Below are 252532 nucleotides of genomic sequence, written 5' to 3'. Positions count from 1 at the left end.
AGTAAATGAGTGATTGACTGTGCTTAATTGGGTGACTGTCGAGAGCGCCTTCCTGAAGCCATTTGGAAAAAAGAGATAAATGTTATGCTCGTTTAAGAAATCATTATGTAGTCGGCAACAATGTGCTCAATTAATTTACAAGAAGAGGACAACATGGAAATCGGATGGTAATTGAAGACTGAAACTTGGGTCAACTTTTTTAATATAGGGACAACACGTGCTACTTTCAATCGAATGGAAGTACCGCGGAATGTAGAGAGGCCTGAAAGATTACTACAAGAATTTAATTAAAATAAAGGTTCCACATAACGCTGAAGGAAGGTGTTGGGAATGCAATTGGACCAACAGATGATTCACTTTTAATCGGAGTAGCATATTAAGTACACTTGATGAGAATATTTAACGTCAGAAGAGCAGGACAGTGAAGTTTGGAAAGAGGGTTCAGTGGGCGGGAAGAAGACACTGTGGAAGTGGTCATTTAAAAGGTTAGCAACAGCATTTGTTATAGATTGATTTCTGTTCCTTCATAAGTTCCAAACTACTGGGGACTTCCGTTAATAAAAATTTTGGTAAAAGTTGCTACTGAAATAAAAATTTTTCGCTTCTGCAATGGCTACAGAAAGGGCGACACGAACATTGGTTAAATTATCGGTAGCTGGGCCTTTCTTTCTAGGCATTTGCTTTACGTTTTAATTGAATAGTGCACCTATTCATCCGTAGTTATGTTAACTGGCTTTTTACGTTTGTTAGGTATAAATTGATCAATGCACTAAACACATGACTTTAAATTTTCCCAAGCTGCAGAACATCATTGGCAAAATTCAGAAAGACAAGAATCAAGATGATCTGTTATCACACATTAGCAGCCTGCGCAAATTTTTCACAATCGTAGGCGGATGCGTGTCACTACAGGTGCCCACAAAATAACTCGGAACGCCGGACCGGTGGCCGCTCGTCGGCGAGCGCGCCGGTGAAAAGTAGTGCCAGGCTCTGCGCATGCGCGGTCTCCCTAGCAACTCGCCTCGCTCCCTAGTGCATCTAAATATGTTGCCTTGCTCCAAAAGAATAAGCGTTGGTGCCTTTTAGCGTTATCAGAGGTGTGGATGCGCTCTCTAAAACGCTGCGTGCGCGCGTGTGCACGCGATGGAGAAAGCGCTCGTGCGTGCACGTCAATGGGCACTGGCGCCTTTTAAAGCGAAAGGCTTAACGGCTCATTAGTCACGGAATGTGTCCATCGTCGACAACAATGCGGTAGCAAAAATCAGTAGGCGGCGTTCTACACCTCTACCGTTCATAAAGCATGTAAAATTTTAGCTAAAGCTTAAGAGCAATTTAAGTGTCCCACGACCAAGAAAAGTAATTAGGGTAATTAACAAGACCAATACACGGAGATCGTACGACACCTGTATTAAAGCGTGATAAAGTGAATTACTAAGTAACTAAGAATAATGACGAATCATTATATGTCATCATCATACCTTATTATTGTGCCGCATGCATAAAAGTAATTCTGTGCATGAATTGGCGTGTTGGAATACGCCGTCTGATGTCATTTTAGAAACTTTTATTACTGCTCACAGTCATCCTTGTTAAAGGAGCCGTTTCAGTCAAAGTTCTGATCTTATTCCCTAGTAGTCAATGCGTCTCGGAATAATTGAACAAAGACTAAATACATCGCGCTACACGATAATCAGTTGATAAGTGCGCCACAGTGCTACTACAGTCGAGCCGTGGCGCTCGCCCACATCAAAGAAGCTATGATTCAAAGTTTCTTTAGGCGAAATAATTAACTCAGATACGCAAGACATTAGGTATAATTAAAAGTAGAGCATGGCGAACTCACTGGTCACCACTCAGTTATAAACGCTCATGAATTCCATCCACCCAAGCTATCCAGAAAGCATGATTATCTTTTAGAATGAATGCAATTCCGACGAGAATACGCCACAAGGATTACGCGTGCGTTAAGAGATTACGCTGCATAGTGCGCCAGCACGCTGTAGCCTACAGGTCTCGATCGCACCCACCCCCCCTTCCCCTCCTCCCAGATATGTTGTCGCAGCGCTAAGAGGGACAACCGCAAGTTTTCGACGCAAGGCAACGCTTATCTAGATGCACTAGGGAGCGAGGCTGCTGGCTAGGGATGCCGCGCACGCGCAGACCGTGGCTGTATTTTTCCGCGGGTACTTCGCCGACGAGCGGCCGCCGATCCGGCGTTCCGATTTTTGTGGGCACCTGTACGTGAGTACGAGTACCATTCAGCGAGAACGATGCAACAATAAGTTCATGTTCAGACAACCCAGGTCCCATAGATACAGAATAATCGGAAAAGGAACGTTCAAGAAAGACAAGGTCAAGAGCGAAACAAGACCGTTTCCAAGTCTGGTAGGTTCACGAACTACTTGTACAAGTTTGTGGTCGAGCATCATATCAAAAAGCACATTTGCGTCGAGACAGAAGCGGCACCTGACATAACACGATCCCAGTCAATGCCTGGCAAGTTAAAATCGCCAACTACTAATAGCTTATTTCTATTGAACTGGGCAGTCTGGTCACTTATCCCTACTAAATAATCGGCGACCTGTACATCGCACATAAAACAAAAACATGACCATAAATATTCAGTTTTACGAACAGACTTTCAGTGTCGCTTGACGCTTGATCTGATAACAGAATGGCCTCCACGAACGACTTTACAATAACAGCAACCCCACCGCCCCTAGAAGTGCTATCTCTACGAATTATTTTGTGGGCAGGCGGGATTTCGCTATGAAGCCGCCAGGTTTCCGTTATAACTGCAACATGTGGTGAGTGCGACAATACAGCTTCTCTTCCACATTAAAGTTAGGAGTCCGGTACATATTCTAAATGTCTTGAAACGGCAGCTTTCTTTTCTCCTGAGACTGACATTTCAAGCCCTTTTAGTTTAGAACAATAATCTGGATATGTTTCTTTTTTTACACTTGCCTTGATATGCAATGAATGCACATTTGTTTTGAGCATTACCGTGTTCACAGCAAATGTGGCAGTGAGACTATTATTTGGGTAGCACTAGAAAAAAGATGATGAGCAACTAGGTATTCAAAATGTTTATTTTAGTACAATGGCTTGATGGTAATATCAAAAGCCTATGTGCATGCACCAGCAGGGATGGATCATCATAAGAACACTAAATCGAAAAAAAAAAATATTCTGTTTTGGATTACTGCAGTTATACAAAGAGCCATGGAGCTCAACACAGTGATACCTCGAAGCCCTGTTAACAATGTGTCAGCTAGTACCTTGCATCTCTCTGCTGAAATATGTTTCGAAGGTCAGTGCCAGCTTTCTGAAACTGTGTAGCGATTGATCTTATAAGAGGTGAATATCCGCAAATATTTTTTTCAGTCCGAGAGATGACTTTTTCTTGACTGCAACAGGCAGCCAACCGCATGACTGGGACGTATAATAGCTGGACAGATTGCAGCGCGCAGCAACCAAGCCCACAATATCTTGCGAGTAGCTGCAGAATGCAAGACCAGTAGGAACTGCACGAACGTTACCAAGTCCCCGCACACGTGCACTAAACTTACAACATCGCCATTGCCCGTAACCCGGCACCTGTTCTATTTTACGCGTACCGCCCTTCTGTTTTAGTAAAATTTCCCAGCGAGATGGCACTTCTCTGCTCCGCGTTATTCAATAAAACAATTTGCGCTGTTATCTGCGACGTTCCTCCGAAACATGTGTTGCTAACGGACAGCGAAAACCAGTGCACGCCAACGCGGGCTTCTCCAATGGGCGTAGTAATTTTTTCTTAGCGAACCAGGCAAATGCAATATGCCAAGTGTTGTGTTATTTAACAATGCGGAGCAACAAATGCGACATGTTCCGACATCGTCAAAAACTGCAGCAAATAACGAAGCAGGCCGTGGTTGCGATACCTAAGAGCGGTGTCAATTTCACTTTTCATCAAGCCCAAGAAAATCAAGAAAAACGGTGGCTGTATACAGCTCTATACCAATAAAGCATGTAAAGGAAAAAGAAATACATATTCACCTCGATAGGCAGGCCACAAGTTCGTGCAGGACGCAGTGGCTATTTGCTTGCCTTCAGGTATGACGGGTACACAAAGCGCCGAAAATTAAATATCGATGCTTGATTTTCTAGATGGTACTAAGTATACTTGTAACGAAGACGTACATTTAAGAACACAATATCATTCAAAATAGCGCAAGAAAGCTTGGTACTTGAGCTGTTTCAACTTCAAAAAGCCAAACAGGAAGCCGCCATGACACTTGTTTCAGGAAGTAGATAGCACCACCTAGTGGCGCTTCACGCTTTAGAAAACCGAAACCGAAACTGCCTTACTTTTTTTGTTTCAGGAAGTAGTTGGCACCATCGTGTAGCGCTTCACGCAGTAAAAAACCGAAACTGCCTAACTTTTTTTTTTTTTAAAGCGCGTGAGAATATTTAGTTGGTTGTCGAAAATCCACCCAATATTTTCTCCACGACGACAATAATCTGTCAGATAATCTGCCCATAGCTGACGAAACAGTCACAAGGACTTAAGTATTCATGTTATATTAGATCACTTAATTCTAACTTATAGGCGCGCCCAATGGAAGTAATCTCGATCACAAGGAGCACTGACGACCGCGATCGAGAGCTAAATCTAAAGTGTGTGAACGCGGTATTACGGCATCGGTTGGCTCAGTGAAGGTGAACGTTCTAGGAGCGGAAATGCAAGAACAGTGAAGAATTCTGCCTCCACGTGAAATGCCGGGAGGGACGGGGATGGTTTAAAGTAAAAAGTAAAGACATGTACATGTCACTGTCGAGCCTTTGTACGAAGCGAAACCGCCCTCGGCCGCAGACAATACAACTAGCGCACGCTGCTGTAGCGACTCAACACAACCCTACATGGAGAGGACGACAGACGCTCACTCAATAGCTCGCGCGCTCTCTGCGCTAAAGGCGGGAAGGCAGGGGAGAAGCAGCAGCCATCAGCTGGCAGTGGACGTGGGAGTCTCGGAGCACATCCGGCTTTTATGATCAAAGTCCTCTTTGATTAGCAGTGCAGCTAGCAAACACTAGACGGCAAAAGGCAGCAATACAGGCGTGAAGCAGCAGCAGCAGCAGCAGCAGCAGCAGCAGCAGCAGCAGCAGCAGCAGCAGCAGCAGCAATAAATGTTTACAGTCAAAATTGCGATGACAAACTCTACAGAAATTGCAGGGCAGCACAACACTTTCAAAAGTCCACTTCATAGTCCTGAAGATGGGTGGGCAGTCTGCGCTGTCTGAGCGCTGATCGTTCAGCAGCAGCAGCATGCAGTTTCTGATCTACAGCCAGGCAGCAGCAGCAGCAGCAGCAGCAGCTGCAGCACAGCAAGCAGCAGCAGCAGCAGCAGCAGTAGGCAGCAGCAGCAGCAGCAGCAGCAGCAGCAGCAGCAGCAGCAGCAGCAGCAGCAGCAGCAGCAGCAGCAGCAGCAGCAACAGCAGCAGCAGCAGCAGCAGCAGCAGCAGCAGCAGCAGCCAGCGCAGCAGCAGCAGCAGCAGCAGCAGCAGCAGCAGCAGCAGCAAGCAGCACAGCAGCAGCAGCAGCAGCAGCAGCAGCAGCAGCAGCAGCAGCAGCAGGCAGCAGCAGCAGCAGCAGCAGCAGCAGCAGCAGCAGCAGCAGCAGCAGCAGCAAACAGCAGCGCGCAGCAGACAGCAGCGAGCAGCAGGCAGCAGATCTGCTATGCGCAGCAGCAGCAGCACAGCAGACAGCAGCACGACACAGTCAGCAGCAGCAGCAGTCTGCAGGACGCAGCAAGCATATGCTGCATAGCCCTGTCAGCAGCAGCACTGACAGCAGCTAGCAGCAGCAGCTGAGTCAGCTGGACAGCGAAGCTTTGCAGGCAGTCGCGAAGGGACTGAGCAGACAGACAGCTGCTGCCACTGCAGTAGGGTCAGCTCGTCGGAGAAGCAGCACGCCACGCAGCAGTCAGCCAAGAGTCAGCAGCAGTGCAAGCAGCAACCACAGCAGCAGCACAAAGCAGCAGCAGAACAATGGCAGTAGACAGCAGTCACAGCAGCAGACAGCATGGCAAAGCAGCAAAGCACAGCGCAGCAGCAGCAGCGGCAGCAGGCAGCAGCAGCAGCATAGCAGCAGCATCATCGCTTGCAGCAGCAGCAGCAGCAGCAGCAGCAGCAGCAGCAGCAGCAGCAGCAGCAGCAGCAGCAGCAGCAGCAGCAGCAGCAGCAGCAGCGCAGCAGCAGCAGCAGCAGCAGCAGCAGCAGCAGCAGCAGCAGCAGCAGCAGCAGCAGCAGCAGCAGCAGCAGCAGCAGCAGCAGCAGCAGCAGCAGCAGCAGCAGCAGCAGCAGCAGCAGCAGCAGCAGCAGCAGCAGCAGCAGCAGCAGCAGCAGCAGCAGCAGCAGCAGCAGCAGCAGCAGCAGCAGCAGCAGCAGCAGCAGCAGCAGCAGCAGCAGCAGCAGCAGCAGCAGCAGCAGCAGCAGCAGCAGCAGCAGCAGCAGCAGCAGCAGCAGCAGCAGCAGCAGCAGCAGCAGCAGCAGCAGCAGCAGCAGCAGCAGCAGCAGCAGCAGCAGCAGCAGCAGCAGCAGCAGCAGCAGCAGCAGCAGCAGCAGCAGCAGCAGCAGCAGCAGCAGCAGCAGCAGCAGCAGCAGCAGCAGCAGCAGCAGCAGCAGCACGCAGCAGCAGCAGCAGCAGCAGCAGCAGCAGCAGCAGCAGCAGCAGCAGCTCGCAGCAGCAGCAGCAGCAGCAGCAGCAGCAGCAGCAGCAGCAGCAGCAGCAGCAGCAGCAGCAGCAGCAGCAGTCAGCAGCACAGCAGCAGCGCAGCAGCAGATAGCAGCAGCAGCAGCAGCAGCAGCAGCAGCAGCAGCAGCAGCACAGCAGCAGCAGCAGCAGCAGCAGCAGCAGCAGCAGCAGTAGTAGCAGTAGCAGTAGTAGTAGTAAACATTATTTAGAAAAAAAAATTGTGCGATGAACTGGACCCCTCAGTCCAGGCGCCCGCTGGTCGCCTGCACCAATGCAAAGTCAATGTATCAGTCAGCCAAGATCGCTTGGTCATCTTGTTGGTGACTGTAGGGGGTAGTGTGAGAATGGAGCCAATGGGAAGAGTTGGGAATGGAGGCCTGCAGTGCCATAGTATGGTGGAGTGTTTGGGTGACCGCCACAGACCCCGCACTGTGGCAGAGGCTCTTTTGCTTATCCCCATATAAGGTGTTGTCTAGTTTGCGTATGTAGGATATGTTTCTGCTTGGCGAATTAGTGTCCCTGCAGTCTGGCGAGATGTGTGCTGAGCGTTGGAAATTGTCTTCTGTCTTCTCTGTTTGGTGCTAATGTGAGAATTCCGGGAGCCTTTTGAGAGGATTGACCTGAGCAGGGGCCTGACGGAAGAGGCCCAGCACAGTGCTTCTCGGGCGAGCAGGTTAGCCCCTTCACTGCCCTCCATTCCCACGAGCCCCGGTATCCAGATCACTCCAGTGGGCAGGTGCAGGTGTTTGTGGATTGCCTCACAGTAATCTTTGGGAAGTTGTCCGCTCTGAAGTATCTGGCAGGCTTTCGTCGAATCTGTAAATATGATACATTTCCTTGCGGTGATTGGTGGGACTTCAATCGCCTTAATGATGGCGGCAAGCTCAGTTCACTGTGGCTCCGTCTTGATGGTTTGCATGCGAGTGATCATAAGGCAGTGATCGGTAGCGGCTATGGCTGCTGCGCTGCTTTTGATGGCAACATCGGTGTACAGGCATGTGTCGGTGTTGGCTCGTTGAATGTACTCGCTGTAGTATGTGATGCGCTGTTCTCTGCATTCTTTGTTTCATTGGCGGGTCCACGTGCATTTGTATGGGGGCTATTCTGAGCAGTGCTGGGGAATTTTTGCCGAGCATGCTTGTAGCGGGCAGTGGGGTGTCATTGGGTTCGAAACCCAGCATCTGCATGATTCTTCTGGCCGATGTGGTACTACTGAGTCTAATTTCCTGCCTGCATTTAACTGATAAGCTCTTCTAGGATGTTATGGTTACCTGCCTTCTCTATGATCTACGTACTTATGTTTGTCAGCACCCCTATTGCAAGTTTTGTGGCTTTGCTAATGAGAGTGTCAAGCTTGCTGTGCTGTGCCTTTATGAGATTAATGTATGGTGCGTGATAGCAGAGGCGAGACATGAGTAAGGCGTCACGCAGCCACAGCATGTCTGTCTCATGAAGCCCTCGATGGCGACTGCAAATGCTGTTCAAGACCTGCTCAATCTGCTTTAGCAAGTGCTGCAGTCACCGCACCCCCTCCACCTCGCCGCATGTACAGGCCTAATAGTAGTTGTATGTCTTTGTGGAATGTATTGTGCTTTGTTGTATAGGGTGATGGGTGGGGGTCCCCATTGTGTGGTGTGCACAAGCAGCAGCTCCGACTTCTCCAGGACGCACTCCAAGCCAATGCTCGCAGCTGCCGCTTGAGCTGCACCAAGTGCATGTGGCAAGGTGTCCTGTATTTGCACTGGAGAGCCTTTGTTGATCATATGGTTATGTTGTCAGCGTAGTGTGTAATATATGAGTAGTAGAGCTCTGTGTATGCGAAACGTTGCTAAGTTGAACAGTGTTGAGGAGAGCACTGCTCTTTGCAGGATGCCCCTTTGCAAATGTGCGTAGGGGTTAGATGTCATATTGTCAATCTTGAGGGTGTATGTATGATGCCTCAAATAGTTCCGCAGGTAGTTGTACATCTTGGCACCATGATTCACAATGTGTACTAAACACCCCCAATTCACCAACCATACACAGCAACTCGGTTGAGAGGGACACCACAACCGACCTCACCCTGAGCAAAGGGCCATTGTCAGCTTCATGGTACAATGCGCATGACATGCTTATTAGCGACCATACTCTCTTGTGCATCACGGTCGACACGATCTTGTTTGCCAAGATGGTTAGAAAGCAGCGGGTCGTGGAATGGGATAAGGTGAGGCGCGAGAGGTTGGCGGTCGGGGAGCACAGTTCTCTACAGGAGTGGACCAAGCTTCGAAGAACGATTTTACAATTACTTCAATTTCTGCTTGCCTTTTCATTTCGCACTTCCACTTCTGATCTGCTTTGAGCTCTTTGCAAAGATCTTGCATTGATTTTGCAAACAAGGTGGTGGGCTCATTATATGGAGCATCCCACTTGAGCTTTTTCAGAAGGGCCTGCGTCGATACCGATGGCATGTGGTCGGGAGGGAACGTGTCAATTTGTTTACTCTGTGTCGTTAGTCGGAGGGGTGTCACGCGTGCGTGGACGATGTCCTCTTCTGTCAGTGTTGAGTGCGGTTGATTTTGACAAGCTTAAGAAATCCCACGCATGGATTTCATTAATGTGGCCCTTAACATTTTAGCTATCTGTAGTTGACTCACCTTCTGTTGATTCTCTTTAGATTGAGAGCGTGATCTGCGGTTAGCTGACGTGCTGTATTTTCATTCGGGGCTCAATTTGGGACTTGCTCCGCCTCTTGCTTCTGCTCTGGCTGGTGGAAGGGTTCTCGATGGTGACCTTCTTGGGTTTATCCTGGGCAGCGCTCCGCTCCTCCTCCCCGAGCTGCAGTTCCTTCAGGTACACGGCCTGCCACACTGCCTTGTCCGTGGTACGACGAACTTTGCAATCCGGGTCATCAGCTGGATGGTCCCTATTGCAATTAGGACAGCATGACATGTACTCATGTTCTTGCGCCAGATGGGTGATCTGTGCGCAGTTTCTGCAGTGGGGCCTGTTGGAGTCTGGGCAGACATTGGCGTAATGGCCTGTGCCGAAGCATGTAGTGCAGAACTGCTCGCGAGGGTGGTGCGCGTAGCAGCGGTATATTCCACTGCCAAAGATGATCCTCCGAAGGTGAGGATTGCGACTGCTGTTCGGCCCATTATACGGGCAATGAGGATTTTGAACTTAGGCACCTCGAGCTTTCGCATGAGTTCTTCTGTCTTGGTGTCAGGTGCTATGTTATGAACAACCCCGTAACATGCATTGTGCGTCGAGGCTTCATAAATTTGCACGGTACTGTGGTTGTCGTTAAGGTGAGTACTTGCTGTGGGGCTAAATTTTTGGGATACTTTGAACGTTATGCAAGTTAGGAATGCCAGGTTCTTCAGGTTGTCAATCTCCCCGGGAAGTGCCTTTGCTTCAGTAATGGTGAGTCAGGCCACATTGCTTAGCGCTCAATGAAGTGTGTGCAGGGTGATATTGAATAGAATCAGGCCAATAAGGTCGGAGGATTAATTGTACTGCTTGGGGCAGACTCACAGACTTTCAAGGCACCCGGGAGGTCCATCCATCAATGTAAGTTTGGTATCGGGGTGCCATCTCGGTGGTGACAAAGGTGTCGATCGGCCGTGCTAGAACTACACCTTGCGCCAGCGTAAGCCCTATTTGAGCTTTTTATTGTCCGTTCTTCAAGCTGTTGTGCCGACCCAGTGACCACTGTCAACCCCAATCACAGCACAGGTAGCCAATGCATGCACCTGCACAATTGAAGATGACTGGTTGGGTTTGTGGGAGTCTGTACATTTCACAGCGATGAGGCGTGGCAGTTCAGAGGTGCCGCGAGTTGCTCTCAAAAGTTGAATCGTGGCTGCTGGTCTTCCAAGCGCGCTGCAATTTGGGAGGGTTGGGCAGAGGGTGATGGGTGCACTTTACTGTGTCAATTTGGTATGTGCTTCAGAGCATGCCGACGGCACATCTGTTCACTTCGGGTGGCTGTGGTGTCAGCACTCATTTTTTTATCGGTGAGGATTGACTGCATTGTAATAAAAGAGAGCCCAAGGATGAACTTAGCAAGTTTTAAAATATTTCCCTGAGCCAGAAAGGCTCAAATACGACAAGGTACGTTTAAACCCGTGATGTAGTGGCGGTGAAGTTCAGGCGCGAAATTCGAAAATTCGAACTCTGACCTGTATTTTCTCTTCTGAAAATAGAAGCTTTGATAGACTACTTTTATCAGTATAAACTGACCAAGTTGCGAATGTGATTCTATGGCTAACCCACTGGCATTGCACCCCCCATTAGCTTGCTGTGATCAGGCTATGGATATCAGCTCCTACCAGAAGCTGCACAAATGGAAATTGATAGTGCAGATTTAGATCACAACTACAGCTCGAAATTCCACAGCATTGACTTCAGTAGGTAGATTTTTTTTCCACCATAGGAAGCGAGCGCTGAAGCCTTAGAATATGCTATGAATAGTGGAGAGCTTCACTTCGCTTCATCATTTGAGAGACTGCATTATGCCACGATGGAGAGTGCCGAAGACCCTGCTCCACGAGCATGCTTTTCATCAACCGACATAGCTACCATTCCTGCTCACTACGAATGCATGGAAGACGTTGGATTGTCAACATCTGCAGTCAAGGTACTCCTCTGCAACATATGCGACACTACAGCAGCAGAGCAGCGGATGCAAAAATATAGTGCCCAGACCAACACGTCTTCGATAGTGAAAAATGCAAGCAAAAAAATGCACAACGTAAACATTATTTCAGTGCTCTGGCGAATGCAGATGCCTGTTGTCACCTAATATCAATGTATTTGCCACATCTGCTCTCCTTGCCCTAGCAACAATAAAGCGCTAAGCTTAATAGAAGGCAATACCTGAGTATTCTATATTCAATTCGACATTCAAAGCTAGTTTTTTTTTTTTCAGAATATTCGTATTCAATTTGAAAATTTCATTATTCGCACAATTCCAAATGAAAAGTCTTTGATGTGCTGCCAAAAAGTGCAGTGAGAATCACCCCCCCCCATCTTTTGTAACTCAAATGCACAAAAGAGGATTAAGTGTGGCTTTCCTGCAATAGAGGTTGCACTGCCATGAAGCCACACCCGAAAGGAAGAGTCGCATTCCAGATGAAGCCGCACTGCAACAGAAAGCATAAAAAGTGTAGGCAATACGACATGCAAACCAATATTTCTTCACGAGATTTGAATTGCATGAAAATTTTTCTTGGGCTGCTTTCATAAACACATGAAAGCTGCTCAAGGTGATTACGATCATTTTATGTAGAAATAAACTGTTCAAGACATTCAGGAATGGTTTTGGCATACATATATAACAAAACTTTCACCCAGAGCAAAGTAATTGACAGTTACAGTTAATTTTGTTATGCTCTGTATGACGGCAAACCAATGTTATACAGTAAGTTTAACTTATTTCACTCACTAAAAGAAAGCAGAGAGTTATGAATCTGTTCTCTTTAGCAATCAAATAGTACATAGCGACTTTTGCACTGGAAATAAGGTATTTTTGTTTGAATATATAATGTATACTGGCATCTTGTCACACAATGTGCAAGAAGTTTGTAAATACACAGGTTATTTGCACGATCTGTACACTTGAAATCGACACACAAAATATATAAACATATTTAGTAACTCTTTATTAGCCTACTGTGATGTTTCAATCGAGAAATACATTTGGCTGGTTCTTTCAGGCAAGCATTAATTGCTGTATCATATATGATACAGCATGCAGTTACGGAAAATTGGGCGAATTGGTGTTGATTCATGGCAGTGGGCAGCACGAACACATGGAAAAGTGCCCTTTGTACTAGAAATGAATTCGAAAGAATGGAAAACTGGGAGAGTTGTGTTGATTCATGGTAACGGGCAGCGGCAATGAGTAACATCGATTGGAGAATGTTTCCAGCAATTATAACATGGAAGCAGTGTTTTTGTCAATCTGCAAACTTGGAACAACTTGCTCAGCAGTAAGAGCACGTGCCCGCACCAGTGCTACCGAACAAGGCACTTGCAAAGTCAAGCACCACATGCATATTGTGCCTTGTAAAAGTGGGGTGGTATACTGTCTACCAATTTCCCGCGGTCCAATATACATAGGCCGAACTGGGAGATGTACAGATGTAGTGCATTCCCATTTGGCCTTGCACTGCAAAAGTTGAGATTGTGCACCGACACTTAGTGAGGCTGAAGTGCTTCTCCAACACAAAAATCGGAGGGCGCGTCAGCTGCTTGAAGCATACCACACAAAGAAAAGAAGTGCGTGCATCACCCAGGCGTCGGTATCACTTTTACAAAGTGAAGTAGCCGTGTTAGAAAAGAGCTAGGCACATGTGCAAGATTTTACAAGTGATTCCGAACTAGTGTGTCACGATTCCTACCTGGTATCAACATATGCTTTTAAGTCTTTGATATCTTTGCCGTTTGTATTGTTTTTCCTTTTTCTGTTGTCATGTCGTATGATAACTTGGCTTACACAATATTGTTTGTATTTAAAAAAAGTTTTCTGTGAACAAAATTTAGTTGAACTTCAGCACTCGTCCTGTGTGGTTCTTTTTAGTACTCGTTGTTTGTGCTGCTCATTACCATGCAGTTACAGGTTGTTTTGTGGAGGACAAAAAAATGTTTTCTCATGAAAGAACAAGCTTCGTGGCAAAATTTATTTGTTTGCATCAACTATACTTTTTATTGAAACCATTATTGGTGCAGCATAGGTAAGAAAATGAAAATGCCAGCAGTGTTAAGAATGAAAATAGCTTGGGGCCTGCTATGTTCGAGAAGCTAATAACAGAAGCAACAAATAAAAAACGTGTTTTTTGGGCGTGCACCAAACTTAGACTGCAAAGCAAAAGTAAACATAAAACCCAGGTCTATAAATTGTCTGTAAAAAACAATAATTGAATAAAAGACATTGAAGACATGAATCAGCCACTCAAGGATGACATAAAATTTTAGTGAAACTTGCATACTGACTGGAGCTGTGAGAAATGCACTCAATTGCTTAAAGCAATGTCGAGTCATTTCAATGGTTCTGATATTTTTTTTTTTTCAATTTTTCAGCAATTTTCTACTAAGCGTGCTGCTCGGCTATCAATGATTAACGTGGTCTAAAAAAGAAACTTCTTTTTCTTGGAGGGCTACTGAAGGCTGACTAACTTATTGTGTTAGCAAGATTGTGCAGCACCAGAACACCGATCGTTGATAGCCGAGGTGGGCGCTGCTTTAGATTGTTGTTAATTTATAATTCTTTAGTATCACTTGATCTAACCACGAATACTTGTCATAATTGTTCACTGTCTTGCAGGCGCATGAGCAGTTTAAGTCTATATTACCTCGTTCATTCAATAAATTTTCCAGTTGAAACTCAGCACTTGTGTTGTGTCCACATCTTCCTTCAGCTTCGCTTTCAGTGCGCAGTTGCTTATTTGCCATGAATCAAATGTATTTTTGTATGGTCAGAAATATACCCGTAACTGCATGGTGTATATCATATGTCATAAATTTGTAACTAGTCATTTCTTTAGAAAAGCGAGGTTGCTTTAGGCATATCTAGCCTAAACAAAGGTGCGTAATCAAATGCGACAGCTTATTATGTACAAGCGCTTCGTCACTTCGACAGCTCAGTTGCTTCACTGAGCGTGTGTTTATCCAGCTGCGTGTCACGCAGAAATGCTATAGCTACTGCCAGGTTACTTCGTAAACGCAAAATCTCGAAATGCATTTATACGCGAAATTCCCAGTGGTAGATTCACAATATACTTTCACAGCGTGCAAATTTCCCGCGAGACAAGCGATGCTTCGGCACCATAGTGAACCAGAAATACTGATACCGCGTCGTTAATTTGAAACGTTTTACTCACCACTTTGCGATTATAGAGTTTTCATATGCCCCCATCGCGACAGAGAAAACACGTTTCACGACTGTAGAACACGGCAGCGCAATAAATGCAGCAGGCGCGTCTACATCGCGGCTGTGTTTCAAGTTGTGCAGCCGTGCAGCCAGCGTAGCTAGGGGCGAATGGACCTAGTGGCGTATCCGGCGTGGTACCTAGGCAAAGGCGATCCTTAGGGAGCAAAAGTGCCCAGATCCGAGGCGTCGCCGTGTTTCAAGTTCTCCCGAGCGGCGGCGCCACAGTCGAGGGCCCAGCTGCCCTGGAAAATGAATTACGCCCGCGCTACGCGGAGCGCCTGCCAGCCATCCACCCAGGGGAGGGGGGAGGAGGATGAAAACACTGTGGAGGATGGTAGACAAAAGGCAAATGATTGACCAGCTAATTCAGGATCTAGGCCCGGTCACGGAGGCTTCTTGCCACTGTTCTGCACAGCTCCCTAGATGACGCACGGTCCGAAGGGAGGGGTGTTCGCACATGTCGTGGGGCAAAAAAAGAAAGTCCCGCACTGCAGCCGGAATGAGTGAATTCTGGTGGCGGACTGTTCTCGCATACATTGGTTCGGGCTGACCCGTTCGCTTGCTGTAGCGGACGACTGAGCTGATGTAGGAGTCGTCAAGGGATCCATCGAGGCAGCGGCAGAGAAAGCCTATCCGGGCGACAGTGCGCCGCTGCTGGAGCGTCTGCCATCCAAGGCGTTGCAGTCGTGCCTCATACCGTGGAAGTGCTTCGCGGCTGCAGCCGAGGCGGGTGAACAATGTCCGGGTGGCACGGTGCTGGACGCTCTCCAGCATATTGGTTAGGTGAACCTGAAAGGGGTTCCACACAGAAGAGCAGTACTCCAATCGTGGCAGCACAAGGGCAGTATAAAGTGCACGGAAAGCATCCGGGCCGCACGGTTTCGACGTGCGTACCACGAAACCGAGTGTGCGACGCGCTTTGGCCACTGCGTTGAAGACGTGCAGTGAGAAATCAAGAGTTGGGGTGAACGTGACTCCTAGAATTGCTGCTGAGGAAACATTACGCAGGACATAGCCCTCAAGCGTGTAAACAGGCGAGGTAGCTCCTTCTCCTTTTGCCTCCTCCTGTACGAAATTCTGCAAAGCTGCTACTCCGTGAAGATTTCTTATGTGCTTTTTGAAATTACTACGATTAGAAAAAGTCTTGTCGCAAAATTTGCAAGAATGCATCACGACGCGCGAAGTAGACAAAGCGGTCCCAGGCGTAGCGTTTCCACAGCTGTTCATCTCAGTGCGCAAGGCAAGAGTGATGATAAGTGGTTCTTGAGGAAAGGGAAAGGTTGACGCTATCTTCTGCAGCCCTTGAGGGAGCACGGCTCAGCGCCAACGGGGAGGGGTAAGTGGGAGCGAAAGAAGGGATAGAGTGGAGTCACCATGGCCACGCGTAGCAAACCGGCAGGCATTGGCGGCACGTATCGGCCGAGGTGGTGGGCCGTAAAGTGCTGCGGAGTCTGCGGGGGTGTGGTTCCGGACCGGTCAGGCCCGGGGTGGGATGGGAGGCCGTGAGGCCTTCCCGCTTGTAGAAATGACCTTAGAGGCGTGCGGAGAGCCCTGACGAGTCAAGGAACTCCACGACGCCTCTAAGTGCAGAAAGGTGGTGTCGGCCGGGGAAGAGGAGATCTTCCTCCTTGCCAGAGGGGAGGCCCAGGCGGCGGAACTCCTGCAGGAGTAGGCCCCGCTGCTGGAGGTACGCCGGGCAGGCCAGCAGGAGGTGTTCCATGGTCTCCGGCTCCCCGCAGGAACTGCAGGCCGGGGACGACGCTCGTCCCAGTCGGTAGCTGCGTGCTGCCGTCCAGCTGCAGCCGATGCGGAGCCGGAGCAGGAGCGAGGTCTCCCTGCGAGCCAGGCCTCGCTGTGGGAGTGGTCGTGGAGGGCGTCCCAGTGCCACCCGTTTGTCTGGGTGGTGGGTCGCCAAGTGTCGCCGCAGCCGCAGCCCTGTGAAGTCGCCCTCCGTCACGGCCCGGCTGAGGGGCACAGTGGTGTGGTGGGCGTCCTTCGCCAGGGTGTCGGCGGCCTCGTTGCCCGGGATCCCTACGTGGGCAGGGATCCAGTGCAGGGACACCGGGTGGCCTGCGTCCTGCAGCGCTGTCAGCCGGGTAGACAGCAGTGCGACTCCAAGGCTGGCGCTTTCTGGCCTCTGCAGGCCGAGGAGGGCTGCCTTGGAGTCGCAGAGGATGGCCGCCGGTACCCCAGGGAGCTCCTCGGCGAGTAGGTCGACGGCCAGGTGGAGGCCTGCCACCTCCGCTGCAGTTGAGCTGGCGTGTCTTGGCAGTCGACACTGCCTGCTCTTCTGCAGGGCTGGTGCCGTGCAGGCCGCCGTGGCAGAGCTGGTGTCCGGTACCACCGAGCCGTCGACGTACACCAGGAGGTGGTCTCCGAGGGTCTCGTCCAGGAGGCAGGCGGCCGTCTGCTGCAGGGCGCAGGCGGGCGAGCGCCTCTTCGAAGTCCCGGGCAGCTCCGTGGCGATGGGAACAGGAGGCAAGAGTGACAGCGGCGCACATGGGTACGGTGGCTAGATGGGTAGGTGTGCCGACCGAGCGTAGTTCACCACTTCTCCGCATCATGACGCAAAATTGGCGCTGCGGACAGTAGAACGGTTCAGCGGCGCGCAACGGCGGCTGCGCTGTGTAGACGAGCTGCGTGTCTGATAGTATCGCTTGCCTCTGATTGTATCTTTGAAGTGCGCGTTATAATACCGTTCTGAGCAGTGTAGGCCAAGCCAGAATGAGGAACTTGTTGTCGTCTAGTCAGAAAAAAACGAAATGCTGAAGTAAATTTTCTAGCTTGGCAATCGGTCACATTTATTGATATAAACGCGGCGCTCCAGCCCATTGTATTAAAGACGTAAATGCATTTTTTTTCCATGCATAAAACAATACTGCAATGGTTTTATACGGTATGTGGAACCATGTTTACATGATATTTAGCGAGTTCTAATGTTTCAATTTCGAGAAATCCAGCTATTGGTTTTATTGCTGCGTCAGTACGTTACGGTATCTAAATTGGTGCGAGAAGAATTGTGTTGGTAAGTGCATATGGTTCACTGTTTCATTGTAATAAAATAGAGTAATACGTCTTGGGCTAAATTCGTGAATATATTTAAAATACAAGAAACGCTCTCGTAACTTGAGTCAGCAAACGCACCAACATAAATAGCCTAGCGCCAGCAAGGCCGCAACGTTGGTCCACCACATCATAACATTATTCACAGCACACGCCTCCACTTCAGGTGATTCTTCTTCTCCCTGTTGCTTTCGCGCGCCATGTTATTGCCCTTGACAAGAAAGTAAAGCTAGGCGTATAATTGAATATATATAGAACTTCACAACATCGTTTGTGAGCTCTTTCTTGAGCCGCTTACAGCCGATCAAATTCGGGGGATTCAGCTGCAGAAAGGATGCAAAGTCGGCGATACACTGTTCCTTCGTAACTCATTTAAACTGAAGCACAGCTTGAAGGCGTCTTCGAGTGATGCTACCAGTTTTTTTAGTGCTTCAGAAGGGAGCAACAGCCCTGACCTACTCATTCTGTTGAATTTAGTAATGTCCCTGAGCAATCGGAGCACTTGGTTCTTTGCAGGAACTTCCTTGCTACATAGCCTGCTATATAGAATATCAGCCTAGAATCACTTTTCTTTTCCCTGTAGCAGCGCAGCGGTGCTCGATGTCGCAGGCGCTGAGCACCTCATGTGCGGCTTGAAAATGTCCAACGTCGAGGAGCTCATGGACGTACGCTTTTCGGTGTACCGCTTGCTCATTAACGTCGCCGATACAATCTACCCAGTGAACCAAAAATATCCATTGGATGTACCACAAAAGACCAAATATCCAAGACATCCAGTTTACATCTATAGTATGTTCGACTAGTACCTGGCAGTCAAGGGTCATCCAGAGGACGTCGAATGTCCTTATGATTTGGACATCTCTTGCACATTCAAAGCTCTCGTGCATTGATCGTACATTGTGCGTTATGAGTCGATGCATGCACTATGCCGCAGAAATACAAGCAAATTGTCTCTAATGCCTAACAATGGGAAGCTAGGAGAGCCAAAGCATTAAATTATTTATTTTGCAATTTAGCACGACCTTTGCACGCACTGCTGGAGGTCTAGTAACGTTGCTGCCGGACACCGCGCGCGAAAGCCCAATACTTTCGTCATTTTTTTTTTTTTTTGCTATGCTTTCGGTCTCGGTTACGTCATTTTCTTTCTCCATACAAAGATACTTTATTTTTCAGTTATATCTATTAGTACATTGTTGAAAATACGTAACCTTTAACTTGCTGATGTATTACGACAGTTTATAAAGAAAAAAAGAAGCTTGAACTCGCAATAGCTTTTACTTCGCATCGCCACTGATATCAATTCAGCAACACGCGCCTCGATGCAAGTGCGCAGCAATGTTCGGGCGCGTATTTCTATTTGCGCCCCCGTACAGCACTCGACCGCTGGCGCCGCGCTGCGCCGCTCGCGCGTACCACGTTGACGGAGAACACGCTGGGTTGGGGGTGACTAGCCTGCTGTTAGGGGGATCGGTGGTATTCCTAAATAAACGCATCACTGTTTTGATGATCCAAATATAATCTCACTATCAGGGATCACTATAGCAGTCTACCTGACTGGAGCAGTATTTTTTTATTTGGGGTGTTGCTACGTCGCCACGTTGGCAAACAGAGAGGAAAACAAAAGGAAAAGCGTGATATTAAGATTTAAAGAAAAAAGAAAAAAAAAAACAAGCCAACGCCTCCTAGGATTCGAACACGCGCAACACCCCAACGACCGCCGCTTCGCGTCGGCGCCCGGCACCACGGCTTCCGCCGTGGCGCCGGGGTTCAAACGACCGCGTTGGCAAACAGAGAGGAAAACAAATAGAAAAGCGTGATATTAAGATTTAAAAAAAGAAAAGCCAACGCCTCCCAGGATTCGAACCCGCGTACACATAATCCGGAAGCGAGCGCCGTAACCACTCGACCATACAGCCACACTTGTGAAGTCGGCAAGCATGCGAACCATATGATTGCATTCGAGCGCTCTCGGCTTAAGCAACCACCTAAAAACGCGGTACGCGCGAGCGGCGCAGCGTGGCGCCAGCGGTCGAGCGCTGTACGGGGGCGCAAATAGTAATACGCGGCCGGGCGCGCGCCGCCGCAGCCGCCGGCGACTGCGCAGAGGACTTTCAACATGGCTCTGAGGCGGAAAAAAAGAAAATATAAAGAAGTGAGAAGCGCGCGCTGTCATCGTCCAATAAGAGATACAGGATAACACAGGAGAGAGCGAAGCGGCATTTGTCAAAGGATGGCGGTACTTTTCTTATATGGGGACTTTAGACTAAACTAAAGCGACTAAACTTAAAGCCCCTATATTTATAAAAGTAGCGCCATCCACTTCCCTCCTCCTCCGTTCCACTATCGCGCTCGGCGCGACCAGCGCGATCGAGGCGCGATATCGACAGTGGCGCCGCCTGCGTCGGGCCTGCCGTGGCAGACGACAGCTAACGCGCTACCAGAGGAAATCCGAGGAAAACTTCGATCGCGCCCTGCGGAGACGTTTTTGAGGCGCAATTTCGCTTCGTTAGTCAGTAACTGGTCTTAATAATGCCGTTTTGGAAGTAGCAACGCGACGATGCGAGACGGCGCAAATATCAAGTGTGCAACAAGCGTTTGCGCACGCCGGATGGTAGAGAGAGAGAGAGAGAGAAATAACATTTATTAGCCCCGAAGGAACTAAAGCCCAAGTCCGGGCCTCCTGGTAGGCTCATGCCTCCTGGCCCAGAACGTTCTTGACGTGCTGCACCAGAAGCGGCCACCATAGTTTTTCAAACCTTCGTGGGGGAGTGGTCCACTCCTCCCAGCTGCCAGGACGCTGGTTGTGTGGTAATTTGGAAAGTATTGTCTTTTTCAAGATGGCGTTTTCAGGGCACTCCCACAAGATGTGTTTATTTGATGGATAGGCCCCGCACTGTTTACAAGTGGGGGAGTCTGGGTCCCTGTTATGGTAAACAAAAAAAGCTTTTGCCCTCGCCTTGTCGGTTGCGGCAACTTAAGGCGCAGCAGCATGCCATCACAACGAAGTTCTTGTCCCTAACACGTTTGATCCGTTTGTGCGTACAGCACTTTCGTCGCACAGGCCCGAGAATGGCAGTCGGAGCGCGCTGGAAAGAAAAAAATATAGACGATTTGCAGCAGCCGGTTTGTGCAACTGAAATCAGATGGCGCCACCGGAGCGCCACGCGGATTGGACATCTCTGGCCTTGGGCGCGCAAACGAAACTACCATTGCTCAGTCGCGAAAGCGTAGCCAGCGGCGTTTAACAAGCGCGGTTAGTAAAACGTCAAACAATATTCTGCTCCATGTGGAGATTAAGAGGGACAACGTGTGCTGTGGTCGGATGCAAAAACTGTGATGGCGACATTAAGCTGTGGAACACGTCGGTGTGTGAAATACACGCGCCACAGCTGCATCAAGACTGCCCGTGCCCGAGGCCGTTTTCCATGCGCGGATTTCCTCAAGGAGAGAAAAACAAGCTCACCCGACAATGCTGGATAGCGAACCTACAGAGAAAGAACTTCAATCCAGGCACATCGGCAAGAGTTAGTGGCAGATCATAGTCTCGAATAAGCGAACGCGCTCGGCTTGCGGAATATTTTTATTTATATTTATTTATACAAAATACCCCTAAAGGCCCTCGCAACCGAGGGTATTACATAGGGGGGGGGGGGGGGGGGGGGGGCACAAGTACAACAACAAAGAGAACACATGTGAAACTATACTAACAAGTTAGAATTTCGTTATACAGTCATAACACTATGCAACACTATACAGATTGATAACAGCTATACAACCTGCAAACAAATTTATTTAAAAAACAAAAACAAAACGAGAATCATCATAGAAGTAAAAAAAAAAAAAAAAAAAAAAAACCGATGCACGTCCAGATAACAACATACACAATGATTACGCTGTAGCACTGGCAGACAGTAGCTTTAAAAATTTATCGTGATCTGTGGTGGTAGCAACACGTGGAGGCAAAGCGTTCCAGTCAGTTATAGTGCGTGGAATGAATGAATGTGCATAGTTAAATGAACGACATGACACGCGCTTGACTTTGAAAGGATGGTCGCGTCTATCAAAAATAGCAGATGGCAAACAAAAAAAGTCGTTATGAAGAGTTGAGTGATGATACAATTTATGAAAAAGTGATAAACGTGCAATTTTACGGCGGAGGGATAGTTCTTGAATAGTGGAAAAACTTTTCCCATCATGCGCTTGCTGTACATTATGGTCACCGTGCGTTGTTTCCGTGGCAGAACACAAGCATTAGCGATGTCGTATTGGAACAGTCACCTGCTATCAGTGATGTTTATCGTTAAGCGAAATTACACGCCACGTGCGTGATATATATGCGCCGGGATCGGTGCCAATTAAGGCGTACTAGTTGTCGCGATGAGAACTCCTGCAGATAAGATTGGAAAAGTGCTATCTGAATCGCATTTTTAAATCGTTTAGCTTTACGAATTCCTGCCTGCGCGTCTGATTTTACATATGTTGGTTTCGCTGCTGTATCGGAGGCACGGTGTGATCAGAACGTAGACCTGGCGTTGTTTGTGGCCAGCAACAGGTGCGCGAAAGCTCGCTGTGTTGACGCTGTAGGACAAAATTATTGTTTCAAACAAGGCTAGAAGCGTTGGTTGCGTGTTTATCGTTAAGTGATATACAATAATGTCACAATTTCGTGATGTCAAGAGAAAGCATGAAAATAAAAGTAAATAATTTCAAACTCACCAGTTTGACATTATTTGATTAGCGGCGTTTTAAAGTAGTGGTAACTACAAATCAGCTGTTTCCTTCTGCCTTGTGTCTTTTTTTATTTATTTATTTATATACAATACCTACAGCGCCCTCTAGGGCATTATTGTAGGGGGGAACATCAGAAATAAATCACAAGACATATACTATAAGTTAGGCAAATGATGCAGCATATAAAGCATCTAAATACCTATGCACTATTTCAATAAAAAGCAAAAACAAAAACTAATATACAGTAAATATTACTATAGGCTCCCTTCAATGGTCAGGCGGCGCAGCGATCGACTCAACCGTCAGCGCCGCCGTGTCAGTTCCGCGAAACACCGAGGCGGCCACTTCTACGAAGGCATGCTTCTGCGGCGCTCATTTGAAACAAGTCGGACGTTCTAAACTGTGGTTTTTAAGGCAATTGAAAACATTGAGGCCCATTTTCGACCACCGACACTCGAGAAAGGACGTGAACTTTACGAGAGCAACCATGTATTTCGTGTCAAAAGAGTAAACAGGACGGACATCGCAGCAAAGTTCTGGTCACGACAAATAAAGCACGTTTACGATGTCGAACTCAAAGTAAGTGAACAAATAAATAATTTATTCCGCTTAAGAGGGCAAATACGGCCGTAGACGTTTTTCAACTTTCATTTGTATCTTCAGTATACTTCGAGCGTGCCTTGCTTATCACATTTGTCGAGGTTTTGGTGAGTTGGAAGGTAACTTGAATGATTCTTTATGGCGCTTTTTGCTCCATTGACAAAGTGCCTCGAGCATATTCTGGTGTTGTCATTCGGGCTCCAGTGTGAGAGGTCATCATCGCCGAAACATAACAGAGAGCAATCAGCTGACACTAAGCAACATCTGAACAAATGTGTGCTAGCGTTTGCGAGAGAAGTGCTATTTTGCGAATACTCGATGTGTGCTGCGGTGCACTCCAGCCTTAGTTCTATTGTTCTAAACGCAAGAAAACATCGACATGAATGAGCCCGGTTTCAGCAGTCGCGTCTTGATCCAGGCGCAGAAAGGAGCTGCACGTTGGCTTATTAATGCACAACAAGAACTACAGTGCGTACAAAGGTCCAACGCGGAGCGCTTACGAAGCTAGCTTTGACACATAACAACCACTGCGCATTTGTTTTGGAGCGAGAATAGCTCAACAATTATCCAAACCAATTTACAACAGCGGGAATCAGATCACGCGTGTTTATGCAGTTGTCGCTTTATTGTGCGTTTTCATGGATGCTGCCTTGTGTTTTTTTTTTTATTTTTTTTTTTATTTTGCGTTTGCGTCATAGTTCAACAGAAATTCGCAAGAGCGACTCTTACTTGACGGCCCGAACCACGACGATCCACCTTCAGCCACCGGGTTTCTCCCCACAGCCTTGAAGGGAAGCGGCACAATTTGATGCCGACATCCCCTTCGCGGTTGTGAAAATACCCAAAGCAGCAGCATATGCGCATGTTATTTTTGTTCACACTTCTCACGGAGGAGCTGCCGAGTGGTCGCGGTGAATTCATTGAAAAATCTGAAAAGGAAGCTTTCAGGCGTGCCTGAGCGCAGTACGGCCAAAGGTGAAACGGCGGTGAGGGCCTACTCGCGGGTGCTCACCGCCGCTGCTAGGTGGCGCGACATGTACAGCCAAACTGCATTGAAGGGTGCCTATACATGCAGTACTAATACTCAGTAAAAAGCAAGAACAAAACTAATATACAAAGATGAACAAGCATGTCACGCACAGACAAAAGAAGCACATCTAAATATAGCGATCTCGGCTAACATCGTTGGGAATAATCAACAAAAGGGATAAAACATGCAAGAACAAGCAATATTGCACTCATATTAACACGTGGTTCTGTAAAGCCGTTAGAAAGTATGTGGGAGGGGCAGTAGCAATTTGCGCAGGTAGACCGTTCCAGTCGTGCACGGTTCGTGGAAAAAAGCTGTATTTGAATGCGTTTATTCGGCAACTGTATTCGCGTGCCTTTAGTGGGTGGTCAGTGCGGGCGGAAATGTAGCTGGGCTCCTTTATGTATTTCTCTTTTTGGATGCCAGTGTTATTGTTTAGAACATTATAAAAGAAAGAGAGTCTGAGGTATTTTCGCCGGTTTTCAAGTAACGGCCATCCCAACTTGTCGCGCAAACCAGAAGACCTCTTTTGAAAATTATAGTCGCCAGATACGAATCTGGCAGCCCGTTTTTGGACGCGCTCAAGTTCTTCAACGTTGAGCTTTGTATGCGGGTCCCAGGCGGCGCAAGCGTACTCGAGTATAGGACGAACACTTGAAATATATAAAGTTTCCTTTAGCTTAACGGGAGCATCCTTAAAGTTACGTCGGAGGAAGTTTAATGTGCGGCTGGCTTTCGCGGTGATATAGTTGACATGTGTATTCCAAGATAAATCAGTGGAAAAAATGACTCCAAGATAAATCAGTGGAAAAAATGACTCCTAAGTTGAGACAGCAGATATTTCTGTGCTACCAAGGAAGTAGTCTGCTTGAAGGAAATGTTTCTTTTTCGTAAACCAGACCAGATTACATTTCGAGAGATTCAGCGCCATATTCCATTTTTGGCACCAAGAGTACACGGAGTTGAGGTCATGCTGTAGTGTAACTGCGTCTGCTTCAGAGGATATGGTGCGGTAGACACAGCAGTCGTCAGCGTAAAGTCGAACGGTACTTGAAATGTAGTCACTAAGATCGTTTATAAATATCAAAAAAAAAGAAGAGGGCCTAGAACCGACCCTTGCGGAACACCAGAGGTCACACCCACACTTACTGAACTAATACCGTCACAAACTACGCACTGTTTTCTTTCCATGAGGTACGCTTCAATCCAGGTTAGGAGTATAGTAGGAATATTCAAAAGTGAAAGCTTCTGCAGTAATAGGTCGTGAGCAACTAAATCGAAGGCTTTCCGAAAATCTAGAAAAATACAATCAACCTGACCGGCAGAGTTTAAGGAAGCGGAAATATCATGGGTAAATTCTACAAGCTGTGTTTCACATGAGAAACCTGACCTAAATCCATGTTGTGTTGGACAGAAAAAATTATTTTGTAGATGGCTGATTAACTGAGTATAAATGACATGTTCTAGTATTTTGCACGACACGCTCGTCAAAGATATATGTTTTACTTCTATCACCACTCTTATGTATGGGAACAACATTGGCACTTTTCCAGTCATGAGGAAGTTCACCACTCTCTAAAGATTTTTGAAACAACACAACTAGATACGGGGCAACAGAAGCAGCACAATTTTTCAGAATGTAATTTGAGATGTTGTCGGGCCCCGGAGCAGATGTAAGTTTAACTTTCTGTAATAATTCCCCGTTGAGAAATTTCTATATCATCCATTCTTGTCAGGTTGCTTGAAGTTTGGAAGGGAGCGTGTCTTGTTTTTTGACTGGAAAACACCGATTGGAAATAGAGATTGAAACAGTTCGCTTTTCCGCTTGAATTCTTGCCATAATCAACTCCATCTAGTATCTCAGGTAAAGTGACACCGGTGTTTTTGTTGCTTTTAACATATTTCCAGACTTCCTTCGGGTTTGTCTTTAATCTCTGCCCTAGTGTGCTTAAGTATATGCCATTTTTGCTTTCCGTATTTCCTTGGATAGGTTTTTGGTTTGTTTTTTCATCTCCGAGTACAGATTTAGTGCCGGCGAATCACAGTATCTACGAAAGAGGCTTTTCCGTCGGCTGACCATCACTCGCAGCTGCCTATTCATCCAACGCTTATCATCACGACGCTTAGCTGAAATGAAGCGGGACGGGATGAACGTGTGTGTCAGAGATAAGATTTTAGTTTTAAACAAGTTCCAGAAGGAATCAACATTCACAGACGGTCCGTGTGAAAGAAACTCGGGAAAAAACGCATCAAGTTCCGATGATAACGACGCATAATCCCCTTTTTCGTAAAAATAGACTTTGCGGGGTTGCGTGTGCTGCCGCTTCATAACTTTATACGATAATTGTGCTAGAACCACATCATGGTCGCTTATGCCTGGCAGTGTTATTACAGAGGACACTAAGTCAGGGTTCCCCTAAAGCGCATGCTGAATATATGTATTATTTACTTGAATTTTCATAGCCTCTTTTGACATCGCGAAATTGTGACATTATTTAATTGACACTATGAAATTATGTCATTATTTGTGATTATGGAAAAGACATTGGCAGCACATTGCTATTGGCTTTTTTTGTCACATTTGTGGCAGTTTGCAATAAGAACTGCATGCGTTACCCATGTGCGTGCTTTTTATTTATGTGGACTCCTTTATTCCTATGTTCAAATAAAAGCAAACCATTGTAAATATTACATGAATCACCCTTTTCTTTCAGGTATATTCTATTCACTTTGTTGATGGGCGTCCAACCAAGGACTATCCCTACCCAACACTGCAGCTTGGAACACAGCTTTATGCTGCAGATGCCATCCTTGGATTGACACAAAGCTTTCTCAACATTGCCACTGTCAAAAAAGGTTGATTCCCTCTGCAAACCCCTTGTAGTTCTGTGCAGGTCTCCCATCTTGGTCGATTGCCTTGACCATGTAGTCGTGGACAACTGAAATAGGGGAGAAACATTTGTATGTACTGCGGTAATAAAAAAAATGGCAATGAAAGAAAGCTGATTTTTTTATTTACTCAAGACATCTGCAGATGTTTAAAAGAACTAAAATAACACGATAGATAAAGTCTTATATTAAACTGATTGTTTGGATTTATAAATTATAGTTCTGGCGTTTCAATAATTATTACATATTTGATTACTAAGCTGGTGCTGCTCTCCTATGAAGAGTTTGAAAAGTTGAAACACGAGCTCTCATTTATAAAACGCTTGATCGAGTTACAGCCAAAGTTGTGCCCCTGTCACATGGCCACTTTCGAGCGCGATCGAGCCTCGATCCGGCTCGGACTTTCGATCGCGATCGAAAATGATCGCTGCTACACAGTCCAAGGTTTAGGATCGTGTTGTTTGGGCTCGAACGCTTTAAGTGTAACTAAGTCCGAAGCAATTAATAAACGTGCCTAATAGGTAGTAAAGGTACAAATCAATTTACAGAAAAATTAATTTTTCATTCGGTATATTAGGTAAACGACGTGCCACGTCCGCCGATTCTGATCGTCTGCAAATCTCAGAACAACGTGCATGGCGTCGACGCAGCACAAATTAATTTTCAAAATTATACGTGCATAAAAGTCTTTCTTTTTTTGCACTGTCGTTAAAAACGGCCTTTTTAGAGGGTTATTTCTTCGGATCTCTTTCTTTCTCGTTGTACCTCGTTTTCTGTCACACTGAGCTAGAAGCTGCTTACGTCGGCCTCCGATCGAAATCGGACACTTCGATTACGATTTGCGGATCACGACCGACTGGATTCGGATCGAGGCTCAATTGCGATCGAACGTGCCCGTGTGACAGGGGTTTTACTATGAAACAACACCCGTTCGGGGGCATTCAGTTAGTACATCCAACAAACACAATCTGCCGCTCTGAAGTCAACTACGCAAAACTATTGCGTGCCCGCCGTACTGGTGAATTCTGCAGAGGTCAGTGCACCAGTATCGAGGCAAACGCTTACCTCAACTATGTCGGAAGCTAAAATACCAGCGAGCGAGATGTCAACACACAAGCGCGGACACGGATTTTTCACTCGGCGCTCAAGCATACACATTCGAGGCCGTCAAGCAAAGCGCGAGAGGCTGGGCAACCACTTCAAACAGCTCAGATCGTAGCTTAAGTACACCGCACTAGGCACAAAAAGAAAAAGAACTAGCGAACTGACGTGAACGCCGCACAAGAGGCCTACATGAGCTTGAATCGCTCGGCGCGAACGAGCGACGCGCATGCACGATGATCGAGCGCCAGAGCGCTCCGGCGCGAGCACATACAACGTTAAAATGACAAACAACGGTTCACTTACATGATCATTGTGTCGTCGAACCAGCCGCTGTCCATCTGTGGACCCGAAACAACGCCGCTTACCCCACCGTCGCCCATGAATACAGCAGTACGGCCACAGAACACCCATGGTACGGCTGGCCTTCAACCCAAGGCCAGTCATGCCGGCGCAATCACGTGATCAAACATGGCCGCGCCCGTGCGCCGCTGCTGTATTGATCCTTTTCGCGGCGATCCCGTGGGCGCTGCCATGTTTGGTCCCGTGGTGACGCGTCCATTGCTTGCCTCAACTGCCTCCGTTGCCTCCTTGTTTACAATGGAAGTGTATGACGCCGGCGCGGCTTAGAAAACCTCTGTTTTCGGAGATATCATAGACGGTGACTAGGTGGACGACACGAAGCTTTGATCACAGCTTCAGAGAACATGCAAAAGCGCTTTGGGAGCTGATTAACCTATCTCCAAACGGCGCAAGCAGCGTATCTTGTGCTTATTCTAAAAGCGGGGCTAAATATGTATTCCAAGCTATCCAAAAATTCCGCTTATGAATTGAATCAGGATTAGTGTGCTTGTATTTTGCTCTTTGTACTTTATTTGGCAAATATTTTGAAGCAGCGGCTTGTCAGTTTCTGACTCAGTGAAGTACCTCGGTGCGGCCACTATCTGATTATTTTCTGCCTAATCGATCGCGGGTATGCTCAGTTCTGACACATTTTTTCTTGCTGCGCACAAGGCTTGAAATGTAGCTGTTTTGTACATTGTAGTACCTTGTAGTAAATGCGTATTATCGCGAGTAACTCGCTTACTCTTGTGGACCGTCACGAAACATTCAGCTTCGACCATTCGTGCGCTATCGATGTAGTACCAGGCGCGGATCCAGGGGGGATGTCCGGATGTCCTGACCCCCCCCCCCCCCTCCCCCCTCAGATTTCTGCATCGCCCCCTCGCTGACAGGGGGATGGCCCTGTCGCAAAAAAAATATGGCCACCAGCATTCTTCAAAAGTATTTTTCGCGAGTACCAGTGGTATCAGCCATGTAGAAGTAAAGCTAGCTCGCTCACAAACTCAGTTGTATTCCGTAGGAGTGTGGTGTCGCGAGGTTGCCGTAGTTATTTTTTCTCATGAACACCTTGGACCTCCTGGCGCCTGCCATGCCTTACTCGTCCCGTCGGTGGCGTCGAATGAACGAGGGGACGCCCCTTTTGCCAAACACGCCGAGGTCCGCTCGAGCGCCTTCGCGCCTGATTAACTTAGTTTCCCCTTGGGGTGTCAACGGTTGCCTCATTGGCTGTCATCGGTTCTGCGACCAACCTGCTTAATGAAAGAGATCTCTTGCTGAAGTGTTCATATATAAATAATAACAACTAACAGCTAAACTAAGAACTACGCATAGGCAACATTTTTTTAACTGTAGCACTCATTGTGATCACAGTTACACGTTGACAATATCCAGTACGAGCACAGTACCGTTCGTACGCTACAAGTTTTTCATTGTAACTTCGCAGTTTTATTGTCGTACATTAAGCATAGCAGGCTCAAGCCTACCGGATCCGTTTATCTGAGTGGGCGTTCTCGCGGAGCGGGGCGAAGCCTCGAGCCGCGGCTGCGAAATGGGGGAGCGTGACGTCAGCGGCCAACGCCAGCGCGCGGGCCTAGGATGGCGTCGCGTGGGAAACAAAACATAAAGACGCTGGCTCGCGCTCTCGCCTACTACGCCACATCGTTATTCTTGTAGGTGACGTCGTGAGACTCCATACGCGGTGATTCGCATATCGTAAACAACCAGCGTAGTGGTTGCTGCGTTGGAGCGGACCGTTACGCCCGTTTTCAAGAACGTTCCTCTAGCCAACACACCACCACGACTCAAGAGAGAAGATGGCACCGCCATCCCTCCACAGAAGTGGTCACAGAGCTTCATGATCATTCACGGGAATTCATGAGAACTGTCGCGTCTTTATTCTCGATTATTCTGCGCAGTACGACAATTGAAATTTGGAGTCTGATATCTCGGAGCACGGACACGCTAGAATAATTCTTCCGACTGATACTGTGTAGAAATTCGACTGTCTCTAAGTTTTCAATACAAACATACCCACTTACTGTAGTCAACAAAAAATAATTGTTCAATTTTAGTTAATTGGGCTACTCACAGCGATAATTATCATCTCACTTTGTGCCCCCTTAGCCACATAACTTATTTTCACAGGTGGTCTTCGCATGCCTCCCAGTGCCTAGCTTTAAGAAAACCATAAAGCTTAGTTTTTAACACCCTGTATTATCAGGCGCAGCCGCCAAGCACATGGCTGTATTGGGTAACGTCCTTTTCCTATAAGCTCGAAGAAACCGATACCTGACTTCGCTACAGGTCTTCTTCCTCTTTCTGGGGTTTTACGTGCAAAATCAGTTCTGATTATGAGGCACGCCGTAGTGGAAGGCTCCGGATTAATTTTGACCACCTGGGGTTCTTTAACCTGCACTACAACGCAAAAACACGGGCATTTTTGCATTTCGCCTCCATCGAAATGCGGCCGCCGCGGCCGGTATTTGATCAAGCGATCTCGTGCTCAACGTCTGAGTTGACTGAGCCACCACGGAGGGCTACAGGTGTTGCTTTAGCCGTATAAAACGCGGGTTTATCGTGAGGAAAAACAGTAAATTTCGGCAAACAAGAAAGGCTACCATCATCATCATTGACAGAAGCTGACCCCCCCCCCCCCCCCCCCCCCCCCTCAGAAAAAACCTGGATCCGCCCCTGTGTAGCACCGTCACTTATTGTGCGTATATAGTGCGCATATATTCAACTGTGCGCCCATTCACTTATTATTGATACGTCAGCGATAGAGTGGGCTTAAGTTTTCCTGCCATTTGGGATAGATAACGTGCGCGAAACTTACTATGACAGAAAGCGGCGCGACTCCTTTTTGTCATTGTTTAACGAGTGGTACTCACTCTTGCCGACGTTCTGGGGCTGAAGCCCTTCCTTTGAAGGTTAGCGATACAATGCTGGCGGATGAGTAAATTTCTGTATCCTCGAGGAAAGCCGTACATCACGAAGTGCCGGTAATACGTTCGGACAGTTGCAGCAGCGGTCCGCGAACTTGGCCACACAGATTCATTCCATTCCTTAACATGCCAGTTACTAGTTTTGCAGCCAACTACTGCACACGTATTCAATCCACATGATTCAATCTAGCATGATTGGAGAACAGTGCGATAGCGAAAAGTCAGTTGCATTTCCGACAGCTGATCGCACAGAAGCAAGGTAGAAGTGGTAGCGGTTTCGTATTCGTGCGCGGTCGCTGAGGAGAGGTATGGCGCGCCGCCGTACCTTAGGTGGGTGGCGACTCCGCGTGTCGTCTGCTTCGCACAGCAGTTTCGCAGCGGTTGCGTCGATTTCTATGTTTGCGTTTTCAGTGTTATTACAGTATTGCGTGTTTCTTCTTGGGGTTCTCAAAGAGTGAGTGCGTGGTTGTTGTGTTTCTGTGCCTGTCATTACGAGAACTATGTGGCGGCGGTGAAAAAATGGCGAAACCAAAGCGACAGTGCAAGGAGAGGACCTGCTTTGTGCCGTTGTGTAGAAGTGGTTACCGCTCGAACAAAGATCGTGTATCCTTGTTCACTGCACCATCTGATGCAACGCGGCTAGCAGAATGGGCAAGAATGATCAGGACAACGGACAGAAAGCTGACGCCAACAGCTGTTGTTTGTGAAAAACATTTCGAAAAGCAGTTTAATCGAGCGCGCGTTCTCAATCACCGTGAACGGCGTTGTCCACGAGATTCCCCGCGATAAACCGCGCCTGAAACCCGACGCCATACCCACGATATTTCCCGAGTATCCTAAGCACCTTGTGCCTAAAGTGCCAGCAAAAAGAAAAACAAGAAATCTGTGCGAACAGGATCTAGAGCTTCCAGCAAAGCGGCACAGGCGTGCCCAGTCAGATGCCTCTGAGCTGTGCTCAGCCGTTGAGAGTGACGAATCAGAGAGCCTCGAAGGATGTGGTGACCACCTGAATACTGCTGCACCTGAAGAGTGCACCCCGCGCTGTAGCTCTGAAACAGCAAGCGCCCAAAATGACGAAGCTCAGCGCCTGCAAACCACTTGTGAAATTCGCCACCCGTTCTGTGACCTCTCTATTCCAGTCTCTTGGATGAAAGTACCATCTCCGCCAGTAGAATCAGTAGCTTACGCTTATTGTGAAGCCGAAGTGAATAACTTCGCCACACTTTTCATTGAGAAAATGGTACTGTTCGAAAAGCCTTTGCCTGAACGACAATCAGTGACAGCCACGGTGTACCTGAGAGGAAGGGAGAAGTCGAAACAAGTCCTCAGAACTCGCGATGAGGCGGAATCCCTGATCAAGGACGTTTCCTTAACAGATCTTTGTGGTGGATGCGGCCTAAAGCCTGCTTCAAAGAAGCACACTTCCTACAGAGGCATGTTTTTTGCGGAAAAATGCTCGTTATCTACGCAGTCTGATGGTACCGAGTCTTGTGTTTTCTGCAAGTACCAAAGAATTCTGGCTCAAAACCAAGCCTACAGGAAAAAGAAAAGGGAAAAGGCAAGCGCAAGAAAGCATGGTGAAAAGAAACACTGTAAGAACATTTCTCGCAATTTGTCGAGAACCAAGAAACGACTCGCAACTGCAAAAGAACAGGTGGCACACATGAAAGAGCAAAATGAGGCTGTTAGCGAAGAAGCATTTGAGAGTAAAATTAAATCTCTTCCCCCAAAACAGCAACTCGCTGTCAAGAGTTGTTTCCTTGCTGCAAGACGGAAGTCACATAAAGGCATGCGATACAATGATGAGTGGATCGTAGAATGCATGATGATGAAGATGCGCAGCCCGAAGTTATACGAACATCTCCGCAGAGAAACCATTATGGTACTGCCCGGTAGAACATGCCTGCAAAGCTACCTGCAGCGCTTCAAGGGTGGCTTTGGCCTCAGTGCCAATATTTTCAATGCATTAACTGAAAAGTCGAAGACCATGGATGTTTACAGACGACATGGTGGCCTCGTCATCGATGAGATCAAGCTTTCCGAGCACCTAAATGTAAAATCAGCCGGTGAGTAAAGCTTAAGTACAAATTCTTGCAAAGTCCTGCGTACATGACGAAAAATGTGATGTTCTGCTAATCGCTACGATTTTCCTCAAATGAAATGTACGATCGAAAGCCAATATGCCTAAGGTGTTGCTTTTTATTGCGATATCAATTATATGACCACGTACTCCAGGTAAACTTTCGCCACCGCTGTAATGTTCTGGATAAAGTTCAAGTGCGATAAGATCTATCACACCCTGAGTGCCGTATGCTGTGCGTGCGAGGGTGAGCCGAAAATGATAATGGTTTAATGCACACCATCTTCCCGTGCGCTCAATGTTGGAGCTCACGTACGTTATTAAACGCGAGCTTGGGGCAGGGGCGGCAGGCGAGGGAGCGTCTACTCTTCTAGCCCGGCCGTGGCTGCGCATGGATGTGCGCGCGCCGTATCTTGGAGGCTATATGCGGCGGGTGCATAGCCTAAGGGCGAGCCGAGATGGCTTGTGGCTACGTAAACGCTCTCTGTTCCCGCGCGGCTAGAGTTGGAGGTCAAGTAATCTCAATTTCCAGAAAGGTGGTGAAGCGAGAGGCCGCACGAAGCGTTCCCTCCTCGCTGCTTGTGACAGTGAATGTGACAGTGAATGTTCGTGGTCATCGAGTGATATCCGTCCAAGAAGTGCCTGTGCATACGCGACACCGCTCTTGCAAATTTAATTATAGTTTACTGCAACCTACACGACCGATAAAACTACGAACCTTCATACTTCATGTAGTTGTTTAACGCTTTGCCGTCACTATAAAATTCCTTGCCTTTCATGTAAACTGTCATTTAACATTGTTTTACAGCGATTGATTATATTCTAACCTTTTTTGAGAGATGTGAAAGTAAAACTGGATGTTCCTCTTGCGCTTCTCTTTTACTATTAAGGCCACATTGAAGGCTTTGTCGACCTCGGGGATCATACACCTGCTGACCAGAAGAATGTGCTGGCAGACCATGGCATGGTTGTGCTGTTTCAGCCATTTACTGGTAAGCTGATTTATCTTTCTTTTTTGCTTCTCAACCATATAATACGCAAAGCGTGTGCTCTTAGAAAATGCTTATACCTTTATGCAGGAAACTGGACGCAAATTCTTGGCAATTCCAAGGGCAAAGTAAAATCCGCGACACTGGCGAAAATCGTTGTGGAAACGACTGTCCTTGCTGAAAAAGCTGGCCTCTTTGTAGACTGCATAACATGCGACGGCGCCAGCTGGAATAGGAGCATGTGGCGGCTGTTTGGAATACAGGGTGAGATTTTATTTGAGTGTAATATATGCTAAGTTGTTCTTACAACGTGGTGCTACTGCAGCACACGGTTTACGATTTTTACAAGTTGTGATAACGTAATGCCCAGCGTGGGCGCAGTGGTTTTTGTGTTGCGCTACTAAGCCCGAGAGCGCGGGATCAAATCCCTGCCGCGGCCACTGCATTTCGATGGGGGCGAATTCGAATACAAAAACGCCAGTGTACCGAGCATTGGGTGCCCGTTAAAACACCCCAGGTGGTCAAAATAATCCGTAGTCCGGTCCCCCACTACCGCGTGCTTCATAATCAGATTGTGGTTACGGTACGTAAAACCCCACAATTTCATTTTTAAAATGAAGTAATGATTTTTCCTTCTCGGCATGTGTTTTTCTTTTTTTTACAAGGTTCTGCAAGCCACGTCCGGAACAGCACCAATCACCCAGTCGATCCGAAGAGGCAGCTGTTCTTTGTGTCGGATTTTCCACACTTAATGAAAAACGTGAGAATATGGATTTGTTGCAAAAGGGTACCTGACACCAGCTAGACATGTCCACAGTGGTATTGTTCAAGTAGCTTTCGAAGCAGATCGCGAAAGTGTTACACTAAAGGTGATGCCGAGCATTACAAATTCCGACATTAACCGAACTGTTTCGAAAAAATGAAGGTGGATCTCGCATTTCAGCTCTTCAGCGATCAGGTCATCAAAGGGCTTTTTGTGTACAGGGAGCGCATTGAATCTTCGTATAGGACTGTGCAACCGACTGTAGATTTTGTGAAAGAAATGAATCGCCTGATTCGTGTCATGACATCACGGACAAGCGAAAAGGCGCTCAAGCCTTGCAGTCCAAACATGCACTTTTTGAAAGGGCTTCTTGAGTATTTGCAAGAGTGGGAGCAGCATGCAAAACCAGCTGGTGATGGTTTTCTTACACAAAGCACAGCTTCTGGACTAAGGGTTACCATCAAGAGTACCCTTGATCTGTTGTCCTACCTGACATCTACTCTAGGCTTCAAATATCTTTTAACGTCCCGTTTAAGCCAGGATAAGCTAGAAAACCTTTTCGGAATAATTAGGCAATCATCAGGGTGCAACGATCACCCAACAGTTTCGCAGTTTCTCGTGACTGTCAATTTACTGGCATTTTATAATCTGGCCAAACCACCCAGAGGAGGGAACTGCCCACCAGACATAGTCAAGGCACTGCTGAATCCAACTGAGTTGTGTGCAACAACGGGCAGGAGACTTCTGGACAGGATAGATGGCCTTCTTGACCGCGGAAGTATCAATGAAGCTGAGGATGCCATTCAATCTCTCGTGGGCAGTGGTGAGCATGAAGCGTACATAGAAAAAAAGAGCAATAGTGCTTTGATCTACTATACTGCAGGTTATGTTGCACGAAAGATCATTGCCAAAAATGCTTGTCCCCAGTGTGCAGGCTGCCTTTGCGTAAGTAAAGCTGAAGCTAGTGCCGACGCTGCTTCATACTTCACTACTCACTTTGATAATGGAGGCCTCGTCTATCCTAGTCAGAACTTGTCAAGTGCTATAAAGGCCATGGAAGATGCTTTTACTGTGTTTTTTCAGTAAAAAGAAGTTACACGAAGCGAGTCTAGCTGAATTTTCAAGTCAGCTGCAGACACTGGCCTTTCCTCAACTAGGGTGCCCAGAGCATGAAAAAGCAGCTTTGACGGCAGTTGTAAAGTTCTATGTTCTCTTGAGGTTTCGTTTTTTTGTAAAAGGCATCAACAAAGAGAGGGAAGCGCGAAGGGAACGGCAAAAGCTCCATAAATTGCGCCACTGCCACTAGATCTATCTTCTTTATGGATGTTTGCATTATTTCTTCTAGTGATGTATTGTGCCTATGTTTGAGTGTTGTTACGTTTCAATAAACTATTTGTTACTTTAAATAAAAGCTCTGGTTCCTACTTTTGTTTACGTATATTAGACATAAAAAAGAACGAGTTTACCAGGTATAAACAATGTATAGTACACGGAACACCAGCAGTCAGCTCTACAGGTCAATATAACCTTAGTACTGCTTTACTTTATTAGAATAAAGTAGCCTAAAAATTACCTTTAAAAATTTGCGCTATCACGAGAATACAAATTCCGTTTACCCTTCGCAGCATAGAAGCACTGGAGGTCCGACGCTCGAAGCCCAGCTGAGCTAGTATAAGCTTTTCACGCAAGCAGCAAGTAGTAAATAGGCCTTCTTATAGTCAAAAGAAACCCTAAATTAGAAATCACCTTCCCACATGAGAACTTTACTGCTCCTACGGCTTTATAAATACAAAAAGCGCAGCAGCCCCCTTGTGAAAACACGGTGGTCTATGAAGAGCGGGCGGCACCGCGGCACACACCCGCATGGCAGCGCTCCTAGCGGCAGCCGCCGACATTCATTGCAAATGGTGCCACCCGGAAGGCCGCGGTCGGCACATAGCCAGTATATTCTAGGCACTATAGCTGCTGAAAACCGTCTATACAAAAGCGCGACGCGAACTTCCACGTGACACGGATTGGCCAATGGGGGAGCGGAGGAGGCTGGGGCGACAGGAGGCGGCTAAGAGAGGGCGAGGAGGAAGCGCCGGGGTGAGCGCGGTGGCGGCAAGATCTAAGAATGGCGCTACTTTTATAAATATAGGGGCTTTAGACTAAACTGCATTGCTGCGCCTTCTAACGGCTGCGCGCCTAAGTTCGAAAGCGCGAAGTGCGCACGCGCGTCCTTTTTTATCTGCCAGCCTGCTCGTTCGGGCGCTTCAACCGCGCGCGCACCAGAACGCGGGGGAGAACTCAAGGTGCCACTTCCGCAGTCGCCGTGGCATCATAAAGCGCAAAAACATCGCTGCTTCCGGACCTTATCACATAATTCGATTTCAGAAAAGTGACTCAAAGCATGTGTACCGCGCCGCGGAACGTCTTGAAGCAAAGCGCAGAGGGTGGCGCGCTCCCAGTAGAAATGAAGTATTTTCGTCATGATTTTATTCTTTATTCAGACATATCCCCGCTTAGCCCGAAAGCGTTACAGCAGGGGGGTTACAAACATGAAAAAAATACATCTTGATTAACACTGCACACCGCACACCGTGATAAGACGATATCATCACTCGGGCGATTGCACGGCGACTGCAGAAGTCGACATCGACGACACAGACGCTCTTTTTGCGGCCAGTTTCGGTTTCAATTAAGGAGCCTGCCAAGGGGAACTAATTGTTCGCGTAGCTCCCACATGAACTCCGCTATTCAAAATTTGATCGTTGGGATAGGTAGTACAAAATAGGTAGTAGGATAGGTAGTACGGGCCCCAAAGTACTCTTCTGAAGCGTATGACTTCAAGAAACACTGTAAATACTTCTTCGGCTTCGACGATGCCAAGATAGCTGTGAACAGCAAAATTTTATCATGTGCACTCCTCAACGCATTGTTCCCATCAGAGGCGAACTGACTTCAGCACTCAAAGGGCTTGGATTCCAATCTGACTTCGCCTACCTCCTGATGGCAATCATGATGCGGCTGTACTGCACGACACGGCTTTTGTTTCTTTTTTGAGATGGGGGTTGGGGCTGTTTATTGGGAGATTTATGGCCGTGCCCATAGTCTCGGGAGGATAGTTCTGAAGTCAGGAGTCTCCCTGGCAAATCGGGAGAGTTGGCAGGTATGCAATGGGGAGTTTGCAATTCAAAGCTGCACTCTTAATTGTATTTCATGTCACACAAGGAGAAGAGCTCCTTTTGACACCCAATGCTCAAGTGGTTTTGCCCCCCCTTCTGCCCAAAACAATCGTCTAACATCGCCCAAACCCACGGTAACATAGAATATGAACAAAACAAATCTGCTTTACCCAAGCTTGACAAAGTCTAGACTTTCACAATTCATCTTTATTGATGTTCTTCATTCATACACAACACTGCAGGCATGACAGAATTACAGGGCTCGTGAGGTCTGTCACTGCTCATCGCGAGTGCGACAGTGACTGCACATAATGCTCCCGTGTCTAGTTGCAAATATTTTTGAGAAAGCAGCTCATGGTTGACACCGTGCTTTCCCTCAAAGTAACATCACAGGGCCAAAGGAGTGCATTTGGGACAATGTAATGGCATCATTCAATGTGGCAGCAAAATTGCAAGATATGCTCACCCAGAGAAACTGCACACTGCCCATGTTTGAGTTGCATTTAGCTGCTTGCATGGAGTGCGCTACAGTGGTGCAGAAACGTCTTGAAAGGCGTTCTGCACATCTGTGGCATCTCAAGGTTGTGGCTATACATTTATGATGCCGATAAACTGTTAGCTGGTACTGCTCAGATTTTTTAATGCAATTTCACCACTGCACTGAGGTGGTCTCGTAAATCTGAGGTCAGTTCAAAAGCTGATGTTGGAAACAAGCTCACAATGCACATTTTGTGTTGAAATAACTAGGTTGAGGAACTAAAAAGTGTAAACCACTTGGATTCGAGCAACAAAAACAGCAAAAGGAATATCCTTCAGAGAAATGTTGGTCTACCTGCCATGACAATAAGCAGCCCTACCAAAACTAATGACAACTCGAAATGACTTAGGAAAGGGTACAACGAAGTGTACAAGGAGACACGCACATGCAGTTGCGAAAATGTCAAGCTAGTTAATAATGTTCTTAACACTTTTCTCCATAAGCAACCCTTCACTTTGAATCTGCAAGTTGTTTGCAGCAGCACAAAGTTTGCTCACAGCGACGTTACAAGGAACAGATCGTCAATCATTAACTGCACTGAGGTGGTCTTATAAATCTGAGGTCAGTTCAAAAGCTGATGTTGGAACCACTACCTACCCTTGATGCGTCTGGCAGTCTAAGGGTTTCGTCTTTGCTCAACTCTATGCCGCTCGCGCTTTTGTGTTTTAGTAGTTGATCGCGTAGTGCTGTGCTGGTTTTGTTGGCTCGCAAAACTCACACAAACTGCATGTAGCAGAGAATGCCACGTCCACGTGACGTCGCGTGATGCCTGAACAGTCCACGTCACTTGACCAAGAGCTGCTGCAGCAGCGAATCCAACGCTCTGCCTTGGCTTGGTTTCTCTATCGCTGCGCATTTGCATTTTGTGCAAGAAACCGTAGTGCGGTCTGTTGAGCACCGTTTTATTCACCGACGGCAGTAAAGGGCAGTAATAGCGTATGCAACGTCACCACTCCCCCACTCGGGGGTAGGCGATTTGAATTGTGCTAAAGGTATGTGGACCCTTCAGACGCAATTTGTCTTAAACCAAGTCCTTGCTTGGCACAAAACAAGCACTGCAAGGTTTCAGGAATGATATTTTAACAATCCATGTTAGCTTAATATTTGCCTTTAGTGTTACTTTAAGGCCCAAGCAAAATGTTCCAACCAGATTCTATTGACAATGTAACTGCATTGTGAAATTTTTATTGCACTTTATTCTTCTACGATAGTGTAAAGAACGTTGGGCCTCTAAATCCAATGCAGCTCTTGAACTTAACAAAATGTACATTTTGTTTGGGAGAAGTTTTTACTTTGTATGACAAATATTTAAACTGATATGCATGATAAGGAATGCAGGTGTACAAGACCTAAAACATTTTGTTTAGCCGAGGAATCTTTGTTCCCTCCTACTTTGCAAGAAGATGATGCAGAAATGATTTCAACCAGAACGTCAAGTTTGAACTGCAATGCCTCTTTACAGCCAGCAAGTGCTGCAATAGAAGTAAGCATGTTCTCAGAGAACAAGCGAGCCCTTCTAGCACCCAGCATCAAGTACAGCTGCATTCATTTGATTACAACACCATAGTTGTTACACATGCAATGTCACGCCTGCATCATTCATGATAATCAGCAAGCACGATAAAAAAATAATTAGGCTGCGCCCACAGCAGTAGTTGCATCATACAGCCGACAAAAAATTCCAATGTGGTCATCTTGTAGTGGTGTTTTGGTGCAAAAGGAAATGGTGCTGCAATCTCAAAATACACTGGGCATGAAAAAGAAGGTTGCCTTTGGATGCAATTGAATATTGAAACCGAATCATGAAACCAGAAAGATTTTGATCCCCAAATTGCGCTAAAAAGTGCATGAGCATTACAATTAATGTCAACTGCAACAAAGTTTCATTTTGGCAAAATTGGCTACAACAATATCCAAGCAATTATGGTAAAGCTGCAGGGCTGGAAATTAACAGCCTTGAAATATCGCTTTATTAGATGACATTAGCAGCCTGCTCGTTAGCAGATAACACCTAGAAAACAGCTTTCAGTGTGTCAGGGGTACTGGTTCCCAACATTCATGCAGAAGCACTGGTATTTTTTAAGAATACTGGCATCAAAAACAACTTTTTTGCTATCTTTTCACATTCACGTTTCAAAAGTAAAATTTCGCAATGATGCTGCTGTCTCATTGCAGTTGGTTAGGCTAGACAGAAACACAATGTAGCAAATTTTAAAGACATTTTGTGCCAGTCTTGGGATTTTTGCTAAGCAGACATCACTACTTTGCAACATGTCTAGAGATAATTAGAATTTACTCAAGTTTCTCTTGCAGTTACAGGTAATCCACCTGCTGAACAGGCCAAATTGCACTCCATGAGAGAAGAAAGGCTTATATGAAGCTTTCCCTAATGTCTTCCAGAAGTGTTGATCCTGCAATGAAACAGGCTTCATCTGAGGTGTTGACATTGATGGGTTTCAACAATTTGAAATATCTTGTTTTTGACAGAGGAGCCAGAAGATATTATTGACACTGCAGATGAACCCTCAGCACCTTTCGCCTAGGAGGGAACTGTTCTGTCATGCGTTGCACAATACTGAGAGACCATGGACAGGTCCCGCTGCAACCATAATTCCCTCTTGTTAACCTACCCAACACACACAGGGTTTCTCTCGAGCTACCCAAGAAGCAAACACAGCTCATAACCTTTATTTCACGCAAGAAAGTGGGTACAAGTGCCAGTGATGTTCACCAATGCTAAGAACTTGCTCAAGGGCACGTGAATGGAATGCAACTAGTGAAATCCCTCAAAGCAGGGCTTGCCGAGACACTTGTTCCAGCTTTATCTGCAAACACCACAAAGCACGCAACAACTGTTTCGAGATATTGTTTAATGGCATTTCATTCAATCTATATTTCAAAGCATACCAGTTCGTTTTATTTTCATCTCAATTCGTTACTCAATTAATCTGTCGCAACCCGTACAATAATAACAATGCGCCCGCGACCCTACAAATCACCAGTGCAGAAGCACAAAATAAATATATGCCGCACAGTTTGTGTAGGTGGGCCAGTGGCTCTACCAGTGCTTCTTGTGCTCATCGAGGGACACACCACCGGGCCCCAGAGAGACAACCATGAGCAGCCCACCAATGACCGACATGGTCTGGAAGAAGTCATACTTGAGGAAGTCACGCATGGGCCGGTACGAAGGGACCGACCACCATGCATTGACCCACACGTTCACTGCCGTCAGCCACAGCACCAACACCAGGGCGCACAGCTTGGTCTTGTAGCCCACGGTGACAAGGACCATCAGAGCAGTGGCCACCAGGTTCTGCAGCATCTGAAAGATTTCCAGCACTGGTCAGTCCAAGCATCACTATAGTAGGAATATATAAACCACAAATGTTCCAGGGGCCTAAAATAAGTTCACAGCAGTTGCACGAAGTGATGGCATGAGAAATGATGGAGGCACATTACACGAAAAAGGATCTCTGCATTAGCAGTGGTGTTGCATGGCGCCGAGTTTGAATTTTTTAGATGCTTAGACTCATCTAGGGTGGTATGATGCGTGGAACCTTGCCGTGCATGTGTGGCTTGGCTATATACTACTGGGTATTCAAAATTAACCTTCACGAATTTAAAAAAATCACCTGTCGCAGGTGGCATAATTCTTATCGTTGAGCTGGGTTATTCGAAGAGGCAGACATTAGTAGCATGAGAAATCAAAACACATATTCAAATAATTTTTAAAAAATTGACCACTGAACTTAGTTAATTAAATAATTAAGTGCAATATAAAGAAATATTTTGAGGAGCGCCACATGACTGCCAATCACATATTGCTGGTTTCACCCAGCTGCGGTTAACCACTTTTTTAAAATCCTTGGTTCAAGTTACGTGAAACACCCTTTACAGTACAGACCACTTATAACGTAATCGCTTATAGTGCAGGACCGGATTTTATACGGTCTTTCCAGACTCCCGTTAATTTTCCCATAGCACTCTATGTATACGCGTATTGCTTATAGTGCAGTTGCGGGACATGAAATACCGGTTACAGTGCAGCTGCCTGGAAGTTCGGCAGTCAACCTAGACGGCAAACGCTCCCCTCAAGCCACAAATAACGTATTTACTCGAATCTAACACACACTTTTTCCACCGATAAAACAGGTCCAAAAATTGTGTGCGCATTAGAATTGAGTACGACTCTAAATCTGCGTTACCATATAGCCGCTCGGCATTTCAAAATGGCCACCTCGCACGCGCGTCAAGCCCAGCTACCGTAGCTTCCTCCATGTGCTGCAGTACATAGGCAATAGTCTACCGTCTGTCTTCACGTTCTCTGTGTCTGCTCTATCAGCATGAAGTACCAAGTTCACCACGATGCCGCATTTAAAAGGAAAGTGATCATGTGTGCGAAGACGGACGGAAATCGGGCCACATCGCGTTCGGAGAATGCAAAACTTGCGTTTGGGACTGGTGTAAACAGAAGGAGAGGATTTTTGCCAGCAAAGCAATGCGGAACGGTTTCAGTGGACCGAAGCAGGACGTAATCTGCGACGATCCACTTCGGTGATACGATCGCCTTGGACCTATCTTGAAAGCAATTCGCGACGAGAAAGTCCGCTGCACGCCGTGTTTTCACCGCTTGTCGCGTTGAAGCGAGAGGCATGACAGCACGAAGGTCAATTCGCTCGCCGCGCTTCGTGACTCGAGCGTTTTGACAGTTCGTTTCCGCGGTCAACGAGCGAGATGTGTTCATGTTTGCTTGTGCGCGCGTGACACCGTGCTTGTTAATTTATTTAGTAAGTTTTTATTTATTTATTTTTATTATTTAGTAATTATTTAGTTGCACGGTAAATGCAACATCAACATAAAAGAAAACAGTTCACGAACACACTTTCAAATGCTTTCACGTCACCAGTCATCTGCACACATTAAGGCAAGGTGTTGCATTGTGGGATAGTTAAGGGAAAGAAAACAAATGCTCAAAAAGCACACTGTGAGCAAAATATATTTTTCGTAGGTAAACCTGCATTGTTTATTCATGAATACAGATGAGCTTGCATAAATACTTATAATAAGAATAAAAAAGTGGATACACTGGAATAGGCATATTCTGATTCGGCACTTGGGCAGTAGTCCGCATCGAAGGAATCGCCGCTCGACTCACTTGCAGAAGAGAAACCGGTGTGCACGTGTATAGCGTAACTGAACTGTGTAGTGAGTGCACATGGGAGAAAACTTGATGGTTGTGCGCAACTCAGAAAAAAAAAAAACAAGTCGGAAACTTTCAGTAATCCTTTGTTCCGCCGCCAACGAGGGGCAATCAGTTTTCGCGAGCCAAGTCTTGAGAAAAGAAACGCAGGCATGGCAGCATCGTTTGTATACAGCGGCATTGTTTGTATATACTACCAGCGCCCGCCTGTGAACAGATGTAATAGCACCCCTGTGAGCAACAGACGAGTGAGCATCTAGCAGTGACCCTTTGAGCGATTAGAAACCAGATAGACATCAGTTTTATTGAGATAGCAAATATATGGACACTTGAAGCGCATTTCTGCCATGGTCGTGGATGTTGCTGTGAGGCTCGGTATAAAGTCCAAACATTGGTGCTGTGCACCGTATGCTGTATGTGCGAGTGAAATTTTGCAAGGGTCAGCCGACAATCGTGGCTCAATCTTGCGTGCACGAGGGAGGAAGGCAGGGTGTTCTGTGGCGCACGAGGCGAGGGGGGTTCTACTCCGGCAGTGGCTGCTTACGTCGTATCTTGAACGGGATCTATGATGTGGAAGAAGTGTGTGCCCGCGCGGGCCTTCAAAGCAATCTGCGATGTGCACAAAGTGCAACTAGCTTTGTATGCGCCGTGCTTTTGACGTTTAATTCGAGATGAACCCAGAGATGGCACGAAGGTCAATTCGCATGCGGCTGGTGCCGCGTCTCCTCACTCCAGCATTTTGACAGCGAGTTTCCGTGATCATCGAGTGAGATGTGCTCATATTTACCTGTGCACGCGTGACACCATGCTTGTTAATTTAGTTAGTAAGCAAATGTTTACAAGTATATATGGCTGATAAAACTACTATCCTTAGTTCATATACTTGTCTACTCATTTGCTATCGCAATCGATTTTTTGCCTTTTGGGCGAAACTGCGACATTTTTTTTACAAGTGCAATGAACGGAAATGGCCAGCAAGACGAAACCAAAACTAACCGCCATTCGCTGGCATAAACAAGGCATGGGATTAAGGCCAAGAGACTACAAAGCGGAAAAATAATAAAAAGATTTATTGAATCCACGTAGGGTGGCAGCACTTACTCGGTACCAGAGAGTTGAAAAATTGGTGCACTTATCAAACATACAGATGTCGTCGTAAATATACATGAAGCCTTTTCTCTTATCTAAAGACAAAATGTTGTTGCAAGTCATGAGCCGAGTCAGTGAATCAAACTGCCTCGCTTTGAATCATTTCAAGTTTGGAAATAGCTTTTTTTTTTTTTTTAAGTACAGATCCCAAGTTTTGCTTGTGTATTCTAGTTGGATCCGCACAAGTGTATTACACGGGAGCATTTTTATGTACAACGTTAGGCAGCTTTTAGTTTATGTTTAAGTTTAGTTTAAGGGGGGGCAGCGTATTGATATGTGCACACGAAAGTCTTCAGTGTACTGAAATAACACTAACTAACGCCCTTAGAAATTGTCTTTGTGATAAGCAACGCTTCCCGCCCAGCCGTTGTTATGGGTACATGCTATCACCAACCCGATGCAAACAGCTCGTTCGTAGCTGACTTCCATGAGGTGCTTCACTCGGTAACAGTGCTTGATCCCTAATCACCTGTCATACTGTTTGGCGATTTCAACTTCCCTGCCTTCAATTGGTCCAATATAGCTGAAACAACGTCAAAAAACACTTTTGAAAGTGATTTCCTTAATACATGTCTTACGTATAGCTTAACACAAATAGTCAGTAACCCTACGCGGCACAATGATAAGTCTTCTAACATATTAGACCTTATCCTCACTTCTCACTCTGATAATGTTTCGCCACTGATGCATTTACCTGGCCTTACCAATCATTCAGTGCTACATGCCTCATTCCAATGTGGCATCCCTGCCTTCACTAAAACTAGAAAAACTATTACGCTTTACGACAAAAGCAACTATACTGATATGAGTATTAAACTAGTGGAATTTGCCAGCTCGTTCTTTACAGGGTGCTTAGAACGTTCTGTTGAAACTAACTGGCTTCTAACTCTGAGTGCGCATGGCAGAAATACTACACCGCTGAAAAAACGTACCTATCCCTTGCTAGTCAATCAAAGCGTTCCTTTTTTTCGACTACCCTACCAAACATTCTGCGAAATAACTCTAAGCAATTCTGGAATATTATAAATCCAAAGCGTTCGCAACCTCTTGCACTGTGCGACGAGAAAAATAAGCCTATTCCAGATCACGAAATCGCCGAAGCGCTAAATCATGCATTCTCTTCCGTGTTTACGAATGAACACAAAAGCGAACTTCCCGAATTTCCATATTTCAGTCACCATACCATGCCTGCAATCACCTTCAGTTCTGATGGCATCAGGAAATGTATTGATTCCTTGAAGCTGTCATCTTCACCTGGCATCGATGGTATTAATTCCAGCCTTAAAAAATACTAAATATGTTAGAAGCGAATTGTCATATTTTTCAGCAATCTTTATCATCAGGAGTGGTGCTGGATGACTGGAAAGTGGGTAAGGTTATACCAGTCCCAAAAGAAAGGTCCTTCATCATCATGTAGTAGTTACCGCCCAATTTCTCTCACCAGCATCTGTTCAAAATTATTGGAACATGTACTTTACTCCCACATTGCTACATTCCTAACGTCTGTCAATTTCTTCCACCCTAACCACCATGGCTTCCGTAAAGGTTTATCTTGTGATAGCCAGTTAGCTCTCTTTATAAATGACACAACCCTTGATCAAAGCATCCCAGTTGATGACCTGTTTTTAGATTTCGAAAAGGCATTTGACAAAGTTCCGCATCAACGGCTTCTCCTAAAGCTTTCTTGCTTGCACCTTAATCCTCTTGTTTTAGACTGGATACGAAATTTCTTGACTAACAGACAACTGTTTGTGTATGCTAACAAGCACTCCTCTTCTAAAAGCCCTGTTCTCTCCGGAGTGCCCCAAGGCACAGTTCTTGAGCACCTCCTCTTCCTTATATACATTAATTAATTACCATGATTTACCGGCCAATCTTTCTTCTAACATTCGCCTTTTTGCTGACGATTGTGTCATTTATCGCCCAATCCTCACTGGTACCGACAACCACGCATTGCAAGATGATCGTGACAAAGTTACCACTTGGTGAAATATGTGGCTAATGTCGCTGAACACTACAAAGACTTTGCTAGTACCTTTTCATCTATGGAAGCTTCACCATACTCCAAAGTACGTTCTCTGCAACTCGGAAATATCATCTGTGGAGTCATGCAAGTACCTTGGCCTTACACTTTCAAATAATCTTTCTTGGTCCTCTCATATTACGAACATCACTAATGAAGCCAATCGCACGCTTGGTTACTTCCGCTGCAACTTGTGCCTTCGTACCCCCATCCTTAAAAATAATACTAACTTTTGTCAGACCTAAGCTAGAATACGCATCTCTGTTTGGGACCCACACCAAACCGCCCGTTCTAGCACTCTAGAAGCAGTTCAAAATCGTGCAGCTCGTTTTATTTATTCTGATTATTCATACCACACTAGCGTCCCTCAGCTAAAATTAAAAGCAGGAATTTCCAATCTAGATATAAGGCATCATGTTTTTAGACTGTGTCTTTATCAAAAATTTTATCATTCTGCTCCTAGTACTTCAGGTTTCATTCCAGCGCACCTTTAATCTTGACGATTACGTCACGAAAAATCTGTGTACCCTCCGCCTACCCGGACCCCTGCATAGCTATATTCTTTTTTTGAGAAGACAGCCCGAGACCGGAATGACCTTTCTGCCGACGCTGTCCACCACTCCAATCAACATCATTTCAAGGCTGCCATTGACTCCACATTTCACTGAAGTGATCACCCATCCCTCATGTAATACCCCACACCGGGGCCTTTGAGGTAACAATAAATAAATAAATGTCGAAGAAACCCAAGTTTTCTCGAAGCAGATGCACAAATCTTATTACTGTAACTGGACCTTTGTGATATTTTTACACTCGTGAACTTGGGTTAGCAACCGCTCGTTAAGTTTACAATCAAATCACACAAGATTTTTCAGATTAGAGACCTGAAGCAAAACAGATTTTGCATCATTTAATTCCATGGACCACTCTAGAACAGCGTCTCTAAGCATTCTTGGTCTCATGGGAAAGTGACTGTTTTAAAGAGAACTTGGTGCCTACTGATGATGTGCCGATTGCTGTGACAATACCATCTGTATAAAACAGTACAAGGACACTCCCCTGGGGAAAACTCCAGATTGTCAGCCCTGCACTTGAACAAACTGAAATCGGCCGTAGAAGTAAGGGCACATCCATTTGACGAGAGAGGAAAACCAATATTCTGCAGTTTTCGTACAACGGTACACAATCAAATGCCTTCCAGAAATACGGCATCAATTTGTTCACCTTTATCATGTGCTACTGCCAATTTTTATTAATGTTTGTGACTAGTTGGGTGGTGGTAGACAAACACTTCCTAAAGCCGTGTTGGAAGTGAGGAAGAATTTTGTTTTTATCCAGAAATGATACAATGGAATTGTAAACCAAATGTTCCATATGCTTGGACACAGAGGATGTTAATGAAATCGGTCAGTAGTTAGACGCATTTAGCCGATTGCCTTTCTTAAACATGGTAACTACATGAGATAGCAGCCAATCATTTGGAACGAAGCCTTCAGTAAAAGATAATCTGAACAGATGGGCTATTTGTTCAGCATAGCTGCGCACAAACGCATTCGAAATTTAACGTGGACCAATGGAACTTTTAATTTTCAGGTTAAGTATTATATTAAGTATGTCTTCGTAGCTTATAAAGTCTGCAGAAAGAGTTGGAAGACAAGCGTTCAATGTGACAGTATGCTGACCTGGTGAAAAGATGGAGTAAAAGTAGAGATTACACAGGTTTGCCATCGCGGTTATTACGTGGCCCCATTAACCGAAATCTGGTCAGCTTTCTAGGCAGGATAATTTATGTAGCTGCAAGAATTTCTCAAGGTTATTCTAAAGTTTGAGAGAGAATGTGTAAAATAGGTGGCCTTAGTGTCGGACAATGCTGATGCCAGTTCAGTCTTTAAAGCCGTGACTACCAGTTACGAACAAGGAGAAGGGAAACAGAGGAGCTCGATTTTTGTTAATCACGACCATATGAAGCCAACAGGCCTTGAAGTCAAGGAAAGCATAGGGGTAATCAGCTGCGGCTGAAACTGAAATGTAGAAAATACTGAACGGGGAAATAAAGTGGACAAAAAGATAACTTGTCACTGTTGGGGATCGAACCCATAACCTTTGCATTACGTGTGTGTTGCATTACCAATTGTGCTACGGCAATCCGTCCACTAACTTGGGTATTTATGTGTACTAGATGTAGCCCTGGGAGTGTTAACCAGCGTCACTCAGAGCCATGGCGGGCGGATGCGGAACATTCCCCCCCTTTTTTTTTTTTGACTGATGGCGTCACATAACACTGAACTTGGGAAAGCAGGCACGTGGCTAATAAACCCTCGTATGCTACCTAATGGCATCAAGAATGCCAGATTCGAGACCCTTGATATTGTTACGCGTGAGGAAAACGAGGACCGGTGAACGTGCTTGCGGTCCCGGGTTGGAAAAGAGAGAGAGGACGACGCTGAGTGCATCAACCAGCCAGCCGCTCTTGCACTCACCTTCGCGACCTAAAATAAACGGTCCCCTTCATCTGTAAGGTTTACAAACGGTCTCCTTTGCGCGTAACAAAGTGGTGGAGGTGCTGGGTAAGCGCTCACAACAACGGAACCGTCACTGCTGCAGCTTCGTCGAAGCCGTCGACTTGCCGGCCTCCCGCCATCTTCCGTGACCATCTTTGCCATGCCTGAAGAGGGCCTGAAGAGTGCCTGAAGAGTGCTGCCCTCGGGCTCCCGCTCCGAGGGCACCGCCGAGCAGTCCGGTGCCGTACTACCGAGTTCCACCCACCTTCGGAGGAAAAGCGGGAGAAGATGCCGACGAGTGGCTCGTCCACTATAAACGAGTGAGCAAGTCCAACGGGTGGGATTCAACCGCTCAGCTCACCAATGTGGTGTTCTCCCTGACCGACACCGCACTCGTGTGGTACGAGAATCACGAGGAGGCGCTTACGACGTGGGAACTTTTTGTTGAAGAGCTCAAGGCCTGTTTTGGGGACTCAGTCGCCAAAAAGAAGCGTGCTGAGCAGACATTGTCGCAACAGGCGCAGCTACCAGGTGAGACATGCACCACGTATATAGAAGAAGTTTTAAAGCTGTGCAAGGTGGTCAGTGCTCGCATGTCAGAAGAAGATAAAGTCGGACATTTGCTGAAAGGAGTGGCTGAGGACGTATACAATTTTCTAATCGGTAAAGAAAGCCTAGGTTCTGTGTCCGACGTCATTCGGCATTGCAGAACTTTTGAAACGCTCAAGATGCGTCGGATTACGCCAAAGTTTGGTCGGTTGGCAAACGTTACGACGGTTGCCAGTGTGGATACGAGCCCTTGCCTCGACCTTCCTTCGACCATCCGACAGATTGTCCGCGAGGAGCTTTCCCGCCGCGATGAGATGTCGCGTTCAACAGCTGACCACCATGTCATGTACACGTCGCGTGAGGGTATGACTGCACCACGTTCGGCCCCTTGGCAACCGATGGTTAGCACAGCGGCCGTAGAGTACAGCGCAGCCCCACAGTCTCGGATGACAACACGCTCTCCGACTCCACGCTATGACCGACGCGCACAGCGCACGCCTTCTCGACCCCCGATGTATCGTCATGACAGCTGCCATGAACCAACTGAATACACAAGAGAAAATGACAGTATTCGCTTCATCGACGAACAACCAAGGTTTCGACCTCCCCCGGTGTGTTAGTCTTGCGGTGTCCCGGGTCATATATCGCGGTTTTGTAACCAGCGTATGAACACGTGGTATGGCCAGCCTTCAGAGTTTTCACGGCCCTCCGAACGGCCCCATGGTGTCCCGTGGCCAGCCCACGCATCGTCTGGCTACGAGTATTGGCCGCGCAGCTCCCGGAATCGCTCCCCAGCGTCTGACAGGAGTTTGACGCCCCCACCGCGTCCTCGTGCTTCCCGTTCTCCCTCACCGCTACGTCGCAACGCATCTCCTTCGTCACCGGAAAACTAGCTAGCGCGGCCGATGGAGGTGAGGTCGCTGGAGATGTGCTACTGACAGAAATACCTCCTGTGTTGATGCTTAAAAACAAAGTGCGCGTTTTTGTAGATAATGTGCCTGTGATGGCTCTGGTGGACACAGGCGCAACAATTTCGGTCATGAGTGTCTCTTTTAAAAGACGTGTTAGGGCGAAAGGTGTTGTTTAAATGGGACGAATACTTAAAGTTCTGTGGAGTGAGTGGCGAGCCTTTGCGACCTATTGGTGTGTGTAGTGCTGACGTGTCTTTGGGAGGCCATGTTATTCTCACAGAGTTTGTAATTATTCCTCGGTCGACTCATGATGTGATCCTCGGCATGGATTTCTTGCGGGAGTGTGGTGCCACTGTCGACTGCCGCACAGGGAAGGTATTCGTAAGTGGTCAGATTCCGTCAGGACTCCTTGAGAACCCTGTAGATCGCGAAACTACGAAACTACATTGTGTGTTTGTGGTGATACGGTCGTACCTGCATCATCTACCGTTTGTGTTCCCGTTGCCTGTTGCGGCGCCAATTCCGACAGCTTCGATGCTACCGTAGAACCGCAAGCACGTTCACCGGTCCTCGTTTTCCTCACGCGTAACATTCACTTTGTTACGTGCAAAGGAGACCGTTTGTAAACCTTACAGATGAAGGGGACCGTTTATTTTAGGTCGCGAAGGTGAGCGCAAGAGCGGCTGGCTGGTTGATGCACTCAGCGTCGTCCTCTCTCTCTTTTCCAACCCGGGACCGCAAGCACGTTCACCGGTCCTCGTTTTCCTCGCGCGTAACATTCCTCCCGTCGCAGACGAAGCCCGGCGGGCGAGTCAATCCATTTGTCTTGAAGTGAAGAGTTTCAAGCGGGCCACATGGACCACTTGGGTCTTGGCAGCTCTTCTACCACTCGCCATGAGGCGAGCTATGTTATAGGTGACTTCCGTCAGTCTGTTAATAATCACAAATGGGTCATCGTAGGTGGCCAAAAGCTTTTGGCATAACCCGCGTTTCCGTACTGGAGTCCACAGCCAGACTAAATCACCCGGGCGATAGATTACCGGACGGTGGCGAATTTCGTAGCGTGCTTTTGATCTGTCCTGCGATGCCAAAGTGCGCAAACGAGCAATACGACGAGCTTCTTTGGCAAGGCAGAGAGTCTCGGCGACAGTGAGATTTTCGTGACTGTGGAAAGGGAAAACAGTGTCGATTGTGTACCGGGGTGGCTGTGCGTACAGCAGGAAGAAAGGGCTATACCCGGTAGTCTCATGTTTGGCGGTGTTGAACGCGTACGTGATAAAAGGCAGTACGTCATCCCAGTTCTTCTGGTCGGATGAAACATACATAGATATCATGTTTACAATTGTTCGGTTGGTGCGCTCCGTAAGCCCATTCGTTTGTGGATGGTACGGTGTCGAGTGACGCAAGTGGGATTCACACATACGAAGCAGCTCCTCCACGACATCCGCTGTGAATTGTCGTCCACGGTCGCTGATGATCACGCGAGGCGGACCATGTCGCAGGATGACATATTTCAGCAGGAATATTGAAACGTCATTGGCAGTTGCGGAGGGCACGGCCACCATCTCGCAGTAGCGTGTGAGGTAGTCGACGCAAACAACTATCCAACGATTTCCTTTGGCTGATTTCGGAAAAGGGCCCACGAAGTCAATGCCCACTTGTTGGAAAGGCGTGCTTGGAGGCGGGATCGGCTGCAGGAGACCGGCTGGACCTGTAGATGGACGTTTGTGGCGCTGACACTGCATGCAGCTGGCCACATACGTTTCAACAGAGTGTCGCATTCCAGGCCTTTGCGCGTAACAATATGAATGAACTAGGAGAAGTAAAATAGAGGGGCTCGATTTTTGTTAACCACAACCATATAAACCCAGCAGGCAATGAAGCCAAGGAAAGCATAGGGCTAATTAGCTATGGTTGAAACTAAAATGTAGAAAATAATGAAGAGGAAATGAAAGTGGTCGAAAAGGATAACCTGTCGCATTACGAGTGCATCGACCTGCCTCGACTAAACCAACCTCTGCATGGCCAGCAGCTTGCTAACCTGGGCAGGATCAACGAGTTACTGTACATCCTAGCCAAGGCTCAAAGTATCCCTGATGTGAGAAATGCGCTGACCTGGAGGACAGAGAGCTCGAGGCGCAGCATGGTGATGAACATGAAGACAAGCAAGATGCGGCCCGTCAGCTGCATGTACGATTTGGGCTTGTTCTCGCCCAGGGAAGGCACGCCTGCAAACAAGCTCTTGGCCTCCACCCGGCTCTCGGCAACCAGCAGGAGCAACGCCCCAATCAGCGACATGCTCCTGCAAGTGTAACCACGTTATTAAGCACCTGCACATGACTAAACTGCCCAACCACAGTGGCTGTACACCAGAAAAGCACTATTTGAAGCAGAAAAAAAAAAAAAGCTCAAAATAATTACCCAGGCCACGTCATTCCTAGGCAATGCTTGCATTTGCTTTCTCCATCACATGGTTGTACATTTCAGCACTTAAAGTGCATGAGCAGCAAAGTTAAATGCGGGTAAAGCCTGCCATGTCAAACATTTGTCAAGCACGACAAGTGTGAAACAGCATAGACTTGGCAGATATGGAACACCAGGAAATCATGCGAATGCAAACACTCTTGAAAAATGTCACTGCAACAAGGACACACAAAAAACATGCACCATGTGTCCTTGCTTCAGTCCTGCTGAAGACATGAGAACTACACGGCATGGGTTGCATCATGACCTTTTGTTTGTATTGAAGGCATGCTAAGGCTCCCGTTCTCTTTAATGCTTCAATGACAAGCCATGCATTACTGATATATAGTTTTTCCAGACAGACAACCTTGGAGCAGAAAAACAAACTATAGTAATACCCAAACTACAGTGACAAAGCAAATGTTGAGAAGCAACATCGCCAGTGATCACACAAGGAATGTCATTGGAGCCAACGCTTTGGTGTTATTCACTTCAAGCCTCCATCTTCCAGAGAACCTTGTCTGAATATGAACAGAGTTGCTATTATGTTCACAAGAATATCGTCGATCCCACTTGTCCTGCTATCCATGTATTGTCTGTCACCTGACCTGCATCCGCACAACGCATCGTGTGCGGCTTGCGGGCGCACAGTAGCCAGCCCTTTCAGTTGATGCTCCCGCTCCTGCAATTGGTAACATGCGAGCAGGAATCAACTAGGAAGTTCCACAAGCTGAGAATCATTTGTCTGCCTGGTCTATTCTTGTTGCAGATGGAGACCGTTTAAGTGGCATACTGTATGTTCACACATTGTTTGTGGCTCAGGTGAGTCAGCACGGTGCAGTTTCAGAACAGACTACAGTATAGACCACTTATAACGTAACCACTTATAGTGCAGGACCGGATATAGTGCAGTCTTTTCAGATTCCCGTTAATTTTCCCATAGCACTCCATGTATACACGTATCGCTTATAGTGCAGCTGCGGGAAACGAAATACCGGTTACAGTGCGGCTGCCTGGGAGTACAGAAGTCAGCGGAGACGGTGAACGCTCCCCTCAAACGGGCGCCCCAAGGAGTGCTCGAGGAAGAAAGAGACAGGAAGTGGAGGAGAAGGGCATGTGGTGCGAACGAACAGCCAGTGAGGCTGAAACCAGAATCTTGAGTGCGAGTCGTGAAATATCACGGCGCACATAGCGAACGAGCGCCACGAAACTGCCAACGCCGGACAACGCTCGCTTCACGATAACGGCAGTAAACGAAACTTCAGGGAGCGGGCGGTGCCGGCACGGCACGGCGAAGGGCGCACGCGGAGACCGTGGAATGTGAGGGAGGAGGGCGGCAGGGAAGCGGATTTCGCCTCGGCAACTCCGCCGCTTCGGTGGCTCCCCTCGCCCTCCCTCGTAGCTCCCTCACTTTCGACTGTCACAGTGCATGCCCGCCGCCATGCAGGCGCCGCCGCTCCAGCCGGCCCGGCGCCAGCTCCCCGAAGTTTTGTTTTCTGCCGTTATCGGGAAGCAGGCATTTGCCGGCGGGGGCAGTTTCGTTGGCCGGCCTGGGACAGCGCCGCTGCTTCCCTCTGCGCCGTAGCCACGCTGTGTGCAAGGTCAACACGTGACTAGAAAGTAGAGGAAGCATAAAGGAGAAAGAAGGGTTCACTGCCACTCACTGCTTGTCGGCATGTACACGCATGTTCCGGCGCAACGCAGAATCGGCGACCTTGCCATTTGAGAGAGGGTGAAATTTTCGCCGCATTTTTTTTTCTTTCTTTTTTGTTTTGTTCGCGCGCGACATTGAGGGGTCTCTCCTAAGTTTTTACTCTATGGCGGTGCCCTAGCAATGCCGGCCGGAGGCGCCGCCACGTGAATTATTTCGAATTAACGAGATTCGACTAAATTGAATGCAAACGTTCTAGCTGCATTCCTCAACTGTCGCATATGGGCGCACGACGGCTCGGTGCACATGTTTTGCATATGTGCGGGCCTTGAAAATTGTTGCTTTGGTTATAGTGCGGTACCGCTTATAGTGCGGATGTTCGCGACTCCGGTGACTTACGTTATAAGTGGTCTACACTGTAGTTTGCTACATTGGTTCCGTAATAAAAATGCACGATAAGAGTTTTCATGCATGCGAGAGGCACCAGTCATGCCGCAGGTGCTTCGCATTAATTGCAATTTGTATATCGAATTTGTCTGCAGCGCCAAAATTACAAATTTCATATGGTATCCAAATTCTTACTAAAGGGCCCCTCACCAGGCCCTATTGCAAATTTTATATACACTGGAAGTTCTAAAACAGCGTATAGGGATAATTTTACAAAAATTGATTGATTGATTTGTAGGGTTTATTGGCGCAAGGGCCAGATGTGGCCAAAGAGCGCCAAGTCGATGATCTGTGCTTCTCAATGATAAACGTGTTAAATGCGAGGAGTATATAAAACACGGCTGTATAGAGGCCTAAAAACATTCGCTGAAAAGTTTAAAATATAGATGTGGTGCAATGTGGCTGTAAAAGGGCCTCAAACTTACTCGCTCTAAAGTGCATAAAATACAAGTTTGTACATATTAAAATGACACCGATTGATTGTGTCTGCGATGACAATAGATGTTTCACGAGATAGGGATGATCAGTAAAATATGTAGTGACTAGCACTAGTGCCTCAGCAAAGGCCTTGAATGCAAGGGCTGGGAGGCACGTGCTCTAGAAAATGGTTTCATTGCAGCTACGACCTCCAGGTGGACAAGTAGCCTGGCCAAATTACAGTTAAGGTGTCAGTTAAAAAGTCTAGTACGGTTCGAAAAGTAAAAAGGGGTTCGTTGCTCAGAAAGAATGCTGGGTGTAACGGTATGTGTTGGAGATAAGCGGAGGGGAAGTACTTTTTCCTTTCTGTCTCTATTCAGCGCATTGAATAAAAACATGAATAACTGTAAGCCTGTTCCCACATTTGGTACATGTCGGAGGTTCGCTTCCTGTCAAGAGGTAGGAGTGAGTGGCATAAGTGTGTCCTATTCTTAATCTACAAAGAAGAACTTCCTTATGTCTTGCTGTTCTTTCAGATATCCAGTTATCTAATTTTAGTTTGATAACGTGTAGCTTATTCACTACTGCATTATCCCATTGGTCCTGCCAGTACTTCCTCAGTTTATGGCGTAAGAAGGGCTTAAGTTATGTTGCTGGTATGGGTTTATTCATATCCGTTTCATTAAAAGCGACTGATGTTGCATTTTCGTCAGCAGCTACATTACCTTTTATGCCCCTATGACCAGGTACCCAACATAGGACGATATTTTAGTTGTACATTAAGGCTAAGCATAGTTCTGTGTATAGTTCATTAAAAACGGGGTTCTTATGTTTTCGAGAACTCATTAGGGCCCTTACTACGCTTAATGAATCTGTGAAGACGATGGCTTTATTTAGCTATTTAGAATTTATTTGGCTTTGTCTGATGTGGTTTACAGCTGAGAATATCGCGTACGCTTCAGCCATGAAAATACTTGTGTAGGGATTCAGAGCACCGGAGGTGGAAAAAAATGGCCCAAGAGCTGCATACGCGACACCAGCAGATGATTTGGAAGCATCTGTATGAAACTCGGCACAGCAATACTTCGCTTGGAGTTCGAGGAAATGTGATCGTATGTGTGCCTCAGGTGCATGTTTCGTTATTTTGACAAAAGAGATATTGCACTCCATGGTCTGCCATTCCCAAGGCGGTGGTAGGCGAGTGGGAGGCATTAGAATATTTTCTGGGAGGTGAATATCTGTTTCTTCTGCCATTGCTTCCAAGCGCAGGCTCAAAGGAGTTCTAATAAGTGAGCGGTTATGATAAAGTCTGGCAGCGGACAGGTCGCTAACGATGGAATGACATGGATGCTCGGTGTCTGATTTTACCTTAGTGTAGTATGAAAAACTTAAGAATGTTCTGCGTAGATGTAAGGACCATTCGTTGGACTCGACGTACAGACTTTCAACAGGGCTCGTTCTAAAGGCACCTGTTGCGAGTCTTATACCGAGGTTGTGGACTGGGTCGAGCATCTTTAGCGCACTCCGAGTTGCGGAATGGTACACCACGGCTCCGTAGTCGAGGCGTGATTGTACAAGACTCTTGTACAGGCTAAGCAAACACTTCCTGTCACTGCCCCAGGTTGTTCGAGAGAGCAGCTTGAGGAGGTTCATGGTCTTCAGGCACTTTTCTTTAAGATATTTTAAGTGGGGAACAAAGTTAAGTTTTTGTGTCCAGGATAACACCTCAAAATTTGTGTTCAAGGCTGACAGTAAGTCTTTCTCCATTAAGGTTAATATGTCGTTCTGGTACTACACCTCTCTTGTTTGATGAGAACAGGACACATGTGCTTTTTTGAGGGTTCAGTCTAACACCGTTCTCGTCCGCCCACTTTGAGAATCTATTCAAGCCAAGCTGTAGCTGCTTCTCGCAAATACTAAGATTACACGACCTGAACCCTATCTGTACATCGTCCACATAGACGGAGTAAAAGAGTGTGCGAGGTAATATGGTGTGTAGGGAGTTCATTTTAACAATAAATAGCGTACAGCTCAGTACTCCACCCTGCGGTACACCGGTCTCCTGTATGAATGGTCGAGAGTGCACGTTGCCAACTCTAACACGAAATGTCCAGTCAGAGAGATAACTTTCAATTATTCTCAGCAAGTTGCCGCGAATTGTAGAAAGATCCCGAAGCGCCACGTAGTATCATACGCCTTCACCATGTCAAGAAAGACTGATAATACAAGCTGTTTGTGGACATAGGCATCCCTGATGTACATTTCCATGTGCAGAAGCTAATCTGTCGTTGATCTACCCTCTCTGAAACCATATTGATATGGGTCTAATTTCTTGTTTATTTCTAGATAGTGGACCAGGCGCCTGTTTACCATCTTCTCAAAAAGTTTGCATAAGCAGCTCGTCAATGCTATAGGCCTATAACTATTAGCCAAAGAAGAGTCCTTACCCTGTTTCAAAATGGGAATTACGATGGCCTCTTTCCAAGCAGAGGGAATGTGGCCGGAAGACCAGATAGAATTGTAGAGACAAAGAAGGGTTTTTTGTGTTTCATACGGCAAGTGTTTCAGCATTTCATATAGGATGCGGTCAGAACCTGGGGCAGATCTGTTACAGCTGTTTAGTGCTGCCTGAAGCTCTGCCATGCAAAAAGGTCTATTGTATGCCTCACATCTTGTGCCTTTCCGTTCTATGGTTGTCCTTCTATTTGCCTTTTGTACCTCTGGAATGTTTCAGAGTAGTGCGACGAGCTGGACATCTGTTCGAAATGTGCGCCGAGAAAGTTCGCCTGATCTTCCATGCTGTCGCCCTGAGTATTCACCAAAGGCAGCGAGTAAGGCTGTCGACCCTTTATTCTCTTCACTCTATTCCAGACCTTTGTTTCATCAGTGTAAGAGTTAATGTCCGATGCATACTTTCTCCAACTCTCTCTTCTAGCTTGTCGCCGCGTTCTCCGAGCCTGGGATTTGACCTGCTTGAAATTAACTAGATTTTCTGCCGTCGGAGAATCCCGAAGTAAACCCCATGCCTTGTTCTGCTTCTTACGCGCTATTCGACACTCATTGTTCCACCATGGAACATGGCGTTTTGTGGACAATCCACTTGTTACAGGGATACATTTGGAGGAGGTGTCAAGGAGAAAAACCGTAAAATATTTAACTGCAACGTCTATGATTAAAGCACACATGTCGTCCCAGGATAAACAAGCAAGATTTTAGAACTTTTCCCAGTCGGCTGAGTCAGTTTTCCAGCGAGGGAATTCTGGAGGACATTCATTAGACTTTGGTATGCATACAACTACCGGGAAATGGTCACTCCCGTAAGGGTTTTTAATAACTTTCCATTTAAAGTAAGGTAGAAGAGTAGGAGATGCAATACTACGGTCTATTGAGGAGTATGTTTTGTTTGCCAGATTATAATATGTGGGCTCTTTCCCATTCAAAAGACATGCATCTGAAGAAAAAAGGAACTGTTCAATCAAGCGACCTCTCGCATTGCAGCATGAGTCGCCCCATAGGTTGCTGTGTGCATTTAAATCTCCAAGCACAAGATACGGTTCAGGTAGCTGATCTATTAATGTTTGGAATTCTTGTTTATGGAGCTGATAGTGCGGGGGTATGTACAAAGAGCAGATGGTAATAAGCTTGTTTAGAAGCACAACTCGAACGGCCACTGCCTCTAGGGGCGCTTGAAGTTGTAGATGTTGACACACTATACCTTTGTGGAGTATAATGGCTACACCACCAGATGATGCGATGGCATCATCACGGTCTTTAGGGAAAATAACATAATGACGAAGAAAGTTAGGGTGTTTGGATTTAAGATGGGTTTCCTGTACACACAACACTTTTGGATTGTGCTGGTAAAGAAGTTCTTGGATATTGTCGAGGTTCCTAAGAAGGCCTCTGACGTTCCATTGCATAATTTGTGTGTCCATAACGAAGTTAAATTGGTGCTGTGTGTATGAAAAAGAATGTGTTTTAGCCTACAGAGCCGTTTGCGGCTCTGTAATTTTGGTTTTGTCTTTTCTAGAGTGGTCCAAAGAATTTGGCCGCTCTTTAGGTGCTGGTTGCACAACCTTGCTTGGGGTAGTGTCCATAGCCTCTTGTGAAGTGCTGGACACTCGCTCTAACGAGCGATGTGTACGTCGTGTAGCCTTCGCCTCGAGGGACGAAGGCTGTGGTCTCACCAGCCCGGAGGCCGATGGATCCTCCTTAGCCTCTGAGCTGCGATGGCTGCTGCCAGCGCTAGTAGAGGCCTCTGGTGTGGCCCATTTCGAGGGAGGCAGGGCAGCCTCCGCTGCTCCCACCATGGGGGCGGGTGGCAGTCGCCTCAATACGCTGCGCGTGCCTTGGGCGACCGCCGGGGTCCGTCGAGGTGCTGCCCCCTGTTGCACCACTTTGGCAAAAGAAGTTTTCGTCGAAAATGCAGGTGAAAGACGCTGTCGTGCTTCCCGGAAACTGATATTCTCTTTGACTTTGATAGTAATGATCTCCTTTTCTTTCTTCCAGGCTGCACAAGATCTGGAATATTCAGGGTGGCTACCATCGCAGTTCGCGCAATGGGCCTCAGCAGTACAGTCATCAGCAGAGTGATCTTTTGTAGCGCATTTCGCACAAGTTAAACGTCCTCGGCAGCTTTGAGAGGCACGGCCAAACCTCTGACACTTGTAGCAGCGTCGTGGATTTGGAATGCAAGGTCTTACACGCAGTTTGAAGTAGCCTGTTTCTATTGCATCCGGGAGTGTACTAGAGCCAAAAGTAAGTACTATGTGTTTGGTTGGTAGTTCTTTGTTATCGCGCCTAATTTTTATGCGTTGTAAATTTATAACATTTTCTTCTTTCCATCCATTTAGGAATTCTTCATCAGTCAAATCCATGAGGTCGTCGTCTGAAACCACACCCTTGATGGTGTTCATTGTTCGGTGTGCACTAACAGATATGGTTTTATCGCCAAGTGCCACCAGGTTTGTTAGCTTTTCGCACTGCATCTTGTCGTTTACTTCAATCAGAAGGTCCCCACTTGCCATCTTGGTGGCTTTGTAGCCACTTCCAATTACCTCCGCAAGACATTTTGACACCAAGAAGGGTGAAATGTTTGTTGCTTTTTTATCAGTGTTTTCACAGTGAATCACATGATACTTAGGGAATGTGTCTCGTTTCTTCAGAAGGAATTCAAAGGTTGCATCGGTGCGCCCCCTTTTCGGGGGACGATCAGGTGAGAAGGGTTTCGAGGGTCCCATGGAATGAGTTGTTTGTTCGGTATCAATGCCAGTCACCCACCACCGAGCCCAACGAGGGGACACGGCAGAGATTGTTGTGAAGCAAGCCCTGCCATGCCAACTGTACATTGTTACTATAACAACATATGTCATAATCAAGGTAGATCATAGCACACAAGGTTAACCCTTGCTGCCAGGAATGTTGGAAGTAAATGGAAGAGAGAAGAAGACAGGAAAGATTGAAAGTGATAGGGAAAGGCGAAGATTGGAGAGAGAGAGACAGGAAAAGGCAACTACCGATTTCTCCCGGGTGGGTCAGTCCGGGGGTGCCGTCTACGTGAAGCGGAGGCCAAAGAGGTGTGTTGCCTCCGCCGAGGGGCCATGAAGGTCCAAACACCCGGCTTCGGCTCAACCCCCAGGATCCCCTTTTCCCCGGACACGGCTAAGCCACGTACGGTTAAACGCGGGAGGGGCCCTCATGTGCTCGGGTCTGTGGTGTCGCCACACACCAAACGCCTGCTTACGCAGAATTTTACAAAAATAAATTTTCAAATGAGTTCATTATTTTGAATGCCCTGTTACCATACTGCCAGTGCGACTACAACAGAGACAATCTTTGCCTTGAGTGGCGAGCGACGTTCCTTCCCTAGTCTTCCCATACCGGAGCCGCTTCCTTTCTTGCTGCACGGCACATTTTTGGCTGCGGCATAGCGCGTTCCACGGACGATTTACCGAAGCAATGGTCGGCGACGTTACTAGGACTGCGTCGTACGTCGCATGTGTGTGTTACCTAGACTCTCTGGCTGGGAGTGACGGTTCCTCGAGGGGGAGGACGTGCGGTGTTTGCCTTGAAATGTCAGCCGTGTTCGTGGCACGCAGCGCTTTAATGCTTCACAGACACGATCGTCAGTGCATCAAGTATGCGCTGCCCTTGTTTATTCAAAATGGCCATACCTAGTGAGGGGCCCTTTAAAAAGCATGTCACTATTTTATTACAGCAACATTACTTATGCTTTACATTGCTTTTATACACTCACGTCAATTACTGCAACGGAACATATTCACACTTAGCGTCATTGCAACTCATCCATTGTCAGGCTGTTTGAATCATCACTCACAGTGCATACTGTGCATCTGCCTCCCCTATTTCAGAGAGTTTTTTGTACAGACCAGCCTCATTTCATTTAACCTGGGCACTATGGCTTACCACTTAAATCACCACCCTAACATTGTGGTCATTATAGACACCGTACAGATAATTAATTTTAACACATCTAGACTTGCCAGTCAAAATAATATTCTTCCAAAGGCTTGTACTAATTATCGCAAGCAAACAATCTGATTCTCAGCCATGAACTTTTGGAATCACTTACCAGTTCACATTCAAACTGCCAGATGCCAAACAAGTTTCAAACAACTGCTAAAAACACATAATTCGTATTATTCATTGTTGCATTCTGGTCCTTTTTCCACGTATCGATTTTGGAGATACTTCTTCAATTAGCTTTTATGCACTCGTAATAATTATTTACGTTAACTACTTCGTTTATCTCCTATTCTAATTACGTTTTAAGAGTCATTAAAACAAAAGGTCCCATTACAGTACTTTGTTCCGCGACCTCTTTCTGTATATTTCAATTAAGTCTTTACTTGAACATCACATCTGGTACATAATGCTGGGGACACAACCAAAAAGCCATTATTTGGCTTGACAGAGAGTGTGCCATCCTCTGTACTATATTTGACATCAATAAACCGAAGCTGAACAAACATGTGACATTTGTTTGCAAAAAATAAACTTTTGTGTGTCCGACACTTCATTTGCGTGAAGACGGTACGGTGTTTTACGGCATGCGGGGCCTAGGGTGGTAGCCGTATTTAGTTATTTATTCATATTGCCTCTACAGGACCCAAAGGAGCATTGTGTAGGGGAGGGAGTTGCAAAAAATACCGACAATGAAGGCATAAAAAGGAATGCAATACAGAAAAATACATGAAATGCAAAAATTGTTCACACAAGCAAGGAATCAAAGTATATATTGGAAGAAAAACAAACAGTATGCAAGTGCAGAACAAATAAAACTGAAATAAGCATCGTTATACAAAATCAAAATGACATATGAAGTTGCAATGGTTGATGAAATTTAACAGATCGCTCATCGACACAATATTGCTAGAAAGATTATTCCATAGTGCTATGATGCGTGGCAATGCTAAATCATTGAAAGTCTGTGTGTGGCCAAAAATGTGCTTGAAACTGAGATGATCATGAAGTCGACCGAATGTGCGCAAAGGAATTTCAGGCGAGAGGCAACTAGACCATGAACTGCCCGCTCATAATCAGCAGTCTCCGTCCGCCGCCGCGCCCAATCCCTTTTCTGTTCACGCTGTCGTTCTTGGTAGACACGCTGTTCTTCTTCAGACTGTGCAACACGCGGCCTACCCATTTAGCAGTCCGAGCAGAACTGAGGAAAGAAGCCTACGCAGAGCATGACGTCAGGAGACAGAAGACACTCGAGATTGGTAGGCACTAGTTTGAATACACGGGATGGCATACACGTGTATGGTGCGAACATAGACATGGCCGACGCGGGTCAAAGTGTAGTATCTGTTCTTATCAGCTTAATATCTGATATGGGTTGTATTTGCACCCAAGATATTAAACTTATTTTTGCAAGTTAGCGGAGTGCTTGAAGCCTGCTTCACCTCCGCCGCGGATCGGCCTGGTATTGCAATATCTTCGAGATCGACCCAACACCAGCAGCCCAACACCATAGCCACCGAGTTCCATTCAGTTTATTTTCCTTAAAGTATTACATTGCAAAATCAAGGACTAACTTCCCTCGCAACAAAAAGGAACAATGAAGTTTATGTGACAGACACGAATTCGTGAATACTTTCTTTCATAGGCTGTCACCGATTACTATAGGCTCGGAAACAGCACCCAATCTGCCTAGTGTCCTACATGTAGGACGCTGCTGTTTCAAATGTGACAAAGTTTTGAATACAGAGCATAGATATTCTGTTGTATGTGCATTTTGCCCCTCATGAAAAGGTAATGACATTCTCGGCAGCAATCAACTATATTTGAATCAATTTTGGTAACTACCTGCCTCGAGATGGCGTCCTTCTTGAAGTGCAATTGAAATGCAAATGATAGGGCACTGCTTGCAGTAAACAGGGAAATTTGGATGCCACAAGGCAATGAATTTTGCGGTCACAACCGAGAAGTGCACCAAGCAGGCCGCTAAGGCATTTTTATGCGTGAAGGGATACATTTTAGCGCCCAAAAAAGATTCCGGATCCATATAAGAGCACTTGCAGCTCCACCTAAAAATTTGCAAACGGCTATAAGGGATGAAGACGGTAACATCTACGAAGGAGACATGCTGTGGTAGATCAGAGATGTTATTAGGGATAACTTCAGCACAAAAAAAAAAGAAAAAAAAACATAGTTCAGACTCAAACAGATCCAGCAGCCAGAGAAAGAGAAGCCCGAGAGATCAAAATTAGCACACTGAGAAGTGTACTTGTTTATCTTTCTCGGATGACTGCATTTCACCACATAACAAAAAACAAAAACAAAAATAAAAATTAAATTATGGGGTTTTACGTGCCAAAACGACCATCTGATTATGAGGCACGCCATAGTGGGGGGCTCCGGATTAATTTGGACCACCTGGGGTTCTTTAACGTGCACCTAAATCTAAGCACACGGGTGTTTCCTGCATTTTGCCCCCATCGAAATGCGGCCGCCGTGGTCGGGATTCGATCCCGCGACCTTGTGCTCAGCAGCCCAACACCATAACCACTTCACCGCCTAACAAATGTTATCGCTCAGCGCAGGATGCGTCTGCATGTATCGGAAGTTTCTCGAATGTTATCGATGGTTCTATCCGCTGTCTGTTGTCACCGAGTCCTGTGTAATCTGATTGCATGATTGCGCGACATGAATTGTGTAGTACTTTCTGGAAGACACGTGGGCACCAGCAATTACTCTGGAAACTTCGATGACTCATGTATAAAAGCCGATGCGCTTGACCCGCAGACCAGATTTTCGCCGACTGCCGACTGTGTTCGCCGCTACTGTTGTTCTTTGAGTGTAGCCTAGTCTTGTGGGCACAAGTTTGTCCAATAAAAAGCTAATTTCGTCATCCACAGTATTTCTGCTGTTCTTCATCATCAATAGAAAACTTTTGCTCGAAAAAAGCAGAAGAAAATGGCCCTAAAAACACGGCAGCAGGACCCGATGAAATCCCAATACAGCTAATCAAAAAGCCTGGTCTAAAGAGCAAGGCACTACTGACTAATGCCACAGAGCAAGTAATTAGAACGAGGAAAATTCTGGTTGGATGGCTTGAAAGCAAGATGAACCTCATCTACAAAGGCAAAGGAGATAAGACAGGCCAGTTACCGAAACATCGGCGATATTGGTAGCGAGAACTTATGGAGTCATCTACCAGAAGCTCCTCGCTTGCGTATTGAGAGAGATAACGTGATGCGCTCCTCACAGGTTTTGCTGTCGGCGCTCAATAAGAACACCATGCGGGAGCCCTCCTGGACATTTCTGTATGTACTCTCGAAACGAGGGAAGCTTTTTACTGTCGAAACAATAATCCTGGGCAAACAGGAAGCACAGAATGGTTTACTCTTTACCGAACACGTACAGTGAGCACTCGCTGTGCGTGATGCGGTCACCCTAACCGTTTTCTTGCGTTTGTTATAGTGAGCTGCCTGTATCACCAAATGAACAGAATAAGGCTTGACTGCAGCGATCGCATGGGTTAGCAGCGACTGACTGCGCACAATGTTTCGCTTTCACTGCGAGCACGTTTTCGCACCGTGCTGTGAGCTGTAGGCCGCAGCAAGTGATCATTTCACAGTACACATACCATCAGAGCTGTTGAAAATTAATTTCGTTATAACTGGGTCTTCGACGCCTACAGCGACTTGTGATGTGCCGTCGCAACGATTAAAAAAAAAAAAAATTCCTAAATCATTGGATGTTTCAATATCTTTCTTTCTCAAGTTGCGTCACACTATATGCTTATCGGCCTTCTCGATGAGCAATTTCCCGCTGCTTCCTTTTCCTAAGCCAGTGCATTCATTATTTGGTGCTAACACAAAAATGAGCATACGGCATGCCTTTTTTTTAATAGGCTTCTTACCTTTCTAGCTAACTTCCCAGTCAACAAGTTGATAGACTTGGTGACATTAGCTGGGCAGCGCGTGCAGGCAAGCTTCTCAGTGCGCGCTTTCTGCTACTCACCGTGAACATGCCAGCTCCGTAGCAGAAATCTTCCTCGGGGAAGTGCTTGGCCTTCTTGCGCTGCGGGTATGTGTGAAGGCTGACACCGACCACCATGAAGGCAGCCCTATTATAGTGCTTTCAAGTGAAGCAGACACCTGAAGCAGGAAAACCGCTTGAGTGGAACCAAAGCGCAGGTGGAACTTTCAGCTCGGTGCTTCCGACGCAGCTGCTGTGTACATGTGATCCCTCACACTACGCCAGCTTTTCCAGTGGTGGAGCTCGCCCCCAATAAAGAGAAGTGGGTGCAGAAAAATCATGTAATGGGGGAATTACAGAATGGGTTCCGGCGGATGCTTCGAGGATAATATGTTTGTACGAGGGCGATTCATAAAGTAATGCCTCCAAGCCCACTAAATTGCCAATAATACTGCAAACATTTTCAACTCTTTATCATTAATGCAATGATGTTTAAGCTTGCCTCCCCACCTTCCTATCTCTTCTCCTTCCAGAGTAATTGAGCAATCTATGGCATCCAGTGGTGATGTCCGGTTGGAACAGTGGGCTGTAATTGAATTTCCGACTGCGGAAGACTGTAGCTTTTGTGAAGATTTGATGCGGCTCGATTTTGGTCTTTCAGAATCCTTGCCCACCTCCGCAGTGCTGATGTCAACACAGGCATCGCCATAAACTGCAGTCAGACGACGATGAATGTTGATGGGCGCACAACCTTCTGCAATGAGAAATTCAATTACAGCCCACTGTTCCAACCGGACGTCCCCATTGGATGCCATGGATTGCTCGATTACTCTGGAACGAAAAGAGATAGGAAGGTGAGGCAAGTGACATTCTATAGCTTAAACATCAGTGCATAAAGAGTTCAAAATGTTTGCAGTACTATTGGCAAAGTAGTGGGCTTGGAGGCATTACTTTCTGAATCACCCTCGAACTAACTCGGTGCATAGAGATTTCAGTAGCTCAGAATAGACCTTTATGGACAGCATTTCTAGATATTAAGGGAGCCTACAACATAGATAGGGAATTCTTATGGGATATTCTCAAGCACGAAGACATAGATGACAATTTCGTGGAGCTGCTGAGGAATATATATAGAGACAACCGAGTAAAATTGTAAAGGAAGGCCGGAAACGCAATGAAGTGGCTGAAATTCACCAACATACCTGCCAACCTCAAGACTTTCAAATTCGTAAACTCGCGACCGGGGGGGGGGGGGGGGGGGGCACGGGAATTCTGCCGAGGAGTACGACTTCAAACACACTTGGAAGTACTGATAGTATCTAGTACTGACGAGGCTTCGAGCACGCCATCACACTTCGCAGCCTCTACGGCTACAAAACACCGGAGTGCCGGAGTCGCACTGCGCCCGATGCAGTAGCACGTCGCACAAAAAAAAAGCGAGGCCCACAAAACAGGTCATACAGTAAAAGTTCGTTAATTCGGATTTCACGGGACCGAAACAAATGTCCGAATTAACCGAATGTCGAATTATCGAGGGTATCAAGAAAACAATAAACAAATGCTTACTACGTCAACACGCTCTTATTTGCAGTATGAATCAGCAAATTCTGTTTCTATTTTGCATAAACGCAATGCGGAAGCTGCAATTCTCGTCATCTCGCGACTGATTAGAGCTCGCAGCGGCGAAGGTTTCGCGACTTCCTTCACATTGCGGCCGCGGCGCGCGTCTTCATCTGAGACGGGCTTTTCACTAGCGCGCGCACATCCCGTTTATTTTTTCGCCAATGTCGCCGGGTCGCCGCCCATCGCGATGTAGACGGTGCGCCTCTTCCTCTTCACAACCGCAATCTCTCTCTCTTCATCCTCGACAGCTTTACACTGAGTAAAAACGAAACTATTGCTTACTGCAACCGCTGTCAACGTGATCATGCACGACGACCTTGCGGTTCTGAAGGCGCGCGGCCGACGCACGCATAGTCAAACCGAAACTACCGTTTGCTGCAACTGCGGACGAAACCGCTGTCGATATCGACGCGATCATGCATGGCGACTACCGAGTTATGAAGGCACGCGGCCGACGTGCGTACCGAGTCAAAACGAAACTACTGGGGCCGTATTCTGAAACGTTCGCCTAGGCGACATCGGCGTGCGCGCTAATTGGCTGGTTGAAGAAAATTGAATGACGTCCGCCTCAACCACCCAATCAGCTCATCCAATTTCGCTAAAACAGCCAATCAGCGCACGCCTGAAAGCGAAAAAAGAAATTTCGCCTAGGCGAACGTTTCAGAATACGGCCCCTGTTTGCCACAACCGCAGCGGACGGAATCGCGGCAGCTATCAAGACGATCATGGTTGGTAACTACGCAGTCATGAAGGCACGCAGCCAACGCGGTGCTATGTGCGGCGGTAAACGCAAGCTAGGCACGAATAGGAACAAATAGGCACGAAGCCTTCCGGCGTTGTTGTCATTCCAGTACTCCGTCGCTTCGTTTCGGTGGACGCTAACGTTGTTTTGGCGCGGTCCATTCATGTTTCGGAGGGTGGCGTGGCTTAGAGCTATGGGCGCGGGCCATTCGTGTTCGGAGGGGCGGAAGGGCAACGGGACAGAGGCGCGCGAGGCTGGCGATGCGGAGAAGGATGGAAAACAACGCGCGGCGGCGTGGAATGGCTCAAATTTCTTTTCTTTCTTTTTTTTTTCTCTTTTTTTTTGTCTTTTCAAGGAGTTCGTATTCCATTCCCTGACGGCACGGACACTGAGTGAAAACTAGAGTGTACTAGTGAAAACGAAACTACTTTTTACCGCAACCGCTGCGGATGAAACCGCGGCCGCTATCAACGCGATCACGGATGGCGACTACGCAGTTTTGAAGGCACGCGGCCAATGCGGTGCTATGCGCGCCGGCAAACGCAAGAATGAAAGCTTTAAAGGCTCAAATAGGCACGAAGCGTCCTGGCGTTGCTGTCATTCCCGTACGATTTGAACTCCGTCGCTTCGTTTCGGTGGACGCTAATGCCGTTATGGTAGAGTACACTCTAGTTATAGCTCGTTTGCGTCGCACATTTGCGGCGCTCCGCGCTCGCCGAGCACCAAGAATTGTCCGAATTAACCGATGTGCGGCCAAATACGTCCGAATTAACGAGAGTTTCATTGCATTAAATAATGCAAACGCCTGCCGGGACCAAAGGACGTGTCCGAATTAACGAGCTTTTACTGTACTCGCGAAAAAAGCCTAGCGTCGCGAAAAAAGCCTAGCGGAGGTGACAGGCAAGACGACTAGCCACAGCCTCCCATACCGAAACTGTGCCTGCCGCATCGACCCGAAATCGCCGTCGTCTCTGGGGGCGCCACTTACGTACAGGCGGACCTCTATGTTGAGAGTAACGACAACCAGTGACTTCCAGCCGTCGTCAGGTACTCCAACAATCCGATGACGAAGGCAACGTCACAGATTGAAAAATCTCCTTACTCTGCAGACAATAAAGATTACGGCGCATACCTCCATCTCTGCACCCCTACGTAAGTGGCGCCCCTACCCACCAGCAACGGTGTGAATTTATTAAAAATTTTAAAAACTATTTCGCGAATATAACCACTTTTCCGTAAAAATTGAGCCGACATTCGTAAAATCGTAAGACGTGTCCAAATTCGTACATTTTACGGAAAATTCGGAAGAGTTGGCAGGTATGCACCAAGGACAGAAGCAAGGATGTCCTCCGTCTCCATTGTTGTTCACGCTTTATGTTAAGGGCATAGAAAATGGCTGGAAAACAGTCAATTATGGTTTCATTTATCACACATGCGCAATGGCCAAATGTGGTGCAACAGAAGGTCCCTGGAGAAGGTCCATGAAGGTATGCGGACGACATAGTGCTACTAGCGGACAATGCAAGAGACTTACAGAGACTTGCGAATATCTGTGGCAACGCAGTAACAAATCCAGGCCCCAAGTTCAGCACAGAGAAATCAGGAATTATGATCTTTAATGAAGAGACGAGTAATTACGTGGTGTCAATTCAATAGCAAGTCATACCCATAGTCAAGCGATATAAGTAACTCGGCAAATACATAAACGAAGGAAAGGCTTACTCAAGCACCCATCAAGCTAATCTGAAAATAAAGGGGAAGCAGAATGCACCAATAATGAAACAGAGCACCTTGGGGCCACAATAAATATGAGGTGGTGCGTGGAATCTGGAAAGGAGTAATGGTACAAGCTCTAACATTCGTAAATGCCATTCTGTGCTTAAGATAAGATAGCTTGTCGAAGTTGGAAGTTAACCAAAGATCGGTAGGCCAGTTGGCTTTGGGAGCCCACGCTAAAACAGCAAATGAGGCAGTGGAGGGTGACATGGGTAGGGCCTCTTTTGATGTCAGAGAAGTGCAGAGCAAAACTAATTTTGAAGAAAGCCTCGGACAATGGATCAAAATCAATGGGTGGCTAGTGCACAAGTATCTGTACCTGAAAAGCACAGACACAGAATGGAGGCAGTAGTTAAGAAATTTGGCAACCAAGTACGGGGTAATAGAAAGTGTAAATAGACAACCAGAAGTCATCAGAAAGAAAGTTGGAGAAACAGAGACTGCGAATAGGATGCAAGGAATGGAAACAAAAAAAGACCATGGAGAAGCACAAGAAAGAGAAGAAAGAAATTAGAATGGAAAATCTGTACGATAACACAAAGGGCAGTGCCTTGCTATGCGAGGCTCAAGCTGGTTAAGCACAAAAACATAGCGGTGCAAATTCTCGCAACAAGATGAGGCATGTGTATGCTGCAGCAAAGACACTCAGCACATCCTAATGGAATGTGAAGAGATTTACCCGGTCAGACCCATATGTAATGTACACCTTCCAGAAGCGCTTGGGTTTAAAGTGGACAGAAGCATGAACTGGTGAGCAGTCGAGATAAGCAAGAGATGTTTAGAGTATTGGTGGAGATAAAAAGCAAGGAAGAGATTGATACGACTGGATCTGTTACAGGCATAGGTAGACAGAGAAGATTTGAGGAGAAAAGGTTAAAGAGGTGTATTCAAAAATGCTAGAATGAAAAGCATGTATAGCATACCTATTAACTCAAGCAGGCTATGGGTTACCACCCAGTTTCAAAGGAAATGCCAATAAATCATCAGGATGCGGTAAAGCATATATAGGCCAACTGGCAGGTGCCTAAATGAAAGAATGAAAGAGCACTATCATATTGTGAACTCAGCCATTTCTGGGCATTTGGAAACACTGCCAAGATTATGGATGCATACCACATTTTGACAGTGCTTAGCCGCTCCTGTGACAAGATGACTAGATTAAAAGTTGAAGCAGCAGATACAGATAAACTGGACGGTGCGTAAGCATGGCATCCCTAACGCTGACTGAAAAAGAGAAAATGCTTCTTGGTTGTGTGTGTTTAGATGACTAAGCAGTTATGATTAAGTGGCCAACATGGGCTCGTGATTGTTGTATGTTTATTTTCGTGTGTGGTGTGTATGCCACATATTTCGTACACTCCCAAAAATAAAAGCAGGTGCAAGTCAGTGCATGTGTGTCGCCTTCTCGTCTTGTCTTCGTGCTGTTATTCGTTCACCATAGAACCAACTCAAACTCAAACTATCCTCATTCTATATATATATCCTAACGTTCTGCTCATCAGGTAACCACGAATCACCTTTGAACTATTGTCCGATTTCCATAACCTTGCAAAATCATGGAACACGTCATATACTCGCACGTAATAGATTTTCTAGATAGCAATAACTTTTTCCATTAATTACAGTATGGTTTCCGCAATGGCCTGTCATGTGGCAATCAATTAGCTACCTTTCATGATCACCTACATTCAAACCTAGATAGATATCCACACTCAAACGGATATCATTTTTCTTGATTTTGCAAGGGTGTTTGATAAGGTAGCCCATCAATGCTTAATATGAAAACTTTCTTAGTTGAACTTGCACCCAGACGTCTTAATATGGATAAAGGAATTTCTTAGTGAAACTGCTCACAGACCATCAGTATCAGGAGCTCATCATTATTTCACAAGTTCCACAACAGTTCACTATGCCATGCACCTGAAATTCTACTACCATCTTCACACATACACAGGCCATCTAGTAAATGTCGCTCGCCTATGTGCTGTTGCCTTCTTTTCCGCGCACAGCAGCAGAATGGAACGGCCTTCACCTAACACATCGCTGCCATGACCACTTCATCAGCCTTCATGGACAAAATAACATTTTGGACAACCTTCAATTCAATTTCTTGCATTCCCTCCCGTTATGCAATACCCTGCAAGGGTTTTTGAAGGAAGTAAAATGACAATGAAACTTTACTGAGTGCCCTCCGATATTAAAGGGCCCCTCACCAGGCCACATAGCACATTTTTGTTATTTCATTTATTTCTCCTTAAGGGCCCAAAGGCATTACATAAGGGGGGAATAAAGAGATGTAAACTTGAATTATTTGAGAAAAAAATACACAAGAAATACAGTCAGTGAAGTAAGAAATACAAGTTAGAATACATTGAAGATATACAAAGTAAACAGTAGAAAAAATCGGAGCAGGCAGATATTAAGATGAGTTAAGTCAGTGTAGGGAACAGCGGTTGTCTGAGGCTGTGTAGTGGATTCTTAGTTTTCCGCTGAATTCTTTGCGTTCGGTGTATGCCACTATATGTTCTGGGAGGGAATTCCACAGCATTCCACAGGGAAATTACTTGTACTTAGCAATAAGTAAGTACAAGTAATTTCCACTATGTTGTCCTTGTTTGTTGGCTTCTTATGATTAATAAAAATCGGGCCCCTCGGTTCCCTTTCTTCTCGTTCATGATGCAAGACTTGAGGTGATGAAGTGAGCAGGTCGGTTCTGGATTGATTCCACATGCGCAGTGCTTGTGAGGGATGCATATTCTAGTTTTGGACGAATGAACATTAGGTATGCCAGTTTTTTAACCTCTGGTGATGCATTACGGCATAAATAGTCCAGCATTCGTGAAGCATTGGAACAAATGTTCCAATGCTTCACGAACTTCTATGTGGCTTTTCCATGATAGCGATGATGTCATATGTATTCCAAGGTATTTGTATGCTTATGTGGTTTCAATAGAGACATTATTCATTGTGTAGCTGTTAGTAATGAGGGTGCACTTGTGAGTAAATGTAATTGACTTGCACTTTTTGAGATTTAGTGGCATATGCCATATGCTGGACCAGTCATCAATGATATGTAGGTCAAGTTATAAATGCAAGGAGTCTTCATAGGATTGTAAATGACACAGTCATCAGAAAATAGCCGTAGTTTTGTAGTAATGTTAGCCGGTAGGTTGTTAATATACCGGGTGTTTCACGTAACTTGAACCAAAGATTTAAAAAAACTGCAACTGAATGAAACCAACGGCATATGGTTTGACGTCATGTGGCGCTCCTTAGGGTATTTTTTATAGTGTGCTTAATTAGCTAATTAACAAAGATCAATTATGCAAAATTTATGACGTTCACTTTAGAGCCAAGTGCGCTTCGTTACGTTGTAGGCATTCCAAAACATCCAATCCAATTTTTGTGGCAATGCACTACATGCTGCGTGGCGATTTTTTCCAGCAACCAAGAAAGCCCGCGAAATATGAAATAAAACCACGTGACTGCGCTCATGCGCTACCGTATTGCAGCGCTCTCAACCACGCTGAGCACGCAGCTCCATGCGCCGCGCACTTGAGCCAGAGCTCAAACGAGGAAGGAGCGGGCCAGCAGCGTTCGGTGATTTGTCGGCATTCGACCGATGAGTAATAAAGGATGTGGGAGATGATAAACCACACGTCTTCTCAGAACTGAATGCAAGTGTTGTCCCAATTGGCTTCCAGTGGTTTCTTGCCGTGTGCCACTGTCAAAAATGCTGACGCACTGTGATGCGCATAGCAGTGGCCGCTCACTTCGCCACGGTCCGCACGCACGGTTCTTTCGCTTGAAGCACAGTTGAGAGGGCTGCAATACAGTAGAGCATGAGCGCAGTCACGTGGTTTTATTTCATATTTCGCGGGCTTTCTCTAAACGGCGGAAAAAATCACCGCGCAGCATGTACGTTGCTCCAAAAAATTGGATCGGTCGTTTTGGAATGCCCTCTACAACGTAACGAAACGCACTTGGCCCTAAAGCGAACATTAAAAATGTTGCTTAATTGACCTTACTTCATTAACTAATTAAGCGCAATATCAAAAATACCCTAAGGAGTGCCACATGACGGCAAACCGTATGCCGTTGGTTTCATTCAGTTGCGGTTAACCACTTTTTTCATATCCTTGGTTCAAGTTACGTGAAACACATGAAAAACAACAGCGGTGATAACCAAGCGCCCTGGTAGAAGCGATGTCGGTTAGCGGCGAGCGATGGCTCAAGTTATTGCTATTAGCTTGCACCCATAGAGAAAGTGCTCAATCCATGAGATTCGAGAATTTACTAAGCAATAGAGAATTAATTACACGATCTAATGTGTCCGAAAAGTCTAAAAATATGGCGTCTACTTGTATGTCAAGGTCCATCTAATGTAAAAAGTCATGACTGAACTGGGCGACCTGACTTTCGAATGACAAAATTTTTCGAAAGCCGTGCTTTTTGGGGTAAAAGAAATTAATTGATTCTAGGTGAGTCGGTAAACTGGACGCTATTATGTGCTCCAGTAATTTAGACGAAACGCATGTCGGGGAAATCGGGCGGTAATTACCAACGTTAGTGCGGTCACTTGTTTTGAAACGGGATTATTTCCACTTTTCTCCAGTCGTTGGGGACATCACCCGAGTTTAATGATTGCGTAGATATTAAGTTCAAAATTTTTGGTTGATGGTGAAATAGTATTTTTGAAGAAGCTTGATGTTAATTTGGTCACAGCCAGCAGACGAAGATAGTTTGAGTCCATTAATTAAGTTATGTATACCCTGAATGGTAATGGTTATTGCAGGCATTTAGTTTAAAAGGAAGTTTGGGGCGCTTTCAACGGAAGGGCTTCTCAAGCTACAAAACATTGATGAAAAATAATTATTGAGGGCAGTAGCACACTGTTCACTTTTAATTGGCTCACCGTCGGCATTAACAAGATCTATGGTGTTGGTGTGTGATTTAGTGAACAGTAGACACCAGAATTTTTTAGGGTTTGATTGAAGTATTGAAAGTAGTTCGGATGAGTAAAATGTCTTTTGCGTCCTTTAATTCATTAAGATAGGTGGTAACATTCAGCTGGTACTTTTCCCATGTTTGTAGATTGTTATTGTATGATGCTGTTCTATATAGACGTTTTATCCTGTCCAAGAGAGATTTGAAACGTTCGGAAAACCGGGGGTTGTTGGAATCAGATTTAACAATTACTGTTGGAATGTATTTATTTTTTAAGTTGAGAAGCACGTTCTTGAATAACTCCCAGTTAGTATTTATGGTTCGAGTCAGATACAAGTGTTGAAAACAGTCGAAAAAAATTGCAAGTTGATGGTTAATAGGGTGAAAATTTCCTCTCTCGTAGTCTAACAATTAGTTTATTCATAGGCGATCGCTTTTTGATTGGGAGTGAAATACAGATGTGCAGGAGAATATGGTCACTAATACCTGGTAATGTGTTGATTTCGGTATGCGCTGGAAGTTGTTACGTACTCTCTAAGAAGTTTTCTACCACAATAATTTTTCAAATTAGTTGATTAATAGCAGTGATAGAAACATTTGAAGTATATCACAGTCAATGTTATCAAAAGCCTTGGTAAAATTGACGTAAATACTGAGCACAATCTCTGCCAAGCTAGAGAGAATATTTAGTGTACAGCGGTTTAGGGGGACCCTGCCTAAATGGTGGCCAGTAGCCCTGGTGGTGTCTTCGGCCAGCTGGATGACCCACAGTTGGTCTTTCGGGGCCGAGCATCACAGTCACCCGCTACTCATCGTTATTATGCGGCCCTGTCGGGTTGCCCGAGGGCAAACAGAATGTGCGGCAGGTCCGCCCGTTCCTTAGATAATTCACGTCCGAATACTGGCCTGGGGGGGCCAGGCTACCGCTTGTTGCTTAATTAATAAGTGTTGGGTGTGCGGGGAAATACCGGGCCTTTCTTCATTTGTAATGACTCGTGATCTCCCGGTAGCTAACCATGCGGCGGCCCCCTCTTGACCCTAGTGGAGGCGGCTTGGTGTTATTGCAAACAGCGTGCCCAGGACTGGGGAGGTAGCGTGGGCCTAGCGGTCTGGAGGTTGACCAGCAGGAAGGGGCACAGGGCAGAGACGATCGACGTAACGAGTAACAAATGTTTAATTACATCACTACGGAGCGGTCAGCTCTACAAGCTTCCTGACGGAGAGTGACACTCACTCTTGCTTGTGCCGAAGGCTCAAGTCAGTTGGCGGGGGTGTCTGTTATAGTCTTTGAAATGCTCTCACTCAAGAGGAGAGAGCGAACGCTCTCTACACCTGCGGCCGCTGCTCGGTACATGGAAGCCAGTTCAACGGATTTTCTAACGGCCTCTGGCCCAGCAGAGGAAAAGGCACCGACATGCACACACAGAGACTGCCGGCATCTTCTTGCCGAGGAGGAAAAGGAGCGAATGTAGACATGAAGCTTAACTGCCCCGCTCGCTAAAGGGAGACAGCACTGGCGAGCCTACGCAGACAATCCCCCGCGTCACGGGCGCCGTGGAGGAGGCGAGAATGCGCGCACACTGTTGCGGTCTCCTAGGTGCTTTTTGACCGTGGCTTTGGCGGTGCAACACAAATTGCTCATGACACAGGCCACTCTCGTAACAGCGTGTAAGTCATCGAGCCGTGGCGTGAGCTGCCTTGTTGCCTGGGAGGAAGGAGTGCGCAGGCACCCAGATGATTTGGACTGCCTGCTGGTCGCGAAAGTTAACGAGGATCCGTTGTGCTTCTGGCGAGATGTGCCCCCTCGTGAATTTGTGCACTGCGGCTTTGAAGTCGCTGATTACGTATTTGGCTAGTGTGGAAGCTATTGCTAATGCAATGACCGATTCCTTGGCTACTTTGGCGTTGTCTGTTTGAATCGGGCCGCTTACTTTGGAGTCACCAACCACGTCTACTGCCACGATGGACATGTTGCAACATGTGAATTTTTATTAGTGATTTCTCCAATATTTCAAAATGTTTCAGTGTCCTAAAACGCTATATCACAGCTTTTGTGCACTCTCTGACTCTCTAGCATTCAGGAAAAAAAGAAATCAAGAGGATTGAATGAGTAACAGTGACAAAGTGCTGCTCCCAAAATTTTACACTTGGAAAAACCATTTTTTGAGAAAAATGCTAAAAGTTACAGAGTGTCCAAAAATGGCATTTTATGCTACAAAGCCAGGTAGTTTTCTTCTGAAGCAGCATTGAAGGCTCGTTTTGGAAGGAAAGCGAGCGGCAAACATACTCTTTCAAACAAGACCGAGATGGCCTGGTTGTAAAAGACTGTTTTGGAATAGCGAATGACACAAAATGGGTCATGTCAGCACTTTGATGGGCAAAACTGAACATTTGATTGGACAAATACAGTGCTTTCTTCCTCAATGCGTGTCATTTAAGGGATAAGAAAAATAATAAAAATGAAAACTAAAGTTTTGGTGAATTTTTTGTCTCCAGGACCCATGTGCCCTCTTGAAGGCACAATTTGCAGATAACTCCTCGTGGTGAAGCTCCCTTCCCCCTATTATGGTCACCATTTTGTGTTCTGGCTGTGTTCGTAATTCAGGCAATTCCTGCCGAGTCTGAATAATTCTTCGGCTACCCGGTCACTTTATATGCACCCTTGCCTTGTAATCGAATAAATACGTTATGTGTCTGCCTGTAGGGCTCTGTGTGTCTTTCAAATTGTGCTATCTTTTGGGCTTCTACGAGTTCTTTGAGTGTGTTGTGAATACCTAGGGCTGGGAGTTTCTCTTGCGCCCTGCGTATGGGAAGTCCTATTTGTATTCCCATCTAATGATGTCTTCGATTTTGATCTTCTCCGAGACCTCCGAGCTTCAGGTAGGGGGTTACGTACATCATGCAGCTAATAACGAAGGCCTGTAATAGGCGTACCAAGTTGGCCGCCTTCATGCCAGAGTGACGATTGGCTATCTTCGAGATGAGCCTCATTGTTTGTCAGGCACTGTTTTCTAGCATTTTAATTGCTTCCCCATTACACCCGCTTGCCGGTACGTCAAGTACTAGAACTCTGATGCTATCAACCATGGGTGCACTGCGTTAACCATGGGTGCACATCATGAGTTGCCATCTGCATTAAGTATAACATTTGGTTTGTCAGTAGACCTTTTGCAGCCCCTACATGTCGGGCGGTAGAGCAGCAACTCTGATTTCTGTAGGGTGTAAGATTGGGCTTGTTGGTAAAACATGCTTCAAGGTAGGTTGACAGCGCAAGGCCAGAGGGGACAGAAGAGAGAACAGAGCGCTGAACTTCCAACAGTTAATTTTTTTCCCCAGAAAGCATTGCTATTTATACTGTCATACAATGGCACACCAACCATGCGCAGACGCCACGACAAAAACCAGACAAAATTCAACGTGCCCCCATTGAACTTGCCTTGTCAAAGGTAAATCCAGATGGACCAACTCGTGATAGGCGAAAAATTGGAGTAATCCGTACTTGCATAGAATCGCGCATAATCTGAAAAAGGTCGCTGAGCGTGTAAATGTCAAAGTTGTGTTCTCTGCCCCGGAAAAACTAGGTAACCTATGCAAAATGACCGTCCCAGCATCGAGGCCCAAACGAGAGTGCTGTATCGATAACCAAAAGAAACCTATAGATTGTGCAAAGTCGTTTACCGGATTCTCCTGTCGTGTGGGAAATATTATATCGGACAGACGGACCGCTGCATAAATGAAAGGCTGAAGGAACGCAAGTACAATGTAGACCGCGCAAAACAGGGATGGCTTTCTGCGCATGTGGATGCAGGCCAAGATGAGAAAAATGGAGCATCGTCGCGAAACACGGAGACCGTGTTATACGGGTGATAATCGACGCGGAAGAAATTCTTCGTTTGAGGGATGGTTGCGTCAGTACCCCCTCTGTCGCTCTCACTGACAAGGAGATCAGATACCTCGGGCTATCACCACGCTGAATTTTGTGTGGTTTTTGTCGTGGCGTTTTGCGCATGGTTGGTGTGCCATTGTATGACGGTATAAATAGCGATGCTTTCTGGAAACAAAAACTGTTGGAAGTTCAGCGCTCTGTTCTCTCTTCTGTCCCCTCTGCTGGCCTTGCGCTGTCAACCTACCTAGATATTCTGATTTCTGTGGTGAACATTGCAGCGCTCTGTCCATCACATACTTTTCAACCTTAAGTATGGCTGCTTGTAAAATTTCTTCTATTTGACCATTGCTGCCACCTGTTACCCACAGCGTGATGTCATCAGCGTACAGGCTATACTGTAACCCTTCAATGGTATTTAGTTTTGCCAGCAGGCCTAACATAGCTACATTGAACAGAGAGACAGGATTGATCCCTGTGGCATGTCCCTGCTTTCAAGTTCCATGTCTTCCGATCTGCTCTCGCCTATTGTGATTTGTGCGATGCGGTCTGAGAGGAAGTCCTTAACGTACGCGTAGGCTGGTTTACCTGCTCCTAACCTTTGCAGGTTCTTTAACATAGCCTTGTGTGTGATGTTGTCAAAGGCCTTTGTGAGATCCAGTCCTAGGATAGCTTTAGTATCCGCTGTCCGAGATCCCACACCTATTATTTTTGTTTGAGGAGTGTGAAGTTCCATAGAGCTAAACTTTTTAAAGCCATATTGCGCACATGAAATCATATGTTTTTCGAGAAAGGCATTTATTTGACAATGCATAGGTTTTTCAAGTCCTTTGGAAAATATAGGCAAGATCCAAAATCGGCCTACAGTTCCTGATATTGTTCTTATTCTCTTTTTTTGAAGATGATCACTTCAGAAATTTGCTTTCTTTGCGGAAAAACGCCAGCCGATACGCCAAGATTAAAAATGTTGGTAAGGTACAGAGACAAAATATCTAGTACATATTTAATTACTCGTATTTGTATTCCATCAACATTGCAAGAACAGCTATTCTTAATTATTTTGTTACCGCTAGAAATGTGCTCATTTGCGGTGCTTTGTTTTAACAGGAATTGGGCTCCCTGGTGCAGTATTCGGCCACTCCCTCCCTCAAGGCTCCTACCAAATCCTGACTGGGAAATTACCACTGATGTTGAAAAGAAAAGTGTACAATCATTGCATTCTACCGGTGCTAACATATGGGGCAGAAACCTGGAGGTTAACAAAGAAGCTCGACAACAAGTTAAGGACCGCACAAAGAGCGATGGAACGAAAAATCTTAGGACTAACATTAAGAGACGGGAAGAGAGTGGTGTGGATCAGAGAGCAAACGGGTATGACCGATATTCTAGGTGACATTAAGAGAACAAAATGGAGCTGGGCACACCATGTAATGCGTAAGATGGATAACCGGTGGACTATTAGAGTTACAGAATGGATACCAAGAGAAGGGAAGCAGAGTTGAGGATGGCAGAAAACTAGGTGGGGTGATGAAGTTAGAAAATTTGCAGGCACAAGACGGGGGCAATTGGAGAACACAGGGAGAGGCCTTCGTCGTGCAGTGGACATAAATATAGGCTGATGATGATGTTTTAACGTTTTATCTCATGCCGTAGTAGTTACAACGTATACCACGATACACAAAATTTTAGCCTGATTACTGGTGTTATGAATGGATGTAAAGCTGTAATAATTGCTTGGACAGTTTTTGAGAATTCTGATGTGAAAATTAAAACAAGAACCTGAAGGAACACATATGTAAGTAAATTTGCTATTTTTGTAGAAGCACTGAGAGAGAAAAAAAAAAAAAAAACCTGAAATATACATGCACCTGGCTCTTAGTTCCCAGATTTTGTAACTCAGATCACCCTAAAAAATGATTATGAAGATTTGTTGCCTCCAATACTAGCCACAGTGATGCCCATGAAATGTGGTAAAGCAGTACCTCTGCAAATGTGAAATTGGGTGAAATGTGAAATTATTGTACAGGGGGCATTTGTTTTTACTCACTGCAGGAGGCACCTGGTTCATTTTTTCCTGCATTCTTTAGGCTCATGAAGCAATGGTTGTCAGGTCAGGGAGCATGCAGAAGCCTCCTAATACTTGATTACTTAGTTCGATCAGCTTTTCAAGGCAAGCAAGATGGTCTAGTTCAACTGGCGCCTCCACATGCTTTGTTCTGTTTCTGTACAGTAATCTGCAGTGTTGCACAATATTGTACAGTAATGAATAAGGGCCCTTGCACAGGTATTGCACAAGAGCTTAGCTAGTCAAGCTTCGGTCGACGGTCAGTCTTATCGACTGCATGCTCTTGTGCAAGTAAAAACCACACACGACGAGAAGGATTGCTCGTAATAACTTGTACATACGATGGCGAAACGCCGATGGATAAAAGAAACCCACGAGGAGTAAAGAAAGTTGCACTTGATATTAGTCCAACACAATTAACAAAATAACACGCACTTACGAGTGCGTAGTGCTGCGCGTAGCCGAGCGTCACGGAGCCGAGCGTCATGGAGATTTTTCAAATCTAAGCACCCCCCCTCACTTTGGGCATCGCGATCATGAAAAAAAGGGGGTGCTTAGAATCGAGTAAATAAGGTAGTAGTAAGTAAAGTAGGTCAAGTAAAGTCTCATTGTTCTGTGATTCTAATTGGCAAAGCAATGATGCTTTCATGCCTACTTGAAGCAATTAATGTTGTAAAGGCTTTTTGTAACTTAGAATTTGCTAACAAGTCTATATTGAAGTCTCCTGCACATATGAGGTAGTATTGATTATCAGAAAACAAGCTGCAAGAACTGTTCATAGAAAAAAAAAGTAAAGAAAGAAAGAGAAAACTGGCAATGTTCCCACTCAGTGGCCTGTAGCACACAGAAAATAAAAATTTTCCAGAGGGTATCGTCAACATTTCGATATTGTCACAGGTTACACATAATTAAGAAAGTTCTTTAGAGGGTATTATTTCTTTTAACAGTAGCATGACAACTCCCCTGCAACGATTTATGCAGTTGAAACAGTGACATTGATAAGAGGCCAGTTTGAGGTCAGTGCTAGCATCTTTACACCAAGTTTCTGTCATCCCGATAGCACCGAAAAGACATGAAAAACTAGATATAAAATGACACACTATCAAAGCGTTGACATGGGAGGCACCCCAAAGTGTCCCTGAAAAATTTTTTTGTTGTATGCACAGACAAAGGGGACATCTCACGGGGCCCACAAGAGCTCTTAATAAGACAAGTGCAAGGGGTTAAACAATACCCTCCTTCTCAAGTCGAGGCGTTCCCCCCCCTTTTTTTTACACCATTGCTATGTCTTGCCTCCTTCATGTGATGACGCAAGTTAAAAGGAAATTAAATTATGGGGTTTTCATGTGCCAAAACCACCGTCTGATCATGAGGCACGCCGTGGTGGGGGACTTCGGATTAAATGTGACCACCTGGGGTTCTTTAACGTGCACCTAAATCTAAGTACACAGGTTTTTTCTGCATTTCGTCTTCATCGAAATACGTGTCATAGTGAAATAAAATGAACACTCGCCAATGGAAATACATGTATTGGAAAAATAACCTACGGAAAACCTATACATGTATTGGAAAAATAACGCAACCTATGTCAGCGAGACCGATAACTTCAAAAAACGCATAAAACAGCATCAGTACGATGTCGCCAAGGGCAACTCATCTTCAAACGCTTTATCAGAACACCACGAAAACACAGGTCACTGCGACTGGGCATCGGCATCCAGAATCGCCACAGAGAAGAAAGTGCCTGCAAGACTAATGCTGGAATCGCTGCACATTCAGACGACACAGCATGCAATAAACAGGACACATTGGAATCTGCCAGAAATCTACACACATGCACTACGCCATCTATCCCATATTTTAGCAAGAGCCACCGCGTTTGCCTTCATTGTGATCCGTACGGGACTCGAAAAGTCAAGTTTTTTTTTTTTTACAATACATGTATTTCCATTGGCGAGTGTTCGTTTTATTTCACTATGCTCATTCCTCGCCAGACGGGTTTCCGTCGAACTCTGGATTACGTAAGTGTCGTCTACATTCGGTTGATTCGAACGGAGTGTGTTCCTGCCTTGATCACCATTCACGACGAACTTAGCGTGGTGGATGGCGACGCGTAATGTTCGTTGGCTTGTTTGTGCTGCATCAAGCAAAAAACTGGGGAGGGGGGGCAAACCACACGGAGCATTTGCTGCGTCGCTGCAAGCATATATCCAATGCACAAACTACAACGTATATATATATATATATAAGTAAAACCTCGATAATTCGAACTCGGTTAATTCGAAATTTCGGTTAATTCGAAGAATTTGAGTGGTCCCGTCATTCTCAATGCAAATTTTACCGGATAATTTGAATGGCCCGCGCGGCTCTATTCGGATAATTCGAAGTTTCCGGCTAGTAGCAACGTGCGGCGGTTAGGTTAGGGCGCTCCGTACAGTCGCCAACCGATTTTCCGAGCTCGTGGGGACTGAAAAATAGTCCGGAAAACTCGTTCGGCCGAAAAAAAAAGTTATTAGTGCGGCTTGAAAAAAATGACGCAATGAAAAAAGCAATGACGTCGTCTCCGTGTACAGTCGACACGAACGTCACCGCGTTGGCGATCTCCGCCAACGGAGTTCGCCATGGAGATCCAAGAAACGAGCTTTGCACCGCTTAGCTCTCCCGAAGGGACAGGAGGTAGCGCCGATCACTGAGACATGGATCTCCGAGACACCTGCTCAGTGTACGCGCCACGTTCAAAATAGCAACCGAAACTTGAGAGAGAAAAAAAAAAAAAAAAACTCACTGAATTACCAAGCGTGGTGTCAGCGCGCACGAGCGAGCGCGGCCGCCGCAGCGAGCAGCGAGCGAAGGTTCGTGCGGTCTATCGCTTCAACGGAAACTGAGCGGCGTAAGCACAGCGCATACAAAAGGTCAGAGCCGTCTGGAGATCGCTTTCAAGATACGGTGCGCGCGAGCAGAGCGCGTGAAACCGCTCCGGCGCTAAGTACGCAGTTGTTAGAAGAGTAGAAGTCGCCCCCTCCCCCTTCCCTCTCTGCCTCCCCACGGCCTTTCGCACGAGGGAGGAAGTCGCGTTTACGCTCCGCTAGAGTGTACTAGAATATGGCCATTGTCTAGTACACTCTAGCTCCGCCGTGCGTTCGCTCTCCATGAAAGTGCGCGTCCCCCGCGCGCTGTCAGTCGCACATACGGCGGGCGCGCGGCGATGATTTTATCGCCCTTGGACTTTGTATCGAACCTCAGGGGGGCGACGCCGACGGCGAAAATCCGCTTGAAGTATCCATATAATTGCTGTCGCAAAAAAAAAAAAAAAAAAAAAAAAACATCCCACAATAAATGCTTACAACGATAGTGCTGAGCGCATATACTAAGAAAAAAGAAAAAGAGCAGTACTCTGGAGCGTTTTGTCAGCCAAGGAAGAGCGGGCATGGCCTCCGAGACTAGAGAATTGCGCGAGCTCTCTATTGATAGCGCGCGTTCTAATCTTGGAGGCTATACAGCGAGCCACTGGAATCCAAGCCAGTGCAATATCCAACATGGCGGCCTCCAAGATTGGGTAGCGCGGCTCAGAAAGAGTGATTTAGTCCGCAAAATCGAACTTTAGGGTCTCAATTCGTCCGAAAAATTGGGTTCGAAAATGCATGAACTGAGTGGGAACCCTGACAGTGCATTTTTGAAGTCCGGAATATCCAGCAAGTCCACATTTTTGGAGTCAAGCACCACCACGCCCGCTTTCGCGGCAGTTATCGATTCCATGAACATCGTCCGCAACTTTGTTGAGTGCAGTGCGGGTGATATTTGTATGCTACGTTTTTTGAGCCAGCTGGAGAGCATGGCACTAAGGGCGGCGAACCAGCGCGCCAAGTAATCCCGCATCGGTGATTACATTGAGTAATTTTTCTCGGACATGGAAAATAAAGGTGATTTCTTTTTGCGGCAAGTTCTTGCTTGTTTTCTTTTTTATTAGTCATTTCGGTTAAATCGAAAATCCGCTTAATTCGAAGAATTTTCGCGGTCCGGCGACCTTCGAATTATCGAGGTTTTACTGTATATATATATATATATATATATATATATATATATATATATATATATAGTCCCAGTATCACACTCTATTCAGCATCCTTGTTGTGCTGCCCCCCCCCCCCATGAGGCAGAAGCTTGGGTGGAAGGGTTAATGAAGCGACATGCTTCAAGCATTGCTGCTGACGTTGCGTGGGTAGCCAATCGGAAGTGACATCACTCACCCAGGCTACTTAGCTTGGGAAGGGGCGGATGAAAACTCGGGCAAGCGGTGCCACCGTGATTAGTGGTTATGCACATTTTGAAAACTTTGTAATAATTACACGCTTTAGACGGAGCACTTAAGCCTGTCTCTTAATTACCAGAAAGAACTACCCACCCTACTGACTTAGTAAGTTCGTAGACAACCGTCAAAATCGTTTCAGTGTCCCTTTAAGGGATTTTATTTTTAGCTCTGACAACGAAATGTTAAGTCTTGTGGATAAAGATAAGCACAATTTGTCGTACTAGCCATTTATGTAGCAGTCAAACTGATTCGAGGAGTTATGGCTCGTCTTTCTCACTTCGCACCATGGTTGCCATCTGTCTTGCACGTTTGTATCCTTTCTCTTTAGCCCATTCCTTTATTAGTACATGCCCAGCAGCTGCTCTTGCCTGAACTGCCACTTTCCCTCAGTTTCTGTCTGTTTCCTAACCACTGGTCCCCCGCTACTTGTTTCGCGTATCTGACAATTATTCCCTTCGCAGACAGGTGCTGTATGGCAGTAACGTCAGCATCACCAAGCTTTGCTACACCTACAAGACCAGCCACTTGGTTCACCTTTTCACATTGGCAAACACAAATTCCCTGGAATTCCAGGTTGAACTGCCGATTTCTCCACTCGAGTTTATTGAAGTCTGCTCGCAGTTTAGTTAGCTCAGCATCATTTTTCCAGTGATTACCTACAATGTTTGCAGTCCTTTTCCAATTTCAACTCTTGAGCGGCCTTCTTTCAACAATCTCGTCATATTTGCCCGACATGAGCTGCCCAGCTCTGTCGATGCTCAGGACTGTCTTCTTCAAGAGCATAAATCTTAAGCTGGACGGACTAATAGTCCGTCCAGCTTAAGATTTATGCTCAGCAGACCTAATACCAGACCATGCCCTATTGCCTTGGCCTTCTGCCATAAGTTGATCCTGAACGGAAAATTGTACGTGTACAACACCAGTTCTGATGAAATTCAAGAACTTAACCAACGCAGTAGTAGTGTAGAATGTGCATGCCCTGTTCCTTCCCGTCCTCTAATCTAGGAAAGCGCGAGGGGCCAGTGGTTAATTTTCTTCATTTCCTCAAGTTTCCGTTTTATATTCTAACGTCAGAAGTGCCTCCAATAAATACGATTCTTTATCGCCTGCAATTGACACGTTCTGCAAGAATCATTGCACGTACTGAAACATGGTTGCCTGCGCATGTCACCAACACGGAAGTGTTCCACGGTGCTGTGCAATTCCATGTTTATCGCTGGGAACGTAGTGTGCGTAGAGGAGGTGGCATCCTTTTGGCAATTTCAAATGACATTCCGTCTTCTGCGGTCTGTACGAGCGACCATCTAGAGGCTGTCTGGGCTTCCGCAGCTCTTGGTCGCAGAACATTCAACATAGGTGTGTGCTATCGCTCACCGTCTGCACCTCCTACATTTCTCCATGAACTGCACGATGGTATTAACCTCGTTCGCACACGTTTTCCTTTATCTCGCATTTTACTCCTGCGCGATTTTAATCTTACAAACATAACCTGGTACGATCAACTGTCTTCACTCGCTCCCTTTTCAGCACAAGCTAAGGAATTTCTAGACTTGTGCTCAGTTTTTTCATTGTCACAGCTAGTAACTCAACCTACACGTGTATCTTATAATGCCGCAAACACCTCAAGCCCTAGTTTTGACATCCCACCCCGACACAATTTCGGAGATTACACACCTACCTGGTATAATCGATTGCTGCCTCCTTGCATTTTCAAATAACCTTTCTACACCTAGAGCAAGTGAACTAAGAAAAAACTATACATATTTACAAGAAAGCAAACTTTACCGCCATAAATAACGAATTAACTGTGTTTCTAGACACTTTCTTGCCGGATTTCGAAAATCGTCCGCTTCAGCTTAATTGGGACATGTTCGCCGCTAAAGTTCAGGAACTAACTGAAAAGTACATCCCATCTCGCATCATCACCTCCAATTCTGATGCTCCTTGGTTCAATGCCGATCTGAAACGCCTATATCGGTCTGCAAAACACTCACCAACTGATGCACGCTTGTCTGCTTATAAGTCTTCATTCAACACGTACGTAACAGCACTAAAGAACACTAAATCTAATTTTCTATCCAACATGCTTCCATCTATGTTAAAGACTAACGTGAAAAAGTTTTGGAGTGTAATCAAGCCCTTGTGTGATGATCACATAACTGGAAGACCCATTGGGCATCCATGTACTTAACGAACAGTGCGCTGCCGCTCTTAATGACACATTTGTGCAAAATTTTTTCGTCTCCTGCAATGACCGCCTACCTCCTACTCGCCAGTACGATTACGTAGCTATGCCTCCAGTGAGAGTTTAAACTGCAGGCATTGCGAAACTAATCGATTCCCTGAATCAACCTTCATCACCTGGTTACGACTCTATTAATTCAAAATTTCTAAAAAATATCAATGCCGTTAGTTTTGTTATCCTAACAAAATGTTTTCAGCAGTCACTGGATACGTCCACTCAAACTAGCCAATGAAAAATCGGGAAGGTGGTTCCACTACATAAGTCAGGTAACAAAAATCTAACAGCCAATTATCGCCCCATCTCACTCTCAAGTACTTGCTGTAAGTTGCTCGAACATGTAATTTTCAAACATCTTGTTGAGTTCCTTGAATCAAATGCATTTTTCACACTAGCTTAGCATGGATTTAGAAAACCATTTTCATGTGAAACTCAGCTTGCAATCTTTACGCATAAATTACATCGTATTCTCGATCATTCATCATTTGCAGATTGCATTTTTTTAGACTTCGCTAAAGCATTTGATAAGGTCCGTCATAAACTTTTACTTTATAAGCTAAGTCAGCTGAACCTTGACACTAACATCCTGAAGTGGATTGAATGCTTCCTATCTAATCGCACTCAATTTGTAACCGCAAACGGCCATAACTCACCACTTCAAAGCGTAACTTCCGGTGTACCGCAAGGTTCAGTGCTCGGGCCTCTTTTGTTTCTCATTTATATTAACGACCTCCCTTCCTCTCTATCATCTAACATTCACTTATTTGCTGATGATTGTGTTATCTTTCGTGAAATAACTAATGCAGTGGATCCTAACCACCTTCAGTCTGATCTAACTACTGTAGCTAATTGGCGCAAAAATTGATTAAAGGAACTAAACGTTGGCAAATGTAAAGTGATGTGTGTATCCTGAATAACTAACAGCATGCATACATATTACCTAAATAATGTTCCCTTAGAACATTACTTGGAACTTGGAATGTTCATACCGACTACACAATTAGCAATGCTAACCGCATGCTTGGCTACCTGCGCCGTAGCTTTTCAACTGCTCCTTCATCCCTATAAATGCTTCTTTATACTACCCTTATACATCCGAAACTAGAATATGCATGCACTGTTTGGGATCCTACCACTGACAAACTAATTAATTCATTAGAACTCGTTCAAAATAAATCAGTTTGCTTCATCTTATGTAATTACAATAGAACTGCAAGTGTGTCTGCCATGAAAACTAACCTTTCGTTTAGTCTACTTTCTTCTCGTCGCAAAATCGCACGCCTAGTTCTTTTTCACAAGCTATACCGTCATTCAAGACTCCGCAATGATTTCATTTTTCAGCCACAATACATATCGCCTCAAATCGACCATCGTTTTAGGGTTGGTCTCGAATCATGTCACACTAAAACTTTTTTGCAATCATTTTTCCTTCGGTCATCCACGAAATGGAACCACCTTCCCGCTGAAGTCGTATCCATTCACGATAACCAAAGGTTTCGAGCGGCTTTAGCTAACATTGTATAATCGAAGCATTTTTCCTACTGTATGTTTGTAACCTAAGTGCATTTCGTATGTACCATTTCACTATCGTACTTTGCTACCAATTTCATTATGACGATTTTACCCTAGCTAAAACTGTATAATCCTTTGTACTTGAATGTTCCAACTGCTCTTATTATTATTGCTTTTATGTTCACTTGCTGTAACCCACTCCCCTCCTCTTGCCCTGAGGGTAATAATGAATAAATAAACAGTGACGCATGTGGCTGTCCACAATCTTTCGAGTCAATGCTTGCAATAGTGCTTCTCCGTGTAAGGCCCAACTAGGCGGTTCAGTGTGATGGGTCCTCCTAAGACCCCTTGTACAATTTAATGCACATTGCCTTTACATTGTTTTATTATTCAATAGGAAGCAATTACTCAAGCTATTCATTCTGGATATTAAGTCCAGTGCTTGTGCAACTGTATGGAAGTGGTTTACTTGCATTCTTGTCATGATCTTTCGAGAAATTTGACTCTAAATTGATCTAGACCTTAGTGTTGTCACTGACGGTAGAAAACAAGCTTAAGGTGTGTTTCAAATTCTTGGAGACTGCGTGAAAATCCAGAATGCAGCAGCAACATGGCAATATACTAGACATAGATCCTCCATCATCTCTGCATGTAGGTAATGAAATGCAATATGAAGAGATGGTTACTTCTTGTACGTAGATGGAGTTGCAGCTTTTGATATTTTATCATGGTATTTAAATAATAATAATAAAATGTTTTTTTCACATTCGTAACACACCAGTAGACAATAAAAACCAGCTTGAAGAGCGATTATACCCCAAGGCTGTATTTGGGCCTCAGGAAGGATATAAGAAGACAGCAGTGCCTGCAAAACACTTCTACCACCAGCCATGCATACAGGAAAGCAGAGCAAAGTCTGTCCGCAGACGCTGCATGCAGCGATCGTGCCACTCTGCCGGGAATCTGGGCCAGCTCAGAGCGACCAATTTTCCAGTGATCGCTAAACAAGAACGCCATGCTCTTGGCTTCCTTTATCTATTTTGCATATTGGCTCACTTGCTGCATTAAATTGTGAGTGCATTTTTCAAATTATCTACCATATCTCAAGAGAAAATCTGTCTTGCACACGTGCATTTTGTTCTGTTTTAATGTATTTAATTTTTTAGTGTTTATATTCTTTCTGGGGTTTTACGTGCCAAAACCAGTTCTGATTATGAGGCACGCCGTAGTGGAGGGCTCCGGGTTAATTCTGACCACCTGGGGTTCTTTAACGTGCACTACAACGCAAGCACACGGGCATTTTTGCATTTCGCCTCCATCGAAATGCGGCCGCCTGGGCCGGGATTCGATCCCGCGACCTTGCGCTCAGCAGCGCAAGCCTTAGCTGACTGAGCCACCCCGGCGGGTTTTTTAGTGCTTATTTTGTTGCTATTTAGTGTATGTGAAAACAGGCCGAGACTAGCTTCAGCTCCTGACCCAACATTTGCCAGCTTTTTCTTTCTTTTTTCTTAGAAGAATTGTTTATTTGTTACAAAAACGGAAGATACAAGTAGTATATATTATACAGGAGAGGGTCCCAAAATCAAAGATTGCACCAGGACCCTCAACAGGAAATACAAAGAAATAATACATTAGGATCAGCATAACAGGTATTCATGAATATAAATGAACAACAAAATCGACCCCGACAGTAATATGAATTCAAAAGCATAGATGGTAATCTAGTAGGTAAAAACACAAGTAACAAAAGTTCATATGTAACAGTACAATTACTACAGAAAACATTATACAACAAGTAGATATGGCAGAATTTATTGTAAAATAAATGTTCTAAGTGATGATTTAAAAGACGCAGACGATGATTTCAAAGAGTTAGGTAAATTATTCCACTGTTTTATTGCTGTGTATGCTAAGTCATTTGTCCATAATTAGTGTGAGCTCTGGAAAGTAAAAAAAAATGCTTATAGCATTGCATTTATTGAAGGAAATAAAACTTGGAACTGAAAAAAAAATTTTTGCAGGAACATTGATGATTGTCAAAGCAAGTGAAGCTGTTTAGTGCCACACTGTGAGCATCACACACAACAGTGACCTCGTTCACAATGAAAGCAGAGTGAAATACTCACCTTAGCAGGAAGCCCACATCCCACAGTATGTTGTACGCAAATGTCTGAAAAAAGTGGAAAGAGGAACAAGTGAGTGGAAGAGGTGCCTTGGCATTGTTTCAACAACAACAGAAGACCGTCTCAACCCTTCCAAAGCTCTTGCAGCAACACTGTCCCCTTGAAAATGCCATTCAAGATGTCACAATGAAAAGGTCTGTCACTACCAGGTGTAGTCACCACAATGGCACTTGTTCACTTACCTCATGCTGCCTTTGTAGTATTCGAGAATGTTTTACTTTAGTGTCCCATCCAATGCAACGAGCAAATTCAAAAATTGAGTGAAATTCTGGGCTTTTACATGCCAAAGCCCCCATCTGATTAGCGGTCGGTGATTAATTTCGACCACCTCTTAAGGGGGACGCGGCCTTTGAAAACCGAAAAATTGTGAAAAAGGCGATTTTTGGAAAATTCCACATTCGGGCAGTATGTCTTATAAACTACCATTTCGGTAAATATCAACGTCTAATTCATCGCAAACTATTTCAAATAAAGTTTATAACGAGCCGCGGCAGCCCTCGAGCGGCGAGCGAGCGCTCAAAATACCCCTACTTCTACCGCTCCACCGAGCGCCACCATTTTGTTCGTTCCCCGTGGCAGCAGCGTGGCAGAGGCATAAATCGCTCATGATTGGAGGGAAAGCTTTCCCACCGCTGTGTCCCCAACGCACGGCACGCGGGCATTTACAAATTCGGTCCCCACCCAAATGCGGCTGCCGCAACCAGGTTTTGATCTCGCGCCTTCGAGCTTAGCAGCTCAATGCCACCATGGCGGGTGAGCCGATTCTGCCACTGCAACAAAAACAAGAAGCAGGCCAAAGGGGTTGCTTAGCAGTCATGCATGGTAACAAGCCGACTACTACTAGCATCAACCACTAGCAACACTCTATTATTCATTGCAGCTCTGCACCTGCATCATGTTAAAAAAAAAAAAAAATCTCATTCAAGTTGTGTTCAAACACCAAGTGTACTCGCTGCATAGTCACATGATATGGTGTTGTGAACTTGCTAGAGTGCTTCTCAAACACTCTGGCCTTGTGTGTTCTAGTTGCAACTACAATGTCCAAGAGCAGGATCTGCAGTAATACAGCACATTTCAGCACTAACAAATAGCAAACCAGATATTCACCAAAAAAAGGTAACTTGGTACAAGCTTTTACAGACTGAAAAAAGTCAGCGAAAGTTCATCTGGGGAAAAAAAAAAAAAAAAAAAAATATATATATATATATATATATATATATATATATATATGGTAAGACGACACCCGGGACGAAGGCAGAGTGCTTGTATTTCAACACAGCGCGAGACAGCCAATGATCATGAACCCGACGAACGATGATGATGATTATGAACTGCACAGCTAGCTACAATATATATATATATATATATATATATATATATATATATATATATATATATTGACACGTATAGATGTTTATCTTTCACCGGTGGCCGCTTTCCACCGGCTAACAAATGTTAAACGTTATCGCTCGGCGCAGGACGCGCCTGTATCGGAAGTTTCTAGAACGTTATCGATGCTTCTTTCCATTGCCTGTTTTCACCGACGCTTATGTTATCTGATTGCATGACTGACGCGAATTCTCTAGAACTTTCTGGAAGACACGCGGGCATCAGGGATTAATCTAGAACCTTCGATGACTCAGGTATAAAAGCCGACGCGTTTCGCCGCTGATCAGATTTTCTACGATCGCCGACTGTGTTCGCCGTTATCGTTGTGCTTTGAGTGTACCTTGCTTTTGTGGGCACAGGTTCGCCCAATAAACAACCAGTTTCGTTGTACACAGTTTTACGACTGTTTTCTTCAGCATCACTACTACGTGACAATATATATATATATATATATATATATATATATATATATATATATATACATAATGAAAAAAAATTCTTAGAAGATAAAAAGCAAGTATGCCAAATTTGTGGACGACTCGGAACCCTATTATGCCATATTAAGAAGCAAAAAATCAGAGACAGCACAGCCATCTACTTGCTGAAATCATCCGGCAATGGGACACATGCTCCAACACACAGCTTTCAGCGTTTCACCTAAAAGATGCACCACTTCACGAGTGTGCCTCCAAGACAGGTTTGATGTCAAAATCAGAAAAATTAATCATTTAATGTACAGCGTGACAACAAGTGATAGAACAACTTTGAGATATATAATAATCATGCTCAGGACATTTCAGCATTCTTGAAACATCCTCAAGAGAAATCTTTGTCCGAAAATGTTTTTGCCAAAAGTGTTATTAAATCCTGACTGATTCTACTCTGTAACTGGTAATTGGGATAATGCAATGGGGATATGCCGCCCACTATCCACCAGGTAAAAATTTCCCGTTTACTTTTCTTTGTTTTTATCACATAGTAAAAAAACTGTAAGACCCTAAAATTTTGCGGCCCCAACTGCTCATGAATGGGTAACTTTGGGCCAATTCGTGGCTACTAATCTTGGTGAATTCGGGCTCAAACCGTACAGCTCACTTCAGCCACAAAAAACTCGTTTTTTTTTTTTTTTTGCTTCTACTATTTGTGGCTTTTCAAAACAGTGCCATCTGTTTGACCTTCCCTGTGAGTCACATAAAGTTCCTCCAAGTATTCTGTGAGGCCTCCCTGCGTTTCGGAGGATAGCGTAGCCAAGTTGAATTTTTAGGCAGAACTAGCCCGCAAAATAAATTTTTAGCTTTCCAATCGCCCAAGTCAAGGGCTTACAGTAGTTGCAAGGGTTAAACAAATGGGCGACTTGGTGATGTTGCGTCTTGTTCACACAGCGCACTCACACTATTAACTCGCAAAATTATCGAAGCCAAAAACTGGGTGATGTACAAGTAGCGCACCTTCCGTTACGCTGTCAAATCATGAATTTGAATTTCTTGCCGAGTCTTAAGGCAAATGTCGGCACATGCTTGAATGGTGACAGCTGATCTAGATCAGCCCGTGTATCCTTGCCTTCTTTTTTGGCATATTTTCAAGAAAATAAAACTAGTTGGAAGTCGGCGCTTTCCCAAGTTTGTGTGCAAACACATACTTAGGAACATTGAACACATTCAAGTTACAGTATTTGAAAGAATTATGCGGTACAAGTTGAGAAAATCACACTTTTCTAGTGTGTTGTAGACAAAAACCGAGTGTCAAGAGGCAAGTGCTGTATTTCTCTGTGCAAAAGCAAAAGAACAACTTGATCTTTATTTGATGACACCAACATGTAGAGTAAATGCTACAGTAACATACTAAATTTCAAGCTATCTTTGTGGTGCGCAAAGTAACAAGCTTCATATCAACAGATTAAAAAAACTAGTTTTTCCTTTTTCATAAACATGCTACCCAACCTCGGGCCGAGTTTCTTGGCTTCAAATTAGACTGCCACCTTAAGTTTAACTTACATGCTGACATGGTGTAAAAAATTGCTTATGGATTAAAGGCCAACTGCAACAAAATTTCACTTGGGCTAAATTTGTTACAAATCAGTAGTATGACGTAATAGCTCAGCGGAAACCTGCTAGGTAGAGAGAAGTAATTAAAGGCAAAATGAGACATCCACCCTGTGGGGTCTCACACATGTGCTCTTGGGACAAAGGAACGACAACACAGTAGTGCAGACAATCAAAAGGGCATCTATTGCACCTTTCATACACTAATACATGCTAGCCGAATTACAACCAATAGAGCATTCACATGGGCGCGCGACAAATCAAGGAAGTCCGACTCACCGCGACCCGATAGCGAGCGAATATGTTCGCCCCATGCTGTGACACCATCGCCTAGTCGTTCACGTGTACAGTCACGCGAATGGTGGCGCGCTCGAACGATCCGTGTTCGTCCATACCGGTGTCCTGCTTAGCCTCGCGCGACGGTCGCGCGAAGCGGGCCGGCGCACGCGTGAAGTGTTCGTGCCTGTTGGTTGCCGATCCCAAGCCAAAGAGGAAGCGCCTTTTACCTTTTGCGCCCAAGTCACCCCGCCGTTCGATGGCACTAGCATCGCGACACTCGCACCATCTCTCGCAATGCGCCGCAACCACACCGACTGCCGCCGTTAGCCACGCGGAGAAGCCGGACCATGGGAGCCACGCCGGGAAAACAACATCAGGGGACGCGTGAGAGTCGTGCATCCCCACAACCCAAATGCAGCAATTGCTACAAAGGAAACCCAACCGGGTTCCTCGAAAGAAAGCCTCGCAGTTGAAGAAAAATTCGTCCTGGTCCGGGACTCGAACCCGGGACCACCGCCTTTCCGGGGCAGCCGCTCTACCATCTGAGCTAACCAGGCGGCTAGCAGATGCCAGGGCGAAGTCGAATTTGTCGACAACTTCGAAGCAAAGGCAAGTGTATGACGTAATAGTTCAACGGAAATCCGATAGGTGGAGAGAAGTAATTAAAGGCAAAATGAGACATCCACCCAAATGCAGCAATTGCTACAAAGGAAACCCAACCGGGTTCCTCGAAAGAAAGCCTCGCAGTTGAAGAAAAATTCGTCCTGGTCCGGGACTCGAACCCGGGACCACCGCCTTTCCGGGGCAGCCGCTCTACCATCTGAGCTAACCAGGCGGCTAGCAGATGCCAGGGCGAAGTCGAATTTACGACAACTTCGAAGCAAAGGCAAGTGTATGACGTAATAGTTCAGCGGAAATCCGATAGGTGGAGAGAAGTAATTAAAGGCAAAATGAGACATCTACCCAAATGCAGCAATTGCTACAAAGGAAACCCAACCGGGTTCCTCGAAAGAAAGCCTCGCAGTTGAAGAAAAATTCGTCCTGGTCCGGGACTCGAACCCGGGACCACCGCCTTTCCGGGGCAGCCGCTCTACCATCTGAGCTAACCAGGCGGCTAGCAGATGCCAGGGCGAAGTCGAATTTGTCGACAACTTCGAAGCAAAGGCAAGTGTATGACGTAATAGTTCAGCGGAAATCCGATAGGTGGAGAGAAGTAATTAAAGGCAAAATGAGACATCCACCCAAATGCAGCAATTGCTACAAAGGAAACCCAACCGGGTTCCTCGAAAGAAAGCCTCGCAGTTGAAGAAAAATTCGGCCTGGTCCGGGACTCGAACCCGGGACCACCGCCTTTCCGGGGCAGCCGCTCTACCATCTGAGCTAACCAGGTGGCTAGCAGATGGCAGGGCGAAGTCGAATTTGTCGACAACTTCGAAGCAAAGGCAAGTGTATGACGTAATAGTTCAGCGGAAATCCGATAGGTGGAGAGAAGTAATTAAAGGCAAAATGAGACATCCACCCAAATGCAGCAATTGCTACAAAGGAAACTCAACCGGGTTCCTCGAAAGAAAGCCTCGCAGTTGAAGAAAAATTCGTCCTGGTCCGGGACTCGAACCCGGGAGCACCGCCTTTCCGGGGCAGCCGCTCTACCACCTGAGCTAATCAGGCGGCTAGCAGATGGCAGGGCGAAGTCGAATTTGTCGACAACTTCGAAGCAAAGGCAAGTGTATGACGTAATAGTTCAGCGGAAATCCGATAGGTGGAGAGAAGTAATTAAAGGCAAAATGAGACATCCACCCAAATGCAGCAATTGCTACAAAGGAAACCCAACCGGGTTCCTCGAAAGAAAGCCTCGCAGTTGAAGAAAAATTCGTCCTGGTCCGGGACTCGAACCCGGGACCACCGCCTTTCCGGGGCAGCCGCTCTACCATCTGAGCTAACCAGGTGGCTAGCAGATGGCAGGGCGAAGTCGAATTTGTCGACAACTTCGAAGCAAAGGCAAGTGTATGACGTAATAGTTCAGCGGAAATCCGATAGGTGGAGAGAAGTAATTAAAGGCAAAATGAGACATCCACCCAAATGCAGCAATTGCTACAAAGGAAACCCAACCGGGTTCCTCGAAAGAAAGCCTCGCAGTTGAAGAAAAATTCGCCCTGGTCCGGGACTCGAACCCGGGACCACCGCCTTTCCAGGGCAGCCGCTCTACCATCTGAGCTAACCAGGTGGCTAGCAGATGGCAGGGCGACGTCGAATTTGTCGACAACTTCGAAGCAAAGGCAAGTGTATGACGTAATAGTTCAGCGGAAATCCGATAGGTGGAGAGAAGTAATTAAAGGCAAAATGAGACATCCACCCAAATGCAGCAATTGCTACAAAGGAAACCCAACCGGGTTCCTCGAAAGAAAGCCTCGCAGTTGAAGAAAAATTCGCCCTGGTCCGGGACTCGAACCCGGGACCACCGCCTTTCCGGGGCAGCCGCTCTACCATCTGAGCTAACCAGGTGGCTAGCAGATGGCAGGGCGACGTCGAATTTGTCGACAACTTCGAAGCAAAGGCAAGTGTATGACGTAATAGTTCAGCGGAAATCCGATAGGTGGAGAGAAGTAATTAAAGGCAAAATGAGACATCCACCCAAATGCAGCAATTGCTACAAAGGAAACCCAACCGGGTTCCTCGAAAGAAAGCCTCGCAGTTGAAGAAAAATTCGTCCTGGTCCGGGACTCGAACCCGGGACCACCGCCTTTCCGGGGCAGCCGCTCTACCATCTGATCTAACCAGGTGGCTAGCAGATGGCAGGGCGACGTCGAATTTGTCGACAACTTCGAAGCAAAGGCAAGTGTATGACGTAATAGTTCAGCGGAAATCCGATAGGTGGAGAGAAGTAATTAAAGGCAAAATGAGACATCCACCCAAATGCAGCAATTGCTACAAAGGAAACCCAACCGGGTTCCTCGAAAGAAAGCCTCGCAGTTGAAGAAAAATTCGCCCTGGTCCGGGACTCGAACCCGGGACCACCGCCTTTCCGGGGCAGCCGCTCTACCATCTGAGCTAACCAGGTGGCTAGCAGATGGCAGGGCGACGTCGAATTTGTCGACAACTTCGAAGCAAAGGCAAGTGTATGACGTAATAGTTCAGCGGAAATCCGATAGGTGGAGAGAAGTAATTAAAAGCAAAATGAGACATCCACCCAAATGCAGCAATTGCTACAAAGGAAACCCAACCGGGTTCCTCGAAAGAAAGCCTCGCAGTTGAAGAAAAATTCGCCCTGGTCCGGGACTCGAACCCGGGACCACCGCCTTTCCGGGGCAGCCGCTCTACCATCTGAGCTAACCAGGTGGCTAGCAGATGGCAGGGCGACGTCGAATTTGTCGACAACTTTGAAGCAAAGGCCAGTGTTTGACGTAATAGTTCAGCGGAAACCCGCTAGGTGGAGAGAAATAATTAAAGGCAAAATGAGACATCCACCCAAATGCAGCAATTGCTACAAAGGAAACCCATACGGGTTCCTCGAAAGAACCTCTTAAGCAGTCATTGCGGTTGGCCTTTATATTGGGTGCCCCGAAAAGCAAGCAACACTCAAACTACAACAACTGTCGAATCTGAATTGACGGTCAAGTCCTTTACACATGCATTGCTTCAATTCCAGACTAATTTCTGGTGCCCACTCGGAATGTAAATCAGTGTTGTGTTGCGAGCCCACTCTGATTACGCTGCAAAGGCCTGTTGGATTAATCTGCTATTGACTGCAGAGGCACCAGTTGGCTCCCCTGGATTTTCTCAACTATCTGCGCTGTCATAGTGCTCCAGTCAAAGAAGTACGAGGCCCCTAAATGATTTGACCACACCGACTGTGGCATGGCCTCTCAAAAACAGCACAGGCACGTGACCCATGTGGGAATAGAATGTACCCCAAGAATCAGTGACAACACTAAAGTAATTCTGGCCTTATGCCATGCACTAACTAGATAGCAGCGGGTGATGACTGGCGAAACAGATGACTCAAAAACAGCTGCTGGTTTTATGGAAATGAAGCCAATAAGATGTCCCGATTCTAGCTGCAATGCACAAAACATTTCCTGCAGGTATCTTGAGGAAGGGCTGGCCTCAAGTGTTGGCACTTACAGGGACTACCCAGAACACACAGCGGTGCAAATGAGAAGATTGTGTGTCATATTGATGGGCTTACCCATAAGCAAGGAATACTTCACTTTGGCTCTGAAAGGCGGTGCACAAATGGTGTCGCTCAACGGTGAGACACTGCAACCAATCCACGTATCCAAAAAGCTGCATTGCATTGCCTGAAATTGTATTTCATGCTCTTCTGCTAACTTTTCTTTGCGGGAGAGAGTAATTTGTTTTTTTTAGTTTTCGGCTAGTGCGTGTTCTAAATGGCGCAGCCATGTGCAAACGAACAGAGTCACCGCGATGGAGTGGTGCATTGATGCATGGCGTCCGAAATTGCCAGTGCTAGCAGTAATCTGTGTTATCGGCATCCGTGTACAGTTCCAAGAAGAGACTGGGCAGATACAAAAATTGCTTTAAAATTTTCTACTCGCTTTCCAGAGAAACCACTGCACAATAGACACTTCAAATGGTAGGCTTTCGATGGCACTACAAAATAGAAGTTCTTTGAAAAACGGTAGACAGCCCTTTTAATTGCCGAGTGGAGGGGTCATGATAAAAAAAAATACTTTTAGACAGGAAAAGCTAGCTTCACTTTAATGCTGTACACAGTTCGAGGAGGAAGGCTGAGCTGGGACTCGAAACCATTTAAAAGCGTTTTTTGTTTCGATTGCTTGCTTATTTGAAAAGTGCTACTTGATATGTAAAATATATTAACTTATCACGTGCTGCAAGCTTCTATTGATGTTCATCCAATTCTACGTCGTCATGCTCCACCTAGCCAAAATGCGCGTGGACAATGACAAAAATGCAGCAGCAAGTGCTGTTCTGGGTGCAGTCACCTGCTTTGACAAGAAGAGTTCATCAGAAAATGACGATGAAGGGCCTAAAAGTGAGTGTGTGAATATTCACCATTTTGAATACGAATCATCTCTGCTATTCAATTCCTATTCGATGTGAGAGTTCACTATTCAAAATTGTAAAATATTAGTTTATTTTGAATACAAGGGATGACAACACTTAATGGAGTTTTGAGCAAGGGATAAGTAAAAATGTTAGGACGAATGATTCTGCTGCAGAGGCCTCAGTTCCCGAGTGAACTTGCATTACAGAAAATTTATACTCAATAAATTCCAGTCCTTAACAAGGATTGCTTGCACTTAGTATAAATTTATTATTTCGCCATCCTCAACATCCTTGCACCGCTTTAAATGTATGTGCAGTTTAACGAACACAACACTGCAGTACGTGCATATCTGGTGACATGCCCTTGTGTCATTACTGCCATTGTCATGGTGCGCCAGATAACTGAAAGCTGCTGCTGTTTCTTATTTACAAGGTCCTGAGTTGTCCAGACGTCAATCAATCAATTTATTTGGCATTCATTACAGCATCTGCACATAACGAAGAACAAAAAGCTGCTAAGTAGCAGCTTGACAAGGTTCTTGCCCCTATCCCGTGTCAAATAATGTAACTATATATAGGCATTTTTTTTTTACCAAATGGGCTCCATGCAATCTTCCTGTTTCACTTTGTTTAGAAATAAGAAAATATTCAATATTTGGGGGTCATATTTCTTGAATATTTGTGTTTTACACGCAAAATCGTCAGCTGCAATCGTGGCACCCCAGAGATTGAAAGCTGCACCCCCCCCCTCCCCATAGGCGGAAAGTTTTCATTCTTCCAGTGGGGGGGGGGGGGGGCTAGGGCCTGATCAGCTTTCCGACCCCCCCCCATGCATGCACACACACACACACACACACACACACACACACACACACACACACACACACACACACACACACACACATATTGTAAAGGAGAGACACAGAGACAGCACCCGTTCCTGGGCCAGCTGTTCCAGCGCCCGCGGCCAAGTTCACTTCGTCTTTACACTCGGCCACGCTGCAAGTTTCCAGCGGGCTTGCAACAAAGCAACTGGTCCAGTGTGTGAGGTCGTCGTTAGTGAGCTGCAACCAGCTTCTCTGGTGGGCGGCACTGGCTGTGGCGCGCTGGTCGCAGGCCTTGACGACTGTTGTTGGAAAAAGATGACCACACATTGTCCGATAATGTAGACCGGAACATATTGAGCAGCACGGGTGCCAGGGCCATCGGCTCCACTTTGTTGCGGTGGCCACCATGCATTGGGCGCCGCACTAACTCTGAAGGGCACACCTTCACTCCTGCGTGGATGTTGCGTTTAACGGCGACAGCACCGATAGGGGCAGCAGGAGTGTTCTCGGAAATAGAGGATTGTGGTAATGGGTGGTTCTGGAAAATGGCCTTGTCGGCCACTGACACTTGCTTGAACGCCAAAACCTGCCCACTGCAGGGTAGCAGGAATCGGAACTTGCCACCGCCACTGCTGCTGGAACCACGAGGTGTTGGCGCTGTTTGCTGCTGAACACTAGAAGATGCTGCAACTGCTCCCCTGGTGTGGTCGTGGCTTCGGGTAACAGGCATCCTGCAGTAAAGGCTGTCTTGTGATGCCTCCCTTGCGACCTGGTATAACTGACACTTCCGAAGACAAGGACGATGACGGCACCGGGCGGAGGGGGCCTGCACGCGGCTGCTGCTGCAGCCCAGGGAGGAGTTGCACAGGGCTTTGAGCCATTTGGTCCAAGCCCTGGTCCGAAACTCGCTGCTCGACACGCAAGTCTAACGCCGTCTCGTAGATATGCCGCTGGCGGGCAATCGCGTCAGCGGACGATGCCCTCCCTGCAGCAGGGGTGGCGTGTGCTGGAGTGGGGCTTTTGTTGTGCTGCTCCTCGGCCCTCAGCAGACGCAGAGCCACGGTGGCTGGGTCCGTGTCCCAAGGGTCGCAGTACTGCAGATTGCCTGCGTCGTCGCCGCATGCCTCTGCTTGCGCCGCCGCTGAGGATGCAGCTTCATCCGCTGTCTTGTAGGCCTTGCTGCCGGGTTCGCTATGGATGGCGGAGGACGCTGACGTGGAGCTGCTCGAACGGGAGGCATGTGACTGATGCAGTGGCGGCTGAGGTCTTGACTCGCTGCCGCTGAACCATTGGTTCTCGGTCGCGATCTTCGACGATGACGAGCCGCAGCTGATGCTCGGGAATGTAGGGGCAGTGCAGGCATACGGGAGCGGGTGGTTACTAGGTGGTTCTATCGAAAGCGGGATACTAGCGGAAGCAGTGGTCACCATGCGCTTCCCATCGTCTGGGGTGAAGCAGACGGCGACCCCCGGTGAGCCGGCGTCTGCGGCGAGGCAGCCTGCAGACCGCTCTGTCGACGCGTTGCTGGGCACACCTGCAGCAGCATCGAAGCAGTGGGTCGCCGGAGCGCCGTGCGCAGAACTTCACTAGTTGGACTCACTGCAGGCAGAAGGTAGCTAGCCGAAAGCAGCTATTAGAGCTGCACTCCATTCAGGCCAGGACCGCTGTTTGATACCTTCATAGTTTCCCCATGCTTTAGCGACACCTTGAAGACACACCGCTGCAACCAGCCATATCGTATTGTTGGGCCAGGCATGGCGTGCCCTGAGCGCGTTGGCTGCTTGTACCCACAGAATAGGGTCATTCGGAAATCCGCGGAGCTCCAGTAGTTCCAAGGCAGCCGGTGATGGTAAGGCTGCTAGCGGGAAACCGGAAGTGGCTGAAACGATGTAGTCCAGCTGCTGTGACAGCAGCGAGATGGCTCGCATGACATCGGTTAAGCTGCCGGTTGAGTCGCCCCGTGAGCCAGGGGCGGAATCCGCGCACCCTGAGGCATTGACAGCGGCCGCAGTACTCGGGCCAGCCGGACCAGTGGCCAAGGGAGCGTGAACGGCATCCGTTGAGCCAGGGCTCGTGGCGGCCGCGGTACTCACTGTAGCCAGTAGCATGGCCAGGGGAGTGTGAACAGCATCCCTTGCTGGCTTAGTTGTCGATGATGTCGTGGGGCAGAGATCCAAGGCATGGGAAGCGTGGACGGCGTTCCCTGGCCGCAGGAGGCACCCAGGACTGCGAGAATCCATGTCCAAGGCAGCGTGGACAGCATGCCTTGGCAGCTCGGAGATCAAGGTAGTCCCACGTACGGCAGCCATGCCAAGGGAAGCGTTGACGGCGTCCCCTCGCCGAAAGGACCCAGGACAGCAAGATGCAGGAGGACGCAAGGCCTCGGCAGCACGGTGCTTAAGGCTGCAGCGCCCTAAGACTGGGCTTTCGTCGACTGCGCCATTGTATAGGAGAGACACAGAGACAGCACCCGTTCCTGGGCCGGCTGTTCTATTCTCTTTCTCCTCCTCGTCTTCACTTCCAGCGCCCGCCTTGCGAGCGCCGCAGCCCAGTTAACTTCGTCTTTACATTATATATACATATATATATATAAATATATTAGGGATGGGCGAATATTCGGTATTGTCGAATATTCGATCAAATAATTCTATATTCGTTATTCGCTTCGATTCGAATTCAGGTATTCTATATTTTCGAATAATTCGGTGCTCCCCCGAATAGACAGCCAGAAGCCACGGATGGCCGGTACACATCTCGGAGGCTATGCTTCACGTCATGGCTGCCCATACATAAACCATAAATCTCGAAGGCTATATGTTTTTGCATTAAAGAGCCAGAAATATGCGACGCAAAAGAGCAGAAACGGCGCTAGCGTACAACCGAAACGAAGCGGCGGAGTCCGCATCGCCATAGTCATCAGCGGAAATCGTACGTGCATAACAACGCGCCTCCACCCATGATCGCGTCGATAGCAGCCGCGGTTTCTTCCGCAGCAGTTGCGGCAAAAAAAGTAGTTTCATTTTGACTCAATACGCACGTCGGCCGCGTGCCTAAAAAGCTGCGTAGTGGCCATCCATGATCGCATAGATAGCGACAGCGATTTCATCTGCAGTTGTTGCAGCGAACGGTAGTTTCGTTCTGACTCCGTGCATTCGTCGGCCGCGTGCCTTAAGTACGCGGCCGAGGATGAAGAGCACCGGCTACATCGCGATGGACGTGCGATCTGTTGGCGGTCAGCTTACTGGCGAAAAAATAATCTGGACGGCGTGCGGTAGTGCAAAGCGTGTCGCAAATGTTGTCGCGGGCCGCGGCCGTGCTGCGAGAGCCAATCAGTCACAAGATGACGAGAATTGCAGCTTCCGAACTGCTTTTGTGCAAAATAGCGAAAGTACTTGCTCATCCATTACACTAATAAAATCGTGCTGACGTAGTAAGCATTTGCTTATTGTTTTCTGGATACCCTAATAATTCGGTTAATTCAGACATTTTTTTTTTCGGTCCCGTGTAATTAAAATTAACTAAGTTTTACTGTAATATGTGATATATTATTCGAACTATTCGATTAGAAATTATTCGACCAAATTCACTATTCGCCCATCCCTACTTTTTAGACATGGCCTGCTATAAACAGGAGCTTTCCCCTTTTAAGGTTAGCACGATGGAAGAATGCGTCCAAGACTCGCTGTTTGTTGCCATAACAAGCACTGTGGTGCCAATGTCGAGCGACGATTTTCAAATTGCCGCTGGACGCGAAGACACCCTCCCCCAACGAACTCCAATTCCACCGTGTGGTGGCACTTTCTGATAGTCGACAGTGGGCCTCTTGGACTGCCCGAGACGCTGCATACGGAATGCGGCGTGGCTGAAAGCACTGCCTGGCAACGTGCAGGGGGGGGGGGGGGGGGGGAGAAACTGGGCATATCCAGCGACGTATAAACCGACATGTCAAAGGCAATTCCCTCTTCAATTACTCAGGCCTCTCTACGCATCTTCTCACCAATGCAAATTGCTTTGCGCTTAGCCTATTCAGCGAGAAACCCGATAGCAGCGAATGGCAGCAATCGCCAAACAAAGCTTCATTTTAGAACGTACACGTGGAAATACAGTCAAGGGACTGTGATAACATAGCGAAAAAAGGTCTGTTAGATCTCAAGTCCATTTTATCTAAAATTAGGATCGCAGCATGTTGTGAAACGACAAAACTTGTTATATACCGGTGTCTAACCCACAGGCGATTTCAAAAACAATAAAAAGCATTGAAATTAAGAGAGAAGTAATGACACGGTAATCACACACACGGCGTCTGCTGACGCTTACAAATGCCCCCGCACTAGAGGATATATGCACCCACACAACAGCAAGATGTTTTTCATACAGAACCATGTGTAATGAAGAAGAGTAGCCTGCGCCTCAGCAGCATCGCATGAGCTCGTGGTTGCTGTCCTTTGACGAACGCTTGCGACTGCTGCCCGTTCGCCTTTGTCCGTTGCTAATAAACGTCTTAGCAAGCGGTGGAGGTTCCTGGCTTTCGACTAACCTGGAACTTCGGACCGGCCGTATTTGTATGGCCGCACGTTTTCGGTCGTTACAGACCACCATGCCCTCTGCTGGCTGTCTTCCCTCCGGGACCCGACAGGACGGCTTGGTCACTGGGCTTTGCGGCTCCAGCAATTTTCATTTCTTGTCGTCTACAAGTCTGGACGTCTGCACAAGGACGCTGACTACCTCTCTTGTCACCCCGTGGAGCCTCCTGATCCTGTTGCGCGCTGAACAATGCGATGAATCCTTGCGGCCCATCATCGCCGGAGTGCAATCTGGCAGCACTGATGGCATGTGCTGCATGTTCGTGCTGCACGATGGCATCCTCTACTGCCGGTATATCAACCCTGAGGGCCCCGAGTTTCTCCTTGTCCTTCCTCGTCATCTGCGATCCGTCATTCTCAAACAACTTCACGATGCACCGACGGCGGGACACCTTAGAGTTTTGCACACATAGGACCGCTTATGTCTTAATTTCATGCTTCACAACAAGCGACGACTACTGCAAAATCTATAGCATGAATGGCGGTACAAGGCAAGTTGAACTCGGAGTCTGACCGCCCGTGCACTCCCTGCGAGACGGCTCGACCACATAACGCGCCTCGCCGTCTGAACTAGGCGAATACCTTTGTGCAAGTTGATGCGACGAGAAATGAAGTGTTCTCAAAACGATACATTTTGCGATCATTGGCAGTTGTTTTTGAAGCGCCGTATGCTATGGCTTCGCTTGGAAGCTAGTTAGACGCAGCTGCACCATCGGCACTCGCTCAGCGTGCTTGGCGTTGTCAGCCATCTTTTTGTTTTTCTTGTTGTTTATTTCTTTTTCCTGCCCCTCTCAAGGTTTATAAGCCACCTTCCACAAAATAAACCGTTCAGCCGGCAGTCAGCACGTGTCTTGGTGTCCTGTCCCATTAGTTAGTGCTGTTTGCATCCAAAAACAGAAAAAGGAGACGCAGCACTGTGCGACACCCCGGAATGAGAGGCAAACAGTGAGGCTACCGACAGGGATGAGGAGACCCACCTGCAGCACGACGATGAAGAAGAGAAGGCCGCACGATGGCACGACGTGGAAGCGGGCCAGCACAGCGATGGAACCCCCCAGCTGGCCGACGAGGTTGACCAGCACAAACAGGGAGGCCAGGAACCAACCGCAGCCCCATGAATGGTTCATGTAGTCCCGCTGGTCCCCCCACTGGTACCACATGCGGCAGCCATCTTCTAGGAAGGTGCTCACCAGGCAGAACCGGCCCAGGTGGGGCAGCACGTGCTTGCCCCGCCTCAACACCTGCACACAAGGCTTGGCGTGAAACAATGGCCCCACACTGGCACACTACAAGGCCCAGGCTCTGTCGCGTTTCTTTTCTTAATGTATCCACAATGTAAAACTGTTTAATGTGTACCAATCGAGATGGCGGAATGGTCGTATCGTACCCTGCTACACATGCTGGTTGAATTGCAAAATTCATAAGAAGCTGCTAAAGATTGAGATAAGTGAGAAAGATTTGTAAACTGAACTGAAAATGGAGCAAGATAGGAGCATAATACCGAGTTGGCTAATAAGGCAAGCTGAAGACATGCTCAAGTGAGCTATGTTTTTGCACATGTAGTTACATATATGAGCAAATAAAATGATACATAGCTTCTGCACCTCATATTGAAAAGGGACAAGAACGAGCTGCTTTTTCTTTTGGTGTGTTGATGCTACCCTTTTTGGAAATCTCAAAAGCTTTCCTGTTGCTTAAGGAAGACAAAAGAAATGCAAGTACACACCCATGCACTTTATACAACTAAAAGTTTATTCTTGTGACTTATCTGTTTATAAGCACCTGTTTACACTGCTGTTGGGACAGCTGCAGAAGAATGTGAAGAAAAGGCTCAGCCAGCAAAGCGGTCACAAGTAAAAAGAAGCTGTGGCACACACATGGGCTTCCTATAAAAATAAGTGCAGAAGATTGCAACAGTGCCCCTATATTGCCAAACTTGATGCTCACTGCAAAGGGCAAGAAATTATGACTATTACTCTAAGAAAGAGTACTTTTACAAAAGTTAACACAGGTAGATAGCAATGCCACTTGGGTTCGTGTTTTTTTAACAAAAGGGAACCAAATCATATTAACAGCAATAGATAATAATTTCAATGAGTACTTTAGCAGTCGAGCCTTGCTATTCCTCGAGTACCCATGGACGAGTCTGCAGCCCTTCCTCAGTTTACTCTGCCATAAGTACTCAAGTGGATAGCGCAATATATCACTAAAGAACAGTAAGCCCTGCAATGGTATATCTGTCAGGTATAGTTCGACCTAGTGATTATTTCGATAATACCCGTATTTAACCCTTGGTACCTCAGCGGCAACAAATGTTGCCATGATGTTAAATAATGCTGCTAATCTCGTGCGTAACACCAAACTTTCAAATACCACTTTCATTTTACGTGACTCTTGGACATTTAGTGAGTAAGTAAGTGAGTAGTCCTGATCCCCTTTGACGCAGGGCAGGCATTTGTCGATGCCACAGGAGATGTAGAAAACAAGAAAGGAAACAAAGTGAGGCATATAAAGTAAGGTGAGAAAGAACATAAAACACAGTTTTGTCATAGTCTTTGAGGCCGTCTGGTTGGTCCGGTTCACTCTTCTCCAGTCGCCTCGGATATCACCAAAGCCAGGACGATCCAATCCACCAGCCATGCCGGGTCAAGTCAGTGCGTCCCATCCATCTGTGTCGCTGCTTTGTCTGTCGTGATCAGCTGTAGCCGGCAGTGGCTTGCGTATTTGGCGTGGCCAGTGTTGGCAACCAGCCGCAGTCAGAGTTCATTCACTGTTGCTGTGATGAAGTGGCTCTAGCTGGAAAGTCAAAGAACTGTTTGGTTGTTTTTTTGCCAGATTTTCAGCACGCCTGCCCAGCCGTTCCCACTGTTTTAGCCGGGTCTTCGTGGCCTCAGCGCGTGCAGCTCACTCCTCCTCGGTGTGACCGGTCAGCGCCAGGCTCTTGGCCAGGGTACACGATCGGGGGTCTGGGGAAAGCCTCGGGCATTGCTGTAAGACGTGGAGGAGGGTTTCTGCTTGTGCACCACATGAGCAGCACGTCAGATCCACGTCGAATAGTTCGTGGTGGCGTTGGTTTGTGAGGAGAGCGCCAGTGCGGTCTCGAAACAGTAGGACGCTGCCTCTGTCTCCTCGATAGTGTTGTGATGGGCACGGTTTCGGCTTGTGCTAGTGATATAGTGCCAGGCTTTGCTTTTTTGCTACTGCCGTGCACCATATTGTGGTTTCAGCATCACTGATTTCTTTGATGACTGCCTTGCTCCACTCTGTTCTAGTTTCGTGGTGTTTGGAATTTTGGTTGAATTTTGTGTTTTGAGACGTGTATTTCCGTATACAAGCCGTCTTGTTTGTTTTTGTATCTTAGGTGTAGTGCGACTGTAGTTTGTGTTTGTGCTTGCCATGAATTTGAGTCTGCTGGCATATTGTAGTTTGGACCTCGCCTCCCTTGCCTCGTATGAGGATGAGCTAATTTCCTTGCTTACTGCTGCATTAGCAGTAGCCATACTGCCCCCTAGCAGCCAGCGGCCCAGTTCTATTTGGTGGCGCTCCAGGCATTTTATGATTTCGCTGCAGTAGACCAGCACGTCGTCTGCGTACGTTGTCACTGGTACAGATATTGCCTTCCACAGTGTGCATCCAACAGTGTATGGGTTGTATGAGTGCCTGGCCAAGTTCCAGGTGTGGCCTTTGAGGAGATTAGATTTTTTGACTAATATGTTTTGGTGCGGATATAGATAATTTGGTAGGTTGCCAAGTGTTACGCCGAGGTATTTGTGTTCCGATGTTTTTTTGATGAGGTTCCCTTGGAGGATGAATTCGTCAGCAAGGTTGTTTGTGTTTATTCCCATCCGCGGCATTTTTTTCAGTGTTGAACCTTAGCTGGTCATTTCTTGCAACTCGGGAGTAGATGTCAAGCTGGTGTTGGAGGTCAGCTGCTGATTCTGCTAGCAGCACAATATCATTGGTGAATGCCAGAGTAAAAAGAAGACATTTAAAAACATACCTAATAGATGGCATTACCTGTCTTGAAAAAGCAATGCATCTCTTGGTGTGACACGTCTTCATAAGGTAACCAGTATGGCAATACATATTGTTCACAAATAGCAGTACTGCAAGTTACACAAGTAGCCTTTTCTGGCAACTCCTAAAATGTTAAAATTGTCAAGGATAAAATAGTGTAATAAACAGGACAGAGAACAAGACAAAACACAACCGTGATCTCTAATGCACTATTTTATACTTGACGATGCTACACCAACTGGCCTACACTATTTCAATGTAAACACTATGCACTAAAGTCAACACAGATTCGTAGAAATACTGAAGTTGTATTAACAACACACTAAACCAATGACCCTTTCTAAGGAATAGTGATGCTTCCGAGAACATCTCAGTGTCCAATAGATCAGCAATTGAGCCAGCAGCAGGCTTCTGGTCACATTTCACTTTTGTATTGCATGCATGTGTTCAGGACGGTAATCAACTAGAATGACTTCTCAAGAGAGGATATTCCCTTTCTCCCTCGTAGTATCAGTCCAACCTCAGGCTGGGAATGTTTGCTTTCCTCACTTGTTCGACTGCCCTGGCCTGAGGAGTGACGTTAGAACGGTTCGGAAAGCCAACTGTTTGCTTGGCCTCGCACAATAGGTCAGAATCGTGTTTTTGTAGACTAAGGCGTCATTCTGACCAATCCCACGAGGCCAAGCAAACGGGAGTAATTTGACTTGAACTACACCACAGACATGAGCAAACCAGGCCTTTTGATATGGTGCCTTCGGCTGCTGTGCTGTTTTCTGTGCACTCGCGCGGTGCCGCACGTTCGTCTGGGCACTACACGTGTGGTGGAGCACGTTCGGCTGGGGCGAACACACGACACGTGCGCCAGCGTGCCACCGTGGAGATCAATGGTGGAGCACAGAGCGATCCCATTGAGCAGCGCGTGCCAGCAGATGACAATGATGACAAGATGAAAGAATAAACGATTGTTGGAAGTTAGCGCTGTGTCCGCGTCGTCCATCTGTGCCTCGTCCCCTTTTTATGCGCTATTAAGTACAAGACATGGAATACCAACTCGCCCAATCTTACGCTCTTTCAAGATGACAATGAGCCAGCCATTCCGTTCAGGCGCCATTTTGTAACAGGCGGTGATGACGGAAGCCGTGTCTCTGCGTGTCTCGCACAAACCTACGGTTGCTGCTAGAATCCAGCAGCTCATCGTTCGAAGACCACGCAGTTGATCATCGCCGCTAAGCGGGAGCCCAGACAAGAGCAGCCGTCGAAAGGTGAAAAATTTCAGCACCGCGGAGTCAAACAGTGATGAGGTATGAAGCTGCAGCATTGGTTTCTGCGTTTGATGCTGTAGTTTCCGTCCCTGTTGCTAAGTCGGAATACATGTAAGATGCTGACAGCGCAGTGCGCAGCCTCATCCCAGTACCCCAACAATCATTCGTCACTTCATATTTCAAGCGTTTGTCACCCATATTATGCTTGACCTTGTTCCCATTGCTGTGAATCACGATGAGTGCAAGTAATAGGTGGCCTGTGTAATAAAGTGTTATCTGATGAACTTCGAACTAGGCATGTATCTCGCATGTTCATCTGGTTGTAGTGAAACGCGGAATTCGGGTGGTGTTTGGCGTAATTTACGCTGCACTGCCATGGTGCCTGGGTGGCCCAGCTGCAGCACAAGAAGTGCACAGTACAGCGAAGTTCCCCGATTACGCTATTATTGCACCTATATTGTTAATTTCATACCGATAATGTCAATATTTTAGCTGCAATGATGCCTTATACGACACGTACTAGCTGAATTTCAGGCTAAACTGACGCTGAAATGGCACATTTTCCGAAACGCGCGCCTGCTCTTCCACATGTGCTAGCGCGGACATCTTGGTCTCATTTGAAAGAGCCGCTTTTTGCCTTCAAATTCCCGCCAGAACGGACCCCATTCACCTATTGGCCACTTAAAAACTGCGCGCCAAAAAAAGGTACTAAAACGCTCTCCTATTCGGCACTTGGCACACGTGACTTGAGCTTGCCTCCCAATTGGCGGAACGGCATGGCCATCGTCTGCTGCGCGCTTCGAGACGCGCATTGAGACGCGCCATCTTGCCCCAGTGTTAGCGAGAAAGCGTGCCGCGTTTGTCGAAAACGGTGCGCAAATTTCGCACGCGGCACAAGTTTGGTGCTAAAAAAGTGCGACGGACGCTCATCGAAAACTGCAAAGTGCGCTGCTCGACGCCGCAAAACGACCAGGACGCCACAACCTCAGCGTTTGATGCCCAAATCGTCGATGCAGCAACGGTAGGCCTAACGACCGCAGCGGCTGCTGCGATTCAGAGTCCGTCTGCCGCCAAGCCTTTGACCTTCACTCGCGGCAAGATACGATCTACCGGCAACCCTCCGAGCTGAAGGAGGAAGCGGCGAAAGCCAAAGCGAATCTATCGGCGTTATCTTCCGCTCCAGCGACGGAGAGGAAACGCGAGTTCGTGGGTGACAGTACCGACGATGCACTTCGCCCGGCTGATGGGACTATGATTGTGGATTTGAGTGCAGTGAACACTTCATTAACGTTTGCGACGTGCAAAAACTGCAGTGGTGCTTTCGAAATCGTCCGAGACGAGCGGGAATACGGACTCGCTGTGAAGCTGCGTTTTATGTGCGCAAACTGTGGAGAGACTACGTCGGTGTGGAGCTCGCCGCGCGTTGAACTCCTTTGCTGTGAACGTTTTGGCTACGCGTGCCATGCAGGCAACGGGCAACCGACAGACCGCGTTCAATGACATTTTCTCGTTGATGGACATCAGCCCTCGGGCTCTTCACACGAAAACGTGGCAGAGCTACGTGAAGGCGAAGCTGACGAGCGACTGCGCGCGGTCGATTCGCGAACTTTACGCCGAACTGAACGTGGGCAAAGCAACAGAAAACTTGCGCCAGTCGCCGAAAAAGCGGCACACAGGGGCTGGAAGTCAGCAGGACTACATGTCTGGTGCCTACTGAGCTGTTCGAGCTGTAAATTTGCAAATAAAAAGGTTTTTCATGTTTTCTCACTTTTCTCAAAACTTGTTTTTGGGTGACTTCACCAGATTGTCGGAGTGATATCTCATGATCTAGAACAGCTACAGCAATAATTCTTTCCTTAGCAGAAAGCCTAATCCGCATATTACAAAGTGCTGAGAGCAGAATTTCAAATTTCTGCACATGTATATTTTTAATTTATTAATTTTCTTTTGTTGTGGTAGCCATAGGACAAGGAAATAAATTTGATCACCTGCAAAATGGCTATTATTTAATTTGAAAACTTTTTTTGCAGCATTGCATTTATTGCATATTATAGTATCTGGCTATGAAATAATATTCACTTTCTACTGAGCAGTTTTTTTCCCATTGTCTCCTGAAACAATAGAGCGACAGATTTGTGTATCTTCTGAACAAATGTACCTACAAGAAAAATTATTGCATATTTGAAATCAGCACGAAAAACTAAGCAAGCCTGATTATTTTCATCAGAATTGGCCATAAGATACAGGACATAATCTCCACAACCCATGTCCCCCCTTAAGGAATTTCTAAAGGCTCAGTCAGAATTTTTCAACAAGGTTAATCTGCGCAAGAAAATAAGCTAAAATACCGAAGCCCCACATATGTTGTCATGCACAGTGAAGAGGAGGAAGCATATACATTAAAGGAGTACTGGCACAATATTCATCTGCAATGATGGTCCTCTAAAAGCCTAGAAAATATTAGACTGGCAAGCACCCTAAAACATTTAACACAGTAGCTTTTCTACAGCCAGTTTCGGTTTTGTTTTTACTGCGTCATGGTGTCACGTCACAGTATTTGGTCACATGGGAGCAGGACAGAGCGAGGGTCCAGCGAGGTTTTAGTAGCAAGGATGGCAAAAGAAGGGACACAGTGAGCGGCAAATAAACACACAGAGTGCTGACTTGAAACTGATTTCATTGACCCTAGTTGACCCGTCTTTATGAGTTCACAAACAATACTATCTATTTATTGGTGTTTTTTTTGCCTGGTATTGCTGTAACACACACGGCTTGGCTGGTTTCATATACTAACCTTCTTCAATATGCTGCAACTACTTTAGCAGCACCCATTACACCGCTGTAAAATCTTTCACAGGAATAAACTTGTCAACTTGTCCTGTTTGGTTTTACTACTGCCTCTGCGCAGCCAATTCAAGCATAAAAACATCAGTGTAAGTGAGGATTTCTCAGCGACTAAACGAAACGCTCGAAGAAAGATGGCATTCGGTAAGAGCCAAGCCTCTTCTGAACCTTTCAAATTGCGCTATGATAAGTTGATCCTGAACGGAAAATTGTACGTGTACAACACCAGTTCTGATGAAATTCAAGAACTTAACCAACGCAGTAGTAGTGTAGAATGTGCATGCCCTGTTCCTTCCCGTCCTCTAATCTAGGAAAGCGCGAGGGACCAGTGGTTAATTTTCTTCATTTCCTCAAGTTTCCGTTTTATATTCTAACGTCAGAAGTACCTCCAATAAATACGATTCTTTATCGCCTGCAATTGACACGTTCTGCAAGAATCATTGCACGTACTGAAACATGGTTGCCTGCGCATGTCACCAACACGGAAGTATTCCACGGTGCTGTGCAATTCCATGTTTATCGCTGGGAACGTAGTGTGCGTAGAGGAGGTGGCATCCTTTTGGCAATTTCAAATGACATTCCGTCTTCTGCGGTCTGTACGAGCGACCATCTAGAGGCTGTCTGGGCTTCCGCAGCTCTTGGTCGCAGAACATTCAACATAGGTGTGTGCTATCGCTCACCGTCTGCACCTCCTACATTTCTCCATGAACTGCACGATGGTATTAACCTCGTTCGCACACGTTTTCCTTTATCTCGCATTTTACTCCTGCGCGATTTTAATCTTACAAACATAACCTGGTACGATCAACTGTCTTCACTCGCTCCCTTTTCAGCACAAGCTAAGGAATTTCTAGACTTGTGCTCAGTTTTTTCATTGTCACAGCTAGTAACTCAACCTACACGTGTATCTTATAATGCCGCAAACACCTCAAGCCCTAGTTTTGACATCCCACCCCGACACAATTTCGGAGATTACACACCTACCTGGTATAATCGATTGCTGCCTCCTTGCATTTTCAAATAACCTTTCTACACCTAGAGCAAGTGAACTAAGAAAAAACTATACATATTTACAAGAAAGCAAACTTTACCGCCATAAATAACGAATTAACTGTGTTTCTAGACACTTTCTTGCCGGATTTCGAAAATCGTCCGCTTCAGCTTAATTGGGACATGTTCGCCGCTAAAGTTCAGGAACTAACTGAAAAGTACATCCCATCTCGCATCATCACCTCCAATTCTGATGCTCCTTGGTTCAATGCCGATCTGAAACGCCTATATCGGTCTGCAAAACACTCACCAACTGATGCACGCTTGTCTGCTTATAAGTCTTCATTCAACACGTACGTAACAGCACTAAAGAACACTAAATCTAATTTTCTATCCAACATGCTTCCATCTATGTTAAAGACTAACGTGAAAAAGTTTTGGAGTGTAATCAAGCCCTTGTGTGATGATCACATAACTGGAAGACCCATTGGGCATCCATGTACTTAACGAACAGTGCGCTGCCGCTCTTAATGACACATTTGTGCAAAATTTTTTCGTCTCCTGCAATGACCGCCTACCTCCTACTCGCCAGTACGATTACGTAGCTATGCCTCCAGTGAGAGTTGAAACTGCAGGCATTGCGAAACTAATCGATTCCCTGAATCAACCTTCATCACCTGGTTACGACTCTATTAATTCAAAATTTCAAAAAAATATCAATGCCGTTAGTTTTGTTATCCTAACAAAATGTTTTCAGCAGTCACTGGATACGTCCACTCAAACTAGCCAATGAAAAATCGGGAAGGTGGTTCCACTACATAAGTCAGGTAACAAAAATCTAACAGCCAATTATCGCCCCATCTCACTCTCAAGTACTTGCTGTAAGTTGCTCGAACATGTAATTTTCAAACATCTTGTTGAGTTCCTTGAATCAAATGCATTTTTCACACTAGCTTAGCATGGATTTAGAAAACCATTTTCATGTGAAACTCAGCTTGCAATCTTTACGCATAAATTACATCGTATTCTCGATCATTCATCATTTGCAGATTGCATTTTTTTAGACTTCGCTAAAGCATTTGATAAGGTCCGTCATAAACTTTTACTTTATAAGCTAAGTCAGCTGAACCTTGACACTAACATCCTGAAGTGGATTGAATGCTTCCTATCTAATCGCACTCAATTTGTAACCGCAAACGGCCATAACTCACCACTTCAAAGCGTAACTTCCGGTGTACCGCAAGGTTCAGTGCTCGGGCCTCTTTTGTTTCTCATTTATATTAACGACCTCCCTTCCTCTCTATCATCTAACATTCACTTATTTGCTGATGATTGTGTTATCTTTCGTGAAATAACTAATGCAGTGGATCCTAACCACCTTCAGTCTGATCTAACTACTGTAGCTAATTGGCGCAAAAATTGATTAAAGGAACTAAACGTTGGCAAATGTAAAGTGATGTGTGTATCCTGAATAACTAACAGCATGCATACATATTACATAAATAATGTTCCCTTAGAACATTACTTGGAACTTGGAATGTTCATACCGACTACACAATTAGCAATGCTAACCGCATGCTTGGCTACCTGCGCCGTAGCTTTTCAACTGCTCCTTCATCCCTATAAATGCTTCTTTATACTACCCTTATACGTCCGAAACTAGAATATGCATGCACTGTTTGGGATCCTACCACTGACAAACTAATTAATTCATTAGAACTCGTTCAAAATAAATCAGTTTGCTTCATCTTATGTAATTACAATAGAACTGCAAGTGTGTCTGCCATGAAAACTAACCTTTCGTTTAGTCTACTTTCTTCTCGTCGCAAAATCGCACGCCTAGTTCTTTTTCACAAGCTATACCGTCATTCAAGACTCCGCAATGATTTCATTTTTCAGCCACAATACATATCGCCTCGAATCGACCATCGTTTTAGGGTTGGTCTCGAATCATGTCACACTAAAACTTTTTTGCAATCATTTTTCCTTCGGTCATCCACGAAATGGAACCACCTTCCCGCTGAAGTCGTATCCATTCATGATAACCAAAGGTTTTGATTGATTGATTATTGTGGTTTATTGACGCAAGGGCCAGATGTGGCCAAAGAGCGCCAAGACGATGGTAATGGCTTGTTAGTGGTACATGAATAGTGAATTATATGAACATTAGATGTGGCATGGCTGTAAAGGGGCCTAAAAACAGTCGCTGTAAAGTGCGTAACATCTATACGTATAATAAGATTATGGCAATGAGTGATTATGAGTACTATGGACATGAACAATGCATTGCGAAAGAATGATACGAGTTACAAAAAATTTAAGATACTAGAATTGGCCAGAAGCACAAGTGCCTAAACAGAGCCCTTGAAACACAAGGGCCTGGAGGCATGTGCAGTTAAAAAACTATCGCAGCAACATCCTCTAGAGAGAGGATGCACTACGAACTTATTGGGCTAATAACATGTAACACAACATCTTTCAAGAAAGCAAGGACTGCGTTGGTGCTAAAAAGTGGTTCTTTACCGAGAAACATAGCGGGATGCAGAGGGACACAATAGCGATATGCTAATGGAAAATATTTCTTTCTTTCTCTTTCAGCTTCCGGACACTTCAGGACGTGGAAGACGGTGAGCCTCTCGCCACATCTACCACAGGTTGGAGGATCATTACCATTCAATAGAAAATTGTGAGTACCATATGTGTGTCCTATTCTGAGACGACAGAATAGAACATCAGTTCGTTGCGTTTTCAGTGCACAGGGCCAGAAACCTAACTGTGGCTTAATCAAGTGGAGCTTATTATTTGCTTCGGCGTCCCACAAGCGTTGCCAGTGGCTTCGCAGTTTGTTTCGCAGGAAAGGCTTCAGATCTGTAGCAGGGACAGCAGCGGGAAGACCAATACCTTGCGATGCCATTGATTTGGTGATTTTGTCGGCAAGCACATTACCCTCGATTCCTCTATGGCCGGGAACCCAGCATATTATTACATGTCTATGAGATAGGTAAATGTTACATAAGAGTGAGTAAAGCTCAATAAAAACAGGATTTTTATGCTTTTGTAAAGATGTTAGCGCTTTTACTAGACTTAATGAATCTGTGAATATTATTGCTTTTTCTAGTTTTAATTTCTTTATATGTTTCACCGCACACAGTACTGCGTAGGCTTCTGCTGTGAAGATACTTGTTAGGGGGTTCAATACGTCAGATTTAGAAAAAGAGGGGCCAACAGCAGCGTAAGATACACCAGCATGGGACTTAGATGCGTTGGTGTAGAATTCCAAGCACGAGTACTTCGATTGAAGTTCCCGGAAATGAATTGCAATTTCGAGCTCGGGAGCATGCTTTGTGACCTCTACCCCCCCCCCCCCCCCCCCCAAGTCACATTCTATCACCTGCCACTCCCAGGGCGGTGACACCTTAGCTGGAGGCATTAGGCTATGTTCTAGAAGGGGGACATCCACCTCTTGGCTAAGTTCTCTTACACGCAGTTAGAAAGGCCGCCTCATAGAGTCGATTATGAAAAAGTGTTGCCCACTTCAAATCATCAACGGCTATAGAACAAGGACGTTCTCGATTGGAGGGCACTTTGAGAAAATAGGTGAAGCTGATGTATCTTCTCTGGAGATGGAGTGACCACTCATTTGATTCTACGCATAAAATTTCGACGGGGCTTGTTCTGAATGCGCCAGTGGCCAGGTGGATACCTAGATGGTGGACAGGATCTAGCATTTTTAGCGCGCTCGAGGCGGCAGAGTGATATACTACGGCACCATAGTCAAATCGTGACCGAATGAGGCTCTTGTGAAGATTCATTAAACACTTCCTGTCGGTGCCCCAGGATGTGTGAGATAAAATTTTCAGTAAGTTCATTCTTTTTAGGCATTTCGCCTTGAGGTGTTTTATGTGGTTAATGAAAGTAAGCTTAGAGTCAAGTATGATGCCTAAGAATTTGTGTTCTTTGTTTATAGGTATTTGTTGTCCATACATTTCGATAGTAGGATCTGCAACGAGACCTTTCTTCCTGGTGAAAAGAACACAAGAACTTTGAACCCGTTTTCGTCTGCCCACTTAGACACTTTGTTCAACCCCTGCTGTACCTGTATCTCGCACACTGCGAGGTTACAGGATTTGAGGCCTATTTGTATATCGTCCACATAGATGGAATAAAAAATAGCTGGTGGTAACTTAAGCCCCTCCATCCACGCGCCACCGCCGCTTTTGCTAAGTAGCGCCAACCTTTCATGTGCGCCGTTGTTCCCCGATTCGTCGCTCAAACCCAGTTCCGCTTTCACAGTTTCCGCTTCCGGGATTTCCATTTCCGGTATTTCTACTTCTGGGATTTCCGGCTCCTGAATTTTTGCTTGTTGCACGTTCGCACCTCTACGCAACAGTGACGTCACTTCCATTGAAAACAGAAGCTGGGACTATGTAAGTTCCGCTTGACGTCGGAAACTGAGGGAGTGAGTGAGGGAGGACCGTGGAGGAGGGTCGGTTGGCGGTACTTAACCTGGTCGGCAAAAACGCACATGGAGGGGCTTTAGTGGTAACGAAGCACGTAGCGTGTTCATTTTGACGATAAAGAGTGTGCAACTGAGCACCCGACCCTGTGGCACTCCGGTTTCCTGCACAAAAGGTCGTGATAAAACATTGCCAACTCGAACACAGAATGTGCGATTCAGCAGATAACTTTCAATCAGATTTAACAAATTACCACGTATACCAAAGTGGGAGAGGTCTCTCAGTATTCCAAACCAACATGTGGTGTCGTAGGCCTTTTCCATGTCTAGGAATACAGACAGAAAGAACTGTTTGTGAACAAAAGCTTCACGTATCTGCGCCTCAATACGTATCAAATCGTCAGTGGTGGATCGACCCTCGCGAAAACCGCACTGGTATGGGTCAAGCAGTTTGTTTGGTTCTAGGAAATGTAGTAGGCGGCGGTTTATCATTTTGTAGCGTTAGCTACACTGGCCTAGCCAAGCCCGTTTCGCGCGGCACATCAAGAGCCGTGCTGCGCATGTGCAAGGATCAGTGATGTCCCACGGCTTGCGCACTGGAGCCACCGGAGCCGGCACCTCTCGCGCACTCCGCCGCCGCCGCACGCGACTCACCTCCGCCGGTCTGCGCATTCCAGAGGAGTGACGTCGTAGCCGTGGTAGACGCACTGGCGCCGGCGCGCGCTCGCTGTGCAGTCGCCGTCTGACACTGCGCTGGAGCCGCTGCGCTTCTGACTGGCGTTTGCCAGTGTGGTATAGCCATGGAGAAGGAGAGCGCAAATGCTGCTCAACAGCGCAGAAGACGGGAGAAGCTTAACTCATCGGATCCCGAAGTAGTTGCCCGGCAATTAGCGGTTGAGCGTAGGAGGAATGAACAGAAGAAGGCTAAACGTGCTGTGGAGACACTGGAGCAAAGGGACGAACGTCTAGCAAAGCGGCGTCGCCAGGAGGCTGAGCGACGTGCCCGACCACCCCTGCAGCAACAGTAAGCATGACAGTAAGCATGACAATCAAGCTAATCCTTGACAATCTAGACAACCAGGAAAGCTAAGAATAATCAGCTGAACCTTTGCTAACGCTACGTATATCCTGGCATAGCCGAGCTAAGCCACTGCAACTTTTTTTTCAGCGACTTTGCAGAGACAGCTTGTTAGTGCTATAGGCCGGTAACTCGAAACAGACGATGGATTCTTGCCCTGTTTCAGGATAAGAATTATAATGGCCTCTTTCCAGGCAGATGGGATCTCGCCGGAAGACCATATAGCATTGTAGAGGGAAAGGAGGGTTTTCTGTGTTTCAGAGAGTAGGTACGTTCAACATTTCATATATTACACGGTCAGCTCCTGGAGCAGATTTATTGCAGCAGTTTAGTGATGCCTGTAGCTCAGCTAATCTTAATGGCTCGTTATATGCCTCGCATTGCTTGCATTTTTGTTCCAGCTTTTGTCCGTCTATTCTGGCATTGGATCGTTTAAATGTTTGGGATAGTGCGATGAGCTGGACACACGTTCAAAATGTGCGCCCAGGAAGTTCGCATGGTCTTCCAAGCTGTCGCCTTGTGTGTTTACCAAAGGGAGTGAATATGTTCGTCGTCCTCTTACTTTATTAACCCTGTTCCAGACTTTGGCCTATCTGTATGCGAGTGTATAGCTTATAAAAACTTCTGCCAACTCTCTCTTCTGGCCTGTCGGCGCATTCTCTTGCCTTGGGACTTTAACTTCTTAAAATTGATAAGATTCTCCGCAGTAGGAGAATCTCGTAGCAACCCCCACGCTCCGTTCTGTTTCCTACGAGCGTTCCTACATTCGTCGTTCCACTATGGGACACGGCGTTTGCATGCCACATCATTTTGGATATGCATTTAGAAGCGGCATCAATTATGAAGGTAGTAAAATACTCCACAGCAGCATCAACTCCTAACGAAGACATGTTAGCCGAGGAGATACTAGTAGTAAGAGTTCAAAATTTCTCCCAATTGGCTGTATCAACCTTTCATCGAGGGGCTTTTGGTGAAGACTCATTTTCTCTGGTTGCTCTCAGTAGTATTGGGAAGTGATCGCTCCTGCAAGGATTTTTGGTAACTTCCCATTTAAGTTCAGATAATAGAGACGGGGAAGCTATGCTAAGATCAATAGAAGAAAAGGTTCTGTTTGTGAGACAGGTTCTTTTTTATTCAGAGAGACACGCACCAGAGAAAAGAAATTGTTTAACAGGACGACCTCGCACATTGATACGAGAGTCGCCCCACAGACTGCTGTGCGCACTGAAATTGCCAAGATAAGGTTCGGGCAATTCATCTATAAAGGACTGAAATTCATGTTTGTGTAAGTGGTAATGTGGGGGTATGTAAAGCGAGCAAATGGCGATGAGTTTGTTTAGAAGAACAAGTCCAACTGCTACTGCTTCAAGGTTGTACAGTTAAACCTGGATATAACGAAATTGACAAACTCCCGAAAAACTTCGTTATAAAGAGGATTTCGTTAGTTGCAGGTTCGGCACGAAAATTCGAAAAAGAAACGCTTACCGTATTTACTCGATTCTTACCACTTACCGACGGCGTCGTAGCATATAAGGCCCGTTTACAGTCCGACAAAGGGCCTCTTCGATTATCCGTCTCTGACAGTCCCGAACCATAGCCTCCTATATACTTCATGCCTGCCCATCGGCGCCGAGAACGCAGGGAACTGGTCGTCGCGCCTAGCGCCGTCACTCGCCACCAGTTGGCGGTGCTACCCCAGAATAGAAATACAGGACGCTCTACAGCGGCGTGCGCTGTAGCATAACTACATATCACGCAATTTTTTTTATCGGTGCCGATTCTACTGTTTTACAACATCTCCGGGCGTTTAACGGTGACACAGAAGCATACAGGCCGCCGCGCATTGCTTCTTCCAAAAGAAAAGAACGATAAAAGGAAAACCACATGCAGCTCTTATCTGTACTAGTATGAAGCTTCATTTTCCTTCTGCTTATTATTACATATGTTTTGTATGTCAGTGTCGAAAAAAAATAATGTCGGCTCTAATAACTGCACAACAAAAGCTTTTATTGCCATCATTTGGATTTAAAGTTTGTGGAGCTTTCGTGACAGGGGCTTCTGTGAAAAAACTTTTGCGATTTCGTTCTTGTCCGTTATCTTTAGCGCAAAATTAGTGAATAGAGGGCGGAAGAACTTTGTCACCATGATCTCAAACAGCTTCTCGTGGTGCTCAGGCACTGAACAATTACATAGTTCACGCTCTCGCAGCACTTGAGCAGCATTCACGGCAGTCTCCCTCAGCGGCTGCGTAAAATTTCTTAGCTTAGCGAGCACTACTTCAACCTACTTGTGCGAAGAGTTCAGCACAACTACGAGTTCGTCTGACCGATACAGCAGACGGCTTCTGTCTTGAAGCCTAATCGGAGAATCTGATGGCGCCGAGGGCTTGGGCTTTGTCAATAAACTGAGGCATTCTTTGCAAGACACCCGCTCATTAACAGCTTAACAGCTCTCGATAGGTATCTGCCAACCATCGCTAGTGCTGCACATTCTGGCGAACGAGACGTTTCCTTGCGCCCGGTAATGTGGTTGAACAGCGCTGCTGTCGCCTCTTAGGGAAATTTTGTGGATGGTTCTGGCGTAGTGCTTACGCTCAGTTGCCGGCGTAGCGACGAGCATGTGCTATCTTCCGTGTCCATCACGTTGCTGTTTGTCGATGTTGACGCAATGCCTGTCTTCAGAGACTTTTCTGTTCCGCACAAAACTGCCCGTGAGTCTGTCTGATCGTTGCTTCCAGCTGACCTCCTCAACCACCCAAAAAAAGATTCATTGGCGTCAGACGAGAGCTTTCTAGTCAGAACAAATCGAAAGTGCATCTCTCTCAGCAAGTATCTGACGCATTCCACGTTTGACACATTCAAACTTGGAGCAACTTCTCTGGAAGTTCTTCATCGCTCGGAATTTCATGAAATGAGATGCCCGGGACCTTTCTCTTACTGTACGAGGTGCATCCAGGTCCACAACAATACGCCATACTACTGGGTATCAACTCGCAAAGCGCCCTATCAAACCACTTCAAGTAGCACAACTCACTCGTGACCACAATACAATGTCTTCTTTTCGGCCAGAAGGCTCTCATTTGCGCTGCTGCTAGACGTCCTCAATACGGAACCGACAGTGTCACCACTGCCACAGTCCTTCAATAGGGTACCCTGCTGCAGCTCACCGCGGCAATCCAAGGCAGAAGGCAAGTTTTTTTCCCAGCCGTGGACTGCTGCAGAAAGGTGGTCTCCCAGCAAACCAGCGAACCGTCGGCAGGCGAGGCAAATTAATATTGTCTCGATTTGACACTAATGGAAACGCGCACACGCAATTTTTCCCACCTTTAACCATGCACGGCGGCTAGCGAACTGATGATGATGATGATGATTTATTGGCATCCCCTTTGAAACGGGGCGGCGACAAATAGTCACCTAGCCTGCTTGATTTAATCAGGTATACTATACATGTTCTTTATCTTGCATTTTTGTATACCTATCATTATTTTTCTTTTTCAAAAATTTACCTTGTACCGCTGCCTATGATTTTAAGAGATCAGGTTGCATCCATCTTTTCCCTACTTTTTTTCCACCAGTACTCTAATCGTCTCTTGCTGATCTCTACGGCTGATCTGTTTATGTTTCCTTCCACTTTAAACCCAAGCGCTTCTGGGAGTTGCACGTTACCTACGGTTCTCGCTGGGTGGATCCCGTCGCATTCCATTAGGATGTGCTGAGTGGTCTCTGGATCTTTACTGCAGCATACACATGTCTCATCTAATTCCGAATATTTGTTCCGATATGTTTTCGTCCTTAGGCAACCGGCTCGAGCCTCAAATAGCAAGGCACTGCCCTTTGTGTTATCGTACAGATTTTCCCTTCTAATTTCTTTCTTCTCATTCTTGTAAATCTCCATTGTCCTTTTCGTTTCCATTCTTTGCATCCAATTCACGGTCTCTATTTCTCTCACTTTCTTTCTGATGACCCCTGGTTGTCTATTTACAGTTTCGATTATCCTGTACTTGGTTGCCAACTTCCTTGACCTCTTCCTCCATTCTGTGTCCACGCTTTTCATGTAGAGATACTTGTGCACTTTAGCCGCCCATTTATTTTCATCCATGTTCCTGAGCCTTTCTTGAAGACTAATTTTGCTCTGTGCTTCTCTGACTTCAAAAGAGGCCCAACCCATGTCACCCTACACTGCTCATTTGTGGTATTACCGTGGGCTCCCAAAGCCAACCGGCCTACTGATCTTTAGTGAACTTCCAAACACGACAATACATCCGATTGTAAGCATAGAATGACATTTGCGAATGTTAGCGCTGGCACCATTACTCCTTTCCAGATTCCACGCACCACCTCATAATTATTGTTGCCCCACAGTGCTCTGTGTTTCATTATTGCTACATTCCGCTTCCCCTTTATTTTCAGATTATCTTGGTGGTTGCTTGAGTAATTTTTTCCTTCGTTTATGTGTACGCCGAGGTACTTATATTGCTTCACTATGGGTATTACTTGCTGTTGAATTGACACCACGATGTTACTCGTGTGCTCATTAAAGATCATAATCCCTGATTTCTCTGTGCTAAACTTAAGGCCTAGATTTGTCGCTGCGTTCCCACAGATATTCGCGGGGTAGCAGCGAATATTCTGGGGTAGCAGCGCCCCTAGCGGGCGACCTGCGAGGAGGTCAGGAGAGGAGGTTGAACGGCGCTCCCGGAGTGATTGCGCGGGCACAGAAAGTATATAGGAGGCTATGCCCGAACTGTCCGAGAAGCTGCACACGCAACGCTCATTGGCTGAAAGCACTGCTTCGGGCAGTCCGGAACTGTCAGGGACGGATAATCGAAGAGGCCCGTTATCGGTGCGCGGGCCAGCGTCGCTTGCGGCCAGTCGAAACGCCATCTCCTCTATAGTGTAACGCGTGCCGTCGGCGAAGCGGTGTGGGCACCTTTATTTGTTCGCGCGAAATGGCATTGTGGGTCGGTGCAGTTGGCACGACCAATGCATGAATGGTTCAGGAGCCAATTCGGCGCCGGACCCGTCGGGGCGCATCGGAAGCCGCCGGTTACGTTTGCTGTGCCGGTGCGCTCGACTATAGAGGGGGTCGTTTTCGCCAACGTGACGTAGCACGCACACTTGCGTTACGTCGGACTATAAACGGCCCTATAGTGTCACCTAGTGTTAGGTTAGTGAAGTGAAGCGCAGAGACTTGCGCAGTAACCAAAGAGTGGCGCTGCCAGCGCGTTGAATAAAAAAAACTTTTTTTTTTTCCTTCGGCAACATCAACTGGAAAAGGAGAGTGCTGGCTTGGCGGGCTAGGCCAGCTGCAGCAAGCGGCGGGATCAGATTTCAATGAAGGGAGGCGGCAAGATCGCCGGGTCGAGGGATGCAGGCCCACCTCGCGCACGCTCGCACGCACGCACTCGCTCTCACCTCAGTCGCCATGAATTTGAGCGCACCAAGTGCGACGGCGCCGCTTCGCATCCCGTCGCAGCGGAGAAGGTGCTTCCAGTTGCTGCTCGCGCACAAATGACATAATTTGGGGAGAAATATCTCGGTTGTCGGCGGGGAAAATTCGTTATTTCGAGGGGGTCTCCCGCTGTCACTTCGTTACGTAGAGGTCTCAAATACATGTGCTTCTATGGAGTAACGGAGGGTAATTGAAAAACTATGTTATATCCAGGAATTCGTTATAAGCAGGTTTAACTGTAGCTGCAAACATTGACATGGCATGCTTTTGTGAATTACAATGGCAACACCGCCTGATGATGCGAGAGCATCATCGCGATCTTTACGAAACGTAACATACTGTCGGAGAAAGTTTGTATGTTTCGATTTTAAGTGCATTTCCTGTACACACAGCACTTTTGGATTGTGTTAGTAAAGAAGTTCTTGGACATCGTCGAGGTTCCTAAGAAGGCCTCTGACGTTCCATTGTATGATTTGTGTATCCATAATGAAAGTAAATTGGTGCTGTGTGTGCTAAAGAAAGGAAGTGTTGCCTTAGATTACGGAGCCCTTTTCATGGCCCGTGATGAGGGAATTAATGAATGAATGTGTGTGGTTTAGTGACGCAAGGGCCAGGTCTGGCCAAAGAGCGCCATGCCAGTGTTTGTTAGTTCGCAGTGAAGTGATGAATTCTGAGAAGTAGATGTGACGGGGCTGTAAAGGGGCCTAAAATAGTCGCTGTAAAGTGCGTAAAACCAACATATAGTAAGATAATGGCAATGACTAGTGACGTGTACTATGAACATTAAAAAGGCATTGCTAAAGAATGATAATATATGCAAGATATGCATATGCAAGAAGCACTACTACCTGAACAGAGCCCTTGAAACACAAGGGCCTGGAGGCATGTGCTATACAGTACTATCACAGCGGCATCCTCTGGAGAGAGGAAGCGCTATGAATGTATTGGGCTAAAAACATGTAACACAGCTTCGTTCAAGAAACCGAGGACTGCTTTGGTGTTAAACAGTGGTTCTTCACCAAGAAACATAATGGGATGAAGAGGGACATGATATCGGTATGCTTGTGGAAAATATTTCTTTCTCTCTGTTTCGGCTTTCCGACACTCCGAAACGACGTGGAGGACGGTCAGCCTCTCACCACATCTACCGCCAGTTGGTGGTTCATCTCCGGTCAGCAAAAAACTGTGGGTGCCATATGTATGTCCCATTCTGAGCGCACAGAATAGGACATCAGTTCGCCGTGTTTTTGTTGCGGAGGGCCAGAAACCTATCTGTGGCTTTATCATGTGAAGCTTATTATTTGTTTCAGTGTCCCACAGGTGCTGCCACTGGCCTCGCAGTTTCCTTCGCAAAAAAGGCTTCAGATCTGTGGACGAAATTGGAGCGGCAGGATTAATAGCTTGCGATGTAGTTGATGTGGCCAACTGGTCTGCTAGCACATTGCCCTCGATGCCTCTATGGCCAGGCACCCAGCATATAATGACATGCTGGTTTACGCTCTGCATAGAGTGGAATAGAGCTCAGTGAGTACAGGATTTTTGTGTTTGCCGAGTGACACCAGGGCTTTCACGACGCTTAGGGAGCCCGTAAATACAATTGCTTTTTGAAGTTTTGATTTCCTTATATGATTAACAGCCGACAACAGTGCACAGGCCTCAGCCGTAAAGATACTGGTTTCCGGGTGGAGTACACCGGATTCCGAGAAGAAGGGGCCGACGGCTGCATAAGACACCCTGGCATGTGACTTGGAAGCGTCTGCGTAAAACTCTGTACACGAGTACTTGGACTGGAGTTCTAAGAAATGCATTTGAATGTGTGCCTCTGGCGTGTGTTTAGTGACCTCTACAAACAATGTATCGCAATCTATGAGTTGCCACTGCCACGGCGGTAACAGTTTCACTGGAGCCATAGGACGATGATCAAGCAGCGGAACACCCATTTCCTCACTGAGGTTCCTCACACGCAAAGAGAACGGCTTTCTCGCTGCAGGTCGATTATGGAAGAGTGTGGCAGCGGTCACGTCATTTATAGTTGATTAAGAAGGGTGTTCAGTGTTCTCTTGTACTTTCAGAAAATATGTGAAACTGTTGTATGACCGCTGCAGATGAAGGGACCACTGATTCGACTCTACGTACAGGCTCTGGATTGGACTTGTCCTGAAAGCACCGGTCGCGAGACGGATATTCAGGTGGTGGACGGGGTCTAGGATTTTTAATGTACTTGGCGTTGCAGATTTATAAATTATATAAAATTATATAAAAGCGTAAGTGGTCGTGTGGAATGGTGAGCACCTTTTGCGTGCTTCCCTGAATGATATGTTTTCACGGACTTTCAGTGTTATAATTTCCTTTTCTTTTTTCCAGCTTGGACAAAACCGGGAGTACGCTGGATGCTCACCATCGCAATTAACGCAGTGAGGTGCGGCCTCGCAATTGCCTGAGGCATGACCTTGTACTCCACACTAAGCACAGGTGAGTTGACCATGGCAGCTCTGCAAGCCATGGCCGAATCTTTGGCATTGGTAGCATTGCCTAGGATTTGGGATGTAAGGTCTTACGGCTATCTTTGTGTAGCCTGTTTCAATGCTTTGTGGCAAAATGCTTTATTCGAACGTAAGTATCAGGTGTTTCATGGGAATTTCTTTGTTGCCCTGTCTCGTAACAATGCGCTGCACATTCGTGATATTCTGCTCCTTCCATCTTTCCAACAACTCGGTTTCAGATAGGTCGATGAGGTCTGCTTCAGATACTACCCCCCGTACTATGTTCATGGACCGATGCGGTGAAACGGTAACTGGGACATCACCAAAAGTAACAAGCTTGCCGAGTCTATTATATTGGTCTATCACGTAGCTCAAGCAGAAGGTCCCCGCTTGGCATTTTGGTGACCTTGTAATCAGGGCCTAGCGTGATAACCCACCGGGGTGGCTCAGTCAGCTAAGGCGGTGCGCTGCTGAGCACGAGATCTCGGGATAAAATCCCGGCCGCGGCGGCCGCATTTCGATGGAGGTGAAATGCAAAAACGCCAGTGTGCTTGCGTTGTAGTGCACGTTAAAGAACCCCAGCTGGTCAAAATTAATCCGGAGCCCTCCACTACGGCGTGCCTTATAATCAGAACTGGTTTTGGCACGTAAAACCCCAGAAAGAATAAGAAGCGTGTTGGTCAAGTTTTTCGCAACTACAAATTGGAATATGGTTCTTGCTAGTTTTTCTGTTCTTTCGCTATGCACTACTTGAAATTGTGGAGAAATAAATGTCTTTAGGTTGGGTGAACAAGTTGAAAATGTCATCCGTGCGTCCCCTCTTCTGAGGGAGACGATCAAGAAGCCAAGGAAAAGCGGACGTTCCCATAGTGTTGTTCGGCAGCAATGGCAGCCACCCACCACAGAGTCCAACAAGGGGACACTGCAGCGCTTATAAGGCTGCAGGCGCCAGCCGTACATTGCCGCTATAACCTTATATATAAACCCTACACAAGGTTAACCCAAGCCGCCTATGAAAAGTGAGGAAGAGGTGACAGGACAGTGAAGACAGAAAAACGGAGAGGGGGCGACCGCCGATTTCCCCCGGGTGGGTCACTCCGGGGGTGCCGCCTATGTGAAGCAGAGGCCAAAGAGGTGTGTTGCCTCCGCCGGGGGGCCTTAACGACATTAGCTCAACCTCCAAGATCCCCCTTTCCCCAGACACGGCTAAGCCACGCACGGGAAGGGTCCAACCCCCATGTGCTCAGGTTGGACCATCCCACGTGGCGCAACTAACCAAACGCCTGCTTGCGCAGACGCCCCTGCAGGATAACCAAAGGTTTCAAGCGGCTTTGGCTAACATTGTGTAATCGAAGCATTTTTCCGACTATATGTTTGTAACCTAAGTGCATTTTGTATTTAGCTTACACATTTGCAGAGTGCACATATGTTAGAAAATTCCACAGCTACCATAACTGAACAAAAGTAGAAAAGTAATGTTTACGCAATGTTTTCGGAATGAAGACCACTTCTCAAATATTACGTCACCCCACACCAGCAAGAAATTAAGCCAAATTTAACTTCAAGGAAACTCCTGCATCGAACAGAGGGGAGTAAGTTGCCAACAGTTGGTAGCCGTGGTCACGTGTGCGGCTGAGCATTCCATCCCGGCCACATTTTGATGGGGGCCCAATGCAAAAATGCTCGTGTACTTGGGTGCAAGTACCTCACGTGGTCAAAATTAACCAGTACAGTGTGCCTCATAATCAGATGGTGGTTTTGGCATGATTCAACACAAGGCGTGTCATAAAATGTTCACCTGGCAAGATTGTGCCCCCCTTGCTGGACACATTGTTTACCCTGGCACATTTCCCCCCGCCAGTAAAAATTAGTTGGAGCTACTGTGCCGGCAGAATATCCACTCCCAAGAATTAATGGGCAACATCTTGGTAACCTGCAGGTGTAGCAATGCCAGTTTAGAACAAATGGTCGGGAATATGAAGGGCAAAGATAGACGATTTCCTAGGAATACAGGAAACTACCCTCTAGCATTTGACTCTGGTAGGGCTTGGCCGACGCAGGTTGTTGTTGATTGCTTCCCCGGAGAAATGAAGCATGGCATTCAACCAAGTCCAACATTGCCATGGCATGCGCTGACCACCAGGTGATCTCAAACATGCTCATAGGTGCATATTATGCTTTACTTTCCTGCCTCTTGGCACTACTTTGCCGAGGCCTGATTTAGCTTACAAGTCGGCAAAGGGCAACGCAGTACAATAAGGTTACTAAGCAATCTTAAAGGCAAGCAAACTGCGAGGTACATTATGTAGAACGTACTTAACGTACCTCGTTTTGCTCACTCCATCACATCATCAGCGTGAATCGCATGCAGAACGGAACGTAAGCCGCTGTGCTGTGCGAATACCCAATTCGACGAGTCTCTTGGCATTCAGAGCTACGCACACGTTTTGCCGGCCCACATTTCGTTGTCAACGTGAGAGCGTGGCTGGCTATGCGGGTCTTTCGGGACTAGTGTGATGGGGCCCCGCTTTTACGTGGTCACGGTGATAACCACAAGGGGCCGCAATCCGATCGCAGCATAAAAGAGGCTGCCACGTTGGCGTCTGCTTCGAAACGCTTTTTCGCCGAGCGGCGTTTCCAAGCACAAGTCGCCGATAAGCGCATCGCAGCCACATCGTGTCATCCACGCGACAGGGTAACCGAGGCCGGCCGCCAGGCTCGGATTCGCGGAGAAACGGAGCTTGGACCTCGGCGCGCTGTCCTCACCTGATCCGCGATGTCCTCGGCGGTGTTCATGACTTGCTGCGCTGCTGGAACATTCGCCATCCTGGCTGCAGACAGGCGAGGCGCAAAGAGAGCCGCCAACGCAGCATAGATGATGTACAAAACACGGCGGTTATGACGTGTTTCTGAAACTGCTTCCGGCGCGCTCACTCTGCACTCTGCATTGCCTTTGAGATTTGCATTTGTTACTTCAAGGAAGTAGTCGCTGAATATTGACACCACCTAATGGCGGGTGGGCAACAAGTGCGAGAAAGTTGCATTTGCTACTTGGAAACCTTCACTTTTTTTGCAGCAAATTTTTATTTGTAATTAAACAACACTGGTTTGCTGTCTCGACTTGTACTTAAAAGCCATTTTCGTTTCTGGTCGTCGGGGAGCACTCCAATGGCGGCGTACACGAACCAGCTCGTAGCGGCCAAGCAAAAACTTTCGAATGTTTTGGGTGATCGTTTCAAAACGTACGTGACTCGATCGTAACAGCTTTTTTTTAAGGGTATCAGTATAGTTGACAGAAATACCGAATCATCTTCTTTCTTACAGATACATGAATTGCCTGAAACTTTGGTTCAGCCAGAAGGTAAGTTGGGCAAGGTGTTGAAGTCGTGGGGTGCTTTTTTTGTTGCTGGGTGTACTTGCGTCGGATAGACTTTCTCGCGCCAGAGTCGGGCATGCCAAATTACATCTTTTGGCGCTCTGCCTTCAAAATAGCATCACTGATTTTCCCGGGGGAGCAGCAAGGAATCACGCATGTGGGTAGGAGCCACATGCGTGATAGGCTACAACAACAGCAGGCGCCGGTCCTGGACCAGTGTCTGACAGACTTTTCGTATGCTGCTCTCCGTGACTTTCCAAAAGTATTTTTAATGGTCCCATTTGAGTTAAATAAACGTGCTTCTGCAAGAACATGTGCAAAAATCGGCAGGCGGGAGAAGTACTTTTGAGGTCGCGGGGCGCTTTTTTAGTCGCGACGATAGATTGGATTTATGACAAGTCCTGCTCCATGAGGGCACATGTAACCGGCAAACGGAGGCCTCAGGAGAGCACCTGAGATTATAATAACGCTGTGTTACATGTGCCCGCCTGGAGCAGTACTTGTGAAAAATCCAATCTATCGTCGCGACGAAAAAAAGCGCCCCGCGACTTCTACAACACCATTAAGAACCTTGCCGGTAAGATGCTTTTCGTCGAGACCGTAAAATATATTCTAACGCTGCTTTGCCCTTGCGCCGCAGCTCACCAAGGAGGACTTTGACTTGGAGGTCAGGAAAGTTCTCAGCCAAGAAGGAGGTAATGTTCTTTCGAAACAGCTGTATTAACCGCACTGCCTCGACGGCGGCCGTACGAGGGGCCAGGAGTTAATACGGCGGCTTCTTTCATGTTTTTTGCGGCCGCCGATCCAAAGCAGCCGAGATTTCAACGCCCAAGCCAGGCATCGGTGGCCAATGTTTCCGGGACTATATTGGGGCCTTTTCTTGGAGCAGAGCCATGAAATGCACCTCGCAGTGCCCAATATCGTCAGGCAAACAGCTTAAATCCGTCCTTAGAATTGCTGCGCATTCAACCATGCTGGGACGGTCATATTTCTGTGGGATGTCGTAGCATGTTGAGCTATGCAGAAGCCGGTGTACGCAATTGACATGGCATCGCATTAATAAAGGGCCCGGCCGTCGTGGATACTCTGTAACCATCTGTATGAAGCATACGGGGTGCAGAGCAATAGTGCACGACCAAAGAGGAGAGACACACAAGCGTCAACTTTCAACAAATGTTTATTTGAAGCAGGACAAGTGCGCATGCCACACAGCCATGAAAATCGGCCTGAAGAAACGAAAGTTCTTTTCCTATTAAAAGCTACAAATGGCGAGCTTATGCATCGTGCGCCCAGCCTGTCAATCATTTCGGCCTCAACTATCTCCCTTACCAAGGTGATTCCATGAGAGGTCAAACATGCATGTCCGCTTGATATTTTTATTTGTGAGTTTTTTGTTTTTACATTATGTAGGCATACTCAAACTGCGCGAAACCAAAAATTTTATTTCCAAGAAGTGTTCCCAGGACGCCAAAAGAAATATTTGAAGGTTGCGCCTTGGGCACCCTGCTTGCTGCAATATTTTCCCACTTCACAGCTGAATTCAATGCAAGCTAACAGAGTTGTGTCTAAAAAAAATTTTCTGCTCGTTTTAGTATGCTTACGTGTAAATAACTTCTATGCATTTTTTGTGCTGTCTGCAAAAGAAACAAAAAAAATTGAAAAATTCCGAGCACAGCTCAAATGTAAAAATGTTTGTAATTTTGATGCACCTTTGCATGTTTTCTACTACATAAACTTGAAAAAAGTGTCAAATATAGAATGTTGCCTTTGCAACACATCTGCAAAAGATTGTGTTCCTACAAAAAATACAAGGAAAGTCGTCTATTCGCTGCTGGCAGTGCAACCACTGAGCCAGCCAGATCGCAGTGCTTGGCACGAGTGTGAGCCGCCTTCTCGGTTACGCTTGACGCTGAACTGTTGAATACACCCCTTTACAAGCTAAGCAAGTTTTCCCCGAAAAGCTCATTTAAAAAAATTTTAATAAAAAAGCTCTGGTCCCAATTAAAAAAAAAAACATTTGAATGGAAGTCTGCTTGTGTCAGTCAAAACAGGTGCAATGTTATGTTTCCTCATTTGCATTATTCACAAAATTTAATGGGCCAAAGTGGCTGATGTTGAGTGTGTTGAGCAATGGTTGCCACAAACGAAGGAAGGTTTACTTGGTTTTTTTTATTGTGGCGAGAACCGTGAACATGTTTTATATTTTGTTTCCCGGGACACAAAGCAAGAGAGAACGAACTCGACACTGCTTGTGGTGTTGGAACAAATTTATTGTGTGTCCTTTGCAGTTTGAAAAGGTTTAATCACCGTCAGCCGCCAGTTCTCGCCACGGACAGCACATGTCCGTTTGACTGATCGTGGGCACACGTGCCATGACTTGCACTCTACTGACGATGCTTGTGGATGGCTGCAAGAAGAGCCGCTCCCAGACGTCGGGTTGTGCAGGGAAGCTTCCACCCACAGGCGTTCTTTCCATGCCCGGTAGTGGAAAATAGCCACCTCACGGACGTGTACTTGGCACGCCACATCACATACAATTGATACTTATTTTTAAAATGGCTCACTGCACCATCACTGATGTAGGGGACAGCAGACGGGTGCGTTTTCATCCACCTGGGGCGTACCAGGCTTGCGCCACATCGTTGATGCATGTCGTCGCTTATGACAGTGTGTTCTTTTTGGGGCAACAAAGGTGAAGGTGGAGATTTCCTTCTTGTGCCATTGGTATGATGGTGTTTCATTTGAGAGAAGGACAGTGCAGTTTTCCACAAAATCAAAATGCAGCACAATGCTTCTGTGCTGCCCACACTTCGCTTTGCAAATAGCGGCAGCTTGAATGCGCGTGTGTATTTGTGCCGAGCTCTTTCACAAAAAAGATTGGAGGCTCCTTGATGAAGTTGCTGCTTTCTCAAACAGCAAATGCATCAGCCATTCCCAGATTAGCCAAGGTAAGGCTGTGGGGAGCCAGAAAGGCCTTCGAACGAGCTTTCCATGCTGGTCACTTTCCCCATCGTGGAGACAAAGTGGTGGGCATTAGCGCAAATTTGGTGCAGCCCCTGTTTTGGACGCAGGCTGCAAAACTCTGGCAGGGCAGTTCCGGGGTGAGCTGCTTTGAACGCGTGGAACATCTCGCGAATAGACCGCGTCATAAACGGCTTTGAGACGTACTCTCGCTGGTCATTCGTGATGACAACGTCCTTGTTCAGGCTCTGCCAAAAGCGCCCAATCCTCGGAGAAGTAGTCGAGTGCAGCTTGCACAACTCTGACCTCGTGCACAGATCAAAATCTGCCAATTTTCAGCCTTTCTGAGCATGTGCGTTGCAACAGCTGGGATTGCCTCTTGAATGTGCTTGCTTGCAACTTCTGGTGGCTCGATAGTTAAGAGACGGAAGCATTCTCGATGGAACCTTTAAGCCTCGCATGCTTGCTTCAAACTATTTAACGAGCGAGTGCATGCCCGACAATCTGTCACAGATGGTCCAGGTGTACTGACGCTTCCGTATGCAGCGCTTAAAATTGAGCGCATCTTCGTCACCACCATGCTTTCAATCTCAGCCCGTTTTCTCTCTCTGTAAGATTGTCTGCTGCGTTTGTTGATGGAAGATAGTGGCTTCAATGGTGAAACATGAGAAGAAAGGTGGACGTACCTTCATCAATCGCCTCTTCTTTCTGAAGAACTGCCTTGTCTGCTTCATCGCGGCTCTCAGTAGATGAGGACAGCATTTCTTAGAGGCACGTAAAGCAGTGCTGGCAGGCCTGGTCGGTGTCACAAATATCCTCAACATCAGGAAGTACCTTCCGCAGGGAGGCAACATTCCAAATGTTCACGTAGGGAAATTTTTTTTTTCTTAGCAATCTTCTTTTTTGTGAATGCGCAAAGAATCGGTGCAGAACACTCAGACCAAGCTATGAGCCACATGCATTGCTTGTAGTGAGCAGCTAGCCCAAGTCGAAGCGTTCATACTGAACAGCGCTGCACTCTTTCTGTAGCTTTTTTTGCGCCACTGTTGTGACCGAGGCTCCAGAATGTCTCATGGTTTCGTGTTTTATGAACAAGGCCGTCTAAAACTTTTCGTTCTGAAAACGTGCAGACCATGCTCATTATCGAAGGACAAAATCTGTCCACTAGTGACCTCCACTGTTCTTGGCATGGGAAAGCATGCTAGCAAGGTGCTGACAAAACATACATTAGGCAGCTTCTTTATGGCTCAGTCAAGCTGCACTGTAGTTTTTCCGTAGAGGTCGAGGTAATACATATAGGAAGGTGTTATCTGTTAGTGACACAGAAAACATGTGATATTGGGAAATGAAATAAATGGCTTGGGAAATGACTCAGATAATTTTTTTTTGAAAGAAAGGTTATTACACACAGTGTGCGTTGCACGGGGTGGTGCCGAAGAAGGTTCTGATGCACCTGGAGGGATGGGGATGCAGGCAGCGAAGCAGCACCTGTGAGTGGCATGCCTGTTGATTGCAGAACTGCTCAGTCAGTTACGGATTAGCCAAGTCCTGCCTTGGCGCTGCTTTGCTGAGTGCAGCAGGTGGGTATTGCACTCACGGTGTCTCGCATGTTTTTGACAAGTGGATAATGGAGGCATGAATGCAATGCCCACGAAGGATATACCACGTTTTGCATGTGAATCACGAATATAACCTAGGGGGGACTTTTGGTCTTTGAGAGAAAGAAGATATTACGAATATAATGCTAAGCGATATCGTGAAGAAACTGGAAACGGAGCTGCGGGGCTTTATTCATCGTTACTGCTAACTGCCATCGTAAAATGAAGGGTGTTACGAAGCCCAAGGGTCCGAGCGGCCACGAAGGTTCCGTGTCTGGTGACGTGCCAGGTACCGGGAGAAGGACAGGTCCAGTGACATCAGAAAACGGTTTTATATACAAATGTACATTATTTTACATGAACAGCACCATTATTCATGGAGCCGTCTACATGCTAACGTCTTTGCATGTCCGAGTGTCCACACATCACTCCAGCCCCGCTTTTTATCAGTTCATATCCCCCTTTCACTGGTTCTCATGCCCATCATATGGCACCGTTCCGCCTCCAATGTTTCTCAATCGCCCCCGCATACCAGGCAACGGGTGGCACCTTGGGAACCAAACGTCGAAGCTGTTCCCACGGAAATGCCTGACGTTGGCACCTTGCAAGAATTAGTGACCTCTCTGTGACGGTCAGCTTGTCAATCTGGAGACTGGCCTTTGCGGATGCTACCGTTTCCATGGAGGGCGGCAGCTGTTATTGTCTCGGAAGGGGCTCCTAGTTTACGCGTCACAGTCGGCGCTGGGCCTCATCGTAGTCCAGGCAGGCGCTTTTGCTTCACGGTAACGCACCAAGAACGACGTTGCCGTTTTAGCAACGTACGAGGCTGATGACCTATTGTAGCCTGGGGACTAATTGCTCGTCTATTAGTCCCAGGTGACGGTCCCCGGCCGCGAGAAATGACAAGCGTGAACAGCACTCCACAGCTGCACGTCTGTCGGTGAGGCATCCTTTGTCACAAAGGACCACCAGGCCCAACAAGGGCAAGGACGAGTGCATGCAAAATTACTTGTCACTGCTGACGTCTTTGTGACTGTTGGTGACGACAGTCCTCCATGCCACTAAAGTTGTTGGACAGGCAGCTCTTCAAAAATGCCTACGACCCAACCGAGCATGGCAAAGCCTTTCACTCACTGCACACGCGGTCATTCACCACGTGACTTGGAAGACCACTCGTTTGATGCGCCTGCACAAAAGCGCTGATCATCTCACTCGATGTTGCGAATAATATGCTGTAAGCATATTAATGCAGCATTAACAGTGTTTTTAAATTGTGAGGATTGCGTTTGTCCATTTCGTTTTGGGCATAGGGGCCGCCTCTTTCCTCCAAGGGCACCGTACAGCAGCAGGGCTGTAAACACACTTGCTCCTGTCCGAAGAAGACCACGGGCTCACCCCGTTTGTCTGTTTGGGCGGGCTCTCCTGGCGGCTCGAGCCCACCGCAGGGACAGTGGGGAAACGGTGCGTGCTGATTCTCCCAGGCTGGCTGGCCCCGACCAGGTCTGCCAGCAACGCACCTCAAAGAAATCCTGTCCTCATCTACTGAGACCCGCAATGAAGCAGACAAGGTGGCGCTCACTCCCAGTGGAGCCCCGCAGAGGCGCCTGCATGAGCAGGACACCCGGACCCGAGAACATGGGGGGCCAATCTAGATAACATTAAGGAACTCTTAAATAAGTTCAATCGAAGGGTGCTGTGTGTCCAAGAAATGTGTCTTAATTCTTCACACACGAACTTTCTTCGGCAGTATGCCATATACGGAAAAGACCGCAACGACGCCCTTGCCTCGTGGGGTGGTGTGGCCATAGCAGTAGGTAAAGGTGTTGCTTGCCGGCAATTGCAGCTTAAAACGCCTCTAGATCCAGTTGCAATCTGTGTGGTGCTCTTTAACCCTTTGCGGTCCGTTGTCCCGACAACGCAACACGGCCGTAGCGGTCTGCTGTCGGGCACCGCCTGACAAGGGGGTTCGGGGGTTAAATTTCACGGTTTTTCTCACTGCGATACTCCATCTCTTGAGGAATAAATAAACTTTATTTGTTGAAGTTTACTTCTCTTTGCACTAGGGTGCAGCACAATGTTCAGCACGGCTTCTGGATACCAGAGCGTTCTCACTTGCACGCGGAACAGCACGTTTGCGCGCAATAAACACGATGCGCCATCTGTGGAGGGATAAGTAAACTTTGTTTGTTGAAGTTTACTTCTCTTTGCACTAGGGTGCAGCACAATGTTCAGCACAGCTTCTGGATACCAGAGCGTTCTCACTTGCACGCGGAATAGCACGTTTGTGCGCAATAAAGACGATGCGCCATCTCTGGAGGGATAAGTAAACTTTGTTGAAGTTTACTTCTCTTTGCACTAGGGTGCAGCACAATGTTCAGCACGGCTTCTGGATACCAGAGCGTTCTCACTTGCGTGTGGAACAGCACGTTGGCGCGGTTCGCTGAGAAGCATGACCACTTTTTCATTGCGTGCGTTTTACGGTGGCGCATATAGTGAAAGCTTTTAGAAGTTTCCATTGTCAATAGCTTTATTCTGAGGTGCACACAGCTGCAGAGTCATGCTGAGAAAGAACAGCGACACCTGCAGTACTGCCGCAACCTCTTCCAACAGCTGGTGGGTGACGTGAGGGCTAGAGCCAAAAAGCGGGGCCCGTCTGCATGGAAGGAGTGCGAGGAAAGGCTAGATGGGAGGAACCATTTCGTCTACAAGCTCCCAGGCCAAAATACTAAAGACTGTGCTGTTTGTAGCGATCGAAAAACAAATGGAGGCAGGAGGGAAACTGCGTTTTTCTGCAAAACCTGCAGTAACAACCTGGGCCTGCACCCAGGAGAATGCTTCGAGCGGCATCACACGCTGCTCAAATATCGGTAGAGGAGTTGCCTGCAGAATGCAAAATAAAAAAATAAATATCCTGAGTTTTTCGTCCACGGTTTGTGGTTTTCATCGCGGCGCTATAAACTCAAAATAGTTTCGGACCGGGACAGCTGGAAAGTGGGTAAAAGTTTCGGACCGCAAAGGGTTAATAAGCTGGTCACAATTACCTCATTATACATCCCCCCCGAACTACCATCTATCAAAAACAGAATTTCACAGCTTTATCTATGAGCTGCCCGAGTCTTATATCGTCGTAGGAGACTTTAATGCACACAACACGATTTGGGGAGATAGTCGCTGTGATGCCAGAGGGAGCTTGGTAGAAAACTTCCTCCTGTCTACAGGTGCATGCTTACTAAATCAGAGCCTACAGTTTACAGCGTGGCAAACAAAACATTCTCATCAATCGATTTAAGCATGGCATCTTGTACACTCGCGCCATATCTAGAGTGGAACGTCATTAAGAATCCATAGGGGAGCGACCATTTTCCTATAGTCGTAAAATTTAAAAAAGTGATGAGTGCTCTCCACACGTCCCCCATTGGAAAGTCGAGTCAGCCGACTGGAAATGCTATAAAGAATTCATGCACACGACCTGGGAAGACATCTCTACACTCCCTATTGATGATGCAGTGGCATATTTGACGGCGTTTATAGTTGATGCTGCGTCAATATATATGTATCCCCGAAACAAATGGATCGCCTTCCAAATGATGTGTTCCCTGGTGGAACGACAAATGTAAAGAAGCATGAAAGAAACAAAATAAGGCTTGGAATCACCTCCACGACTCTCCGACTACAGAGAACCTTATCAGCTTCAAGAAAATAAAGTTTGAAGGAAGAAGAATGCGCCGCCGTGCCATAAGAGATACATCTCTAGCATAAATTCTTATACAGACGAAAGAAAAGCCTGAATAAAAAAGACAAAAGGCTGTGAAACTCGTCCTCTACCATTAGTGAATACGCAAGGAGACAGTCTTGAGGACCAAGCTGATTTTCAACATTTTGAGTACATTTCTAGTTCATCCCATTACTCGGATACACAAGCAGAGCGACTGCCTACGGATCGGAAAAGAGACCGAAATGAGCCTTACAACCGTCCATTTAACATGGCGGAATTTCAGGCTGCACCAAATTGTTGTAATAAATCGGCCCCTGGAAACGATCGAATAGTTTACTAGATGATCAAGCACTTAAACCCCGAAGCACACAAAACACTCGTATCGCTTTTCACACCATATTCTTTGCCAGCTATATTCCGTCTGCCTGGAAGGAAGCAATAATACCTATTCTCAAAGAAGGCAAGGACCCGTCTTTGGCCAGCAGCTATAAGCTGTGGGAGCTGGGAGTCGTGATCTCGGAGTCTGGCGTCACACAGAGGGTCGCTCTCTAGCCTGTACGCCACCGGTGCGTCTCGAAACGGGTAGCTGGCCTACGCTGCCGGGGCGTCACATGGAGGCTTAGCTGGCCCACGCCGTCGTCCGAGCAGAGTTGACGAGGGTTGCTTCTTCTGTGAAGAGTACGAGGTTGAGAGGTAGGGTAATCCAAACAGGGGGTTTATTTACATGGAAGAGGCAAACTTATCTACAGAACAAGGGGATCATCATCGTACTGGCCGGAGTACGGAGCGCAGTACGTCGTAGCATGTCAGCACTACTGAATCTCAACAGAAATTGTTCTGGGAGAGCACCATCTACATGTCAGAGCAGATGGGAGACCACTACAGATGAGCCACAAACGTCCGCTTAAATGCCCTCTGTCCTCCCTAGATCCCCAGGCCAGGGAAACCTGCGGGCACACCTTCCTCCAACCGGAGCGTCAAAAGTCGCCGAAGGCTCCGCCTTGAGGATGAGAGTGCGCATGAACACTCCGATGCCTTCATTCCCCGAACACACTTGGAAAGGTAGCGTGGGCCGCACACGGCTTACTGTCACAGAGAACGAAGGGGACGCCCGTAGACAGGGGGTGTTACGCTTCACCCAATCTGGCGCGTCTTGATTCCTGGGATGGCCCAGCCATTAGCGGGTTCGTGTGTCGAACAGCCTTGGCAGGTAGCTGCGGCCGTGGGGAAGTGTCGCACGCACTTTCCTAGGGATTCCTTGGTCCCAGCGGTCGGCGGCCAGGTGATATCCATCAGCCCCGTAGCCGTCAAACGTGTCTCGCCTTGGTGTCGCCGGTGGTCTATCCGATGCGACGTATTGTGGGCCTTGCCAAGCTGGTTCGTCTCGGGAAATCAGAAGTGGCTTGAAGGTCGCTTCGCCCACTGGCCGATCGTAACAAGGCCTAAAGCCCTGACGAGGTGCTTATGCAAACTCTTTCAGAAAATAGTAAACCGATGCTTCATTCATTATCTTGAAATCAACAAAATACTAGACCCCTTGCAGTGTGGTTTTAGGGAGGGTAGATCCACAACTGATCACCTTGTCCGCATCGAGGCGAATATCCGGGATGCCTTTGTCCACCAACAGTTCTTATTATCGGTATTTTTAGATATGGAGAAGGCATACGACAAAACTTGGCGTTTTGGAATTCTCTGTGATCTAGTGGCAATGGGAGTCCGAGGCAACCTCTTGAACGTGATTCAAAGCTATCTATTTAATCGCATGTTCCGTGTTAGGGTTGGTGATATCCTACCTCGTGCATTTACTCATGAAACGGGTGTACCACAAGGTGGTGTGCTGAGCTGTACTCTATTCGTTGTGAAAGTGAACTCGCTCCATACCTGTCGTACCTCGTACAATGTTTTATTCTGTGTATGTGGATGACGTACAAATAGGTTTTAGATCATGTAACATTTCTATCTGTGAGCGAAATGTACAGCTTGGGTTAAACAAAGTATGTAAAAGGGCTGACGAGAATCAATTTAAACTGAACCCTCAGAAAAGCACTTGCATTCTCTTCTTGAGCCAGAGAGGTATACTACCTGACCCCTGTATTCATCTTAATGGACAACGGCTATCCGTGAGCCATGAACATAAATTTCTAAGCCTCATTTTAGATTCTAAATTAACTTTTATCCCCCATTTGAAATATCTGAAAGCGAAGCATCTGAAGACAATGAATTTACTGAAGCTATTGTCCCGGACATCTTGGGGAAGTGACAGGAGATGCCTTTTGAGCCTCTACAAGTCTCATACAGTCACGCCTCAACTATGGAGCTATAGTATATAACTCCGCTGCACCTAGTGCTTTGAAGATGCTAGATTCTGTTCACCACTTAGGTGATGAACAGAATCTAGGAATCCGTCTTGCTACAGGTGCCTTCGGGACTAGTCCTGTAGAAAGCCTGTACGTTGAATCAAATGAGTGGTCTCTACATCTCCAAAGGACATACTTAAGTTTTGCCTACGCCCTGAAGGTTAAATCAACTATTCAGCATCTATGTCATTCTACCGTTCGCGAATTGTCCACGGCCCGGCTGTTCCGTAACCGCCCAGCCACTAGGCGTCCGTCTTCTAAAGAATCTCCTAATGGCTCCTACTCGGCTCCCACCGCCTTGGGAGTAACAGACTATCCAGTGTGACATCTCTTTTGTTGAAATATCGAAACGAGCACCTGGAGGCACATATACATTCACATTTTCTTGAACTTCAGAAGAAATATTCCTGTGCTGAATGTTATACAGATGCTTCGAAGTCTCCTGCTGGTGTTGCCTACGCAGCTCTAAGACCATCGTTCTTAATATCCGGTACATTAAATCCATATACAACTATTTTTACGGCAGAAGCGTATGCGATAATCTCTACAGTTATACACATAAAGCAAACGAATCTCTCTAGCGCTATTGTATTCACGGACTCATTGAGTGTAGTCCGAGCTCTAATGAGTGTACAAAAACACAGGAACATTTTTAGCCAACTATGTGCATAGCTGTGCTCAGCTTATACGGTTAAACAAGTCATCGTCCTATGCTGGGTTCCTGGCCATAATGGCATAAAAGGCAACGAAGCTGCTGGCGAGAACACTACCTCAGTAGCTTTTAGCGATGCCGACACAAACATACCGATTCCAGCCACAGACCTTAAACCATACTTACGGCATAAGCTGAAGAAGCACTGGCTGAAACAATGGGATACCCAGGTATCCAATAAGTTACACCTGATCAAAACTAAATTCGGCTACTGGATGTCTGAGAAAACAGCACGATACAAAGAAGTGCTCCTCTGTCGATTAAGAATAGGTCATACGTTCGGCACCCACGCTTACATATTGACTGGAGGTGATCCTCCATCATGTCGAAGGTGTGGTGACAGCCTTACAGGTCTCCATGTCCTCGTCCAGTGCAGAGAATTTGAAACTGAGCGTAAAAAGTACTTCTGTTCTGCGAATCGCCAACATATTCCACTTCACTTAGCATTTTTTCTTAGTCACGAACCACTTTTTAAGCTGGAAACAGTTTTTAGCTTTTTAGATGAAGTTTACTTCTTAGAAATAACTTGGCCGGATCATGTGTAGCACACCCTCGCCTTTGAGGCTGAAGCCGCAGTGACATAAGTTCTTATAGCACGTGCCTCTCAGCTCTCTACCTCAAGAGCCCTGTGGAGGCAGTACTTGTAAGCATCTTATTATATAATCTTTTTGTAGTGAAACTATTATACTACTTTTATTTTGTCATGAGTCATTCTCCTTATAATTTACGCAGTTTACAGTGACCCATTTTTAGGCCTCTCTACAGCCACATTACACGTACATTTTCAACTAAATTTAATGATTTCGAACACAATACAGAAACAATTCATTACCATATGTCATGGCGCGCTTTGGCCATAACTGGCCCTTGCGCCATCAAACATCACACATCAGTCGTCAATCGTTCCCAGTGGAGACCGAATGAGCCTAGGGCACATGAAGCACACGCGGCTGAGCTGATCATCCCCCTGAGTGCCTCGGACTCGCGCTATGGTCCGGGAGACTCCTGGCGGAGCACCGCGGGATCAAGACCACAAAATCAGCAGAGCACACTGCCTCTTGCCGCAGAGGCAGCGCTAGAGAAAATAAAACGGAAAAAGAAATTGCATTATAATTGTGTTACAAAACCAAATATAGCACAGGCACGGTCTGAGGCCAGACATTTAGAGGGAAAAGAAAACTCCAGTTCGTGTAAATACAATATGTAGGCTGCAAATGGAATACGCGTTAGCACTTGAGAGGGTGGCAGCATGCACGCACAACACAAAATATGAATACATTTTTGTTGAGAACAAGCTACCAGAGTAAATTTCTTTTGCAGAAAGGAAATGATAACTGTAGATTTTCATACAGTGCAAACTCGTAGACAATCAGCAAAACTTCGCTGATGCCGGCCACTTTGGCCCATTAATTTTTTTTTTTGAATAAAGCAAATGAAATGTAATATCACAACCATGTTTTGCCTGGCACAAACAGACTTCCATCAAAATTTTTTTTTAATTGGTACCAGATTTCCTGTCATATATTTTTTTAAAGTGTGCTTTTTTTTGGAAAGAACTATTTTTCCTTATTTTGCATTTTTTGTAGGAACACAATCTTTTGCAGGAATGTTGCAAGGGCATCATTCTATATTTGACACTTTTCTCGTGTTTACGTGTAAAATAAAAAAGTGTACAAAGGTGTAACAAAGTTAGAAAGTTTTGTTCTCATTTGGGCTATGTTTGCAATTTTGTAACGCTCTTTTTTCTTTTGTGCACCACATAAAAAAAAGGCGTGGAAATTATTCACATTTAAGCAAATCAAAGTGAGCAAAAAAGGTTTTTGTCACAACTTGGTTAGTTTGCACTGAATTAGATCGCGAAGTTGGAAAATATTGCACTAAACAGGATACACCCGCAGCACCACCTTCAGGTACTTTTTTTTTTTTTGGCGTGCTGGGGATTGCTTTTGGGAATAAACTTTTCATTTCCGTGCAGTTTGAATATGCCTACATAGTGTTACACACGAGGTGTTTAATGCAGAACCAGATGAATCTGGTTGATGAGCCCGTTTCGAGAGCAGTCCCGAGGCAGCTTGGCTAACGTCGTTCTCATCTTCCACCTTTACTTTCACCTGGTTATCTGCGCGGCATCCGTGGTTCATCGCAAGAGCTTGTGAGATTTCCCCGCTTGCAGACGAAGCCCGTCGGCCAAGTCAGTCGTCTCGTGGACTGTAACGCCTCAGACACGCGACGTGTGCCATTTCAGCCTTGGCCGAGCATCGTCCACTGCTCGTGAGACGCGCAATGCGATAGTTCACTTCGCTGAGGCGCTCCAGAATAACGTAGGGACCGACGTAGTGGGCGAGAAACTTCTGGCACAAGCAACGCTTCCGCAACTGCGTCCAGTGCCACCAGGATCGAAGTAAACGTGGCGCCCATCATAGCGTATCTTGGACCGGTCCTGCGATGCCAGGGTGCGTAGCCTAGCCAGGCGTCGCGCTTCTTCTGCTCGACAGAGGATCTCAATTGATTCGTTGTCATGAGTGAAGTAGGGAAATATGGTGTTGAGGGTGTAGCGCGGCAGACGACCATAAAGAAGGGAAAATGGCGAGTAACCAGTAGTCTCGTGTCTCGCGTTGTTGAAGGCATAGGTAATGAAAGGCACTGTCCCAATTCGTGTGTGCGGAATCGATGTACATGGACAGCATGTTGGCAAGTGTTCTGTTTGTGCCCTCGACCAGACCATTAGTTTGTGGATGGTAGGGCGTAGAATGGTAGAAGCTACATGAACACAGATGAAGCGTTTCTTCAACTATGTCCGCGGTAAATTGTCGCCCACGATCGCTGATTACTATGCGAGGAGGTCCATGTCGGAGTATAACGTGAGCCAGCAAGAAGATATAAACTTATGTAGCTGTGGCCGATGGCAACGAGGCCGTCTCACAATAGCGGGTAAGGTGATCTACGCAAACGATAACCCAACGATTGCCCTTGGAGGATCGCGGGAAAGGGCCCAGAAGATCTGTACCCACTTGCTCAAAGGGGACGCTAGATGGGGGGGACTGGTTGAAGCAGGCTGTGTGGCACTTGTGGATGGCACTTGTAGTGCTGGCATTGAGGGCAACTGGCGACGTACCATTCGATATCCTTTTGCACCTTAGGCCAGTAAAAATTTTCTTGAGCCTGGTAGAGCGTGCGTGTGGAACCAAGATGACCGGAAGTTGGGTCATCGTGCATGGCGACTTGGGTGCGAAGGCTCTTGGGGACAACTAAAAGGTAGCATCGGTGGTCGAGTAGCTCTTGTACAGCGCACCGCCATCACGTAGGCCTGCAGGTGACTACTGTGCTGCCACGAAGAGCGGTTGTAAGCGTCCTTGTGTTGCTCGGATATGACGGTACCCATATCCGGAAATTCTGGGGACACAAATTGATGTATTGGTCAAAGTTGTCTGCATCACATTCAGTTGTCGGAAGTGACATCCGAGAGAGACAATCAGCGTCAGCATGTCGCCAGCCACTTTTGTAGCAAATAACGAAATCGTATTCGTGTAGACGGAGGGCCCAGCGCGCTAGTCGGCCTTAGGGATCCCGCAGATTCATGAGCCAGCATAGCGAATGATGATCCGTTACCACAGTGAAGGGGTGCCCGTAGAGATACAAACGAAACCGTTGCACTGCGAAAATGACCGCCAGACACTCTTGTTCAGTCACTGTGTAGTTGTGGTCGGAGCGGCTCAAGGACTGGCTAGCGTACGAGATCACGTGCTCGCTGTCACCAATACACTGAACTAGCACAGCACCGATGCCTATGCCATTGGCATCGGTGTGAATCTCAGTTGGTGGTGAAGGATCGAAGTGGCAAAGAATTGGCAGGGACGTCAACAGGAACTTCAGCTGGCAAAACGATGAGTCGCAATCTGCAGTCCTCTCAAAGGGAACGCCTTTTTGGAGAAGGCGTGTAAGGGGATGAGCCATGTCAGCAAACCTAGGAATGAATCAGCGAAAGTAGGAGCACAAGCCCAAGAAACTTCTTAACTGCTTGGCAGAGTCAGGTACCTTAAATGCTTCTACGGCCGCCGTCTTTTGTGGATCTGGTCGGATGCCTTCTTTAACCACCATATTTCCTAGCACAAGAGTTTGTCGTTCCCTAAAACGGCATTTTTTTTAATTGAGCACAAGACCTGCTTTCTCCAAGCAGTTCAATACCAAGTCCAAACGCTTGTTGTGCTCACTAAACGTTCGGCCGAAAATCACAACGTCGTCTAAGTAGCACATGCAAACTTCTCATTTCAAGCCGCGTAATATTGTGTCCATGAACCTTTCGAACGTTGTGGGCGCATTACACAACCCGAAAGGCATCACGTTAAACTCAAGTAGTCCGTCAGGCGTTACAAATGCTGTTATTTCTCAGTTGTCCTTGTGCATGGGAATTTGCCAGTAACCTGACCGTAAATCAACAGAGGAAAAGTAAGATGCCACAAAGAGGCAGTCGATGGCATCGTCAATTCGTGGGAGCGGATATACATCTTTCTTAGTAATGGCGTTTAGGCGATGATAATCAACGCAGAACGGCCACGTACTGTTTTTCTTCAACAATATCACGGGGGCTGCCCAAGGACTAGATGATTCTCGAATGACGCCTTTACATAGCATTCCTTGGACTTGATCGCTGATTATCTTGCATTCTGCCGGGGACACACGATAGGGTTTTTGTTGGATTAGCTGGGCAGCTCCTGTGTTGATGCAGTGACGAGTTCTGGATGCAGGAATCGATGGTGGGCTATCGTGCTGCGCGAAGTCGAATACCGAGGAGTGTTTCGTAAACAGGGCCATCAACACTCGACGCTCGTGATCACTGTGGGATTTATCAATCATGGAAAGTATGTTCTTGCTCCTGGGGTTCGAGACACTGGTTGCTCCTCTATCTGGTAGCTCTGTAAGTACTGCCACCGATATGGGCGAGTCTTCCTGAAACGTGGTAAGCTTTGGGCCTTGAGGTAGCACTGTCGCTTCAGTGGAACAGTTTAGCGCCCACAGCCCCGCGCATCTATTGGTCACTGAGACCACCACACAGTGCGGAACCAACACGTTTTTTTGAGGCAGTTTCGATGTACAGGTTCCACTGCAGCATCGAACGAGATACGAGTCGGAGATGAACAGGCAACAGAAACATGTATCGCGGATAAGGCGGACACAGTTGTATCATCAGACACGCAAAACACACTCTCCGGGCAAACTGCACCTTCAGAGAGCACAGGCAAAACACTGGTGCCGACTCCGAGTTCTCCCGTTTGGCAGTCAACATTGGCGCCACACAATTGCAAAAAAATCAATCCCCAGAACCACGTCATGCGAGGAGTGAGGAACAACGGTAAACTCTGCATTAAACACTCTCCCACCCAAAGACACATCCACATTACACACACCAACCGGGTATAATGATTCACCACTGACTCCACGGAAACTTGTGCACTGGTACAACCTTATTCTTAAGCATGAAAATAGTTGGAGGCAGTTGGCAGTGCACATTTTCCAGCGACCTCACCTCCATCAGCTGCGCTGGCTAGTTTCCCGACGGGGGCGACACGAAACGGCGCCAAGGCGATGGTGACGTGAATTGCGGCCAAGGGGATGGTGATCGGGAGGATTGGAAGACTGCTGGTGGTGTCAGTGTATGGTCGGAGGCAGGGGAGTGGTAGCGGTTCCGGGTTCTTCTCTAAAGTAGGTCTCCTGGGCGGTGCGTCGGTTCTCTCGGAAGTGGCTTCCTGAAGTGGAGTCTCCTGGCTACTGAGTGTGCAGTGTACGACCGCTAGATCGCATAGTCGGCGCTGACGGTCCGTAGTTCGATGCTCGGCGTCAGCTACAGTACCTAGCTATGGGGCCAGGCATGCCGCAGAAGTGACACACTGGCAAAGGGCGAACTTCAGGATGCGAATTGAAGAAGTATTCTGCCGAAGACATCGGTTGAGGGTAACAAGGCTCTTCCCTTTGAAAGTCGTAGGTAGAGGTAAGTCTTCGTGGACGAAAGTTGCGTGGGCGTTGATCAAAACGTTAAGGGGGCGAATCATTGCGTGGTGGTTCGGTCGTATCGTAATGCAGTTTGTCTCTGGAGCTGATAAGATCCGCGACGTTCACTGAGTGGTTCCAAGTAGACGAAGGGGGTTCCCAAAGAGAGTCTCGGAAAACGGAGGAGCTGCAACGTGGCGCCGCATAACGTGCCTGTTCGTCATGCCGCTGGAGCTCCTCGCGGACTATCTCGCGGATGGAGGACAAAAGGTTTGGGTGCGGAGGACTTGTGTCAACACTTGCTACGGCCATTACATTGGCCAGCCGTCCAAACTTTGGTGTAATTCCGTGAGTCTTCAGCGCCTCGAACGTACGACAGTGCCGTATCAGTTCTGATACGGTGTTCAAGTTCTCTTTACCAATGAGGAAGTTGTGCACGTCTTCTGCTATTCCTTTTAAGACGGGCCCCACTTTGTCTTCCTCTGTCATTTGGGGGTTGACGGTCTGACACAGCTTCAAAATTTCTTCTATATAGGTAGTGCAAGTCTCGCCGGGTACCTGAGCTCTCTGGGCTAATGTGAATTCCGCACGTTTCTTCCTTGCGTCTGAGTCGCCGAAACACTTCTTGATCTCCTCAACGTAACGTGTCCACGTAGTTAAGCATGTCCGCGTGGTTGTCGTGCCATACCGACGCCGTGCCGGCCAAGAAGAAACCAACGTTCCTAAGCTGACTGGCAGCGTTCCAGTTATTGTAAGGTATTAATTACCCTTTCGTAATGGGTTAGCCACTCATTCAAATCTTCCTCTGCCTTTGTCGAGAATGTGCGTGGCTATCGGTAGTGCTGGATAGGGACTCGGCTCGCCAAGGCACTGCTGGTGAGGCTATTTTGCTCTGTGGCCATGATTGAGGGTGATGGCGAAAGTCCGGCGAAGTGATGGCTTCTGCGTAGCTCTTGTGCTGATGGCTCCGTCGTAGGTAATGGGAGGTACCCAGCACCTTCACCAAATGTTACACACGAGGTGTTTAATGCAGAACCAAATGAATCTGGTTGATGAGCGCGTTTCGAGAGCGGTCCCGAGGCAGCTTGACTAACGTCGTTCTCCTCTTCCACCTTTTCTTCCACCTGGTTATCTGCGCGGCATCCGTGGTTCATCGCAAGATCTCTTGACAACGGCATAAAAAAATCTGACAAAATAAAGACATTAAGCTGGCATGCATGTTTGATCTCTCGTTTTATCAGCCACCAGCTTTTCTATAAACTGCAGTTTATAGGATTCCTTTGAGCTGTGGCAAATACTATATCAAGGAGTCTGCTAAGGGCTTAAACGATTGCTTCAGGGAACACTGCAATAATGTGTGCAAAGCGAAGGACAGTCGTGACACTTGCAACTCATTGCAGTATGTGCAGATGTTAGTCACAGATTTAAGAAGTTGATGTAATATCCGAGAATAAAGAAAAGCTGGTGAGGGAGATAATTGAGGCCAAAGTGATTTTACAGCGGATCTGTTTACATCCAGCCCCCTTATACATCTCCTCCAGGGCGGCGTCCGTACCACGGCGCGTGGACAGGAATGACTGAAAGAGGGAAAGAGTGTGGCGACAGAGCCTGTGCACGTGGCCTGCACTGTAGTTATGACGTCAAGCGCATCGGAGGTGCCGGCGTGGAAGCAGCAGCGGTTGCGGCAGATGCATGCGAGGTGCGGTGACTGCGGCGGCACTTGTGTCGGTGGAGTGTGGTGCCGTATGAAAAAAATGTATGATTTCATATTGTAAAATCCTAGGCTGAGCCTAAATTCGTAAAGTCAACGAAAAATTTGGGAGAGTATGTAAGAGTAGCATACAGTCAAACGTTATAACAAAGCCACATCCCACCTTTGTAATTCTTTACATATTGGTGGGAAACATTCTAGAATTACTTGGTTACGTCTGTTATATTGGCTTTAGACTGTGTAAAGAAAAATAAGCATGACATTATGGCAGTATTGCAGTGGAGAAGTACAAGGGAACAAATGGATTTTAGAGTGGAGGATGTGTCTCTGGTGATGCTGTGCAGTACACGCCCACAATGAGTTCCTGCTGGCCTTCTTCAACAAGTGCCAAGCCCCATGTGCAGGTGAGGCAGTCTGAAGGCGTATGGAGGAGCAAGTTGCCCTTTTTGCATTTATGTTGTCACAGATTGCACTGTCTATGGTCATAAGAGGTGCTACAATATGTTGAGCCCTTGGTTTCTTTATAATTCAATGTAAATTATTGGTAAACTGTTAGCCAGTGTTGACGGTAACATGTTACTTTTTTTGGTAACTTAGTAACATACTCGTTGCCAAATGTATTGCCACATCCATATCCCCAGAGGTACATGCATGAAAACAATGATGCAGCAAGTAGATGAACCAAGAGACATCGCGGTGGGGCTTTTATTTGTGCTGCACACCGGCTTCTTTCCTACGGCTTCGTAAAACTGGTGCTGTATGGCCTCTTGCTTCATGGCCTCTTGCTTTATGGTCATAAGAGGTGCTACAATATGTTGAGCCCTTGGTTTCTTTATAATTCAATGTAAATTATTGGTAAACTGTTAGCCAGTGTTGGCGGTAACATGTTACTTTTTTTGGTAACTTAGTAACATACTCGTTGCCAAATGTATTGCCACATCCATATCCCCAGAGGTACATGCATGAAAACAATGATGCAGCAAGTAGATGAACCAAGAGACATCGCGGTGGGGCTTTTATTTGTGCTGCACACCGGCTTCTTTCCTACGGCTTCGTAAAACTGGTGCTGTATGGCCTCTTGCTTCATGGCCTCTTGCTTCATGGCCTCTTGCTTCATGGCCTCTTGCTTCATGGCCTCTTGCTTCATGGCCTCTTGCTTCATGGCCTCCTGCTTCATGTCCCGGCACGTATACACGGCGATAGGGATGTGGCAGTATTTGATAAATTGTAACAGGTAACGTACTTAAGTTAAAATTACTAGTTATTTTTCATTCCAGTACACTGGAATGCGTGGAGCACCGAAGTCACATGGCAAATAAGCAGACTGTACGGCTGCTCTTGGCTTGCATGCGTGCCACAAAACGCGTGCCCTTATATGTAGACCTTACAAAAAAAAATATGCAAGGTGCCCATCAAGCTTTTAACACTTGCATGCACACACGTTGACGCATGCTACACACAGACATACACACCAGCCCTTCCTGAAAGTAAATACGAGGCCTGTTAGAAAAGTATCCGACCTTTGGCCGAAGAAAAAACACTGGCATAACTGGAGCGTTGGAAACCTAATCACCCTCAAAGTAGTCTCCTTGGGATTCCACACGCTTCTCCCAGCGGTGCTGCTATTGTTGGAAGCATTCCGAGAAGGCCTCTTTCGGAATGGAGTTTAGCTCAGCTGTCGTTGCAGCCATAATGCCCTCTCTTGTCTGAAATCGCACTCCTTTGAATGGCCTCTTGATTTTAAGAAACAGCCAGAAGTCGCAGGGGGCCATATCAGGAGAGTAAGGAGCCTGTTGAACTACAGGAGTCTGGTTTTTCGGCAAAAAAGTCTGAATCAAGTGCGAGGAATGTGCAGGAGCATTGTCGTGATGGATGCGCCAATTGCCGACGAGAGCACTGCGCACTACCTCACTCAAACGCTGCGTCCCAGCGACTGACGCTATCGGCAGGTGGGAAAAAATTTGTGCATGCGCACGAAGATTCAAGGTCGGCGGATGCAAGCGCGCTTGTTTCATATCCATCAGGTGTTCGCAAAAAAACAAAAAATAAGGCCAGATACTTTTCTAACAGACCTCGTATAGCTGCTGCATCCAGTGCATCCTTTACAGATGCACTGGATGCTTATTCGGCGTGGGCGCAGGCGTATTAAATAAGAAGCCAGGCAAGATGCCAACCTTAAAATTGAACTATTGCTTAAGTTCCACAGCAAATTGTAATTATCAAAAACTTGTCTGTCTCAGAACTCTGTTTTCAAAATAAATTTTGCTTTATTCCATGTGCAACTACAAAATTGCATTTAATCATGAGCAAGGGAGACTGACTGTGGAGCAACTTCACACAAGCACTCACAATTTTCGTGGCAATTATGCAAGATGAAAATAAAAGCCAAGCTTATGTTTGGGCGTGCAGGTTGTATGCCCAGACAGGAGCAGGCATGCGGAAATAAAAATGTGTTTGCGTAATTTAGAGGATGAACCTTTGACAACACGGTGCCAGTGTGAAGCCTCTGTGGGCGGGGTGCATTCACCGTTGAACCTGTGGGTTACACCCTCGGGCTGATAAGGGGCCTCTCTCTCCCAAGGCCGTGAGTCCAGCTCCTCCTCGCATGTCCGGGACAAGCTCAAGAGGCTCAAGAGCAAGGCGAGGCCTGTGCGGGTCACTTTTGAGGTAAGTGCTCTCTGCACGAATGCAGTGGTAGCCAAAGCAAAAGGGCCCATTTCCCAGAAGGACACCATAAAGGGCACCGCATTCATTTATGTGGCATCTGCTCGGGCCATTTCTTATTGGTAAACATTGGCTCCATTGTATTCTTAAAAATCTAAACTTGGCAAGTTCTGACAAATTTGACTGGGCTACAAACGGCTCAAACATGGCAAGAAATTGCGATTCGTGAGGTCACACAGACGTTTATTGGTGCTGTGGTATTGGCTCGAAATGAAAAGAAGAAATTGCTTTGACTTTCATTTTCTCTTCCAATAAATAACCTTCAAAATTAATGAAAAAATTTAAGGAACATTATCAGTGTGAACAGAGTTTGCACTCCTATTTATTGTCTCTCTAATCATTAAAAAGTTAAAAACCCGCCGTGCTTGCTCAGTGGCTATGGTGTTGGGCTGCTGAGCACGAGGTCGCGGGATCGAATCCCGGCCACGGCAGCCGCATTTCGATGGGGGCGAAATGCGAAAACACCCGTGTACTTAGATTTAGGTGCACGTTAAAGAACCCCAGGTGGTCCAAATTTCCGGAGTCCCCCAGTACGGCGTGCCTCATAATCAGATAGTGGTTTTGGCACGTAAAACCCCAAAATTTAATTTTTTTTAAAAGTTAAAACCCTGATGCAATATTTGTTGATCTTTACATATTTAATGCAGCAAAAGACATTTTATTACTTTTTTAATATTTTAAAAACAAAATACTGCAGGCTCTAGCAGGAGTAGTAATTGTTACAAGTTGTAGAAATCATACAATAAATATGAGGAATAAGGATTATAAACAGGGATAAGGTGCCTCAGAAAGGCTGGCCAACGTTTCGATAGGAGGACCTATCTTCGTCAAGGGCGGCCTCGGCATCCTCGGCGGGTGTGTTTTAGAGGGTTAGTGGAGTGACGTCACGTCGATGTCCGCTGTGGCTGGCTGTAAAGGGAGAGACTGAAAGGAAAATGAGTGCTGGTGCTTGACTGGCTAGGTGCGGTTTCTACGACGAGGGGACAAGAGCGGGAGAGCGAGAAAGCGGCAAAAAAAATTAAATTAAAAAAGAGAGAAAGAAAAAAAAAAGAACTTAAGAGGTTTAAGCTGGAGCTGGAGGTTTAACTTGTATGAGCGAGAGGCGAGTGAGCGTTCCGAGGTGTCGTGGGCGGCATGCGTTTGGGGTCCCTGAAGAGCCGGTGAGTGTGCAAGTAACAATACGAGTTGAAAGCATGACTTGAGTAGCGTAGCATCAAGGCATCGGGTAATTTTGTGGTTAACAGGGAGCAGCTTGGTCCGTCAAGGGACGTTAGCCTCACTAGTTCGCCGTAGGCGTCGTCGCGGCGGTATACAGAATTGGCGAGACCCTGTGTGGTTGAGGCGCCGAAAAAGGTATCCTGGCGTCTGGGATTTTGGACGGTCTCGGTGTGGATCTTGTGTGCAGAAAGGGGGAAAAAAAAAAACGGCACAGGAGGGTGAAAGCGGAGAAAAAAATATAATTTGAAATATAAACACGCGGGGGGAGACAGGTGTACCTGGAAAAGCGCTCGTATGGTTGATGAATGAGTTAAAGCATGGCGGAGGATAATAAATTGATTGGTAGGGGAGGTGCAGGGAAGAACTGGAAATGGAAGAATAGGTGAGGTTGAGCATCGAGATTAGCTGGAGGTTTAACTTGTTTTGCGCCTTTGTTAATGGTATAACAATTTAAGATTCATGTTACTCCTTTTGGCGATTCTAAGTTGCCCCGTGATAGATTCATCCCCATTGGGTGCAGGGATTTAAACTTGTGTATGAGGTATGATTCTGTATATTTTCTCTCGCGAGGTGAACGAAAATTTGTAGTATATAGAGTCTTGCTTCATCAAATATATGGCCGTGCTCATTGAAGTGGCTGGCTACTGCTTTAGGTAAATTGTGTTTTGTATCTGCGCGATGGCCGTTGAGTCTCGTGTGCATTTCTTGTCCAGTCTCACCTATGTATTGCTTGTTACAAGCGGCACATTCTAGACAGTAGACTACGTTGCTTGACGTGCCGGTGAAATTCGAAGTTACCTTGTGAATGTAATCTGACGCTGTACTCTTTACTGTAGTAGTAGATTGAATATGTTTGCATGTGGAACACCTGGAGCGGCCACAGGGACCGGATGTTGGCTTCGTCTTTGTCCTTAGTTTGGCGTGTACAAGAATGTCCTTGAAATTACTGTTCCGTCTGTAGGCTACTCTGGGCGGGTCGGGAAAGATTTTATTAAGTTTCTGGTTGCTGGTGAGAATTGGGTGGTGTTTACTGAGGATATTGTTCACGTTGGGGAGTGCGTTTGAGAATTTAGTAGTAAGAAGAGGCTTTGTTGTCCTTGTGATCTTAGGGCGGGGTTTGAGGACCTCGGCTCAATCAAGCTTGGTTGCAGCGGTGTAGGCTTTCTGTAGGGCAGTGTTCGGGTAGTTCCTGCTTGATAGGGTTTCATATTAGAAAGATTTTAACTGCGCTATGAACAGGGACAAAGGAGGACGAAAAAGACAACACGTGCGCAGACTCACAACTAGCTTTTAATGTGTGAAAGATGACATATATACAGTGAGGATAACAAAACAAAATGAACAAGGCATGGTCACATGTACACTTCAATCATAGTCTCGTGCCTAGATATTGCACTTCGCAATCTGCAAGCGCCACTGACGGATCACTGATGCATCCACACGTTTTCTTAATTGCATACGCCTCGAAGATCTCCCGCGTGATGCAATCCTTATGGCGATATAAGATCTTAGTTTGTTTCAGTAGCGGTCGGCACGCCTTGTTTGTCTCCTTTTCACAGTACCTGCAGTGTTTCGCCGCATGAGAATAGCAATCAGACAAGCAGTTCGTGGAATGCTCCTTTAAACGAATATTAATGCAGCGGCTCGTTTGTCCAATATACACACGCCCACAAGTGAAAGGGAATTGATATACTACAGCGCAAACGCAGGGGACGTACTCCGGCTTCCTGTGGTCAATATGGCAAACAAAAGGGCTATTGCTAGGTGAACTGTCTATTCATTACACGTGCACACAAACGTGCCATTTTCTGAGGGGCGGAGAACACAATGTTCACACCATAACGTTGTGCAACGTTCTTGAGATTGTGTGACACCTTATGTTGGTAAGGGATCACAGCAAAACGTCTACGCTCCTGGTCGTTGTCTTGAGGCGAAGCAGTGACACCACACTTAATCTTCTTGATTAATTTTTCACACACTGCTGCTATTACATAGCTGGGATACCCTGCAGTAGTCAATCTTGTTACTTGGTGTTCAACGCTATCTGTTACCACGTGGGCGCAAGATTTTCTTAGAGCAGAACTAATGCTAGACAGAACAATGCCATTTTTCACGGTTTTGGAGTGTGCTGAAGAAAAACTTAGGGGCATTTTTAAAGACCGAGGTCGAAAAAACCAGCAAGTATGGGACACATCGAAACGCAGGCAAATGTCTAAAAACTGTAGTTCATTGTCATGGGGTAGTTCAACGGTGAAGTTGAGGCCCAGCCCTGATTTGGTAAACGCTTGTTGAGCCTCAAGGACGCGGCCCTCCAGTACACCATTAACAAAAACCAGGTAATCGTCCACATAACGAAAGGCTCGAACAGCAATCCTACCAAGGTCGTCATGTACGGCCCGATCCACTTTTGACAAGAAGATGTCGCTAAGCACAGGTGCAACCCTAGAGCCAATACAAACTCCTGACCTTTGAATGTATAGCTGCCCCCGCCATGATACGTAGGTGGACGACAAATACATAGATAACACTTCTAGAAAGGATTCCACAGAAATACCACAATGCAAAATAAACCCTTCCCTTTCACTTGTGGGCATGTGTATATTGGACAAACGAGCCGCTGCATTAATATTCGTTTAAAGGAGCATTCCACGAACTGCTTGTCTGATGGCTATTCTCACGTGGCGAAACACTGCAGGGACTGTGAAAAGGAGACAAACAAGGCGTGCCGACTGCTACTGAAAAAAACTAAGATCTTATATCGCCATAAGGATCGCATCACGCGGGAGATCTTCGATGCTTATGCAATTAAGAAAACGTGTGGGTGCATCAGTGATCCGTCAGTGGCGCTTGCAGATTGCGAAGTGCAATATCTAGGCACGAGACTATGATTGAAGTGTACATGTGACCATGCCTTGTTCATTTTGTTTTGTTATCCTCACTGTATATATGTCATCTTTCACACATTAAAAGCTAGTTGTGAATCTGCGCACGTGTTGTCTTTTTCGTCCTCCTTTGTCCCTGTTCATAGCGCAGTTAAAATCTTTCTAATATGAACTTAACCAACTAGCCCAACTTGGTGCACTACTGATAGGGTTTCCTTAAGGTGATCGAGTCTGTCTATGTAGGCATGGTTTTCTACGCAAATGCGACGAAGTCGTGTGGCTTGGCCTTTAAAGATACCTTGTTTGCAATGTCTGGGATGGTGGCTTGTATATTCTAGGTACTGTTGTTTATCAAAAGGTTTTCTATACAGCGTTGTGTTTAGTGTCCCATTATCAATATATATTGTTGTGTCCAGAAAGTTTATGCACTCATTTGAAGATTCCGATGTGAATTTTATTGTTGTGTGAAAAGAATTTAGGAAAGCTACAAATTTATCTAAACTTTCCTGACCATGTTCCCATATTATGAATATGTCGTCTATGTATCGAAGGTATGTGTGGGGCTTGTGGGTGCAACGAGATAGGAAATCTGTTTCTAAAGTACCCATAAATATGTTTGCGTAGGTTGGTGCAAAAGGTGTGCCCATACTTGTCCCATGTATTTGTAGATAGTAATTTTCTTCAAATTCGAAGTAATTATATGTCAGAACTAATTCAAGAAGAGACAAGTATACTTCAATAGAGTGTTGTGCATTGTGTTTGGACAGCGTTTCTTTTATCGAGTTTAAACTATCAGGGATTGGAATGTTGGTGTACAGGGCCGTGACGTCTAGTGTTGCGAGGATTATGTAAATATAGACACAGTACAGAGTAAACCAAATCAGCATCAGAAATATTAAGTATGAATGAACCAATTACAGCAGTTTGGAGAAATTATACAAAATCGAGTACGAGGTGAATCAAGTACAGCTGCAAAATGCAAGAAAAGCTTCTAGATTATGCAGGAGGAAATGCCCTAAACAAGCAACTCCTTTACCGTGCGGGGAAAGAAGGAAGGCTCGTTCCCTACCATGGGGGTGTTCTTGTAGGTGGTGCCTGGAGGAACTCAAATATTTTATGCCGTAATTCATAAACAAAAGGCAGAATGAATGCACTCTTCAGGCATGAAAGTTTTGTTGACGAGATTTATGTCATGAAAAAGATATAAATTGTGGGATAAAATTGAACAAAGTTTGTAAAGACATGCTTGTAGCTACTAAGAAAAAAAAACGTAACAAAAATTGTGAGATATACAAAATGTATTGCCGTCTAATGGGCACTATCTCCAAAAGCATCAAAATTTTTAATTGAACAAGTATTCCACTACAAAAATTGAACTGCAAGCACTACAGTTGGGCGTGCCGGGCTGCGGCCGCCGATGTTGCTGGCTGGTTTGCATCGTCGACGCTCTCAGAGTCAGTCCGACGAAAAAGCAGCATCCTTAGACTCGCTGCTGCAGGACCCGTCAATAAAATCAGCCGCAGACGTAGCGGAATCACGAGATCTGCAACCTTTTGAAGCATGCACGCAGCTCTCGGAGGCGTCCATTTTTGCTTTCTATTTTGACGATCGTGAAACCTCGGAGCGCGTTCAAAAATCACCGCCTGGTGGGAAAAAAGTCAACTGCTTAGAAAACTAAAATATGGTTCTCCTTCACATCTGATAGTGCAGTGTGTCCATGACTGAGGCTCAAAAGCGGTGTTTCACACCATCGATAGCAGGCTAACAATGCCCGATGGGTGCGGTATGGGAAGAGTTAAGGGATGCCGCATGACGATGCCATGTCGATATGAGGGGTGAAAGGTAATTTAAAAACAGTTTCCTATGTTTGAGTTGAAAAAGGAACTTCTTTTTGTTGCAGCTGCAAAGTTCGACTACCGTGTTGCCTCATTAAGCAGGTTGGGGAGTCAGTTGGTGACACTTGGAATAAATAGACTGGATCGATTTCTGTTGCATCCTTTCTCGTGCATCAATGTTAACAATGGCTGCGTATTCAAGTTTAGGTCTAATAATTGACGCATATGCTGAATGTTTTATTTCGGCTGGTGCATGCTTTAATTTGTCCGAAGAAGCAAAGCTTACAGAAAAAGGGCGCGCAAACCTTTGATATGTGTGCATTCCATTTTACCGTGCTAGCAATAGTGACACCCAGCTATCTGAATTCACCGACCTCGTGACAAAAGTTTGTACTGATGAAAGGATAGGAAATACTTCTTCCTAGTTATCTTCATAAAAACAGTCTTCTCAGCATTAAGTACCATGTCCCATTGTTTGCATCATTCATGAATTTTCTGCAAATTACAATTAAGGAGCACTTGGTCATCGGAACATTCAATTTTATTAAGCAGCATGCAATCATCAGTGATGAGTTGAATTTGCACTGGCCCATTAACTACGTTGACAGTACCATTTATGTAAATGGAGAACAACAAGGGTCCAAGGGCGCTTCCTTATGGTATGCCTGAAGAGACCGGTCACAGCTTTGAACAGTGTCCTTCAGTGCTTACAAATTGTATTCGATCACTCAGATACAAGCCATCCAAGCAACTACGAATTCAGGCAAACTGAAGCTTTAACACGAGTTTTGAATGACGTACAAGATCAAATGCCTTCGTAAAATCCAAAAATATTGTGTCCACCTGACCTGACTTATCCAGAACCGATGCAAAGCTCTGAACAACTGACGTCAGCTGGGTGACTGCAGAAAGCCTCTTTCTAAGTTCATGCTGGAACGGGTTAATTCTATTGTTATCATTTAAAAACTTAGTTATGTAATTTGCGGCTATGTGTTCCAGAAGTGAACAGTATGATGTTGTCACAGAGACAGGTTGATGATTTGCATTTAAAGTGGAGTCTCCTTTCTTGAGGACAGGAACGATTTGCGCAGTTTTCCAATGGATAGGAATGCTACCCGATGATGAGTATGCACAGAGAATTACTTCAGCACAATGGTGAAGAAAGGGTTCATCAGGTCCAGGCGACGCTTTTACCTTTAGATTGAGTAGCACCGAAACAATACTGGGTTCTGTTATAAGGGTGCTAACTTCATGGTAGCTGCTGTGGTTATGACATAGTGGTTCAGTTTTTTTGGAAAAAACACTGTTTAAGTGTTCATTGAAATGTTCAGAAATGCAATGCTCATCATCAATAGTTATCCATCATACTCAGTGCGGTGAACTGGAGGGTTCTGCTGTAAGTGTCCACCTAGTGGACATGTCCATTTCATTGAAGTCCTGATTGGCTGGGGGTGCCTGTCTCCTTCTGATGCATATCCCAGCCTAGCCAATCAGAACTTCAGCAGCAGACGAAATGGACATGTTCACTAGGTGAACACTTATAGCAGACCCCCGTCCCCCTGCGTCTTTTTCTTTAAAGGTGCTGCCAAAATTTCTCAGGTGAATCTCGAATGAAATTAGCTAACATTTAAGTTAAGTAGTGGCGTTTAGCGTTTGAAACTGCTTTGTTGAACACTGTCTGCATTGTTTTCTTTGTGTTATTATTGGTTTTCTTTGTTTAAATCTCCAGTTTTCGCAGAAGGTGCAAAATGTATCTCGTTATCCAAGGGTTAATTTTTCCGTGTTTACTTTATTTGGTATGAAGTTAGCCGGGCAGTCTGTACATAAGTCCTTAAATGTGCCAATCATTCCCTTGAAAGTTGGCAAGGCTAAAATGCAAGTAATCTGCAGTGCCTTTGTCCCTAGCAGGCGAGATGTTTTACAGCGTAAGCTGTTATGGGCCGATTCCAATAGCCGTTTCGGCTCGCGATGGTGTCCGCCGCTGCGTAACCGCTATCGCCGGAAATTCCAAAAAAGTACCCGGTTCCCGCCGGGATCGAACTCTACCTCTGAGCCACGCAAGCGCTTGTTATCGGGCAGCGGAAAAATGCCCTATAAACGCTCCCTAGGCAGGCGCAGACGACCCTAGCCTCCGCCAGTATGGTGGCGCCATCTAGGTAAGACACCTGCAAATGCAGCGTGCGCAGGCGCAGACGACGAGATGCGATTCAGACGAGGCGCGCAATCAACGCGATCCTGAGCTGCCTGAGCCTCCACCAGTATGGTGGTGCCATCTAGTTAAGGTGCCTGCAAACGCAGCGTGCCCGACATGTAATTTTCAGTTGTAAGGCTTGATCGGGCTCAGCAGACTGCTGCGCAGAGGGCATTACAAGCCGCAGCTCGCCGTCAACGCCGGCCGGACAGTTCAGATCGTTCTCGAGACTTTGCCGTGGTGCCGAAATTGGAGCTACTCTTGAGCCGCTTCACCAGCTTATGCTGTGACTCTGCTGCATGTGCCGCGTGAGCGTGGGACTTTTTTTGATTAACACTGAAGTGACAGATGTCTTTTGAGCGAACACTTAAGACACATCATTTCATGCTCTGAAAGACCCTTTTCAATGATTATTCAATAATTTTCAATTGAAGGGCTAATGAAAATAAGATCCAGTATTGAAGCAGTATTATTTTGAATGCGAATTGGCTGATCAACAATCTGGTGAACATTAGCCCTCAGCACAATATCTGTCATTTAAGTAACATGTACACTTGCATATAAGAGTACATTCAAGAGGGGATGAGCCCAATCAACATTTGCAAGGTCTAAGTCGCCAGCCATAATAACTTTGTCATCATCAAAGCATGCCACGTGGTCACACAGATGATGCGAAAATTTAGGAGGTGAATCTGGCACAGACAGAATAAAGAAATGCTGCCGACACGATATCTTCAACATGATACTCTCATGGTTATCAATTTGGTGGGTTAAAAAAAAGCTAGTATGTTTTGTTTTACTTGCATGGAAACTCTTAGGGACAGTCTGCCCCTACAAAATACATTATATGCGGGTGGAAAAACATCTTCATAGTCAATATCAGTGTCTCTTTTATTACAGCAACATGGGGAGCGTAACTTAGAAGGATAGATTCAAGTTGCGCAGTTTTGTTAACAGCGCATGTAGTCCGAGTGGCCATAATTCCTATGGTCTGTAGTACAGCATGAACTGACTAGCCCAGCAACAAGTATTCTGCTTGACGTGATCTGCGTCACATTATGCGCCTAGTGTATGTGACATGTTTTTCAAATGTTCGCGCATGCAGTGTGTTAAATATAGTATGTGCTTTTCTTAGCTTGTTGATGCGAGGTGGCGTCATGTTCTCCCAGATGCTGTATGTCAATGTAGACTGTACAATGCTGTCCAGAATTGGAACGTACATTGTAGAACTATTGCATTGCTGTCCCTCCTTGGTGTGCAGAAGCGGTTTGTGCCAGTGGCAGTTACGCGGCATGTGCCTGCGGCACGCGAGCCTGCAACCGAGCGCAGTTTGAACTTGTGCCTTCGAGAGCGCTGCCTTCCCGACTCGATGCTTGTCCATGGGCGTATGTTCGTCATTGCCTGGGACTGTGGACTGGAGGCTGTCGACGACGGGGCTGTTGAGCTTGTGTTGCTTGCCATCAAGGTGTGTTGACATGTTCAGTGGCTCCACTTACACCTTTTGGTGCACCAGGTGGAAGGGAGCTTCACGAAAAGTGGCATCCACCTGAGACTCGAGCATCGCATATTATCGAGGGCTGGCGAGCAAAGAACATGGCTGAAGAAAAGCGTACCTATATTCGCAGCGAGCAAAGCGCACGGCAGTCATGGCTATATAGGTGTCGAGAATGACGCAATGCGTTTGTGTATAACTCTGGGAGGAGCCCTTGTGTTCGGTTTGTCGTGTGCATTCTAGATTGTATGCCAAAGGTGCCAAAATGTAAAGAAAAAGCTATTCTTTTAAATTTTTTTCTGTTGGCGGGTCTGCATCTTTCTTCAGCCGCCTTTCCGCCAGTTGTTCTACCATCTGAGCTAACCAGGAACCCATGTACAGCTGGCAGTATGACTTCGTATCTCGTGGCTGCTCTTGGGGACAACTCTTTCTGCTTGAGCATTACAGGGGTACTCTTTAGGTGATTGAGACCAACGGAATATTGTTCAACGTCATCCTGAGCTAGAGCAATGTTTTGGTGTGATTTGTTAACTAATTAGCTGTGGTTGTAACTAATTATGTAATTTAACTAATTATTTGGGGTTAGTGCAGCACTATGCGTCGTGCTTGTGCCTGTTTTTCATGTGCTGTTCCATCCGTAGCAATGAACCATTCGAAACGAAGCTCGGCAATGTTTTCATGATGTTTTTTACGTTGTAAATTTTTTCTGTGCTCAGATTGCCTGGCTCTTATAAAGCAGCAATAGACGACTTAAGTAACGGCAAGTCACCTGGGCCAGATGAACTGGGAGCAGCTGCCTAAGTTTTTCAGTACAGAAATGGCAGTGGGTTTATACCGAATGATAGCTGAATGCCATGAAAAAAAAGCAAGTACCTCTTGCTTTCAGGACAGCACACATAGTACTGATACCCTGAACTGATGGCCCCACAAAGTACTTTCAGTTGAGTTAGTTGAAGTGCTGGGCTACAAAATACAGTAGAACCCACTTATAATGATACCGGTTTTAACAATATTTCGGTTACAACAATGAGAAGCTGATGAACCATCAACTTTTGTTTTTCTGTGGCCCGCTTACTGCAATGCCCCCATGCCGTATTATTGGTTACAACGATCAAGTCTGGCTGCTGGGTGTCCGTGCCGAAAGGTTGCGAAATCCTTGAAAATGAAAAAGAGAAATTTGAGCTGTGCTGTTTTTCAGCCTTTTCCACATCGCAGCCTCGAGCGCCTTTCTCCCATTGCCCTTCCACCCCTCCGAATACGAATGGGCAGCGCCCATAGTTCTACACTGCGCCACTTTCCAAAACACGAATGGACCGTGCCAACTGCGCTGGGCACTGCTCCCAGATTGCTCACTGCCAGTCGCTGGCCTGGCCGGCCCCTCAAGGCCGCTTCACATGGATTTTCGTAGCATGCGACAAAAATCGCAGTTGCAGGGCCGATTCTGCGATTTTCGGTTGCGACCAACCGGTTGGTCGCAGCAATCGTGGCGATTTTCCGTCGAAATTGCGCTGAGAGCTATTTCACGGTCTGTTTTGGAAAATGGAGGCAGTCGCTCAACGCAACGTTTATAGATACTGTTTTTGTCTATAAATATTGCCTCAACAAGCCTCGAACAGTGCAACTAACTCACTGGAGCCTTGGATTGCGCAGTCAGTACGTAACATCAGAGCCGACACACGAACAGTGCAGATAAAAACTCGTAGGTCAGATTCGGTTCTGTGGTTTCTATGCGTTTGTTGACACGCTACGTTGCTAATCTGGTGACGCTGTTTTTTACGTTGGCTTCGGATGCTGATAGTACGTACTTTTGCGTGCTTTTCGGTTATTCACATGCGCTGCGAGTTGGTAAATACTACGAGGTGTCCCTCACGGGAAGGCATGGCCTTCGGATGTCGTCCCAATTTTCTCATTCTGGAGACAACTCGCGATATACGAAACGCCACAGTTTTATCGCGGTATGCTTTTACGGACGGAACAATTTAAAGAATATGCAACTACGGACAAATGCTACGGTCAATAGGTCAAGCCATACGCGCGACCATTTAGTCGCAGTCGGTTAGTTTGGGCTTTCATGCGCATTTTCCCTAATGAATTATCTCATTTCAAGGTTCTGTTACTTCCGCTGCGAGACGGGACTGCTAATCAAGCTCGCAAAGCGAAGGTGCAAACTATATCGTAATGAATGTTCTACAATAGCATATTTAGCGCTTTGACTGGGAATAAACAGTATTGCCAATTTGTTTTCGAAGCAATATTTAAACAGTTTTTTTTTTCTCATTTCTCTGGTGTATCATTTTTCTCCTGCACGAAAACCAATAAACCTTCAGTGTGTTGCAGACTTTGTATCCTTACTGCATCTGTATTAACCCTCACATTAAAAGGTAATTGCATATTTCGCTTACTTCAGTGCATCGAATTACTTTTGTTTATGCTGGTTGTAACATATCGCAGTACTCTAAGGAAGTACTTTGCCATAAACATCCTTACCTTTTCTTGCTTCTCTGTCTCTACTTTCTGTAAAACACATGCAATAATGCGAAAAGCAGGCAAACACCTTGTTTTTATAAGCAGTAGATAACTCATTAAACAAAAGCAGATCAAAATTGTGCAGTGAAGTCAGCCGGTTGCATTCCTTCGTGTGAATGATAGCATCTTTTCAAGTGTGGGTGGGTCTTGCATGTCCACAGCTCATAAAGTGGGCAGACTCATCACGAGGCGTAGGTATTGCCCATCAAGATGGAGGCAATGTTGCTAATGAGTCTGCACTTACATGTATTACTGCATAAATTTGTATAACCACATCCCATCATTACTCAGTCGAGCTTGCTCTGACTCATATTCACCAAAATTATACTCGGCCGAGCTTGATCTGACTAATATTCACAAATATTCTACTCAGCCAAGCTTGCACCGAGTCATATTCACCAAATATCTACTTAGCCAAGCTTGCTCTCACTCATATTCATCAAAATTATACTCAGGTGAGCTTGCACTGAGTCATATTCGCCAAAAATCTACTTGCCGAGCTTGCTTTGACTCATATTCACTAAAATTATACTCAGATGAGCTTGCCCTGACTACCACATGACAATATTCACTAAAAGTTTACTCAACCGAGCTTGCTATTACAGTAAAAGCTCGATGATACGAATCTCACGGGGTCACGAAAATATTCGTATTAGCCGAAATTCGTATCATCGAAACACAATTAAAACTACTGTCGAATCTTGATAATTCGAACTCGAAGGGGCCCGAAAATTTTTTCGGATTAAAAGGACGTATTTTTGAAGTATTCGTGCACCATAGCACGATGCACGAACGGTGCGAGTCGTGAAATATCGCGGCGAGCAAGCGCATAGCAAGCGCGGGCCACGAAACTGCCCAGGCCGGCTAACGGTCGCTTCCCGATAACGGCAGAAAACGAAGCTTCAGGGAGCGGGCGGCGCCGGCACACGGGTGCGCGCGGAGACCGTCGAAGGTGAGGGAGGAGGGCGGCAGGGAAGCGGATTTGGCCGTGTCAACTCCGCCGCTTCGGTGGCTCCCCTCGCCCTCCCTCTAAACTCCCTCGTAGCTCTCTCACCTTCGACTCCGTGCGCACATCTCCGTGCCGCCCGCCGCCGTGCTGGCGCCAGCTTATTTTAGCCGCCCCCTGAAGTTTCGTTTTCTGCCGTTATCGGGAAGCGAGCGTTTGCGGGCGTGGCAGTTTCGTTGGCCCGACTGTGCCTCCGCCGCTGCTTCCCTCTGCGCTGCTGCCGCAGCGTGCAAGGTCAACATGTGACTAGAAAATAGAGGAGAAGGGTTAACTGCCATTTTATCCGCGTGGCTGAGACGTCGGCACTAGTGTGTGCTAGAACACTCTAGTCGGCACGTACACGCTTGTTCCGGCGCGATGCAGAAACGGCAACCTTGCAATTTGAGAGAGGGGGAAATGTGCGCCGCGGGTTTTTTTTATTTTTTTCCCCGTTCCTTCGCGCGTGGCATTGAGAGGTCTCCCCTGAGCTTTTGCTCTATGGCGGTGTCGGAGCAATGCCGGTCGGAGGCGCCGCCGCGTTATTTGGCGCGCTGCTAAGAGCATTGTCGGTGCGCGGTATGTTCGAAATAAGCGTATTCGAATTAACGAGATTCGACTGTAGCTAAATTAAAGAGCCAGAGGTGAACTCACTCAGGCACATGTACGTAAAAAGCATTCATTTCTTGAAGCGCTACTGCTTCAAACTCTTCGCGCCCAGTCGCGGAGTCCGCGCTGTCCGGCGCCGCGCCTCCGCACCAAAAGAGAAGGAGAGAAAGCGCGTGACTGCGCGCTGTTCTCTTTCGTGGCCGTCGGTGGGGCGGCGTTTATTCGTATCAACCGATGCAGGCTGAAAATCGATTCGTAACAACCATTCTCTAGCACGTTGCAAAGTAATGGGGCTCGGCCGGGACCACAGAAAAATTCGTATCATCCGGAAATTCGTATTAGCCGTGATCGGATCATCGAGCTTTTACTGTACTCGTATTCACCAAAATTCTACTCAGTCAGGCTCAAACAAACTCAAACTCATGGCTAGTTCAAAGTCTTAGTGAGCCAACATTTGAGTGAGTTCACCGTGCTATGTATACATTACATTATGTGACCTGTGCGGTGAGTAAGGAAACATTGCATATTAGTACATGGTGCATCGGGTGAAATAAGGACAACTGTACTGACTGCAGTTAGTTTTCTAGAGTTTAACTGACCGTTGCGTGCTTCGCCTCATGTCGATTCAAGCAAGTGCATTGGATCTGCATCATATTTTTTGCCAATCCGGCTGGCTGTCCTGCCCATTACTGGGTGGCCACATTTTGTACATTTCAACACAAAGTTGAATAAATGACTGTGGTGCAATATATTAAAAAAAGATGCTTGCATCACTGCACGTATAACAATCAGAACATGATACAAGCACATGCACATAAGATGCACGCAAATGATAAATACATAAACAGATGGAATCCGCTAGCCACCACCCATTGAAAAAAAAAAGAAAAAGCACAGGACTACGTATAACCATTCCCCTTGGCAGGTACATGGGTTATAGGAGAAACACACGTGCAACCTAGCAGTTACCTCGAAGTAGCAGCTATGGACGCTTTTGCATTTTCAGCTGGCCACTCAACCACTCAAGTGTGTTCAGTGTGTACGTGTACTTAGGCACACTTTTTATTGCCTCTATCTCAAAAAAATTAATGTGGCTCTTCAAAATTTTGAGAATGTTTGGATTCTCAAATCGGTCCGAAATCCACATAAACACGTAAGCGTCAACCGACCCTTATACTTGCACAAATCTACCTGCGGCACTTGTGAATGTGAACCCCTGCAGACTGATTCAGTGGTAAAATATTTAGGTCTTTTTGTGAACGAACACCTAACTTGGAATAATCATGTGGAACACTTGCGCAAAAGGTTACGAACTATGGCAGCTTTAATTTATAATTTGCGTGGGAAATGTCCGCTCAATTTAAGAATTACAATATACAAAGCATTAGTGGAGTCTGTTTTGCGCTATGGAATAACTTTATATGGCACATGCTCAGAATACAAAAGGCAAACGATTAATAAGCTTATCAAGCAAATAGTAAATAGTATATCTTATGGAACAGTCTTACACACGGCTTCTGCAAAAGAAAAATACTCTAAACTAGGCATACTCAAGGTAAGCGAAATGTTTCGGTTTTCAGTGGTTCTGCGGCACTGTATTGCAAGAGATGTCAGGGTAGCTGTCCACAAAGAAGTGACGCTAAGGAAAACAGAGAGATACGTTAAGCCAAGAGTTTTCACAAACTATGGTAAATAAACAAGGAAGTGGTGTGTCCCAGCTGTATTTAATGATCTCAGTGACGATTTATGCAATATTGTAAAAAGAAGAACACTGGTGAAAAAGAAGGTGGTGCTTAGAAACAATGCAAGAATGACAATTCTGTGTGGCTTTAGGGTCATGATCCGTTCCATGTTTACTCTTACGTCATGTATCTAGTCTACTTATCACAGCTTGTCAAGTTATACTTGCTTTTCTATTCATCGAATGCTTTATTTCTATTTCTTTTTTTTATGTCGCGCAGGACAGGATCCTGCTATCTTGTTTTTTGTGTATCATTGAACCTTGCAACCGCTGATGTATCCACCAGCTGCCAGCTCAGCCGACAAGCGCTATGTGCTTCGGCTGACCAGCAGATTCACGTGTATGAAAAAAAAAAAATGGGCGAATAAAACTGTATTGTATTGTATTCTGAGGCTTGCAAAGGTAAATATTTTTATTCCATTCTCGTTCAAGGTTAAAGCTCATACAAAAGCTTAGAGATATTGTCAGTGCCCCTCACTTTCCCTCAGAACATAAGTAGTCTGTTATTGAGATTCTAGCAGCTTTTCAACAGCAAGAAAGGGAATCGGCTTCCCCTGTTTTCAGCATTGGGTTAACGCAGGCAATTCAGGGAGGCATAAAGCTTTGCTAATACAATCGGTTCGGGAATACCAGATTAGATTGTACCTTGACGCTTTCCTTGCACTTTATTATTTTGGTCAAATAATCTAGTTTGAAATGGCTCCAGTTAGCATGCTCTAACATTGGTCTAATATAGGTTAAGTACATGACTAGCTTAACAGACTGGGATGCTGACTTTCATTTCCAGGAAAGGAGCCATAGTGCCTGCTCCAGTTGCATATGTTTTTGGTTATCTGGGGTGTTCAACCTCACTTTTAAGATAATGTGCTCAAGCAGGTAGAAGCACACATATGCTATCAGCGGATAGTTTTTACAGCTTCTTACTTTACACTTGTCACTATGAATACAAAATTTTAGCGTTGGATTTTGTTATTAAACAAACAAACATTCTCCTAACAAGGTATTTTAATGTTAGCCGTGGGGCTGCACTGCGTACTGCAGCATATTAACTTAAGCTTCATGATACAGATTCACAGCACACTAATAGCGCAAGAAAAAGGACGAGAAAATAGACGACGTCCATGTCTGTCAGAATGATACGATACTACGTACACAAGTGACTGCAGCTCCTAAAAAAAATGTGGTGTTGGCTTTTACGCCTTTCGAAATATTCAGAGAGCACTTGTATGAATAATTACAGCACATGCGCCGAGACGGACGAACCAGGCTGGCGCTAAGATAAACGTTCACAACACAAATTGCATTGCACGTCCAGTAATTACAGACAGATCATTTGCGGCTTCCTTCAGGGGCAGACGTGAGCTTTTGGGTTAGTGCTTGCTGCTAAGTTTGATGCAAGAATATTGCTAGGAGCAGGAACCGCTTATGCGCAATCACGAGCAATACACACACATCCTTTTTTCAGAAGCTGACGTTAAGCACGGGTAGCGCGAGGGTCTCTGCGTTGACATGACAACTTCGCTGCAGCCGCATTCCGAATACTGCATATGCGATGAGAACAGCTATAGGGGCTTGTTGATAGGTCCTCTTGTAATTTGTTTAATCGCAGGAAGAACGACACGGGCATAAAACACACACGAGACAGCACACTGCGCTGAACGATCACCTGCACCTGCGAACAGCTGTTTACGTCCGCCGTTTCTCCTCGTAATGAACTTCACAAACCGCTGTTGCGCACTCCGAAACAAATTAAACTTTGAAGCGTTCTTAAATTACAAAATGCACATATTATTTGCTCTTAATAAAGAGAGGTCAATTATATTATAACGCGCACGTCTTTTTCATTACATTAAAGAAATTATGCGGCGTGTGCGACAAAACCTGGCAGCAAGCAACTCTGGGTGTCACACCAGTCGCATTGTTGAAATCGCAGTCATGTGAAAGAGCCCTCAAAAAATCGCATTGCGACCCGTGCGATCGCACCGATTTTTTTCGCTCCAGTTGCAGCATGTGAAACGGCCTTCATTCTGCGCAGTTCTGCCGACGGATGGAGGCACTCGTGCTCATCTTTGTTGGTTGTGTCGCCGAAGTCGTTCCTGGCCACGTGGTTTCTCAGCCTCGTTTTGCCTCGTCGCCGAAACGGAAGATGGCCGATCCGCCCGCTGATGATCTGCAATGCTTGATGTCGCCAGTGAAAAGAAAACAAGCTGCTATAGATTTGGAAACAAAGTGCTTCTAACCGGTGAAGCGATCGTCGCAAATGTGCTTGCATCGAATAACGACACCGGAACCGATGACACGGTAGGGCAGGCTGCCTCAACATTGTATTCGCAAGAGGTCCTGCAGATGATTCAGTCTCTGCGGAGCTTCATTTTCGCGAGGGACCTTCGCAAAAGAAGGATGTCGGCAAGCTTCGCATAAAGCAAGCATGGGGTTTTCTCGTGCAAGCCAGTGAGAAGTACCTGGTGAGATGCTTGTGGCTATCTTGCCGCAGTGTTTCTTCTGGATTTCTCAAGCCGAGAGGCTGCCGCGGCAACCTTCTCGCATTTTTTAAAAGGCCCCTTCATTAAAGCGATGCCTCGGTGAAGCTCACGCGTCACTTGCCGCCTGCGAGACCCCTCTTTGCAGTTGTTATAGCAGTGCCATCCCTGACAGCTGCTACGTGCGATCGAAGTGCACACGAAGCAGAGTTACACAGTCAAACGAGTCAACATAATGAGCAGCTGGAAGGAGTAAGGTGATGGGGAGGGGCACTGTCCTCCCCGCCGTTATAGTTTTCTCACAAGAGTTCTGCCATCCCCCTTTTTTTCTTTTTTTTTATGCAACCCGGGTAAACAATGGAATTTTCGTGGCACTTGAATATTGTTATAAGTGGGCTCGACTGTATACAGTGGAACCTCGATGATACAATCACGGCTAATACGAATTTCCGGATGGTACAAATTTTTCTGCGGTCCCGGCCGAGCCCCATTACTTTGCAACGTGCTAGAAAACGGTTGTTACGAATCGATTTTCGACCCACGTCGGTTGATACGAATAAATGCCGCCCCACCGACGGCCGCGAAAGAGAACAGCGCGCAGTCACGTGCTTTCTCCCTTTCTCTTTTGGTGCGGAGGCGCGGACGCGACGCCAGACAGCACGGAGGCCGCGAATGGGCGCGAAGAGTTCGAAGCGGTGGCGCTTTTGTTGCTTTTGTGCTTTTCCTCCTTTTCCGCGTGCCATCGGGCGGCCGCAGTGGCTGCCGTGCTTCGGGCCGTGTTCTTTTTTGCGCCATTTTGCCTAGTCGCAGCGAGTTATGTCTACCGAGATACGATCTCAGCTGATTCACGCGGCCGTACGCCGAGGCGCGGGAGCCTCCGTTGGCGCGTCTTCCGCCGGCTGCGTTATCGGTGCCAATGGCACAGGGCGATTGTGGGTTTCGCTGCTGGAGTCACACGGTGCAAGATAGCGCGGCACGTAATCCACGGTGCAAGGTTGCGCTCGTTCAGTCGGGTGCTCCTTTGCTTCTCCCGCTAATCGCCGTATTTTTCTTGCCGTAGGAGCGCTTCCGTATTCCGAAGGCGTGCTTCGTCCAAAGTTTATTCACCAACGAGCGACGATCCATCACTAACCTGGGAGTTCTCAGTAATCCGAATTCTGTGTGTCAAGTGAAGACGCCGGCGTGGTTTACGAAGCAGACAACTGCGGTTGCCATCTTGCCCCTGTCACAGCAGCAACCAATGGAGAGACGCCTTTCAGCACGGCAGCCAATCGGAGGCCCACTTTTATCAGAGGGCCCGTGTGACTACCTATCGCAGACCCGCGCTTCTTTGGTGTTTGTGCGTTTGTTACAAGTTGGCGACGACGGACGAATTGAGAAGCGGAACGGCGAAACTTTGAGCTTTCGAACAATACCAAGACGGCAGCGCTCGGTGGCGGGAAATACGAGATATGCCTCCGTGAACTGCGATGATTTTGCGCGATTTAAAGCTGTTTTCTCACCCTGCGCACTGACGAATTAAACTTTTTCGGGCACTTTCAGTGCGTTTTCAGCCAAACCATTTTGATGCAGCGTAGATAAGGCGTTGCAGATACCCAAACCAAACGCATGGTTTTCAAAAATAGATTTTTCTCACGATTTTCTCAATCTGATCCCCGCGTTCCCCCCTAATTTAGCTAGTTTTAATTGTGTTTCGATGATACGAATTTCGGCTAATACGAATATTTTTCGTGACCCCGTGAGATTCGTATCATCGAGATTCCACTGTACACGAAAGTGTAGACGGCTCCAAAGTGTTAAGAGAGCCCCCATAAAGTACGAAAAACACTGGCATGTCGGGTTTGCAGCACTGTAGCATCGTTCCAAAGAACAAAGTGTGCACCTTAGTTGATGAGCGCGTTTCCATCTGCTTTCACTGCCGGCTTACCCTTTGTCATTTTTAATGGGATCTAGGATACTTGATGCACTTCCAGGTTTGTCTGTGGCAGTATTTCTGCCATTTTATTTTCACTCCAACTTGGGTCACTGGGGGTGTGCTGCTTTTCAATGAACCTCTTTCACACCAATTTGGGCAATGTTATTAGATTAGCTCCAATTTGAAAACTGTGGCATGGAGCATGTCACCTTTCTGGTTCCTGCTGCATGGTGGTGCTCGCCATGCGGTACTCCCACCTCATTGCAGCCGGGCTGATGAATCCATGCAAATTGTCGTTGCTGCCGTGTGAAGTGCCGGTACACTGTGAGCGATGCGCATGCCACGTTGTACTGCGACTGACTGCAAAATCAGCTGCATTGCACTGTGGTGATCCCAAAATTCTTGCCACTGATGTAAATAGCCAGCATACGTAGGCACCTGAAACCTCGGGAGCACGACTGACCGATGACACGGCGCACTGAGCTGTCCTTGTGACACAGCAGCCTGCCTGTTGCTATCTGGATTGTTGCTGGCTGGTAATTGGACTGTCTGCAGGTAGACTGGACGCTGATGTTGGCAGCCTGATGGGGTTGCTCCAGGATGAACTGAGCATCTGAGATTGCATAGACGATCTTCTCGTCGACCGCACCCTCCGTTTCGTTTTCTACAGTGTTGTCTTCAGTAACGTCAAGGATATCTTTGTCCAGCTGGCAGAGCTCAGCTTCCTTGTGCTTCGGAAAGTTAACATGCCTGTTGACTTGGCACGTTTTGGAATCTGGGTTCTGCAGAAGTTCTGTAAGGAGCATAATATTTCAAGAGACGCTGGCCCTGACAATTCCTCGCACCTTTCAAAGATGCCATGTTGACAGAATTGCATAGTTTTGTGGCACAAAAGTATAACAAATGAGGAGCCGAGCTTCCAAGCCGGTCTTGGCAAGGGCTGTCCTACTCTACACACACGCTTTCCCTAAACCCTTTATTTTGAATTGAGTTGGGTCACTGAGTGGGTGTGTACCACTCTTAAGTGTTTGATGTGGGCCACTGGGTATGTGCCACTCTTCAAAAATAAACCCCATAGAGGAATGTGTTAATACGTTCAGCATTGGGCCGCTCGTTTGTGAAGCGCTAAGTGGCAGACTCTGCAGTGCTCAATGAACCCCCCTCTGCGACTTCTGTGCATTGCTCGTTCGCCCGAAGCGCGGCAGCAGCGGCGAGCTAATTGACCTTTGCGTTCCCTCGCCCCACGCTTCAACGCGTACTACTAAGCGCGCGCAGCGTGCGGTTCTACGATTTGCCGAGATCGTAACGGAGGTAATGGCGGATGAGGTGCCTGAAGACGGCGGCGAGAACGAAGGCTTGCGCCCGCAGGCTACCTTCGCTGAAGCCCTTGCTGGCTTGGAAGCTTTACAAAGCTTATTTCGCACGAAAGACAACGAAAATGCGGACAAGGGTCTGGAATGTGTGCAAAAGGAGTTGTTCCTGTCTAAGGGTGTGACGCACCAGCAGAAAATAGTCGAATCTCGATAATTCCAACTCGAAGGGGCCCGAAAATTTGTTCGAAATAAAAGTACTTATTTTTGACGTATTTGTGCACCATAGCGCTTCGTACAAACGGTGCGAGTCGTGAAATATCGCGGCGTGCAAGCACATAGCGAGCGAGGGCCACGAAACTGCCCACGCCGGCCAACGCTCACATCCCGATAGCGCCTCTTCCTCTTCACTACCACAATCTCTCTCTCTCTCGCATCCCAATAACGGCAGTGAAAGAAACTTCAGGGAGGGGGCGGCGCCGGCACGGCGACGCGTGCGCGCGGAGACCGTTGAAGGTGAGGGAGGAGAGCGGCAGGGAAGCGCATATGGCCTCGGCAACCCCGTCGCTTCGGTGGCTCCCCTCACCCTCCCTCTCAACTCTCTCGTAGCTCCCTCACCTTCGACTGTCTCCGTGCGCGCCCGCCGGCCCGGCGCCAGCTTAGCCCACTCCCCGAAGTTTCGTTTTCTGCCGTTGAAGCGAGCGTTGGCCGGACTGGGCCTCCGCGTTGCTTCCCTCTGCGCCACAGCTGCAGCGTTGGCTGAGATGTCGGCACGTACACGCGTGTTCTGGCATGACGCGGAAACGGCGACCTTACCATTTGAGAGAGGAAATTTTCGCCGCGGTATTTTCTTCTTCTTTTTTAAATTTATCCGCGCGGAGTTGAGGGGTCTCTTCTAAGCTTTTGCTTTATGGCGGTGTCGGAGCAATGCCGATCGGAGGCGCCGCCACGTGATTTGGCGTGCTGCTGAGAACATTATCGGTACACGGTTATGTTCGAATTAACCGTCGCAAATGCTTTCGCGTTCGAATTACCGAGCGTTCTCGCCCATTGGAATACACACAACTTTGACGGGACCACAGCGTCAGTTTGAATTAACGAGATTCAACTGTAACTATGTTTTGCAAGAAATGAATGCTTTCTGCCCTTGCACCTTAATATGGGCTTGTCAGCTAAATTTTTTTGAAAACGTATGAACGAGGTTCTACTGTACTTGTTAGCTCGTACTGCGGTCTTGGTGCACAATGGGAAGCTGCCATGGTCAACTGTGGCCACATGAATGTCTTTCTGATGCAGCAACGGTTGCGAGCCCTTCTCGTGGCAGTGCTGAGCCGTCGCAGTGCATACAAGTTACGGGAGAGACGAATGCTGCACACCCTGGGATGCGCCCCACCAAACCCCTACCTGCGGTTTGCCGCCCGCTGCCACTTCTCACGGGGCTCTAGGTAAGCATCTCTCGGAGGTTCTTACTTTCTCCCGGTGCTCTGGAGGAAGTCATTTTGTATGGCTCATTACTCTTGCATCATCATAGGGTGTGTTCCGAATCAGACGGCTACTTAGCTGTGCTTCTTAGTGGGTAGGCTGCTTCGAGTAGACAGCATGCAGACAACACAGACCGGGGCTGTTATGGGCAGCAGCTGAATCTTACGCAACCTGGTGGTCCCGGAACTAAACCAGTGGATGAGTGGCAAGACAACATTGCCCTCTGCACTAGCTGCGACATGGGTCTTGTGGTCAGAAGCTTCAGGTCGTCCTGTAAGCTTGTCAAGGTTCAGCTGCATCAGAAGTGACTCATCTTGTGAATCATGGTTGTCTTGTATCATATTGTTCCTTTGCAGAGGATGTAGTGACTGGCACATCACACAGATGGCGCTAGCATTGCAGGAATCAAGAGTTGAGGAATGATGCCGAAATTATCATGCTACGGGAGTGCCCACACACAGTATCTAAATGCTTATACCGACAACAATGGGAAGTTAATGCTCTGTGAGCAACTCGTTAAAGTGAATACGGGGCCTAAATGTGATGCCCACATCACATGGGAAGTCAGAAATAGGCAATCAACCATTGGTGAGAGAACGAATTTATAAGTTGAGAAAAACGGTCATTGACGAGGAAGGGTATAACAGCATAGGGAGATACCATAGATGCATCTCATTTTGAAAATGGGATATGTAGTTGGGGGAAAGAGAGCAAGGAGCGAAGAATGACCAGTCCAAATTTGAATGCTGAACAAATAAAAAATATAGTCACAAGAGTCAAGAAAGAACTTGGCAAATGGCCAAGCAAGGAGTGAGCTTCTTAGTGTAATGACGAGAGAAATGAGGAAAGAGAAGCAACATGCTTGTTGGAAAGGAAACCGGAAAGTTGGTGGAACAGCGAGATGCGGGAAGCGATCGATGAACCACAAAAAGCATCACGAAAACGTAGTCAGGCAAAAAAAGCACAGTTGCCACTGGATGAAGTAGGCAAAAATTGGGAAATATACCGTGGGAAAAAAATCTATGGATCAAATGCTGGTTCAAGCAGATATTAAAGGTGGAATTGAACGTTGGTTGTGAGAAAAAGAAGGCCGCACATAGAATATTTTGGAACCACATTAGCCGGCAGGCAGTCCGGAACAATACAATAACATATCCTAGACAAAGATGGAAAGAACCACATTAACTTATGAGGCAGGAAGTACGAAACAATACAACATATCCTAGATGAAGGTGGAAACAGATGGAAGGGGACACAGCATTAAATTACATCCGCAAAATAACAGCCGATACATTTCAAGTCCGTGACGAGATGGTTTTTGAGAGAAGGAAGAGGATGAACGATAACCCTATGGAGAAGGAGCTGGTGCTGAGAAATTTCAATTGGAAGAAAGCTGAAGAGAAAATTTCTAAGCTCACAGCCACAGGGTTAGACGAGGTTCCCGTGAGCCAGATTAATGAACTGGGACCAAAAAGTGAGGAAGCTCTGTTGAAAGCAGTTGAAAAAAGCTGACAAGATAGGCGAATACCAGATAGTTGGCGGCAAAGTAGAATTAGTAGTTTTTAAAGATAAAGGGAAAGAAGATAGAATTCACTCATATAGACCGTTGACCATTACATCGGTAACATGTAGGTTAGCAGTTAAATTAAAACTGCAAGCATGGACAGAACATAATGTCATATTGCGAGAACTTCAGAATGGCTTCAGAATCGGTAGGCATCAGGATAATAACTTATTTGTTCTTACTCAGTGTATTGAAATGTCCAGAGAAGAAAGGAGACCAATATATATGGGGCTTTTTTAGACATTACCGGAGCGTATGACAATGTCAGTGATGCTACTGCTGTACCAATTGTGCCAAACTGTGCTGAGAGGCGAACCCTGCTACATCTTTTTACATTTCAGCAGTACTATATGAGAAATCTGTGCCCACCCTGTGCCAAAAGGGTTGCTTGGGCTTTCAAAAATGGAACTATATAGTCTTCAAGCGATGTTTCTCCACACCGTCGAAAGCGGCATGGCGTGTATGGACCTGCAGCTGCGTTACCTTTGCGGTGCACTGAGTCAAGCCTCTCCAATTAAGCCTGGATCATACCTCAAGCAATGGCGCTGGCGCCAAGCCAGACCCTGCGCTCCTCCCGCATGACCAAATGCTCGCACGATTATGCGGACGTTTTTGCGAGAAATTCGAAAAATCTGTCAGCAACTGTTTTCATCATCAAGTTTGACACTCAGTATGCTATTTTCACATTTAAAGGCAAAAGTCCCGACGCAAAGACGAACTCACCATGTGACAGGTGTTATTATGTAGCACGCCAGCCTAGAAGCCTATCGGAGCTTATAGACCAGAATTCAGAGGTGTTTTCCGAAGCCGCCATTTTCTCGCGACGGTGACGCCGCGGTGCGAGCATTGGCTGTGGACTGCGGGTACCGCGAATCGCGGCACTGGTGGAAGCAGGAGCGGTGGCACTGAATTGTTCTTCAATCGGACCGTTGACACTTAAAATTGATAAGTGCATGCTCATTTCACTTCTGCATTATGTACACATGACGAACGCAGTAGAACACAGCAATCTCGAGCCTTTCTCTCTGTCGTTGCTCTCGCCAGCCCTCGCTCAATCGTAGCTGCCTTGTGATCGGTCCATCAACTTGAAGTCCAGCTTGGTAGAAGCCCGTAACCTAGGTCGCTGGCGCTGACGTGGCTGAGAAGTTCGACGGGTTAGGCCTCACGACTTGTTCTTTGGGGCGTCGCTGATGCCGTACGTGCCGACGACTCGCGGTTCCGTTGACCTGGCCGAGTGCGTGGCTGGAGCTCCAGTAGCCACCGCTGACGTGTCACTTGCCTAATGAAGTGTTCTTCGCCCTCCGACGATCTGCGTGGCGGCCCGGTGCTCCTGTGATTATCGGTTGAACGGGCTTGGCCGAGGAATTCTCGAGAAGACCGGAACCACCGTGAGCAGCAGTGGCCGGTCCCAGGAGCTTCGCCCGGACGTCTCCGAGGACTACAGCTACACCTGGGCCTTGCCAGTCTCAAGACTTCGTGGCCGGGTCCTCCGCTCTCCCGTCGTCAGAGCATGGCTCACGAGGCGACCTTCCAGCTCAAGAGCCACGTCGATAATAATGCTTCGATGCTTCTCCCTCGCGAATTACACCTCGGCTCGCGAGCCTCGAGCGCTCGCGCCGTTCGGAACACTCCGCGAACTTCGTCGTCGTCTTTTCTCGCCACGGGCGGCCTCTTACATGTGACAATTGCGGCGAAGTACAGTTTGTGTTCTTTTGAACCGCCTCTGAAAGCTTCTCTAATAGCCTCGTTGGCTACGCGATACGTGACCAAAGCGCGCTTGCTTGAACACTCTTGGGCAAAAAAAAAAAAACGAATACTCGGGGAGCCCTTCTGCCACGCAACACTAATCATGGTCTGGTTTCCTAGCGTTTCATTTCTTGAAAGCTCATCGCTCGGTGGCGCCGCGTTGGTGCAATGGTTAAGGCTGATTCACACTTTTTGGAGTTTGGTCTGCCGACTGTTGGCGACAGCCTTTTCCTTCCTTTAAGCCGTTGGCCACAGCGTTTCCCGTGCTGTACACTGCTCGCATCATCAGTCGGCAGATCAAAATCGTTCTCGTGTCGGCGTAGTGTGAATCAGCCTTTATGGTGTTCGGCTGCTGATGCGAAAGATGCGGATTCCATCCCAGCCACGGCAGTCGCATTTCAATGGAGACAAAGTTCTAGAAGCCCGAGTACTGCGCGATGTCAGTGCACGTTAAGGAACTACAGGTGATCGAAATTTCCGGAACCGTCCACTACTGGTGTGCATCATAATCACATCGTGGTTTTGGCACGTAAAACCCCCGCAGTTATTAAGACGAAAGTTTCATGTGTTTTATGCGGAGGTGTCCTTTAAAGAGTTTGCAATGGGCTTGTCGAAAACCTAGCGTCGCCACGGATGGAAAAAAAATATCACGTGGCCCTATGGAAGTGCATATACCCGATCACGTGTGGCACATACCTCGCTCCATAACCAAGTCCGGGATGGTCCGAGAGCGAAAGCCTGTCATTTAGTAATGTATAACCTGATGTTAAGCTAAACATTTCGACAGAATTACCTGTCTGGTTGGGAAAATTGATTAAGACTTAGAGATTGACTCCAACCAAATAAGGAAATTTACTAGCCCGACGTTTCGGAACCAATTCGGCTCCTTCTTCAGGGGGTATTCTTCGGAGGTGGCGGTGTGCCGCTTTTAAAAGGTCCGTCGTAAGAAAGGAGAGGAAGGGGGAGAGAGTGTAAGGTGCGGAGACACTTGGCAGGGCACCTGTTCTAGACAGACAAAATAGGTGGTGGGGGTGGGGTGGGGCTTCGGCGTCGCTGGTCGGCTGGGTTGACCGATGCTGGGCGCCCTTTAGTCGCGGGAATGCGTTGACGAGGGACAGGGGGGGGGGGGGACGAGTTGTTTTGGTGTTGCTGACCTAGAGCGGGGGGTCCTTTCTTCCCTTCGTCGCGTCTGCAAGGCCATGAACATACAAAGAAGGAAGAATGCCCTTCACGCGGTTTATATTACCCGCCGTGTTCTGAATGTGCCAAGACTCGAGTAGTAGCCTTTTTCGGCAGTTTGTCTCTGTTTGAAGGATTTGGGTTTCTTGGAAAGAAATCTTGTGGTCGGCGTCTTCGGAATGTTCGGCGACGGCGCTGCGTATTCGGTTGAATGTTCTGATGTCGTTTTCATGTTGTCTGATTCTTTCTTTTAGATTTTTGGTTTCCCCGATGTACGACGCCGGACAGTCGGCACAGCTGATTTTATAGACGACGCCTTGAGCTTTTTCTTTTGGTGGACGGTCTTTTGGTTTAGGAATGAGGATATTCAAAGTGTTCATCAATTTATGCGCGACTTTGAGGCCTTCTTTTTTCAATATTCGGCTGAGAGCTTCACTGGTACCTTTGACGTATGGGATGGACACTCGTTTCTGTGGTCGAGGGGGAGTTAACGGTTGGAGGTCTCGTAGTCTCATTGTAAAAAGGCATGGCATATGCTCATGTTTGTGTTAGCACCAAACAATGAATGTACTGAATTAACAAAAAGCAGCAGCACGAAGTTCCATTCCAGTTCCAAGAGCGATTTGGTTGGAGTCAATCTCTAAGTCTTAAATAACCTGATGTGTAACTTTATGTATAACTCAATGCATGTCTCAATGTGCACCAGGCTTTCGCCTTCTAGTGTTACAGAGAGTGTAACACCGAGCGGAATTTTTAAAAATTGTTGCTCACCACATTCCTATCAAGAATGACAACGACGGCACAATGCCGCCCTGACGAGTAGCTGAAAAAGAAAGTCCCACCTGCGCTATGGTTAAGTGGGGAGGTTTTCCCACTTTGGGTGTCTGCTTGACAGCACTTGAAAGCACTGTAATAGATAGTGGCTGCCTTTGAGGGCATGGTAGGCTCGGTACCGCAGTGCCGCACCTAACGGAGCCTGGTGTCAGCCTTCACACGTACCCGCAAGCTTGCATTTCAAAACTTAAGAACCGGCAAGCAGCCATCGGCTACAACTTGGGTGTGTAGCAACCACTTCCGCGAGGAAGATTTCTGCTACGGCATTGAGGCTGCGATGTTCGGTGAGCAGCAGAAAGCGCACACTGAGAAGCTCGCCCACGCGCGCTGCTCGATTAATGTCATGGAGATTTGTTCTATGAACTTGTTGATGCACCTGCCGTGGTTGCTCAGTGGCTATGGTGTTCGGCTGCTGAGCACGAGGTCGCGGGATCAAATCCCGGCCACGGCGGCCGCATTTCGATGGTGGCGAAATGCGAAAACACCCGTGTACTTAGATTTAGGTGCACATTAAAGAACCCCAGGTGGTCGAAATTTTCCAGAGTCCCCCACTACGGCGTGCCTCATTGTAAAAAGGCATGGCATATGCTCATGTTTGTGTTAGCACCAAACAATGAATGTACTGAATTAACAAAAAGCAGCAGCATGAAGTTCCATGCTGAGAAGAGCGATAAACATACAGTGAGATGCAACTTGAGAAATCGACCAAGTATTTAGAAGAAAAGAAAAAAAAAGATTGAATTGTCGCAATGGCACATCACAAGTTGCCGATTAGCATTGAAATCCCTAGTTATAACGAAATTATTTTTGAACAGCTCTGATAGCGTCCACGCCACAATGGTTGCTTGTGTACTGTCAAATGTTCATATGCTGCGGCCTACAGCTCGCAGCACGGTGCGAAAACGCGCTCCCAGCGAAAGCGAGACATTGTGCGCAGACATGCATGCAGACGTGCAGTTGGTCGCTGCAAAACCGTGCGATCGCTTCATTGAGGCTTCATTCTGTTATGTTCCATTTGGTTATACAGACAGCACACTATAAAAACATATTTCACATAGTCTGCTCTCAGCGATTGCCTACCTTTCACGCAAGAAGCTGGTTCGGGGGACTCCATCGCGGCAACCGCGCGCAAAGGGCGTTCACTGTACGTATTTGGTAAAGAGACAGCGCCTGTAAACTATTCTGTGCTTTCTTTTTGCCCAAGATTAGTATTTTTACAGTAAAAAACGTCCCTCGTTTGGAGAGTACTTACAGAAATGGCCAGGAGGGCTCCCGCGTAGTGTTTTTATTGAGCGCCGACAGCCAAACCTATGAGGAGCGCGCCGTGTTATCCCTCATACTACGCAAGCAAGGCGCTTCGGACAGATGGCGACTCCGTAAGTCCTCGCCCCCAATATAGTTCTCCTCCCTCCCCTCCGATGGCGCAGTGTGTCTGTGAGCGGCGCGGAAGGTGTCGAAAGCAGCATTTCAAACCATCAATAGTGGGCGGCCATTTTTTGCTTTCTAGTTTGACGATCACGAAACTTTGTAGTGCATTAAAAAATCACCCCCTCGTGGGAAAAAAAGTGCACTGCTTAGAAAACTAAAATATAGTTCTTCTCCTTTACGTCTGATAGCGCAGCGGCACGGAAGGTCTCGAAAGCGGCGTTTCAAACCATCGATAGCGATGCCCAATGGGCGCGGTACGGGAAGAGTTAAGTTGTCGTGGCTCGTTGTATGCCTACCAGTTAGCGCGTACTATGATCACTTTTTGTACCATAAAGGCCACCAAATGTTCCACCCTTTTTTGGACTCGGCAGCGTCCAGGGATTCTGGCTTTGGCAAGGTTGCAGTGATGCCCATGTGGATAAGTATCGCGAGCGCACAGAGGCATGGTGGCAGCCTCAGCCAAGAACACAGCCAGTATGACCTATCTGCTCACAGGCGCATTTGGCATAGTGGTGTGGGAAGCAATTCAAATGCTGTTAACAGCCAGTGATCCAAATGCAAAGCTGTTCTTTGCTACCTTTTGCACGAGGGCTGGCCTAGGGTATGGTAGAAACGAAAGTAGTAGTTGGTTCATACACTCATGCATGGCCAGGCATGAAGACTGTACAGATGCTCTCATGAAATATGTGCAGTCAGCCAACAGATATGTACGAGTACAGCAAGCGTCCCAGCACAGGGATGGCGTGCTTTTAGTAAGCAAAATGCTGCACTCAATTGGCACCACACAGCAGTTGGGGGGCTTAAAAAAAGCGGCATTGGTTATTCACTCGGCAGGACAAACATGCACACACATCAGTGAAAGCTGGACGAGTTGATATGTTGTCAGCTTTGCTGCTGTGCTGCCTGCCAAAGCTTCAAAAAATGCTTGGTATCTTATTGCTTGCGTGACAGTCACTCGTTTGCACAATTGTGCAAATGAGCTGGGGTTGTTTTTCACTGCTTTGGAGAAAATAAAGGAACCTCTATTGCATATTTTGAATAACATTTACTGTGGCAACGCATGCTTTTGTTAACAGCAACGTGCGCAATGAGATACAAATTCGTACTTTCTAGTTAGTGTGCACAATTGAATGCATAGTTGTGCCATGTTCCCACACTGTTCTATTCACGCGATTTCATTGTAATATGCATATTTGTCATATGTCTACGTTGCTTTTCATTTATAGTGAAATTAAGGTCTGGTTCAAAAACAGTGGCTGTGGGGTGTGAGAATGATCTGCCACCAAGTGTGTGGTGTTTTTTGCAGGTGCCACATTTGGTGGTGTGTGAGATCCATGCCCACATGAACAGGGAAAAACAAAACTAGACCACGTGTGAGCATAGAGGGATGAAGCTGCCCAGAGGGCAACGTGATGGTGGGGATCAGAGCAGCTGTGTTGCAGTACCTGTCGTAAACGACCTAAGGGAACAGTGGCCATCTTAAGTCTTCTTCCAGTTCTGACGAAGCTGTCAAAGAAGACAGCTTTGTGAAGATAAGCATCCAAGTCAGAAACGATGCAGGCTACTTTGCTGTCCGAACAAGATGGTGGCGGCTGAGCAGAAGGCTTGAAAACTCAACAGGAAGGTTGTCTGCACACAAGAAAACATAGTTGCCCTTTCCTATGTGCTTAATATAAGCTACGTTGTGTTTTTCCTCAGTTTGCATGCACGAAGAGTTAAAATACAGAGATGATATGTGCTTTTCTTGCCTTCTTTCGTGTCGCCACGAGGCGGTGTCGCATTGCAGAGATGTCTTCCAGTCTCTCCCAGATCCATTATTGTGGCGCTCGAAGCTGTCTTTTTAGCTGTCTACGTAGACTGTCTGTGATGCTGGCCAGAATTGGAACACACCCAGTGGTGACAGCAACAAAAGTGCCAGGTGCCTGTGTTTTACACCAGGCTGATGAATGTTGCTATACTCCCCATAGTCTCTGAGCACCACACGAGTGTACTCGTGTTTGGAGGTGATAATAAAGCAAAGATGGCGGTGTGCATTACCCATAGGGTGTTTGGAATTGAAGAAAGACACAGGAGCAGGTGCCAAATTCAAATGATTTGTTGTCACCATTCAAATATTTGTGGATTTCACTCTGTACCAGCAGGTAGACACAGAAACTAGCAAGTAAAACAGCAAGTAATTCCTTGTTTGCTTTATTACATGTGACAGTAAACATCTACAGGACACCATGTGTACACCTATGCAAGCACTTCAAAGGCTCTTTGCAGTAATTTCCCCACATTCATATCGAAAGAAAAAAAAAAAAGCACTTAAAGGGGCCCTAAAGGCAAGCTAAACTGATAGATTAGTGCTTGAAAATGTCTAAGGCGGCAATAGTATCGCGAACAGAGATTTAGTAATCGAGAAATTAAGGCAAATGCAGGACATGATTAGAGACGCCCCCAGGGTATTCAAGCCCGATGACAAAGGCACTCCTCATTGTAATCCTGTTACTAGTACTCAACTACTTGTAATAATTGTATTGCATTATAAGATGAAAAAAAAAACTGCTGCTTGTCCAGTTCCATTTAATATTAAAAAAAACAAAAAAACTCATTGACGTTACCCTTGACAATGACGCAGGCGGTCAAAAGGTTTCATTTTCTCCACTCTGCATCATCCGCGATTTCACGTTTCAGTAGTTCTATTATCGCGTAGTACTTCACTGGTTTTGCTGGCTTGCGCAACTCGCATAAACTGCAAGTGGCAGAGAATACCACGTTCACGTGATGTTGCAGGATTCTCGAAGGTCCACGCCACTTGACCAAGAGCAGCGGAAACATGCGGCCATGGAGAAACCATGGCCGCGCGTTTGCGTTTTGCGGCGAAAACCGTGGCGCCGTCTGTCAGGCGCCGTTTTCTTCACCAGTGGCAGTAAAAATGCATATGCAACTTCACCACTCTCTGGCCGGGAGCGGACGATTCGAATTGCGCTAGAGGTATGCAGACCCTTCAGACGCAATTTTCTAATTTTTTTGCCCGAAACAAGCACTGTGAGGTTTCCGGAATGGCCTTTTAACAGTCCACATCGACTTAGTATTTGCCTTTAGTGGTTCTAGAGAGGCAGGGATGTGTCGCACAATGATATGCTGGTTCGTGTTTGAGACTTGCACTAAAAATAACAAATAGCTATTTCACGCACCATTCGGCATATCCGTAAAGAAAGCTCTTTGGAACATCGTCCGGTCCGGATGACTTCCTTGTGTTGAGGTGAAGTAGTGCTGAAAAAATGCCTTGTTCGCTTATGACGGGGTCAGGCGCATCTAGACTTTTGCCTCTAAATTCAGCAACAGTATCTGTTCTGCGCAGAAATAAGCTGGAAAATTGGTCGTTAAAAGTTGACGCTATAATACATGTGTCCCTAAGATCAGAGTTGTTCAGCCAAATTTTGCTTGCAGGGTCTTTCTTATCCGTTAGATGCCTCCAGAACTTTTGGGGATCGCTAGTAAGCAAGTTGTGCATTCGGATGTTAAAAAACTGATACTTTGATAGTTTTCATCTCGAAAAACCTGCAAGTTGTACATGCGTGTGACAAACGTTTGACGCGACATTTTAGTTGAATGATCTCGCGTCTAATCCAAGGGTTAGAGCTGTTCACTTTCCCGAGTTTAAGAGAAACATAGTTTTGTATACACTCATGGATCATGTACTTGAAATGCAGCCATAAGTCGTCAGTACTCGATGTACCGTCCACTGACATTTTATCCAGTGTGTCCATAGTTCAGTTCGAGAAGGTCTAAAATACTTTGGTGCCGCGCGTCTCCGGGCGTCTGAGGTTGCGTTTAAAGACTATCATGTTGTGATCAGATATTCCAGGTAGAACATCGACCGTAAAACCAAGGCGGCTAACCATGTCAGAAACAAAAACAAGATGGAGGCACGAACTTGTGTCTGGCGCGATTCTTGTTGGTCTATCCACCATGAGATTGTAGGAAAAAGCAATATCAAGGTGTAAGTCCGAATGCTGACTAGAAGGCTGAGCGCACAAAAGTTTATTTTAGGCAAGTTGAAATCGCCACCCATGTGAGTGTAGCATTTGCTGTGTTTGCCAAGGAAGTCACGCAGCGATTCTAACGTGGATGTCGGGGGCCAGTAGACGGCATCATTAAGAATACTGAGACTGAAAACCGTGAGGATGAGCCAGACTATTGCAACACTCATGACATACCAAAGAGTAGTCTAAACCTTTTTTTTTATTACGACTGCAACACCGTCTCCTCTTGTACAGCGGTCAAGGCGAATAATTTCATGCGAATGTGGTATAACGTTATCAGGAATGTTTTTGTGAAGCCAAGTCTCAGTGAGCATAGAAACATCTGAATCGTACGTGTGAAGAAAACTTTCAAGTTCATCGCATTTGCTTATGATACTTTGAGCATTTACATTGAGCACAGAAAACAAGCTTATCAAAGAGCTGCACTTTTGGGCTAAAGGGACTATGCTATCGCGATTGCAGTAGCTTTGTCACCGCGTAGCAAGCAGCACTCTTTCATTCATTCCTTTCTTCATCCCAATGGTATTGTTTGCCATTGATTTTAATTTTGTCGAAAAAAGCATAACATTGTCGCCCTTGTCTCTGCTTTTTGTGCTTTCCCAAAGCTTTTTTTGAATTCGTTGCACACGCGGTGAGAAATCTTCTGAGATGGTAAATGCCGAGTCTTTTAGTTCTCTACAGTTTTTAAGAATCTTACCCTTGTCTCTTCCATCTAGTAATTTGATGATAACCGGTCAGCATTTATTTGCAGAAGGTCTTCCAATTCTATGGATGCGTTCAACTGATATATTTAACAGATCAAGAAATATTTCCTTGGAGACTGTTCGAGGGACTGCCGCTCTTCTGTAGTTTCCTTGATGCCATAGATGATCAAGTTATTCCTCCTGCCTCTGTCTTCTAGATCGTTTTCTTTCAGTACTAGATGGTTGACAGTTTTTTCAAGTATATGACCCTGTATAATCAGTCACAGTTGCAGACAGTTCATCCAACTTTTTTTTAATGCAAGACAGCTAATTAGAAGTTTCGTGATTCATAGAATCCGCGCTTTGTTTTAGCTCTCGTATATTTTCTAATATTGTCATAAGCATTTCCTCGGTTGTTGGTTCTGGGTTGGGTTCTATGTCGTCACAGGAAGATAGCAAATCAACAAAACAGCAGTATACAGTTGGCAACGGTATAAGCAGCGACTGTGGGCACGGCAGAAGCAAGAGACAAACGTATGTATACACTGAGCGTTGGTCTCTCACCTGTAGGACAGATTCGTGAGACGCATGGTCTCAAAGCTTCCACTGTGCCCACTGGTTGGTGGCCACGAAGTAGTCGGGCTTTTATGCTCCCAAGGTGCTGACGTCGACAATGCTGGTGGGCTATGTGCAGCCATCCGCGGGGGCCAGGTGCGCATGCCCCACGGCTCGTCGGTGCAATTGCTTGATCCTGGGCTGTGAACATGCTGCTCCGTCATATCAAGGGTGACCATTCTCTGGCATGCTTCAGTTGGTGTGGGGCTAGGGTTTGCAAAAGTATTAACTGTTTGCTAGCATTTTCAGTCCTAGAGGAACTTATCAAGCTTTGAGCTTTCATTTTGCTCAACTACTACATATTTTATGAAATGAAATAGTACGCCTCCAGCCGTTAAGATCGTGTCGAGCGGGCCCTGTGGTAATTATCATCAAGCGTTGTTGGAACGGCACAAAAATTCAGAGCTTCACTGGCCTGTTATCACTGCAATAAAATTACACTGCCAGGCTAATTGTATGACTGCTAAGTAGAAAAACATTATTGCTAGCAATAAAATTATTATTGAGGCGGTGTAGTGTTTTTGCAATGAGTACTTGAAATGGAAGAGCGACTTACGTACATCATTTGTGCTGCTGCAGTCGCGGCACAGCAGTGACACAGGCAGGGGAGCACCAGCCACGTGCGCCGCTGAGCTTGGATCGGGCCGAGAGCAGGGCAGCTCTGGAAGTGGCCGCTGACCCCTGGGAGCGTCCGCCTCGCCAGCCGGTTGGCGCCGCTGATTTGCTGGAGACATTACAGGTGGGTTGCTCCATTGTCTGCTGCAGCTGCACAAGCGTGAATGAAGGATTTCTTCCCCCCTCCGCAGGGGCGTCTGCATCAGCAGGCGTTTGGTGTGTTGCGACACCACGGACCCGAGCACATGGGGGTTAGACCCTCCCACATTAACCGTGCGAGGCTTAGCCCTGCCCGGGGAAAAGGAGATCCTGGGAGTTGAGCCAATGATAAGTGTTCTGACCTTTCTGGCCCTTTCGTGGAGGCAACATACCCCTTTGGCCTCGGCTTCGTGTAGACCGCATCCCCAGACGAACCCACCTGGGGGAAATCGGTAGTTGCATTTCCTGTCCTCCTCTCTAACCTTTCTCTCTTTACTTTCAACCTTTCCTATCTTCTTTTACTTCCAATTTTCCAGGCAGCAAGGGGGTATCCTTGTGTGGGGTATCCAATCTTGGTTATAGTGGTTGTGTACAGCTGGCATGGGCAAGCCTTGTTTTACATTAATCCTGTCGCATGCCCTTGTTGTGCTCCATGGTGGGTGGCTGGCACCGCTGCTGAAATCAGTTAAATGTTTATGGCCTCATCATTCTCCCGACTTCGCGATCACCCTCTTCCAGAAAGAGGGAACACTGATGAATCTGTCAACTTTTCAACAAATCCATAGAAGTTTTCCCACGCTTCCATGCGATTCACGGCGAATCTCCTGACAAGACCGTAAGAACACTCTCTCTTCTTTTCTTGTATCAAGTGCCTTACCAATGCACTGGGCCCTGGATACAAAGCTGCAAAAATGGCCAGTGGTAACCTTCTTCTTGAAGTACATGATAAAGTCCAATATATCCAAGGGGCAGTGCCACAATGGTTCTCGGCAGCCATTTGGACCACACAGAGTGGACTGGCGATAGCGTCACTGTACTCTGCTGTAGGATCAGCTAGTGCTGTTCTGCCACCCAGGAAGAAGAGCCAGCAGTCCTCTGGACCTGCGGGCTCTAGGACTTTTAGGGCCTCTGCTCGCGCTGAGACGGGTGAAACATCCGCGAGTGTACACTGCAAATGGGCATCTAGCGCCTCAGCGGAAGTGATCGATACATTGCCAAGTGCATTGGCGTCCCAGATGCTGAAGGATCAGTGCAGCTCTCAGGAGCAAGCCAAGACAGACCCCAAATCATAGGGCCCGGAATGAGCCCTGTGGGCTTGCATAGTTTTTCTCTCTTAAATACACAGCACAAATTAATATCAATGTGGATACCCAAATAAGAGGTCTTCTCGACAGCCTCGATGACGTCAGAGAACTCTTAGATCAGTTTAATGCAAAGGTACTGTGTGGACAAGATACATACTTAAAACCTGCACAGGCAGGCTTTCTGCTGCAATTCACCATTTTCTGCAAGGACTGTAACGACGCTACCACCTCGTCTGGTAGTGTTGTAATAATAGTTGATAAGTGCGTAGCATGTCGGGCTTTAGAACTCCGAATGCCTCTTGAGGCAGTAGCGGTTCGTGCCTTACTGCTTGGAAAACTAGTGAACATTTCTTCTCTAATTATCGACTCCATAGAACGGAACTTGAGGGATTAATAGATGCCCTGCCAGAACCTTGTATAGTTCTGGGTGATTTCAACTCACACAATACACCTTGCGGACATTCTCGATGCGATGCAAAAGGCCGAATAATAGAAGAAATCCTTTTCTTCAGGTGCCTATGTGTAAATAGGAAAGAACCAACATTTTACAGCCTTGCACATCATACATGCCATAGACTTAAGCGTAGCATCCCCGACTTTAGAACCCTTTTTAGAATTATGAACCCTTATGGCAGTGTTCATTTTCTGGTCTGCCCTAAAACTACAAAAGAACATGATCCTCCCCCACACACCCCTCGATGGAAAATAGCATCTGCAGACTGAGAAAAATTTTAACAAATGACACATATGCCTTGAAATGCTTTTAACAATTTTATTGCTTATTTTACCGCTTTTATCATTGACGCTGCATTAGAGTGCATCCCACAAATGAATGTGGCTTCAAAGAAAAGGCGCGTGCCCTGGTGGAACTAATATAAGATTGGAGGAATGCACAGAAGAAACAGAGTAAGACTTGGAGCATGCTACATCAGTTTCCAACGTCTGAGGACCTCATTAACTTCAAAGGACGATGAACACTATGCATTGCTAGAAGAGAAAGCTGGGGAAAATATGTCTCCAGCATTGATTTCTATACTCAGGAAGGAAAAGTATGGAACAGGCTGACAAAATTAATAGGCTGTCAGCTGTACGTTTTGCGTTAAGTTGATGACCAAGGCAACAACGTTGAAGACCAGGCTAACACCCTGGGGCAACATTCGAGCAAGTGTCAAGCTCTGAACACTATTCAGAGTCATTCTTTTAAGCAAGAACAATTACAGTAATACCTCTTTAACTCGACCCTTGTTAATTGGGAAAATCAGATAATTTGGACTTTTCTCCTCTGGTCCCGGCAGGCGTATACATTATTTAATGCAATCAAACTGTCATTAATTTCTATGTCCGTTACTTCGGACAAGCCTCGTAGCTCGAAGAGCACGGAGCACTGCAAATGTGCGACGCTAAAGAGCAAGAACCGTGCTAGCATCCAACCAAAACGAAGCGACGAAGTCTGCATTGCCATAGTCTTCAGTGGAAATCGTACATGAATGATAGCAACGCTGGAACGCTTCGTGCCTACTTGTGCCTTTAAAGCCTTTATTCTTGCGTCTACTGCCACGCATAACGCAGCATTAGCCACGTGCCTTCGTAGCTGCGTAGTTGCCATCCATGATTGCGTCAATAATGACCGTAGTTTCGTCAGCAGTGATTGCAGTAAACAGTAGTTTCGTCTCGACTCGGTGCGCGCGTTGGCTGCATGCCTTCAAAATTGCATAATCGCAATCCATGATCGAATCAATAGCAACTGCGGTTTCGTCTGCAGTTGTTGCAGCAAACTGTAGCTTTCGTTTTGACTCAGTGCGCGTTTCAGCAGCATGCCTTCAGAACCGCAAGGTCGTCAATCCATGATCGCGTCAATAGCGGGTGCGGTTTTTTTTGCACGGTTGCGGCAAACAATGGTTTCATTTTGACTCGGTGCAAATCTGTCAAGGATGAAGAGCAGCGGCTACATCGAGATGGACAGACGATCTGTTGGCGACCAGCTCACTGGCGAAAAAATAATCAGTGATTAGCAAGCGCTAATCACTCACAAGATGAGAATTGCAGCTCTCACATTGTGTTTGGGCAAAATAGAAACAGGATTTGCTGATTCATTCAATTAATAAAAGCACGTTGACGTACTAGTAAGCATTTGTTTATTCTTTATTATAACATTACACTCGGAAACATAATGCAGCAGCACTAAACTCGGCAACATTTGCTGCAACACTAAACTCGGTGACACACTCAGCAACAAGTAATGCTCTCGCATTCACTCATCATAAGAATTGTGTGGTCTTTTTTTCTTATTTGGGCCATGTTGGATCATTCAAGGGGCCCTGGACCACCGCTCAGGCTTGGTGACAAAACACAAACACGCGGATAGCATACGAAGCTGTGAACATCTCAGCCAAATTTTGCAGTCGTGTGCGGCACGTGGAGTTCCCAAACGGAGCTCGAAACCACTTTTTTCTCACCCACTCTTTTCAAACAGGCTACCTTCTCCTCACCCATTTCGAAGCTGCTGGCGACATGTCGATATATGCAGGATTCCTATACTAGACGGCTGCTATTGGCCAATAGCTGACATCACTGAAAGAAGGGTGTTTGGATCAGCGTGCTTCTTCCTGCTGCTACCGTGTATATTAATTGTCGCAGTTAACTAAACAGGCTAAAGTAAACGAGAACTTTGTTTTGAATTTTGCTATCAATGACGCACTTCCAGGTAATCTGATGCCTCGCTCAATTTCCCTGCGGATGCTTTGCCGCCTCCCTCCTTGGTGCTGGCGTCAGGGCAGGCTCAGGTCAATCCGTGGAAGGTGCTGTTCCCATGAAGTGGTGGTATCGGGCTTATGCCTTCTGTGTCTACAGGAAAGGTTGATGAAAAAGTGATATGGCTATCCCATCGCTGCTTTACTGCCGCTCTTAGACAGTGGCAGTTGCCAAATCTTTATGAAAGGTACCTAATGTGACCTCTGTTTCTCGGGGTCATTGGTAGGGACTGTCCACAAAGTTAATGGGATTTATGTCACCTTATCAATTAATTTCCTATAGAATCAGAGCAACACTTCAGTCAACCAAGAGAATGGGCTGGCTTCAGGAAAGGATATTTTACAATGGATCACATCCATGTCATTAATCAGATAATGGATAAATCTGCGGAGTACAATCAACCTCTCTATATGGCTTTCATAGATTATGAAAAGGCATTTGATTCAGTAGAGATACCAGCAGTCATAAAGGCATTGCATAATCAAGGAGTCCAGGAGGCATACATGAAAATCTTGGGGAAATATCTACAAAGACTCCACAGCTACACTGGTTTTCCACAAGAAAAGTAGAAAATTACCTATCAAGGTGGGGCTGTCACTAGCAGCTCCACCAGCTCCAGTACGGAATGCCCTACCTGATCATACGGGATCCATTGGTGAGCTGTTATGCATGATACCAACGTACGCACAATATCAAAAACAGGCCACCACACAGATGGCGTTACAAACCGCGGATCGGAGGACCAAGATAATCAACAGAAATTGCACCCATGCCTTGATCACACAGCCGCCTGCAGCGAGAAACGGGTAACCGGAAGCACGCGTTGCCAACTCTGCCCGTCAGTTTGCGCAGATAAAGGCACAACATTAAAGCCAGATGACGTAACACCATGGGCTGGGTGATCTTTGTCCAGAATGAAGGACGTTGAGGGGAAATGAGAAAGGTAAATACAGTAGATACGATCCCGTTACGTACAATTTCCTGGCACCAGCGTTTGCAATCGAGAACACAAGAAATGACACAATTGAGTTGCACTTATTGTTTACCGGTTCATACGTTCATGGAAAACACGATCTTTTGACACCAACGTTCAATGCATCAGCAGACTGCGATCGCACGATACGTTTTCCGGCTGCTAGCTCTCGTTTAAACAAGAAAAGGCACGAGGCGTGCGCAATTGAAAACAGTAGCTGCCTGCCGGATCAGCTTCTCTGCAATACTCGCCAGCCCATCTCGCATGAAAACGCCAGTGCACACTCAGTTTCTTATTCCGGTGCCATTCTGCACGCCACATTTATAGCTATTGCCACCAACGCTATTACAATGAGCATATTGACCTATCTTTTTACTGCGCATGGTGTGTAGTGCCGTTGAAAGTGTACTGCACGCTTTCAGTAAGTGATAACTAAAACGCGCCGCCGTTCTACTGCTGGATGCGCAATGTGAACATCATGTTTCACTCCAGCAGCATCCGGCGTTGCCCACCAGCTCGATTTCCTTTCTTTTATTTTTTTTTTTTATTTATTCATACTGCAGGCCAACATACTGGCCCATGCAGGAGGGGCAATACAGTTGACAAGAAATGACAAAAAATAGACAAAAATAGGAAAATTTAAACAGTGCATGAAAAGGATGCAGCCCATGGCCACGTTATAAAATCAACATGTAATATGTAACTACAAGAAAAAGAACCGCACATTTGAATTTATACGTGAATGGAAAAAAAAAAAAAAAAGCTGTGCCAACAACAATCGGGCACTAGACATAACTAAATACACGAAATTTTACATAAATAAACGAGAAAATAGGTACAAATACTACTTATGGTTGTAATAATTTATGTGACAAATAGTTTTCTAACTCATTTGTGAAGTTCGCTGATTGTAGTACATCAACAGGGAGGGAATTCCATTCGTTTATAGCACGCGGATAAAAACTATTCATGTGAGATTTTGTTTTAGCAAATACTGGCGTAAGGGAAAGGTTGTGTCTATGTCTTGTTGTTCGAGCATTAAGAGGCTTTACATAAGGAGGCAATTGAAGACCGATTTTTCCATTTATGATGTTATGTAAAAACTGGAGACGACTAACTTTATGCCTGTGTTCTAGTGAACTGATTTTATTTCTAAGCATTACTAGGGACGGGGAATCCTCTCTTTTATATTTTCCAAAGATAAATCTAACGGCCTTCCTTTGTACACGTTCCAAACTCATGATGTCCTTCTTGGTATGAGGTGGTGGAGAAACATTTAATCAGAAAAGTACAGAGAGTTGCTCTACAGAAGCACTTGGGTGGTCTCCCTATTCCGGAAGTCCACTGGAAATGATCGCCGCTCGGGCGCGGGCCACCAGGGAGCGTTGAGCGTCCAGGGTAGAGCAGCCAAGCAGGAACTCCTCCCAAGCCTCTCTTGTGGGTAGGGGGAAGGGGGATGAAAAAGGAAGGGGTATGGAGGGGCATACTGCCATCATGTGATAGGTGTCGGCCAGGACCCCACAATGCGCACAATAGCCGTGTATACCCGGCATGAAATGCTGGGCGGCCGCAGGACACAAGAAGGTGTTAGTCTGCAAGCGTCTCAGAAGTCTTTCATCCGCTTTAGAGAGGCCCCGTGCAGGGTCTGGGTAAAGGCGGCGTGAGCTGTGATAATGCTCTAGAATTGCGCGGTACTGCGTAAGAGCTGAGGTGTCTGGGGTAGACGCAGAGTCGGAGGTGGTAACGGCCCGGGAGGGAGAGACGCAGGCAGCGGCATGCGCCGCTTCGTTACCGGGGAGACCCGCGTGGCCAGGAGACCAGACGATGCGGATGGAGTGAGGCTCAAAGCGCCATGAGGCCGCCCGAAGAAGGTGGGCGGCCAGAGGAGCTATGGTACCCTGGAGGTATCGGGAACAGGCGTAGCGCGAGTCCGTGATAATGACCCTTGAGGTCGGGTGAGAGGCGGCCAAAGCGATGGCCACCTCTTCGGCCTGTGTTGTGTCCGGCGAGCGGAAAGAGAGGCCATCAATGTGGTGGCCCTCAGAGATCACTGCGGCCGTAAAGTGTCCGGAGGGAGTTGGTCCCGAGATATCTACATAGAAGACGCCAGGAGAATTGGAGTACCGAGTGTGAAGAGAGGGTGCTCGGGCTAGGCGTCTGCCTGTGTGTTGAGTGGGATCCATGTTGCGAGGAAGAGGTTCAACCCAAAGTTTGTGCCGCCATAGCTCCGGGACGGAAGCAGGGGAAAGTGGGGTAGATATCGGGTTCAGTGAGAGCCTATCCAGAAGGCGGCGCCCAGGAGTCGTCTGGGACAGGCGATTGACTTGGTTGACGAGATGGGCCTCCCGCAACTCGTCATACGAGTTGTGTACTCCCAAGGCCGCAAAGCGGCGATTGGAGGTAGCAATGGGAAGGTCTAGTGCTCGCTTGTGAACCGAGCGGAGCAGTGCGTCCAGCTGGTTCTCGTGGTGGCGACGCAAGCGAAGGTAGGGAGTGGCGTAAAGGACTCTGCTGGTCACAAACGCTTGAGCCAAGCGGAGGGAGTGCCAGCCGCGGAGGCCGCCACGTTTGGTGGAGACCCGCCGAATCATACGGCTAACCTGCTCGCTAGTGCGTCGAAGACGGGCAATGGTAGAACCAGGGTTGAGAGTAGAGGAGATGTGGAGGCCTAATATGCGAATTTCCGAGACGACCTGTATCGGGCCAGACGGGAGATATATCTGAGGTGGCGGTAGAGGTGAGATTGAGAGAAGAGATGATTTGGTAGGGGAACATTCCAGGCCACATGATGAGGCATAGGTGTCCACAATAAGAGCCGCGCGCTGCATGCGGTCTTCAATTTGTGCTGGGGAGCCCGAGTTGGTCCAGATGGTAATGTCATCTGCGTATAAAGCGTGGTGTATGTCCTCTACCTGGGCGAGGAGCGAAGGAAGTTGGAGCATGGCTAGATTGAAGAGGAGCGGGGAGAGGACCGCTCCCTGTGGTGTACCCCGGGTGCCTAGTGGGTACGGACCGTGTTCTGCAGAGTCGATGCGGATGAAAGCGGTGCGATGTGAGAGGAATGCACAGATGTACCCGAAAGCTCTAGATCCGCAATTCGTGGTGCTAAGGTTGGTAAGAATACTACTGTGTTTGACATTGTCGAAGGCGCCTCGGAGATCGAGGGCCAGAACGGCTTTGTCATTGCGGCGCATAGTATTAGGTACAATGATGTCGTGCTGGAGTTGGAGAAGGACGTCCTGTGCCGACAGATGTGAGCGAAACCCAAACATCGAGTCAGCAAAGACGCCTTTCCCTTCCAGATATGCGTAGAGACGGTCGCGGACCATGGTCTCCATGACTTTGCCCGCACAGGAGGTGAGCGAGATGGGGCGCAATGCCTCAATGCTGACGGGCTTACCGGGTTTGGGAATGAATGTGACCACCGAAGTGGTCCATTCCGCGGGGAGGGGTTCTCCCTCCCATACTGTGTTGATTAAATGTAAGAGCGAGAGGTGTGCTGAGTCGGGAAGGTTGGCCAGGAGAGTGACCGTAATACCATCCCGGCCTGGGGCAGTACCTCGCTTCATTTTGGCCAGCGCCGCCCGAAGATCGGGAAGCGTGAAGGGGGCGTCGAGTTCGGGGTTGGGGAGCCCGGAGTAGAAGTACTGCGGGCCCTTGGGGTCGACGGTACGACACAGGTAGCGGTCGCAGAGGTCGTTCGCGAGTTGGCTCGTTGGGCCCTGATAGGCATAGTAGGCGCGACGAAGTTGGCGTTGTGTTTCCCCGCGGGTAGTGGAAGGATCCAGAAGGCTCCTAAAGAGCCGCCACGTACTCTTGGAGCTCATCTGACCTGCTGCCTTCATGCATGTATCGACCCAATTTGTGTCCGCAAGCTGTGCACAGTAGTCAGCTGCTTCCGCGGTAAGCGCCTGTATGCGGGAGCGAAGCTTACGATTTAGCTTGTATCGTCGCCATCGGCGGGTAAGGCTGTGCCGTGCCTCCCAAAGGTGGAGGAGGTGGGGATCTACTGCGGGGGCTGAGGTGGAGGTACAAATGCATCGGGTGTATGATTGATGAGTGTGGAGGGCGTATGATGCCCATGCCTGGTAGTCCTGCGGGGATGGGAGCAGGGGGAATGGCGTAGTGTGAAAAGCTGACCAGTCCGTGATGCGGGCTGGGCCCCGGATTTGGCGCATTTTCTGCGTCGGGAAGGCAATCCGAAGCAGGAAATGATCACTGTCAAGAGTGTCTTCGAGGTTCTCCCACGTAACATGTCTAATGTTTCGTGTGAGCGAGAGGTCCGGGCAGGTATCGCGTGTCACAGAATTTCCCAGGCGTGTGGGATGCGCTGGGTCGGTGAGCAGCGTGAAACCGAGAGTAGAGATAAGCTCCTTAAGCTTGCGGCCCCGAGCCTTTTCATAGTGGTACCCCCAGTGTGGGCTAGGAGCATTGAAGTCTCCAACCACCACAAGGGGTTGCCGAGCCGCCGCTTGGAGAGCCCGATAGAAGAGTTCCGCGAAAGTGACCCGTTGAAGGTGCGGGGGACAGTACACGTTGAGAATATGGATTGACTGGGCCCCGCGCTTCTGGGGAAGAACGGAGACCATGCAGTAATCATAGGGAAGGTCAAGGTCTAGATCGACCTGAACAGCCGTATATGATTTGTGAACGAGGAGACTGGTGGTGGTGCCGCCTATATAGGAGCAGTAGCCTGAAAGGGTAGGGTTTGGACCGGTTTCTTGGAGGGCAAGAACGGAAGGGAGAGAGCCCCGAGATTGAAGGAAGAGGAGGAGATGCGAGCGCTTTCGCCTGTTCCCGAAGCCCCTGGAGTTCCACTGGATGATTTCGAATTGAGATGATGGTGAATGTGTAGATGAAGGAGTCACCATGATGAAAATCCAAAATTTTATGGGTCATCCTCCATGCCCTGCCCCTGGCCTTGGGGAGCAGGAAGGGGGATGGAAGCCGGGTTGATGGCCGGGGAAGAGGAACCGGCTACTTTGCGTCGACGCGGGGCGAGCTGCTGCTCGTGGAGGCCGAGCGCGAGCGAGATGATCTGGTGCGGAACTGGGTGAGAGCCCAGGCCTGAACCGCCTGAACCACCTCAGCTACAATGTATTGTACATTAATGGTGGAAATTTGGTAGAGGACTACATTTTCTAGACGAGTAATACGGTCCTCGAGCGGCAGGGTGTGGTCTATAGAAAGAGGGCTCTGAGGTGCCCCCGTAACTGGTTGAGCAGCCGGCGCCGTGGACGAAGCCGGGGGTGCGGGGGGAGTACGCGGGGTGGGCGTAGCGCGAGGGCTAGGCTGAGGGTCAACGGGATTAACAACTGGGGCGGCAGTGGGGGGTCCTGCCGGTTTCTGTTGTTGCAGTTGGAAAGTTGCCACCTGCTTAGTGAGAGCTGCGATTTGCCGCTGAAGAAGTGCGTTCTGTTTTCGTAGAGCGGAGAGCTCTAGAGAAGGAGGGGGGGAGGGAGGGAGAGGCTGAGGAGCAGTAATCCCTGCCCAGCTGCTCACCTGAGGTGGCGCCACGACAAGCGGCGGGTAGTGCACTGAGGTGGTCGGCGGTGGGTTCGCCGGGGTCTGGAGACGTGATCCAGGCTTGGGTTGGGAAGCCGCTCGCGTGCCCGGTGACGGGGCTGCAGGTGGCTTCGAGGTCGATGGTGGTGTAGGTTTCCGATATTTCCCTGGACATCCCCGAGCGCCGGTTTCATGCGGGCCGGAGCAGAGAAGGCATGTCGGGTTACATTCGTGTTCAGCTAGGCCTTCCGAAGTCACTTGGACTTGAGTGCCACAGCGGGTACAGCGACCGGGAGTGGGTCGCGGGCAGGCCGAGGGTCGATGCCCAATGGTGCCGCAGAGGGAACAGGCCGGGATTGTCTTCTTGTACGGGCGCACGTAGGCCACGACACTGTGGTAGAAGATGAAGCGGGGTAGTTTCGTGCCCTCGAAGGTCACCACCGCTGCAGTAGAGTCACCGAGTTTGCGGACCGCCAGGATAGAGCCTTGCGACCATTCTAGTTCTGATTTGATGCGCTGTGGGGTTTCAGCCGGGTTGATGGTGATGACACCCCGGCAGATATCCCCGGACGCCTTGGCATGGCCCCGAAAAGGGAGCTGCTGGTCTCCCACCGGCAACTGGATGTCCCCAAGTAGGCGCTGCGCCATAGGTAACGAGGTGACACTGCACACGAGAACGTTTTGGTCCCACACTGGCCACACGTGGAAAGAGGTGGATGAGTGTTCTCCCAGGTATGCACGAATCGCGTGCGCCGGCACGATCGGACGGGAGGACCGACTTGAGCTCAAAAGGTGCGCGAGGCTTCAGCACGACGATGTAGTCGTCACGGGAGAGACGAGGAGTATGGCGGGGTCGCCACTTGGGTTGACGCCTCGGCGGGGAAGGTGGTGCGGTGCGCGTTCCGTCTGGAGAGCGGCGCGTGGACGAGCCGGAGGCAGCCACCTGTGGCAGGGTGGCGGCGCGCGACCCTTGGCCCTTGGGCGGAGCCGCGGCCTGGGATTGCTTCCGTTGCCAGAGTTTCACCATGTCGGCTAAATACTCGTGCTCCGAGGGCATGGCTTGGTCCGAGGAGGTGGTCTCCATCGTCACGACCCGAAGTGAGGTCGGGTCATAACCCGTAACCGTGGTGGCGTCCGCCATCACGCCGGGAAAACCCGGGCGATGCGGAGCTAGGCCTAACGGAACGTCAAGCCCAGCGGGGAGCCGTCGTGGAGATCAAACACGCAGAAGTTGCCGAAAAATGGGCCCACCTGGGAGCGGGTGGTATCCGGGTGAAGCAGAGAACTTGGCGGTGACGATGAGTCCAGAATTTTGGGACACTGGCGTGAAGCACCGCAATAATCGGTGATTATTGACGGAGCCGATGCGGAGAGCGTCCGCCGTCTTCGAGCGCCACCCGCGTTCTCTTGGTATGAGGATCCCATACAACCGCCGCGTATTCAAGTTTCGATCGCACGAATGTGTTATATGCTAAAATTTTGGTGTTTACCGGTGCCTTTTTAAGTTTTCTTTTCAAGAACCATAATTTGCGCAAAGCTGCTGAACATGTAAGGGAACTATGGTCTGACCAGGAGAATCTGTTAGTGAATGTGACGCCTAAGTATTTGTATTTTTCAACATCAGTTATTTTTGTATTGTTTAGAACATAAGAAAATATACTAGGTTCCTTTTTCCGTGTTACTCGCAGCAAGACTGTTTTATGCACATTTATTTCCATGCCCCAAAGTTTACACCAATCGGAAATTGCAATAACTGACTTCTGCAAGCATGCGTGATCGTTCCGTGAAGCTATTTTTTTAAATATGACACAATCATCTGCAAATAAATTAACATGCACATCATCGGGGATTTCGTCTATTATATCATTAATATAGATAAAAAATAAAAGGGGTCCTAATACGCTGCCTTGCGGTACGTCCGAAGTTACCTGACGGACACTTGAGGAGCATTTATTAATTTCTACGAACTGCTGCCTATGTCGGAGATAGGCCTGGATCCATGATATAATATTTGAAGGAAGACCAATGCACTCAAACTTGTGGATTAATTTTCCATGGGGTACCTTATCGAACGCTTTACTAAAATCAAAAAAGAGCATGTCAACTTGTCCAGACGAGTCAAGTACTTCAGAGATTTTGTGAACAACTGACACAAGCTGAGTTGAAGTCGATAATCCCTTTCTGAACCCATGCTGAAGTGGAGATAGGATATTGTGATCTGTCAAATACTGACGAATAAAGCCTGCGACAATGTGCTCTAACAATTTGCTGCATGTGCTTGTAATAGAAACAGGACGATAATTTGACACTGTAAGGCGATCACCCTTTTTATGAATTGGGACAACTCTTGCCTTACGCCAGTCTGATGGTATCTCTGCTAAATGTAAGGATAATTTGAAAAAATCTGTTAAGAATACACATATCTGTTCTGCATACCTTCGTAAAAATGGATTCGGAAGCTTATCAGGGCCTGCAGATTTCCTAACGTTGATATTAAGGAGCATCTCCAAAACACCTTCTCGGGAAACCATAATGTCGCGTAAGAAAGACCTATTTGTATTGCATCGTTCGAATTCATCTAGGTCAGAGAATACACTTCCGAAGTAATCATTAAAGTGCTCAGCAATTATGTGGGCGTCTTCAGTCATTTTACCATTAATCTTTATTTTATGTGATGCCTCTTTTGATGGACTTAAATAGCGCCAAAACTTCTGTGGAGCATTTGAAATAAAATCAGCAAGACTATGACTGAAGAATCTTTCTCGTGCAGCTTTAACTTTTGCCAGTAATTCACTTTTTAATTCATTGACATGCGCACTCTTTATTTTTTTATGTTTTTGTTTCATTCTTTTCAACTTCCGCCTAGTTTGGATAATATCTCTGTTGATCCAAGGGTTACATGGATGTTTCTTGACCCCCTTCAATGGAATAAATTTTTCAATACAATAAGTAAGTGTCTCTGAATCTTTGCCATGAAAGTTCGACATCATCTTGGACAATATTAAGGTGCAGGTCCAAGTAATCAATTATTGATTCATCATCTGCTTTAGCATAATCTCTAACCTGAATTTTTTCTCTGGGTAGTCTGACATTATTCACAGCCATCGATGACGAAAAAGAAATCAATTTATGGTCGGAAATGCCTGTTTCAATTTCAACGGTTCCTTCACCGAAAACTTCGCTGAGGAATAAGAGGTCAAGAATATTCCCTCCGCGAGTACACACATTAACAACCTGCTGGAGACTGAAAGTTAGCATGATATCAATGAGTAAATCAGAGGAAAGACTGTGTCCATAACTCCAATTTTGCCATTCTGTTTGTGGGAGATTAAAATCGCCAGTAATTATTAAGCTTTTTCCTCTAAATTTCAAAAGATGATTATATAATTTCTGCATAAATTGATCATCAGCATTTGGTGTCCGATACACAGAACATAATATGAATGGCACATCCCAAACAGAGACACTCAAAAACAAACTTTCATGGTTATCAATCTGCTCTAGTTCCCTTACAACAACACTATTCTTTGCAATAACTGCGACGCCACCGCCTCGTGAGCCCCTATCTTTTCTAAACAGCTGGTGGTTTGGCGAAACGATTTCATCATCATGCACCCCATCGTGCAACCAAGTTTCAGATATAACACACACATGAGGATCGTAAACCAGTAAAATATCCTGCAGTTTCTCTATTTTGTTGACAATACCTTGGGCATTTAGTGAAAGCAGCCGGAACTGCTGCAACTGTGGTTGCTAGTCGGTGGGTCTTGAGCGCATTTCTGCCCTGTCTTTTTTCTTTGGAATTAGTTTCCGAGTGTTTAGTACGTCATCCCAAAAGAACAAGTCGTCGTCAACTCAAATCTTATCATGAATAAGGCGAACTTTTCTGCCGCTGTCTTTTTCTTCTTGCGCACTGCTCCATAGAAGACGGCGCTTGCGCAGCGTGTCTGCACAATAATCATTTTGCAATGATATGCCTGTTCCCTTCAATTTGTGTGCGTTTTTCAAGAGAGCTTGTTTTTCAGAATAATCCTGTAAGAACGCAATGTCTGGCTTTCGTTGGTTTTCCGCTCGCCGTCCTGAAACACTACGCAATAGGAAAACAACAAAATGCGTGTCAGGCCTGCTGGAGCCCCACCAGTTCGACGCACGTTGGCGTCTCGTGCCGCAACAACTTGCGCAGCGCTTCGCCTTACGTAGATGCTAACTACAGTTCAGTAACTACAGTGCTAACTACAGATGCTAACTACAGTTCAGTCGGTCAAACTTTTTTGTTACTTCGGATCGTATGTTTTTCGGCTTTTTTTTTTTTTGAAAACATATGAAGAAGTTTCTACTGTATTGCGCTCGTAGTATCTACGCTCCTACTAAGCTCGTTATAAGGCGTTTTTGAGGCTTCGAAAGGGGTTGGTTCAGGGCCCCTTTAAAGGTTGCCGAAACTTTTGTCGATGAACTAGGCCGTCGCAGATGCTGTTGATGTGTGTGGAAGGGTCCTTGACTGTGGGGGATGAATGGTGCAGGTTCGGCGCGACATCCTGCTGGCGCACTCTGTGCGAGCGCGGGCCCTGGAGCACGCCCTGGCTGCCCAGTGGCACCCGAGCCACGAAGAGCTACGACAGGCAAGCATCCACGAGCAAGAGGAGGCCCTGCGGGCACAGCTGCTTGAGCTTCACCAGCCGTGTGTCTGGTGACCTCTCCTTTTGTGGTGGGCTTAGGTGTAATGGACTGTGTCCCACAACCATTACTAATTTGTTCTGCTTAGGAATGAGTTTAGGGAAGGCAATAAAACAGACCACACTCGACTCTCATCTCCTAGGGGACTGATGTAAATCAGTGTAGCACCCGTGTTCCTTGTGTTTGTTTTATTTGTGCTATATTGGCTGCACCAAGTACCAACTACTGTGTAGACCGCTTGTAACGCAAATAGCCGAAGTCTCGAATATCCGCATTATAATCAGTACTGCACTAGTATAACCAAAACATCGATTTTCAAGGCCTGTGCATATGCAAAACATGTAGACTAAGCAGCCGCGCGTATCCGAGAATCATAGCGTGCAACCGGGAGTTTTGCATCTGTTTAAATTTACGAACGTTGAAAGGTGAACGTCCAACTACCCGTGGTCTTCGCATGAAGCAGACAAAGTAATAATAATTTTAAAAACGAAAAAAAAAAACAACGGCAACCGAAATTTCAAGCGCAGTGCAGTGTCTCATCCACTTTCTCGGACTGATCGGCGTATGCACGGTGTCGAAAACATGGCGACTGCGGAGCAAGTTGCCGCCATTCGAGTGTTGCCCGTGCCCTCACTTTCATTATCAAGCTGGTTTCTCCCTTATCTATGTGCTGTACAGCCATTGCAACACACTTTGCTGACTCGGCACCAAACCACAACTGGTTATGCCTAGCCGGTGGGGGTGTCGGGTGGCATGCCGTCACGGGAAGCTCGCCTTTGATATGTTCATACCCGTAGTCGATTACATAGAGACTACGTATGCGATTACGCGCACGGGATCAACTGACAGCAACACGTACGAAGTGGAGTTTTGATTCCTCGGGCGATCAGCCGCGGTGACTACTATGAATGCCTACAAAGTTTGTATGTGCATACACTGGTACGAACGGCAGAAGCTCAAAGTGCACATAAAGCCTAATAGCTCCAAACTAAATTTGTGGAACACTGCTTAAACTGACAGCCTCGCACGCGCGATATCTACACTTCACAGCGCGCATCGCAAAGGGTGCACAGAAACTAGAGCCGTGTTCAGTGCAAAGTGCCCTGCTGATAAGCAGCTGAGCAAAAGGCTTCTCCATCAACTAGGCAACCACCGTGTGCTTGCATCACGCTGCTGCCGCTTTTTTTGTTCATTCGTTCGCGTCTCATGCCACTCCTCCGCATCGCCCTCATTGCTCTCTTCTCCCATCGGCAGGCGCACCTCTTTGAGAAGCATGCTCGCTACCACGCTTGGCAGCGAGATTTTCCCGTGGAAGCCGCATTATAACCGGTATTTCGTCTCGCGTGGCTGCACTGTAAGCGGTATGCATATACATGGAGTTCTATGGGAGGGTAAAAGGGAGTCAGAAAAGTCCGCATTGTAGCCAGTTCAGCACTTTAAACGGTTACGTTGTAAGTGGTCTAAGCTGTAACTACCCCAAGAAGAAGTTATTTTATGTTAAGAGTGCATCCTGATTGTGGCATACGCTATATCTTTTAATTAGGTATCTCAAAGATATTCAGGTGTTCCCACTTTTGCAACTGGAATTGTTTTATTGATTGACTTTTTAATAAAGCCCAGGTAGCTGTGCAATTTCGTTCCATAGAAAAATGAAGAAGTTATCCAACAAAATGAGTTGGAAGGCTAGCAGCTTCACTATAACGTTGTACAGTAGAACCCCGCTGATAACGTTTTTCACGGGACCGTAAAAAACAAAAAAAACACGTAAGAGCCAGGAAACGGGAAAAATTGAAAAATGAGAGCAGTGGTGATCAGCATGCTATTTTATTTCAGTGCTAGCGCTTGACAAAATAGTGAAGCGTTGCCTGGCACATTTTCTCACGCCCCAGCAGCACGAGGCGGTTTTTGAGAAGTGCCGTGTGACACTCGACATTGTCGCTTGAGTGCACGTACCTTCGGAGTAAATCTAGTGCTGCTACGGCCGACGAGGAGGTTGGATCCGGCAGCTGCCCCCTTTCACCCTCCTCCTCAACTTTGTCTTCACTGCTGCACACATCGGCCGCGATTTCGTCCACAGATAAAACCGCGAGGTGACAACGGCGTCATCGATAGAAACGTAATCACTATATGCGATTCCGTCACCAACAGTTTACAGTTTGCATCGCTGTGCAGAGTTCTTCGCAGTCAACGAAGGCTTCATCTCCAGTGGCTTCTGCTGTGCCTGTGCTGAAGCACTTCGTGAATCAGTGTTGAACCGTACTTGCAGTGACAGGGCTCCATGCTGAAGCTAAATAGTAGTGCATGGCATCTATGATTGTGATGCCTGTCGCCTGCTTGCCATGCTCCACATTGGCCAGAGATCGCTTTACAATGCATTTTCTGTAGAAGTGCTTCACGTTTTTGATTATGCCAGCCGAAGGTGGCTTGTGGTGTTGGCGGGGAGAAAAACCACCTGATATTTTGTAGCGACTTGGTGTATTTCGGATGCGCAGAGAAGTTGTCCAGAAAAAGAATTACTTTTCTGTCCTGGCAGCCCATCTTCGAGTCCATATAAGCCAAAAAAATCTTCAAAAAGAGCATGTCATCCAGGCCTTGCTATTGTTCCTGTAGTGGCAGGGCAGGTGGCGGATATTTTTGAAGCAGCGTGGGTTCCTAAATTTGCCGATAACCCAGGGTTTCATCAATTCGGAGCCATCGGAGTTGCAGCAGAACAGCACTGTTAAGCGTTCCTTGCTGCATTTTCCTCCGTGGCAAGCCTCACCTTTTAGGCTCACTGTCTTGGATGGCTGCACCTTGAAGAAAAGGCCTGCTTCATTGGCATTAAAGATGTCCCTGGGTGCGTAGCCACTGATAACGGATGCCACGGTCTCTTTCCAGGTGTCGACGCTTGTAGCCTCTCTCCGTTGACCGTCCAGTAACGTATCCCATGCCTCTTTTTAAAGTGGTCGATCCATCTGTTTGACACACAAAAACTGTCGATGCCCAGCTTGTCGGCAATCTCAACCGCTTTTTCTCACAAGATGGTGCCGTTGAAGTTGACTCCTGCGGCCCTCACTTGTTTAAACCGCTTGAATATGGCCTCATCAAGCTGCGCATGCTCCGAACCCCGGGCTTGCTTGCATCCGCCGGCTAAGTTTCTAGTGTTTTCTTCAATTTCGCTTCTTTTTGCGATAATGGTGTTGAGAGTTGAAGGCGTTAGTCCTAGTTCCTTCGCTATACAGTAGCCGACCGATTTTTCGGACCTGGAGGGGACCGAAAAATAGTCCGAATAAAACAACAGTCCGAAAAATCCGTGAGTTGGAAAACCGAACTTTATTTCAGCTAAACTGGACTGAAAAAGTCGCGGATGCTCCCTTGCTTCAAATTCCTTCTGTTTGCAATGACGTCTGCTTGCATCTGAGCAAGCGTCATGTTTTCGTCATAAATGTTGTACAACAATGCTAGAGCGTTGGCAACGTCTTGCGGCGATGGTTGCGGGCGGCCGCATGCGTCATCCTCACGTCGGAGTCCGAGTCGCTTTGCGGCGGCGCGGTCACTTGCCGCACGATCTCGTCGTCCGTCAGCTCCGCGCACAACTCTATGTTGTCGTCGATTGCGGCAAACTCGTCAAAAGTAACAGCTGCGGGAAGGTCCATCCCGCTGCTGCGCAAATCAGCAATCAGCTGCTCACCGTTGTCGATGTTTTCAGCGGTGCCGATTGCGTCCCCAGGGCTGGCCTCTTCACAGTTGCAAAATCCAGCATGCCTGAAGCAATTCGCAATGGTCGAAGGCTGAACAGCCTTCCACGCATCTGCCAGCATGCCGAGTGCCGAGAACAGGTTCACGGAGTAGCTTTTTCCGCTATCGAAACACACGAGTGTGCGGCCAAGTAAACGGGCCCGGTAGTGCACCTTGAGGTTTTTGATGACACCTTGATCCATCGGCTGGAGCACACTAGTAGTATTCGGCGGTAGGAACTCTAGTCGAACAGCTTGCAGATTGTTAACGGCGCCGTGCGCCCCACAGTTGTCAACAAAGATGACGACTTGTCGCTTCTGGCGCTCGAACATACGGTCCAGTCGGCGGAGGTAATCCTCAAACAAGCTTTGAGTTATCCAGGCCTTTGTATTGCTGCTATACCATACAGGCAGGTTCTTCACGCCCTTAAAGCAACGCGGGTTTTTTGCCTTTCCAATTACCAGAAGAGGCAGCTTCTCGGTGCCATCCGCATTTGCACCGACCATGACTGTCACCCTCTCTTTGCTATGCTTGCCACCAGTGCAGGCCTCACTAGAAAAAGAGAGTGAACGGTCTGGCAGCATCTTGAAGAACAGACCAGTCTCATCACAGTTGAAAATGTTTGCGGGAGCAAACTCTTGCATGATAGCGTTCAACTTGCTTGTCCGGTAATCCGTGACAGTGGATAGATCAACGGCACCGCTCTCCCCGCAAACTTTCTTGAAAGAAACTCCGTGCCTTTTTTTGAAACCACGGAGCCAACCATCGGTGAACTTGAAATCATGAATGTCCATTTTAAAGGCAAACATCTCGGCTTTTTGCTTCAGTAAGTTGCCCGAAACAGGGAGATTCTTTGTTACAACACCTCTCAGCCACAGCTGCAGGGCCTCTTCGAGTATCGGATGTTGTCCTTTCCGGTCATTTTTTTTACCTTTGCAGTGCGACTGTTCGACTGCAGACAAGATTTTCTCTTTGTTCTTCACGTAATCAGACAATGACTGCTTGGAGACATTAAACTCTTTCGCGACGTCGACTTGCGTCCGTCCTTGCTCGATAAGCTTGATAATGGAGGCCTTTTTCTCTAGAGTCATCGTCGAATATTTACCACGCTTCTTCGATGCATTCGGCGGAGGCGGGTGAAGAGCTGGGGTCATGGTGTTGAAAACACGTCGTTGTTACGCTGAATGAAGGGCCGCAACACACTTAATGGCGATGGCACGGTGTATGGCGGCTAGTGATGACAGGCGACACTGCACGGGGTGAAGGCTGAGGGATCACTGCTGCACCATGCTGCACTAATACAACGCAAAACGTGCTAAGACTATCTACGACGCAGAAGTAAAACTGATGATGATAGTGCTTATCGTCAGCGTCACCTAGTGTTTATAGGTAGCGTCCAAAACTGGCCGCAAATGACCTGCTTTTGGCTCTCAAAATCGCTTTCGTCGCAAGCTACTGGCAAAAGCATGGCCTTCAAGATTGGCATTTGTTATGAGGCGTCCCCGTTGCTGCGTGGCAAGCTACTAGCGAAAGCATAGCCTTCAAGATCAGCGTTTATTATAAGGGGCGTCATCGTCGCCACGTGGATTAGGACGCCACTAGCCGACTCAAGCCAATCCACGCCTGATCCGAAGCTAGCCAGGTGGCCTTAAGATTCAAAATGGCGTCCCCCTTGAGTTGCAGCGCGGCTCAGTCGCGGCAATTTTTGTCCGGAAAATCGAATGTTTAGCTTCATGTTGTCCAAAAAATCGGTCGCGAAAATGCATTAGCTCTATGGGAACCCTGACGGTGCATTTACGAAGTCCGGAATATCCATCAAGTCCGAATTTTTGGAGTCCGAAAAATCGGTCGGCTACTGTACACACCCTCTTCCACGTCAGATTTTCTTTCACAGTGCGGAGGATATTCAACTTCTCTTGCAGCAAAAATGCTTTTTGTTTTCTTGATCCCATCCTGGTGGTAGACTATGCTTCCACGGTAGTCAAACAAAGATGGCTCAGACTGGAGCCAAAACCTTGTTTCTGCACGTCCGTGCGGCCTGAACTGAAGGAGATGACAGGCGACAGAGCACGGAAGCCGCTACACACAGTCAGCCACATTGACAAGCAGGAGCGTTTAGCGCAGCGGAAGGCAGGCAACTTGGAGCGTCGGTGTTATAAGAATGTCAAAGCGGAAGAACGAAGCTTACACAACCACTTCGCGTGACGGCTCGGAACACAAAGGCAGTGCGAGAAAACTGGGAAGCTTGGACAGACCACTTGGACGCGATAACGATGACGATGAGTCCACGCCAACGCGACGGCTCTCTGGGCAACGAAAACGGATGTCGAAGGCCCTGCTTTCGTCTTAGGTGCGACCTATAAATAGTAAATACTGATCTTGAAGGCCATAATTTTGCTGCCTGGAACCGGAAACGTAATAGGCGTCGCCCATTGTGTGGCTAATCCTACAGTCAAGCCAAGTCAAGCTACGTGAAAAGTCAATATGGCTGTCCGCGACGTAACATGCGAGAACGTTCCCACACTTGCGACGTAACAGCGGGGTTCCTAATGCATTGAATCCTATGGGAGCTATGCCGGGACGTAGCAGCCGGGAATGTAACAGCAGGGTTCTACTGTATATACATATCGTTACGGAGCAATCCATACATATGCGATGCTTGGCAGAGCGACGAAGACGACGCTGAAGACGCTTGCTCATGGGCCGGATCAGACATCTCTTGCCCTACCTAGCCTTCTTTGTATATATTCTGTAAATATATCCTTCGCCTCCATCTCGCTTCCGTCACACTTTGGTGGAGGTGCAGGGTATATTTACAGAATATATATCCTTGCTTTGGATGATATCCCCACCGAATAGCGACGAGACGCATCCTTACGGCTTATCATTAACCATCTTACCTCTCCATCACCAGACCATTCTGTTCGCCTGTTTGAGCTACACAACAACGTTCTGTATCGTCGTAATCTCAGCTCAGATGGCCCAGAGCATCTGCTTGTCCTACCTCGCAATCTACGCCCCAGTGTTCTTCACCAGCTTCACGACGTACCAACTGCCGGTCACCTAGGTGTCTCGCATACTTACGCCCGCATCCGACGTCGGTTTTTCTGGCCTGGCATGTACCATTCTGTGCTCCGCTACGTCGCTGCTTGTGAACGCTGCCAATGCCACAAGCGCCCTTCAGCGCTGCCCGCAGGCCAGCTACAACCTATTGATATCCCTGCAGAGCCATTCTCCTGCGTCGGCCTTGACCTTCTAGGCCCTTTCCCTACATCCATCTCGAGAAACAAATGGGTTGCAGTCGTGACAGACTAACCACACGCTTCGCAATCACCAAGGCATTGCCGACAAGTTGTTCTACAGACGTTGCTGACTTTCTCCTACACGACGTAATTCTACATCATGGCGCCACTCGGCAGCTCCTCATCAAGAGTGGTAGATGACATCCTTCGTGCCTGCTCCACTGAACATAAGCTCACCACCACTTATCATTCCCAGACGAATGAATTGACCGAGCGCCTGAACCGAATGCTAACTGAGGTGCTGGCCATGTATGTTTCATCAGATCACCGTGACTGGGACTGCACGTTACGATCTGTTACCTTTGCGTACAATTCGTCACGGCATGACATCACTGGAACATATATGTCGAAAACATGGTGACCACAGACCGAGTTGCAGCTATTAGAGTCTTGCACATGCCACCTGTGCCATCCATGCTTTCACTTTCATTATCAAAGTGGTTCCTCCACTTTCCAAGTGCTGTACAGCCACCGCGATGCGTTTCATTGACTTGGCACCAAACTGAAACTTTGGTCGCATACTTCCGACGAGGCGTGATGGTTAGGCTTAGCCGGCGCGGGTGTCAGGCGGCATGACGTCACGGGAACCTTGCCCTTGATATTTTCGTACCCGTAGACGATTACATAGCGATTACACGCATGGGCTGAACTGACAGCAGTATGTGTGAAGCGGAGTTTGGTTTCTCGAACGATCAGCTGCGGCAACTAAGGCGGACGCGTGCCAAGTTTGTATGTGTGCTTACTGGTAGGAATGGCGGAAGTTGGCATCTGAACATAAAGCCTAAAAACTTTGATCTAAATTTGCGGAACACTACTTAAGCTGAGAGCAGTCAAGGTTGCACACACGATATCCGCACTTCATGACGACTCGCATTGCGACGGGTGCATACAAACTGAAGCCGTGTTAACGTGCACGGCTGTGGCCGAGCAAAGGCTTCTCCGTTGCCTAGGCAATCACTGTATCTTTTTTTTTTTTCATTCCTTATTCGTTCACTCTGCGTCTCCCTTTCCTCTGCGCCGCCCTCGTCGCTCTCCCCTCCCATCGGCCGGCGCATCTTGTTGAGAAGGATGCTTGCTGCTGTGCTTGTCTGCAGGATTTTCCCACTACACTATGAGCTACGGTATGCATGGAGTTCTATGGGGACGTAAACGGGAGTCGGCTGCGGTGTAGTCGGTTCTGCACTGTAAACGGTCGTATTACAAGTGGTCTAAGCTGTACATCACTTTTCTTTCTAATATTTCTCCACGGGATAAAGAAACACCTGAAGATCGAAAAAAAGCAAAAAAAAAAAACAATTGGAAACATTGACCGGTCAACCCGGAGCGGTGGGCGGCATTTCCACCCTTGCGAGAACCCTGGCATAGACTGTAGTTTACAGCTGACATTCAGCAGGTCCTTTTTGATCTAATACAAATAGTTTACAGCAGTCGGACCTCAAGCAGAGAACTTGAGGTTCCACTGCAGCCACTATGACTGTGGTATTGTCATGACATATTCCAACTGACGTACTTTGTGAACGAGGTCTCTTTGGTTTTCAAAGCTGTCATTGATTTGTATTTAATGATATTCTTAAATGCCACTATTACAATGCGGGCATGGTAATGAAGTGTTGTGCTGGTGTATGATGCTGATGTGAAGTGATGCATGCTAATAATGCATAGCGCTGTGTGTAGGGCAATAACTAGTGATTTGTTTAATCACTAGTGGTTTCGTCAAAGTTGTATGACAGTGTTGTGTTTAATATGATGGTTTGTCAAAGTGTAGGACAATGTACTAAACAAAATGCTTGTGCCTCTGCTGCTGTCTTTGCCAGTACGGGGGCAAAGGACTCCCTCAAGCCATCCTTGAATGGCTTTTCCCTTCACCTCCCATCACATGTATTGTGATAAATCAATAAAGAATCAAATCAACCAATCAATAAAATGTGCTTGCAATTTTCCACTATTGAATGGCAAGGATTGCTGCTACACTGTGTCACATGCAATTTGGTTATGGTGCTTAAAGCATCCACAAGTGCTCTACCTGGAGCGGTATTCTGTAAGAGTCCAATCAGCGACAGCCGAAATGGACAGTCCACTAATTGGGCTCTTACAGAATAGCGCCCCAGGTTCCCTGTGTTGCTTGCAGAACATGGTACAGTGGCAAAACTGGCACTTTCAGAAGGAGACAGCTTCTAAACAATGAAGCGTGCTGTCAACACGGCTGAGGCATCATGGAGCAAGACTTGGTGTGTTATCTGCCAGGGGAACATATCCTTTATCTTAAAGGAGTACTGACACAACATTCTTTGCGCTCTGTTTCTTGCTCTCAATCAGTAGCTTTTGACTAAGTAATCATGCTAAAGGAACTCGTTTGCTCCAGTGCACAACAATGCTTTAGCTATATATTCCGATCTCACGGACTCCTCGATTTCGAGGAGTCCTTTGAGCCTTGTGATGCAAGAGGCATGCTTGTAAACAGCAATATCACTTGCGTCACAAACGCAGCTGGTGTTGCACAGCTGGTGGCGTTGCAGGTCGGGATTTCTCAGCGGTTGGGCGGCCGTCGCCGCCGTTGGGTTCCAGTAACAGCCCCGCGGAGTGTTGGGGAGACTGACTGGCAGTCGCCAGGCGGTATTGGTTGCGGAGACGCAGGACAGTCTTCTCTTCTCCGTTTTCAACTTCACATTGGATCACCAACGTCCTAGAGATGTCAACGACATGTCCGAAATGGGATATTCGAACATCCGTAGGACACACGTAAAAATCCTGTGGACCACCTTTGGATGTCCATGGGATCGTCCCATGCACGCGAATTGGCGATCCTAGAAACGTCCCATGAACGTCCTTATGGAATATTGGGACGTCCAAGGGATGTTTAAATATGGATATTTCTTATTTGCATCATCTGGAGTACGTCCTAAGGACATTTTTGTCAGGATGTAGGACGCTTCTGGGACACCTTTTGTTAGAAGTCATCCAAAGGACGTTTATGGATTTAGTAAATTCATAGGACGTCGATATTGATAATAAATTAACATAATAGGGACATTCCTCAGAATGTGCCCTAGCCGTGCACCAGGCCTGCTGCATTTACCCACATACCACTAACAAAGTAAGCTATGTATAGCATGCATGTCCCGACTGATTGTTCATACTATATGTTCTGATTTAATGCATTTTTATCAAGTTCTATGTCATGTATTAGTTTACCGTAGTAGGGAATTATATACACAGTGCTTAGCAGCACTGTGCACGTAATTCCCTGCTACGTTAAACTAATACATTACATAAAACTTAATAAAAATGCATTAAATCAAAACCATACAGTACAACCTACATTCACTTAGGACATGTAAGCTATACTTTTCTGTGCGAACAGGAACTAAGCTACAGAACTAAGTTCTGCAGTCTGCTGAATCATTTGACAATATCGTTAAAAAACAACTTTTATTTCAATAAAATGGCTGCAGGAAGATTACTTTTAATCTTGCTTTTAAATGCTCGGCAGTTTTCAGTAAAACACATCAATGCAAACAAATAGGATTCCATAATTTGATCATACAGGATCATCCATTAGAGGTTATGATGCAACATGGTCAGTAAACAAGTGCAGCTATTAAAAAGTTTACAAATGCACTTTGGCTAACAAGAAAACTTAAGAACTCTCAGTGATGCTTTTTTGACCCTGTAAAAAACCTGCAGACTTCAGTGACCCCTTCGACAGAGTCTTCTATCAACGGCGTGTGAAAAGCATGTGAGGGATATGTGTCTCAATATTGATTTTCTTTCCAGTAGGCAATGCTAAGGACCGGCGACAAAATAAAAGTAAAAAAAGCTCATGTAATTATTTACAACATTTACGCATTAGGGATGGAAACATCGCCTCTTGCATGCAAAGGCCATAAATACGGAGTGTTTCAGCAAACACTTTCAAAAAAATTTTAAAGGTTGCCTGTGGCAGATAGCACAATTCTAGTTGATGAGCTGGTCTACTCGAAGAGGTGGACGTTACTTGCACAAAAAATTGATATGCATAATCGACTAATTAAAAAAATCACCAATTAGGTTTTTAACATAGTAACTTATGACCCGTGTTGCAATTTACAAATTCTAGCCGTGGAATTCGCAAGGCGGATGCTCTAGGAACTAATTCTCAGGATGACACCAGTTTCGAGATAATTCCCGAACATTGTGGAGAAATGCATTGGCGTTCCAGTTACTTTTGCGCTTACCCGCCGTGGTTGTTTAGTGCCTATGGTGGTCTAAGCATGAGGTCGCGGGATCAAATTACGGCCACGGCGGCTTCATTTCGATGGGGCGAAATGCTAGAACACCCGTATACTTAGATTTAGGTGCATGTTAAAGAACCCCAGGTGGTCTAAATTATTCCAGAGTCCTCCACTACGGCGTGCCTCATAATCAGATCGTGGTTTTGGCACGTAAAATCCCATAATTTGTTCTCTTCATAGTTTTGTGCTTTGATGCATAAAACGACGTTTTGTTGAGAAAGTGACTGGCATGCCAATGTATTTCTCCGCAAAGTTAGAGAATTAATATCTCGACACTGGTGTCAGCCTGAGATTTAGTTCAAAGTGGATCCGCACTCCACAGCTACAATTTGTAAATTGCAACATGGGCCATAAGGTAATTAGCTAAAAACTTAATTGGTTAATTTTGTTAATTAGTCGATCATGCATTTCAATTTTTTGTGCAAGTAATGCCCGCCTCTTCGAGTAGACGAGCTCATGAACTAGAATTGTACTATCTGCCCAGGCCACCTTTAAAAATTTTGGAAACTGTTTGCTGAAACACCTTGTATATAGAATTTACTCAGTAACCGAAATGTTGCCAAGCCGGATTCACTCAAAATAAGAATAAATAGAAGTCTAGAAGTCATGTGCAGCAGAGCTTATACTCGGACTCAAGGTACTAAAAAATTTTTGAAAGAGAGTGCAGTTTGCCCGGAAGGCGAAGCAGTATTAGTGATAGCGAAGTAGATTACAATTACACGAAGGAAGATTCTTACCGTGTAAATCCGTGTAAGGATCGCACCCGTGTAAGGGCCGCACCCATAACTTGACAGCCAATATTAAAAAAAAGACATCCAACCGAGAAGCAATCGCGTTCCGTGCGCTGATTCTGATCGGGCTCAACAGCGAATTGTCGCGCGCAGTGTACTTTCGCGCGTCGCTACTGGTTGTCGAGAGGAGGTGATGGCGGAGGTTTACGGCGGATTTCATACTCGTAGTTGGAAAAATGAGGTCAAATGACCCGGTCCCATGAAAGGCTCGCGAAAATCGCGACAGAAAAGTGTGGCCCTTACACGAGTCTACATGTTGGTTATAGTGACCATATAAATGTAAACATTCACCTGAAATTAAAATAGTAAGCATGGACCACGTAAACCTGTAAATACCTCACTGGATGACCTCGAGAACTCGCTTTCACAACGCAAGCATTGTGAAGAACACCGGCAGTGGAGGCGAACGGTTCGTACAGCCGCGCGATTCACTGCAACTCTGAAAATTAGATTCATCATTATTATCTGCCTATTTTTATGTCCACTACTGACGGCCTCTGTGAGTGATCTGCGATCTTAACTCTGCAAAACACTAGGGGCGCAGAAAGTCAGCCCGACAAGGAAGACAGTGCGCACGAAGTTGGCAGCCATCCCTGGTCGCCCTTTATCATTGCACCCACCAATGATTACCAACAATTAGATATGGCACGCGGGCCCCTTAAGCGTCAGCCGCGCACAGTCATTCACAGCTACGGCAGGGCTAGAGGAGAAGACGCGCGCTCTCCTTCCCATTCGCGTTTGATTACGTGACCTACAACTAACCCGAATATTGAGCGCGTGGGAAATAATGCCCATCAAGCCGCCATCCTTTTCGGCTCACTGTTACGTGCTGTTTCCCGCACCCACAGGGTATGGGTCGCTCATGAATATGGCTTTTGGATTTAATGCGGAACATCACGGCGACGACGACCGCGACAATTTGCCTAAGTTGTCGATATAATTTCGCCATAAAGCTGGACAGAAAATTGTTAGCAGAGGGAATATATATATATATAGACAAGGGTAATTGGAGATCGCAGGGAGAGGCCTTCGTCCTGCAGTGAACATACAGGCTGATGATATATATATATATATATATATATATATATATATATATATATATATTGTCACGTAGTAGTGACGCTGCAGTAAACAGTCGTAAAACTGTGTATGACGAAACTGATTCTTTATTGGGCGAACCTGTGCCCACAAAAGCAAGCTACACTCGAAGCACAACGAAAGCGGCGAACACAGTCGGCGGTCGTCGAAATCTGATCAGCGGCGCGACGCGTCGGCTTTTATACCTCAGTCATCGAAGGTTCCAGATTAATCCCCGATGCCCGCGTGTCTTCCAGAAAGTTCTACACAATTCGCGTCGGTCACACAATCAGATAACATAAGCGTCGGTGAAAACAGGCAACGAAAAGAAGCATCGATAACGTTCTAGAAACTTTCGATACAGGCGCGTCCTGCGCCGAGCGATAACATTTAACATTTGTAGCCGGTGGAAAGCGGCCACCGGTGAAAGATAAACATGTATACGTGTCAATACCCTCCCCTTAAAAAGCATCGTCCCGATGCTACAAACACGAAAGCGAAAACAAAACCACGCGTACAGAAAGGGACAAAAATAAAGCAACAAAGGACCTAAGTTCCTCAGCGGGCGTAGAAAGGCTTAAGACGCACCACGTGGATGACTTCAGGTCGTGCGCGGCGCCGCTGTGATTGCGAAATACCGTCCGGCACGACCTCATAGTCCAGTGCGCCAATACGTCGGATGATCTTATATGGTCCGAAATAGCGACGTAAGAGTTTCTCGCTAAGTCCTCGTCGGCGTATCGGAGTCCAGACCCAAACACGGTCTCCGGGCTGGTACTCGACGTAGCGTCGTCGAAGATTGTAGTGTCGGCTGTCGGTTCTCTGCTGGTTCTTGATGCGCAGGCGGGTGAGCTGTCGACCTTCTTCGGCACGCTGCAAATAGGTGGCAACGTCGAGATTTCCTTCGTCGGAGACATCCGGTAGCATGGCGTCAAGCGTTGTTGCCGGTTTCCTTCCGTAGACCAGGTTGAACGGGGCCATGTGCGTCGTTTCTTGCATGGCCGTGTTGTATGCGAAGGTCACGTACGGAAGGATGGCATCCCACGTCTTGTGTTCGACGTCGACGTACATTGCCAGCATGTCGGCGATGGTCTTATTTAGGCGCTCGGTGAGGCCAATCGTCTGCGGGTGGTAGGCGGTGGTTCGGCGATGGCTTGTCTGGCTGTAGCGCAGGATGGCTTGAGTTAGTTCAGCCGTGAAGGCCGTACCTCTGTCGGTGATGAGGACTTCTGGGGCACCGTGACGCAGGAGGATGTTCTCAACGAAGAATCGGGCTACCTCGGCGGCACTGCCTTTGGGCAAGGCTTTTGTTTCGGCGTAGCGGGTGAGGTAGTCCGTAGCTACGACGATCCATTTATTGCCGGACGTCGACGTCGGAAAAGGCCCCAGTAAGTCCATCCCGATCTGCTGGAACGGTCGGCGAGGTGGCTCGATGGGCTGTAGAAGTCCGGCTGGCCTTGTCGGTGGTGTTTTGCGTCGCTGACAGTCCCGGCATGTCCTTACGTAATGGGCGACGTCGGCAGGGAGCCGAGGCCAATAGTATTTTTCTTGTATCCCCGCGAGCGTTCGGGAAAAACCGAGGTGTCCAGCCGTAATTGGGTCGTCATGGAGCGCTTGCAGAACCTCTGGACGCAATGCTGCGGGTACCACGAGGAGGTAATTGGCTCGGAGAGGCGAGAAGTTCTTCTTTAGGAGAATGTCGTTTTGCAAGAAAAACGACGCCAATCCTCGCCTGAACACCTTCGGCACAATGACGGTCTTGCCCTCCAGGTAGTCTACAAGGCTCCTTAGTTCCGGGTCGGCTCGCTGTTGCTCGGCGAATTCGTCGGCACTGATGGGTCCCAAGAAAGTGTCGTCATCCTGGTCGTCTTGTGGTGGCGGTTCGACGGGGGCGCGAGACAAGCAGTCGGCGTCAGAGTGCTTTCGCCCGGACTTGTAAACGACGGTGATGTCGAATGCTTGAAGTCTCAGACTCCATCGTGCGAGGTGACCTGAAGGATCCTTCAGGTTAGCTAGCCAACACAAGGCGTGGTGGTCGCTCACAACTTTAAAGGGCCTGCCATAGAGGTAGGGACGAAACTTTGATGTAGCCCAGATGATGGCGAGGCACTCCTTTTCTGTTGTGGAATAGTTTGCTTCCGCCTTCGATAGCGACCGGCTAGCGTAACTTACAACCCTTTCTAGTCCGTCAGTCCTCTGCACAAGAACGGCGCCGAGTCCTACGCTGCTTGCGTCGGTGTGGACTTCGGTATCGGCGTTTTCGTCGAAATGCGCAAGTATTGGCGGCGATTGCAGGCGTCGCTTCAGTTCTTCAAATGCTTCGACTTGCGGCTTCTCCCACTTGAACTCGACGTCGGCCTTCGTGAGGTACGTCAGTGGCTCAGCGATCCGCGAAAAGTCCTTGACGAAGCGCCTGTAATAGGCGCACAGTCCAAGAAATCTACGCACTGCCTTCTTGTCGGCGGGCGAAGGAAAGTTGGAGATGGCTGCAGTTTTCTGAGGGTCGGGGCGCACTCCAGACTTGTTGATGACGTGGCCCAAGAACAAGAGCTCCTCATATGCGAAGCGGCACTTTTCTGGCTTTAACGTGAGTCCGGAGGTTTTGATTGCTTGAAGAACTGTTTCAAGGCGCCGCAGGTGTTCTTCGAAGCTTGAGGCAAACACAACGACGTCGTCCAAATAGACGAGGCAAGTCTGCCACTTCAAGCCTGCCAGTACTGTATCCATGACGCGTTGGAAAGTCGCAGGTGCCGAGCAAAGACCAAACGGCATGACCTTGAACTCGAACAGTCCGTCTGGTGTTATAAACGCAGTCTTCTCCCGGTCCCTCTCGTCGACTTCGATTTGCCAGTAGCCGGTTTTGAGGTCCGTCGACGAAAAATACTTTGCGTTGTAGAGTCGATCCAAGGCGTCGTCAATCCGTGGGAGGGGGTATACGTCCTTCTTCGTGATCTTGTTGAGGCGACGATAATCGACGCAGAAACGTAGGGTTCCATCCTTCTTCTTCACTAACACCACGGGGGACGCCCACGGACTCTTGGACGGCTGGATGATGTCGTCGCGTAGCATTTCGTCGACTTGTTGCCTTATGGCTTCACGTTCGCGCGCCGAAACTCGGTACGGGCTTTGACGGAGTGGGCGGACATTTTCGTCGGTGATGATGCGGTGCTTGGCGACAGGGGTTTGTCGAACTTTTGACGACGACGAGAAGCAGTCCTCGTATTGCAGGAGCAGAGCCTTTAGTTGTTCTTTCCCAGTGAACCACAAATATCCATTGAATGTACCACAAAAGACCAAATATCCAAGACATTTAACGACGTCCAGTTTACATCTATAGTATGTTCGACTAGTACGTGGCAGTCAAAGGTCATCCAAAGGACGTCGAATGTCCTTATGATTTGGACATCTCTTGCACATTCAAAGCTCTCGTGCATTGATCGTACATTGTGCGTTATGAGTCGATGCACGCACTATGCCGCAGAAATACAAGCAAATTGTCTCTAATGCCTAACAATGGGAAGCTAGGAGAGCAAAAGCATTAAATTAATTATTTTGCAATTTAGCACGACCTTTGCACGCACTGCTGGAGGTCTAGTAACGTTGCTGCTGGACACCGCGCGCAAAAGCCAATACTTTCGCCATTTTTTTCGCTATGCTTTCGGTCTCGGTTACGTCATTTTCTTTCTCATACAAAGATGATTTATTTTTCAGTTATATCTATTAGTACACTGTTGAAAATACGTAACCTTTAACTTGCTGATGTATTACGCACTGATCTGTACTATAGTGGAGATCAGTGGTATTACGACAGTTTATAAAGAAAAAAAGAAGCTTGAACTCGCAATAGCTTTGACTTCGCATCGCCACTGATATCAATTCAGCAACACGCGCCTCGATGCAAGTGCGCAGCAATGTTCCGAAACGGGCGCGAGCAGCGTGTGCTTTATTTGTGTCTTTTCGACTTTTGTGCGGTTGACCATGGCCCAAGTACTGTACGTATATACTAGGCAGAACTGTACAGTTGCGTGCTGAAATTTAGAGCTGTGCTTCTGACTGCTATTTGTGGTACGTTTGTTCGCCTTGCGGAGCGCTTACGGGAATGTTCTGGAGGCAATGTTTTGATGGTTAATTTTCGCACATGTTTGTATCGCTTGGTTTCCGGCGTTCCTCTTCAAGTGTCAGGGATATTTCTCATTTGCAATGCCTATATCTAAGTCCCTGGCAGCATTATGTTATTGCCACTTTTGTGATTATTTGAAGCTGCCTGACCAAGTTGCCTATCAAGATGAACATTCCATCTCTGGATTCTGCTTGCGTGGAATTTATTTTACTATATATTTTTCAATGCAGCTAGAAAGTACTGGCTTTTTATCTTGAATCCGGTGGCCCCAGAAGCAGCTGCTGGCAAGCAGGCCATGCACTTTTGGTCATTAATTAGTATGTGATACTACCTCTTACTAATCAGTTTTATTCTTTTTAATTATAATTGTGGCACTGTGCCTACTAGTCATTTTGTGCCTACTCGTTAGTCATTTTGTGCCTACTCGTTACTTGTGTTTTAATAAAGTTTTAATAAATTTTCAAGAATTTGTTTTTGATTACGTGTTTTTTGTTTTTTAGATCCGCGTTTAACCTGTTTGTATACAGCGAGAACATGTAATGAATAATTTCATACATGTGCGTGGCTGGGGGCCGATCATTTTTGTAATAGAGCTTTATCAGTTGTATAAATAAAAAAGTAACATTGGTATGACATTGTGAGTTTCACTGGTGTGCTTTGCCTAGTGCTTACTAAAACACTATTTTTCATTTATCCATTGCAGGATTTGTAATGATGCATAATGATGAAAATGCGGATTTACGGTTTTCTTAGCACAGTTTTCGCATTTTGATGAGCGCTAGAACTATATGTAAAAGTTGACAGTCACTTTAGCGAACACTCAAGAGGATGAAGGCAGGAGCCTGCACACTCACGAAGCATTAATTAAATTATTTGTCATTCGCATGCGTTGTTACTTCTATTTTTTTCTCCTACCAAAGTTGTGGGCTCGAGTGCTTTAATTAAGTTCATCATAATTAACACCAATGGTTGCGGGCTCTACTCCCACCAAAGGTCGAGGGTTTGAGTGCCTTAATTGTATCTTAACTTTGTCTTAATTAACACCAAAAGTCGTGGGTTCGACTTCCACCAAAGTTGGAGAGTTCGAGTGCCTTAATTAACTCTGCCGTAATTAACTTGCCTTAAATAACTTCGCTCTAATGAACACCCAAGGTAGTGGCTTCAACTCTACCTTCACCATGTCAATTGGAATCCAACTTGGAGATAATTTGGAGATGTGGCCGGTTCGCCCATATCTCCAAGTGGTTTCGACTCCCAACAAAGGCCGTGGGTTAGAGTGCCTCAATTAACTCTATCTTAATGAACTGTGCCTTAATTCGCTTCGACCTAATTAACACCAAAGGTCGAAGGTTCAATCCCCAGTTTTGGTGCCATTGAATTTTGGTGCTGCGACGCTGGACATCGGATTTTTCTACCATTGAGCCATCTAAGGATTTCACCTTAAGTGTTGCAGTTTATATTTTCACATTCACACGTTTACACGTTAACAAAACATTTCAAGCAAAGTCACCAGCTACCAGTGGCGCACCGACGGGGGGGGGATTTGGGGGTTGTAACCCCCCCCTGAGGCCGACCTAACCCCCCCTTTTGTTTAACCCCTTTTTCTTTCCTTGCGCATTTGAGTACTGCAACTAAGATGTAAGACGCGCAATCGTCTGCACACCCGCAAAAAGCGCATTTTTTGACAATTTCCCGTTAAGAAATTGAAATTAGTGCTGTTTGGATGGTATTGGCAAACTGTCAACCCCCCCCCTGGCAGAGATCCTGGGTGCGCTACTGCCAGCTACATGCCGACAATGTAGGTAACTGTGCCATTAGTGTGCCTCAGCAGATGTACCATCGCGGACAAATTAAATGCGAACAGCGGAGCGTGTGGCCGAAGCATAACTAAAGGTATACGGTGTATGTCGTCGGCCAGTCGTTGTGCACGTGCGTGGGGATGTAGTTCTCAAGGAAGAGTGCAGCGCTTCTCGCCCTATTGCGATAAACGTCACCCGTATTTTGTCCGAAAGTTGTTTTCTCATCTCTCCTCGGGCAGTGCCATACCCACCTGGCAGTACACTGTTATGGTGACTAGCACCACCGCTACATCTGTAGCGTGATATAGCTGGCGTGCACCCAGCTTGCTAACGTGGATTGCTTTGCTTTTGTTACCACCATCAAAGCCGCCAGTGTCTAATCGTAATTTGAATAGCACGAAAAATGTATTGCATTGGATGCGCAACAACAGTGCTAGCCACCTTAAAAGTAATCACAGATAGGAATGGCACTGCAATGGCGGGGTGAGAATACAAGCTTCCAACAAAATACAGGTGACGTAATACGCACTAGGACAAGCAGCCCCGCACTCTGCATCGAAACCACATGCATGTGTACAATCATCGCTGGCCGACGCCACACATTGTGCTTTTAGTTAGGTTTTGGCCACACACTCTGCTGTTCGTATTTCATTTGTATTCACTAGTACATCTACTGTGGCACTCGCAGGTATACAGCTCATTTTAGCGTCAGCAGGAAAGATCCACTAGATGTTCTATGGACGTCCTGCGTCCCAAAAAAGAACATCTATTAGAGGTTACTTATGTCCAGCTGCGACATCCTTTCAACGTTAGAACGTAATCTGGGTGGGACTTAAGATTATCCATGGTACGTATTTGTAACGTTGTTTGGAGAAATATAGATATCTATGGGACGTGTGCAATGTCTCAAACATGATGTTCTATGGACATCTATGGTACATTAATGGTTCACTGGGTTCTTATGCCTGGGAAGGTTCTGATTGACGTCGAAAGTTGGTTCAGGTACTATAGTCGTCGTTGCAGGTGCACTGGAATCCGTGAAGGCGAAAGCACTGCTGGCTTCTACTATTTCGTCGATATAGGCGACCGTGGTGCCTTTGTTAATGTGCTTGTATTCAGGGCTGAAGTTCGTGAGCATCACCCTTGCTTTCCCTGCCCGCAGCTCAGCTATGCCTCGAGGGACGCAAATTTCACGGTCGAGCAGTAAGTGATGATCACCCTCGATGATGCCCTCCATGTCTGCAGGCACTTCGGTACCGACGGAAATCATTACGCTGGAGCGAGGCGGAACGGTGACTTTTTCTTCAAGCACATTCAAGGCATGGTAACTTATGCTTGTATCCAGTGGTATCGCGTTGTACGTTGAAAGCGTTATCGACTTGGACCTTAAGTCGATGACTGCACCGTGTTGGTTTAGAAAGTCCATGCCCAGGATGACATCCCTGGAGCAGTGCTGCAGGATTACGAAGCTCGCCGGGTAAGTGCGGTTGTTTACCGTGACTCGCGCTGTGCAGATTCCAGCCGGTGTTATTAGGTGGCCTCCCGCTGTCCGGATATCGGGTCCTTGCCAGGGCGTCTTCACCTTCTTTAACTTGGCGGCGAACGCGCCACTGAAGACGGAATAGTCGGCGCCAGTGTCGACGAGAGCGGTGACGTTATGACCATCGATGAGCACGTCTAAGTCGGTAGACCGTCGTCTAGCATTACGGCTAAGTCGTGGCGTCGGGTCACGGCTGCGTCGGCTTGCTCCGCTGCTGCTACGTCGCGTCGGCCGGTCTTCTTGCGGTGGCGAAGTGCTGTCAAGGCTGTTGCTAGGTGGCGTGCTGATATCTCGTCGTGATGATTCGCGAATCGTCGTCGTCGTCGTCGGCGGCGGCGGCGGAGGATCTTCCGCATTGCGTCGTACAGCAACCGCACCTCCATCGGTTGCTGCCTTTAGTTTCCCCGGTAAGGGCTGGGAGATCGGCCCCGGGTGGGACCGGTGTACTGACGGCGATGCGGCGAGATGTAGCGGCCTGGTGACGGCGAGCGTGAGGGTCGTCGGGATTGCCACTGGGCTCCGGCGAGGTAGTCGGCAATGTCGCGCGGTCGTTCACCCCGCACTGGACGCGGCGCGTTGACGGCGAACCCTCGTAGGCCCATCTCGCGGTATGGGCATCGGCGGTAGACATGGCCGGCTTCCCGCAGTGATAGCAGAGCGGGCGGTGGTCGGGGGCGCGCCAAATGTCCGTCTTTCTCGGGTAGCTGCGCTGGACGACGGACGGGCGTGCTGGCGGCGGCGGTGGTGGACGTCTGAACTGCGGCGTTACGGGGCCCTGGCGCGAGCGCGGAGGGGGGCCTTAACGACGGGCGACGGCGGCGTAGGTCAGCGCTTCCGGCTCGGGTTGCGGCGATTCGGGAAGTCCTAGCGATTGCTGGATTTCCTCCCGCACGATATCGGCGATGGAAGCAACTTGAGGCTGCGACGACGGTAGCAACTTCTGCAGCTCTTCGCGTACTATCGCCCTGATGGTGTCTCGTAGGTCGTGGGAGAGTCCTTGGACTTCGGCGTAATGTGGCGTCGAATGGCGATTGTATTGCCGGTTGCGCATGTCCAGTGCTTTCTCGATTGTCGTAGCCTCCGAGAGAAAGTCTTGGACTGTCGTTGGTGGATTCCGCACCAGTCCGGCGAATAGCTCCTGCTTAACTCCCCGCATGAGCAAGCGAACTTTCTTGTCTTCTGGCATAGCGGGGTCGGCGTGCCGGAATAATCGAGTCATTTCTTCAGTGTACATACCGATGCTCTCATTCGGGAGCTGTACATGGTTTTCCAACAAGGCTGCAGCTCTTTCTTTACGGACGACGCTCGTGAAGGTGTCCAGGAATGCGGCTCGGAAGAGGTCCCAAGTTGTTAGTGCACGCTCCCTATTCTCGAACCAGGTTCTGGCGCCGTCTTCAAGCGAGAAATAAACATGGCGCAGCTTGTCGTCGTCGCACCATTTGTTGAACGTCGCGGTCCTCTCATATGTCTCCAGCCAGGTTTCAGGGTCTTCAGCCGATGATCCACGAAAGGTCGGTGGCTCCCGAGGTTGTTGCAGCAGGATGGGGGACGCTGGTGCTGCCATTCTGGTTGTTGACTTTGCCTTGATTGCAGTGGTCTTTTCGGGAAGAAGTCCGTACTCCGGCAGAAGTCCTTGCTGCCTACGGCTAGCTCGCTGTTCCTTGGTGACGTTGGTCTCGTCCTCCGGTTTCGGGCTTGGGTCGCGGCTTTGCGGGGGCGTTCGGTGCATGAACGAACTAGCACCTCCACCAGATGTCAGGTAGTAGTGACGCTGAAGTAAACAGTCGTAAAACTGTGTATGACGAAACTGATTCTTTATTGGGCGAACCTGTGCCCACAAAAGCAAGCTACACTCGAAGCACAACGAAAGCGGCGAACACAGTTGGCGGTCGTCGAAATCTGATCAGCGGCGAGACGCGTCGGCTTTTATACCTGAGTCATCGAAGGTTCCAGATTAATCCCTGATGCCCGCGTGTCTTCCCGAAAGTTCTAGACAATTCGCGTCGGTCACACAATCAGATAACATAAGCGTCGGTGAAAACAGGCAACGAAAAGAAGCATCGATAACGTTCTAGAAACTTCCGATACAGGCGCGTCCTGCGCCGAGCGACAACGTTTACACTTGTCAGCCGGTGGAAAGCGGCCACCGGCGAAAGATAAACATGTATACGTGTCCCCTCCCCCCCCCCCCCTCCCATGGAAGACAAGGGGAAGTTCGGGCGTTGCGAGCGATGAGTGTCCGGTCCGTTCATCTGGACGCCAGAGGCACCGGCAAAAATCACAGAAGCCGCGCGCGTTCGGTGCGAACGCGGGCAACCGTTGCTGGTGCTCCCACATGGGCCCCCGGCTATTGAAGAGGCCGGTGTCGTACCGAGGACGGCGTGCTCGTACCGTGGCCGGTGTGCTTGTACCGTGGCCGATGTGCTTAACCGTGGCCGATGTGCTGAACCGTGGCCGATGTGCTGAACTGTGGCCGATGTGCTGAACCGTGGCCGATGTGCTGAACCGTGGCCTGGTGAGCGCCGGGGCGTCTCGCACGATGGTCGGCGTCTCGCACAATGGTCGGCGTCTCGCACGATGGTCGGTGCGCTCGCATCGTGGCCGGCGTTCTCGTACCGTGGCCGGCGTTCTCGTACTGTGGCCGTCTCGTACCGTGGCCGGCGTTCTCGTACCGTGGCCGGCGTTCTCGCATCGTGGCCGGCGTTCTCGCATCGTGGCCGGCGTTCTCGCATCGTGGCCGGCGTTCTCGCATCGTGGCCGGCGTTCTCGTACCGTGGCCGGCGTTCTCGTACCGTGGTCGGCGTCTCGCACGATGGTCGGCGTCTCGCACGATGGTCGGTGCGCTCGCATCGTGGCCGGCGTTCTCGTACCGTGGCCGGCGTTCTCGTACCGTGGCCGGCGTTCTCGCATCGTGGCCGGCGTTCTCGTACCGTGGCCGGCGTTCTCGTACCGTGGCCGGCGTTCTCGTACCGTGGCCGGCGTTCTCGCATCGTGGCCGGCGTTCTCGCATAGTGGCCGGCGTTCTCGTACCGTGGCCGGCGTTCTCGTACCGTGGTCGGCGTTCTCGTACCGTGGCCGGCGTTCTCGTACCGTGGCCGGCGTTCTCGTACCGTGGCCGGCGTTCTCGTACCGTGGCCGGCGTTCTCGCATCGTGGCCGGCGTTCTCGTACCGTGGCCGGCGTTCTCGTACCGTGGCCGGCGTTCTCGTACCGTGGCCGGCGTTCTCGCATCGTGGCCGGCGTTCTCGCATCGTGGCCGGCGTTCTCGTACCGTGGCCGGCGTTCTCGTACCGCGGCCGGCGTTCTCGTACCGCGGCCGGCGTTCTCGTACCGTGGCCGGCGTTCTCGTACCGTGGCCGGCGTTCTCGTACCGTGGCCGGCGTTCTCGTACCGTGGCCGGCGTTCTCGCATCGTGGCCGGCGTTCTCGCACCGTGGTCGGCGTTCTCGTACCGTGGCCGGCGTTCTCGTACCGTGGCCGGCGTTCTCGTACCGTGGCCGGCGTTCTCGTACCGTGGCCGGCGTTCTCGTACCGCGCAGACCGGTCTGCGCGTGCGCAGTAGCGCGGCCCCAAGCGCTAGCGGGCCCCAACGCTTGCGTCCCCCTAATCTAAAACTCTCTATTGACTGTTTGACTGGCCCTGTGCGTGCGCGCGTACCTCAGCCAGGTTGCCCCTTTCAGCCGCAGTCCTACTCGCGGAGACGCGCCCTTTTCTGATGTCATCCGCCTTAGACGTCTCCGTTTTCTCAACCACCATAACGAGCCCTTTGACGTTCTGCATGATGGCCTGTTCCCTTTGCTTACGGGCTGCGGTGTGGCGTCTTTCTCGAATTTGCGCTGCGCTAAATACTTCGCTCGTTTGCGCCGTCTGAAAAATTTTTGCATTGCCAGGCGGCCACCGAATGTGCCTCTGCAATCCCCGATCGTCCGGTTCCTGCCCTGTTTAGCCGCCATGTCAGTCTCCTCTCCTTTGGACGATTCCGGACCGTCGTTCAAATGCGGAGGTACAAGGGAGTTTTTCAGCGCCTCCTTGACCTTTTTAGGGCTGCTGAAACGAGCCTTGTCTCCGCAAGGAACGGCCTCCGGAAGAGCCACTGTTTCCACTTTCGTGGCGCAATCGTTCTCTTCTACCGCGATTTCCTGAGCCGTGTTACGCGGGAGAGCTTGGACCGTAGGGTCGCCAAAACTCAGACCCTTCTTCTTTAACAGCATCTCCGAGCGATTTGAAAATAAGTAGGGGTATTGCTTGGACAGATTTTGTGATACTGCGGCTTCAGTCAGCAATATTCCGAATGGCCCCTCGATCTTTACGCTAGCTATGGGCAAACAAACACTATTCTCCTCAACTACCTGCCGGATCCACGCATGTTCCCCGGTGAAATCCTCAGGTTGCACATACGCAGGGTGGACGATGTCGATTGTCGCAGCCGAGTCCCTAAGTACCCTACATGGCGTTCCGTTCAGTCTGAGGTCGCGAAGGTAGGGTTCTAGGAGCGCTAAGTTGTCGTCATTCACGAAAGAAAAAACAATCCTAGGCTTCCGACAGCCGATCGCAAGGTGTCCAGGCTCCTGGCAACGGAAACAGACGACCGGTTTTCTAGCCTCGAATGCCTTTTCTGTTTTTCTTTCGTCTTTTGCTGCGCAGTTATTCTGGCCTAAATTATCGGTCGGCACGTCTTTGGTCTCACTTCCAGCTTTCTCTTTGTGAAAGGGGCGCCTGTTTTCCTCTTTGCCGAATTTAGTGAACGGCCTGACGCGCGTTTTCTCGGATTCGCGACGTGCGGCGAATTCATCTGCTAGTACTGCAGCTAGTTCTAAGTCTTTTTCACCCGACCTATCTTGAATCCACAGGCGCATCTCTTCGCTCAAGGACCCATAGAACTGCTCCATGCAGATTAGCTCCACAACCTTGTCGTGACAGCCGAACGCGTCTTCCCCTTTTAGCCACTCAATTAAATTAACTTTCAATTTATACGTGAAATCTTGATAAGACTCGCCCGGTGTCCTAGCTGCCTCCCGAAAACGGCGGCGGAAAGCCTCCGCTGAGAGCCGATATTTTCTCAGCAGCGCCGCTTTTACTTTCTGATAGTCCTCTGACTCGTCCTTCGTTAGCCTTGCAATTATTTCGGTTGCTTCGCCAAGAAGAACGGTCAGAATCTGCTGCGGCCAACTCTCTATTTCTCTCGCAGGTTCGTTCAAAAATAACGAGAAAGAATCCCATGTCATCGTTAACCTTGTACGACGGCATGAGATCCCTTATTTTCACTCTTGTTTCGCCTGAATGCCTTTCATCAATTGAGAGGTTATTTGTTGATTGCCTGGCCAGATCCCGCTGCACGTCTAGTTCTTTTAGCCTTAGTTCGTGAGCTCTCTGTTCCTCGCGTTCCTTTCCTTCTGCAGCTTCCTTTTGATCAGCTCTCTGCCTTTCTCGTTCTTCTGCAGCGTTTTGTTCAGATTTCTCAGCTCTTTGCCTTTCCCTCTCCTCTGCAGCGTTTTGTTCAGCTTTCTCAGCTCTTTACCTTTCCCTCTCCTCTGCAGCGTTTTGCTCAGCTTTCTCAGCTCGTTTCGCTATCTCTTCCCATGCTTCTGAAATTTCGTCCTCAAGAGCCCCGCACTTCTCAATCGCCTCAATAAGCTGTGGCTTTCTCTGACTTTTCCCGACTTCAATTCCCAGCTCTTCACAAAGTAATAACAACTCTGGCTTTTTCCGTTTGCCCAAATCCATGGTCAATCCCGAACGAGGACTTTCTTACTCTGCTGTGACGTGAGGAAGCTTTCAACAGGAGCCTGCACGTACAGAAACTAATTCGCCGTTTTAGAAAACACACAAGCTAAAACCTGGCAAATTCTCAAAGAAAGTCAAGCGCTCACCATTCTGCTGAAGCCAGGACGAAGGGTGGAGTATCCCATTGCTGCCAACCAGCTGATATAATCTCGACCAGGTGAGGTGGGTCGTCACCGCAGGAATCAGGAGACGACGATGAAGGCGGGCATCGTGATGATGAAAAAATAGAAAAGATTGTATTCACTTCATCGGTTTTGACTCTATCCGAGTCTCGAGCGGTTCTGATTAACACGGGGGCCAGGACGGCCTTAAATCCCCTCGTGGTGGCCGATGTTTCCTTCGGGGAAGTCCTCTCTCCGGTGGTCAAGTTGACGACCTCCTCTCCCTCGGGTCTTCCTTCTTGGTAGCTCGCCGTTTTCGTCTGCTCCGTAGAGGTGAGACGCTCTCTCGGGGATGAAGGGGATTATCTCGTCACGGGAAAAGCGCTGGGGCTTGCTTCCCACATTGGAGAGATACAGATTCCAGGAAGTTCATAACCTGCGGATGACTCCTTCGGGGAACTTGTGGAAGTGTCAGACCTCTGTCGGGCGGTCAAGTTGACAACCTCCTCTCCCTCGGGTCCTCCTTCTGGGTAGCTCGCCGTTTTCGTCTGCTCCGTAGAGGTGAGACGCGTTCTCGAGGATGTAAGAGGTTTATCTCGTCACGGGAAAGGCGCTCGGGCTTCTTTCCCACATTTGACAGGTGCAGTCCCAAGCCGATCACAACAGTGCTGAACTGGCTACAACGCGGCCTTTTCCGACTCCCGTTTACCCTCCAACAGAACTCCATGTATACGCATACCGCTTACAGTGCAGGCGCGTGAGACCAAATACCGGTTATAATGCGGCTTCCGCGGGAAAATCTCGCCGACAAGAGCGGCCGCGAGCACGCTTCTCAACAAGGTGCGTGCTGCCGGCCGGCGTATGCATTATTCAATGCAATCAAACTCTCGTTAATTCGGACTTATTTGGCCGCACATCGGTTAATTCGGAGCGCGCTGAGCGAGGAGCGCCGCAAATGTGCAACGCAAAAGAGCAAGAACGGCGCTAGCGTCCAACCGAAACGAAGCGGCGGAGTCCGCATCGCCACAGCCACACACCGCGTTGGCCACGGGCTTTCGTAACTGCGTAGTCGTCATTAGAGTGTACTAGAATATGACCATTGTCTAGTACACTCTAGTCGTCATCCACGATCGCGTCGATAGCGGCCGCGGTTTTCTCTGCAGCGGTTGCGGCGAACAGTATCGTTTTCGCTCGGTACGCGCGTCGGCCGCGTGCCTAAAAAACTGCGTAGTCGCCATCAATGATCGCATAGATAGCGACGGCGGTTTCGACGGCCAGTTGTTGCAGCGACTGGACGACTTGGTGCGTGCGTCGGGCGCGTGCCTTCAGCACCGCAAAGTCGCCGTTCATAATCGCATCGATAGCGGTCCCGGCAAACAGTTGTTTCATTTTGACTTGCTGCAAAACTGTCGAGCCTGAAGAGCACCGGCTACATCGCGACTATGTTTTCGCCAGCTCACTGGCGAAAACGTAATCGCAATGTGCGCGCGATAGTACAAAGCGTTTCTACATGCTTGGTCTACATGTTTTGCATACGCTGTCGGGATAGGGGGGGCAAGTCCACGGCTCTCCGCCTCAACACACCGAACCCCGCGGATGGCGTGTGCCTGCCCATCAACCGCGGTCCGGTGCAAGCTCGACAACCACATGTACACTCGGAAAGCATTTATTACGACTGCAACTAACACTTCGAGCAGGCCAGCTAGCTATTGACCCTTTTCGCGGCGCTCCCGTGGGCGCTGCCATGTTTGATCACGTGGTGACGTGTCCATTGCTTGCCTCAGCCGCCTCCGTTGCCTCCGCGTTTACAATGCAAGCGCGTGACGCCGGCGCGGCGCAGCAAACCGCTGTTTCGACGCGTATCGTAGACGGTGACTGCGTGCACGACACGAAGCTTTGGCCACAGCTTTAGAGGACATGAAAGTGCTTTCAGAGCTCATTACGCCTTGTCCAAACGGCGTGAACAGCGTATACGGTGCTTGTACTAAAAGCGGGGCTAGAAATGTATTCCAAGCTGTCCAAACTTCCCGCTTATGAATTAAATCGGGATCAGTGTGCTCTGCGTTCTTTATTTGGCAAACATTTTGAACCTGCGCCGTGTCATATTTCTGACTCAGTAAAGTTCCTCGGTGGCCACTGTTTATTTTCAGCGTAATCACTCGCGGGTGTGCTCTGCTGCGATAAATTTGTTCTTGCTGTGGACAAAGCTTGGAATTTAAATGTTCGGTACTTTTCGGTAGCTCGTAGCAAATACATATTATCGCTAGTCCCTCGCTTGCTCTGTGGACCGTCACGAAACATTCAGCTTCCAACATTCGTGTCTTGTCGGTGTAGTCGCCGTCACTCATGCTTCGGCACATTGATTCAAGTGTGCGCCTATTCACTCACACGTTGGGTGGGCGTAAGTTTTCGTGCGAGTAAGGGTGGATGTGTGTAGATAGCGTGCGGTAAACTTACTATGCCAGTAGGTGGCACTACTTCATTTTGTAAGGAGCGGTACTCACTCCCAAGTGCCGACGTTCCGGAGTTGAAGTCCTTTCTTTGGAGGTTAGCTATATAGCGCAGGTGGATGAATTATATTTTTTTTATCCTTGAGGAAAGCCGTGCATCGCGAAGGGCGGCAACACAGGCAGTCCTTATGTAGCAGCGGCGACACAGGTTGATTCCATTCATTAATATGTGAAGCACTATTTTTGCTGCGAACTATACCGCACACGTCTTCCCTTTATCGTTACACATTTTGCAGTATGAATTGGGCACAGTGCATTAGCGCACACCCAGTTGCATTTCCGACAGCTGATCGCACAGTAGCAGGGTAAAAGCAGTAATGGTTTCGTATTCGTGCGCATTCGCTGAGGAGAGGTATGGCGCGCTGCTGTGAGCGCCATCTCGTTTCTCTAAAACAAGCTGCTCCGCGAAAAGGGTGACCCTTTTCGCGGAGCAGTTTGCTCTACAGGAACGAGATGGCGCTTTCGGCCGCGCGCCATACGCTGCCTCAGCGAATGCGCACGAATACGAAACCATTACCGCTTCTACCTTGCTTCTGTGCGATCAGCTGTCGGAAATGCAACTGAGTTTTCGCTAACACACTGTGCTCCAATCATGCTAGATTGAATCATGTGGATTGAAGACGTGTGCAGTAGTTGGCTGCAAAAATAGTGACTGACATGTTAAGGAATGGAATGAATCTGTGTGGAGAAGTTCGCGGACCGCTGCTGAAACTGTCCGAACGTGTTACCGGCACTTCGTGATGTATGGCTTTCCTCGAGGGTACAGAAATTTGCTCATCCGCCAGCGTTGTATCGCTAATCTTCAAAGGGCTTCATCCCCAAAACGTCGGCAAGAGTGAGTACCACTCGTTAAACAATTACAAAGCGAGTAGCGCCGCTTCCTGTCATAGTAAGTTTCGCGCACGTTATCTATACGCATCTGTCCTAAATGGCAGGAAAACTTACGCCCACTCTATCGCCGACGTATCAAGAATAAGTGAATGGGCGCACACATGAATATATGCGCACTGTATATACGCACAATAAATGACGGTACTACACCTATGGCGCACGAATGGTCGAAGCTGAATGTTTCGTGACGGTCCACAAGAGTAAGCGAGTTACTAGCTGTAACATATATTTGCTACAGGGTATTACAATGTACAAAACAGCTACGTTTCAAGCCACGTGCGCAGCAAGAACAAATCTATCGGAACTGAGCACAACCGCGAGCGATTAATAATCAGATAGTGGCCGCACCGAGGAACTTCACTGAGTCAGAAACAGACAAGCCACTGCTTCAAAATATTTGCCGAATAAACAACAAAGAGCAAAACACACTAATCCTGACTGAATTCATAATCGGAAAGCTTGGAAAGCTTGGAATACATATTTAGCCCCGCTTTTAGAACAAGCATAATATACGCTGCTTGCGCCGTTTGGACATAGCTTAATCAGCTCCGAAAGCACTTTTGCATGTTCTATGAAGCTGTGATCAAAGCTTCGTGCCTTCCACCTAGTCACCGTCTACGATATCTCCTAAAACAGAGGTTTTCTAAGCCGCGCCGGCGTCATACACTTCCATTGTAAACAAGGAGGCAACGGAGGCAGTTGAGGCAAGCAATGGACGCGTCACCACGTGATCAAACATGGCAGCGCCCACGGGATCGCCGCGAAAAGGGTCAATACCTTGGTACTTGACTCGGTACATCTTAGTCTGCAATACTCCCGTCCTGGCTTCAAACAACAAAGAGCTTCCCCTAGAATTATCGTATATATTTTCTTTCGCAATTTCGTGCTTGAAAGTTCTGTATGTTCCCAGTGCTGATTTCGTCTGCATCCCTGTTTTCCACAGACCCCTCTCTGTTTCTTTAACCTTTTTCTTAACCGCTGTTTCCTGGTTTGCACCCCTCCTGCAGTCCAAATATTTGACTGACAATTTTGTGGTCAGCTTCCTCCATTTTGTGTCACATTCATCATGTACAAATAACTGAAAACTCTCCTTGCCCACCGCTTTTCTGCCATTTCTCTCAATCGCTCCTCAAATTCTATCTTGCTACTGGCTTCCCTGCCCTCAAATGACGTCCATCCCATGTCACCCTGTACCCCCTGATTTGGTGTATTTCCGTGTGCTCCCAGAGCAAGTCTACCTACCCCTCGCTGCTTAACTTCCAACTACGGTGTCTACGGTGCCACCGTATTCCAACCTTGCTCGAACCTCTGACCTCATGCACAGGACCGCATTGCCGAAAGTCAAACTAGGGACCATCACCCCTTTCCAAATCCCTCTGACCACTTCGTACCTATTGTAATTCCACAGTGCCCTATCTTTCATCACAGCTGCATTTCTGCTACCTTTAGCCGTTACATATTTTTCATGTTCCGTTAGGTACTCAGCCCCATTGTTTATCCACACTCCAAGATATTTCTACTTATCCACCACTTCCAGCGTAACCTCCTGTATCCTATGCTCGCTGCCCTGATTATCATTAAAAATCATGACTGCCGAACTTCAAACCTAAGCTATCTCCCTCTTTACCACAGATGTCCATTAATATCTGCAAGTCTTCCTTGCTGTCAGCCATAAGTACAAGGTCATCCGCGTACATCAGAATCGCAAGCGCAATCAGCGCCACCGGGTGGGTCACGTGAGATTGCGCTGATATCACCCGGGTCTCTTTGGTCCCCAGCAAGCGGCGATGACGGAAGTCTCCGCCGCCGCTCCCGTATTCCCGAACGTGGTTCGTCAACCGCGTTTTTGCCACGGCAACCACCTCCCCCCCGTATTACCCAGTTGGTAAGTCGGAAACCCTTCTTTACCTAGTGTATTGTTCTCTTCGAGGGAACCCTCAGCGATGTCAACTATTGACCCTTTTCGCTGAGCAGTTTGTTTTAGAGAAACGAGATGGCGCTCACGGCGGCGCGCCATGCCTCTCCTCAGCGACCGCGCACGAATACGAAACCATTACTGCTTCTACCTTGCTTCTGTGCGATCAGCTGTCGGAAATGCAACTGAGTTTTCGCTAACACACTGTGCTCCAATCATGCTAGATTGAATCATGTGGATTGAAGCGTGTGCAGTAGTTGGCTGGAAAAATATTGACTGGCATGTTAAGGAATAGAATGAATCTGCGTGGCCAAGTTCGCGGACCGCTGCTACAGCTGTCCGAATGTGTTTATTTTATTTTATTTAAAAATACTGCCGTCTCACTGTGAGACATTGCAGGGGTGTGTACATAAGTAGCCTAAATAGGCAAAATCAAACAGTATATAGCATACAATCAGTAGAGCATGTTACGTATGTGCATGGTCAGTACAAACAATATTGCGTGTAAAGAAAGGCATGTATTCAAAGCTACAAAAAATAAAGAGTACATCAGCAGATCTGAGAGATGTGGTAGATTTCTTTCGCGAATTGTGCGGGAGGTAACTGTCGAAGTGAGCCGTCAAGGCCATTCCAGAGCTCGACTGTTGACGGGAAAAGTGAAAATTTAGAAGTGTTCAAGCGTGATTGAAATGGAACAAGGTTAAGGGGGTGAGTGCTTCGAGTTGCACGCGCAGGACACTTCATAAATGAAACCGGTGCCGCAATAACCGACGACCCGTGTATGATTTTATGCAAAGTGATAAGACGCTCACACGTGCCTATGTGTGCAAGTGTGTCAAGTGATAGGTGATGGGCATGTGAAGAGGGTGAAAAACGGTGGTCATATCTGTTGTAAATATATCTTATCGCTTTGTTTTGCAGAGATTCCAATTTGTTAGCGTCACAAGAAGAATACGGGGACCAGACAACGCACGCATACTCCAAAACTGGCCTGATCAGTGTCTTGTATGCAGTTAGTTTGCAATCCTTAGTAGCGTCTTTTAATGTACGTTTTAAATACGCTAATTTGCGATGTGCCTTCGAGTGGATGCAGTCTATGTGTTTTTGCCATTTCATGTTATGAGCAAAAGTTACCCCGAGGTACTTGAATTCATCTACATGTGCAATTTTAGTCACACTGAAACCATAATTAAAGTGCAAAGGTGTTTTCTTATTCGTGAAGGTCATCGAGACTGTCTTTGTTAGGTTAGGTGCTAGTTGCCAAGTATCGCTCCAAGCGCAAAACTTAGAAAAAACTTCATTTAATACTGACTGGTCATTTGCATTCGACACTTCGGAATACAGTACACAATCGTCTGCGTATAACCGTAGCTTAACTGGCGAGTTTTCAGTGACCTTCACGGCGTCATTGATGTAGATTATAAATAAAAGCGGGCCTAACACAGATCCTTGGGGCACACCAGATGTAACTTCGATAGTATTGGACTTACTTTTATTAAAGGAAACGTACTGGCTTCTGTGATGCAAGTAATCAGCAATCCAAGTAATTAGTTGGTAATTTTTAATAACCTCACGAAGCTTGAGAAGCAGTTTTCTATGACAGCAAGAGTCGAAAGCTTTAGCATAGTCTATAAATATAGCATCCAGCTGGCCTCGGCTATTTAGCACCGTAGCAATATCATGCGAAAACTCAATAAGTTGTGTTATTGTCGAGAAACCGGGCCGAAAACCATGTTGACACGCCGAGATAACGTTGTTCTCTGTTAAGTAACTAACAATGTGTTTGTGAATAATGTGTTCAAGTAACTTACAACTAGTACATAACAAGGAAATTGGCCTGTAGTTAAAAATGATTTGCTTTTTACCAGATTAAAAACTGGGACCACGTTAGCCATTTTCCAAATGCTCGGAACGGTAGATGTCAGAAGTGATTTCCTAAAGATAATTGCGAGGTAACGTGCGTTCCACTCAGAGTATCGCTTAAGAAAAGTGCTTGGAATATCGTCTGGACCACAGCTTTTAGTTGTGTTGATGTTGAGTAAAAGATTAAGAACACCTTCGACAGTTATGGTAATATCGGGAAGCGCTGGGAGGGGCAAGAGGGTTGAAAGGTGGATTAAGACCATCGTCGGAGACAAAAACGGATTCAAAGAAATTATTGAAAGCCTCTGAGATGCTGGAAGGCTCGGTACAGGGGATACCATGGATCGATAATAAATGACGAAGAACTAGAATCATTAGGATTGATTGTTTTCCAAAACCTCGAAGGATTCTCTTTGAGAACAGTCGCTAGGGTCACGTTGTAGTAGAAGTGTTTCGCCTCGTGCATTTTAGCTTTTAGTGTCGTCTTCAACGTACTTAGTAGACTGACAAAAGTATGGTCTTTGTGACGACGCTTACGAACTCGTTTTATTCTGCGCAACAGGTGAATGATTTCGCGATTGTACCATGGATGACGCCGATTGCGTTTTATGCATTTCTTAGGGACATGTCTAGAGATACAGCTGTCTAGAGAAACATGCTCACTAAAGAGTCAACATCGCACTGGTCACTGCAAAACAAAAAATTATCGTACGCAGAAGCAAGTGCACTTACAATGGATGCATCGTATGATTCTGTAATCACTGTATAGCCCCTCCTGCATGGACCACACGGTGGTCTGCAGTATTGCTAAATAAATAAATAAAATAAAAATCGTCGGCTTTGTCGAAGTTTGGTACGTATTTAAACACTGGTTTTCTGGCTTCGCACGTAACATTCACACTCACGATCACTGCCTTGTGATCAGACAAGCCTTCAACAGTGTAGCAATGGTGTCCATTCTGTACAAGCTCGTGGTTTACAAAAACAAGGTCTAAGATAGCATTCTCGCGTGTTGGGCAATCAACAAGTTGTGTCAGATCAAATGACAAGGACATGTCGATAACCGACTCACAAAGCTGTTTATCACGACCAGTTGGCTTGAGCGATTGCCAGTCGATATGGGGGAGATTGAAGTCCGCCTGTAACTACTAATTTCCCATTGTGTAGCCTATGCTGTGCAATATAGTTTCTGACAAGGCAAAAGATATCACCAGGGGCATCAGGAGGGAGGATAAATAGCACCTATTGCAACAACCAGGGATCCAACCTTTACCTTACACCAAAGTGACTCGGTATCAGGAAGGTCAGGCAGTAGAAAGAAATCAATGCCTGTCTTAATAAAAATCGCTACGCCACCCCCGCGGCTACCGACTCTGTCATTTCTTAGCACAGCATAGCCTGGGGGCGAAAATTCACTGTCAGTTATTGCATCGTGCAACTAAGTTTCCGTAACGCATATTAAAGTCGGATTATGGGATTCAAGGAGACAATTAAAATCGACGCCCTTGTTGACCAGGCTTCGCGCATTTACATTCAAGACTGTTAGCTGCTTTTCAGGAGGCAGTCAGTCAGTGCGCCGAGAAGCTGGTGCTTTGAGAATACACTGTTTTACTTCGTCCCACTTGTAGCGAGCGTTATCAATGATCAGGGTATCGAAACACAGCTGAACTGATTTTGCGCTTTTTCTTAAATCAGACGAGTTCTGCCATAGGTTTCTGCGCAGCTGGCGGACACGCGCCGAGAAATCCTCATTAATAAATATGTTAGCGTTCTTGAGTTTACGTGAGTTTTTCAATATTTCAATTTTAGTCCTGTAATCGAGTAGCCTTATTATCACCGGTCGTCTTTTGTCCTGCCTACGAGAACCGAGTCTCTAACATCGCATTGAACACCGAGCTTGGTTGATAGAAGGTCGGTGATAGAAGCTACAAGGTTTTCCGGGGTTTCTCGCGACACCTCGGGCAAGCCATGGATTACCAAGTTATTTCTTCGTGACCTGTTTTCTAGGTCGTCATTTTTCATGTCTAATTTTTGTATTGTGCTCTTTAGACTGGTTATGGTCTGCTCGAGATCTTGCAGGCGCTGGACAGCGTCGTTATTACTGGAAGCCAGCGACCCGAGTTTGGTCAAACGATCATCGAATGAGGATATCTTAGCCGTTAGGGCAGCTATGTCTTGACCGATTCGAGCCTGTCCCGCCAGCAATTCCGTTAACATGGCCTCAGTATTCGGGCCGGGGTTCAACTCAATGTCTCCAGAAAGAAACAATAGTGTTCTTAGGGAGTGCAACACACATAACGGCAAGGAGAGAAAACGTACAGGGTCCGGCAGCAATAGGAGACAACGATCATCACTTCTGTAGCATTTGTAATCATAAACATTGCCTACCTGCAAGACGACAAAGACGTAACTACAGCAACCGTTCGCCATGCCGCTGCTGGACCCACTGAAGAGCAGAGCGCTCACACAGGTCCTTTTGAAGTTCGGCAGTACAGTCAATGTCCCAGTTGAGTCCCGATACCACAATTGAATTCCGTAGTGTTTAGACGCAACCAATTAAGGAAGGAAAAAAAAAGGATCAAGACAGGAAAGAGCGTCAATCCATTTAACGTCCATCCATTTAACGTCAATCCATTTGACGCTCTTTCCTGTCCTGATCCTTTTTTCCTTCCTTGGTTGCGTCTAAACACTACGGCATAAGATGAACCAACTAGCCCAGCAACAAATAAGTCCTGATACCACAAATGAATTTTTATAGCAGTATAGCCAGTACAGTACATGCACTTAGCGACCGGCGACTAGTTAATTATTTTTGCCTCTTTAAACATAAATACATTCAGTTTAAGGCTATGAAGATATTTAATACTCGCTGCGCTAGTGAGTAGTTATAAAGCATATATGCTTTATAACAAGGTGCAAGGTGGGGGTTCGCATCGTGCTACAACCATTGACATTAACTTCCAATGTTGCCTCTGCACAGCGGCAAACATCGCAAGGCACACAAACATTCGCACGGATAGGACGACAAGACATGTTAACGCATGAATGAATGAATAAACTTTTATTTCGCTTGTTAAGAAAGGGGAGGGGCCGGGGGGAGAGAGGGAGGCCTGTGTGCTCCAGTCTCAGCACCTTATGTTGCCAGACGTACATGCACCACTGCACCATCCTGGACTTGGGATTTTTCCGGCCATTGACTTCTAGCTGCCGGCGCGAGATCCGAAGTCCGCAAATATGGCGTCTGTTTGCAGCGACGCTTTCTTTCGCGTGTACGGCTTCCCCCTCTCTTTAGGGCCTGTTGGCACCTGTGCAAAATCATGTCCAATACTCCAATGGCTCAAATAGAGATAGATGTAGCTGTCACACCTCAACAGCTGAGCAGGTGACTTCGGGCAGGCTGTGAAGATGGCAAATGAATCGGCACTCCAACACTGCAGCTTTTCAGGGTCGCTGCGAGCGGACGCGCCGCATATGGGCTCCTACTTCGAAGTCCACAGCGACCGCACATTTTGACCTGACGCTCTCGATATTGCCATCATCGCATCCGGGAAGGTGAGCCGCACATTTTGAACCCACCCAGTTGTCGCTAGCCCACCCGGGTCGGATTTTTCGATCCTTTATCTGTTTCCACGGCTTGCGCCGGAGCTAGGCCTTTTGGCCTAGCGTCCGCGGTCTCCCACAGCCCACTCAGTCATTGACTATCAAGTATTTGACACCGATATCGACCCCGCCGAATTCCCATTGGACCACGAATATTCTCTGGACGTCCCGATTCGATCCCAACGTCCAAGTCCCAGTGAGGACGTCCAGCGAATAACACGAGGACATGCATTAATTTCGGGACGTCCTATTTAAAACATCCTTCGGACATCCACGGGATTGAAGTTCTGGGATCTGAACAAATCTCAAAACTTTAATCCTATGGATGTTCGAAGGATGTTTTCAACGGGATGTCCCATACCGGGCATATGTACGTGGCACCAACACAAACAATCCAACACGTACTATATGTATGTGATCTTATCGCGGCATGTTAAGTCTCTTCCACGGCTGCCTTCAAGGCACGCTCTTCCGAAAATGCATATCAGACAGCAACATGAAGCTGCCGCACTCAGATCAAACTTCCAATGAAGACGATAAATGGAGAAGTTGCAATGAACGACCCAAACTACACAAGCATATCGGGAGGAAACGTCACGTAGGTAGAGCACTGGAACGGCTGCGCATTACCGCATACCGCAAGGTGTAACCGCATCAAACGTGTCCTACGCTCTCCGAACATGTCGAGGCAGCCGAGTATACTGCAACCCCCGGCCGTAGAACAGAGCAGTGACTGCCTTTGCCCGGTCGAATCGCCGCCATTCGCCACTGCCTGTTTCATGTACGCTTTGCGCTCGCTTTGCGCGTAGTCGGTCACATGCATAGGCACCGACTACGGGGGGGCTCCGGGGCTCAAGCCCCCTCCGGAGTTTTCCGGGGGGGGGAGGCTCGCCCCCCCCCCGACTCCAAAAATGTCATCACCAGAGTCCTGTTACCCAAATCGTAAGTAGGTAGGTAGGTAAAAACTTTATTTTTGTCCGGCAATTCAGCAGGTCACTAAGGAAACGCATCGCCAAGATCTATGCAGAAATTGCCTCGTACTCCAAAGTGTAATTAGAACAGAAACAGTGGGTCGAAACGTGCGACAAAGTCGACGGGCAGATGAGGGTGGGCGGCATCTTCTGAAAGCCACCCGCGCCGCCCAGAGATCGGCCACCGAGAGACTTGCTCACCGAGCTGTCACTCTTCTTAGCAAAGAGTGGGTCATCTCGCCGCAATTCATCTGCCGCCTGACACCATCTCATCCACGCTGCCGCGTGGCTACGCCGGAAGTGATTCCGGCGAGCTGGACGGCGACATATCGGAATGGGAAGTCAGGTGTGCACTTCACAAACTCAATAGCACCTCGGCGCCGAGCGCTGGCCGCGTCACGAACCGCATGCTCAGAAACCTTGACAAGTAGGTCACCTTCCTGACTGATCTATTTAACAAACATTGGAAGAACGGCTCGTATCCACAAGAATGGAAACACGCCACCGTCATACTGATATCCAAACCTGGTAAGAAGTGCACGACAGAGAATCTTAGACCGATCTCACTCACATCGTGTGTCGGCAAAATTTTCGAACATGTAATAAACGATAGGAGGAGGAGGAGAGAAAGAGAAGGCAGGGATGTTAACCAGAAATGCGTCTGGTTGGCTACCCTACTCTGGGGGACGGGAAAGAGGGAATAGAAAGATGAGATAGAGAGAGGAGGGGGGGGAAGGAAGGACACGGTGAGTTCACGATAGGGTCTCTAAGCACATAGAGGGCAACGAACTCTTCCCACCCAACATGGTAGGCTTTCGCCCACACTTATCAACACAAGACGCCATGCTTCTAATTAAATCGCAGGTCATCGACGCCTCCATCAGAGATCCAAGAGTCATTTTGGCTCTGGATCTAAAAAAGGCGTTCGATACCATACTTAACGATCACATCCTGGAAGCCATCTCCGAGCTTGGTCTCCGTAGGCGTTTCTTTGACTTCGTTAGGCAGTTCCTGTCAGGCAGAGCGGCTACCATCAGGTTAGGGGAGGCGGAATCAGACAAGTTCCTACTAGGCAACACTGGTACCCCGCAAGGGGCAGTGATTTCGCCCTTTCTCTTTAACATCGGTATGACGGCTCTCGCTAGAGTGAGTGAGTACGAACTTTATTGAGGTCCTGAGGAGAAAGAATTAAAGCAGGACCGGAGGTCCCGCCAATCAATGCAGTGGCTCCACCCAGGTCGGGGCCGGTAGACAGAGTCCTTCGGCGACGGCCCGGGCCCTCTGGACAGCCTTGAGCTGTGCGATGAGCTCTGTGCTTCTGAGCGCCGAGTCCCAGGAGGACTGGTCAGTAAAGTCCGTGCCCGCGTTGGCAGGGCACAGCCAGAGCATGTGTTCGAAGTTGTTGTATTTGTGGCCGCAGTATGGGCATTCAGTAGGAAGGTCAGCATTGATCCTGCTTAGTGTTGTTGGTGTGATGTATGTCGTAGTCTGCAACTGTCTGTAAGTGACGGCCTGTGCTTTTTGGGGTTTTGGTGAGGAGGAGGAAAAATTCTTCGCGCTAACCTATGATTTCAAGTGATTTCGTGGTATGGTACGAGCGGGTCTTTGTTGTCTAGATCCCTCCAGGCTGGGTTGAAGCGAGGGGGCGGACCGCAAACGCGGAATGTGAGTTCTCGCGCCAGTTGGTGGGCCCGCTCGTTCTGATTACAGTCAGGAGGTCCAGAAATGTTGCCCATGTGGGCCGGAAATGATGTGTGGGGACGTGAGGTTGTCTCCTCCCGTTTCTTTGAAGAAGATTTTGTTGACAACCGTAGCTGCTTTCATAGAGACGAGGGCCGCCGAGAAGGTTCTAATGGCTGTTCTTGAGTCCGAGTAAATGACGGAGGCTCCTTTGCAGCTTTGAAGGGCCACTGCGATGGCCATTTCTTTTGCTTCGTGAGTAAAGTTGGTAACCACTGTGGCTGCGTTGACGAGTGAGCCATGGCGGTCCACCACAGAGACCGCGTAGGCGCCTCGATTCCAATATCTGGCCGCGTCAACGAAGAGGACTTGCGTTTTGTTACGTTTGATGTTGTCAAGGATTGCCTTCGCTCTCGCTTTTCTCCGCCCTTCGTTGTGGGTCGGGTGAATGTTTCTTGGGATTGGATCAACGGTTATTGACCACTTGGCAATAGTGCATTGTTGCGACTTCTCTGGTGGCATGAAGACAGGCTGTATGCCTGCTTCTAGTAATATTTCGATACCCGCCCTTGTGAGTGAGAGCCGACTAATTTGGGCGTTTCGCTGTGCTTCAAAGAGTTCTGTTGCCGTGTTGTGTAGCCCCAATTGGAGGAGTCGTTCCGTGCTAATGTTTCTAGGGAGGCTTAGGACCTTTTTCAATCCTGTTCTGATTAGTATGTTGATTTTGTTCAGCTCCGTCTTCTTCCAGTTGAGGAAGGGGGCGGCGTAGGTTACGTGACTGATGAGGAAGGCGTGAAATGCTTTCATGAGGTTGTCCTCTTTCAGTCCGTTCCTTGTGCTGGCGACCCGTGATATGACCCTGGTGAAGTTGAGGGTGCTCTTTGTGATGCGTTTTAGTGCCTCCGCGTTGTCATTGCTGTAAGCCCCAATGACCATGCCCAGGACCTTAATTGTGTTACACCTGGGGATATTTACTTCGTCCCTGGTGTGTAGGTGAACGGGGAGGAAGCTAAGGGGCTGTCTCTGCCTGGGGCCTTGTTTGCACAGGAGGAGCTCTGATTTTCTGGGGGAGAGCTTCAGTCAAAGGTGGGTTCAAAGGAGGGAACCCACCTTTGGCTTCAGCCAAAGGTGGGTTCTGGTGCTTTTACTTCTAGATGGTTTGCCCGTAATGTCATGGATGCATATACTCATTTTGATAATATTGAAACATGTTTGACACGATGACATCAGTGCACCACGTCACATGAACTTCACCCACCGTGTTAGCTTAGTAGGTGAGCTGTCGCGCAGCTGGCTGGAGGACGCGGGTTTGATTCCCGGCCACGACGCCATTTCGATCAAGGCGAAATGCAGGAACACCCGTGTACTAAGATTTAGGTGTACGTTAAATAAACAGAGGTGACCAAAATTAATCAGGAGTCCCCCACTGCGTCAGGCGTGCGGTTCTGCACATATTGTGGTTTTGGCAAGTAAAACCCCAGCAATTATTAGAGAGTTTTAGAATAGGGGCCTCAAACTTTTGGGGGCCCCAACGAAATAGCGTCGAATCCACTGCGTATTCGCAAGACGCAAACTGTGCTTGGATTTTGCGTCAGGTACGCTATTTCAGCGATTTAGCAGGAGCCCCAAAAGATGCCCCGAAAGCTTTTGTCAACAAACATGGCGGCGCCCATCGAAGCGACGGCTCTAACCTAGCACCGAACTGGGCTCAATTCGTGATAACGCGTGAAGTTCGTAAGCTAGGAGAAGGGATGGCGGTTATCGCTTTCTCTCAAATAACATGTGTGATGAGGATTGATTCATTAGACACCGCTGATTCCGAATTCATGTCTCGTAGGCCTAACACGGATAGACTTGGCTGCGTGAAGGTACGTAAAGTTAGCTACTCAAAACTAACCGCAACAAGTTGCTTGCTGCTAATAGAATTAGTTCTAAATTGTAATTAAACACGTAAATATAAATTACTCTTATCATAAAATGTTATATTTTATTTTATTATTTATGACCCAACGCTAACACCCGCAAAGTTCTTTCGGGCCCCAAACGTTGGGCGTCCCTATTCTAAAACTTTATTTTGCACATCAACATAATTACCTTTTTGACAGTAACCGGTTTTCACAGCATAAACACTGTTATCAATTTGTTTACCTTTGCTCTTTGCCTGCTGTCGCGGCTTTTACCATTTCGAGCGAGTTATGTTCGGGACGTGCTCGTCGCCGAAAACGACTGCGCGCTTCTTACACTGGTGTGCAGTTTTGCGCAGTAATCTTTTAAAGCTTCGCTTATACCGATTCAGAGAGCGAGTGGCATCTGTTGTCGGACACTTTATTTTAACTCATGTTCTTGCCGTGCTAGAGACCTAAGGCCAGGGTGATGTAAATGAACAGTGCATAGATCATGTACCAGCTAACCTGGGCCAAGCTAATTAAAAAAAGTGAGAACAAGATAGGACGATGAGACAAATAACACGAGATATCATAGCGCGAAAGACTTGTTGTAGCTCATAAAAAAGAAGCCGTGAGCACGTCGCAGATCGCTGGACAGCTGAACTTATACGCCGTAGGCAGAGATCACGTGAGAGATCGATGATGGTAAACATTATTTTGCGTTCACGACAGCTAAAAAGCAGAGTTTGTAGTTAATATTATTACTGTAAATAACTTTAAATAACTAAAAATAATAACTTAGTTCTATCTGTCATAAAATAAAAGCACTGATTTCGTCCTCTGCAGCGATTCGCTGGAACTTAAGAGCTTCCGGGTCAACAAAAAAGTTTTCTGTGCAAGCATGATGTCGCTGATGTTGATGTCAAAGGCCGACCGTAATGGCGGCACGGACATGTGCAAAAAAAGGATTGCCGTAGTCTAATGTGAAAATGTATACACAAATAAAACTGCTTATAATAATGACTATATTTGGCTACGAAATTTTTTTGCACTTTTTTGTGTTTGGCTACATTTGGGCTACAACTTCTCTAGCTTTTGGCTACGCCACATCGTCGGACCTGGCAACACTGGCTCACGCTCGGGCGCGAGGACTCGTTCACCGCCCCGGGCAAACGAGCCCCCCCGCCCACTGCGGGGGAGGGAAGTGGCGGTGGCGCCGACGGGGACCCGTTGACTACCTTTCACGAGATAACTTCGCATTACAGACTAGACAGGAAATCCTTTACGGATCCGCATAAAGAATTAACGAGGAGGCAGTATAGCTCTCCGACTCCTCCAGACTGAATTCTTCCCGTCGCCGGCTACCATATGACCATGTACACGGACATTTCACCTAACTGCTTGGCATGTAATCAACTCGCAACCTTTCCTCATTTGATGTGGCGGTGCCCCCGCTTACGCGTCTCCACAAGGAAGCATCACGTCAATGAGACGGACTTCTTCCAGTGCGTCGCAAGCTCGGACCTTGCGCACCAACTCCGGGCGGTCCAGGGAGCCTGTGAAGCGATAGGGAACCGGTCGGTCGGTCGGGTCGGGTTGGGTCGGTCGGTCGGTCGGTCGGTCGGTCGGTCGGTCGGTCGGTCGGTCGGTCGGTCGGTCGGTCGGTCGGTCGGTCGGTCGGTCGGTCGGTCTCATACCACGAATTCACTTGAAATCATACACTTACAGACAGTTGCAGACTAGGACATACATCACACCAACAACACAAGCAGGATCAATGCTGACCTTCCTACTGAATGCCCACACTGCGGCCACAAATACAACAACTTCGAACACATGCTCCGGCTCTGGTCGGTCGGTCGGTCGGTCTCATACCACGAATTCACTTGAAATCATAGGTTAGCGCGAATAATTTTTCCTCCTCCTCACCAAAACCCCCAAAAAGCACAGGCCGTCACTTACAGACAGTTGCAGACTAGGACATACATCACACCAACAACACAAGCAGGATCAATGCTGACCTTCCTACTGAATGCCCACACTGCGGCCACAAATACAACTTCGAACACATGCTCTGGCTCTGGTCGGTCGGTCGGTCGGTCGGTCGGTCGGCCGTCACTTACAGACAGTTGCAGACTAGGACATACATCACAAGCAGGATCAATGCTGACCTTCCTACTGAATGCCCACACTGCGGCCACAAATACAACTTCGAACACATGCTCTGGCTCTGGCTCTGGCTCTGGTCGGTCGGTCGGTCGGTCGGTCTCATACCATGAATGCACTTGAAATCATAGGTTAGCGCGAAGAATTTTTCTTCCTCCTCACCAAAACCCCAAAAAAGCACAGGCCGTCACTTACAGACAGTTGCAGACTAGGACATACATCACACCAACAACACTAAGCAGGATCAATGCTGACCTTCCTACTGAATGCCCACACTGCGGCCACAAATACAACAACTTCGAACACATGCTCTGGCTGTGCCCTGCCAACGCGGGCACGGACTTTCCTGACCAGTCCTCCTGGGACTCGGCGCTCAGAAGCACAGAGCTCATCGCACAGCTCAAGGCTGTCCAGAGGGCCCGGGCCGTCGCCGAAGGACTCTGTCTACCGGCCCCGACCTGGGTGGAGCCACTGCATTGATTGGCGGGACCTCCGGCCCTGCTTTAATTCTTTCTCCTCAGGACCTCAATAAAGTTCGTACTCACTCACTCTAGCGAGAGCCGTCATACCGATGTTAAAGAGAAAGGGCGAAATCACTGCCCCTTGCGGGGTACCAGTGTTGCCTAGTAGGAACTTGTCTGATTCCGCCTCCCCTAACCTGATGGTAGCCGTTCTGCCTGACAGGAACTGCCTAACGAAGTCAAAGAAACGCCTACGGAGACCAAGCTCGGAGATGGCTTCCAGGATGGGATCGTGAAGTATGGTATCGAACGCCTTTTTTAGATCCAGAGCCAAAATGACTCTTGGATCTCTGATGGAGGCGTCGATGACCTGCGATTTAATTAGAAGTATATATGGCGTCTTGTGTTGATAAGTGTGGGCGAAAGCCTACCATGTTGGGTAGGAAGAGTTCGTTGCCCTCTATGTGCTTAGAGACCCTATCGTTTATTACATGGAGGCGGACTAGTCCGCCGGGAAGTGCGGACGCGCCAACATCGGCTCCCGTTTCCTCAAATGTTTTCGGTGGTAAAGTCCGCAAAAACCCTTGATTATTGTGCACCATTCAACGCAGTTTGTTGCGGCGATCAAGCCGATACCGGATTTATTTCGGTAGGTGCTTTTTTTGGAACTATTATACGACTTCGAACTTTTCGCGACGCCGTGCGGAGATAACCCTAACGGGCTAACACCGGTGACGAGAACGGGCTAGGCCTCGGCCTAACTCGGTGGTGGTGGGGCATCATGCCCGAAGTCGAGATGGTGGAGGGGGTAGAAATCACCCCCGAAGAAGCAAGGTGCCCCGGCTGGACCACGGCAACGGGCAAGAATAAGAAGGCAAGGCAAGAGGCTCCCAAGTCGACGCCGAGCCCGGTAAAGCAGGGAGGCGGCAGGGGCGGCCGCCGCACGGCAGCCCCGCGGAACGCGCTGAAGAAGCTGGCCGCCGCCTCAAGGCTCCCGAACCTGCCTCGGGACCATATTCGAGTCATCGTTAGGCCACGGGGTGGCCTCGACGTGAAAAAGATCAGCACTATTAGGGTGGCACAAGCGCTGGCTATGGCGGCGGTGCTTTCCCCCGACGAGGTAGGTGAAGACATCGTCTGCCCTAACAACGTGCAAAACATCTACGTTGTCTCAACACCAGAAGAAAGGAATGCGCGTGCTTACGCGATAGTTCAACAGATCCGCCTGCGCGAAGGGGTCTTTGAGGTGGCCGCGTACATGGCCGCCTCGGACAATACGTGCAAGGGTGTTGTGAGGGGAGTCGACGCCGAGTTCAACGACGCTCAGCTCCACTCAATGATTGTAAACCAACGGAACCCCACCGCATTGGAGGTGCGTCGCATCAAGACCACCACCACGGTTATCGTCCTATTCGACGGACTGAGGGTGCCGAACTTTGTCATGTGCGGCGCGGGCATGCTGCCCTGCGCTCTATACAAAAGGCAAGTGGATGTGTGCTATGGTTGTGGGGAACTGGGTGTGATGTGTGGTGCGCGACGGTTATATTTGTGGTGTGCAACAAGGTGCGGTACATTCAAACAAGAAGCAGACGACAAGGAGAGCGCGCGCCGCTCTACCGCGGCGCGCCGAAAACGACGACGCCGAAGAGCGGCCAGCGCGTGAACACGTGGCACAAGAAATCAGAAGAAAAAAAAGCCAATCCAATCACAAAAGAACACGGAGCCTCGAGCAGTCAATGAGAAATCGACGAGTCGACCAGAGCAGCAGAAAGAGGAGCCGCGCTGGCAGTAGGAGCAGTTCCAGAAGCGACACCAGGACAAGGTCGGCCACCGGATCGGGAGCTGAAGACGGCCGTCGGGTTCCGGACCCGAGCCACCAGGACTTCACCCGGCCGGGGCCTCCTGCCAACCCGTTCCTGGGAGTCGCCACTCTTCCTGATCGTAAACAGCTGCCCGAGGCCGGCAAGCGTCTGCGCCCGTGGGCAGGACGAGAGCTGTCGGGCTACGGGCCCGAGCTCCACGACCAGCTGCCCGGCCAGAACGCCGCCGCCGTCAATCCCTGCTGCCAAGCCGCCTGCCTTCCCGGGAATCGCCACCCTGCCCGATAATCTACTGCTGCTGCCCGAGGCCGGTGAGCGTCTGCGTCCGTGGGCAGAACCTGAGCTGTCGGGCTACGAGCCCGAGTGCCACGATCGGCTGCCCGACCAGAACGCCACCACCGTCGGCTCGTGCTGCCGAGCCGCCTGTCTTCTCCCACCGAGCCAGAGCTGCCACGCTCTGGTAGCCTGTACGACGCTCCGACAGCGACCTTTTGGTGAGACAAACAACGCTTCTATCGTCGTCTCCGCTTCGCCGCATCGAGACTCTAGTGCATACTCACACCCGCAGCCTGCCCGAACTTGCCCGACATCAGTAAGCGTTCTAGCCACATGTGTGTTGTATTATGAGTTCCTTTTGAGTGTTTATTTTATGGGTTTTTTTTTCTCGTTCTAGTTACATTAAACGTTTTGTGTGTGCGTTCCACAAACGGCTTTGTCCTCGATTGGGTTCTGGGAGGCTCCGCCTCAGAGAACCGCCAGAAAACATTAACACAAAAGAACCTGCTCATCACACTGGGCCACAGGGCCGATGTATGTCCGACCCCAAGTGTGAAGAAGTGCAGGGGATGCGGAGCAGCGTCCCCCACCGAAGACCACCAATGTGAGGCGAGACGCGGCATATGCGGGGGCCCTCACTCAACGGCTGACCGTAAGTGCGAGCATCGCTTCCAAACGCCATATGTCGTTAGGCAGAGACGCCGAAGACGCCGGCGGAAGAAAACTGCCGCCGCCAAGAAGGGCGCCAACGCGGCATACGAGGAGAGCCAGGCACTGACGTCAGCGCTAAGGAAGAGGAGTTCTTCGAGGGGGCGCTCCCGCTCCAGAGGGCGCTCCCGCTCGCGGGGGCGCTCCGTGCAAGGAGGGCGCTCTCAGTCTAGGGGCCGGTCCAAGTCTAAGCCGCGCATCCCAGGAGGTTCCACCTGGGCCGACAAAGTGAAACAGACGAAGCCGACGGGCCAGACGAAACATGCCGCCGCACAGGCGAGCGAGCGGGCGCACGATCCCAGGATCGCGCAGTTGATGAATGAAAACGCCAGTCTCAAGGAGGAAATCCAGAGAATGAAGGCCGACTTCGAGGCATTCCGAAACGCCAGCGCTGCCCAAGCGGCCGCGGCAAGGCAACCTTCTGCGGAAGAAGGAGCCACAGCAAGGGCGGCCAAGCGCAGAGTCACCTCCTCCCAGGGTACGGTTGAGGACGTGAGCACGGCGGAGGCTGCCATGCAGAGGTCCTTGGACCGCATGCAGAAATCCTTTACCGAGCTGGTACAGAGCAACCAGACCCTTCTATTCAGAGTACAACTGCTCGAGAACGAGCTTGCCAAGCGCTGTGACGTACACTACGGCGAAGCCACCAGGCCGGAGGCGATGTCCAGTGAAATGCTAGAAAACAACCAGCAGTCGCGGGCTGACGAGCAAGATGGCATGCCAGCCCACCTCCGGTCCAACAAGCCCAACCATGGCGCCACCGGACAGTAAGCTCATCGTGTGGCAGTGGAACTGCGCCAGTTTCCGGAGGCGCAGGCATCAACTGGTGCAGTTCATCAAGACCCGGGAGCCGCAAGAGAGGCCCCACGTCATTTTGCTGCAAGAAACGGGAATGGAAACAATTAGCCTCCCGGGTTACCGAGCCGTCTCCTCGTTAGCGGAGAACTG

General features: G+C 47.4%; 3 protein-coding genes, 1 non-coding gene and 2 pseudogenes across 4 annotated transcripts; 3 read left to right on the top strand and 3 right to left on the bottom strand.

Moving 5' to 3' along the window:
• Positions 1 to 3225: 3225 nt before the first annotated feature.
• On the top strand, positions 3226 to 6860 carry LOC119447139 (putative mediator of RNA polymerase II transcription subunit 26; annotated as a pseudogene).
• A 34874-nt stretch (positions 6861 to 41734) lies between these two features.
• Positions 41735 to 131572, bottom strand: LOC119437582 (surfeit locus protein 4 homolog). Its single transcript, XM_037704584.2, has 5 exons — positions 131421 to 131572; positions 107051 to 107314; positions 91869 to 91912; positions 53335 to 53521; positions 41735 to 42208 (listed from the first exon to the last, which is right to left on the bottom strand). Exons 1-5 carry the CDS (start codon positions 131478 to 131480, stop codon positions 41942 to 41944), a joined length of 822 nt encoding a protein of 273 aa, XP_037560512.1. The 5' UTR covers positions 131481 to 131572; the 3' UTR covers positions 41735 to 41941.
• Positions 63997 to 64176, top strand: LOC119437795 (U2 spliceosomal RNA; annotated as a pseudogene).
• On the bottom strand, positions 97786 to 97859 carry Trnas-gga (transfer RNA serine (anticodon GGA)). The gene has a single exon. It is a non-coding gene; the product is annotated as a tRNA-Ser (tRNA).
• A 179-nt stretch (positions 131573 to 131751) lies between the features above and the next one.
• Positions 131752 to 204465, top strand: LOC119437580 (transcriptional adapter 1-like). Its single transcript, XM_037704582.2, has 9 exons — positions 131752 to 131896; positions 131979 to 132015; positions 132671 to 132725; positions 151414 to 151473; positions 153651 to 153736; positions 163181 to 163384; positions 176271 to 176419; positions 189116 to 189275; positions 204184 to 204465. The coding sequence occupies exons 1-9, from the start codon at positions 131823 to 131825 to the stop codon at positions 204352 to 204354; spliced, it is 996 nt and encodes a 331-aa protein (XP_037560510.1). The 5' UTR covers positions 131752 to 131822; the 3' UTR covers positions 204355 to 204465.
• A 3312-nt stretch (positions 204466 to 207777) lies between these two features.
• On the bottom strand, positions 207778 to 208698 carry LOC119447107 (tigger transposable element-derived protein 4). Its single transcript, XM_037711478.2, has one exon. It carries the CDS (start codon positions 208696 to 208698, stop codon positions 207778 to 207780), a length of 921 nt encoding a protein of 306 aa, XP_037567406.2.
• Between the last annotated feature and the right edge of the window lie 43834 nt (positions 208699 to 252532).

The sequence above is a fragment of the Dermacentor silvarum genome, chromosome 1 (assembly GCF_013339745.2).
Source record: "Dermacentor silvarum isolate Dsil-2018 chromosome 1, BIME_Dsil_1.4, whole genome shotgun sequence".
Taxonomy (NCBI): Eukaryota; Metazoa; Arthropoda; class Arachnida; order Ixodida; family Ixodidae; genus Dermacentor; species Dermacentor silvarum.
This window is presented reverse-complemented; position numbering and strand designations above follow the sequence as displayed.

What these genes read in the sequence shown, in the direction of transcription:
- LOC119437582 (XM_037704584.2), bottom strand. Translation starts at nt 131,480, where the DNA reads ATGGCGAATGTTCCAGCAGCGCAGCAAGTCATGAACACCGCCGAGGAC. An exon ending in TCTTCATCGTCGTGCTGCAG is followed by an intron (nt 91,913 to 107,050) that starts GTGGGTCTCCTC and finishes CACTTTTTTCAG; the next exon opens with ACATTTGCGTACAACATACT. An exon ending in TCGAGCTCTCTGTCCTCCAG is followed by an intron (nt 42,209 to 53,334) that starts GTCAGCGCATTT and finishes GAAATCTTTCAG; the next exon opens with ATGCTGCAGAACCTGGTGGC.
- LOC119437580 (XM_037704582.2), top strand. Translation starts at nt 131,823, where the DNA reads ATGGCGGCGTACACGAACCAGCTCGTAGCGGCCAAGCAAAAACTTTCG. An exon ending in AACTTTGGTTCAGCCAGAAG is followed by an intron (nt 132,016 to 132,670) that starts GTAAGTTGGGCA and finishes CTTGCGCCGCAG; the next exon opens with CTCACCAAGGAGGACTTTGA. An exon ending in CACTTCTCACGGGGCTCTAG is followed by an intron (nt 176,420 to 189,115) that starts GTAAGCATCTCT and finishes GTGCTGCTGCAG; the next exon opens with TCGCGGCACAGCAGTGACAC.
- LOC119447107 (XM_037711478.2), bottom strand. Translation starts at nt 208,698, where the DNA reads ATGCAAGAGTTTGCTCCCGCAAACATTTTCAACTGTGATGAGACTGGT.